Source organism: Hippopotamus amphibius, chromosome 3 (assembly GCF_030028045.1).
Source record: "Hippopotamus amphibius kiboko isolate mHipAmp2 chromosome 3, mHipAmp2.hap2, whole genome shotgun sequence".
Lineage (NCBI taxonomy): Eukaryota > Metazoa > Chordata > Mammalia > Artiodactyla > Hippopotamidae > Hippopotamus > Hippopotamus amphibius.
Window position 1 is genome coordinate 195536720 of NC_080188.1, and position 288358 is coordinate 195825077.

General features: G+C 42.0%; 1 protein-coding gene across 8 annotated transcripts; it reads left to right on the top strand.

The window, feature by feature from the left end:
• Nucleotides 1-33176: 33176 nt before the first annotated feature.
• NEK7 (NIMA related kinase 7) lies at nucleotides 33177-199699 on the top strand. 8 transcript variants are annotated; one of them, XM_057725480.1, is made up of 12 exons: nucleotides 33177-33435; nucleotides 88406-88490; nucleotides 92398-92654; nucleotides 104061-104201; nucleotides 106251-106313; nucleotides 113736-113798; nucleotides 115289-115399; nucleotides 132919-133027; nucleotides 133858-133965; nucleotides 147925-148019; nucleotides 151984-152097; nucleotides 174123-175927. In XM_057725480.1, the coding sequence occupies exons 4-12, from the start codon at nucleotides 104079-104081 to the stop codon at nucleotides 174231-174233; spliced, it is 897 nt and encodes a 298-aa protein (XP_057581463.1). In that variant the 5' UTR covers nucleotides 33177-33435; nucleotides 88406-88490; nucleotides 92398-92654; nucleotides 104061-104078; the 3' UTR covers nucleotides 174234-175927. The 8 variants fall into 8 exon arrangements, with proteins under 8 accessions (XP_057581463.1, XP_057581460.1, XP_057581459.1 ...); XM_057725476.1 differs by lacking the exons at nucleotides 33177-33435; nucleotides 92398-92654 and adding exons at nucleotides 33918-34591; nucleotides 197408-199699 and having other exon boundaries at nucleotides 174123-174266; XM_057725477.1 differs by lacking the exon at nucleotides 92398-92654.
• Nucleotides 199700-288358: the final 88659 nt, after the last annotated feature.

Here is a 288358-nt window from a genome sequence, read left to right on the forward strand (position 1 = left end):
AGGATTCTAGCCACTGGGGACACAGTGATAAAAAGTACAGGCAAGGTTTCTGTGACCTATAAACTGGACTAAGATTTTGTTCAACCGTGAGGATCTTCCTGTTTTAGAGGATGCACCCCATTTGAAAATTAACTCATGTACGTAGACACATATTTAAGGGATATATCCAGCAAGTGCTCCCATGACAAGAAAATGCTGTAATTAAATATTAGTATTGCTGTAGTCTAACCCCTTCCAATGAAATGTGGGATGTTTAATAATATTCTCACTGAGCAGTTCGCTGCAGTGATCCATGCAGATCTTTGAGAATTTCCTTGGCTATTTTTATTTGCCCAGAAGTATACTGGATAGCTTCTTAAAATAACTCTGTTTTAAAGAAAAAATAAACATTTATATAGAAAATACAGAAGGCTATTTTTTTTTACACTGAAGTTTTCTCTTTAAATGTCCATTTATATGGATAAAAGAATGTGTAGCCTTGTAAGCTCTTGGGAGTTGAGGGACTGGGCATGAATATTGGTGCTTTCCCTATAAACTAGCTGCAAAAAAGGGGAAGCATTATTCTAAAAAATATTTTAGGTGAAAGACAAGTGGACATGTTTCCTTTAAATACAGGGTAAAGCATGCGTGTATGCTTCAGCCATCTGTATCTGAACCATAGGGTTTCTCCTTAGAAATGTTGCTTCTCTGTATGTTTTTCTAATTTGACTTCCTAGTCTACTCTCTTTTCAGTTTTTAGAACATATTCCCCAACAAAATAAATAATTAAACTATAGATGAACTGTCAAAAGGGAACATTATTTTAATGCAACATTAACATTTTGGTAATTAACATGGAAGTTAATGCATTTAGCAGATGTAACAACATTAGACTTGTACATTTTAATTAAAGTTAATGGCTCGTGATAGCTGCAGGGAGCAGGCATCCTCTCTAGATACTGAAAACATGTCTAATGTGATTAGAAATACTAATTGTAGAAAAAAGGATACTACTGGCAATGACTATTCTTCATTTCTTACAAAACCAGCAACTTGAAAGTCCTTTCAAATGAGGGAACCAGCAGGCGAATGGAAGTTAATGGAAGAGGTGATGATCACATTTAAGGGACTGACTCAAAACGCACAAACGGTTTTTGTGTATTTCCCTTTCTCTATGAAGCTACCTGAGATAATTCCAAGAAAATCAATGAAGATATTTAGTAATTGTAAACTAGGGACTAATATGTCATCTTCAATTCTCTCTGAAGTTTCTAATGGAAGTTTACCGTCCAAGACTCTATTCAGATGGCTCAGACTTTTTAAAACAAGAGTCAGTTACTTTGAGTGTCAAACAAAAAACCAGCACGTGAAAATTTTGATAAAATGATGAAAATGATGACTGATAGGTAGCCACACTTATTAAGCAGCCCCTAATATATGTAATGTTCAAATTCAGTGCCAATGATTGGTGTTTCACAAATAGATAAAAGTCTGCCTGTTTACCAATGGAGGTCAAGGTTCCTTTAATGTTTCCCAAGTATCTTCCTTTCTACTAAGGCCTAATTAATTAAGGTTATTAATTCTAAACAATTCACTTAAAATACTGTATTTCTTCAATTTTATGACATATCTTTTTTATTTACCACACCATAAGTCTGTCTTGTTTAAACAGTACTAGGCAAAACTAGAAACTCAATAAATATTAGGTGAATGAATGAATAAAGTTACTTTCCTGAAATTTAAATAAATTTACAATTAATATCTACATTTAATACCAGTTATTAATTATACATTATATACATTATATTATATATACAATGAACACCGCTTTCTTGTTTGGTCCCCAAAACTTGTCTTTTTTTTTTAATTTTTTTTATTTTTTAATTTTTATTTTTTTTTGGGGGTACACCAGGTTCAATCATCTGTTTTTATACACATATCCCTTTATTCCCTCCCTTCCTTGACTCCACCCCTCGAGTCCCCGCCACCCTCCCTGCCCCAGTCCTCTAAGGCATCTTCCATCCTCGAGTTGGACTCCCTTTGTTATACAACAACTTCCCACTGACTATTTTACAGCTGGTAGTATATATATGTCTGTGCTACTCTCTCGCTTCGTCTCAGTTTCCCCTTCACCCCCCGCCCCCTCCCATACCTTGAGTTCTCCAGTCCATTCTCTGTATCTGCATCCTTATTCTTGTCACTGACTTCATCAGTACCATTTTTAGATTCCGTATATGTGAGTTAGCATACAATATTTGTCCTTCTCTTTCTGACTTACTTCACTATGTATGACAGATTGTAGTTCTATCCACCTCATTACATATAGCTCCATCTCATCCCTTTTTATAGCTGAGTATATATATGCCACATCTTCTGTATCCATTCATTTGTTGATGGGCATTTTGGTTGCTTCCATGTCCTGGCTATTGTAAATAGTGCTGCAATAAACATGATGGTACAAGTTTCTTTTGGGATTATGGTTTTCTTTGGGTATATGCCCAGGAGTGGGATTACTGGATCATATGGTAGTTCTATTTGTAGTTTTTTAAGGAACCTCCAAACCGTTTTCCATAGTGGCTGTACCAACTTACAATCCCACCAACAGTGCAGGAGAGTTCCCTTTTCTCCACACCCGCTCCAACATTTGTGGTTTCCAGACTTTGTGATGATGGCCATTCTGATTGGTGTGAGGTGATACCTCATTGTGGCTTTGACTTGCATTTCTCTGATGATTAGTGATGTGGAGCATATTTTCATGTGTGTGTTGGCCATCTGTATGTCTTCTTTGGAGAAATATCTGTCTTCTGCCCATTTGTGGATTGGGTTATTTGCTTTTTTGGTATTAAGCTTCATGAGCTGCTTGTATATTTTGGAGGTTAATCCTTTGTCCGTTGTTTCATAGGCAATTATTTTTTCCCACTCTGAGGGTTGCCTTTTAGTCTTGTTTATGGTTTCTTTTGCTGTGCAAAAGCTTTTAAGTTTCATGAGGTCCCATTCGTTTATTCTTGATTTTACTTCCATGATTCTAGGAGGTGGGTCAAAAAGGATGTTGCTTTGATGTATGTCATAGAGTGTTCTGCCTATGTTTTCCTCTAGGAGTTTTATAGTGTCTGGCCTTACATGTAGGTCTTTAATCCATTTGGAGTTTATTTTTGTGTATGGTGTTAGGAAGTGTTCTAATTTCATTCTTTTACATGTTGCTGTCCAATTTTCCCAGCAGCACTTATTGAAGAGGCTGTCTTTTTTCCATTGTATACTCGTGCCTCCTTTGTCAAAGATAAGCTGCCCATATGTGTTTGGGTTTACTTCTGAGTTTTCTATTCTATTCCATTGATCGTCCTTTCTATTTTTGTGCCAGTCCCATACTGTCTTGATCACTATGGCCTTGTAGTATAGTTTGAAGTCAGGAAGCCTGATTCCACCAACTCCATTTTTCCTTCTCAAGATTGCTTTGGCTATTCGGGGTCTTTTGCGTTTCCATACAAATCGTAAGATTTCTTGCTCTAGTTCTGTGAAAAATGCCATTGGTAATTTGATCGGGATTGCATTGAATCTGTAAATTGCTTTGGGTAGTACAGACATTTTCACGATGTTGATTCTTCCAATCCAGGAACATGGTATGTCCCTCCATCTGTTTGTGTCATCTTTGATTTCTTTCAGCAATGTCTTAAAGTTTTCTGCATACAGATCTTTTGCCTCCTTAGTTAGGTTTATTCCTAGGTATTTTATTCTTTTTGTTGCAATGGTGAATGGGAGAGTTTCCTTAATTTCTCTTTCTGCTCTTCCGTTGTTAGTGTATAGGAATGCAAGAGATTTCTGTGCATTAATTTTGTATCCTGCTACTTTACTAAATTCATCAATTAGTGCTAGCAGTTTTCTGGTGGAGTCTTTAGGGTTTTCTATATATAATATCATGTCATCTGCAAAGAGTGACAATTTTACTTCTTCTTTTCCAATTTGGATTCCTTTTTTTTCTTTTTCTTCTCTGATGGCTGTGGCTAAGACTTCCAAAACTATGTTGAATAATAGTGGTGAGAGTGGACACCCTTGTCTTGTTCCTGTTCTTAGAGGGAATTCTTCCAGTTTTTCCCCATTGAGAACGATGTTGGCTTTTGGTTTTTCATATATGGCTTTGATTATGTTGAGGTAATTTCCTTCTATGCCCATTTTCCGGAGAGCTTTTATCATAAATGGATGTTGAACTTTGTCAAAAGCTTTTTCTGCATCTATTGAAATGATCATATGGTTTTTATCCTTCAATTTGTTGATATGATGTATCACATTGATTGATTTGCATATATTGAAGAATCCTTGCATCCCAGGGATAAACCCCACTTGATCATGGTGTATGATTTTTTTAATGTGCTGTTGCAGTCTGTTAGCTAGTATTTTGTTGAGGATTTTTGCATCTATATTCATCAGTGATATTGGTCTGTAGTTTTCTTTTTTTGTGACATCTTTGCCTGGTTTTGGTATCAGGGTGATGGTGGCCTCGTAGAATGAGTTTGGGAGTGCTCCGCCTTCTGCAATAGTTTGGAAGAGTTTGAGAAGGATAGGTGTTAACTCTTCTCGAAATGTTTGATAGAATTCGCCCGTGAACCCATCTGGTCCTGGGCTTTTGTGTGTTGGGAGATTTTTAATCACTGCCTCAATTTCCGTACTTGTGATTGGTCTGTTCATGGTTTCTATTTCTTCCTGGTTCAGTCTTGGAAGATTGTATTTTTCTAAGAATGTATCCATTTCTTCCAGGTTATCCAATTGATTGGCATATAGTTGCTTGTAGTAGTCTCTCATGATGTTTTGTATTTCTGAGGTGTCCGTTGTGACTTCTCCTTTTTCATTTCGAATTCTGTTGATTTGCATCTTCTCCCTTTTTTTCTTGATGAGTCTGGCTAATGGTTTATCAATTTTGTTAATCTTCTCAAAGAACCAGCTTTTAGTTTTATTTATTTTTCTTATGGTTTCTTTCCTTTCTTTTTCATTTATTTCTGCTCTGATCTTTATGATTTCTTTCCTTCTGCTCACTTTGGGGTTTCTTTGTTCTTCTTTCTCTAGTTGTTTTAGGTGTAAGGTTAGATTGTTTATTCGATCATTTTCTTGTTTCTTAAGGTAGGACTGTATTGCTATCAACTTCCCTCTTAGAACTGCTTTTGCTGCATCCCATAGGTTTTGGGTTGTTGTGTTTTCGTTGTCATTTGTTTCTAGATATTTTTTGATTTCCTCTTTGATTTCTTTAGTGATTCCTTGGTTGTTTACGAGTGAATTGTTTAGCCTCCATGTGTTTGTATTTTTTGCAGTTTTTTTCCTGTGATTGATATCTAGTCTCATGGTGTTGTGGTCTGAGAAGATGCTTGATATGATTTCAATTTTCTTGAATTTGCTGAGGTTTGATTTGTGACCCAAGATGTGATCTATCCTGGAGAATGTTCCGTGTGCACTTGAGAAGAAAGTGTAGTCTGTCGTTTTTGGATGGAATGTCCTATAAATATCAATTAAGTCGAGATGGTCTAATGTGTCATTTAAAGCTTGTGTGTCTTTATTTATTTTCTGTTTGGATGATCTGTCCATTGATGTTAGTGGGGTGTTCAAGTCTCCCACTATTATTGTGTTCCTGTCGATGTCCCCTTTTATAGCTGTTAGCTTTTGCCTTATGTATTGAGGTGCTCCTATATTGGGGGCATAGATATTTACCATTGTGATATGTTCTTCTTGAATGGATCCCTTGATCATTAGGTAGTGTCCTTCCTTGTCTCTTTTAATAGTCTTTACTTTCAAGTCTAATTTGTCTGATATGAGTATTGCTACTCCAGCTTTCTTTTGACTTCCATTTGCATGGAATATCTTTTTCCATCCCTTTACTTTCAGTCTATATGTGTCCCTTGGTCTGAAGTGGGTTTCTTGTAGGCAGCATATAGAAGGGTCTTGTTTTTGTATCCATTCAGCCAGTGTGTGTCTTTTGGTTGGAGCATTTAATCCATTTACATTTAAAGTGATTATTGACATGTGTGTTCCAATTACCATTTTCTGAATTGTTTTGGGTTTGTATTTGTAGGTGTTTTCCTTTTCTTGTGTTTCCTACTTAGAGAAGTTCCTTTAGCACTTGTTGTAAGGCTGGTTTGGTGGTGCTGAATTCTCTTAACTTTTGCTTGTCTGGAAAGCTTTTGATTTCTCCCTCAAATCTGAATGAGATTCTTGCTGGGTAGAGTATTCTTGGCTGTAGGTTTCTCTCTTTCAGTGCTTTCAGCATATCCTGCCATTCCCTTCTGGCCTGCAGAGTTTCTGTAGAAAGGTCAGCTGTTATCCTGATGGGTTTTCCCTTATATGTTGTTTGTTGCTTTTCTCTTGCTGCTTTTAATATTTTTTCTTTGTGTTTAATTGTCATTAGTTTGATTAATATGTGTCTTGGTGTATTTCTCCTTGGGTTTATTCTGCATGGGACTCTCTGTGCTTCTTGGACTTGGTTCATTATTTCCTTTCCCATGTTGGGGAAGTTTTCCACTAGAACCTCTTCAAATATTTTCTCAGACCCTTTCTTGTTTCCTTCTTCTTCTGGGATGCCTATAATTCGAATGTTGGTACGTTTAAGGTTATCACTGAGGTCTCTGAGACTGTCTTCTAATCTTTTTATTCTTTTTTCTTTTTCCTGCTCTGTGGCAGTTATTTCCCCCATTCTATCTTCCAACTCACTTATTCGTTCTTCTGCCTCAGTCATTCTGCTGGTTATAGCATCTAGAGTATTTTTAATTTCAGTTATTTTGTTATCCATTGCTGTTTGTTTTTCTGAGTTCTTATGAACTGTTTCTTGTACTTTCTCTATTTTGTTATCGAGATTTTGTATCATTTTTACTATCATTACTCTAAATTCTTTTTCAGGCATTTTTCCTATTTCCTCTTCATTTGTTTGGTCTTGTGGGTTTTTTTCCTGCTCCTTTGCCTGCATGGTGTTTCTTTGTTTCCTCATGGTTGTCCAAACTTTTGGGGTTGCTTGTCCTGGCAATAGAGGTGTTTATAGAAGACTGTCCAAGCCTCAGACTAATGTCCAAGTATTGGATTAAATGAATATTCAGTCTAGGAAACACATACATGTATAAGACACACAATTACTGAATCCGTTAGGACATAAGGCTCTAGAAAGACCTGACAGAACCCCAGTGTGCTATCAGATATTCAAAGAGAAACCCAGCAGAAATTGACAACTGAAACAGAACAAATCAGAGACAAAAGCAAAAGCAAACAAACAACAAATAACACCCTACACATACAAACATCAATCCAGGGAGATTTTGTAAGCTAGGATCAAATACAGAAAAGAGCTGGAGTACCACCAGAGAGAATGGAGATTCTCAGAATGTAATTAGACAACTGTACTAAGAACTAAGATAAAGACAAAAGCCTAATATTAAATACCAAGGCAGTGCATCATCTGGAGAATAGAGCAAGGAGTCTGAGCAGACCGATAGTGTTGCTTATAAGTATGTTAAGATAAAATAAACTTAAAAAGGCTGGAAGAAAGGGGAACAGAAGAGCATAATGTGGTTGGAAATATGCAAATAAAAAGAAAGGAATAGAAATGTATAAAAGATAGGGATGAAAGGAAAGTATGAGAGATATTTTGTCCGTACTACCAAAAACTTAGCTAGATATAGAAGTATATAAAAATGGAAAAAAAAAAAAAGAATAAAAAATATCATTAAAAAATTATGTTATAAAACTTGTAGATCCCTTAGGGCTAAGATCGTATTTAAGAAATCAAAAAAAAAAAAAAAAAAAAAAGAGAGAGAGAGAAAGAAAAAAAAAAAAATCCAGAACTGATCCCAGAATGGACCAGTTCAATAGGTATTGATACTACTATTTCTGTTTCCTTAGCGTCTCAGCTGTAAGTGTCCTTCTCCTTGCCTTGGGTTTTTTTTGCGTTATTCTGTGACCAGCAGAGGTTCCTTTATTGTTCGTCTGTAAGCGTCTGTGTGTGGGGAGGGAGACGGTACAATAGTGGCTCCTTCTCCTGGGAGTGAGTGAGCAGTCGTGCACTGTTGTTTCAGTCAGGCTTGGAGGTGCCTGTTGCAGAGGGCGCTGGTGGCTCAGGCGTACACAGAAAGTCTTAGAGTTGGGCCTCTCTTGGGTTTTTATTTTGTTGTTGCTGTTGTTGTTGTTTTTTTTTCTCTTGGCAGCCTCCCTGCTGCTGGCGTTGCAAGGGGTTTTAATCTAGCCCCGCCTGAGCGTCTGAGGGTGCTTGTTATCCCTGAGCGCCTTAGGTGGCCCATGGGCGTCTCTCCCCTGCCTGTTGCAGAGGCGCCGAAAGAGAGGGAGAGGCTACGCGCGCGGCTCCTCCCCACCCCGCCCGGGAGCCTGCAGCCTCCAGCCGCCATCATGGCCGGGCAGCTCTCAGGGACGGGCCCTCCTCTCCGCGGACCTCCTCCCTCCTGTCCTCTCGGTCCGTCACCCTGCCGGCAACAATGTTTCTCCCCCTGAACCAGCTCTCCGGTTCCCACGCTCCCGCTCCTGGACCCTCCGTTCAGCCGCGGATTGATGTCTCGGTCCGGGAACGCTGAGCTGCGCTGCGGACCCTCCGTATGTTTCTCCCTCCCTCCCGTCTGCCACAGCTCCGCCGCTTCACCCTCTTTGAGCCCTTGTAGATGCCTCCCTACCGGCTATGTCGGGCTCCCTGCAGCCCTTTCTGGTGTCCGAGGCCGTCTGCTGGTGTTCAGCTGGTTCTCTGTGGGAATGACTGCGTCCTTCCGTGCATTCCCAATGCATCTGTGGAGAGGGATGCACTCCACGTCTCTCTACTTCGTCGCCATCTTTTCTCTCTCAAAACTTGTCTTAAAATCCAATGTCTTACAGTGGATGGTGGAGTGGAATCAAAATACAGAAAGCTAAGTGTTTCCATATATAAATATTCTTGAGAATAAACTGAACTCTCCAAATAATAAATAGGACCCTGTATCCAAGCAGCTCTGAGGGAATCACTTTCAGCATCTTCACTGAGAGTACAAAACACAGAAGACTTAGTCAGGACGCGCTGTCAACACCAGAGACGGGTGCTGGCGCCCCCCCAGGGAACGAGACGTCAGTCTAGGCTCCCTCCTCACTGTCAGATTCCTCTGGCGCAAAGCACTAAACAGGTCGGCGTGAAAACCTCTTTCATTCTTCAGTCCTGACGGTGATGTGGTCCGGATTGAAGAAATCACAGATTAAAGAGACCATTTCAACTTCTTTTCACACTCAATTTTTGGCTTGGTTTCCAGCCTAGATGTAGACAGGCTAATTTGCAGGGCTAGTGAAAAGTGGTAGCCCCGAGGTTTATTGTATATTATAAACCTAATGGAATGTTGAGAATGAAACCTTGCTTTCCAATTGGTTTCTCTAGTAGTCTTTAAACTACTTTTTAAAAATGACGAGAACTCGAAGCAGAACAGAATCTGCTGGCAGTTGACTACAGAACGTCTCACATTTCCACACATAAAACATGGATTATGTAATATTTTCGTTATGAATTTTAAGCCTCTTTCGATAATAACTGACCCCCTAGGTCAGGTATTTTCTGGGTAATTAGTAACTAGCTGGGTTAGGAGTCTAAATCTCATAAAATACTTTTAAGATGATTTTATGTTTTTATAATTCAGAAAGGCCAACCAGTGAAATTCGGTAGTTCTCTGTTTTTCCTAATGGTGAATATGCACTTACACCCCACTGAATCTCACTTGTCCTTTTGTGAAGCATGGACTCTTACTGTCACTAGGGACAGAAAAATACAATCCCCCAAATTTAAATATTTAAAAACACAGAGAAGGTAAATGATAAATTTATTGTTGAGCAGGAAATTTTAATTCAAAACAGGAACCACTGACCAATCCAGTACAGACACAGTGATTTTCTTCAGCCACCAATGTTTAGGTCTCCCTGAACTTTCACTGCTAATAATATATCAGCCTGGCAAATAATTTCACAGCAGAGTTGCCAGACTTAGTAAATATAAATGTGGATGCCCAGCTAAATCCGAATTTCAAATAAATACAGTTTCTTTTTTAGTCTAAGTCTTGCATGAGACATACTAAAATATCAAGTGTTGTTCATCTGAAATTAAAAATTTGAGTCAACATCTTGTACAGCTTCTGAAGCCCTACCTCCTTACCCAGAATCCTGTGTCTCTCCTCACTGGCCTCTTAGCACTAACTTGTCCCCCAAGGGCTGCAGTTCAGGCGGGGCTGCTTGTGGCAGCTGTGTGAGGAGGTGTCCTTTGTGTGATGACCTCATCACCTTCTCTCCTCCCAGACCTGCCAGACCACCGTTCACACTTTCCTGGGTCTGTCCCATGTCTGCACGGACTTTGATGTTTTCTCTTCTGAGAGATTCAGGCAGGAAGTGGGAATAAACCCCTGTACTCAGGACACAAAGTCTGTCCGGTGTCTCTAATGACACCACTTTCAGCACTTCCAACCACAGGGCAGAAGGCACTTTAGAATCCCTGATCCTCAGAACCCTCTACCTCCAACCCATCTCCCCCTTTTCTTTCATCTCCAGGCTCCTGCCCTGAATTCTGGACAAACCACTCCCCCTCACCACCTTTTTGTGAGGTGATAAATCACTTCCTCATCAAGATTTGCCTCCCTTGAGGGCTCAGTCACCTTGCTTTTGAGCTGGAAAATCTGGCTTTGCTGGGTTTCCTGACACAGACTTCAGAGACCTACTTTTGAAATTGAAAACCTAACTACTGAATTTTTGTTTGCTTTCACCTTTAATCTACCTTGAGGCCAAGGTTGCCTGTGGTTGAAAGGGGGGGGAAACAAAAAAGAAAAAAATGACGATTGTACGATTCCACATGACTGTGTAGCTACTCTTAAAATAAATGGTACTGATGAACTCAGTGACAAGAACAAGGAAGCAGATACAGAGAATGGACTGGAGAACTCGAGGTATGGGAGGGGGCGGGGGGTGAAGGGGAAACTGAGACGAAGCGAGAGAGTAGCACAGACATATATATACTACCAACTGTAAAATAGTCAGTGGGAAGTTGTTGTATAACAAAGGGAGTCCAACTCGAGGATGGAAGATGCCTTAGAGGACTGGGGCAGGGAGGGTGGGGGGGACTCGAGGGGGGGGGGGCGTCAAGGAAGGGAGGGAATATGGGGATATGTGTATAAAAACAGTTGATTGAACCTGGTGTACCCCCAAAAAAAAATAAAATTAAAAAAAAAAAATGTGACTTTGGGCTCAATGTTTGGCCCCAAACTCCTTCCGTATCTTCAGACTGCTCATCTGTGCACCGCCGTCCAGTTATCTGAGGGCCCCTGTGAAAGGGCTTAGTCTTCTAGTCCTCAGTTTTCCTCCTTGTTTACGAAGGGGAACATGTTGAGGGAGAGTTATTTTATATTTTTCAGGTAACTCTTATGTGTGATGTAATATGAAGTATTTCATTACACACAGCATCAAATACAACAATTCCCAGCCTACAAAGAACAAAATACAGTGCAAGGCATGCCTTTGACATGTGATGAATGCACACAGGGTCCCTAATTATTCCTTTTTATAGAGTGTGCGGTTCTGGGGGGGGAAGGGGTCGCACTGTGCTGTGAGTGGAGCACAGATTTTCAGTGTTACAAGGATTCTGATTGTGTATGTAGCCAAATGTCCTCACTGCAAAACAGCACAGCTGTATTTTTCAACGAAGAGATGTGGTCAGGAAGTTTCAGACATAGTTGCCCCTGTTCGTGAAGATGTGTAATTTTACACTTCATATTAATCACACTCATCATTTTGCATTTATCTTGTCCATGGAATGTGTTAACTTTTAGATCAATAAATCTAAATATAAAAGGTATTAATTTTTCTACGATTGAACATATCTCCCACACTGGGGGTACTTACACTCATGTCTATTTCCCTCTTTGCTCATAAAAATCTTATCTAACAATTGAAAAATCAGGACAAGAACAAATGATTCTATGGTGAAAATGTGTATCAGTTATTGATAAAGATGGAAAATATACATACAATTTTATAACTAATCAAAGAACTATGAATTGAAACAATGACATGACCCTTTTACTTTTTTTCCTTCCAAACTGGCAAGTATTAAAACAATTGAGGTCATCCTTGTAGGTGGAAGACATTAAAGAGAGTCAGAAACACAAACCTGGCTCAAAACTTTCAGCATACTTCATCACCTTTGTCCTGATCCTGCATCGCTTTTCTCCTTGGCAGTGACACAACCCTCCTGGCTTCATTTACCACTTTACACCTGTGCTTCAGGAATAATTATGCCTACATAGTCAGACCCATGTAATCAACTGACTACTTGTTATCCACCTGGGTGACTTACAATCACCACAAATCCAATCCCACAGTGGGATCAACATATATATATATATATATTGTTCTACAATTTTCTTTTCTTTAACCTTTTATTGTGGGTGTTTTTTTCATAATGGTACATTTATATCATTAAAAATAAATCCATGTATGTCCTGTTTTGCTCTCCATCCCGCTGTTAATGCTCTGGTCAGGCCATCCTCATAGGTAGCCTGGATTTTTGCAGGACCTGCTCTTACTGATTTCCTTGTACACACTTTTGGACACTTGTGATCTTTTATTCCCTAATTAGCCAAAGCCATCTTGCAAACACACTAAATGTAGCTCTCCCAAGTATTAGCCATGTGATCTGAAGGACCTAGTAGTCCATGGGGAAAAGTTTGAATTTTATTCCAAATGAAAAGCGAAGCCAATTGAGGAGACTCAGGGGTGGGGAAACACACAATGACTCAGCCTCTTTTAGGCTGCTTTGGCTGCCGTGTGGAAAGTGGGCTGTAGGAGCACTTGTACAATCAAAGGGACTCATGGAGGGGCTTTCACTGTGGTTCAGGTGGTATGCAGTGGAGGCTGGGGCTGAGGTAAAGCAGTGGTGAGTGGTGGGTGATTTCTTGAAATATCTCGGTTTAACTGACAAGAATTTCTGGTGGATCAGATGTGAGAAGTAAGAGAAAGAGAGTAAAGGAATTAGTGTAAGGAAGTGGTCAGAAATTTCACTTGGGGATGTCAATTGTGTCATGACTCCGATACATTCAACCAGAGATTTGAGCAAGGCACTTGTCCATGTAAATCCGGAGCCCAGTGGAGGAGTTTGGGCTAATCAGATAAATCTGGGACTCATCATATTCATTGCCCTAAAAATGGAAGATGGGGAATACAGTTAGAGCAACGGGCACTGAGATGAGTCTGAGGATCTGTTCCCGGTAGAGAGGGAATAATGAAGGAGGAGGCAGCAGAGGAGGCCTGGAGGCGGGGGCAGGGGCAGGAGAAGCCAGAACTGACAGTGCTGGGGAAGGAGCAAGGACTGCGGGGTCATTACTATTATTTGCCAATCGTAATGAGTGAGTCTCCAGCTGAAATCCTTTCAGTGGCGTCTCCTCGGCCCCATGATTCAATTCAAAACACTTCCTATGTCTTTTAAATCCTTCCACCTTCCACCAGTGGCCTGTCTCCTGACTGTCTCTGCAGCCACACTGGACTTCTCTGAGTTGCAGTCCTGGAAACATGCTGTGCTCTCTCTCCTGTCAAGGTCCTCACACAGGTTTGAACCACCACGCACTTCTAGACTGTGTGGCCGATGACAAGCAGCAGGACATGGTGGGGAAGAATGCAGGCTTCTGTTAATCCCAAGCTCCTAAAGCATCCCTCCCGCCTTTCCCATTGGGTAACCATATGTTTATTTAGATTCACACTACTTTATATGAAACAAACAAGGACCTGCTGTACAGCACAGGGAACTATATTTAATATCTTGTAATAACTTATATGGGAAAAGGATCTGAAAAAGAATATATATGTGGTATATGTATAACTGAATCCCATTGCCATACAGCTGAATCGTTGTAAATCAACTCTACTTCAAAAAGAAAAAAACAAGAATGCAGCCTTGAGAGTCAGCCTGCCCGGATTTGAATCCTGGCTCTGGCTTTTGTATTTGTGCGAGCCTAGGAAGTTCCTTTTCTCAACTTAAGTTTCCTCAGTTCTTTTTGTCCCTTCAATAAAATGAGGGCAATAAGAATACCTATGTCACAGAATCATTGTTAGAGGTAAAAAATGTCACACTCAAAAGAATGAGAATTACAGGGCATCAGACCGTAGCTGCTAAAAAGGTCATTGAATCATGCCTTCAAAACCTCAAAGAAAAATTATAATCCATATTCTAGTATCCAGGAAAAAAATCAACTGGTTGGAAGGGCAGAATAAAAACATCTTTTCAGACATGTAAGAATTTAGAAAATTATCTCCCACATGGTCTTTGTTATGGAATTATTTGAGTATGTACTCCTAAAAATAAGGGAATTAAAAAGTTGAGGACACGGAATGCAAGAATTAGTGACTATAACAAAGGAAAGTGATGAAAGGAAGTCTGAAAAACAGCTTTATGGCAGCCTCAGGTCGCAATTAATCCTGACTGGAACCAGAGGATGGAGAACTTTAAAAGCCCCTAGGAAAAAATACAGCGTCCAAGGATTTGCTCATATTCCTAGATTTAACGTGTTGGGTGATGTGAAGAAGGAAATAAATGCTGACGGCATAGGAGGCAAACAAAGACACTCCAGGATAAATTAAAAAGTACATAGGGTAGTTACGCTGCACTAATTGGATTTGAAATAGACAAGATTTACATGCTTAAACCATAAAGTTTCAGTTTCACTGACATAACTTCTAGTATTAACATATAGACAAAAGATTAAGTTATGGTTAAAGTGCCAAATGTAAATGTTATCCACCTTGATTCTCTACACGTTCAAGTTCAGACGACTGCAGTGGGAAGGTAGAAGGTGGTGAGTTCAGCTGATGGGAAGGACACGGGTACCAGTATCCTCATCTTACAAAATGGGGAATGAAAAAATAACATCTCTAGTTGCTGGCATTCATCAGAAGTGTCAGATGCAAGCAATGGAAGGCGACTCTGACTTTACTAAGAAGAAAGGAGATCACTAAAATTATATTGGAAAGCTAACAACACGAGTTTTGCTTTGGGAAAGCTGAGAAAAAAGAAAAAAAAAAAAGAGGCTCAGAGCTGTTTCTAAAAGTAACATCCAAAAGCATGTTGCAGAGCAGGTCTGGTGATGAAACCCTAGGTGCGCCCGCTGCACGGTGGAAGCACCTGCCTCTGCCCCACAGCCAGCCGCACATCCGCGCCGGCGGCGCGCTCCCATCGCCACCTGCGGCGTCTCTGCCGCCCACTCGCCGCGCACGCGGAGGGATGCTCAGGAGAGTGGGTTCCTTTCCTCTGGCTTTGTTCACCTGTAAATGAGACTCTGAACAAGTGCACCTGATTGGCTGAAACTAGGTCACCTGCTTCTGCCATAGCCACAAGGGAAATGGGGCTGAGTTTAACTTAGAGTGGAGGGGGAAGGAATCAGAACATTGGTTTTTCCCCAAATATGATATTTTAAAGCTTGCTGGAGATGATGACAGATGTCTACTGCATCGATGAAACAATACATAAAAGTCTATTCTTTAAAGTTGCAAGAATAATTGAAAGAGTGACTGAAATTATTGCATTATTTGTTGATCTCTTGTTCTTACAACCTGAATCCAATTCATGAGGAAACTCTGTCGGCTCTCCTTTCAAAATATGTACAGCAATTGACTCCTTAACGCCTTTCCTGCTCACACCCTCATCTTAACTAGTGCAGCCTCTGCCCTAAATTACTAAAATAGCTTCTAAGCGGGTCTCCCTGCTCCATTCTTTGTGCCTTTACAGAATATTCAAAGTCAGTAGCCAGAGAATTCCTTTCAAGATGTAAGGAAGATCCTGTTATGTCTCTGCTCAACACCGTGCAGACTTCGCAGATGACTCACAGTAGAACTCTAAGGCCCTTCAGGATCTGCTGTGACCTCATCTTCTCCTGTTCCTGCCCCACTTACTGGTCTCTTGTCCTTCATTCAACGTGAGGGACAAGCTTCAGCCCTGAGCACTCTTTCCCCGGGTGTCCGCACAGCCTGCTCTCTCGTACCTTCAAGACAACCCTGCCCTCAGACCTCCCAGTCCCACTTTCTGTTTCACCAAGTTACCTTTTTTCTACAGCTCTGATCACCTTCTAACGTACTACGTATAATATACTTAGGCATGGTGTTTATTTTCTGTCTCAAGAATGGCAGTTGTTTTGTCTCTTTCATTAGCTTATGTATCCAGGCTCTTAAAAAAGTTTCCCACAATAGGAAAGTAATAAGCCATTACAGAGTAAATAAATAGATGGATGAATAAATAATTGCTATAAAACTTCATAGGGAAGAGCTGGGGGATTCGTGTATCTAAATTGTTTGTCAGAGCAGAAAGCTGATAGACCCTAAAACAGATCGATCAAGAAATATCAGCATGTATTATTTAGAATTATGGCTGTAACCACAAGAAGAGCTAACAGCAGAAAATATAAACGTGGTCATGTCTGCAGGACAGGACTGGGAGAAAAAAGAAGTGGAACAGAGCTCTGGGGCTTTTCATTTTAAACCTTTCTGAACACTTTGATTTTTTTTTTTTTTTTTGGCCGAGCAGCATGTGGGGATCTAGTCTCTGACCAGGGTTGGAACCCGTGCCCCCTGCAGTGGAAGTGCAGAGCCAGAGAAGTCCCATGAACTCTTTGTTTTTTAAATAAATCATGTATGTGTGTTCAACGTCGACAAAAACTAATGTTTTTAGTATAATCGATTAAAAGGAAAATACGATGCATTAAAACGTTTACATACATAATGAAAAAGGCATTCTGTTTCCCTTATGAGTAGGAGACAGAATTTGCAAAGGGAAGCTGGTATGGGCTGAATGTTTGTGTGCCCCCGGCACCCATATGCTGAAGCCTAGTCCCCAGTGTGACGGTGTGTAGAGGCGGGGTCTTTGGAAGGTAATGAGATTTGGATGAGGTCCTGGGGGAGGAGCCGTGGTGGGACTGGTACTCTCATAAGGGGACGGAGAACCCAGAATCTCTCTAATCAATGTGAGCATGCACTGACTGAGGAGTTGTCTGTCTGCCATGTGGAAGAGGGCCCTCGCCAGAGCCTGACCCCACTGGCACTCTGATCTCAGATTCCAGCCTCCAGAACCGTGGGAAATAAATTTCTGAGGCATGAAAGCCTCCCAGCCCATGGTGCTTTGTTAGAGAAGCGCAAACTGACTAAAACAGAAGTAAAAATCATGGATAATAAAAATAATGAAGTAACTTCAGGATTCTTCTGGAAAATACCTTCCTAAATTTTTTATTTTTATTATGACAAGTTTCAAACAAAGAATGAATATACATGTGCCCATCCCTTCGCTTTGTTAAATTTGAACATCACACTTATTTTTACATTCTTACCCTTTGATTTTCCTGATGTGAGTCCTGAATATGGGTAGAGATGATTCACGGGCTGAGGGGTTTGCCTTTGAAATATTGACAGGTGACTCTTACAAGCTCTTAAGAGTAAAGGTAGTAGCACTTGAGCTATTCTGAAGGGAATTTTATAAATTACAGGTAGAATAGAATAATGCTGCTGAACTTGACGAGGCAAAATAATGGCTAAGAATCGCATTTCTGGATATTTTTATGCAATAGGACGTACTGATCAAATTCTAAAGACAGTTTTTTTTTCCCTGGCAACTCAAACATATGCGTGGAATGTATAAGACATGTCTGTAAGTGGGAGAGCAGGATCTGAAAATTATGCTAGAAAGATGGTCTATACCCTTGTGCATAACTGAAACTCAATTTATGATTCTAGAAATGTAACTGTTGGGCGTCAAGTTCATCCTTTAAACAATAATAGTAATTAATCTCTGTTGTTTCCATTGAAATTGGCAACCCCAGCTCCAATATGTTAGGTAGGATGCCATTTTGATAGGAAATGTGGTGTAATAACACCATCCCCAGTATATGATATTGCTTCAAATTGCTCTTTCAATGACTTCGCAAAGCATCCCTCTTACCTGGTTGTCCTCTGGCACTCCGTGGAGACAGGGAGCCTCAGCTGACTGACTTGGGGAACAAGGAAGCCACATCACTCTCCAATCAGTCCTACGCGCCAAATTAGTGAGCTGTGTTACCACCTGCCTCAGGGCAGCGTGTGTGATCAGTTTTCCCACTTCAGATCCTGCTGTCATGCTGATGAACAGCTGAGAGAGAGGTTTTGGAGAAAGAAACCTAGCTTAGTTAAAAAAGAAAAAGAGCAGAGTTGATTCTAACAAGAGCAAAATTAGTATTGGCACTCTTGGACCTACTGAAATTCTTGAAAACATGAAAAGGAAAACCTCACTAAGTTCACTCTTCCCACTTGTTTACAGTCCTTCCTGAGGAATGATTCAGAGGGACAGCCTAGGTTTTAGACCCCCTGTCAAAATATAGAAGTTACATGAACAGAGAAAGTTGCCACTAAGCATAGTGGTCTCTGGAGAATTCTCGATAGAAAAATATTAACATAAAATCCATGGGGATTACAATATTTGACTCAAGACTGTACTAAGCTCACATTAAGAACCAAATATTTGGTTAGAGATATGAGAAAGCACGTATTTCTTCTTGTGGGACTCGTAATGCTTCATGATATCCTAATGTGACCTTGACATTGTTAAGGACTTCATGTTTTTGTCAATTACAAAACACAAACATTACTACTTTAATTCTTTTTTATTGAGATATGTATATGGACTCCACAGACAAAGAGCTCGAAAACTGCTTTTTCTTTTTTCTGAGTATCTCATTTTCATGGGAGAATACCACCAAAACCGATCAGATTTGTATGAACTAGGACATGTTGTGCAACTATAAATCCAGAGAAATCTATGAAATTGGAAAGAGCTATCAGAGCTTACTATAAAATTTAACTAGACCTAGGTAAAAGGCCAGCTAAGCTCAAATTTAATGACTAACCTTCACTGCAAATTGGACATATCTCAAAAAACACTCTACTCGTTAAATGATATGAGAAAAATCACATACCACTGGAATTTTCAGAGCACTGTTTTTTTCACAGAGTTTTAAAACAAAAGCAAACTCAGAGTAATTATTACTTCTCTTCCAGAATTCTGTACGGCATTCTTATCAATGAAGAATACTGACAATTTTTACACTAACTCTTTAAAAAATGCTTCATTTTGGTTCCTTAAGAAGGAAAACTGAATCTCCTCTATTTTTTTAAGACTTCTGTAGCACACTGAAAAATGATTCAATAATGTTGTAAGACTTCAAATACACCCCTGCTATATGTGTGTATGTATTTGGCTGCACTGGACCTTAGTTGAGGCATGCTGGATTATTTTTAGTTGTGACATGCAAGATCCAGTGCCCTGACCAGGGATGGAACCCCTAGGCCCCCTGCATTGGGGGCGTGGAATCCTAACCACTGGATCACCAGGGAGGTCCCACACCCATTACATTCTAAGATGCCAGATTCGCTGGCTAGGGCTGCCGTAATAAAATACCACAGACTGGCTGGATGAAAAAACAGAAATTTATTTTCTCAGAGCTCTGAAGGCTGGAAGCCCAAGATGGAGACAGGGTGGCAGGGTTGGTTTCCTTGGCGGCCTCTCTCCTGGGCTTGCAGACGGCCATCCTCTCGAGGCCTCTTCACATGGTCTTTTCTCTCTGTGCACACCCCCCCCCGGTCTCCCTTTGTGGGTCCACATTTCCTCTTTTTATAAGGACACAGTCACATTGGATTAAGGCCTACTCTCACAGCTCCCCTTCCCTTTTTGCAATTGGAGTAGAGTTGATTTACAATGTTGTGTTAATTTCAGGTGTACAGCAAAGTGAATAAGTTATACATACATACATACATATATATATTTTTTCAGATTCTTTTCCTTTACAGGTTATCACAAAATACTGAGTATAGTTCCCTGTGCTATACAATTGGTTATCTATTTTATGTATAGTAGTGTGCATATGTTAATTCCAAATTCCTAATTTATCTCTCCCTTCCTTTCCCCTTTGGTAACAATAAGTTTGTTTTTTATGTCACAGCCTTACTTTAAATTAATCACCTTTTTAAAGGTCCCGTCTCTAAATACACTTACAAATTTCTCTTCCTTTTCCTCCTCCTCTTCTTCTCCCTCTCCCCTACCACTTTTCCTCTTCTCCCCTTCTTTCTTCTTCTCTTTCTTTTTCCTCTCTCCTCTCCTCCTTTTGCCATCTTCTTGACAATTCACTAATTCAAAGCCTGTTAGAGAAGAGTGGAGAAAATAGGAGAGAATGCTGGAATTGTCTTCTTTCCATGTTTTTTCTCTAGGTCCAAATCTTTTTCATGAAAAGAAATCATAATAAAGTTACGAATCATGAAGAATTCCAGCAAGGAACTTTGAACTATTTGAGGCACTGAATTGTCTCAGTGCCCCCTTGGCATGCCTGGGCAGTGGTGTAGTATTTCTGGTGATGAGGAGAATTTATAATAATTTTTTAGATCAGCACTTTAGAACTTTCTGGTATTAAATTTTCATCACTTTCCTCTGGTCCTTGGAGTCTCCCTGTTTAAAATACTGGCATGTTATTCAATTTGAAAAAAGAAAAAGAGAAAATAAACTGGTAGAACTTTCCCAAGAGTGTTTATCTTGTGGGATAAGATTGTTTCTGAAGTTAAAATTCTCCTTCCTGGTTTCCCAGCACGTGTGGTGGGAGTCTCTCTTGAAGGTTAAGGACAGTGATCATGCCAATGAAGGTGAGTCTGCCTTCTGGTCCTCAGCACAAAAGTCACCCTGCTACTGTCTAAAGCTGTTGCTCTGGCAGCTTCCAACTGTCTAGTACATCATGCAGGACGTTTTCTTGAATTATTGATAAATGTGCATAATTTGGGGAAGTAGAAAATGGTAATGTGGTAGAATTAATAGTTGTTCTCGTTCTTTCTTCAGGGATACGGCATTTTTACGTGTTGCACAGAAGGAAGATCTTAGAAGTTAAGAGTTCATTTTGTAGGAAGTATATTTGTGTAGGAAGATAAAAATGATGCTCAGAAGGGAATTCCTGAATCATTCATCAGTGCATGCCTCTGGGTACTCTATACTTTACAATGAGTCTTCAGTAAATATTGGCTGAACAAATAGATGAATTTACCTGGAGATGAAGCAAATTCAGGCATATTAAAATCCAGATTGTCAAGAGCACTAATTCTCAGCTGATGCTGCAATCAGATAGACACACCATAAACAGAGATTTCCAATCTTTCTCAGTTCATGTTGCCCTTAACTGTAAAAGCAATTTTTTTACAAGCCCCTTGGCAAACAAACAAAAAGAAAACCCAAAACCCCAAGCTCCCCAAAACCCCCAAGCCCAAAACCCAACAAAAAATCAAACATCACCTGTTCACCAAGTAATTAAATCTTAAGGTTTTAGTATATCTCTCCTAACTACTTAGTAGCCATTTGAAAAAATTATACGTCTAATTTGAAAGAGCAAATAATATTTTTATTTCATTCTTAAATAATCACAGTCACTAATAAGATAGATGTCTGTTGGGCACGTCTCAGCTTCTTAAGACTCAGAATTCGATGGGACACCCCCACATCATTTTTGGTTCTACGTTGATGTTTCTTATGATACTTGTTTTTTAATCTCAGCAAGCTCCCCAGACTCAGCTTCACAAAGATATGATGTCCTCAGAAGGAATGGCGCTCAACGTCATAACCACTCGATGAATGACCTCAAGATGGTAGCTCATAAGATGTCTGACAAATGTCAGGTGTTCCTGTGAGTCCCTCAAATATTTAAAAACCCCTAAGATTTCCCATATGAGTTCACTGTGGTGAACACAGTTTGAACAAATAAAGTGTTCTCAACAAGAGTCAGAATAGTGAGGGTACCAATCATTTTCCTTAAAAATAAGTGTTCTCAGTTATGTTTATAACAGTCCCACTCCTGTCAACTTTCTGGTACTTTTTTCTACAGCAGGAGGGACGCAGTGCGTGTCACAGCTAGGGACGTGGGACCTGTGCATAACCAGCTTACTCACTCTACGCCCCTGAACCTGACGGTGACTTATTGGCGTATTGTTGACACATTGGGTAAATATGACGTAAAGCGATGTTTTAGATTACCGGCAAAATTTATTTCAACATCTGCATAAAATATCACTCCCCACCCTAAACCCCATCATCACATTCACACAGGTGGACCCTATCCCCGGAAGGAAAAACAAATGCTGGTTTATACAGTGGTTTGGAACTTTTCTGTGAATTAGAATCGCCAGAAGCTTTATTAAAAATGTAGATTTTGGGAATCCTTAAACCCACTCTCTCAGATATTCCTGGGGTAGTGCAAGGATAGTTTTAGGAAGCTCTTCAGGCAACTCTAATACAGACCACACTTTGAGAAACACTGGTAGAGGGTACTACCTGTGTGGCACAAAGAAACAAATAATGAGACACGTGAGTCTTTTCCACATATCTAATCGCCGTGCTGTTGGCACATGTGTACACCTCACAGGCTCACGTACAACCTGCCAGTCCCTAGAGATGATACTACTAATCCCATACCAGTTCCACAAACACTTAGCAGGGGAGTGGTCAAGTTTACGGTGGTTCAGGATCACGTTGTGAATTCTTTATAGTCCTTAGTCTCCTTTGCATCCCCAGGGTACTTAACTTTCTATTCCTTAACCCTTCACATCCCCCCAGAGTACTTAATACGAAGCTTTAGCCACAGTCAGAACTCAGTAAACGGTAATTGCTAGTGGTTCTTAACCTAGGCTGAACATTAGGGTCGCCTGGAGAACTTTTTAAAAATATCGGTTATCAAGGACTCTCCTCAAACCAATTCAATCAGAATGTCTGCGACTGGGGCTTGGTGCAGCCGGAGTTGAGAGCAGCTTAGCTGTGCCTCTCCCTGGACCTCTGCTACTACCAAAAGGGTGCATTTCAAAGCTATCTGATTGGGTTTCTGTGTGTGTGTGTGTGTGTGTGTGTGTGTGTGTGTGTGTGTATGTGCACGTGCGTGTGCGTGCATGTGTGTTTTTATGGGACTTTTCGTAAGACAATATGACAAATATATAAAGCAGTACTTTCTTTTTCTGGGATGATTAAGGCAAACTTGCTCCAATATAGCTATTTACAGTAAAATTTTTGGTCTAGAAACCATGACTTAGTTTACAGCCTCAGAGGGTCCTTCCTGAAAGGAAATACATTGTGTGTATTGTTTAAAATGAAATAATTACCATTGAATTTAGAATTTGAAAAGCTAAGAGTAGAATTGTTTTGATAACTTTGGTATAATAATTGGATGGGATGAGTAATGATAAAACATGATGACTTGAGTAAAAAGAAATATTAAGTTAAAAACACAATGAAATATCACAACACACCTATTAAAGAGGCCAGAAAAAAGGACTAAACTACCAAATGTTGGTTTGGATGTGGAGCAACTGGAACTCCTATTTATTGCTTTTGGGAGACACGCAAGTGTATATACTGTGAGATTCCATTTAATGAGAAAATCTAGAACAGGTAACAGTAATCTAGGGTGATATAAATCAGCCAGAATGAGGGGGATTGACTGGAAAAGGGCATGAAGGAACTGTCTGAGGTGATGAAAGGTATACTTTCGTTACACAGATGCATATATTTGTCAAAAATCATTAATCTGTACAATCGACATTTATACATTTCATAAAGTAAAAAGTAATAATCTCCATGGTTTTACTTAATTTATTTTTTTATTTAAATGTAGTTGATTTACAATATTGTGGTAGTTTCAGCACAATGATTCAGATTTAAAGATTTCAAAGATTATTTCCTTTATAGGTTATTACAAAATACTGAGTACAGTTCCCCGTTCTACACAGTAGCTCCTTGTAACCTCCATGATTTTAAACTTGGGGAAACCCAATATGCACATTGTCTTACAGTGTAATAATAATGTTAATTGGGCTTTGTCTCATTCAATATTCCTAGCAGCTATTTGTGTGAAGTACCATGAAGTCTGTTCCAGCGATGAGGAGGCTAAGACTTGGAGTGTATTCCGTATGGCCGTGAATTGGCTACAAGGAGTGAGACAGGGAATCCCTTACTCCGTGGTCATGGAGGCAGGCAGTAAATGCAGCCCCTAAGGAAGAATCTGAATGTGCTGTAAACATCCAGGCTATCTTTCTGCTTGGATCTGCTGCCCAGGCCAGGAGTGAGCTGTCTCTGCAGGGCTTAGGTTTCTCTGTGGCTTTTGGATTTCAGGAGGGCTTCACCATGGGCTTAGACTCCCCAGGTCCTGTTACCAAAGGTTTAAGTCTTAGAGCTGATTCCAACTCACAGGAATGGGTAAGTGCTCTCACAGAAGGGGCAGCGGCTTCATTCCTTCCGAGTCTGCCTGCTGCCATCAGCACAGCCACGGCGGCTCTGAAAGCAGAGGTGTACAGGGGGGCCAAGTACACAGGAAAAGGCGGCACAGCCCACTGCCTCTGCTCCTCCGTCCCGTTCCTCTCTTTCCAGGAAGGAGATTTTCATGACCCAGGTGTCCATCTTCCTGGGATGCAATGCTGGTTAGGGCTCCTGAGATGATCACAGGGATAGGAACTTTATTCAAACTGGCAAACTAAAGCTGAAAATCTGTGTAATGACTTGTGTAACGGAGCTGACTTTGGGCATGGCTGAGCCGAGGGTCAGGGACCTGCCTTCCTCTGCCTCTCAGCTCTGCTTTCCTGCGTGTTGACTTCATGTTCAGGTGGGCTCCCACATCCCAGGGCTTGGGGAGAAGGCACTTGGGGGCTCTGGGATTCTGTTCTATTCTTAAGGGTTTGAACAGAAGTTCTAGGGTCCACATTCATTGAACTTGGCGGAGTCACAGGTATTTGGTACTCTCACCTGTTCTGGACATTTATTCTTTTCTCAGTTCCTCTATGGAAATGTGGAGTTTATCATCAGTCTTAGTCCTCCTACTTGCTATCACCTAGAAGATTCTGCTTGGCACCTGTATTTTTTTTTTTTTATTCCTTCCTGCAATTAAGCTACAAAACCACTTGGTGGTGATAGATGCTTTATGCATAACAGCCAATTACCAAGTGCGCTTTTTTTTTTTTTTTTTTTTTTTGGCTGCACCTTGCGGCATGTGGAATCTTAGTTCCCCAACCAGGGATGGAACCTGCGTACGCTGCACTGAAGCCCAGAGACTTAACCACTTTACCGCTGGGGAAGTCCCCCAAGTGTGCTTTTCTGAGGTCTAGTCAAAATTATTTTTCCATTATTTTCAAATTTCTAAAATTGTTAAAACAATGAAAATAGCAAACATTGAGGTGTAAGGTAAATGATTCTAAATAGAACTTGTAAAGGAGTCAGTAGAAAGATTTGGTGTGGTACTTCCTTCACTAATCCTTGCATACAATTGACTTTTAATTTTCATTTTGTATTCAAATTTTGATGAAAATATTTCGTGCTTTTAAAAACAGAGATTTATTGTTCACCTTTATATCACAGTTCATTGATTCTAAGACACCACTGAATATGAGAAGCATTCCACCTTCACAGATGTTAAATGTTAAAAACAAAACAAAAAGTGTCGTAGGAGCAATGAAATGCTGTATTTGCAGATCCCAAAAGAGTCTTAGTTCATGGGAGACACTCAGTTAATATGTCTGGGGAAGAAAAGAAGGAAAGAATAAGAAAGAAAGAAGGGAAGGAGGGAAGAATGCTGTGGAGGAGGGGATGAGGAAAGGAGAGAGGAAAGAAAGGAAGAAAAGGGGCAGAAAAGAAAATGACATTCTCTTCTCAAAGGATGGGCATAATTCTCAGGCTTTCTCGGTGGGAAAATTTTCCAGTTTTCCTTTTCACAGATGGAAACTTTATTTAGGACATCAATAGTAATTTGACATTTCTGAGTTAATAAAAATGAAACCATTGAGTTGCAACCACAGGCTCATGTGCTTCTGCATTCTTTTCTTCCGCATGGAAAGAAGGTAAACCAGACGCAGCTGCCTTTGGACCTTCATGCAGGGGCTGTGCCTTGCCTCCTCCTTTCTGTCCGGATCTCACTTCAAGTCTCACCTCCTCTGAGAAGCATCCCTGGACTGCCTATGCTAACGTGATTCCCTCTCAGAGCTTCTCATCCTTGGTTCCTTCCAGGCTGTCTCCTCGTCCCCACAGGGGGCTCATTAACTAGGCTTAACGTGTAACTCATCTCCAACAGCATGTATGCTTTGACAGTGATATCAAAGAGCAAAAACCATTTAGAAACCAAAGGAAAGCAAGCCTACATATTAATTACAAGATTCAGACTGAAAAAACAAAAACAAAAACAAACCCACAGAGACACGCACTAACACCGAATAATCTTAAACCTACAAAACTAACGATTTACAGTGAATCCATGATATAAGGGAGGACCAAGCTCTACACCAAGGGCAATGGGAGTGAAGGAAGGATCAGCTTGACTTACTTCCATGTTTTCCTGGAGCTGGGCTGCTCACTGGCTTGTGTGCAAGCTTTCTGTGGTTTATGTAAGCTAACAGGTAAGCTTATGTGATCCTAGCCCGTCTTGCTGCTTTTGGACAGGCCAGAAAGATGAGCTGGATTCCATTTTTAAATTTCACTAGAGAAGGATATTTGAGGGCCTACTCTGCAAGTTTACGGACTCCTTTCTTGCAGTTAATTTTAGGCCATATCTTTGGTAAGTTTCTCATGTTTTACTTTACTCTGCTTACTAGTGAAGGAGAGCAAGCCTGTTGGTGTGTGAGGGTCATCCTCCTTTTGCTCTCCTGGGATGTGCTGCCTGGAAAACCTCAATGTGCTTTGTTACAGGTGGCACCTCCATTCCCCACCTCAGCCCCCAGGGGCAAAACACGGATGAAATTGTATTCCAAAGCTGCACTGGCCCCAGAACTGGTCCATGAGCTGCTGCCCCATCAAAGGTGTGACGATCTCTCCGTACAGCAGCTGATTATCTCAGCAGCTGATTAGGCTAAGAAACTGGAGGGTATTGGCTTTGATTTCTGTATAGTTTTGTATACATAACTTTAAAGTATCATGAAACAGGAAAATATCTAGATTATCCATAAAAGGAATTAAAATATTAGATACTGAAAGTAATAAAAGTAGATTCTAGCCTTCAGAGGAAAAAAATCAGCAGCAAAGATTCAGATGATTGTTCTGACGTAATATAATCTCTCTACATATTTGGATTTCAAGATAGTGCAATTGTCCATAATCCCGCTAGCTAGGTATTAGTGATAGAGGCTTGGTAATGTAGTAGCCACAGGAGCGTACATTTAAAATTTTACATAGGAAATTAAAACTAACCGATCATTGTCATGATGTGATTAATTTTCATGTTTCGTTCCAGTCATCTCTAGTTTATATTCTGACAGTTCTACAAACTTCCTATTGTAAAGTCGTAAAACATACCTCACTATTTAGGTTGGAGTTATAAGATACAGGCCTGATGGAAGTATTGATTTCACACAATTTAGATCATGAAGAAGTAATATTTTTATTATTGTCTTCAGAAAATAGCGATTATCTTTACCTTTCAATTTGAGCAAGGGGAAGATAAATAAAAACAAAACAGACTTTTTCAAAGTTGCATACTTTGGTTGCCCAAACTATACATTATGTGTATATATATTTACATATTCTTAAGTAATTTTTGTTACTTATAAATAACTTTCAATTTTTAGAAGTTACTTATAAATAACTTATAAATAAGTAACTTTTAAAAGTAATTTATACTTAAAAAGTGATAATATAAACTATGTAGGTGTTTATATAAATAATTTAAAAGTTCTGCTGATTAAACAAACCTATTGGTTATACAGTGATAAATAACACTAACGGGCAAATGTAACAAAATTGTCCAATTAGGACTGCTTGAGGTTTCCACGGGTGACAGTCTTCTGTCAAAGAAGGAATTATCCCATAGGTCTATAAATAAATATTGGTTTGCCTGCCCCAGTACTTAAATGGTTTATGAATTTAAAAGTCCTCGCCCTGAATTTTAAGGACTGGAACTTCCTTAAGTTTTTAAGCATATTTCTGACTTTTTCCCCCCAATTCTCAAGCTGTGGAAATGACTTTTGTTCTGGGAAATGTGCCCGGTGCCTCGTACTCTACATAATGCTAACTTTTGCATAGAAAAGCTGATATGACAGAGTGATTAGAGAAATAAGAAGTCCGTATACATGTACCACATCTCGAACGAAGCTGTGCCATTTACAGAGACATGGATGGACCTGGGGACTGTCATACAGAGTGAAGTAAGTCAGAAAGAGAAAAACAAATATCGTATAATATCGCTTATATGTGGAATCTAGAAAAATGGTACAGATGAACTTATTTGCAAAGCAGAAATAGAGACACAGATGCAGAGGACAAATGTATAGATACCAATGGGGGATGGGGGATGGGATGAATGGGGAGATTGGGACTGACATATACACACTACCATGTATAAGATAGATAACTAATGAGAACCTACTGTATAGCACAGGGAACTCTACTCAGTGCTCTGTGGTGACATAAATGGGAAGGAAATCCAAAAAAAAAGAGGGAATATATGTATACATATAGCTGATTCACTTTGCTGTACAGCAGAAACTAACACAACATTGTAAAGCAACTATACTCCAATAAAAATTAATTTAAAAAAGAAATAAAATGTCTGCATAATTTGAATTTTACCTGATGGTGAATTCAATGGCAGAATTACGGAGGGTGTGGAGGGTGTTTATGATTAACTAGGCTTGTTGTCATAAAGACAATGAGAGCCTGCTTTCAGGGTATCTCTGAATCTGCGTCTGATGTGGCATGATTCCAAATCTGGCTTTACTCACATCCTGTATTTCCAAATAGATTGAACATTAACCGTGCACTTGAACTGCTGCAGAAATCATTACCGAGGTATTTTTAAATGCACTTCCACCTTTAAGAAGAACAGATGAAAACAAAAGATTGAATGTATATTTTAAGCAATAAAGGCTCAAGTGTGAGCAAAGAGGGTTAGAAAAGAAAACAACTTTGGATGTAACTTTTCACTTCTTGTATTGACTCTGTTAGGGATGAAATACTAAAAGTAAGAAGAAAGACATTATTTTCCATTTTCTTTCCAATGTAGGAAACAGAAAATTGCTTCAACGGCTCAGACCTGAATGAATTTGGTGCATCCCAAGGCAGAAGTCAGAGCACAGAAGACGTAGAGGGTAACAGAAATTAGACAGGACTCTTGGATATCTTCCCACTCAGCTTTGTGATATCACAGGGTATTTGTAGCATCCCCCTTTCAGGGCAGACACGTGCACACAAAATATTCCAGAGAACCTGCACTCTTTAAATTTGTCTTTAACAGGGCTCTCTGTTAGCACAGGCCAGTGAAATTGCCACCAATGTGGAGGAAAGGGTGTCCTGGGAAATGGCCTCAGCTCAGTTTGGCCTCATGTCAAGGATGGGATGTACAAGTGTGAAAAGGGAAATCATTCCTGATTATATTTCCTACATTGCTTTGACTCACTGCCCACTGCATATTGGCCCTCTGACTTTTGTACTAAGAGTCAAAAGGCAGAGATTCAGCTGAATTCTGTGGACCAGAGGAAATCATGATAGAGACACAAACTGCCAGTTGTACTGTTTCTTTTCTGCTTTGCAATGAATATAATCTATTACATTTATAATATATTACAAATATATTATGAATATATTACATTTCCCTACATAACATATTTGTACATAATACATTTATAATATATTATGAATATATTATGAATATATTACATTTCCCTACATAATATATTACATTTCCCTACATTAAATATATACATATACATATATATATATATATATATAGGTATATACACACACACACACACACAGTCGAAATGATTCCTCAGTTTTAAAAGTACTACAGAAATAGCTCGGAAAAAGCTGCTGTTAGTATGTTATTTTTAACCATGAACTGTATTCTCAAAATACAGAAGTAGATAATTGAGACACAGCAGAGTTGTCTTCCTGTGATACTGAATTCTACGGGTTTGATGGGAAGGTGAAATTAAGGCAGATTTTATTGTTTTAAAGGGAAGTTCCTCTGCATGACCTGTTAATAATTAAGTGTAAGAGGCCATGAAAGTGCAAAAGTAGCTTCCTAATATTTTTCGTGAGTGTTTTCACAGCATGGTAGAGATTTATTTTCTGCCACTGTACAGTGACCACAGCCAGGCCCAGAGGAAAGTGATCTCCCTGGGTTTGTCTGCAGTCTGCACTTTGACCTCTTCCTCCTGGCCCAGGTTAGTCCAGGCATCTCAGCAGCTTGACCAAGCCTCATCGCCATTCAGCTGTCAAATTCAGGGGCTGCCAGGATCTCTAGCAGCTTTTTAAGCACACCTGTTGCCAGCACTATGTATGAGTCAAGAAGGCTAGACCTTTCTTGTCTATCTCACTGGCTAGGATCTCTTTCAAAGGAGAATGATTTTTAATACGACTTCACCATGCTTCATCGGGAAAACATTTTTCTAGCAAGCTTCTCTCCTTGCAGAGAATTTGCATTGACCCTGAACCCGGTATGGTGCATCAGGTCTGGGTTAATCTACAGGTAATAAATGGTTTTGATAATCAATGCTACCTCCACTTTGTGTTTTTCATTGTGTGGGGCCAGGAGAGCTCATGAATAACAAAACATGCAGACTGGGTGTAATCTGAAAGGTTTTAAGTGTCATAATCAAAAGCCATTTACAGGGAAGTTAATCTGATGGTTAATGGTATGTACTGCACGGCAATTAGGTATAAACACTATGTAGCACGTATAAAGGACTGTAATTAGCGCATTTCATGGAGCCAGGCAAGCATTTTCAGAGCAAGCTTGGGGGGGAGATGAATAGAAAAGCAGTTAAAGCTGGACTCTGCTCAAAGCTGGACCAAAGCTGCTTCCTTGGCCAGACCGCTCTGCTTTTCCATGAGCATCTGCTCCAGGCCAGGGGCCCAGGGAAGGGGGACAACCTCCCCCATCAGCACAGAGGTGATGAAAAGTCATGAAGAGAAAGTGCACTGGATTTAGGCAGTCTTCACAACTTCTGAAACACTGTACGCTAGCTGTGGCTTTGTAGTCTTTTAAGGTGAAGAAATAGGACACATTCAGATAATTTCAACACTCTGGGCATCATACAGCCATGGCAGGATACTTCCAGGGCTCCATGAGCTCATTTTAATCCATTTCCATATTGGCCAGTGTTCATAAGGGATTTGTTTCCCCTACACCAATGAAATATCTGGTCTGTATACAAATGTGTAGTTTACTTAACCAGGGCTGTTTTATTATCTACCTATCTACCTACCTACCTATGTAAATTTCCAAAAGGTGGTACAAAAGATAGTTTTTAAAAACCTTAACCAGGTTGAAATGACTTCACCCTGGGAATATCCAGTTACTGTTCATGCCATGTGTGCCTGTGTATAATCCAAGCGACACTGTTCTTATTTGATTGACTTTGATTTGGTGTGACTTGATACAGCAATCTTGTTCAAATGAAGCCAACATCATTGATTTCATTCTTGCCTACTTTCTTATCCCAAGTTCAATTCATTGTTAAATCTTGTTGGCTGTATCTTTTTTTATATATAAATTTATTTATTTATTGGCTGCATTGGGTCTTTGATGCTGCACACGGGCTTTCTCTAGTTGCGATGAGCGGGGACTACTCTTCATTGTGGTGTGTGGGCTCCTCATTGCAGTCACTTCTCTTGTTGCGGAGCACGGGCTCTAGGTGTGTCGGCTTCAGTAGTTGCGGCACACAGGCTCAACAGTTGTGGTGCATGGCCTTAGTTGCTCCTCAGCATGTGGGATCTTCCTGGGGCAGGGATCGAACCCATGTCCCCTGCATTGGCAGGCAGATTCTTAACCACTGCACCACCTAGGAAGTCCCTGTTGGCTCTATCTTAAAAATTACACGTGGGATCTGACCAATCTTATCAGTTCAACTGTTAGCACAATGATCTAAGTCATCAGTATCTTTCACCTGATCATTATAATAGTCTTTTAACTGTTTGAGCAGTTCCTACCCTGTGGTCTGTTCACAGCAGAGCTATTCTCTGCAAACCCAAGGCGATTTGATCACCCCTCCAATGGCTCTCCATTCATACCCCGCTTTATTTTTGAATAAATCACCATTTAACATAGTCTGCATTCACTGGCTTATTATTATTGCTTTTTCTACAATGTAAGGTCCACGAGAGCAGGGACTTTGGGTGTCTTGGTAATGGTTGTATCTTTATTTCTTAGGACAGTGTCTAGCAGACTTATTAACACTTTACTAACCACTGACGTCAACATCTACTATTGAGATCTTGAATTCTTTTCTTTCTAAAAATAAACTTCCCAAGTCTTAATTCCATAGCTTTAACATTGTACACATTTGAGCTATCATCTACTCATGTTTGACTCGAATCCCTTTGGTAGGGAAGCCAAACTAGTGAAGGGACCTAGGAGTAACAGCAACTCCTTAACGAGCACTTCTAAGTTAGGCTCCTGTGTGCAAGCATTTTGCTGTATCTCATTTAATTCCAGCGTAGTCGTAGATAGGTATTATTACTATTCTCCTTTTACAAACAAAGAAACTGAGACTTGGGAGAGGTGAAATAACTTGTCGCCAGGTCAGAGTTAATAACCCCCCGAGCTGAGATTAGAATCAAGGTGTGGTGGACTCCACACTGCCTCCCAGCCGTGTCCTCTGGTAACGCGTGTCCGGCTCTGGAAGTAGCGAAGCGGCTGGATCAAAGCATTCCTTTCGCAGTTCCACGTGCTAGGATTCTGGGACACAACAAAGGCCCGCCATCCCCCAAAGACTCCTAGGACCAAGCCAGGTAGTTCCGTTTTAAGGAGCGTCCTAAACGCCACTGTCCTCTAGCCTGGGTCTCTTCCTTTTAATGCCCGTTTCTCTTAGCGCAGAGGTAGTTACATCACCTAGGAAAGGACGATGGGACCAAAACACTACGAAGCTGAAGGAGAAATCGATGTCACCAAATCGGCTGACCCCTTGCACGCAGGGCACTTAAACATAAAGTTCTCCAAAAACAGCGACCCCTGCTTTGGGGCGGCGCTGGCCTGAACGAGGGGGCCAGGGCTGGGCACGAGCACAGCAACGCTGACCCAGCCCCGCCCGGGCTCCAGCGGGGACGCCAGCCGAAGCCAGCGGGGAGCGCGCCCCGGCGCGGCCGGAGCGCGACTCGGGGCGGGGCCGGCGGCTCGGGGGCGGGGCCTGAGCGCGGCTCGGGGGCGGGGCCGACGCGCGCCCCGCCCCCCCCTCGGGGATGCCGGGATGTTTACACCGCCGACAGCGGCGGCCGCGGGAGCAAGAACGTGCGTCTCGGGAGGATGGGCCGCCGCTAAGCTCGCGCTGCGGACGCGCCTGGCCGTGCGCGGGGGCGGCGCGGCGGGAGGTGGCCGGCGCTCCGGGCCTCGCAGCCACAGCCCCCGGCCCAGCGGGCCTGTCTGCGGCGGCGCCTGGCCGAGCCGCCCGCCCGCCCCGGGTCCGTCGCGGGCCGGAGCGCGGAGAGCGCCCCACTTCCTGGTGAGTCGCCGCTGGGGTCCCGGGCGCGCGGGCCGGGGGGGGCCCGCCGGCCGCGGGGTTGGGGGGGCGGGGCGGGAGGCGGCGCGGGGCGCGCGGCCGAGCGGGCGGGGGCGGCTGTCCGTTTGCGGGCGGGGGCGAGGGCTGCCTGCCCCGCGCGGCTCGTGCGCCCGAGGCCGCCGCCGTAACCAAGAAACTCCGCGGCCACGGCGGCGGCGCAACAGGTCCCGGGCCGGGGGCCGGCGGAGCTCGGAGCAGTCCCGCCCCCCGGCGGGCGCTCATTGGCGGCGGCGCGTACGTACTGCGTGTGGATTGGCTGGGGCCGGCCGTCCGCCGCCGCCGGCCCGGGCCGAGCGGACTTCTGGGGAGAGGGGGTGGGGGAGCCTGGCCGGCCGGCCGGCCTTGGGAAGGGAGGGCGGCCCGAGCGACCTGCTGGAGAAGGAGCGCTCCTGGGGTTCTGTCGGAGCTAGGAGACGTCAGCGAGGGGGCCGCAGGGCAGTCGCAAGCATCGGTGGGGACAGCGGCCACGGAAAAGAAAGACGTCGAGGCCAGAGCCAGACAGGCGAAGGGGGGCGCAGAGGAGAGGAGCAGAGACGTGAGACGACCGTGTGGCTCCAGGACAGGGCCAGGAAGCGAACACCGCCTAGAGGAAGGGTGCTGCAGGGAGACTTAGGAACCCTGTTGCCTTTCTCCTGTGCGCTGTAGGCCTCGGGAGATCGCGTTTCACACAGATGCATCTGGGTCTCGCACAGCTGTAGACCTTGTTAGGGACAGATACTAAAAGAAGACTTATTTTACAGTAAGACATGCTTCCATCCTTGAGCCCTGTTGGTGATGGAACTGAAAGTCAGAAACATATTGGAGAAATGAAATGATTTTCCTCCCCCTTGCTCGTAAGGATACAGGTGAAACAGTCAGATGCCCGCGGTTTGTAGAGCACTGTGTACCAGTTATAATTAGAAGCATGGTTTCCAAGTCCTCCTCCAAGGAGTGTGCGCTTTCAGGAAGTGTGCGCACTGCCCGCAGGCTACAGCGGTGTGTCTCGCCAGCTTGCACCACAGAGTAAAGTGCAGTGTGGCCCATCTGTCCTGTGCGCGAGCTTGAGCTGCTGCGGGTGTGGTCGGAGAATGGCATTGCCCTTTCGCTCGCAAAGTTTACGGTACGCTTGGGACAGATGCTGCGCAGGGTGAACAGTGAAACACGAGGCACGGTGAACTCTGGAACGCTTTCTGGCAGCTCTTGCTGAGCGGGTGCTGAGTGTTCCTGGCTGTAACGCTTGGTGAAGGCTAGTGCACCCGAAACGGTTAAGAGAAGCGTAAGCAGTTTCATCTGCAGAGGAGAGGCAGTCCACAGCTAGCTTCCCTCTGAAACCGCGGCCTCCTCAGCGCGGCTCTGGGCTGCGTGGGGGCTTGCTGGGGCGGGGGGGATGTTGGGGCTCTGGAAAACGGTGCCTCGCGGAGGAGCCAAAGGGGCAGAAAGTGTACGGGGACGGCGGGAGGAGGGCGGCGGAACGGGGAGGTGAAGGCCCCCGCCCTGGAAGCTGGTTGCTTTCCCGGGGTCCGGGGCAGCCCGGGGCGGTGCGCGAGGCGCCTGCCGGAGAGTCCGCCCGCGCGCAGGAGGCCCCGCCCCCCCCCCGCAGACGGACGGCCTCCGCAGCCAATGCGCGGCGAGGACGGCTCGGTTCCCGCTGCGGGGCTGGCGGGGGGGCGGGGCTTCTTCGCGGCCGGGGTCCGGCGGGGGCGGGGCGGCGCGGGGGGTGACCGCGCCAGGTGGGGGACCCTGTGCGGAACGTGCGCGGGGCTGGGGTGGCGGGGGCCTTGTGAGGTAAACGCGCAGAACGAGGCGCGGGCGGCGGCGCGTGCCTGGGACCGCTGTGCTCGTCGCCCGCCGCGGTTCAGCCGCCCGTGGGGCTCGCGGGTTGGGGTGCCAGGCCTGGGAGGCGGGCGGCAGGGGGGTCTCTGAAATTCTCGAAGGTGAAAGCCACGGCGCGTCAGCGCCCGGACCCTTGGGCGCGTTCTCGCCTCCTTGGGACCCTGCGCCAGGCAGCGCTTCTCCGCTGGACGGGCGCGGGCGGCCCCTGGGCGGCCTGGTCTCGCTGCCTGCCCCCTCCCCCCGCGTTGCCCCCCCCCCGGCGTATCCCCCCTCTGCGGCCCCCCCTCGCCCTCCCGCGTCGCCCCCCCCGCGTCCCCTCCTGGCGACCCCCCCCTCCCCCAGCACGGCGGCCGCAGAGCCCGGCCGGAAGCCCCGCGCGGCAGGCACGCGGGTGCGGGGTGCGGGCCGCAGGGCCGGGCCCCGCCCGGCCGCTTTCTGGCGGTCGCCGCGGGCCGCGTGGGCTCTGGCTTCCCCTAAACGTTCACGTGTTGTCTTCTCGACTGTTGTGCATGTACTGAGGTGTGGGTTTTTATTTTTTTACTTAAATTTATGGAGTCTGAGAAATCATGAGAGGCTTTTACAGCGTTTCTAGAACCGAACGCTGTTTTCCTGGGAACTGATGGTTTAAAATGCGTCTTTCTGGTATGACTAACGTAGCCACCACTCAGGGCATCTGGAGAGGAGAGAGGAATGATTATTTAATGCAATTTTGGATAAGAAGTTGCTTAAGTAGATCATAGGTCCCCAAAATTCCTTTCAGGTTTTGTTTCCTTGACTTTTTTTTTTTTTTAATAGGCTTTGGTGTTTAAAAAATGCGCAGGGCGGCTGCATAAAGCAATCCTCTGTTCACATTCCTGGTTTCGTTCAAAATATTTGTCCCTTCAGATATTTGCTCGAGAGCTATGTGGGTAGGAATTTTAGGACCTCATGCATAAAACATGGCAGCAAACTTAGTATAATACTGAGGGTGTTCTTATATAATGACTGTTTGCTTCGAATTGCCTTATCAGCAATTATTTTTATCAGCATTTCTATAAATGTATATAGCAAGATGTTTTAAGAAGCATATCTTTGTACTTTTGAATGTTTCAGTTTAATTCCTTCTCCAATTTTATAGGGAATTTATATAATTGTCATCAAATATATGTACTTGCAAAATATAACAGCGGTTGAGAAATTTTAAACGTATACATGGAACTAACGTAGAACCATTCATTCCTAGAGTTGTAAAACCTCTCAACTGCGTATGCCTCTTTTGGTGATTAATAGTTTGATTATCCCTGTGCATTATATGCCTTTACAAAGTATTTCTTCGTTATAAGGAAAACAGAATACATTTCATGGTTTTTAGTGAGCAGTGCGAATGACAACGATAGATGGTCTTGAAGCATTCCTTAATATTTTCGAGCAGGATAACTTCTTTTTTTTAATCTTTGTTAAAATAACAGGTCTGTCATACTATTTATATAAGGAGCTGATACGATGAGCTGTTTGGTAATAGCTGTCCAAAGTGTTCATTGGAATAGTGTATAAAAGAATGGAACTTATTTAATTGGTGTGTCAAATTTTAGAAATGTATATATTTTCTGTTACTTAATGGAAATAGACCTTTCTGTAAATCTTGCCATCGGTCTTCTGTGTGAGTCGTTAAAGGCAGCTTTTTCATTCCAGGTTGCTTTTGTGTACAGCAGGGGTTTGCAGACTTTGTCTCTAAAGGGTGAGAGAGTAAATATTTCTGGCTTTGTGAGCCATATGGCCTCTGTCACAGCTGCTGCCACCGTAGCTGTGGACAGACCTGAACAGGTGGGTGTGGCTGTGTTCCAGTAAACTTTTCTTTATACAGTCAGTCCGGAGGCCCATTCCTGCCCTAGAAGGTAGTGCCAAAGATCTAAACCTGATTCCAGGATTGATGTTTGGGTTGACGGGGATTTTCCACGCCACTGTCTTCCCCTTTTCTCGTCCTTTGATCCCTTGTGACAGCAGTTCCCCAACCACTTCACAATAATGCCCAGTTATTCATTGCCAAATTTGGTGTTTCATCTCAGAGGCCTCATAAGTATATCAACCTCTTTTAGGTTTATTTACCTTTTCAGGGATTTCTGTCATTCTTTGCCTGGGGGCATCCCACACCCATCCTGTGATGTCCAGTGGAGGGGCCCTCTCTCTGGCGCTAAGCCAGGGTGGACTCTGATGTCAGACATTTATCTTTGTTTGATTGACTGATAACACTAGAAGGAATGTGTCTTGGGTGTGTTTCTTTAGCTAGTAGTTTTCATTCTAAGTCCACTGGAATGACTGCCTTTGCTGCTTTTAGAATGTCTGGCATGAGCAAGAGGGTGCACGGATTTTTTTCTTATTAGAAAAATTGACTGTTTTTTATGAAAGACTTTTTTCCCAGTAAACAAAAAAAATCCAAAAAGAGCTTGCATTGTGAGGAGAGGCCACAGTCAGGGCATTTGTGGCCTGGGGTGTGCTTGTGGGGTCCTTCTTTCCTTTGCTCTCAGTAGAATCAGCTGTGGCTGACATGGGTGCAGCTACTGAGAACCGGTTGAAAGGAATGGAAAAGGCAGTAGTTCTGAGCTTACACAGTAGGGTTTTCCAACCCCAGCCGGGAGTGAGTTCCGGAATATTGACCCCTTAGGGTGGGGCCTGGGGATTCAGAGGTTCTGGGCTAGTTGCCACCAGCTGCTACCAGCCTCTACTCTTTATGTGACCTTGCCGCACAACTATCATTTTCTGTGTTTACCATGGTGAGAAAAAGTCCAAGGCCCAGGTTGCTCTTCTGACCTTGGTGAGTTACTTGATTTGTTCAGACTGTAGTTTTCTCAGCTCAGGTCAATTGCTTTGAGGAGTAAATGACAACATCTTTGTAGAAGTTGGGTAGCAGGCTCAGTGTTAGTTTCATTTCACCTATTTCTCTATTCTTAGGACTTTTGGTGGTGGGAAACACCCCTCCTTGGTTTCCTCTGCCGGCAGGCCCTGCTGCCCAGCTCTGCTGCCGTTTCTACTTTCTCTGCCTTAATTCTTCTTCCCTTTTGCGCTGTGATTTCCATATTTATAATTTAATTGTTTGCAGTGTGAGTTAATGTTTTCGTTAAATTTTGGGGGGAGGGAGCGGTACTCTTTAATTCTCAGGTAGAAAAAGTCACAAGAGCCTTGGGGGTTATATTTTGGACAACAGTAACAGAAAAAAATTAGAGTTGCAGAAAGCCTTAAATACTGACTCAAAAATGGAAAAAAATAGAATATTCTTTGTAGTATGCTTCCAATTTTTTTTTAATTGTTAAGATATTTTTCTCATATTCTCATGTTTACCTGGCAAACTAATTTTTTTGTGGTATAACCATAACAAAGCCACATATCCTCTATTATATTATGATTGGGGAAAATGGAACAGACATGTTTATGAAAAATTGTTATACCTCTAAAATGTAAGGAGTTGCAAATCTTCCATTGCCTTTTATATCTAACTGCCGGACCCTGTAGTAAAATAATGGGATATGTTTGCATACTGTCATAAAGACACCCAGAACCAGACAATAGGTAATTTATTTCAGGCAAATGGCATGTCCTCATTTCAAATAGTTACTTCCAGGCATGGTTTGCTATTTAACAAATACAGGGAAATTGAAAGGCCTTATACAAGAAGAATGCTTATTGATGGATTGATTTTATAGCAATAAATTGATCTTTTATTTTCAATTTTTTGTGGTAACCTACAAGTCCATTTCTTTTGTTTTCTTTACAGTCTTGGTATTTAGACACATTTAGAATAGCATGGTAGCAGGTGAGGTATTCAGTGAAAACTGGCATTCATCTTTTTAACATTTTCAGTATGCATCTAAAATAAAGTTTTTTTGTTTTTCTTTATAAATTTATTTATTTTATTGGCTGTGTAGGGTCTTTTTTGCTGTGCATGGGCTTTCTTTTTGGTTGCGGTGAATGGGGGCTACTCTTTGTTGTGGTGTGCGGGCTCCTCATTGCTGTGGCTTCTCTTGTTGTGGAGCACGAGCTCTAGGCGCGTGGGCTTCAGTAGTTGCAGCACATGGGCTCAATAGTTGTGGCTCATGGGCTCTAAAGCGCAGGCTCAGTAGTTGTGGCGCACAGGCTTAGTTGCTCTGCAGCAGGTGGGATCTTCCTGGAGCAGGGATGGAACCCGTGTCCCCTGCATGGGCAGGCGGATTCTCAACCACTGTGCCACCTAGGAAGCCCTAAAATAAAGTTTTAATGAAGTTTCCACGTTTGGTAAATGTTTTGATCGTTGAATGGCATATTGTTTTCAACTCCACGTTGTCATCTTGTGACCTGGAGCATTCAAAGTATCACCTGTTGATGAAGTTGTGTTTTATCAGGCGGTTCTCCCAGTGTTGTTCTAATCATTCTGATCGTTCTCTCCTCTCTTTTAAGTAGGAAGGAATTTATTACACCATGATTAATAATATTTGGTGTTTGGGAGGGAGTCTGAGCTTCTGGCAGAGTTTCCCAGTGCCAGGTCACCGAGGGAGTTGCTGTGTCTTCTGTGATCAGAAAACCACCAGCCTGGGACCATGCAGCCACTGCTCAGGTGGCTGTTATTCTGGGGCCCCAGAACCATGGCTTGACTGCTGCGGTCCAGGTGATGGATGCTCTGGGCTTGGCATTTAACACCTCCTGTGTTAGTTTCCTAGGACTGCCCCAACAAACTACTATAAACTGGGTGGCATAAAACAACAGAAGTTTATGCTCACAGTTCTGAAGGTCAGAAATCGGAAATCAAATTGTCTACAGGGCCATGCTCTCTGCGCAGGCTCCTGGGAGCACGCGCCCCACGCCTCTCAGCCTCTGTGTGGGCGGCCGTCCTGGGTGCTCCTTGGCTGATAGACGTGCAGCTCCAGTCTCTGCCCCGTCATGTGGCCTTCTTCTGTGTCTCCTTTTTTTTTTTTCTGTCAATACAGGAAGCAATGTTTATTGTACTGGTACAGGCCCAGTGGATTTACATCCAAAGACTGAGCCTATGTCTCCTCTTCTTAAAAGGACACCAGGCTTACTGGATTAGGGTCGCCTGATGACCTAATCACTTACTCTTAAAATTTAACAAGCAAAATCTCTACTCCCCCCCCCCCCCCATTCTTTACTACAGAAAAGATTTTTAGATTTCTGGTGTTTTTGTTCTGAACAGAATATTTTAAGGTTGTGCAGAGATTGTACCTGATACAGAAAGGTACCCAGGTTATCCTGTACATATGTCATCTGCAGTTTGTATTTTATTGCTACCACAGAACAGCTGTTCCAGAATCAAGTATTCCATTCACCATTTTTTTGTAGTTTCCCTTAGGAGACCTTAAAAGCGTAATTCACTAAATCAAATAGTACTTTGAGAACTGGAAGGAAACTTATACATCGTCTAAACTGACCTTTTCATTTAAGGGGAAAATAAACTGAAGCCCAAGGATGTGAATTTGCTAATCCACACTCCACTAGATTCTGTAATAGTCCATATCGCCTCGTGTGTTACCTCTGTCGTGCTTTTGATAGTAGGCATGGTTTTTGTTTTCACTTCTGAATTAGCAGAATGTTGTTATGTTCACGGCATGTGCTCAATAAAGACTTACGGATAGAGTGACATTGCACCTCTGATTGCCCTTGATCAGGGCCTTGATTCAAGTCAGCAAATGTTCAAGAGCCTGACTGTAGTGGGGAAGCATTTCTGTTGCCTCTAAAATGAGGAACATAAGGGTGTGTTGCTATATCCTTACTATGAAACAGGATCAAAGAAGAAGAAATTGCCATTATGGAGGCCACTTCTAGGAAGGAGGCCTTAGTTAGAGGCGGTAGATAGTAAAGACCAGAAATCTCATGGGTGATCACAGGGTTGTCTGGTCAGCATTTCATAAATACGTGTTTCGTTGTATTAGGTACCTTGATTCATAAGGGCCGGGCTTCATTGTTGTTTGTCGTTTTGCTGTGCTGACAGTAGCTTACAGGCCCTGTTGCTTCTTGTATATAACACATATGACTGAAGTGTTTGGCAACCCCACTGACCAGTTTCTCCCTCTAATTTCTTCTCCTCTCTCCGTGATTCAGAGATCATGACGGGCTGTTTCCTTTCCCTGTCGCCATGCTTCCCTCTTAAGAAGCTGGTTCTCACTTGTTTATTGCATGTGTTCCTTGTTCCAGTGAAAATCCTGTCTTACAAAGCAATTAATTAGCAATTAATAAAATTAATCCTAAAGGATTTATCTCATGATTCCGTGGAATAGTTACATCTATTCGTACATTGAAAATAATTTTTACGAAACTGGTATAGCTGTTCAAGAATACATGGTGACCTTGTTGCCATCACCAAGGTAGCCTGTGTTTTCAAAGCATCTGTCCTATTACTACATTTCTCAAACTGTGGTCCTCAGTATGCCTGTATCAGACTCTGATTTGATAAGTACGAGCACTGGCATTTAAAAGCAAGCACCCCAGATGGTTCTTATACGCGACTGAAAACTGCTGGTCGCTGATGCAGTGCAGGTGGCTTTAATGCAGGTGTTCCTCAGGCAGCAGTAACAAATACCACATGGTCTTTTTAAAAAGATTTTTTAATTTAAAAAATGATTTATTTATGATGGAAGTCTGTCCTTGCTGCTACTATCATTTCTCGCTGAGGGTGTGTAGCCCTTGGAGTAGTTTATGCTTAAGAATCAGACCTTCATAGCGTACGTAGCCAATGTCTCAGCTCACCTGGTGGCCAGGTATTATTGAAATCATTGTTATAAATCAGTTAAAATAAATTAGATAAATACTATAACTATAAATAAGAATTGAGTAATAACAGAAGAGAAAATTCCACTTCAAACCAGTGGAAGAAGATAGTACCTCTAAGTACTAGTTTTAGTTCTGTCCCAACGAGATGGTTCCTTGTGAGTGTGCTGCCTCTGCTGTGTGCTGTTCTCACCATTTTGGCCCTTTTAGAGTATTTTTCTCAGCTGGGTGTGAAAGCTTACCACTTCCTTTACCCCTGGGATGGTTTGCTTTTTGCTTAAGGGCAAAGCCCTTTGCCTGGCAGCAGAGATTTTGCCTGCAGTCCCCTCTTGCTCCTGGGCTTGACTGCACCCGGCTTTCCTGCTCTGCGTATCCGGCCATGCTGGGAAGTGTTTGGGAACAGTGTGATGACTAACCTGTTCCTTTTCCATGACTGTCTTATTTCCATTGATAACAGGGGGCTGGCTTTCGAGTCCCTTCTAACGTCCCTCCTTGTCCCTAGACACAGGCTTTTACGTGTAAGTTATGTTCTTGAGAAAGCCTGCGTGGCCATTTTAAAACTACTTTCTATCAGTGATTTTTTTGTGTACTATTTTCTGTAATTAATTTGGATTTTATCAATAAATCCAGGCCCTTTTTGTTTATCACCATTTCTACCTCCATAAAAAATATGCATATATGTATATCATAAATAATATAAGAAGAGGCAGCTTGACAAAGGAGGTTTTGAAGTCCTGGATTGAGTCCAGGTTCATTTTTATATATTTTCAAATGCCAAGCACAGGGTTTTAGGGTGAGTCAAATTAATATCTACAGACCTCGGTTTAAGAGTTGAGTGTCTGGCTGAGGAGGGAGCACCGGGTGTGTGAGTCATGGTTCAGCTGATGGAAGGAGTCTGGGCTGCAGCGATGTGCTCAGGATGCCCGGGCAGCCTCACCTCCCGCGGTGTGGTCCCTGCGGGGAAGCTACTGCTCCTAGGCCTTTTTGTTCACTAGACGGGTTGTCAACCACTGAATGTTAGTGTTTCCAGAGTAAGACCTGAACACCCATTTTTCTTAGTTGTGAAGTTTGTGGGGTTATTTGCATATGCGTTTTGAGACTGTTTGGACGGATGAGCCAGTTGGTTGCACAGCATTTGATGTTAAACTTAGTTTCAAATCGAGGCAAGCTTGCTCAGTCTGGCAGGCATGCTTGCCTGCACGCAGAGGGGCAGACCACTCGCTGTGAGGGTGAGTCTGTGTTTCTGTGGACTTTGTTGATTCTCCTTTTTCCACTCATTCCCATAATTGTTCTCCCCACTTTCCTCCTGGGTCCCCCCAGTTCACAGGTTGAGGATGGAAATTTGGGGGTGTTGGTAAGCAGCTCAAAGTGAGTAGACAGATAATCTAAGCAAGGATCTGTCTTTATGCTTTTAAAACTTTCAGTTTTGATTAATTGCAGAAGATGGGAGATGGGAGTGAGCAGGATTGGGTGGTCTTGTGTGGCTCACCTGGTTTGAACGGGTCTCCAGCCTCCACCCTGACCTGCCTTTTCCAGATTCACTTCTTTATTCTCCCCTAGATGTTGGTCCCACCTGGCGACTTAGCATGTACGCTTTCTGGCCTCTCTGCTTTATCTTTATGCTTTTCTCTCTGCCTTTAATGCTCCCTCTCCCTTTTTTTAAATCAGCTGTTCAGTCTCAGTGATTAAAAATCATCTTTATCCTTCAAGGCTCTGCTCAAATGTTATACAGAAAATACAAAGACATCTTTCTTCTGCTGCTTTAGGCCTTTCATGCTTATTGATGCTCCCCATAGATGTATTTGTCTTAGCTTCCTTCCTGAAAGGTGTGAATGATGTCCTGTACATATTTGTGTTTCCTGCAGGGCCTGGGACCATTCTTGTGAGAACTGGCTGTTCAGGGAATAGCAGGTGACTGCATCCCAGAGCCTGTGTGGGGCAGAAGGTCTGGGCAGACCCGAGGAGCAAGAGAACGTCTGGGACAGTTGAGCAATTGATTTCAGGGAAGTGTAGGGCGAATGGCAGACACGTGGCCTGCAGGGTGCACAGGGCATGGTGGAGGGAGGCTTACTGTGTGCAGTGGGTAAAGGTCTCACCTGGGCTTAATGTCTGAACTCTGAATTTTAAGTTCTGAAAAATCTCAGAATGGCGTGAGAAGGGAACCAGGATTAGGAAAAACCGGGGTACGGCAGACATGAAGTTGATGGGAGTGGGGAGGGGCGTGGAGTCAAGACAGAGACCAGCTGGGCAACAAAGAACAGAGTTAAGAACTGGAGTCCTCCAATTAGGACGTGAGGTTAAAACAGGAAGGAGTCAGATGAACTTGATTTGAACCTGATTTACTAGGATGTTCACTAAGTGTCCTTATGTTCCTCTTCCTTAGAGGCCAGCCCATTCCTAGTTCAAGGCACGTGGTTTAGCTTTTCTGTGGAGGGAAGGAACCTTTCTGTGCCCATGTTTACTGTTTATATTTACCAAATTAATTCCATTTTGATGTTCTAATACCCCTCATGGAGAAACGTTGAACTAAGTTAATAAAGAAATAACTAGCTTAGGGCTTCCTAGGTGGCACAGTGGTTAAGAGTCCGCCTGCCAATGCAGAGGTCATGGGTTCAATCCTAGCTCCAGGAAGATCCCTTTAAAAAAAAAAAAAAAAGAAAGAAATAACTAGCTTAATACGTGAAACTATTCCCTTCTTAGGAATAATTACTAATTTGAATGAATGGAAAATTATCATTTGGTTTGTGGCCATCAAATGCTGATGTAGTAAAAAGTTGTTCCACTTCAAAACAGATACATTTTATTTAGTATATTTTCATGTTTTTCATTGCTAGAAGTTTAAAAGAACAATCAAAATGTCAGTGATTATTTTAAAAAAATTTAAAGTACTTAAAAAGGCCAAGCCGAATGGACCAGAGACACGTATATTCATGAACTCAGGAAGAAGCACATAGGACATTAACCTGGGAAGAGATTGCCTTATCAAAGGCCTTGAGTCTGTGCTTAGGAGATTGACCCTTTCCTCTCTTTTGATATGATTAGAAAGAGTTATTTGTGCCTTTATGTTTTCAAGTTTTACTTTTAATAGCAGTAAAAGCTGTAGTGCTTTGATACCTTTTTGTTTGGTTCTTAGTTAACAGCAGGCCAGGAACTAGCATCAGAATAGAATCAAGATTATTGTAAGGGGGACCACAGATGTATTTGTTAAAAAATGTATTAAGGTGATTTGGTTTAAGAGATGTATGAAGAAATTTATTTTATATTTGAAAATTCAGACTTCAGTGATGTGATAGTATACTTTAAAATTACCAAGAAAAAGTAAAATTACGAAGAAGGGCTATCTTTCCTTCCTTCCTTCCTTCCTTCTTTCCTTTCAACAGATCCCCCCCCTTTAGTATCCTCTGACTTTTTTTAAAGAAACACCCGCAGCACCTTCCACGCATTTCTGGGTAGGTTTTTCCCTGTTTGAAACCCTCCAGCCACTGTCTTTAGACAGATCTGCAGCCCTTCCGTCTCCTGCCTGTGCTGTGGGCATTGGCTCTTGCTCTGCTGGCCACATCCCGGCTGCCATCTCCCTGCCCTGCTTGTGGGGGCCCTGCTGTCCCTGCGTCCGTTGGGACACCCTCTCCTCTGCCCATCCGCTCCCCCAGTTCCTGCAGATGCACCTCTGAGAGGCCGCGCAGCTTTCGACTGCCTGCTGCCTGACGGGGTCCTCGCTTCCTGCTACTGTAACGTCTGTTTCTTTATGTCTGCCCTGCGAATAACCTGGTGGGTCAGAATTGCCTCAGTGCTCTCTGTTCCCAGCAGCTGTGGTAGACACATGGGCTGTGCCCCGAAAGCGGCTGGATGAGTTGGAGAAGATAAAGTAAGAGGGGTGGGCGTCCAGGCTGGCCCCTGTCTCAGCAGAGGGTCTGGGTAGGTGATGGTAGCCCTTTATCTCCAGGTCCAGCACGTTTTTCTCCCAACCCCTGTCCCCCCACCTTTGAGTAGCTGTGGCTCTTTATTGAAATGGGATGAAATAAAGAAGTTAGAGACCTCACTTTCTTGCAGATTTGTAGGACGTTTTATCTGTGTTAAGGTGTCTGCTGCCTCATTGAAGGCAGGGGTATAGATGTCTTTGACTATGCGTGAAGAGTTTATTCCAAGGCAGCAGTGGGGTGTGGAGGAAAGTCCAAGGTCAATCTGCTGCTTCAGAAAGGATGAGGATTGTCTTTTTGTCTTAGTTTTAGATAAAGTTATCATAGTGCATCTCTATTCCTGCCCTGCCACTGGGTTCATCGGTACCATTTTTCTAGATTCCATATATATGAGTTAGCATATGGTATTTGTTTTCCTCTTTCTGTCTTACTTCGCTCTGTATGACAGACTCTAGGTCCATCCACCTCACTACAAATAGCTCAATTTCATTCCTTTTTATGGCTGAGTAATATTCCATTGTATATATGTGCCACATCTTAACCATTCATCTGTCAGTGGACATTTAGGTTGCTTCCATGTCCTGGCTATTGTAAATAATGCTGAAATGAACATTATGGTACATTTCTTTTTGGATTATGGTTTTCTCTGAGTATATGCCCAGTAGTGGGATTGCTGAGTCATATGGTAGTTCTAGTTTTAGCTTTTTAAGGAACCTCCATACTGTTTTCCATACGGGCTATATCAATTTACTTTCCCACCAACACTGCAGGAAGGTTCGCTTTTCTCCACACCCTCTCCAGCATTTACTGTTTCTAGATTGATGATGGCCGTTCTGACCGGTGTAAGGTGATACCACATTGTGGTTTTGATTTGCATTTCTCTAATGATTAGTGATGTTGAGCATCTTTTCATGTGCCTCTTGGCCATCTGTATGTCTTCCTTGGAGAAATGTCTATTTAGGTCTTCTGCCGATTTTTGGATTGAGTTGTTTGTTTTTTTGATATGGAGCTGCTTGTATATTTTGGAGATTAATCCTTTGTCAGTTGCTTCATTTACAAATATTTTCTTGCATTCTGAGGGTTGTCTTTTTGTCTTAGTTTTAGATAAAGTTATCTTAGTGCCTAATGCTGAAGAACAAAGGAGAGGAAATAGTAAGCAGATCAGCTTGGAGTTCAGTCCTGCTGTTTACGCAGAGAGTATAGAGCAGCTTCCTCTGTCCTCACTCAGTCTGCATGTGTCAGAACTGCCCGAGCGGAGAACAAATATGGCTTCTTTGTGGGGTGGGGGCGGGGGCTGCCTCGCTCATGTTGAGTCTGGATGCCCGTGGGATGCCCGGGTGACCTGTCTGGTAGGCAGCTGGTTCACGTGGCTTGAGCACCGCAGAGCAGTCGTTCTGGGGTGCAGCTCTGGAGTCCTCAGCGTGGAAGGTGGGAGCAGGTGAGGCCATCTGGGGAAGGTGTGTCAGGGCCTGTTCACCTTTGGTCATGTAAAAGGCAGTTTCACTAAAAGGTAGCTAAATACTGGAAGAATCCTGGGAGAAATTCAAAGTTAACTTGTGTGTTGCTGCCTGACTTCAGCGGTAAGTGTGGCATGTAAGATATGTTCTTGTGAAGACCCAAATAATGCTGTTTCCATCCTTAATAAAACTGTGCTTTTAAAACATCTTATTGTTTGCCGTCTTTCTAAGATTTTATCATTTCTTTAGTCAGAGGAATGGACTTTTGCAGAGTCAGAAGGTTTCTGAAAACAAGACTTAAGTACATGTTAATTTATATAATTCCATTTTGAGTGTAAGTCTGTAATCACTATTAATTAGATTTTCAGTTTTTTTTTCCACGGGTCCTTTATGTTTCACGTCTCACATACAATCCTAGGTAGTCCCTCAGCGTAACGTGTTTGTTATTCCCACTATGAATGCAAAATTGCCATCCTTATTCTTTGGATAGTATCTTCATAAGGTCATAGTTTCACGTGAAAAGTGTGCCAGAGAAAGCACATTTGTTTCTAGTGAATGTGAGTTTTGGTGTGATGTGAGTCTGTGCAGAAGAGCAGGAGGGCCTGCGAGGCCGTGCAGGCGGGAGCAATGGGACTGGGCAGAGTCTGCTGAGAAAGTCTGTGCAGCAGCTGCCTTGTTGGTCAGCTTCGCAGAATCTGTTCAGAGACTTTGGTTCTGTGATATCAAGAAGAATGTAACAGCAATTGAATTCAGTTCCTCAGAAGGTAAATTTTAAGACATGAAGTATAGCCATGATTTACTTAAGCTCATTGAGAAATCTTTTTTTTTTTTTTTTGGGCACACGGGCTTAGTTGCTCCGCGGCCTGTGGGATCTTCCTGGAGCTGGGATCGAACCTGTGACCTCTGCATTGGCAGGCGGATTCTTAACCACTGCGCCACCTGGGAAGCCCGAGAAATCTTTTTATTAAAAGCTAGGACAGTTTTGTGTAACTATGAGTCAGTGGCTTTTCCCCCTCCTGTCTTAATTGTCTCTTAATTTTCATTGCACTGGAAGTCTGTGCACCGTAAAAAGGAGGTCAAGCAGCCCAGAGGTCTAATTATTATTCCTCTTTCGTGTTTTGAGGGGCGAGGGTGGGCAGGAGGGGGCAAAGCAGGTGTTCTCATAGAAGTAGAGTAACACACTGGATTTGCTTTGCTGGACACTGATGGTGTCCTACTAACCTACCTGTCTGTTAGATTGACTGTGCTGTCATGACTCACTCAGGTCTGGAGAATGTCTTGGGGCCTGGGTGTGGGTCAGTGGGGAAGTTTTCAGGTGAGGAGGCACGGGTGGGAGTCCAGGCTCTACCTCTGGGTTGTAGGGCTCCTCTCCTTGCCTAGTGTTTAGGGGCATCACAGGAAGGAATTGATAGGAAATCTTTTAAAACCACTTTAGAGTTTACTGTAAACTGGTCTGGAAAGCAAAGAGGGTTTTGGGAGTTCAGGAATAATCAGAGTATAGAACAGTGTCTGCAGTAGAGGATGTGTGCTAAACGAATGAATAAACAGCAGTTAATAAGCTTTTAAAAATGAGGGTAGGGACTTCCCTGGTGGCCCAGTGGTTAAGAATCCTCCTCCCCATGCAGGGGACACGGGTTTGAGCCCTGGTCCTGGAAGATCCCACATGCCATGGAGCAATGAAGACCCAACATGACCAAAAATAAATAAATAAACTTTAAAAATAAGGGTAAAATGTAAAACCTGTGTTAATTCAAAAAAATTTATTAACTTTTTCCTCTATTTAAATAAGCGTTGTGTGTGTGTGTGTGTGTGATTTTTTTGGTTAGTGAGTGCTTATTACAGACAAAAGGCTGTTAAAACAGATGACCTTGCAATACATAATTCATACTCATTACAGTATTTCCAAGTACCAGCTAGTATTCCATGGGGCCTCATCAGCTTTGTTGTGATAGGATTCGCTGCTGTGAATTATGTAGTACAGGCAATTCCACAGAACGCTTTTCATCGTCAGGCTTGGAAGACGGGTCCACACTGTCTCTCTCAGCTCTCTATGTACGTCAGGCTTGTGCTGTGTGGCCGGCTACAGTTTGGCTGTCATGGTTTTTTCTGGTGTTACAGCTGAATGGCTGGCCCAGTGATCACGTGCTTTTGCCGGGCTTTCATTGTTGCTGTGTAGGTAACTGAATGACGTGGCCGAGTGATGAGAGACGTTTACTGGGTGTAACGGCATCCTGTGCCCACAGTTAACCAGAACAAATGGACAGTCTGTCGACAGCTTTTTGGACAGACTTCTTTGAAAGGGCTGAGTAGCGGGTCACTGGTCTTTTATACCCTGTACGGAAAGTCTTCTCTGATGATAAACAGAAGAAATGACACCATCTCGTATTTGTATTCCACGTTAACCCTTTTGAGATGCAGTCATACTTCATCCTTCCAGGTGCTTGTTTCCAGTAGACGTCCCTGTGTTTGTCACCTAGGGAGAAGGATCTGGGGCCTTGCTTTGTCACCACAGACTGTGTGTTCATCGTGAGGTTTCCTCCGGAGCAGAGCGGTCCCTTGTCCTTGATCACTCAAAAGTAGGTGCTCATGTGCACTTGAACTAGTTAGGTCCTGATTGTTAGACCTGTGTTCTTTATAACTTCTTGTTTTCTGAATTTGATTATTTAAAAGTGTTCATTGGACTTCCATATGTACTGGAGTAAAGAAAAACAAATGAGGCAGATTCTGCCTTTACATACTAGTTGCTAGTGTTGTCGTTGGACCTAGTGAGGTATTGGATCTCAGATGCACAGATAACTGAGTTATTAACACGCTCTGGGACAAATTACTTAAAGGGATATTTTATAAAAGTTCACCTGAGTGTGAAGCAAGGTTGGCCAGGCAGGCAGCTGGCTGGGAAGGGTGTTTCAGCTAGGACGGCACACTGTGTCAGAGGCACACAGGCATTTGGAAAAAGTGTCAGTGGTTCATTAAGGCCAGAGTATAGGATTTATATGCAGGCCAGTAAGGCTAAGAAAAGAGTTTCATTCCTTAAAGGGCTTTAGGCAGGAGTGCGACACAGGTAGGCTTTGTTCTAGATTCATCACTCTGGTGGGTGTGGAGGGTAGGAATTAAATTACCAAAGTCAGGAAAAACAGTTAATGGGTTATAATGTAGCACGTATGAGAGTCTGGGAGAGGCAGAGCGAGGTTTGGGAGGTAGAATTAATGGGAGTTGGGGACTCATGGAGGTGAGGGAGGCAAAGGGTCTGGTGTGGCCTGGGGGCTGTGTGACTGGATGGCAGTGCCGTTCGCTGAGGAGGGCACACAGAGCAGCGTGGGTTTGAGGGGGTCAAGATTCTAGACGTTTCTGGTTTGGCTCATGAGGCAGTAGGGCTGGGAGTGAGAGTCTGGAGCTGCTGGCTCATAAATCCTCAGGATGTGAGGCCGGCTCAGTGCCAGCTGGAAGTGCGTCAGGATAGACCTAAATAATCAAGGGGCTTGCAGTTAAGGAACCTGAGCAGGCAAAGCAAGCAGAATTGCTCATCGATCGGAGAGCAAAAGATGTATTTTGTGTGGAAATGAAGGACGCAGACAAGATAGTTTTGTTATCACGCCCTTTATGGTGGCGATTTGCATTGCTAGCCTGATTTATTTCAAGCAGGTAGTAGATTAAGTAGAAGTAAGCACATCAATCAATAATTGATAAAAGTAAGTTATTGGAAGCTGGATCTTCATTCAGGAAGTTGGAAGGGATCAGTGTGTTCTCTTTAGTATCGCAAAATTCTGGAAGTAGTGGACTAGTTACTGCAGAGAACAAAACAGTGCTGTGCCTAAAACAGTGTCTACGCAGCCAAATTATTGTTCACGTGCGATGAAGAGGGAGCCATGGTTTCAGATTTTCAAGGGTTAGAGAAAATGTGTTGCATGTGTGCCCTTTAGAAAAAACAAAGATATACTGTAGGAGAAAAGTCAGAGCTAAGAGTTTTGGAAGGGGCCGACTTTGTACAGAAGCACTGGGAATGAGCATTGGAGCAAATGAGATGTAAGAGCAGGACTAAACAGGTGTTATTCGAGATTGGAAATACTACAAAATGTCAGGAATAACATAGGTGTGCTGTGGCTGTAAAACCTATAACCTAAGAGTTTGGGGAAAAGAAATGGCATGATCAGTCCTTGGCTCACCTGCAGGGGATAAGGTGGATTTCACCTTTCCCTTGGTAATCAGCCCAAAACTGGTTAATGGAGGACTTAAAAAACCGTGAAAGTCACTGTTAGTAGAATTGAAAATAGGAGGGGATATAAGTTTGTTTTCGAAGTAGCTGGACAGGATTAAAGTAAGGAAACATGGTCCACATGGCAAGAGATGAAAAAAATAAACAGGAAGGAAACGAAACAAGACTATAAAAGACAAATACCAGTGAAACAATTTACATTACATTTAATGTATTAAATGTGTCAAATGTATTAAATTTCTGTTTTAAAAGATGGACTCAACCTAAAAAATAATCCTCTACTATATCCTGCTTTCAAAAGATCTGCTTAGAACAGAGAGACCTAGAAAGGTTAAAAATAAAAAGGTAGGCCAAGATTTATAAGGAAAACACAAAAGACAGAAGGTTAAGAATAAGAATTCTTGAGTCAAATTGAACGAAGAAGAAAAGCACTGAAGACAGTAAAGGACAGTTTTGAAAAGCTGACTCGCTGTAATAATTAGCAGACCAGTGGCTGTGAAGAATTGAAGTTATATGAGCTGCCTTGTCAGCAGACTCCTAAGCCCAGCTTTTATATTTTCGCTTCATAAAATTAAATGAATGGGAATCTTCCCATTCATGCTCTTAGTGTATTCTTAATACCAAAAATTGGACCAAACATTTAAATGAAATATCGATCAGCAGATTACCAGAGCTGTTCAAGAGATGAATAGAAGTTCTGTGGAAGAGTTTCATGGCTAGACAGCCTTGGAGAAATCTGTATAGGGTACCATTTTGGAGAGTCACAGTACACTTTTTAGCATGTTAGGGTCCCTGTGAAATCTAGCCCAGTATTTGTTTAGCCCAGTATTTTGCAGATACGTTTGATGATGGTATCCCTGTCTCACTATTTTGGTTATGGAATACCAGTAGCAGCGTAAAGGAATCTGGTATTTTAAAGAACAGAGTTTGGAAAACGCTTATGAATATTGGTGTACACTCTGTAGTAAAATTAAGACTGATGGAACTCTTGAAGAGTTATTCATTAATCATGAAAACATCTGATCAAGGAAGGCTTATCTGAGCATATAAAGGTAGTTTAATAGAAAAGATCTAGTTGTATGATTCATTACCTTGTTTGGTTCAGTAAGAAAACTTGTATGGGACTTCCCTGGTTGCACAGTGGTTAAGGATCTGCCTGCCAGTGCAGGGGACACAGGTTCGAGCCCTGGTCTGAGAAGATCCCACATGCCGCAGAGCAACTAAGCCCATGCACCAGAACTACTGAGCCTGTGCTCTAGAGCCCGCAAAGCACAACTGCTGAGCCCTTGCGCCACAACTACTGAAGCCCACGCCTAGAGCCAATGCTCTGCAATAAGAGAAGCCACCGCAATGAGGAGCCTGCACACTACAACAAAGAGTAGCTCCTGCTCACTGTAACTAGAGAAAGCCTGTGCGCAGCAACAAACACCCAGCACAGCCAATAAATAAATTAAATAATTAAAAAAAAAAAAAACCCAAACCAGCAAAGCTGATAGTCCTGTTAATATTTAAAAAGCAGGACTTCCTAGGTGGCGCAGTGGTAAAGAATCCACCTGCCAATGCAGGGGACACGGGTTCAAGCCCTGCCCTGGGAAGGTTCCACATGCCACGGCGCAACTAAGCCCTTGCGCCACAACTATTGAGCCTGTGCTCTAGAGCCCGTGAGCCACAACTACTGAGCCCATGTGCTGCAACTACTGAAGCGCCACATGCCTAGGGCCTGTGCTCCACAACAAGAGAAGCCACTTCAATGAGGAACCTGTGCACCATAATGAAGAGTAGCCCCTGCTCTCAGCAACTAGAGAAAGCCCGTGTGCAGCAACGAAGACCCAGCACAGCCAATAAATTAAAAAAAAAAAAAAAAAAAATTTAAAAAGCAAAACAAAACTTGTATGATACGCTTACTAGAGCAGAAGAACATTTGATATCATTTGATATACCTAAGCCCTCCTTTTTTTACATTAAAAAAAACTTCTTAGGAAATTGGGAATATCGTTTGATATGGAATATGGTCAATATCAGAATTTGTTGCAGTTTCGTAGAAGTCCATCCTTGTTACTTCTTATTTGCTATATTTTAAGCTCTTTGAGAGAAGGAAATAAGTTAATTTTCACATTTTTTTGGTCACCCATTCTAATAGAGGACCTTGAATTTTATGCATCTCTAGCGATTTGTTAAATGAAAACATGTTTTGGAAGTGTATCCTTATGTAATTTTTAGATTAAAATGGATTATAGTAAAAAAAGATTTTTTTCTTTATGTAAAATATTTTTAGTGTGAAATGCATGGTTTTTCAAAACTGAAATAGATACTCTTCAGGACGGGCCTTTACGTTTGCTTTATTAATTTGCCCAGCAAGCCTTGGATGCTTAAGGTGAATTTAAATTTTGTCTAACAGTTAAGTGACAGGGAATTTATAAAGGATTTTGAACAGTAAAGGGGTGTTATAAACACTTTTTAAAAAGGATTATCCTGGCCAGAAGGATTATCTTTGGTAAAGCAGGATGCGGAAGGAAGACTCCTATAATGGCAGAAGTGTTCATTTAGGAAAATCAAGGGGTTTGGGGACCTGAGGTTTGCTCAGAACTTTCCAGGATGTGGTTGGGTTTTGAGCAAACACAATTTTTCTGTGGTCTTGAGGACTGCATTCCAGCCCTTAGAGGCCTTTTTATTACAGAGAGAAAATTAATAATATAGTTGTGTCATAATTTAAAATCACTATTTACATTGCTGACATTTTGTTACTTATTTTTAAGTAATTTATTCAATATATATGCTGAAATCTGCAGTTTTAACTGTATAGCTAGGTGAAATCATGACAGAAGAGGTTTGCGTGAGGTTTCTTGTCTTTGTCACAGTGTGCTTGAGGAATGGGCAGGCTTTTCTTCACTTGACAGATGGTAAAGGGAGGACATTGAGAAGGGAAGTGGGTTTCCTAAGCTTGCATTTGCTGGATGGTGACGGAGTCAGGGCAAGAATTCATAATTTTTGTAGATACTCACCACATTTTCCACCTTTGGGTACAGAATTTTTTACTGAAAATGATGACTTTGTAAGAATATTTGATAATCATAATAATCTTTTAGGAAGATAGCCCAGTAGTGTGTGGCTTTTGCTTATTGATTTACGGAATCACAAGAAGAAGCCACATAGAATATTTCGTATAAGAGGACATATAATTTTTCTTTGAGAAAACAAATTCTCAGGCTTATTAAATAAATTACATTCCTGTAGTCATTTACTAAAAATAAAAGTGTGAATAAGTAATTGGCTTATAGCTTACACATTTTTCATTGTTGATTTATAACAGGAAGAACTGTGCATAAAGTACTTCATGAAATGATGCTCCAGGTACGCATTCATGAAATGATTGGCTTTTTAATGTAAGAGAAATGTCTACATGGGAAAGGGTAAGAGGGGGTAAGTGATGAAACTGAGAATGTCACCTGTTTTATATGGCTTTTCCCATTAACTTTAAACACATGATAGTTTCCGTGCTACCTTGATGAGGTCAATAGTTATAAATTGGAATCGTAGAGAATCACATCATCTTTAAGTAGTTCAGAAAACAATAACAAACCCAGTAGCATTAACTTAGGATTTTTTTGTGAGGTCAGCTGTGTACTTGAAATGCCATTCTAAGCACATAAAAGCTTTTGCTTCTTGGTATTTTAGATTTCAGGTTAATTGGTCCTTGACTGTTTTTAGTAGTGTTTTCTTCTGTGAAGACTTTCATAAAGGGATCTTCGGAATGGCCCCGGCTTCCTGGCGAGGCTCTGCTTGGGGCGGGGACCACCTGCAACAGCCCACGGACCCCGGCCCAGAGCCGCTGTGCTTGAGTCAGAATGGCAGTAAACTCTGAATTTCTGCAATGTGACGTATTTATTTCAGAGGAAGTTAGAATCTGGTGGATGGTTGAGACTGGAAGGGACTTTGGAACATGTCATCCAGTTGTATGTGGTGTTTTAGGTAACTGAGGCTCAGAGCACTCAGTCAGACATTACAGAGACCATTCTTGGTAAAAGTGGGTTAAGTCATATTCTCCGTGTCATATTCAGATGCTTTTCTACCACTGTTATTATTTATGTTTGTGAGAATCTTCTTAATAACATCCCTGAAGAAGTAAACAGAAACAGCTAAGTTCTAAACTTGTCCGATTGTAGGACTTGTAGATTTCATTCAGTGCTGTAACAGAAGAAATGATTATTTGAGAAATTTCACCTAGATGGGACTAATCTACAGTTGTATTTAAAATATATTTTGTTAACATTTAACAAAATGTTGTAAAGCAAATCGGATTCTTAAAAATGACGTGAAAGGGACAGTGCTTTAATTGAAGTAAAGACCTCATTAATCTTTGACAATTAATGAAATAATTGCATGTGTTAGAACACTGGGTTTTATGTTTCTATAACTTTGAGATACCAGGTTTACCTCTAATGGAAGTAGAGAGTGAAATAATCAGAAGATAGGCCACAGGGAGAGAGAGGTCTGTATCGGCATCAGAACAGTCTGCGTCTGTGTAGCTGCCTGTAACGAACGTGTTTGATGGCAGGACTGTAAATCCAGAAGAGCTGGAGAGGTGCGTGATTTCACTGCCAGCTTTCAGTTAGGAAGGTGCTCTTGGACGATGGTAATAATGGTTTTGGCATTCTTGATTTTTCTCTTTTGTTTAAATATTAAATAATAAGTAGGTCTGTTTGGCCTCTTTTTCCAAGTGGACAAGGCTGTTTTAATCTCTTAGGCTTTGAACTGGAGAGAGAACAGTTGTGAATAAGTGTGTGTATGTGAGAGAGATTGACTTGTGTTTGCCTGCTTTCTTGTTACGGCCTAAGATTCTTATCGTGGGTTATGACTTGGTTGGTTTTCTGGTTGATATTCTTGCCGCCAGGCCTATGGTTTTGATTTCTGTATGTATTACAAGTTGTTAAATACTATGAAAAAAACGTGCAGGGGGTTTAGGGTTATCTTTTGGAAATACTACTTCTGTTTTTAAATTTTAGAAACTATTACCTTTAAAACCTCTGTTCTTTGTTCCATGCTATCTATGTAGGGACTTAAACACACTTTATTGTTTTGATAAAATATAATCGAGCTGACCAGCAGCAGGTATTCATCGTACCTTGTGAAGATGTGCTGTAGGGGAGCTGTGCTGGAGGTGAGGGCGGGTTCAGAGAAATGTCCTGCAGCCTTTGTTATAGATTTTATAACCCTGACCAGTAGTGTCGTTGACAATATGAGGAAGGCCCTTCGTGCCTGGACAGCACACCGTGGTGTCGGGCTACTGCAGGGACCTCAACAGACAGGGCGTCTCCTGGGGCTCGCGGGTGGGCTCCCCCAAAGGCCCCCAGGGAGCAGAGGGGTATGTGCTGGGCTGTGGTAGGTGAAATTAGGGTTTCTGAGGCTCAAAAATGGGCCTGTTTGGCAAATAGAGTGGGACAGGAGGCTCTGATTCATTCTGCCTGCGGCTGCCAGAGTGGTGTTTGTCAAATGGAAAACCAGCTCTGACTCCCGTCTGAGAACCAGCCAGTCTTCTGAGGCTGCGTCGAGCAGCTTGAAACCTGAGCCTCCCCCGGGCTTCCCGTCAGCTGCATCTGCAGATGCTTCTGAGGCCTCTTCACTGGGGTGTGAGCTCTTCAAGGGAAGGCTCCCTTGGTGGTTCATCTTTTTATCCGAAGGACTTGCCTGCTGCAGAGAAGGAAGTCCGTACATTTCTGTTGAATAAATAGGGGGCTGCAATTCCAGGCTGAGGAATTTGAACTTTATTCTAAAAATGGCGGAGAACACTTAGAAATTTTTAAGCAGAACAATGATATAGTGAAGGTGTTCTAGGACGATTAATGTAATTGATGACTACGATGCTAGCCTTGTAAACATTCTGAAATGATGCTGACTTACGTAAGTTCACATTTGTAGTCCTAGACGTTTCTGGTGGTTAATGGATGGAACAGACCCTGCTGCTTTCCTTACTTTACTCTGAACCAGCATCACAGTCCGTTTCAGCCGCTGCTTTTAAAGTTCACTAAGACAAAGCAGGATTCAGTAGGCTTTATTTTTTCATCAGTGTGGCAAATATTTGAATGTCTGCTTTGTGCCTACATGTTCTAAGCATTGGGGGACACATGGCCTGCGACTCCAGGAAGCATTTTTCATGGTTTAATGACACTGAGAGCCCTAGAGTGGTTCAGAACTCATGTGAAGAGAACGTGACTAGAAACATTTTCCATTGCTCTGTTCCGTATTTTTCTAAAGGACATCACAAGTGGAAACCTGGGAGTGGAGGGGCCTTCTCTGGACTTCAGTGGGCGTTGTGCACGTTGGTACCCTGACCCTTTAACAGTTTGATCCTCAGTTAACAATAACTTTCAAGTGATTTAGTAATGAGAGATGCACACGCCAGATTTTATATAGTTCTTAGGAAATACATCAGTGTTATTGGTGCTTGGTACTCACTGATGACTCACAACATACTAGGTGCTCCAGCAGAAAACAGGGGTTTTGACTTTGTTCACTGGGCAGTTTTCACAAATGGTAATTACATTGTAAAAAATGTCGTATTTCACTTCCTTAGGCGCTGGGGTTCTTTATAATAGTCTGTGACTTCAGGAGCCAGTTTTTGGAGGAGTAGATGAATAAGCACTGTAGAGTTCTGAGCTTCATTTCTCCAGTTGATAGGCTTGACTTATTTCCTGTCAGCCTATTTGAGTGCGAGACAGCTTTTACATGGCTTTATTCATATATAGAATATTTTCAGTTTTAAACAAACTGCTTATATATTCATAAAAGTTTCATTATTTTTTCTAGAGCAAACGTCTGGAAGATGTGTGGCTAGTGGTTGACTTAAGGGTTCTTGCGTTTGGTTTGTGCTGCAGCAGCTTCCGCAGCTTTAGAGCACACGTACAGACAACAGGCCGCGCCGGCGGCGCGAGTAACAAGGTTACCCTTGCCCTTGCTGGTGTGATGACAGGACACGCTAAGCCGAAGTGGGACAGTACCGGTGGTTCTGGGAAAGTCCAGTGACAATACACGTTTGAAAGGCACTAGGAAGATCTGTATTAAAAACAGTGTCTTCACTGTTCTGTTTTCAAAATACCAACAAGCATGCCTGTTGAAGACCGGGGTGTGTAAATGTGGGTGCCTGCTTTTCCTCTCCAACGTGTTCCTTTTACTTAGCAGCCACTGTCCCTGTTCTGTATTTTCTCTTTTCTTACGAGAGACGCTTTTTGCTTAGTGATTCTGTATTTGAGCTTAGTTCTGTCACGAATGGGAATTGTGTCCATTAGGTGAGATAAGCCAGGGTCTCTGGTGGATATTTTCTTTTAAACAAGTGTTATCAGTGATTGCCTCCTTCTGTGTGTGGTGCAGCTTTGTGAAACACCTAAGATGTAACGCTTCCACTCCATACTCCTCTGGGAGGCAGGAAATGAATTCTCCCCATTCAGAATGGTCCTCAGTAAAGCTTTATTTGATGCATCTATTAAAGTCTTGTCCTGACTTACAGAAGAATCTCATCTCCTAAATTATAGTGATCTGATAGAAAAAGTGGAAGTTTAAGAAATATGGCATCTTGACATATTGAACGTTGCAGCCACCTCTGACCACGCTTGAAGTGGAAGCTTTCTGTGTGTGATGAGTATGAGGGACAGACACAATACGGACAGAACATCCCGTCTGGAGGGGCGCTGCCTGGGATGCCTCCCCTGCCCGGTTTCTTCCTCTTCTCTCGCTCCCTCGCTAAGTGAACTTCCGCTTATCCTCTAGGCCTCAGTGGGAAGAGCTCCTTGACGCCCCCCCCCCCCCGTCGCCCATTTCCCCCAAACTCTGTTACATGCTCCCTCATCACCTTGCCTTTTTCACCTGTCACACTTGCGGTGGTTTACTTGCCATCACAGTGAGCCTTTCCAGCCATGAGGGCAGTGTCTGTCAGTTCTGTGCAGGATGTACGCCCAGTGCCTAGTGTAGTGCCTGCATATAATAGGCCCTTCATAAGCAGTGTTACTGTGGTGACAACGGAGATGTAAAAGTACTCAAAAGGGACTTCCCTGGTAGTCCAGTGGTTAGGACTCTGCATTCCCAATGCAGGGGCCCCAGGTTCGATACCTAGTCTGGGAATTAAATCCTGCGTGCTATAACCAAAGATCCCGCATGCCACAACTAAAGATCCTGCATGCAACAACTAAAGATCCTGGATGCCACAACCAAAGATCCCACATGCCACAATTAAAGATCCCACTTGCCACAACTAAGACCCAGCACAGCCGAATAAATTAATAAATATATTTTTAAGAGTACTCAAAAATACTTAATCTGTGTCAGTGAGGATCAGTGTCAATGAAACTGGGTGAAACACACATCAAGTGAATCTGAAAGCAATAGAAGAAGTTGGTGTGATATGTGAATTGCCAAAAATTGCTCTGCTTCTCCCTGTAGGGTCTCATGGATTTGGAAACTGTTTTTGTTATTGTTCAGTGCTTTGCCTAGTGACCTTTTGAAAGCTGCTGAGTTGTAGGAATACGTTTGATGTTATAGATATAACAGGAGCATATCTCAAAGAGACTTTTTTCTTTGTTTTTAAAATGTTCTTTTCCTTACTTATGTCCAAACTGATTTAAACATGAAAAAAAATTATTCTGAATTTTTCTCACACTAATGAGAGTGTTGAACTGAGTACAGAACGTACGTGTAAGCAATACATACTGAAGTATAAGTTAATTTATGTGTATGTTTTTCTTTGTAATCTTAAAAATTGAGACCAGCTCATTCATGGTGGCTGTGAAGTGTCACCCAGGGAAACAGGCTTAGAAAGCTGTAAATTTGTTGAATTTGCTAAGGAAACGGAGATCTTCTTCAGGTAGTCTGAACTGTGGTTGTTTTTCTGCACATTGTATGATAGATGCTTAAGGCTTAACTACAAATTGGTGAGGGAATAACAACAGATGAAACAGTCCAGAGGGGGGAGAAAGGTAGTCTTGTTATTTGTTTCAATGGAAACAATATTGGCATAAAAATTATGTATAAATATAGAAAGCTGGGTTTTGTTAAAAGAAAGGATTCGTTCAGTTGGATTGGTGATTGGTCGCTGGTTGTCTTCCAGATAATTGTCATTTCTGTTTCAATTTCCTGAGGCCTTACCGCTGGATGCATGCTGAAATATTGAACGTGAAAATGAAAATCTGTAAATCATTTTCTTTGTTAAAACATGTATGTAGAATCTTAGCCCTAGAAGATGACCTTATCTCAAAGGAGTTATGCATTGCAGGGAAGAGAAAATTTATGCTGCGATTCTTTAATGAGCTAGAAGATTTATGTCACCGGCTCACCTTTCTAATTGGCCATTTTATCTAAACTTATGGTTGGTATGTTTAGAACAGTAAACTGATTAATGGAAATTATTTTTATATGTGAAAGGATGTATTTGAAATTATTTCCATGGCTATTGAAATATTATCTTTTTTCTTAGTTTTCTGTTTAGTAATGAGTCAGACGTTAAGGCATATTGGTAAAATAGACGTTAAATCCATCGAAGTCAATATTCGGATTTGTTGAACTTGCTCTTACCTTTACAATTTCCTTTAAAGGTTTGAAATGCCAGGGCAGGATACTGTGTGAAGAACAGGTGGTTGTTTTTTATCATGTTTTTAGTATTGTTATTTGCTAGCTATCGTGCAGGTGGGAAAGGAGTCAGTACTAAGACTCTAAACTCAAGGACAAAGTGAGCAAGCAGGTTGGCCTGCCCCAGCTCCAAGGGAGCTGGAGATGGGCAGTGAGGCTCAGTGATTAGGGCTAAATGGCTCATGAGAGCACAGCCACCCGTGGGAGCACCAGCACAGGCCCTGCAGAGAAGGAGAGGGGCCTGCGTGGTTACTGTGCTTCCATTGAGGTGGGTCAGAGCTCTAGAACCCAGGGCTGTCTCTGAAATGTACGTTTGAAAATTTAGTTATTTTTGGTTAATTACGATGGATGTATTAGATCCCTGATTGTATGAACCAACATCTTTGATTAGTTACATTTAAAGCACAGTTGAGAGGATAAGTAGATACCTGCATCTCTCAAGTTAAGGGACTAAGGATTCCTCCTGACTGAGTGGAGTGGGCAGCCGTGGGGCCTCATAGCTGTCGGCTGCGGTTGGGTCGGGCTTCCCATTGATAATCCTGCTTTTGGTTTTTATAATCTCTGGTTGAAAATTCTTTCCAGGGAGCAGTCTGTATACAGATTTTCAGTCTGGGAGCGAATATCTCATGAGCCACTTACAGGACTCTTCACACTTTGAGATTAATGTTAAGGGCTTTTAGGATGAAGGCAGAGGTTCAGAATATGGTTCAGAATATTTCAAAATATGTATTCTTTCTGGGTCACCAACTTAAAGTTATTTTATTCATTTTTTGAGGGGCCGCATTCTTTTTAGTATTATGCTCAGAATAGCCACTAAGCTGATACACTTTAAAAAATTAGAAAATGTAACTACTTGATTAAACAGCATTTAGTCAATTTTAAGAAGTTGTTAGAATGAATAAGGAATTTATATATTAACTGATCTAAAAGGTAAACTTCACTTTAGGGTCCATTGATTTTAAAAAAAGGGGGGAGGGTATCATTATTTTGTTTACTTATTTCATTTGTATTGTTGTATAAACAAGTGTGTTCATTTAATACTACAACACTGTATTAGGCAGGGCTTCCCGGAGAAGCAGGACCAAGAGGACACACACACACACACACACACACACGCACCTCTGTATATGTGGTTACCTTAACCTGTGCAGCTAGCCATGTATCCAACTATACACACACGCAGATGCGCGTGTGTAAAGATTTGCTGTAAGGCATCGGCTCACGTGACTGCGGGGGCTGGGGCGCTCCCAGCTCTGCGGTCTGCACGCTGGAGACCCCAGAAAGCTGGTGATGCAGTTGTAGTCCGAGTCCAGAGGCCCCTAAGCCAGGAGGACCGGTGCTGTCAGCTCTCGCGCACGTCTGAAGGCCCGAGGCCCCGGAGTGCGGTGGTGTGAGCCGCGGGCCGGGCAGGAAGAAGCCAGTGCGCCAGCCCAGCCGTCGTCCAGGGCGCGGGACAGAGGTCCTCCTCTTTCCGCATCTTGTGCTGTTGAGGCCCTGGGCGGATGGGGTGCAGCTCCCCGCCTGGTCCTCTGATGGGAATGCCCGTCTCGTCTGGAAGCTGCGTCTCACAGCCGCTCAGAAAGCAGGTTTACCCAGGAGCCCGGGCACCCCGGGCCCCGTCCACGTGACACACACAGAGGACCGCTCCAGACGCCGCGGACACTCTTCCCTGTGCGCGCAGTCATGCTAGTTCCGCGCGTGCCCGTACTCTCCGGGACGCAAACGAGCAGGAGAGAAGGTTCTGATGAAAATATTACTCCAGCGTTGCCTTTTCCTGAAGACGCATACAAAAATACCCAGCAGCCCCTCCCCCACCGCGGTACTGTCACCGTTGCCGTCCACGTCGCCTGTGAAACCCTGAGACCCTGGAATGGGGTCCATTTCAGCGTAGTCGTCTGGGAACCTGTGGTCCGGTGTCAGTCAGTTGCAGCGACCATGACAGACTCTTCAGACTCCTCTATAAGTTTCCACTTGCCTCCATCTCCCCGTATTTTCTCACAAGGCAGGCAAGCCAACTCCAGCTGTCAGAGAGGTGGAGTGTCTATGCTATTATTTTTCTTTAATGCTTTTTGAATGACTTAAGCTTTAACAAAATGTATGTTTATTGAGTATGCTGTTTTACGGAATGCTAAAATTAAAGTACAGTTTTTCTAAATGAATAGTTATCACTATAATTATACTTTTAGAAATTTAGCATTTTTTTTCTGGAAATATATTTTGTGTTTTTTTAAAGATTGGTTTTTGGCTGCCTTGGGTCTTCGTTGCTGTGCATGAGATTTCTCTAGTTGTGGAGAGCAGGGGCTACTCTTCATTGCTGTGCGCAGGCTTCGCATTGCAGGGGCTTCTCTTGTTGCGGAGCACCGGCTTTACGTGAGCAGGATTCAGTAGTTGCAGCACGCAGGCTCAGTAGTTGTGGCGCACGGGCTTCGTTGCTCCGCGCCACATGGGATCTTCCCGGACCAGGGATGGAACCCGCGTCCCCTGCATTGGCAGGCGGGGCCTTACCCACTGCGCCCCCAGGAGAGCCCCCTGTTTCATTCCTTCTTTTCACCATTTATTAGAAGATTGGCCCAAGAAAAGAAGAATGATTGTTTTTTATTTTGTTTTATTTCCAACAAGTGGGGTTTGTCAGAATATTGACTTTTCTAAATCAGTGAAAGGTTTTTGCTATGCTTTCTATTAGATAAACAGTAAAGGGGCAGTCATAAATTTTATATAGTATTTTGTTTGGTGCCTTTGCTGTTATTTTATTTGATGTATCTCATAGTATCATTTTTATAGTTTTAAAGTGTTTAAAAACGAGTAGGAACAGAGATCAAATTTAACACTGATCACTTCTATTTAAACTCAGTGCGTTAGGAACCCTCCAACTGGTAAACTAGCACCTGGAGGGGCTCCTAGACTGCCATTCCCCTGGGAGGGGGGCATTTGGCAGAAGTGAAATGCCCTTTCCAACATGTCCTGAGCATTCTTGTGTGTCTTTCGTGCACATAGGAGGGCAATTGGGAGGTCCTAGGGACATTGTCCTCCAGATATTCCTATCTACAGTATATGAGAGTTCCAGTTGCCCCATATCTTGGTTTTGTTTTGCCAGAATTTAAAGTTTTTAGCCTATCTGATGGGTATGAAATGGTACCCTGTTGTTAGTTTAATTTGCCTATCCCTGATTTTAAAATGCTGAGATAGAATATTCTTTCAAATGCTCTTCTGAAGATTACTCGTTCATGTCTTTTGCCATTTAAAAATTTTGAGTTGTCTTGTTTATTGAGCTCTTCACAAATCCTGGATGTTAGTTCTAGATTGGTTGTATTTATTAAGAGAATTTTTTTCCTGGTTGGACTTTTCTACACTTTCTCAGTTGTGTCCCTTGAAGAATGGACATCACTGAACTTACTCTCAGTGTTTCATAGTTGTATCTTTTATCCTGAAGTATGTTTCCTTCTCCTTCAGTGTCATGAGGGTGCTTGTCTATTTTCCCAAAAAATTTTAAAGTTTTGCTTTTCACGTTTAGGTCTTTAACCCACGGTGTAGTAGAAGGTGGTGGTCCCCTACTTATGTATGTGCACATGTGAGCATGTACATATTTACCATAATTGGTAACCAGTTGTCCTGGTACCACTTACTGCATAGATTCTATGTCTTCCACTCACCTGTGGTGCCTGTTCTGGCACGTATAAAGTTTTCATGTGTGAGTAGTTCTGTTTCTGGGCTGTATTTCTGCTCTGCTGTTCTTTGTTTTTTCCTGCTTCAGCTACACTTTCAGTAAGTCTTGATCTCTGTTTAGGAAAAGCCCTTTACGCTGGTGGTGTTTTTCAGAAATTTCTTCGCTATTTTTGGCTCCTTTTTCTTTCATAATTTAGAATTAATTTTATAGACATACAAATACACACATTTTTTCAGAAATTTGCCCATTTCATCTGAGGTTTTAGATTTACTGACAGAAATTATTATTTTTGTATTCTTTCTTTTCCCTTTCCCTCCACATTTCTTATTCTGCTGGATTTGTAGTTGTATTTTTATTATCTTTCTTTGGAGTCTCCTTTTTTCTCCATCAGTGTTGCCATAGGTTTGTCTGTTTTTATTAATTTTTTTTTTTAAGATCCAGCTTTTGGTTTTGTGGAGTATTACTGTCTTTATTTTCTATTTCATTTATTCCTGCTCTTTTCTTTTTTATTTATTGGTATGACTTGAAAACTGATTGGATGTGGGGCAGACAGGACTGAATGAAAGGTTACTCCAAGGTTTCCTTTGTTGGGACGAAGTGGATGGTAGAGTTTAATGGCCGAAGTGCAAGTGGTGGGAAGCAGTTAGTGGGGAAGCTGTTGAGTTCACTTTGGGACAGAGAGCTTGCAGTGGAGATGCTTAGGGGAGAAGCTGGACCTGCAGCGGTGACTTTGGTATTTGCTGTTGATAGAGACTGTCTGTAGAGAACGGTGGGAGGAGGGGAAGACAAGACGCTTGTAGGTCAGTGGGAAGCCTTCCTGGCCCAGGAGTACCACCTCCATCCCTATTTCCGTTTACTTAAAAAACCTCTGTTAGCAGTGATATACGGAATCTAAAAAAAAAAAAAGAATGGTACCGATGAACCCAGTGAGAGGGCAAGAATAAGGATGCAGATGCAGAGAATGGACTGGAGGACATGGGGTTGGGGTGGGGGGCGAAGGGGAAGTTGGGATGAAGTGAGAGAGTAGCATAGACATATATACACTACCAACTGTAAACTAGATAGCTAATGGGAAGTTGCTGTACGACAAAGGGAGATCAACTCGATGATGGGTGATGTCTTAGAGGGCCAGGACAGGGAGAATGGGAGGGAGTCGCTGGTGGGAGGGGATGTGGGGATATATGTGTAAATACAGCTGATTCACTTTGGTGTACCTCAAAAGCTGATACAAAAGTATAAAGCAATTATATTCCAATAAAGAGCTTAAAGCAAAAAAACCTTGGTACTTCCAAGAGCAGTTGTGCATACCTTTGCAGTAATTGACATGTCTGTATGTTTCAGTAGAGTAAAAGGACAAGGAATCTTCACTTTCTCCTAGGCCTGGTGCAGTCAAAGCATTCCATATGTGTTTATGGACTCAGACCTATTGACTTTCTCCAAGTTTTGTCTGGCGCACATGATTTCAGAGAAGAGTTCGTTCTAGAGTCTGACTCTAGAAGGTTACCAATTTCAACCACTGAAAATATTCCCCCATTGCCTTGAATTGCATTTTTTTTTTTTTAATGTAAAGAGAGGGCAAGGATTATCGACTTTTTGAAACCAAATTTTAATTTGTTTTTAAAAATTTAACGTGAGTATGAGCTAATATTTTTCATTTTAGGAAGACACTTATTGATCTACCATATTTAAGGAAGAAAAGTAATTGTCTTTCAATTATCTGAGGTACTTCCTTTAATGAAAGGGTATCTATAGATGTAACTCCTGTTACAGCTTCTGTTTCCAGAGGCATTTATCTTGTCGTATTTAGGTCTTATTGTGAAGATTAAAAGTTAATAATTTTCCAAATAAAAATAATTCAGACTTCTATGCACCCTGTAGTCTAGGAAAATTGAAAAAAGTTTAATGTTATTAGTTCTAAAGCTTAATGCTTCTGAGCAACTCAAAGGGCATCATTATTCACAGATAAGTGTGTAAAAAGCTATATTGGAAGGTCAGGAAAGGGTCACTGCAGGCTTATTCAGCGCAGCAGTCAGAAAAAAATGATGAGAACAGAATTCTTGAGTGACTTAACTTCCTGATTTTATTCAAATTTTAGCTGTCTGGCTTTGGAAGAAGCGTCTCTGTGGAAAATGATGCATTTACAGTTTGGGGTGAACTTTCCAAAGAAAGTTATCCAGGCTGATTTTGGAGATGGCCCTACTTTTGAATCTCAGTTTCCAGCTGAGGCAGGTCTGTCGGGAGTGCATTTAGCTTCAGGTAACAACAGCAGCACAAGCACAAAGGGGTGTGCTTTCCTCACATGTTGAGAAACCTGGAAGTAGATCGCTGCTGGCTTTGGCGTGGTGTCCAGTGATGTCAGCGCCTGTGTCTGTGATTCTTTGGCCTTTTTTTCATGAAGAAACGGGGCTGCTTCAGGTTGGGGCATCACATCCGCCTTGTGGGCGAGAAACAGGCCAAGCAGGAGCAGCTTTTATTGGGACAAGAGGCTTTCGCTGATATTTGCACAGCTAGGTCCCATGGTTAGTCCTCACTAAAGGCAGGCTGGGAGATGAATCATTTGCTTTTTGGCATCTGGGGTGGAGGCGGCAAGGGAGAAGTTGGGAGTGGATGTGGGGTTGGTCGGTCAGTCTGCAGCATCTGCCTCAGTGAGCACGGGTGCTGTGGGCTCCTTGAGTAAGCTTGTTTTCTCCCGAGGATGGTGACAGAGCCACCAGGGGAGAGACCTGGGCTTTCTGTGAGCTGCGGAATCCCTCGCATCTGCAACAGTGTCTTACAGATGTTTTCCTTTTCTTCAGATGGAATCCATGAAGACTATTGTGAAAATTACATGAGTAGCGCATGTAAGGAAGGAACTTAGCCCAGTGCTTGGCACTTAGTGACCTATACGTGGTATCAGTGGATGTAGTGGTTAAGTGTATTGATTTGTTATGTAAGCCTAAATAGAAATTTCTACAATTTGATTATATTTATCATATTTTGTCACTTAATACTGAAGTTTCATTGTTTTCTTGACAGTTAACATTTTTAAAAGAATTAGTGTGGTGTCTGCCTTCCTATGTAGATATAGTGATAGAGATAGCAGTATTTGAAAACTAGCAGGACAGGATATTATTACTGTAAATGTTTGTGGAATTTCTTAGTATATCACTGTTCTTTGAAAATGTAAGTTAGATATAATTGTTTTAAAAAAATCTTTTTGCTGAAGTGCAGCATACAAAAACTCTCTAGTATATTTAAGTATACAGCTCAATACATTTTTACAAAGTGAACACACGGCTGGGACCACATCCCCGGGTGAAGATGCAGAACGTCACAAGCGGTGTAAGGCCTTCCTCGTGACCCACCCAGTCACGACCGCTGCCCTTGATCCTCCTCACTGGTCTGGTGGCCATGAGGGGAGGTGGCGGTAGATCCCGATGGGGTGTGTGCTTCCTACAAGGTGGGAGCTTCTGTATTATTTTAGGCGAGGGAGGAGTCCAGTCTTTGACAGGTGGAGTGGGCCACCTCTGCAGGCCCAGGGGGTTCAAGGTCCCTGGAGCTTCTGGGTTCTGAGTATTGACCCAAACATCCCTACATCACATCTCAGTCCGCATCCTGACCTCGGAATTGCAGTCTCAGCAGAGTTGAGTATTCAAGATTGAGTGTTCCAGCTTTCCTTGATGATCTGCAATCCCGACAGGTAGTCCTGGGCCCAGTCCTCGCCGTTTCTGCTCTCTGACTGCAGAGCACGAAGGAAGCCTTCTTACTTCCCATGTGACCTCAGATCACTCTCCGTTTTCATCCCCCACCATCCGCTGATGGCCCCAGCAACAGCCGGTTCCATGGTTCTTACGCTTACTACTTCCTGTCAGCCTCTCAGATGCTGGGATTACTTCACCTGCTGGGAAGTTCCCTTCAGCTGGTATTACATCCCACTGCGTGACTTGTGCAAGTTTCAACAGTCACACTGTTACTCACGCAAGGGGCTGTCTGTGCTTCACCTGTCGCCTGTAATCCAGCTGCAAAATCCCATCGTTGAGTCTGCTTTCTGGACCACTCCTACGGGCAGTTGTCATTGGCCAAATTTTTCAGAAAACAGACTCTGAGATCTGCATGCGTGGCCTTTTTAAAAAAATATTTTTTCTGTATAATGCTTTTGGAAACAACACCTGGGAGGAGGCAGGACTGGGGCAGAGGAGAGACCGAATTGCAGTGTGGTTGCTGCAGAGGCTTCAGCAGCCCCACGAGAGTGTTCCGGGGCTGGACTGGCCCTTCAGCTGGTCCCAGGTTGATGGAGGGGTCTGGACCCTTGTACCCGCACACTCACCATCTCCTCGACGGGAGCTCAGGTGTGAGCCGTCCGCAGCCCTCACTCTTGCAGCTCGAGGGGCCAGTCCAGCCCCGGAACACTCTCGTGGGGCTGCTTTTTTTTTTCTCTCTCTGCTAGTTCTGTTTGCTGCTGAGAGAGGTGTTTTAAAACCTCCAACTCTTGATTGTAGAATTGGATGGTTTTTTTCCTTCTAGTTTATCGAGTTTCTGCTTTATAGATTCAGGCTATGTTATTCAAATATAGGATTGCTGTGCCTTGTTGAATTGTACCTTTCATTTTTATGAAATATTCCTCCTTTTAATGATGCTTTTTGTCTTTAAAAGCTCCGTTGCCTAATATGGAGGTACACTAGTTTTCTTTTGTCCAGTGTCACATAGGATTTCTTTTTCATTCTTCTAATAAATCTTTTTATGTCCTACTGTGTAGGACGTATCTTAGAAACAATTTAGAATTTGCGAATATCTGGCCTGATGAGTTTTGTCTTATAATTGCCTCTAATAGTTCATTCACGCACATTTAATGTCATGACTGAAATATGTGGGTTTAAGCCTGTCATTGTTTATTTTCTGCTGTTCCGGCTGCTCTCTGTTGCTGTTTTGCCTCCTTTCTTGCCTGCTCTGTCAGTCATTCCGCTGTTGTTGCTGCTTCCCCCCTGCTGGTTACCTTGCTTAATGGTAGCCTCTGTGAGTGTGCTATTGGAGAACACCTGGGCGATTTCAGTGCATCTCTGCGTGTTAGAGCCAGCGTTAAATTAGGGCTTTTATCACGTCATGGGCAGTGCATCGCTTCTTTTTATAGATATCAGTTTTCTCATGAAATTCTCTGCATTTTCAACTAGCTTATAGAACATATTAATCATTATTTTAAGGTTTGTTTCTGGTGACTCTAAAATCTGGTTCACTTTGGGGACTATTTCTGTTACCCTCCCTCCTCCTCCCCTCTTTTTTAGGTTATGCGTGTTTCTTGGCCTGCCTGGTGATTTTTATTGCAGAGCAGACACTGGGTATGAACCCTTGCAGAGGCCCTGAGTGCTGTCGCCTTCTCCTTCCTTCTGGGAGGGCGCGTCACCTTTCACCTGGACCCGGGGAGGCGTGGCTGCCCAGGGTCTTGACTGCCCACGGCCTCGGGTGTTCACCCAGACCTCTCCCCAGCACCGCGATTCTGCCGAAATCTCTTGTTTTGCTCCCTATCCTGTCAGCAACTGCTTTCTCTTTGGTTTTGGGGATTATTTATGGTACTAGACTTATCGGCTGCCTTCCCTCAGCTTTGCACTTGTTCATGTTGAGCTGTTGCGACCTATAGAATTTTAGATGGTGATTCTTGTGGTCTGTAATGCACAGGCTGTGTTTTATTGTACATAATTTTATTAATGTGTGGGCTTTTTAGTGGGAGATGGTTGATATTTGCCATTCATCGTGGGGAGGAGGGAATAACAGAAGTGTAAGTTAGGCTTCCCTGGTGGCACAGTGGTTAAGAATCCGCCTGCCAATGCAGGGGACACGGGTTCGAGCCCTGGGCCGGGAAGATCCCACATGCCACGGAGCCGCTGAGCCCGTGCACCACAACTACTGAGCCTGTGCTCTAAAGCCCATGAGCCACAACTTTTGAGCCCACGTGCCACAACTACTGAAGCCTGCTCAGCTAGAGCATGTGGCCAGATGTGACCCCGACCTGTTGTTCTGAATAAAGTTAGACGTGGACTCAGCCCTCCTCTTCCTTTGTGCGTGGTCCACAACGGCTTTGCCATCAGCGTCGCGTGGATGCAGCAGACACGGTGTAGCCTGGGAGGCTGGAGGTGTTTGCTCTCCGGCCCTTTGCCGAACACGTTGGCTGATCCCTGCTTTAGATCGTCCAACTGAAGTGACTGAATTCCATCATTAATGTGCTTAGAAATTGGCCACCAATAAAAAAAAAAGGCTCTTGTCTCTCTTCTCTCCTGTTGTTCTTCCTTGACTTTTAGAGCTGCTTTTTCTGCTCTGTCCCTCCTCTCTCTGGAACCTCACCCTGTTGATAGCCTGCTGGGAGGAGGCAGGTGACCGAGGAGGGCACGGTTTCTGCCCCAGGATGGGACGTGCGAGCCTGGAGGAGGCAGGGGGGCTGGGAGGTGAGGAACACTTGAAGGTCACACTTAAGCTTTGTTTCAAAATGCAGCAGACACTGAAACTGGCTCGAGACACAGACTGGTTCAGACTCGTCAGGAGCGGGGAGCCCTTTGTTCAGCAGGGCTTTTCTTCACCCGTGTGGCCGTCACTGAGAGCACCGTGGTTTAGATTTAGCTCCGTGCTGAAACGTCACGTCTGAGGACGCTTGATGACACTCACTGGTCTCGGGGCCTCCAGCCTGCTGACTCTTTTTGGCCAAACGTAAAAAGTCAGAGGGACTTTAGCCACGTCTGTTTCCAGACCAGAAGGAAGCGACACGTGGCTGGGGCGGCACCGGCTCGGGGCGGGCCCGGGGCTGTGAACCGTGTGGCCGCCCCTCTGCTCCCGCGGAGGGCTGGTGGCGTCCCCTGCCCGCCGCGGGGGAGGGTGCCCCCGTGCAGCATGGAGACGGCTTTGGGTTGGCAGCAGGCGACCAGCGCAGCTCCGGAGCGCTGCGTGCACGGCCTCAGGGGCAGGGGTGCCGAGTCACCGGGACAGCGTCACCCTCGCCGCGACAGCCTCGCCGGGGCCATCTGGCCAGGAGTCGCGGTGGCTCAGGTGAGCAACTCTCACGTCAGGGAGGAAGAGGTTGAGGAAAAAAATAGAAACAAAAATTTGTTGGGAAAAAAATCTTCCTGCCACTTCTACTTTGACGCTAGAATCGACGACATATTTGAATTACAGATGCTTTTAGAATGAAATAATATATTTAATATGAAGTTTTCATGGATTCTCACGTGGCACGTACAACTATTTCTCTCCCCGCTATTAAGTTCCCACGTCTGTTTAGAACCTCGGTGGTTGTAATTATTGTGTGACATTCAAGGGGTTGAGACAGATGACATGTCGCTGCTGAAAGGCCCGCGCTCGGTCTGGAGGTCAGTTGGTTACAGGTCACGGTCGCCAGAGGCCGCGCCTTGCAAGCCTGGTCCTTGAACTCCTCTTCCTGGAGCATCAGTTACACTTGTTTTGGGGGAAAATGTGTTGTATAATGAAGAGAACAAACACGTCTCAGCTTTTAACAGGAACAATTGACTTGGAGTGAGTTTCTCCCTGATGGGCCTCGTGTCCAGGTCCCCCCCTCCCAGGACTGGGCTCCTCCCTCGGCTCCGGGAGGAGTTTGAGGAGCAGCATGGTCCACACACCTCAGGGCTTGGTTCCTTTACTGTCGGGGGTGGGGGGAGCAGGAACGTCTGTCTGCGGGACCTCCCGTCTCTGCCAAAGGAGGGGATGATTCCGAGTTGACGCGGACGCTCTTACGGGCCTTCGGAGGCGGAAAGCCCCGTGCAGGGAATGGGGACCGTGGAGGGGGAGTGAGGACCATCCCGCTTCTGAGAACACGTCCTCGTCAGGACAGTCCTGGGGCAGAAACAGTGGAAGCGTTCCCCACCCCCACCCGCACGCCCAGAACAGGGCTGCTGGTGACCAGAGCTCAGGAGAAGCGGCACTCGTTCCCCGTGTGGCCGCACAGAGCCCTGGGTGGACTCGCTGGGCTTCCTTTGGTTCCCTCCTTCCTCCTCTGCCTTTGTTCCTGGTTTCTTTTATAGATCCTTTCTTTTTCAGAGATCCTTTTCAGGAAAGTAGTGGTGTTTGTACCTCGATGAGACAGTAGAGAGCTCTAAAGGTGAGAGCGCGTCTTAACACTTACGTGTTGCTGTGCTGAGACCTTACTTGGCGTGTGTCTCCTGAACGGGCAGAGAGTAAGATGCTTGATGGTTCTTAAAGTTCAGTAGCTTAGACCTGTATATTTGTTATTTAAAAATCAAACTCAGAGATACAGCCACTATGGGGAACAGTACAGAAGTTCCTCAAAAAACTAAAAATAGAACTATCATATGACCCAGCAATCCCACTACTGGGCATATACCCAGAGAAAACCATAATCCAAAAAGAAACAAGTAACATAATGTTCATTGCAGCACTATTGACAATAGCCAGGACATGGAGGCAACCTAAATGTCCATCAGCAGATGAATGGATAAAGAAGCTGTACATACACAAAATGGAATATTACTCAGCCACAAAAAGGAACGAAACTGAGTTGTTTGTAGTGAGGTGGTTGGACCTAGAGTCTGTCAAACAGAGTGAAGTAAGCCCAAAAGAGAAAAACAAATGCCGTATGCTATTCATATATATGGAATCTAAAAAAATGGTATAGATGAACCCAGTAACAGGGCAAGAATAAAGACACAGACATAGAGAATGGACTTGAGGACATGGGAGTGGGGTGGGGGGTGATGGGGGTGGGGGAGGGGAAGCTGGGACGTAGTGAGAGAGCAGCATTGACATATGTACTCTACCAAATGTAAAATAGAAGGCTGGTGGGAAGCTGCTGCGTAACACAGGAAGATCAGCTTGATGTTGGGTGATGACTTAAGAGGGGTGGGATAGGGAGGGTGGGCAGGAGTCGCGGGAGGGAGGGGATATGGAGATATATGTATAAATACAGCTGATTCACATTGGTGTACCTCAAAAACTGGCATAACAGTGTAAAGCAATTGTACTCCAATAAAGATCTGAAGAAAAAAATCAAACTCAGGTATTTCATTTATAGATATTGTCTGAAATAACTATTCCAAACATAATTTAGGGCAAAAATCAGATTATATATGGATTTGAAACTAATGGAGGCCCTGAGCCATAGGACTGCTGAAAACCCCTGCCTGTACAGCCCAGGGTGGTGTGGGAAGCAGCCCCTGGGGGAGGGGGCTTCTCCTTTTGTTTGGTGCTGTGGGGGGTGGGGGAGATGAGACCGAAGGACTGCCACCCGCCTTAGACTTGTGTTCCTCGGGGTGGAGGGGCTGAGGAGGGCCTACCTCCCTCTCCAAGCCCAGCCATGGCCGCTCTTCCTTCCCCATGCATATTCGTTTTGACTGTCAGTCCAGCTCACCTTTGCCTTCAATATGTAACCAAAGGAAAAGTCAAAAGAAAAAAAAAGAAAAAAAAAAAAGGAAACTAATGGATGACCTGTTTTAAACCAGGAGAGGGGAGATACTCAGAAGAGACTTCTCTGTGTTTATGTGTGCTGAAAGATGTTTGTGTTCCTTCTAATTTTCCATTAAAAATTTTATTTTTATTTTTTAAAATTTTAAAATTTTTTAAATAAACTCCTCTTATTTTTTTTACTTTATTTTTTAAATTTTATTTTTATTTTTTTGGCTGCTTTGGGTCTTCATTGCTGCGAATGGGCTTTCTCTAGCTGCTGAGATCGGGGGCTACTCTTTGTTGCAGTGCACAGGCTTCTCACTGCAGTGGCTTCTCGTTGCAGAGCCTGGGCTCTAGGTGTGTGGGCTTCAGTAGTTGCGGCTTGAAGGCTCTAGAGCTCAGGCTGAGTAGTTGTGGTGCATGGGCTTGGTTGCTCTGTGGCATGTGGGATCTTCTCAGACCAGGGCTTGAACCCGTGTCACCGGCATCGGCAGGTGGATTCTTAACCACTGCACCACCAGGGAAGCCCTTCTTTTAAAAAAAAAAACAAACAAACGTGTAATAGCAACATGTTAACAACAGAAATCCATCAGAGAGAGTCAGGAGGCCTGCTGGGGTTGACCCTCCTGGACCCGTCCCTCCCACCCAGATCCCTCCCACCAGTCAGAGTCCTGGAATAAAAACCCCACTGCTTCTTTCTGTTGGGTCCAACTTTGGCTCAGAAAGATGTGGAGCGTGAGCTGCTTCTTCCATGTCCTTTGCCTGCGTCTGAAGCCGCACTGTTGGTGGCCCAGCACATGTGGCAGCTGTGGTGGCCCAGGTGCAGTGATGTTCTGGACGCAGGGCGAGTGGGAGATGGCTGAGCCCCTGCCTTGGAAGCTCTAACGCTGTGCAGTTCACACACCGAGTTGTGGGCCATCATCATCTGCGTACCTTTTCGTGTATTTATTCTCTTGTACCCTTTTCTTAGATTCCGCATGTAAATGATGTCATGTGATATCTGTCTCTGTCTGACTGACTTCACTGAGTACGATGATCTCTAGGTCCATCCGTGTTGCTGCACGTGGCATTATTTCATTCTTTTTTATGGCTGAGCAGTATTGCATCGTGTGTGAAATATTCTTCCACGTCGTCTTTATCCATTCGTCTGTTGGTGAACACTTAGGTGGCTTCCATGTCCTGGCTACTGTAAATAGTGCTGCAGTGAACGTTGGGGTGTATCTGTCTTTTTGAATTATGATTTTCTCCAAATACACCCCAGTAACTATACGCCAGTAAAATGGACAACCTAGAAGTATTGGGTATGTATTTATTCTTCAATGGAGAGATGCGGGTCCCACTCCAGACTTGTTCAGTCAGAAGCGAGGGTGGAGCGGGGGGGTGGCCCAGGCAGCTGCACAACAGCAACAAAACCACACCTGCACAGGTGCCCTGCTGGCCAGCCAGGTGAGGACTGCTGACTCACAGGTGCACTCAGGAGTAACCTTGTGGATGTGATGTATGAGGAAATACCTCTTATTTAGGTTTAAACAACTATGTGCTGTGAGAGAAACATTACTGTGTAATTAACACAGGAAAGAAATGTATTTACTCACAAGCTACACTGCACACTTTTCTGACTTCCTCTGGTGTGTCCTCAGTCTTGGATTTGAGTTAATCCCCTACTGAATGCTGGTGTGTGGAGCCCGTTTCGTATGAGGTTTGCTGAACTAGGGAAAGAGTAAGAGCAAGTAAAAAGCTGAGTAAAGAGAAGGCTAACTGGAGCGTTTCTTTTCCTTAAGAGACGTTACAAAATTTTTTTTAACGTTAGGAATATGAAACACCAAAGCTTCTAGGAAGAAACTTTATTATTTTCAGGTTTGATATCTTTATTCAGCTGTGGAATGAAGCATTTTTAGCATTATTAAATTGAATGTTTTGAAATATTTTTCCTTGAAATTCTATTACAGTTTTATAATCCTGAAGAGATTCTTTCACATGAAGTTTTTCATGCATTCAGGTATTTTGCGTGATGTCTGATGTGATGGGTAGTAAAGGTTGCAGGGAAGTAGTAGCTGTGATCACAGTCCTCTAACATAATATTTTATAATGGGTTTAGGGGAAAGGAGGAGGGAGGGAAGAGAGTAGAATTTTGAGGACTGAGTAAGAGCTGTGTGTTATTCTACAAGTACAGAATTTTGGGTTTGCTAAAAAGAAATCCGAAAATTATCCTAGATAAAAATTTTAAAGATGTCCACTTTTGGGCATTTTTGAGTTCTAATAGCCTGTTAGCTTTTGCAGTTGAAGGTTAAAAGTGTAACTGTGTGATCAGATTAAATAATAAGGCAGAGTCAAACTATTAGGTCACAGACAGCTTGTATTAATTAAATTGACTGGAAAGTGAATTATAGTAAAGCCACAGCACTGGTTTCAGTCACTCAGTGGATGTGAGCAGCGATTAGCTGGCTGACGTGTGCTCGTTTAGTTTTTGGGTCACTGGTCCCTTGATTAAGGATTCTGTTTCATGTGCTACAGGCTTTTGTGTCTAAGATGCTTATATCTTATACATGGATATATATTAAGGAGGAAAATAAGATTGAACCAGCAGGTGTCAGCAAGAACCATAATAAAAACATTGGCCCTGATTGTTTCAACCTTTGTTTTGTTACTTTGCAGTGATGCTTTAACATAAAACATTAAAGCAATTTTTCAGTGAACACTTATGTGCCTTCTAATGTAGAACCCTTCTTTCAGAGGTTTTAGAGAACATGTCTGTAGTGTAGCAGCAGCTCTAAAAAGATTTAGTTCAAAGAAAGAGGTTTGCCAAGTGCTGTGAACTTTTCTTCATTTCACTCTCTTGAAAAATTCACCATAAATTATTCCATATTCAAAAAGTTTATATTTAATAGTTTAAATATTTCTCTGGCTGTGTTCTACTTTTTTCAATACTCCACTCCTGTTGACTAGTCAATAACCACATACATTTTATAGGGATAGGAGTAAGAATTCATAAATGACTGTCCTTATACTGGGCTTAATTGTTCAGTGAAAGTACAGCATTTGTGTTCTCTCAGCATCCAATTATCAATTTTATTTTAGACCAATTCTAAGTCATTGAATAGTCAGCGGACAGTAATGTCTACCTTTCCACAAAATTAAAAGGTTCAATATGTTTCTCAGTTTGCCATGATTTACTAGAAATTCTGCGTCTTATTTCCTTCTTCCTCACATGGCTTGACAAAAATACAAATCCAGGAGGCAAATATGATGCTGTCTTTTGTGATGGTCTTATTAGAGTGAACAAAGAAAAAATAAGGCGAACCTCACTGAGACCACAGGGAGGTGTGTGGGAAGCAGGATGCTTTCAGGTACTCTTCATTTTATTTCTTATCATACCAAATAAAGACCTTCTGTTTTACAAGCATCCTTATTAAAACTCAAACGTTACCCAAGTAGATATTTACCCATGTGAAGTGGAAACTTATAGTGAACCTGTATGTACGTATTTATAGTGGCTTTATTTGTAATTGTCCCAAACTGGAAAACATGGCAAATGTGGCTCCGTTGGAGAATGGGTAAACAAGCAGTGGCACTTCCTGGGGAGGGGTACTGCTCAGCAGGAAAGGCGAGCAAACTGCACAGCAGCGTAGGCGAATCTCAGGTGCACAATGCTGAGCACAAGAAGCCAAACACAGGAGGCTGTATTCTGTGTGGCTGCCTTCAGGTGACCGCCTGGAAAAGGGAGAACTAAAGGGACAAATGCACATCCGTGGTTGCCAGGGGTTGGGGGAGGACTTGACTGTAAAGGGACACAGAGAATTGTATGGGCTGATGGGACTGTTCTCATTTTGATTCTGGTGGTAGTTACAAGACTAAATTTGTCAAAATGTATGGAAATTGAACAAGAAAATGGCAGTTTTTCTGTATATAAATTATACCATAATAAGAAGTGCTAAAATAAATTTTAGACAAGTTATGTAGACTAGAAAAATAAAGAGGATGCTGATTTGTACTTTTACTTTTTTCCAGACGTTCTGATAGGAACCTTTGCATGCTTTGTCTCCGTTTAACCTTCTGTTCACATGTCAGTGTCCGTGTGTTCACGTCTGGGTTCGTTGTCCCCTGTTGGGTCCTGTGGACAACACGTGCTGAAGCGCCCACCCTTGCGTTTATGACTCCTTCCTGCAGCTTCTGCCTTCTGTCTGAGCGTGCTCCTTCTGTCTGTTCTCACTGCTGATTCTTGTTCATGTGGTCTTATTTGCTAGAGTGCCTGGTTATTTTTTATTATATGTTGGAGATTATATGTGTAGAATTGTTTGTGGAAGTAATTTGAAGCCGAAGATACTCCTTCTCCAGAGTGTATTTTCCTGTAATTCTGCCAGGTGCCTGGGAGTATTAGCTCTCAGAGATGACCTCAATCCAGTGTCAGGATTTCAGATGAGTTAGTGCTGTGAAGGTTTGTCTACCAGGGTGAAGCTTTCAAGGTCCCAGCCCAAATCGTGGGGGTGTTTTCCATAGCCCCTTGGTGAGCTGTGGACTATACTTTGCTTCTCTAGTCCCAAGAGGCTGGAAGTGCGGTACAGCCCCTGGACGTCATAACCGCCCCTGCACAGGCAGTGCAACACTTCGTGGGAAAAAATGCCTGGATGTTAGACCCACTACTCCTTGGTTTCCTTCATCCCTCAGTACTGGTCCTTATTTCTTGACTATTTCCATAGCTCCATGGTGCGTTCAGGCAGCTTGAAAACTATTTCTTTTGTGCAACTAATCGTCCTTGGAGGAGAGGGCTGGTCTGAATTCTTCTTTTGCCATTGTGGAAGCAAAGTTTGCCTATACTGTTTTTAATACCCATACCTGTATGCAAATGTGCTTTTCTTAAAAACTGTGCTAAGATAATTTTATGCTATTATGGAACTTGCTGTTTTGATTTAATATATTATGAATTCATATTAGAATCATAGATGACTGTATATTTGCTATATGTTTAACTCTGTGCCAGCCGCTGTGGGGGTTTGGCTGATATTTTAGCACGGTAGTTAGCTTAAACAAAAAACTGCACAGTTCCGTCATTGTTAGTGGTAAGAACAGTATACTTTGGGTACATATAACGTGGAAATTTGTCTCCGAATCTTGCTTTTTCATGTCACATTATACTGGGTACATCTTTAAATATCATTACAATTTTTAGTAAACATTTGGTCAGTCTAGGGTTCTATTTTATACATTTACTGTAATTTATTTAGACATTTTCATACTGTTAGACCGTTAAGTTGTTCCATTTTCCTTTACGATAAATGCATTTATTTATTTATTTATTTATTTATTTATTTATTTATTTTGGCTGTGTTGGGTCTTTTTTGCTGTGTGCGGGCTTTCTTTTTAGTTGCAGTGAGTGGGGGCTACTCTTCGTTGTGGTGCGAGGGCTCCTCGTTGCCGTGGCTTCTCTTGTTGCAGAGCACGGGCTCTAGACGCGTGTGCTTCAGTAGTCGCAGCACATGGGCTCAATAGTTGTGGCTCATGGGCTCTAAAGCGCAGGCTCAGTAGTTGTGGCGCATGGGCTTAGTTGCTCTGTGGCATGTGGGATCTTCCTGGAGCGGGGTGGAACCCGTGTTCTCTGCATTGGCAGGTGGATTCTTAACCACTGCGCCACCTAGGAAGCCCGATAAATGCTTTTAAATGTACATTCTTGTATGTAATCCAAAATTCAGTCACTGATTTATTTCTTTAGGATAGAGTTGTGGGATTAAGAGTACAGAGTAAAAGTGTGTGAATGATTATTAATGTTTATTGCCATATTGCTCTTTAGAAAGGTTATTACATGTAGGTAAGTATTACATATAATTTGTAAATATGTGTCATTTTGAAAGGCTATCAATTGTATCCTATTTCATTGTTGCTTAAATTTGTGTTTTTTTATCAGGGATATTCAGCATGTTTTATGTGTATTTTTAATGTACATTTCTTTGTACCTATAAACTATTAACAAAATTAAGACAGAACATTCTGCTTTATGAATGAAACTGTCGTGCTAGATTTAAACTAGAATTTGATCTTCTACTACCTCTTTTTCAGTTCTATGATTTTATTATACTTGGATTCCCTTTTTTAACTTATTCCTTTGTAGAGAATACTTTTAAAAAATTTCTGTAATGAGTAGCAGGAAGTAGCTTCCAGAGTCTTTAATAATATAGAAAAGTATGTGTTAGATAAGGAATGATATAGCTGATCATTGTTTATCTTAAATCTCTCTGCAGGTTGGTATGTACGTAGTTTAATATTTAGGATTTAGTACTGTGTCAAAATTGGTTGTGGAGAAACTGGATAGCGTGACGGAATTATCAAAATATATGTTTGGAAACAGAAAGAGAAAGTTTGTGTTATCTTTTTTATTCTGTTACATAAGTTTTAGTACTATATTTTATAATTGACAAAAAATCAGGTTAGTGGTTTTTTTTTTAATTTAAAGATTTTTTTTAATTTTATAATATTAATTTTGTAGAAAAATTGCAAAGATAATAAAGGAAGTTCCTGTATACCCTTTTCTTAGCAAGTTAGTGTTTTGAAGTTTATGATTTTAAGTCAGTTTCTGCAAAAAAATAATAAATTTTTAAAGGTGCAATTCATTGAGGATGTCTGTAGAGACAGAAAAAAGTTTCTCCTTTTGTTGAAGATTTTGGCTAATGTGAATATATTAACTGAGGTTATTTGATTCAAGTAATATTCATAAAAAAAGTATGCAGTTAGCATGATTTAATTTGCTTACAACTATCTCAGGGCTTTGTATTTTATAATTTTGTTAAAATATGGGAACTAAGAAAGGTATTGTTTTCATTTAGGGAATGGTGCTGTAAATGCTGTTTCAGTGTTCAAATTAAGATGGCTATCTAATACTGTGTTACTGAGGGCTGTATTATTTATTGTTTATAATATATATAGTATTTTGTATTTTATTTACTGATTTTCTTACCAGGGTCATGTGAATTTTGAAATTTAGTCCACTGACAGACACAATTGCTTAAAAATTAAGAGTTTGTCACTGAGTTAGCATTTATATCTGAAATTCAGACACCTAATTTTGTAGTTTTCTCTTCTGCAAAATATGTGACTGCACCCAAGAATATGGGAAGATTGTTTTACTTTAATGTGTGCTGAGGTTGTGGATATATGTGAAAATATTTCTAGTATTTAAACATCCGTTCATGATAAAAACTCTCAGCAAAATTGGTATAGAGGAAACATAGCTCAATATAATAAAGGCACAAACCCACAGCTAACTTCATACTCGGTAATGAAAAGCTGAAAGCGTTTCCTCTGAGATCAGGGGCAAGATGATGCCCACCCTTGCCACTTGTATTTAACATAGCATTGGAAATCCTAGCCACTGCTATCAGACAAGAAAAGGAAATAAAAAAACATCTCAATTGGAAGGGAGGAAGTAATACTGCCACTGTTTGCAGGTGACATGATACTACATATAGAAAACCCTAAAGTCTCTACCAAAAAATTACTAGAAGTAATAAATGAATTCAGTAAAGTTGCAGGATACAAGATTAATATACAGAAATCTGTTGCATTGCTATACACTAATAATGAAACTATCTTTAGACCAGGAAGAGAAATCAAGAGAGCAGTCCCATTTACAATTGCATCAAAAAGAATAAAATACTAGGAATAAATTTAAACAGGTGAAAGACCTATACTTTGAAACCTATAAGATATTGATGAAAGAAATTGAAGGTGATACAAATAAATGGGAAGATATCCCATATTCATAGATTTGGAGAATTAATATTGTTAAAAATGTCCATACTACCCAAAGCAATCTACGTATTTAATTCACTCCCTATTCAGAAACCCCATGACATTTTTCACAGAACTAGAACAAATAATTTTAAAATTTGCATGGAAGCACAGAAGACCCCCCCCCAAATAGCCAAAGCGTTCTTAAGAAAAAAGAGCAAAGCTGGAAGTATCACGTTTTCTGACTTCAGACTATGCTACAAAGCTACAGTATTCAAAACAGTTTGGCATTGGCACAGAAACACACACATAGATCAGTGGAATAGAATAGAAAGCCCAGAAATAAACCCATGCACTTATGGTCAGTTGATCTATGACAGAGTAGACAAGAGTGTACAATGGGGGAAAGACAGTCTCTTTAATAAGTGGTGTTGCAGACACTGGTCAGCTACATATAAATGAATGGCATTTTGTGTATCTCACACAGTATACAAAAATAAACTCAAAATGAATTAAAGACCTAAATGTAAGGCCATAAAACTCTTATAAGAAAGCAGAGGCAGTCTCTTCTTAGACACTGGTCTTAGGAATATGTTTTTTGATCTGTCTCCTCAGGCAAGGGAAACAAAAGCAAAAATAAATGGAACCTAATCAAACTTGGAAGCTTTTACACAGAGAAAGAAATCATCAACAAAATGAAAAGACAGCCTACTGAATGGGAGAAAATATTTGCAAATGATATGTCTCATGAGGGGTTAATCTTCAAAATATACAAAGAACTCATACAACTCAATATCAAAAATCTGATTAAAAAATGGGTAGAAGACCCGAATAGGCAGTTTTACAAAGAAGACATACAGATGGCCAACAGGCACATGAGAAGATGCTCAACATCACTAGTCATTGGGTAAATGTCAATCAAAACCACAATGAGATGTCACCCCACACCTGACAGAATGGGTGTCATTAAAAAGACAAGAAATAACACATGTTGGAGAGGATGTGGAGTAAAGGGAACTCTCATGCATTGCTGGTGGGAATGAAAATTGGTGCAGCCAGCACGGAAGATAGTATAGAGGTTCCTCAAAAAATTAAAAATAGAACTACCATACAGTCCAGCAATTCAACTGTTAGGTATTTATCCAAAGAAAATGAAAACACTAACTTGAAAAGACGTGTGTTCTCCAGTGCTCATAGCATTATTTATTGTAGTGAAGACGTGGAAACAACCCAAGTTCCCGTGAACAAGGTGAATGCATGATGAAGGTGTGGTGCATACACAAAATAAAGTATTGATCAGCCATGAAGAAGAATGGAATTTCACATGGATGTACAGAGAAAAACAACACGTAGACAGAGAAGGGCAAACACGGAAAGTTTTCATTCATGTGGAATCTAAAAAGGAAAGCAAATGAACCAACATAACAAAAATGGAAACAGACTCCCAAATATAGAAAACAAACTAGTAGTTACCAGAGGGGAGTGGGGTGAGGGAGGGGAAATTGTTAAAGGGAATTAAGAGGTACAAACTACTAGGTAAAATAAGTAAGTTACAAGGATACAGTGTACAGCAGAGGGACTGTAGTCAGTATTTTACAATAGCTTGGTATGGAATATATTCTGTAAAAATATCAAATTACTGTGTTGTATACCTGGAACCAGTAAAATACAAGTCAGTTATACTTCCATTTTTAAAAAAAGAGAACTGTTTTCAGATACATTGAAAAGCTTTAGCTAATAAAAATAATCAATATGAGAATTACAGGACAGTGTATTGAAGTCCCCTTTCTCAAAGAGTCTACTGGGCACAATTTGGCAATTATAAACTTTTTGTATATGGCCTTTCTCCTGATAACTCACAGGTTTTTCTGTATCATTCTTATTCTGTGCAGTTTTATTTTCTAATGTGGGAAGCCTTGATAGCCCTGACCCACTTGCACACAAGGTCTTGGGGTCTTGGATGAGAGGCCCTGAGACGCAGGAGCATGACACGTTTAGACTGGATCAGCTGAGTCGATGGTGATAAATGTGAAGAGAGAAAGAAGATTAGAGAAGTTTGCTTTTTTCTTTTCTTTTTTGAGGCATGGGAAATGGAATCTTCTATTCAAGAATTGTGAAGGCATCAGGCGATCTCCTGGATGTTGGTGTTTGTGGCTCGGAGCTCAGAACAGACGCGCGTAGGAGAGAGAGAAATTTCAGAGCAGTCATGCACGGAGAGTAGTCAGGTCATGGGATCAGATGGGTAGACTTGAGAGGATGCAGGTTAAAAACAAACCCTGACGTCTTAGAGCGCTCCAACGGAGATGTTAGATAGGAAAAGGAGCTTAGAGGAAGCAGCTGTAATGCGGGAGAGAATCCAGGAGAATGTGGGGCACAGGGCATTTCCAGAAAGTGAGATTGTTGTTGAAAAGTCGTGTTGAAAGCTGGGTGAGGTCAAGTAAGAGCCCTTGGTGAGGGCCTGCATCCCCTCTTGCCTGGACCGGTACAGTAGCTTCTTGACCGGTCTTGCTTGTGGTGGTGAGCCTCTCTGCTCTGTCACGTGGCAAGAAAGATTATATTTCAGGAAGTGAACTTCCCTCTGTTAGCTGCTTGAAACTCCCAGCATTAGCTCTCTGATACCAACTGGGTGAAGAAAATATCCTAAGAGCTTTTCCATGACCAGACACCTGTCCGTGTTGTTAGCCTAACATTCTGATATTAACTCCCCCAGCTACCTCTTACCACTTGCCAACTTTAATTTTACTTAGGAGACACTGTGCTCTTCTTTTGGGTATTTTGATGTGTTCTTCCTGTTCCCAGTTTCCTCTCTTCATTGCCTCGTCTAAATCTTGTGAACTTCTCTTCTTACTGAAAACCCAATTCAGGCAGCACCTTCTTTGGGCAGCCTTTTTCGATTGAAGATGGGTTGCCAGATTTGTTGAATTTGATCATAATTTAACTCACCATTGATTTTAGATTTATTAAAATCTAGCAATTATTATTTGATGTTTTTATGACAGAAATACATTTATTCATTCATTAAATAAGTATTTGCTCAGCACTTACTTTGTGCCAAGCATTGACCTGAGAACTGGGGGTACAGCTGTGGCTGACACAGATAGAGCCCTGTATCATGGAATTTATAATCTAGAAGACTCAATGCATGTCTAACATATTAATATTTTAAATGTGTTTTTACTTCATTTATGAGGAGATTAGTGGAAAGAGATAATGTTTAAATATATTTGGCCTTTGGAAATATGATGATATTGTCAGTATATAAACGTTGACGCATTCTTACTCTGTGAAAGCATTGAGAATCCAGTGACAGGTGGAACCGTGTTAGATAACTATGCAAAGAAAGTTTGTTTCTAATTATTTGTTGTATTACTAAGCTTATGTGCAACGTGAGAATTTCATACAGACTTATTTTCTAAGCAGAGGCTCTTTGACCTCTGTCTGGGCTACTTGTAGAAGTGATTTCCCTCTTAAGCAGATTGTCAGATTAAACCACCTCCTTGGGTCCTTAGCATGCTAGCATTTGCTGTGACTCTGTAAGAGGGCGCACATAGCCAGTAGTATCTCACAGAAGTCTTTGACCAGGAACCCTTGTTTTCATGGCTTGTCTTGTGAAACTGTGTGGAACACTAGATGTGAAATGTTGGTTTTAATGATTTAGGTTTCTTCTTCTTTTTTTTTTTAATTTTAAAAGTCTTTATCATGATGTCACCTTGTTTAAAAGGTAACAGAAAAATGAAAATTTCTAGGTGTTCTGAAATGTGCAGTTTTGAGCGGTAATCTGTCCTGCATTAGAATAATAGCAGTAAGATACCATTTTGGATGTGTAGTTGGCTGGTAATAGCTTCTCTTTTCCTAAGCTGGAGACACTGCTTAATTTATACTGCCTTTTGCAAAAGTGTCCTTGTTACTTACACACACTTTAAATAACTAATGTAGCCTTAATGTGTAGCCTTAAAGCATTCTCTCGATTGTTTAATGATTCAGGTTTCACACTGAAAGGTTCCCTCTCTCCTTCCCTCTCCTCCCTCCTTGAATCCAACAGTATATAAAATCGAATCCAACAGTACTTAAATAGGATTATATATCATGACTAAGTGGGGTTCATTCCAGAAGTGGACACTGGCTCAGCATTCACCAAAATGAATGTTCAAAATTCAAAATAAATGAACCACCAAAACTCAACATTTTAACAATTAAAAAAGTGTATAATCAGCTCAGACGCAGAAGAAGAATTTGACAAAAGTGTAACATCTATGCTTTATAAAATCTTTCAGCAAAATAAGGATAGAAGGGCACTATCTCAACCTGATAAATTAGGGCATTTATGAAAAATGTACACCTTACACTTATTATACTTAATGGTAAATGGCTGAATGCTTTCCTCAGGAACAAGAAATTGATGTCTCTGCTTCTGTTCATTGTACTGGCGCTTCTAGCTGTTGCAATAAAGCAAGAATCTGCAAAAATCAACTTGAACCAATAAGTGGGTTTTGCAGATTTGCACAATAAAGGGTCAGTATACAGAAATCATTTATATTTCTGTACACTATCAGAAAATTGAAATAAAAAACAACTACCATTAACGAGAGTATCAAAGAATATAATTTACTTAGGAAATAACCTGAAAAAAAGATGTTAAAGACCAGTATTGAAACTGAAAACCATTATTGAAAGAAAGTAAAGCTAAAATAAATGAGACATCCTGTATTCATGGGTTCAGTGACCCAATAGTATTAAAATGTCACTTTTCTCCAAATTGATCTAGAGTTCATGTAATTGTAATCAAAGTCTCAATAGGCTTTTTTTTTTAGATAGAAACAAACAGGTTGGTTCTAAAATTTATATTAAAATCAGATCTGTGATTAAGCATGTATCAAGACTTGATAATAAAGCTGCAGCATACGCTGGTGTGTTACATGTGTGCAGGCAGTTGAATGCTGAGGATGGTGTAGTAGCACTGCAGTGGTTGTGGGTAAAGGATAGTCTTTTCAGTATGTGATTTGAAGCCAGTTGGATAGCCATATGGAAAAACAAGCTAAATATTCACTTCACTTTATATAGTACAAGAGTTTAATTCCAGGTCAATTGCAGATTTAAATATGAAAGGAAAAACTTATAATAAAGCTAACATTGGAAGATAATTTAGAGTAGGGAAATAATTCTTTTTTTTAAACTTCAGCACTTTTTTCATGATATGCGAAGGCAGAGATCAGTTCTTACCTGAGAAGGGAAACTCACAGCAACATAGCCCTCAACAGTGCTGGGGTCCCAGAAAAGCCCTTTTAGAAAACATGCTTTCATCTGCCAAAGAACCTATAGGGATCCTAGACAAAAAATGCCCAACAAAGCCTGTCAGGCATCTGGAACGGAAAAAGCAGGCTGGATGGACACTGTGAAAAGCGGAAGAACTTTGTATGTGGAAAGCACCTCACGTCCAGCTAACTGGGGATATAATTCTTAAATTATTAAACATTTTGTACACAAAAGCATTAACCATAAAGGAAAATATTGATTAATTAGAACATATTAAATTTATGAATTTCTGTTCATAAGTTAATTAAAAGATGGCATTGGGAATGTTTTAAAGAGGCAAGTCACAAGATGGTAAAAAAATATTTGCAGTACAAATAACCCATGTCTAGAATATTTTTATTGCTAAAGTGTATAATGAAGTCAAAACGTGTTTTAATTTCTCTGTTGATCCCGTTTAAATGAACCCTAGTTTTTTAACCCACAAGATTTTAGTTATAAAATTACACTTATGAAGAACCTAGAGGTATGGGGCGTTGTGTGGAATCAGTGCAGAAGTGGCTCCTGGACGGGGTGCCAGCTGTGTTCATAGCTCAGCTCTTGAGCCCTGAGCAGGACCTGGTGTGTGATTGGTCTTCAGCCTGTGTTTACGAATTAATGGGTGGGCGTTTTGTAATTACAAGCAAAATATTCATAAAAGAGTGAATACCCTCACATGAGGACAGGCCTTTTAAGTTTAAATGTAAAATTCACAGTAATTCACATAGTCGGACATAAAGAACAAAAGTGATAACATTTTTAGAATATGAAGATGAAGTGCATTTTAGGTATGTAGGACATTGGCCACAATTACAGGAAGCTTATCACGGCAATTATCTTCTCATATCGGGCAGGGAGAGGGGAAGCCTCTGTGATCTATAAGACATAATGGAGAAGAGAGAATTTCATTTCACAAAATGGGATTTCTAAGCATACAATGCTACTTTTGATAAGAATTAGCTGAGATAGTGACTATTTGTGTTAGCGAAGCAGAGCTTGGATTTATGCAAATGGAAAATAAGAGTATGGAATGTCTTGAATGGACATTTTTGAAGCATTAGGTTAATCTCAAGTATGGACTGGTAATGATTGCATTATTTAATTTTCAACTGTACGTTTTTTGCAGAGTTCTGGAGTTCCTGTTGCTTCAGACGATGGATGAGCAGTCACAAGGGATGCAAGGGCCACCTGTTCCTCAGTTCCAGCCGCAGGTAATTTGTTCTGATACATGCAGCCGGGAGAGCACGCGCAGCACGCGCGTCTGTGTGTGTGTGTGTGTGTGTGTGTGTGTGTGTGTGTGGATACAGATATGGTGGGGAACCAAGTGTAGTGCACGTACAGTTCCTTTAGGAAATAAAGTAGCCAAACATGCTCATTATGAATTTCCAAGCTTAAGTCAGAACCGTTTCTATTCTAAAACACTGCTTTAGAATATTTAGTTCTCATGTACAAATATGAAAAAAAGAAGGGCAGCTTAAGCTTTTAACTTGAATTGAATGACCTCCAGGCTCTGAGAGTTTGTGTTCAGCTTAAGGCGAGGCGGTGCCTGTGTGTGTATTGCCTGCCTTTGCTCCGGCACTGCCCACAACCGCCTTCTATTATTGTCACTTTGCTTGTTCTCTCTGACTAGCGATGTGTTTCCCCTGTTACGTAGTTGCTTGTTTTTTTGTAACAAAATGAAGTTAAAGGAATGTTTCAGCAAAACATGTACACACACTGTAGAAATTAATTACCTGGCATGCTGCGTCCACTACAGATGCTCACCCCAAAGCCCTGTCTAAAGTAACATTAACCTCTGCACAGAGAGAGGCAGCCCTTCGTTTCTGTTGCTGTTATTCATAAATACCGTGTTTCTCAGTTCGGCGTTGGAGGCATTGTGCAGTGTCCCACATTTACTGCCAGCCTTGTCCCAGTTTTGCTTGATAGTAATTCTGGAAATGAAGAATTGATAGGTGTTCTTTCGTGGTGTCTGTGTCTGGTGTTGGTATGAAGAGTGGTGGTGGCCTTACAGAGTGAATTTGGGAGTTTTCCTTCCTGTGCAATTTTTCAGAATGGTTTCGGAAGGATAGGTGTTAACATATCTCTAAATATTTGGTAGAATTTGCCTGTGAACCCATCTGGTGTTGGACTTTCGTTTGTTGGGAGTTTTTAAATCACAGATTTAATTTCAGTACTTTTCATTGGTCTGTCGTAGATGTCCTTTCGAATGAGTTCTGTAGTCAGATACGTTTGGGAGACTTGGGTTTATATATCTACTTCATGACAGTACCTCCTCAGAACCTTCCCTGTGTTACTGGTCACTGTGAATTTCCAGGCAGGGGTTTCGGGGTGTAGTGTTTTCCAAACTTGTTTGACCTCAGACCCTTTTTGAAAGCACATCTATTGGCTTCTCAGAATCCATGCCTGTGAGGCACAGTCCAGGAAGTGCTGCCTGCAGGATGAGCTGTCTTGTCTGCCTCTGTGACTCCGTTCCTCCTGCACCCTCATCCGCCTCTGCAGTTGTTGAAATCCTGCCCACCCTTCAAAGACCATCTGAAATGCCGTCTCCACTATGAAGCTTTTTCTGATTTTGTGAATGTGATATTTTTTCTTGGAAATTTGATGGTGCATCCTTTGTATGTCTCTTCTTGTATTTCGGAGACCTTTGTGTGATTTTATATGGACATCGTATCTTTCCTACCGGGTTAAACTCTCCTTGAGGACTTGGACTGTGTCTTACTCTCTTTGGGTGCCCCGTGATGCTGCCGCCCCTCCACACGAAGCAGGGGCTCAATAAGAACGTGTGATTGAAGCCAACCAGGGACGCCTTCAAGTGAACATGTACACGTTAGCCCTTCACCCAACCGAACTTTGCATAGTTTTCTTTGTTCCACCTGTCTGAGTTCTCTGTACTGTATTCAGAAAAGAGACCCTTTAGAGCTTAGAGTAAGGCCAGTATTTTAATTTCAAGATGATTTTTCTTTTTAGTCTGCCATCTATGTTTTGTATATGGTCATAAGTTACCAAGATTATAGTAAGTGGTTTCTGTTCGATACAGACGTGTGTGAGTGCCAGTTTTACACACACACATGGATACTGTTGTTCCACGTTGTATTGCTTCTAGTGAAGACAGTAAAAGAAGCACTTTTAAAATTAGGTCGTTCATGTCATGATTTTGAAATTCTGTTTTGAACAGCCCTAAATTTCAAAGGAAAAAAAAAAAATGAGCACTTGTATTGTGGCCTCCTACCGACTCACCGACCAGGAAAGCCATGTTTCCTGGGACGGTGCAGCATACTCTTCAAAACTCCGTCCGGCCGTGGTTCTGCATCTCTGTTCACACGGTTCCCTTCATCTCTGCCTCCTGCTGCTGCTGGGGGTGGGGGGCGCGAGGTGTGGACCGCCCTCCCGGTTGGAAATAGACAGTGTCTCCCAGGGTCTTGCCAGCTGGGGGTGGGGCGGGAGGGTTTTTCTTGTCTCTGCGTCCAGACTGATGGTGTGAGATTACCTGACAAGAGTTTACAGGCGTTATTGCTTATTAAGTCTTTGAAAAATGTTACTGCTCTCAGTAGCATGATTTTTAAAGGCTGGTAAAGGACAGGCTCTGCTCGGGGTTGACAACCTTCCTTTGTTTTGTTCCACACCATTGGCCTGAGTAACGGGGTGATACAGCAACATATGGTTAGCTGAGTGACTCTTTCCACTTTTGTGATGCTAATACGTGTCTGGACATAAACAGAAAGCAGAGGAAGTCAGCTTTCTAACTGTCAAATACCAATTCCCTGTATAAGGACAAGTTGATGTATATTCGTGGCATACCTTTCTTTTTCTTATTCTGAGATGAATACTCTAACCCCGTAATGTGTAATATGTGGTCTCATTTTTAGCACCATATGAGTTCCTTTTTTGAAGCTTTAGGATGTGAGATTTATGTATCTCTGTTAATTTTGTGTGTGTTATTGTCATCCCCTTGAACTTAGAGAAATTTTTTTTTCTGTCGGCTTCCTTTTCCTTCGGTTCCTTCTGCTAAAGCCTAGAAAGTACTGAAAGGATATTTTGACCAGATTTGTATCCTGTATAGTCACATTGCTTTTGGACTCTTGTTTGTGGAACAAGGGATTTACGTAATATAAAAAAAATGTAGACTGTATAAAAGATGGTGACAGAAATAGTAAAATATTTACATTTTAGTATGAGACTAATTTTAAGCAATGAAAGTCTACAACTAACATTTTTTGAGTATATTGATTTTTGGTCATTGAGTGAAGAGTGCTATGGTACATTCACTTTTTATCATAAAGATAAACATAAAACAATTACAATCAGAGCACAATTTTAAGAATTTCTGGGAGTGATTAGAGGGAGAATTAATTTTAATTAAAATACTCACCAAGGGTTAGGTTATAATTATTATTGTAAATTTGAAGACATCTAGTGTAACACTTTGGCTGCCTGTGAAAGAGGGAAAGCGTCCCAGATCTGCAGGTGGGAAAATAGACTTTCCTCATTTTTATTGCTTGGAAGGTATGAGAATCTTGTCTGAAAGTCTTCCAACCCAAGCAGTAAGGGAGACCGACCATTCCTTTAAGCTCCCTGGTGGCCCAGACTGCAGTCTTTGTGCTTTGCGTCCCTGTGAAGCGAGGGGTGGGAATGCGATGAAGCTGACCTCGTCATGTTCGGGGTGGTGATCCAGGCGCTTCGCGGGCCACAGCGCCGTCCCCCAGGGGACTGGGTTGAGCGGGTCGAGTTCTGGATTTGATACCTTATTACCTTCCCTGTCTTCAGCTCATCTCAAAGAATCGCTTCAGGAAATAAGGGTCATCATGTAGTTTACTTCTTTTGATAAATTGATTTTGCCAAGGTGTTTGTCATATAACATTGAGTCCAGATTCTAATTTTGGAAATCTTTATAGAAACTTAGGTGTTACGTTCTTCTTTTTTGATGCTTTGCTTCACTGAATGACTGGATGGCTCTGGGTACGGGAGAGTGAGGAGCTGCTGTTCTAAGGAAGGGAGGCTCTTGCCATAGTTTCAGTCTGTGGCCGTGAACCTCGAGTAAACCTCAGCTGCCCGGCAGTCGCGTCGTGGGTCCCTTCTCTCCCCTCCCCTCAGTGACTCTCCTGTCTCTTCTGTCCTCAGAGCCCCAGCACCTTGTCCCCTTTCCTCACGCTCAGCTGAGGCCCTTGTTTCCTGTTGCACTTAAAAACCTGCAACAGTCAGAAGAGAACATCCACCACCTCCTCCCAGACACGGAGTCACGGGACTGGCCTCGTCTGTTACCAGAGGAACTAGCCACTTGGGCCCCAGAGGCCAGCCTTCCCTGAGCACCGGCTCCCGCCCGGCCCCTGCTCCTGGGCGCCCCTCCGCTGGCCCTTCACTGGCACACGATCGTGCAGGTACTTCTTCCATCTACACACCAAACCATGCCCTGCTCAGGTCCTCGGACTCTTTAATCAATAGAAATTGGTAAGAGGCCAGACGAGAAAGTCAGGCCAGGCTTTATGGAGATGCGCGTTGCAGCAGGAGGGACGGAAACAAGGAACAAGTGCCCTTGCTCACTCCCTAGGGGCGGCGCAAGCTGGGCCCTTGCATGGGCTGAGGGCGGGTGGGTCTGCAGGAGGCCCAGCTTAGGTGGTCCCCCCACCCCCTTGGTGGGCTGTGTGCAGGGATGTTGGGCAGGACCTCGCTTTTGTTCCTGGCGCTTCAGCAGTGGCTGTTGGTGTGTGGTCTTTGTGTATCTTATTGTTCCTAATTGCCAGGACACGCATGTGTGCAGTTATCTTTAGTCCCTTATGGTTTCTTTATATCCTGTTGTCCAGGTACAAGGGCAGGCACTCAGGTAGAGGCCCCTGTCCCAGCCTATCTCAAAACCAAAGCAAGTCCAAAGCAAAGCCAGCTTTTACAGTCCTTCTTTTGTCCAGCTGTTAACCTATTTCCCTGCTGCCTTTTGTTGTTCATTATTAGCTTTGTAGTTTGGCTCCCGTTTCCCCCTTTGCTCTCTGAAATGTGCTCCAGGTAAACCTTCTCCCCACCCTCCCGCCCGGACTGCCTTGTCAAGGTGCCAGGTGTGTCCAGGTGCTCCGTCGCTGGTCAGTCCTTAGGCCTCAATCCTCCTCGCTTACCAGCTGCGTTCAGTAGAGCCCGTCGTACTGTCTTCTTTGAAACCTGTTCACTGCTCAGCTTCCAGGAAGCTTGCTTTTTCTCTCATCTTACTCGTCCGTCCTTTGCTGATTTCTCCTCACCGCCTGGACCTCTTAACAGAGGAGGGCTCCGGGGCTTGAGCCCTCTTTCTGTCTGTGTCCCTGCTGGAGATCTCTTCCAGTTTCATGATTCTGAGTGTGCGCCCCGTGCTGGTGACTCTGTCCTGAATTCCAGGCTCATGTATCCAGTTGCCTTCCTGACATCAAATTCGCGTACATCGAAGACGTGATAGGAAGCCCTTGGCATTGCTTTGTTAGGCTGAGCCGTGAGAGACCACGTGCATTGAAGTGGGAAGAAGAGTTCGGAGAGAAGGAAAGAAACTTTCTCCTGGACAGATGTCCACAGCTTTGTGAGCCAGAAGTCAGGTGTTGTCTAAGATGTCCTAACTCTTAATCTACCATATTGTTTTTCTGGGGGTAACAGTCTGTATACAAGGTAAATATATATTAAATGGTTTATTTAATAAAACCGCTTACATCCTCCATTTCTTACTGACTTTTTCTCACCTCCTTGGTTTAACTGGAACAGACCTCTTTCCCCCAAGGATGCTGTTTCCCATCTCCCTCTTGGGGAGGCTGCAGGTTCTTTGATATCCCGCTCGCCCCGAGCATCCAGGGTCGGACGACAGCCTCTCCAGCCACAGCGCGTCTTCCAGACCACGCCTCCTCCTTGTCCTTGGGGTGAGGAGGGGTGAGACCTGCTGCCTCGAGGCTCTGCCACCCATAGAAAGGGCTCCCCCATCACTGTCGTCTCCTGACCGCCTGGTGACCCCCGCGCTAGTCGGACACTTGACCCCCAGCTCCTGGCTTTTGCCCAAGGCAGTAGCCCTGCTGCTGCTCCCAGTACCTGATGCTGATGAAGTTCTACAGTGCCCCCACCCTGTGTGAAGCACTGTGAACGTGCATTTCATTTATTCCTAATGCAGGCAGGCCTTAGGAGGCATTATTTGCCACACTTCGCAAAAGAGACGGAGGCTCGATGCAGTTAACTAACTTGCCCTTGGTCCCGTAGCCAGCATGTGGTGAGGCTGGGGTGGGAGCCGGGTCTGCGTCACTCTTCAGTTTCTCACGGAAAGCTCCTCATCCATTTCCGGGCAGTCTGATCTCAGTCACCGTGACTCTTGATATTTTTATAGATACCTCAAGCTCTAGTCGTCAGGATGGACTTTGTTATGTTCTCCCGAGATTGTCCCTTTGCCTGTCACTGTTAGCACCATCCATCTAGTGGTGCAAACTACAGACGCGTGAACTGTATACTTTACATTTAGGCAGTTTTCATGTTGTCTTGATTTTACTCCCTGAATACCTCTTGAATCTGCTAATTCTCTACATCCTGACTGTAAGTGCTGTAGTTTATTCAGATCACTGCCACCTTGTGCCTGGATTATTGCAGAAGCTTTTGAACTGATCTCTTTACTTCTCATTTTACCATTTCTAGTTCATTCTTTACATTATAGCAAGAGTCATCTTTCCAAAGTGTACGTTTTATTATGTCCCTTCCTAATAATACTGGTTTCTGCGACCCTTAGGATGTATTCTGCAGATCCTTGTGTGATGTGGAGGGTCTCGCATCATCTGGTCTCCTCTTTCTTCTCTAGTTGCATTTTGTGTCTTTCCCTATTTGGGACTCAGATTCAGTCGCGTCTTGCTTATACTGTGCTCTCTTTCAGCTCCACGTCCCAGGTGCTGAGGTGACGGTCTCAGGAGCCGTTCACGGAGGTTTAGCGGCTAATGGAACGTAATAAGCATAGTGGCTCATCGTAATGCACATGGCAGAGGCCCTAAGGAAAGTGTTACCCTAGGGGAAACTTGGGATGTAGAAGACAACAGAAAGGCTCTCAGAAAAATGTGATTATCGGGTAGTTTCCTACACTAGTATGCTTCTAATAAATAAGACGCTCTACCAGCAGTGCCGTGTTCACTTCTGTAGATCATACTTGATATCAGTGAGTGGTAGGGTACTCAAAAAGTATTTGTTGGATGAGTGACAATCTGTAAGGGAAAGCTAAATATGGATCAAAACATGTTGTATGGATTTTAGTTACTTGAGAGTTATTTTAGGGAAAGACTGTAGCAATATAGAATAATAAGAAATCTGTCAAATGAGAAGTGACATCACAATACTCAAAGCTTGGTTGAGTTTTGAATGTAGATTTGTTTGTTTGATGTACATATTTGGGGTAAGTGTTCCTCAGATTTTAAAGGAAATGCCTTGAGAAATTTAGATGATTTTTAAAAGAAGGAGAACTCTCTTGGAAGTTTCTATTTGGACAGTCTGATGCGGGCAAGGGTGAGGTCGACATTAGTCAACGCAGTTTCCCAGTTCTATGTGAACTGCGTTCCGAGCCTGAAGTAGAGTAAGTACTTCTTTTGCCAGGAACACTTATATAGAATACATTTAATTATGTGTTTTTTTTTTTTTTTCCCCTTGCCTGGGTCTCATTCAGTGTAGGAGAACAGGGGGATGGAGGAAGATAATTTCCGGGACAGTTCTGATAGGGTGTCCAGTAAAGGGTCAGGAGCACCAGGAATCCGTGTAAACCAGCACCGACTTCTGGAAGCAGCAGGTGGGGGAGACCGAGCCGCAGGTTACGCGGCCCTGAGCGCTGAGCGGAGCGGGAAGAGCGGGCTGGGGGCTGCCCACGGCGCCCGTGCACGCCCTGTGCGGAGGAGCGCGTGGGGGGCTGGCTGTGTCGCGGGGTGCGGTAGGGCCTGAGCCCTGAAGTGGGGTTGCCCGGGTGAACTCTTGGGTCCCCCACTTTCTGGCTGTGTGATGGCGGGCAGGTTATTGAGCATCTGTATGCCTCACTTTTCTTATCCGTAAACGAGAGGAAGAATAGTTTTCACCTCCTGCAGCCCCGGAGCTGTGAGCGCGTGCTCGGCAGGCGTCTGGCGCTCAGGGGACGGGAAGGGGCGAGGGTGACGTGGCGGCGCCCCCCCAGCAGGGCTCTCGGCGCCCAGGGGTCCCGGCTGGCGCCCGCCTCCGGCCCCTTGCAGCCGCTGCTGCACCTTCATTACCTGCCCCTGCCCGCACTGCTGCTGCTGTAGCCCTGTTCACCGCAGTCGGTGGCGTCCCTGTCCGTCGGGGTGCTCAAGCCCAGGCCCCTGCTGTACCCTTGACGTCCCTCTGTCCCTCTCGCCTCCCGTCCCACTCGCCGGCGGCTCCTTCGACGGCCGCCCCAGGTCGCGGGCCGCCTCCGTCCGCTGGGGGCGCCCCTCTGAGGCCGTGCGGCGGGCGCGCTGCCTCCTGTGCAGTCGGCCTGCCCCGCTCCTGCCTCGCGCGTCCTGCTCTGCGTGCCCTGCCCCCGCGGCGCCGGAGCTGGCCTCCTGAGACGCGTGTGCGCTCCCGCTCCCGGGGCCGGGCCTCCCCGCGGCGGCCCGGGCACCGGCTGCTCTTGCCGCGCCACCTCCCATCTCGTTCCCCACCCCTTCCTCTGGTCTCCCTACCCCGGCACACCCAGCGCCGCGTTTCCTCGAGACCTGTTCTCCAGGGCTTCTTTTCCGCTCTCTTCTCCTTCTGGGTTTTTAATCTCGCCATAAATGTCACCTCCTCACCAAGGTCATCCCAGAATTACCCACTCTAAAATAACCATCCGCTCATTTTCTATTATATCACTTTTATTTCTCTGCATAGGACTTAAATATTAGATACTATTATGTACTTGCTTATTGTCTCTTTATTGTTTTGGATTATGTACTTGTTTAATCCCCACCCTCTATGAATACCTGTGGAGTAAATGAGTAAGTTGTAGGAAACCTCTTCCCTCTGTCTGTCTCTGTCTCTCTCGGGGAAGGGCGTTTGCTTGCCATGTTTAATTTTAGCAGGTGCGGCTGGTGCTCCTGGCGCGGATGGGAGGGTCTTTGTCCTTATCCTGCTCGTGAAGTGCCGGGAAAGGCAATCAGGATTTCTGGTTACATGACTTGGACATAGTAATTAGTGTGCTGGATAGTATCACTAATGATGATTAAATGATACAGATACCAGGGTCTTACAAATGTTTAACTAGATAATTGGTTATATTTGGTTACTCATTTTTCTTATGCTGTAGTGAATTCTCTCCTTTGTTTGATAAAAAGCCAGTTATAATGATTAATGGCATATTGTTCCAAATGATGTAAATCTCAGACGTTTAGTGTCTTTAGGAATAGGTTACTCTTGAAATTTTACGGAGATCATTTTTCAGATGGGAAGAAGCATGACTAATTAGACTCTGCTGGCACATGGGGTGTTTTGGTTTTGTTTTTAATATGTGTTGTTTTTTAATTTCTGGTGAGGTTTGTAGAAAATAATATATAACAGCTTTGAGTTAGATATTGTCAAAAGGATATTCTAGTGTGTGTGGTTTGAGGTGAGTCATATCTTTTTAAAGATCATACCTAGCATGAGGTTTATTGCCAGATACAATTGAAGGGCATTTTGAAGTTTTGTTACTTTTAAATTGTTGAGAAATTTAATAATGTTAGTATAAATATAATTTATTAATTACATAAATGGTAATATGAAAATCACCAGAAAGAGGTGAATTTGCACTAACAATGAAGATCTCATTAATGGTGTTAAATATTATAATTAATACTGGCTTGTATATTAGACCATTGATCACAGCACCTCTAGGAAGTATCAGGACATGACTTTCTCTCTGGGGAGTCTGTCAAGTCCATGCTGTGACTCCTCTCATTTCCCCAGAGAGAATGGTCCTCATGTTACCCTGAGTTATCTTACTGCTCATTAAGTGTTCCTGCCTTCACATTTAGAGGAAATTAAAGAAGTTAATTTAGTCCTGGGAAATTATTAATTGTGTAACGCGTTTGCACCTGTGGGAGTGTGCGCCAGTGACACAGCAGAGTGAATTTTATTTTAAAATGAGAAGTATGTACATGTGAAGGAAGCAGTTAACACAGGCCGGCATGTGGACGTTAACCCTGATGGGTGAGCGCTGGGTGGTATGTGCTTCAAGTGCATTCAGGTCAACAGGAGATCCACTAGTGAGAATGCAGGGCATTTAAGCTGTTGTATCAAGCTTCCTTCACTCTAGAGTTTGAGTTTTTTAGTTGTCATATGTGATTTTGAGTGTTTATTTTATGTTTCTGAGATTTTAGGATTCTTTTATAGTGTAGCTTACAGATTCACACATCTCAAGAGACTAAATATAATGTGCCACAAAAATGGAGTGCCAGTGCTTCCAACATCAGTTTTAATTATGCCCTTTCTTTAAGGAGTTGTGGGTGTCTTATAGTTAGTAATTAAGAAATAAAATAACAACAATAAAAACAATAATAAAACAATAACAATAACAAAACAACCTATGTAGGCTTACAGTTATGTTTTCCATGTTAATTAGTTATATGTTGAGACTTACACCAAAAATGAATCTGCTTGAAAATTCTTGTATGGGGTACGTAATCTTTTTGTAGTAATTGTAGACGCTTCCCTATGCTGAATTAGTCACACTCTTTCTCAGTTTCTTTTGTCACGAAGAGCTTGCAGTTTCAAACTTACAGGGTTTACGGGCTTTCAAGCAGTTATTCTCTTCAGTTTGCCTGGGACTTTGAACTTTATTGTGAGCATATTCCAACCAGATAGATGAAAGGCCACCACACATGGTTTTATATATTAGATGCTTCCCCGCAATAATTAGGAGGCCTTCAGGAAGAATAATTTTCGTTAGATATAGTGTATGTCACCAAGGAGCCTTATACCCTAGGGGTCATGTGTTCATCCGTGAATCAGGAAGACAGTCCACGTGGTAACTGGGCTGTCCTGGTTGGAAGGCATAGCCCAGGGCTGGGCGGTTCTTGGAGACCCTGGTCTGGATGAGCTGGCCCGTGGGAAGCCTAGCTGTAGACACAGACTCCAGTTGCGGCCCAGAGGAAGAGGACCAAAGAAGAAAGTTGAGGTCGAGACTAAAGAATTTCAGTCTTGAGAACTCGAGGCCGTGCAGGAGGCTGTACAGATCCAGAGCCTGTAGGGAGAGAGGGTGGGTGGCAGGCTGTGACCGCTGGCGTCCCGGGGAGGGGGGCGTAGGTGACGGTGAGCACGTGCGTGCGCTGGTGACACTCACACACAGTTCCCTAGGCTAGAGAAGTGGGGAGCAAGGGGTGGGTAGCCGGCCCTTCTGAGAAAGACGCTGAGTGTTAGAACTGGGGTTCGAGCCTGGCCTCGCTGACTGACTCCACACCTGTGCCATTTCTCTGGGGCCTTATGGGAACTCGCCGGCCCAGGTCTGGCCTTAGAGCACTGCGTTCGGGGCATCCCGTGTCGCCCTGACAGGGTCAGTGGATTCCTGTGAAAGTCTCCTTTCCTGGCGGGGGTGCAAGGGCGGTCTCTGTCTCACCCGTCGGGAGGCTGCCGTGGGCAGAGGCACGTGGGCTCGCGGGTCTGCACCTTTCCCACTCCCCACGGAGCTCCTCCCCGAGACCCGCCGGGAGATGCACTTAGAGCTTTTATGTTCATTAAGCTCTTTCAGTTACGTTCACTTATTTAGTAAATATTTGTTGTCTGTTTCATGTCACGCCGCCTTCGTGGCATCTGGACACAAAGATAAAACTTGGTGTCTGTCTTTGAGAAACTCTGTGTATGGAGGGAGAAATACATACGTGTAAACAAATAATTAAAATCCAGTGAGCAGGCTGCCTAGCTCAGTGCCTGTGTTCGCACAGCTGTTGGGAGAGTCGACCGCTCTGCGCAGGCCCAGGAGCAGGAGCCAGGAAAGCTGCCTGGTGAGCTGAGGGCAATTCCTGAGAAGGGCTGGCAGGTCTGTCTCCGAGGTGAGCTTGTGGTTGGCCAGGTGTGAGGAGCGCAGCTACGCAGAGGCCTGGGATGAGCAGCTACCTGGCTCGGAGGGGCTGGAGCTGCTGGCGCACGTGGGCACGAGCGGGGTGGCTGGGGGGCAGCCCTGGGTAGGGGCAGGGTGACTGTGAGAGCCCTCGGCGTAGGTGGGGCGTCAGTGTGTTATGGAAGAAACAGAGCACCTTTTTACTTCCATAAAAGTTGAAAATCCTTTAAATGACTGACATCAAATCCAAAAGCCATTTTGTCCCGCTCAGACAAGTACCCTGGTCATTAAGGGACTGCAGGGACTGAGACCCAGTTTATCCACCAGAATGAGAGCAGGGAAAGGCAATTTAATTGATTTTATTTGGTTTATGTTTTATACTGATTTGAATCTCATTATTTTGCTGAGTTATTTTATTCCCAATATAACTCAAATACTAAGTTAGAAAAATATGGAGAATTGGACATCATCCAAAAAAGAGAATATAGCTCTTTCCTAAAAATAGTTCCTTACTTGCATGGGCACTGATTCGATGATACCATTTTTATTTGAGCACCTCATGCAGTGCTGCTTACGTGGGACGTAGCTCCTGGAAATGAAGCTTGGCATTGAACACGGTATCAGAGAATCCTTACCCAAGTGTCTATATCACCTGCCTGACGATCTCTTAAAGGAGACCTCATCCTGCACAGGCTGATTTTTATACAGGTCGCAGCGTGGCACAGAGATGTGGGGCAGTTGGGGATGTGCAGCTATGCTCCTTCTCATGTCAGCTCTGCACGTCTACCCCGGGTGACAGGACACGGGAGCAGATGAGACAGGCTGTCACTCACCCACACGGCCCTTTGAAGAAAGGCCATGGGGGGAGAAGGTGCCGCAAATGGGCTGTGAAGTTTACATACACTGCCCACTGTTAAACAGATTACGTCTAATGAAGTGTCTAATGCTCAGGCCATATCAACCTAATCCTTGGTGGCAGTTCGTCCCTCAACTGCCAAAAAACACCGCCCTCTGGCCCTCTCGCGCCACGCTGGCCGCCAAGCACAGGGAGGTGCCCGGTCTTAATAAACCAAGACAATGTGTGATCTGACATGCAAATGTAGGTCATTGCATATGTAAATGTGTGATTACAAACCTGCACGCCAGAACACATTAGTGAGGCTTCCCACTCAGCATGCGGTTGTCACACTGCCTCAGCAGTTCACGCTAATATTTGTCAGTTATTGTGCAGACAGAAGATGGAATTCCCAGTCAGGTTTAAAGTGTGTGGATTGCATGATAGCGTTCCTAGCGATGAAGCTGGATCTCACTGCTGAGATGGACAGGTTTCATCGGGAGAAGGAATGTCTGTGCGTTTTGGGGAGAGGGAGGAAACCTGTTTCTTAGGTATTGCAGACTGTCCTAGTGTGTAAATTAAAAAATAAAAAAAAAGACTTCTTATAAAAGCATGGCCAATTTAAAAAGTCTCTCCTCTTTAAATGAAACAAAGTTAAGAAAACTAAAAAAGTTGCTGATATCCACTGAATATATCTGAGAAGTGAGACTTTCCAAGTTGCCTTTGTTAAGCAGGTGTCACAGTGACACTTAATTACAAATCCATCTCAGTGACCACAAAAGGAGATCTTTTACATGAACAGTGTGGCAGGTTGTCTCCCTTTATTTTATAATTTTATTTTTATTCTATTTTTATTTTCATTTTTGATATGTGTGTTTCTAGTCCCAGTTATATTTTTTCATCAAAAGACCTGAAGTTGAAAATACTGTGGGTCATCACGCAGGTTCCCGTCATGTTGTATCATGCTGTAGGTGACTTTGTTTAGTAACCCTGGCAGGATAGCAAAGCCCTAGTTGGGAGTTGGGGCTCGGGATTCAGCTAGACATGGATGTGGTTTGATAACATCTGCCTTATAGGATTGTCATGAGAATTGAATTGGATGGCATGTAAAGTACTAATTTGTAGGACCTGTTAAGTTATAGGTACCACAACAGAACCTTTTATTATTGTAGTAGTGTGACTGTTATTATTCTAACAATTATTTGTGGTTTTATATTTATGTAAGGAATTTGAAATTTCAGCTCTGATTATTTTGCATGTCTTGAAGAGTGATATTTTTCTTGACAGTATTTTGGACTTTCAGAAGAAAGAAAAGCATGCACAGTAACAGTAATTATTGCTACTTTTTTTCTCTTTTTGAGAAATGTTGCATTTGAATGACAGTGAAACTTCACCAGAATTTTGCATTTTTTGCTAGCATGGTAGATGTAGTGAAGTGAACAAGGTAACGAGTATTACAGGTTAACGTAACGCCCATGTGTCAGAATAGCCTTTTGCCTAAGTCATGGGATCATCGGCCTCACCTAAGGTTTATTTGAGGGACTAAGAGTTCAAGTTACTGTAGTGGTTTCGGCACCAGGGTGCTCTCTGGTTGCATCAGTAGGTGTTTACTATTCAGTCGTATTGAAGAGTGCCCAGTGAGGCTCCACAAGAGTGTCGTGTTCACTCCAAGCCGGCTCAGAGCAGAGCAGGTCCAGAAGGATGTGAGCACAGTGGTGAGAGACCAAGAAGAGTGTGTTTACCAGTAACCAGCAGTCTTGAAAAGGCCCTGAAAAGAGAGGATAAAAGGGCATGTGATAGCTAAACTGTTGTGTTATATTTCCATAGGTAGAGATACTCCTGATAGATTACCTGTGTCACGCGGCACCTAAACTGCAGGAACCCTTGGGTCTGTGTGGTGACCTCAGCAGGGGACAGGGTTGGGCTGTAGTGGGTATTCAGTTCAGGTCTGTCCTGTGCTTGGCTGAATGAATGAATGAGTCCGTGAACAGTGAACAAAAGAACTGGGACAGTGGGTAAAACGCATAAGGAATTGGGACTTGCCCCAGAATGGGGACGGCCATGGCGCTGCCTCCCAGTACCTGTAATCGTCTCTGCGCACCGTCGAGAGCCCCTTCCCTGGGCCTGATGCATCTCTTCCCCTAGCAGCTACTGCAGTGCCTAGGGCGTTAGTGAGTACTAAAAAGTGTTTGTTTCAAAAAGAAATGAATTTTTCCACAAACAACAACAAAAAAATTGTTTAAAAACGTGACTATGTACCAAGTGACAGAGACCAGTCTGAAAGGCTCCATACTGTGTGATTCTGTGTGACATCCTCGCAAAAGCAAAACATGGGTACAGTAAAAAGATCCGTGGCTGCTGGGGGTTAGTGGGGAGGGAGGGGTGAATCGGCAGAGCACAGAGGATTCTTAGAGCAGTGAAAATACACTATCGTCGTGTCATCATGGATACACGTCCTCGTGCTTTGTCCAAACCCATAGAACGTGCAGCACCGAGGGGGAGCCCCAGCGTGAACCTCGGGCCCTGGGGGATAAGCATGTGTCCGTGTGGGTTCCGCAGCTGTGAAGTCCCCCTGCGGCGGGGATGTGGGTAACGGGGAAAGCAGTGCGTGTGTCGGGGCGGGGGTGGACGGGGAGCCTCTGTCCCTTCCTCTTAATATTGCTCTGAACCCAAAACTGCTTTTAGAAAATCAGGTCTCTTAAAAAAACGTAATGAAGAGGTGGTAAACTCACTGCCACTGGAGTTGTTCTTTGTAGAAGTTAAATAATTGTCGGGAAGTTTAGAAGGTTTTCATGCATTAGCTGGCAGGTTGGACTAGGTGAATGTGTGTGTGTGTGTTTATTTTTATATAATATGAACAGTTCAATAAATACTTGTCCAATGAATGGCTGTCTGCAGGTTTACCATAGAAATCACGTATGTATGTGAAGACAATCAGTGATTGTGTGTATATTGTGTGATTGAAAACTTTTCTGACTTTTTTAATTACAGAAGGCCTTACGACCGGATATGGGCTATAATACATTAGCCAACTTTCGAATAGAAAAGAAAATTGGTCGCGGGCAATTTAGTGAAGTTTATAGAGCAGCCTGTCTCTTGGATGGAGTACCAGTAGCTTTAAAAAAAGTGCAGGTAAGATGACTTTAATTATATAAATCCATGTAAAATTATACTCTGTGAATAATAAGTAGAGAAAAGTATGTCCAGAATGATTGGGTCATGACAGTCTTAAGTTGAGAATGATGGGAAAGAATAAAAATTGTACCATAAATGCTTGCATTAAGTGTAGTGCATGGTGGAAGTCAATTTTTAGTTTTAATACTACTTTTAAAATTTAGCTGGCTTTGTTCACCCAGATTCAGTAATGATTGGAATGATCTCGGAAAAGCTTTCACAGCTCCAGGTTTTAAGAGGCAGATTTGAGCCGTCACCGTGGCTCCTAACGGGATGTGTGGTTACGTGCTGTATCCTCAGCTGCAGGCACCGCCGTGGGAACCAGGCTACAGAAGGCACCACCTAAAGTCAGTAAACGGCGGGCAAGTTAGGGAGAAGTTTTCGTTAATGTAGAGAACCGCACTGGCAGTAAATGAAAGAAAACTGAAGTGAACTTTAGGTACTGGAGAATAAAAAAAATGAAATAGGTAAACTCAGAGGGATGGCCTACTTACAATCCCCACGTCGTATGGATACCATTCTAGCATCAGCGCTGCCCTCCATTCCTGACTCTGTCTGGGTTCCCCAGGTTCGTAGCCCTGCCCCCGCTCCCTGGCCAGGCCCTGCCCCCGCCCGAGCCTGGGATCAGTCCCTGCCCTTGACGGGTCCACTTGCCTCTGGTCTCGAAAGCACTTGCCTTTCTGTCTCAGTGTGTGTTTGACATTGCCAGTTTTACTTCCCTTTTTCGGGGAAGGTGGTTCTTATTCACACCTGCCTGTAGACTTCCCGTTTTACTCTGTAGCCTGGGTATCTTTTCTCTGTCAAGACCTACAAAACCTCGGTGACGTCTTCTTATTTTTTTTTTATTTTCTTAAAAGATCAGTGTACTTGCAACAACCATTGCAGTGGTGAACACTTTTCACTTATATTTTAAAGAAATAGTAAATATTTGTGAAAGATTTTATGGGGCATATATGTTAGATACAAAGAACAGGACAGATGCCCGCGTACCCGCCACTCAGCTCTGGCACGCCTGCCACTCCCTCCCTTACAGGGCACCATGGTCTGCCTGAATTTCCTGTGTGTCATTCCTTTGCTTTTCTTTAGAGTTTTCTCCGCATCTGTATACATTTCTGAATAAATTTGTTGTTTGCTTTTGCGTTTTTGAACTTATATATGTTGTCACATGTTGCGACTGGTGTGTGTGACTCTGCTTTATTCTTTTTATATATAGTATTCGGTTTGTGGCTATGCATGTATATGTCTGGTATTACCTATTACATGTGTATAGTATCCCGTTTTTGTTATGTGCTGCTTGCTGTTTTGGTTGTGTACAGTCATTTGCTGTTGCAAACAGTACTTCCTTGATGTTCCTGTGTGTGTTTCCCGGTGCACACATGCAAGACTCTCCCTTTCGTATGTGCCAGAGGATGGAAGCGATGAGTCCAGGGGCCGCGCACGGTCAGTGCTGCGAGTTCATACCCAGCTCTGACCACAGTTGCACTGTTGACCTTCTCTCCAGCAGCACGTGAGGGTCTCCGTCTTCTCTCATGAAATCTGCCACTTACAGTAGGAACATACAGTATACAATGCAGATATCAGTGTTTATGACACAGATGGCTTTGGGAACGATTATTTCCTAATGAAGGAACTCTCATCGGTTTTTAAAATGTTTTGAATTTCTACTGTGTACTGCTGGGCACTCAGCTGGGGGGTGGGGGGGAGGGTGGGTGGTGGAGGAGGAAACTAGCAATTTTATTCCCGCCCCCCAGGGGAAAAAGAGTCTAATTAGAACAGTGAAATGTTAAACCCTGTGGCATGGATTCCTGGTTTCACTAGTTCACGGAAAGGAAATGTCAGTGTGAGCTGTTGGCGTAGCTGGGATTGGAACAGATGTCAGGCTGTCGAGGTGAGATGGGATCCTGGAGAGCCTTGAAACCAGGAACAGGACTTTGAGTAGGAGGGAAGTGAGGATTCACTGTGGGTTCTCTAGGAAGGTAATAATCTTCAAAATCGGTTATTTTCAAGATAAAAGTACAAGCTGAACACACAGGATGGACTAGAGAGAAGACAGCTGCTGATTTGCCTCAGGTATCAAGGCAGGGATGGATGGGTGGATGGATGGATGGATGGATGGTTGGATGGCTGGATGGATGGGTAGATGGATGGGTGGGTGGATATGTGGATAGATGGTTGGATGGGTGGATGGCTGGCTGGCTGGCTGGCTGGATAGATGGATGGGTGGGTGGATGGGTGGGTGGATAGGTGGGTGGATGGGTGGATGGCTGGCTGGCTGGCTGGCTGGCTGGCTGGCTGGCTGGCTGGGGTGAGAGGCCATCTGGGTGGAGTCCCTGCAGCCTTCCTGGATTTCCTTTCTTCCCCCCGCCCCCCATCTCTGGACAGAGAGACTGCGCTCAGTTCTGTCCCTAAGGATTGCGTTTTAGATCACAGAACCTTATCATTAGAAATACTCAGGAGAAAAAGGAAAGAAAGAAGGGAAAAGGGAGGCAGGGAGAAAGAACAAACGCTCTTCCAGGCCTCTTGTAATACCATCTGCATCTTTTCTTGTTGCCAGTGTTTTCTTCCCTTTGACTGGAAGGTTGAGTGGACAGGAGTGGATCTGCGCGATTGTGGTTTCCGTCAGGGTTGGGGAGATGCCCCTCCAGCTGCCCCCACTGCACACTGCGATGAACCCCAGACAGCTGCCTCCCGCTGTGCGGAGGTCACGTTTTTCCTTCCGGGCTTTGCCTTCCTCAGTGCTGTTTAGTGTTGATGTTGGTACGTCTTCTAGTCGAAACATAACTCCTTCATCCATGAGAGAAATGATGCCGTAAAGATGCTCTCAGCTTATGTAACTAGGGAACAGTATCCTGACCCTTTGTGAGGAGAAATATGTTTGCATCTCAGACATGTTACTGATTTTCGTGATGTACTACACGCGTGCTGGACAGTAAAGACCAGGGTCCTTCCTTTTTAGAAAGCCACTTCTGCAGCTTAGTGTGAAAATGTTTTAAAATATTGTTGACCAGACTCTTTTCCTGTCTGAGGAATCCTGGCTCCTCTTCAAAAAATTCGTAAAGAATCAAACATTGGATTTCTTCATGCAGTTTGTTACGTTAAGGCTACTTCCCTTGTCTAAAGGGTTGTGTCACAGTTTCCAGCTCTTCTAGAATCCTTCCTGGTTGAGTTCGTATGTTGAAATGTTGCGTTTATAACTCATTTCTCTGCTCACACATCTTTCGTGAGACTCTTTAGAAGCAGAGTGCAGGTTCCTCAGCGTAGTTCTCCAGGCACTTCTGTGCTTTGTCCTGCACGTTGGGTTTCACTTTTCTGTGGCCAGCTTGCTGGAAGCCCTGGTGATTTTGCTGGACGTTTGCCTGTTACCTGTGTGTGGAAAGGGAAGTGTGCGTACTGAATGCACAGTCCTTGTTTGAAATCATGAAGGGATTGAGAGCCTGCAGTGTATAGCAACATTAGCCAACCTTTTGGAAAATTTGCCCACATCCCGTCATGATGTGTTTGCCAGAATTAAGACGGTCCTCACCTGACGGAACAGTTTTGAAATTCCACATGCTGGCTTTGCTTCCCTGTCTCCCCTGCTCGCCTTCCTGCTGCGCATGCCCTTCAGTCCTCCAGTGTCAGGATTGCCTGATGTTCAGTGGTCAGCAGGCTTTGAGAATACCAAACTGGACAGAATAATGGGGCTCCTAGATTCCAGTGGACGTGCAGCCAAGACACGTCTAAAATAGAGAGGAACCATGGCAGGCTTAGCTTTGGGCACCCAGGGTGAGGCAGAGGTTGGGAACGTCTTCGCAGGGGACTTGGGCTGGGTCTCAGAACCACAGTTCTTTGTGTTGGAAGATTATCAGAGAATTGTTTGGACCTGGTCCACGTAATGTCTGTTTTATTATACTTAGCTCATCGATTAGAACTGTGTGATTGGAACTGGTGGACATGATGCTGGAGTATGAATGCTGGGCTTTTGTGTCTCAGTTCTTTGACCTTTGTTACCCTGCCTTCTTCGTGGTAGGTGGGGTGTGCTGATCCCCAGTTCATGAATGCTTCACTTCTCTTCTCACTCTGAAGCTGCATGCCCGGTAATACTGTTTTACTGTGGGACACCCATGGCCAGTCAGTGACACTCATTAGAGTGGAAGGCGCTTCTGTGTACTTACAAACATACGTAGTGATAGTATACAGTATGTGTTCACATTCACCCTTTGATCCAGATGATCTCAAAAATAACTTTCCAAACGGATGGATATTCTTTGATGTTTAATGTTTTACTTATATTTACTTATATTTGATAGTTATTTTAAAGCATTCATCAAGAAAGTCACGTTTTGAAATATATTAATGAGTGTAACGTGCTTTTTTACATGTGTTCATTTTAGATTCTAGATTCTGCATATTTGTATGTAATTAGCAATTAGGATTTCCATGCAGTTAGGAATTTGTGAACAATAGCTTCTTCTGTAATGCATATATTTAATATATTTGTAACCCTTTATAGCCATAAAATCACTCTTTTTCAGTGTTCATTGTGATTATGGAATTCATTAAGTTAAATATTTGTTCCATCTTTGTCCCTTATCTGCCAGTCTGCAGGACCCTTTTTTTAAAATATGTTTTCAGCCCCTTGCTCTCATTTTCCTGTGCGCCTTCCCCTGCGCCGAGCTGACTCTGCCGGGACCAGGCGTCGTGGCTCCGCACTCCCCCTCCGACCCCACCCCCGTCACGCCCACCCTGCACTCCGCTTGTCCCCCTCTCAGCCGTCCGCATCCCCTCTCCATCTCCTGCTCCCACTGCTCTCTGTTCTCTCTTTCCACCAGAGCTTGCTCTTTGACCTCATCCTGACCACAGCACAGTATTCCGTATTCTCCAGACTTCTTATTTAAGGTCTGGTTTCAGTTGTTTGCCTAAGTTTCTAGGACCTTTGTCAGCTGTTTGAGCAATGTGGATGTTTCCACGTCTCGATCTCCTCTGTCTCGCTAACCCCCCGGGCAGAGTTTCTCTTCACTGGGTATTTCTTCACTTCTTTGTTCGCACGTAGTCACTGTTCCACACCCCACAGCACAGAAGGCTTCTGGTTATTTCTTGGAGATTTGCTTACCTTTCTTTGGAAGCACACTCTCTTATACTTCCTACTTGGATATATTCTAACTACAGTGTGAGAAGAACCCAAACCAGCAGGTACACATGATGATGGTGCTGTCAGAAGTGGAAGTTGAACGCTGCTGCGTCCTCTGAAACTTCGGCCAGGGCCCGTATGCCTTCACGCTCAGCGGAAAGGGCCGTCTCCTGTGTGACAGTGACAGCCTCTGCCATCTGATGTGCTTTCACGATTGCACAGCATTCTCATTCATCTTCCCTTCCCTCCCTGTGCTCTGGACGAGTGCTTTCTCTTCCGTCTCCCTGGAGACTCTTTCACTGGCTGCCCGTTCTCCACACCCACCTTCCTCCTCTCCTGCGGTGTCATCCCTTGGCTTTTTTACCGACGTGTCTCTAGAGGCTGTTGCTTCAGCCCCCACAGCTGCTTCACACTGGCTGGTTCTCCTGTCTCTCTGGGTCTCCCTGTTTGTAGTCCCTTCAGTGGCATCTCTTGTCCCCACTCCTTTCAGGACATTTCCCACCATCATGATTTTGGGTTGTTTGCTTCTCTTGCACTGCCTTCTCCCTGACCCCTGTAGGGTGGCTTCTGAGCCTCTGGAAGCCCTGACTGAGCTTTGCTGAGCTTCAAGCTGTCAGGAAGTCTGAGCAAAAGATGAATTTCCTGTGGTACTCATGAGAGGCTTTTTAATTTTAAGGAAACAGGGCTTACTGATGCTCTAGGAGTTAGATCACTATATACTAGCCTGTTGTGTTAAAAGGCATCCTCTTGGAAACAAAGGTTTGTTTGTTTGTTTGTTTTTAATAATCATGGAATAATTAAGGACACAGACAGGTATCTAGTTCCATACCATCATTTACCAGGGCCTTAAGGAATCCATGAGGAAGAAACTGAGGCCTGTCTTTTGATTTGCAGTTGATGCGTGAAGATAGGAAGGCTGACGGCGGCTGGCTTGCAGGCTTGGGTGTCAGAGGTGCAGAGCGCTTTGTGCACTCACCTGGCTTAAATTCTGCCCCCGCCCCACCCTCTCCACCCCCTAGGGGGCCTAGGTATTGAGTCAGCGAAGGGCTAGTGGTAGAGACGTTTGTTATTTGGAAATTACCTTATTCAATAATTGTCACTTCTGTCTAGAGAGGCCACACGCTTCTGCCAGTGATTTTCTAGCTCCCTCCCTCATCTTCCACCCTTCAAATAAGGAAACTCTCTGCCTACCCCTCAGCAAGTATGGGAACCACAAATGTGCAGGCCAGTGGCAAAAAGATCCCTTGTGGCAGTAGAGAGAGTTAAGTACTCCCCCCCCCCCCCACACACACACCAGGAGGGGGTCTGTCAGAATAGAGGGATGAAAGTGTCCTTGTGGTGCCCAGGTTGTGAGGGCAGGAACCTCGGGATGGGCAGAGGCACAGTCCAGGGGTGAGAAGAGAAGGAGGACAAGGATGAGGGGCACATGGGAAACAGACTTTAATATAGGACAGGGCACTTGGTTCATGTATTCAGGCTCCGTGAAGCTGGCGAGGCCCGGTTGTTGTAAGATTTATTATAAAGGAAGATACAACAGACTCTCTTAGTATATTTTTTAAGTACTTTCTTTGCTACATTTTAAGTGATTTTTCTTCTAACAGATTTACAGAGGCCCTTTCAAGGACATTTGTGTTAAGTCACTTGAAGGCCTTTTTTCCTCCAAAAATACCTAGTGTTACCTTTTTCAGTTTCATTAGTCGTAATTTTGCAAAATGTAAAGGTGACAAAAGAAAACTTTTTTAAATGATTCAGAGAATACCAAGAATGCATCAGCCAACCACTGGCCTGAACACTGCCCATAACTTTGCTCTTATCAAATATCAGTTTCCTTCTGCAGACAAGCTTGTAAATAGTTTATGAAAATCCAGATTTTCTTTTTTTCCCATATGTGTTGCCTTTTCTTGCTCATGGAATCAGACAGCTTTAAATCTGTGTCTGGGAATGATTTAATCTAAAGATTCAGTTTTTATTTTTGTTTTGACATGCTGGCTAAGAGAAAAAGCAAGATAAGATATTTCTGAATTTCCAGTTAAATATATTTGGTTCAAAATTTAGTTTTGCCTTAAATGTGCCAGCAATGCTTCATTTCTCTGTGTTTGAGAAGTGACTTCTGGTATTGTGAATTCAGTTAAAGATAAGAGTTAGTTTTAAAATTCTAAATTAGTTTGATTATAAGTTGAATTAAAGATTCGTGGTTTCCATGTGGCACACCTCTGTCTTGGTATTTTGTGTCTAGGTGGGGTTTCCTAGAGCTCTCACACACATTCTCATCTTGTTCAGTCTTCTGTGTTTAAATATTTTTCCATCATAGAGACATTGATTACTGGTAGATTAGATTTATACAGGTCTCCAAGTTCGTGATGTTTTTCATTTTAATCACTCGTACCAGAATGATCCTTTCTCTGTTTCCTTAGAAAAAGTTTTCAGGAATTCCTTCAAGGTCTAAGACATTCAAAATTTTGTACTTCCCCACATTTCTTCAAGTTATCTCAAGTCCCCTGTGATGGTAGTTCTGGAGTGGCATCACATTCGTAATTTCTCTTGCTGTGTTGGTTTCTTTTTATTAATTAATTACTTAATTAACTTATTGGCTGCATTGGGTCTTTGTTGCTGCGCACAGCAGCAGTTTTCCCTAGTTGTGGTGCGCAGGCTTCTCAGTGCAGTGGCTTCTCTTGTTGCGGAGCACGGGCTCTAGGTGCGTGGGCTTCAGTAGTTGTGGCACGTGGGCTCAGTAGTTGTGGTGCACGGGCTTAGTTGCTCCGCTGCATGTGGGGTCTTCCCAGACCAGGGCTCGAACCCGTGTCCCCTGCGTTGGCAGGTGGATCCTTAACCACTGTGCCACCAGGGAAACCTGCCATGTTGGTTTTTAAGCATAAGTAGTCTGTGTGTGTGTGTGTGTGTGTGTGTGTGTGTGTGTGTGTGTGTGTGTGTGTGTCTCATACCTGTAACTAACATCAAGTTCAAAATTCTCTGTTTACGTTAATATTTGCTATTGTTGTTTGACTTGTTATATAGTGACAACATATTTTCTGGCACCTTTTGGCAATTTGGGGAGTGAGTGGCTTTCCTACGTAAAATTGATAAATGTAAAGTTTACTCCTTTAAGGAACGAACTTATCACTTTACTTGTTCCTGTAAGAAATCTCTCTGAGCTGTGTCACAGTTTCCTGCACAGATGAATCAGGCGTTGAAGCCCTGCTAGCTGCACCCCACCCCTCGAGGTCCTCATGTCACTTTGTGCAGCAGCGCTTGCTGGCTCGTGTGTCACGTTCTGTGCTCCGGTCTGCAGGCTGCACGCGACGGTGTGCATCCTGAGGACTGCAGGCTGCTTTCCTTATTTGTAGCTGTAATAAAACCTAATAATAAGTTGGCATTCAGCACAGTTTTGTGAATGATGGAAAAGCAAGAACATGGATGTGTTATCCTCATTCATGCTTGGAGTATTATTAAGATATTTTCTGCAATATTTAGCATATTGCTTTTTAATTTATTGTTAATTTTCCACATGCTTGGAACATTGAGAGATTTCTTTGTTTTCAGAGATACACTAAAGAGTCCTTTGGCTGTATTTATTTTATGTTTTTTACATTAAAATAATGTTTCTCAACCCTTTCTATATTATCACCCCCCGCCCGGAGCCTTTTTACACATTTTTTCCTAATTACCCCATGAAATTTTAATTCCATAGATACAGTATATCTGTTGATGTATCTATTGTATGTATACCTGTGCTTAAAAAGAGTAAGACTTTGTCACCCTCGCTCTGAAGAACCAATTTTCCCCTCCTTGGAGGGGTATCAGCCCCGCCAAGAATGCACGCCTTAGACCTTTTAGACCTGATGTGGTTGTGTAGAGTAATGGTTCAGAGCTGGGGTTACAGTCAGATAACTCGAAGGAGGAATTCTGCCTGCTCTGTTAATTAGCTCTGTGAACTTCCATCAGTTTCTTAAGCTTTCTAAACCTGCTTCCCTTCATCTGTGAGGTTGGAATACTAATACTATTGTCCTCCTGCGAATTAAACGAGAATTAAAAGAGGTCATTCATGCAATATATTTAGCACATATTGTTCAGTATTTTAACTGTTATTATATTAATAGGTCACAGTCTCACAACTTCCATGCCTTTCCATTTGAATTAAGACTTGAAATATCTAGCTGTTCTCTTTTCTCATTTTTAATACTAACTGCCTCAGGAGGGAAAAATGTAACCTCTAGTGGTCACATGAGATAAAATACCTGTAGATCCCCACAGCTCCTAAAAGCTAATTGGAAAGAACACTTCTTAGTGTGTGTAATTATGTGTAAAGTATTGTGATGGACTTACATGGTAGCTTGAACCATAGATTACTATTTTATTAAGTAATTCTGGATTTTTTTGTTTAGATATTTGATTTAATGGACGCCAAAGCACGTGCTGATTGTATCAAAGAAATAGATCTCCTTAAGGTAAACAACAAACGAACTGTTGACTGTTTTGAACATAACTGAATAGGTTGATAAAAGTGATTTATTAAAATACCACAGTTACAAGCAAAAAGATTTTTGAGACATAACTTACACCACACTGATTTCAAGTAACATTATATAAGTTTGAAATCAGTATATTAAAGAATGTAGTTAACTTTTGGATTCATTGTAAAATAACTTAATTGGAACATTTGGTAGGATTAGCTTTTTTTCTTCCCATTTCAAATTAGGAAATAAATAAAATAGACAAAACATTGAAGAAATTTTTTCTCGGCCATCCCAATTAGACACGTTCTAAATGTTAGGTAATATACATGCACATTAGCATCATCTCAGGATGTGATATATTGAGAATGTGAACGGATGTAAATGGCTCACATTTTTAAAATAATAGTTCTGTATCTTTTTTCCAGATTGAGAAAAGGTGGTGAAAAGAGTGTGTCAGAGTTAACTTTTCAGTTTCTCATCCACTCAAGAATAGGACTGAAGTTTACAGTGAAATTTCTTTTGAGGAATGCAGTGGCTTATGTTATATTTTTAATTTTTGGATAAGACTTGGATGATTTTTATGCCATCCATTTTTGTTTGTGCCTGAAATGAATCAGATTTATTCAAAAAGATAAGAGTAAGATCAAAATGAACCATGCTTTCCACTGTTCTATTCATTGTACTCATTTCCTGGGACGTGAAGTGACTGCTTTAATAAACCTTTGTTAGAGAAATAGCATATCTTAGAAAATGTGGGGGGAAACCTGTAAGTAGAAAGAAGAGAAGAAAATCATGTGTATGCTCTCTGGGATGATTCTTGAATAAATTTCTTTGAGAAACAATTTGTCTTACCTTGCTTAAAAATTGAATGAAAAGATTGAATGAAAGGATTATAAATGTGTATAGACTGATGCAAATTTTTCTACAAGGTGAAGTTTTTCTTAGGATGATTTTATGAATCATAAAATAAGTTCAGAATATTTCTATAATTTGGTGTAAAAACAATATTGAGATACAGTATAGTAGATGCCAGATTTTTACCACCGGCTGGAGTTACATTAGGATCAGCCTTAACTTCCAAACAGGAGTGAAAAGGGCTGCTTTATTTACCACTGAGTGGCTATAAATGACAGCTGTCATTTTGAAGGGTGTAATTTTTAACAATTGGTGATTTAGTTCAATTCATTTATATGCATTATTTATATACTTTTCAGACATGGCAATGCTTTTAAAAATTTTAAGTGCATAGTTCATTATTTCTAATAAAAATTAAAATAAAAATAATTGACATTTAGTTTTACTTTCAATAATTACAGTACTTGTTTCAAATGCACTAGATTAAAGAAAAATATAGTCATGTTAAGATTTCTATAACTTAAAAATGAAATGCAGTAGCTAATTTTATTCTTAAGTCACAAAGCTGTGATTTGGGAATTTACAGTAAGAAAACTTTTTGATGCCTGTTTTGTTTTTTTCCTCAGCAACTCAACCATCCAAATGTAATTAAATATTATGCATCGTTCATTGAAGATAATGAGCTAAACATAGTTTTGGAATTAGCAGATGCTGGTGATCTGTCCAGGATGATAAAGGTAAAGTTTTGCTTTTAAACTAAAGATTTATTCTTTCTAGTAGAGTTGTGTGTTAAACATACCGGCACATCAGATACTTTAAAAACATCAGCAGGTACTTGACACATGGTAGCCATGTGATAAATGGTGGGCAGGAATGAGGGTTATGATTGGATCTGGATGTCTGGTGCAGTCACACGGGTCCACTTGGACGTGTGAACACTCCAAAGCCAACTTGCAAATAGACCAAGGGCTCATCTTCTGTCAGCTGAAGGTACGGCTTTGCAGTTTGATGTTCTCCGAGCAGGTCACCCTCAGTCCTGTGTCTCCCGACAGCAGGCAGAGGGGGCGCGGGAGATCACAGAACAGCCTGGCCTGGGCTGTCCCTGCTCCTGGGAGAGATGCGTCGAAGAAGTGGGCCTTGTGTTGACTTGCACGTCAAACCCTGATTCCACCACTTAAAGGATATGTAGCTTTCTTTTCTAAGGGCATGTTAATTGGGTTTAAGTTAGCTACACGTTATAGAAACCGCCTGAAAACTGCCTCTCCTCGGGCTTAACTCACTTCCCTTCTGTGTGCCACATTTTCTCTAAAACAAAATAATAATAGAACCTAGTTCGTAGGCTCATGTTAAATGATTAATTAATTGATATTTACTAAGAACTTAGAAGAATGTCCCGCACATAGGAAGGCTATGTAAATGGAACCTGTTGTTATATTATTAGTGTTATTACGTTATTTCTCTGTTGCATAAAATTCTGGGGCTAATATGGCAGTTCTGATCTCAAATTCTCTGAAACCAAGCCTGTTCACAGCTGATCCAGTCGTCGGCATGAAGGGAGAAAGTGTACTTGCTGGCTGTATCTAAGGCCTGTCACTGTATGCTACCACACACTCTTTTCCGCTTCATTCCATTGGCCAGAATTTCATCTCGTGAACGTGTGTAGGTGCAGGGAAAGCTGGCATACGTAGTCTTTGTTTGGCTGTCCATGTGCGAGCTAAACTTCCTTACTCTGGAAGCTGAGTTGAACGGTGCAGAGGTCAGCGAAGACCAACAAAATGAGAAAAGCAAGCGCTGTTCCCTCTGGGCTTGCTCCAGCAGCGGAGCCAGCCATGGTCCCCAGCGAGCTGGCAGAGATTCTCAGGCAGGCAGAGGAGGAGGGAATCTTTGTAGTGGATCAGCGGGGAGGCTTCAGGTGTGGCTGATGGGGGGCTGCTGGCACACAGAAGCTGTGGTTGAGCTCCCTCCAAGTCAGGCATCTTAGGTGACTGGCAGGGATGCATACTTGGCTTTCTCTGCTTGGTCCTACATTGGAAGTGGGGACAAAAACTGGGGAAGCTGTTAGTTATTAAGTCCTGGCCGTTTGGGGCTGATTGTTACAGAAGTTATTGTTTGGCTTCCCGGGTTGTCACTAGAGTGAGCAATCTGACCTGCAAATCTGACGGAGCAGGCTGGCCATTTGTTAAAGATGAAAGGTTGGCTTCCTGGTCAGGTTGCTGAGGATTGTGGTCCAAAGCTCTGTTTTTATATGTGGTCTGGCCATTGTCTGTTTGTATATTCAGTCTCTCAAGAGATACTCGAGCACAACCAGTAATCTCTGCTCCGTGGAGTTCTTGTAAGGGGTTTTTAAAAACAATGTTAGGTGCTTGTGTGTGTTCTCTTGTTTACTTTTCACAGGGATTCTCAGACGTGGTTTTGACACTTGAAGAAGATAGGCATCATCACTAGTGAACAGAAGAACTTGTGTCTGAAATCAGGGTTGTCTGATGCAGAGATCCATGTTTTTCTTTAGTGGCCCTTAAGAATTTCTGTGTCACAAAACTCCTTTGAAAAATCAGATGAAAACCCTCGACCTTCTCCCTCAGAGAACGCTGACACGTACACAGTTTGCAGATGTCCTGATCAGGGTGTTTGTGGTTTTGCTAGCCGTGGTGAGAACTCTGCTCTCCGGCATGAGTTCAGCGTCTGCCACCTAAACTCTCAATACTTAACTTCTCTTAGGCTCGGTTTCCTTGTCGGTAAGATGGAGAAAGTTTTGAGATTGCTTTCTAAATTGTAAAAGCACTACAGAAAAGGAAGATAACATTCTTACTGTCATAGGATGCTCTCAAGCTGACTCTATTTGAAGTCCCGTGGTAGCGTGACTCACTTCACTTCAGTTATCTGACTTCCCACCACTACCACCAATAGCTAACCACCAGCAAAATGTCTGCAAATTAATTAACAATAAAAAAAAAGTAGTCTTAATTTTAAAAAGAAATGCAGATACGCAAATGGAAAATCTTATAAAACAGCCGTCTGTCAAGATGAGACACATAAAAGCTCATGTAAATAATCCCTACAAGAGAGACAACTAACATAAAATTCTTTGCTTGAACCTTTAGGTGCAAGTTATTTAATTACTTATAGTGCAAAGGAAAGAGGGCAGATCCTTATTGGGCAAACACCTTTTGAAGCAGGTAAAAGAAACAGGCAATTTCAGTGATAAGGTCTTGCCCCAGATTGAGAGATTGGCAGTTTAGGGGGCTTGACTGTCTCTCAGGGTTTCTCACTCTTGTTCAATCTGGTTTTCTTCCTTTGCTGCTCCGACTTCACACGTAAAGGTTGCTGTTACTGGCCTACTGCCAAGGCATGCCTGCGCCTGTAACATTTACCTTGGAAGACTACTCCTGTCCTTTCACCACTTGAGAAAACTAACTCGAGACCAGAGCGCCTTACCCTGTTACCTCCGTCTTCAGCAGATTCCGATTTCTTCAGCCCGTGAGGAAGGAAACATTTGTCAGTGTGACCTTATATTTATTGTGGTGATGAACTCAGCTCCATATTTAAACGGACTTGCCACATCACTTGACATTATCAAGGAAATTTGTAATCAGCTGACCCTGTGGGATCTTACGATAGATTCAGAAGAACAGAATTCTGTTTGGTAATGAGTAGTAACTTTCCATTGTAGAATTGGTAGCTATACCCTTAGTCAGGGGCTACTGACTAAAATTTGAAAGTATCTATCATGTGAAAGACTATTTAGGAAACTAAAAAAAAATAAAAGATATCAGCTGATTCCCAGTAAGCTATAAGCTTATAGAGCAGCGTAGTGTACCTTGGTAGAATACCGGGGTGGTTCTTCCTGGAAGGATCATGCCTCCTGCCGTGCTCGTAGGCTTGACCGCGTGAGCCTGCAGTCACCCTGCCCTGTGTTAGAGCCACCGTCAGTTTGCCTGGTCAGAGTATCAGACTTCGTGGGTCTGGTTTTCCAGACCCTCTTGGAGCTCTTCTAAAGGTTGAAAGTCATACTATAAAGTCTGTGGATCTTAAAATAATCTCCGCATAATGACCATAGCAGAAGGTTTGACCAGTGTTCAGAATAGAAAGTTTGACTAAGCAGTTTTACATGAGTAGAATGTCTTCACATCCTGGTGATATCACGTCTGTTTTTTGCAGTGTGGCATTTTAGACCTGACCAGATACCTCATTGTATGGGAGGGAATAATGCAGTAACGTGGGAGGATCTGACCTGTGAGATCTGTCCTGGCCCTTCATCAGATAGAATTACTCGTATTATGGACTGATGCATTTCAGTTGAACCTGTAGTTGTGGCTTTTCTCTCCATTAGTAAGCTTAGTGTTTATTATTTTTTTAGTATAATATATCTGATTTATTGATAGACTATTTCCATTGTTTAATTCTTACAGCGAAAGCTCCAGTACAAAACCTTGTGTATTTCAATATGTGTCATACACACCCTGTTTCATAGACAGTTACATAGATTTCTGTAAACAGTATTGCTGACCAATAAGGTATATGCATTTTAAATCATAGCAGATACTGCCAACTTGTTCGCTCAAATAGTTATACCAATTTGTAGCCTTAAAAAAAAATAACGCTCTTTAATTTCTTTATTTCCTGGACATTGGCTACATGCTGTTTGGCTGGTTTATGCCTTCTTGGAACTCCTTGTCTAGGAGAGAGAGGCGTTTAACTGACACTCATAGAAAATTGTGTGACCGGAGTTGTACTAAGTTTTGTAAAGGAGCAGGATAGGTTAGAATGGTAGTTTGTAAGAGGACAGCCCAGTCAAGACAGACTGGGAGCTTCTGAGGTGATTGCGGACTTGAAGCAGTGGTGCTATGGCCTCGATTTAGCTACTTAACTTTAATGATTGAGCTGCAGTTTCCTTATGAGTGATACTGGGTGAATACTGCTTGCCTTATAGTCTTATTGTGAGGGCTAAATAGTATATTTTATTTTTGTAGGCACATATGCAGATACATGCACATACGTGCATAATTACGTATGCCCATCTGAACGTGTGCTGTTTGATAGGTACTGGAATGGTCGCTGTTCTGTTTAAAGACTCCAGTCACCCTCCTCCCCTCTCCTGGCATCACACTCTTCACAGTGAATGGACGTCATCGGTCAGGAATGCCATCCCCTTCCTGTGGCTGGACCTGCTGGACCAGCCTGGCCCTCGGCTCTTCTCTCCTCCTCCCCTGTCACCGTATCCTTGTTGGACGGGAGGGACTGTGTGTGCCGCCCGCCGGGGCTCTGTCCTTTCTCCACCCCAACCCTCAGACGCCTTAGCTGTCTCTCCCCCGTCCTGGCTGCCCCCGCTGGGTCCTTCTAACACCGCGTGAACACACTCGGGGCACGGTTGGCTTAAACACGTGCACGGGCACGCGACACGCGTTCACGCACGTGGCGCCTTCACGGATTCATCCTTGAACCGTGTGTCCAGCGGGGAAGACGGGAGGGCGGGCGGGGGGCCGTGCCGTGTGGCAGAGGTCGGGCGGCGCGACGCGGAGAGGGCGTCAGGCTCAGGGGAGGGTGTGGCCGCTCTACAGCAGGCGAAGAGGGAGGCCCTCCCGAGCTGCGTCCTGCCACCCCCGCCTCCCCCGCGTTTCCTGCCCGCCGCCTGAGGCCCGTGCGGCTCCGCGGCCAGACGCTCCCCGGGACGTGGGATCCGCCCGGTGGGCCGGGGCCGGCCTTCGCTCTGCCCCTCTGCGTTTCCTACCCTCCTTCTCTCCAGGCTCCCCCACTGGCTCGCGGAGTCCGAGAGCGCCTTGGTGTTCTTCCTGCCTCTGTGGAGACCCTGATTCTTCTTAACTGAGGCACGCTCTTCTTCCTGGTCTCTGATGACAGAGTTTTAAAAAGTGTCAGTCCAGACGTCTTCTTTTGCTCTCTGCTTTCTGTCCCTTCCTGGCCGAGCGCGTCCGTGCCTGTGGACCAGTTCCTCTCTAGACTCGTGTTGGTCCAGTTTCTTATCCTCAGTGTGGAGCCCTGTCTGAATCCTGAGCACATGCCTCTCCCCACGTCTGCACGGGGGCCCATGGTCTCCCTCGTGGAGGCCGGACCCACACACGGGACGCCAGGACTCTTCTCAAACATTCTTTCTCCCTTACCTCCTGTTTTCAGTATGTCTCCAACTTCTGTTTATTTTCCTTCTAAATGTCTCTCAGATGTCTCCTCCCAGCTCCGTTTCTGTTCTCTCCCTGCTAGGTGACGTACCATCATCTCTCACCTGGCATGTGAGAGCTTTTTAACGAATCTCCCAGCATCCAGGACCCATTTCTCCAATCTGCTTCTCCATCAGTCTTTAAGAGAGGTGAAGAGGGAGAGAAAGAAAAGAAAGAAAAACCTCTGCTTTCAAACCCTCCTAGAGTTTCCCATTCAGGTAAAGATAAAGATGTTTGATGAGATGTACAGAACCACGTGATCCAGAACGTAGCCTTTCAGAGGGAGGAACCCTCAGCTGCATCGAGTCTTCACGCACCCCTCGGACTGAGGACAGAGCCCTGCACACAGTAGGTGCTCAGCAAACCCTTGCTGTAGAGTCTGCCCCGCCTCCCCTTCCGGGCCTCCGCACCGACCTCTCAGTTCCTTCTTCAGGGCAGCCGCGTGTCCGCGCCCCCTGCCCCAGGTGGTCTGCCCGCCAGGCTGGGCTGGGCTGGGCTTATGTCTGCCTGTCCTTCAGCTCTCTGCTCAGACATCACTTTCTCAGGGATGATTTCTTAGACCCTGTAGACTGCTGTGTGCTGTTAATACTCCTGGCACACTCTTCGGTGCTTTGTAACACGACTGTGCGTTTACTGGTGGGAGTATTTTCCCGGCATGTGGATTCCCCAGTTGGCCTAAAGCCCTGTTAAGTACAGGGACCGTGTCTGCTCTGCTCACCAGGCTGCCGTCATTTTCCAGCCAGGGGAGTGCCTGGCTGATAGTAGAAACTCAGTACATGTGTGGAGAGCGTGTGTGTAAGAGTTGATTCTCTCACCTCTGTCCCACCCCTGTGTTCCAGGGCCTGTCGGTAAATGTGGGTGCTGGTGTGACAGGCACGTTTCCTGTTGTTTCACACTCCAGTCCACGAGCAGTTGCTAAGGTCTCGAGTGGTATGTGGCAGGAGAGGAGACAGCATTCTGATACAAGAAGGGTTTTTGTTTGATTGTGTGTTTTTTTGCCCTAAGAAATTCTAACATTGTTTTCTAAACACTCTGATTTGTGCTATAAGCCATCCTTTATGAAAGAGACCACTTTAGGGAAAAACCATAGGAACTTCTTTTGTGAAGGAACATGGCAGTGACTTAATGGTTTATAAAGGACAGCAGTAGATACTTGAATTGTAAGGGACATAATTCATTTCTTTATGGTGAGTAATATTGTAAATCATTGTGCATCACAGCAATATATTTCACTGCCTCAACTCTTCAGCTTAATTGGGGTAGAAGAGGAAATATAGCTCCTGGTCTGTATTCCAGAAATGAACCTCTGGATAGCATTGCATCAAAGATTTTTACAAGTAAATAATTAATTGGTTTAGAGCAGGCTGACAAATATAATTAAGCAATTTATAGTTGAAATATTCAGTATTTCTCTAATTAGTGACAGAGGAATACCTGAGGCTGTGGTCAGATGAAATACTTCCCAGATGAGTTTTAAGATAAAAGGAAATCCAGAATTTTTCATCATATATTTCTTTATCATCAGTAATCAGGATTTTAAAGGAAAAGACTCTCACAGAGTAACAGTTGGATTACATTTATCAAGTTGTGATATACATGCTATACGTTTTCTTTATTGTATCCTAAATTGGACCAATATTTGTTTTGTTTTGTAGTATGCCTTTTTAATTGATTTATTTATTTCACTTTTCTGTTGCTAAGAAACACATTTGGTGATGGAAACTTGGTATAGAGGAGATGAGAGACTAATCTCAGAAGTATATAAACAAGAGCTTTGTTTATTTCACTTTGTCAATAGAAATATTGCTAAAATACATTTAAAATTGTCATTGACCATTTTGCCAAAATATAGTTTATTCTTTGAACTATTTTTAAGTTCCTATATTTATAATTGCCTATTAGAAAGTCAGTTTGAGACAGATAGAAGGAAATATAAGTGCATATATGTAACATATTTTTTAAAGCTATATGTTACTAAAATATCAGTAAAACAAAATATAACCCAATATAATAAATCCCTTGAGGGGAAACTCAAGTTTGTTATCTGCCAAAAAATTGTCATACCACACCACACTGGCTAAGAAGGGAGTGAATTTTATTCTTACAAATGTTTTTTAGTGAAATATGCAATACAAGTAATTTAAATTGAACTCTATTTTGGGCCAAGAGTTTGACACAATTTCAAATAATTAGTTAAGGCTGTCTCCCCCTCCCTGCCCCCAGTTTTATTGAGATATAATTGAAATACATCACTGCATAGGTTTACGGTGTGCAGCATAATGGTTTGACTTACGTGTATTATATCGTGAAAGGAATATCACAGTAAGTTTAGCTAGGATTCATCATCTCATTTAGATACAGTAAAAAGAAAAAGCAAAAACAGAAAAAAATGTTTTTTTTTCCTTGTGCTGAGAACTCTTAGCATTTACTCTCTTAACAGTGTCCCTGTGTATCATACAGCAGTGTTGACTGTAGCCATCAGGCTGTACACTGCATCCCTAGTATGTACTTATCTTGTAGCTGGAAGCTGGTAACTTTTGACATCTTCTTCCAGTCCCCCCTCCCCTCCCCCCACCTCTGGCAACCACAAATCTGATCTCTTTTTTCTGTGAGACTGTGTGTGTTTTTGTGTGTTTTTAAAATTTCATATGTAGGTGACATTATGTAGTATTTATCTTTCTTGGTCTGACTTATTTCACTCAGCACAATGCCCTTAAGGTCCATCCATTTTTTTTTTTGCAAATGGCAGGATATCCCCACTTTTTATGGCTGAATAATACTCCATTGTATGCGTACCACAGCTTCTCCATCCACTCATCGACTGATGCACACGTAGGTTGTTACCATGTCTTGGCTACTGTAAATAGCCGTGGTTACTGCAGTAAACATGGAGGTGCAGATATCTTTTCAAGTTACTGCTTTCATTTCCTTTGGATATATTCCCAGAAGTGGAATTGCTGGATCATATGATAGCTCTATTTTTAGTTTCTTGAGGCTTTTCCATACTGTTTTCCATAGTGGCTGCACCAGTTTACAATTCCACCAACAGTGCATACGTTTCCCCTTGTCTCCACAGTCATGCCAGTGTTTGTTATCCCTTGCCTTTCTTTGATGGCCCTTCTAACAGACATGAAGTGCTATCTCATTGTGGTTTTGATTTGCATTTCCATAATGACTGGGGATGTTGAGCGTCTTTTCATGTACCTGTTGGCCATTCATATATCTTCTTTGGAAAAATGTCTACTCAAGCCTATTGCCTGTTTAATTGGATTATTTGGTTTTCTGGGGGGGAGGTTGTTTTGTTTTGGTTTTGGGGGGTTTGTTTTGCAGTTGAATTGTGTGAGTTCTTTGTGTATTTTGGATATTAACCCCTCATCAGGTATATTGTTTGCAGGTATTTTTTCCCGTTCTGTAGGTTGCCTTTTCATGTTCTGATTGTTTCTTTTGCTGTGCAGAAACTCTTTCGTTTAATGTCATCATACTTGTTTATTTTTTATGTTGTTGCTTATGCTTTAGGTGTCATATCCAAAAAATCATTGTCAAGGAGCTTTTTCCTGTGTTTTCTTCTAGGAGTTTCATGGTTTCAGGTCTCACATTTAAGTCTTTAATTCATTTCGAGTTAATTTTTGTGAGTGGTGAAAGATAAGGATCTAATTTTATTCTTTTGCATGTGGATGCCCAGTTTTACCAGCACCATTTATTGAAGAGACTGTCTTTTCTCTATTGGATATTCTTGGCTCTCTTGTCAAATATTAGTTGACTGTAAATTCTTAGGTTTATTTCTGGCCTCTCGATTCTTTTCTGTTGTGTCTGCTTTTATGCCAGTACCATACCATAGTATAGCTTGAAATCAGGACGTGTGATGCCTCCTGCTTTGTTCTTCTTCCTCAGGATTGCTTTGGCTGTTTGAGGTCTTTTGTGGCTCCACATAAGACTTAGAATTGTTTTGTCTACTTCTGTGAAAAATGCCATTGGAAATCTTAATAGGGATTGCATTGAATCTAGATGGCTTTTGGTAGTATTGACATTTTAATAATATTAATTCTTCTGATCATGAACATGGGATTCCTTTCCATTTATTTGTGTCTTCTTCAGTTTGTGTCATCAGTATCTTGTACTTTTCTGAGTAGAGATCGTTCACCTCCTTGGTTACGTTTATTCCTAAGTATCTTATTGTTTTTGATGCTACTGTAAATGGAGTTGTTTTCTTTATTTCTTTTTCAGATAATTCGCTATTACTGTATAGAAACATTACTGATTTTCGTATGTTAATTTTTTATCCTGCAACTTTACTGAATTCCTTGATTAGAACTAACAGTTTTTTGGTGGAGTGTTTAGGTTTTTTACTTGTAAAATCATGTTACCTTCAAATAGAGACACTTTTACTTCTTCCTGCCCAATTCTGATGCCTTTTATTTGTGTGTTTATTTTCTTGCCTGATTGCTCTGGCAGGTTCTTCCAGGGCTGTGTTGAATAGGAGTGGCGAGAGTGGGCTCCTGTGTCTTGTTCCTGAGTTAGGTGGTCTCTTATTCGTAATGTATTTACATGTAGGCTGTGTTTTTGGTTTGTCAGCTCTGATTTCTACATTTTACCACCTGTGGGACATTTCTTTTAAATTTGGTAGGAGCCTTAAGACTCATTTCCTTTATACAGATGTAAACTTAACTTTTTGTATTGATTTTTTTTTTTACTGTGTTTATAAATGCACTTTGTATTAGTTTTTAACTGCTAATTATCACAAACTTGGCAGCTTAAAACAACACAAATTTATTGTCTCACAGTTTGGGAGGTCAATGAGTTCACATACTGGTATGTGTGTTCTCTGCTCAAGGTCTTAGAAACTGAAATCAAGTTGCCAGCTGGGGCTGTGGTCTCATCTGAGGTTTAGGGTTTTCTTGCTTGTTCACTGGCTGTTGGGAGAATTCAGTTCCTTGCGGCTGTGACGGAGGTCCCTGCTCTCTTCCTGGCTGTCAACTGGGAACCATCCTCAAGACCCTCTCCACTGCTGGCAGTTTGCTCCCTTAAGGCTAGCAGAAGAGTCTCTCTGGCTTTAAATCTCTCTGACTTCTTTGAAGGGTTTACCTGATTAGGTCAGGTTCACCCCAGAGAATCTCCCAGGTGATAAACTCAAAAGCAGCTGATTTAGAGCCTTAATTGCGCCTGGAGAATCCTTTCTGTCACATGAGATAACCTAATATGGGGGTGATAGTTCATCACATTCACCACCCAGCTCACACTCAAGGGGAGGGGATGGTACACCAGGACTTGAGGATTTTGAGGGGTGACGTTTATCTTAGTATTCTGCTTACTACACACTTTGGTAAGTTAGCTAAAACATCAGCAGTGTTTTGGAGATAATTATTATCTTCAAATATAACTTGTAAATCTTGTCGCCTTCTTGGTGTGGTTGTTTTTTACATTTGCAGACATATTCTTATCTGTTCTTATCCAAATTTAGAGGCTGTACTGGAAATAAAATCACTTAGAACTGTCTCTTACACTCTTGACCTTTGGATCGTTAAAGCCGTGAAATCTCCCAGCAGCACCATCTATCTTTGCTGACTGTGATTTATGGTTTGGAGGATCCAGACACTGTCCATTTCAGCATCTGGCATGAAGTGTGCAGCCCAAGCCAGACCATGGGGAGAACTGCCAGTGATTCCACATGCAGTCTGTTTGCTGCTGAATCTCTTGCATAGGATTGCTATCTATCTTATACATGACTTTAGAATTATTAAGAAGTCTTAAGGTTACAAATTAGTGGTGCTATATGAAAAAACTGTACAGCATTGAATGTTCTGTACATAGGTACCTACACACCATGCATGTACGCCTGTGTGTGTGTAACCGTGTAGGTTTATGTCTGTATGGTATGTATATGTAGATGTGTTATACAACATTATAGAAGCAGTGTTACTGACAAAATATGCCTTGGGTTTTCTTTGATACATGAGAAGTTTGGTAATGAAGTAGTATTGAACTTAGGGATTTTAATAAATTGAAAATGTTGTACCATAATGGCCATTATGTCGTTCTGTGAGCATAATGAAAAAGTGGTGTGTGTCTTTTTTTTTTTTTTTACAAATTTATTTATTCATTTATTTTTGGCTGTGTTGGGTCTTTGCTGCTGCACGCAGCCTTTCTCTAGTTGGCAGTGAGCAGGGGCTGCTCTTTGTTGAGGTGTGCGGGCTTCTCATTGCGGTGGCCTCTCTTGTTGCGGAGCGTGGGCTTCAGTAGTTGTGTCTCGCGGGCTCAGTAGTTGTGGCTTCAGGGCTCTAGAGCACAGGCTCAGTAGTTGTGGCGCACGGGCTTAGTTGCTCTGCAGCATGTGGGATCTTCCTGGGCCAGGGGTTGAACCTGTGTCCCCTGCATTGGCAGGTGGATTCTTAACCACTGCACCACCAGAGAAGTCCCGGTGTGTAATTCTTGAACTGTGTTTACTTGGGAAAAAATTAGAAGATAATTTTCTTTTTGCGTATTCTATTTGAAGGTAATATTGATCAAAAGCTGCCTTTATAAACTGTTTACCACTGTGAGCAGCAGTGCTGATAGCTATAGACGATTAAGTAGAGAGGTACAGACTTCTCTGCTTTTTTTTTTATTCATATTCTACTGAGAGATTATTGTTCCGCTGTTTTCCTTATCCATTAAGTGTATTGAAATCTCTCTCTCTTACAATTGTCTGTTTTAACATAACCAGAAAGAATTCATCAAAGAGGTGTTTCCCTCTGTCTTTGTGACCTTCCATGTCATCCTAAAGATGGACTTTCTGTTTTTCATCTTACCATCTCTGTCTCTTGTCCTCTAATGCAGGAGAGACAACATCTTAAGTATTTCCAAGTATTTTCCCATCAGTTGTAGGAACATGGAAGTTTCGCAGCTTTTCAGGGGAAAGAGTATTGTGACTTTATAGGAGCTTATTTTTCTAGTCTGCTAAGTAAGGTTGTCTTTTTCTTTTCCCCAAGGCTTAATGGCTAAGAAAAAAATCTTATCTGTTTCACATTTTCTACTCTAAGATAAAATATGTTTTCCACTCCCATTATTAACCTATGCGATCTTGACTTTGGGGAATGAATGGCTTACACTGATAGTCTATTAAATTATAATTAGAAACAGCTGAGTACACTTTAGCAGCTTTTCTAACATTATAGGAAAGGGAAAAGATGAGTAGAGCTTGGATGGGGAATATTTTATCAAAGAGGATAAAATTAGATGCAGGTCACAAGTATTTTTAGTGATCTCCTGGCTGCCAGGCCCATTCTGCTTGCATCTCCTAAAGCAACTGAGGATACCTAAATTTTATTCAGAGTGCCAAGAGTGAAAATATTCACACATTGCAAATTATTATCAAAATTCTAAGTGAGACATAACTGTTAGTTCACACATTTGTGCAATTCCCAAAATTGTGTATAGCAAGTACTTGTACAGTTTAGTCTGTTGAGACCTTCTTATGCCTTTGGAAGAAAAATGTTTCCATAGAAAGATTGATGTGTAATAAAAATCACCCTTAGAACTGTCAGTTACACTTTTAGAAGCTTCCTGTCTTTTCCATTACCTAGTCTCTGTGCATTTAATTCTTTGAAATAACCGCTGCAAAGTTTGTCTAATAAAAATTCACTATAATTACAGAGATGTTTGAGAACATAACATCCCTTCTGTTGGCAAATGTTTGACCTGATTACAGGGTCAATTACCTGTAATTACCTGCTTACAAAAATTTGACCTGTCATCTCATAGGAAGACCGTTTATAGCATGAACTGGACCTATGGGGATCTCTGAGGTCTGAGGATTGTTATCTTTGCTTCGTTTTTTATTAGCTGGCGATTAAAGGACAGGACATGCTGTTAAATTTGTTATGTTTGAGTGTGAGAATGTGCCAGTCAGGCATTTATTATTTGTGTTTTATTTGTAACTGAGATGCTTCAGCAGTGGTGCCACATGGATCATCTCCAAACTCTGATGTAGTGAGGAAGCCGAGGCCCAGCAAGGCTGAGTGGCTTGTTCAAGGTCACACAGCCATTACTGTCAAGCCTCGTAACCAGGTCTGTTATTAAAGGTGCACATGTGAGTGGCACGTTAAACATTTGAGGACACGCTCAAGCAGGAAACAGTTCCTGATATTGAACATAAATTGCTTACTTCCTCTTGTTAGATACTTGGAAGAGATGGAAAACAGCTGGTGCCTGCAGCGCCAGTTCTCATGTAGCTTCATTATATCTTATTCAATTACCATTTCTCCTAATCTTCAGGAATGACTTGCCTGCCAGGATTGTATTTGTTGTTTTTTTGGCTTTGTTTTTAACTACAGCAGTATGTCGTTTCCAAAGGATGCTTGATATATGGTTCCCAGGACCAGCTGCACAATCACGGGTCCCCTTGTTAACAAATGATTAGGAATTTCTAGCTGGCAAGACTCTTACACTCAGTGCAAGGCCCTGCGTGACTGTACGGGCCGCATACCGTGAAGCGGCCCCTTTGGTTCTGGGTGTTTTGTCTGAAACCTTCTTCTTTAAGGATTAATATACCAAGCTGCGGGCTTAAATATTTTGATACTCTGCAGAGATGAACTCTTTTTTTTGGATCCAAGAAGATAATTTTCTTTTCTTCCTCTGTTGATGAGTTTATGCTGGCTAATATTGTTAAAATCTTTACCCAAGATTTCCTGAGGAGGAATGCCAGAATTATAAAACCTAGAACTAAGTATATGCGCTGCTTGGAGTAGTGGTGTCTAGATTCAGGAACCATGTGACCCAGAAACAGGTGCTTGATAGGCATGTTCACTATACGATTTGGTCTGGGGCATTTAATTTGTAGGAGGATGTTTGACAATTAAAAAAAAAAAGATGTGACTGTTTTCCAGAAATCTTTGAATGCAAGCAGCTTACCTCAGCTGGCCTCTTTTATATTAATATACATCATTCAGTGACACTGCACGTACTTTACCAGGGATGCTGAACTTCACCCAAGTGAGATGCTGGCGATCTTTTTATACATAAGTGAGAATATCACATAATCTTGATGTTTGTATATGCGTTTTACATGTACGCTGGCTTTTTGTTATGTCAGTTTTTTGATGTGAGTAATGTGCAGTGTTTATTTGAATAATGTTGATGGAGGTAGAAAATATGCTTTTAAAAGAAACAGTATTTGAAACTTTGCAGAGAAGAAAGATGAACCTACCTTTGGAAAAAAGACTAAATAATAATGCTGTGCAAGTGGTCAGGTATACCAGAGTGCTAATTTATGCTAATTTCTGTCTTTTCATGACTTTTTAGATATTTTATTTTCAGATATAAAAAATTAAAATTCTATTTTATAACATAAATATAGTAAAAATGACATATCCCATAAGTTTTTTCACAAAAATCTTTATTAATACTAACCTTTAAAAGTTACTTATTGCGTTGTTAAAATCTTAACCACATGACAAATGTACATTTTTTTTGTTTTGTTTTGTTTTTTAATTTATTTATTATTTTTTTGGGGGGGTACACCAAGTTCAATCATCTGTTTTTATACACATATCCCCATATTTCCTCCCTCCCTCAACTCCCCCCCCACCCTCCCTCGAGTCTCCCCACCCTCCCCGTCCCAGTCCTCTAAGGCGTCTTCCATCCTCGAGTTGGACTCCCTTTACATTTTTTTAATCTCTGTGTGTTGGTATTAGATTTTTTCCCCAAATCTAGAGCTAAATATTTATGTGCGGCTGTTTTCTTTTTCAGAGAAAAATAGAATTGTTGAACAGTAATGCTATTTGACTAGATAATTAACTTTTAAAAAATATGTATATATTAGAGTAAGTTAAGAAAAGGTTGATTTTTTTTTTATACGTTGGCATTATGTAAGTTCCTTCTTTGTAGTGCTACTATAAATTTTACTAGTAGTAAAAAGAATTCAAATTTTTATTGCCTTTTTTCTGTTCATCCTATTTTTAAGAGATAGCCAACAGTGCCACCATCAGAACAGATGGGATTTTCTCATCATAAGTACTGGTTTTCGCAAAAAAAAAAAAAATCGTACACTCAAAGATGGTTGAAAAACTGCATATGTCTAAATAGACATTTAAAAAATATCGGACATAATAAGACTGCTTTTGATTTATTTTATGATCAAGTCAAATTCATAAAATTATTCTTCAAAAACATGTTACTAATTTGGATACTTATATTTTGCCAAGTCATCTTGTCTCGGGAGCGTGGTACTGATGCCAGCTTATTGTTAGCATCTTTAATTTGTTGTTGAAAGAAACAGTCCTGAAGAAGAATATGAAAACATGAAAACAGTCAGACTGTCTTGGCCCGATCACATCTTCCATTTTGAGGGCAATTTTTTCATTCTGCCCTTTGCTTTATATATGATTTATTTATTAATAATGGGACTTTAAAGGTAAACTGTCAAGTTAATTATAATTATGATGATTTTAGAATCTATATTAAAGCATAAAATTCTTCTTTCATGGTCTGATACTTACATGATACGGTATATTTATTTTTGAATGAAAAGAAACCTGGTCCTCATCTTCCTGTTGACATCAAACAGTCTTCTGATATGCTAATCTAGCATCAGGGAGGGCACATAGACAGGCTTTACTTGGACTCATTCCAAGTCTGAAAGAAAATTATGTGTATAGAGCTGATTTTGCAGCATTTCCCCCATAGAGTGAAAACCGATACTAACACGGTCTGCAATTAATAAGACTTAACATTGAAACGTGGTATGGGAGGTTTTCACCATTTTAATAATAACTCTGACTTGCTTTGTAATTACCTGGTCATCTAATTGTTATTTGGTTTTTTTGTGTATTTGTTTGTTTTTGCTACTGATGTAATAGCCATTGAAATTGCTAATAAGTTCATTTCTATAGTATGTGTTACAATAAAGATTAACCTAAAGTGATTCGCTTTTCCTTAAAGATTTATCCTTTGGTGGATGTAATCCTTTGCTAGGTATGAAGTAGGGATGCTTGATTTCTTTCCCTGTATTATTTTTCCTTTCAGCCTGCCCTCAACTGGTCACAGGGGTAGGAACTGACATAGCTCGTTGTTTTCGATTCATCTGAAGTACCATTTCTCCATATTCAATAACAAAAACAATCAAATTAGTTGAGCTTTCATAAATGTCGTCACTAGATAAAGTGCATTAAAGCACATATTTAAATGTTGACGTCTATTAATAAATATATATCTTAAAAAGTTAAAATTGTCTGAAAATTTGTTTAAATGCAATACTTCGTCATGTTGGTCATTTATAAATTTTGATAAGTAGGAAATCAGTTATTTTGTTTTTGAAAAAAATTTTTATGTAAAGAATCTTTATAAATCTTATGACGCTAAGAACTTTGTTCTTGAATGTGCATCTTATTAATATATTCTTCTAGCAAATATAATGTAGAAAAATAGGCATGAACATGTACCTTTGGTTTTGCAGTGATTTAGTTGCTGCCCTCTTGTGTGCGATGGCCCGCTCTTTCAAGCTAGCATGTTTGTGCTCAGCTCTCTGCCCGGGGCTTCCTGTAATGTTTTGCTACCATGTTAGTTTCATTCATTCAAAGCAAAGTGCAGGTTTGACTTGAAATATGCAATGGAAATATTCATGAAAACTTTTCACATAAATCCCTTTTATTTCTTTAATTTTTAATAAATTAAGTGATATTTCAAATCCCCAAGGATGGTTCAATATTTAAAAGGAATTCTACTTCACTACCTTCTGTCAGGAGAAGAACTGTCTTGTAATGAACATAATTACCTCCAAGTCTCTAGACTTTTTTATTCTGGCTTTTCTTAAAATAAAATTTGACGTCCTCCTTTTAGGAAAAGAAATTACTTCATATGGATGTTAATTTTTTGAAATAGGTGGACATCACAAAGACATAGCACGATAATGGCCTGTGCTGACCTTAGATACAATAGGGAGAAATTTAAGCCATTAAGTCAGGTAAAAATCTTGGTATCGTTTCACTATGGAAAATGATAAGTTTTTTAGCTGGCAATAGGTAGATAAAATTAGGTGTTTTTCTGACTTACGTCAGAATCTAGACTGAAGACATCTTCTTTTTCTTAAATCTTGTTTTTAATTTGTTAAACAGCATTTTAAGAAACAGAAGAGGCTCATTCCTGAAAGGACCGTTTGGAAGTACTTCGTGCAGCTGTGTAGTGCACTGGAGCACATGCACTCCCGACGCGTGATGCACCGGGGTGAGTTCAGTTGTGACTGATGCAGAATGTCGGTTCCCCGGGTGACTTATTTCCGGAGGATAATTTCACAAGAACGATAAGCCTCTAAGTGAAGCCTACTTGGTTTTTTAAAAATAAGAATGAGAATTAGTTATTTTTCTTCTTGACTTTTTTTTTTTAACTGATTATGTTGGTAAAAGAGAAAAAATAGATGCAGGAAAGCAGTTGAATATGCATAAAGAGGAGTTTTTTTTTTTTAATGAACAGTATACTTTATAGCTACTTAGATGTTTAATGTTCATCATTCACTCTTAATATGTTCTTGATTAGCAGTCAGATGGTTGGGTGGAATGTGTGATGGTTACATCACGAAGGCATTGATCCCTTGATTTTGGGGTGTGAAAAATTTCAGTACGATTTGCTTCAGCAATTAAATTTCTAAGGTCACCTAAGTAAATAATTATGAGTCAGTTATGCTTTTATATTTTATGTAAACATGTCAATAAATTACTGTTTAGTAGGATGTTCTATTTAAAATTTATATAAGAAGGGCACAGATTTATTTTGTGCTTTGAATTTCACAGAAGTTTATTTGAAAGTGGAAAACAAAATGCATTTTAAATGAAAATTAATAGTAGCATCCCCCTGCACTAAGGATTATTTGTCAGAGGACTGAGGACACAGATGCTAGGCTGTGTGAAAATTACTCAAAATAAAACAACGGGTTCCAATTCAAACTGACTCTCAGTTTTAAGATATATTTTAAATTCTGCAATGAAAAGTGGCTTTTAGTCCCTTGAGTACACCTAACCTGACACCATCTTTCACCTGATCCCTTCGTTTATTCACAGATATAAAACCAGCCAATGTGTTCATCACGGCCACGGGCGTGGTCAAACTTGGAGACCTTGGGCTTGGCCGGTTTTTTAGCTCCAAAACCACAGCTGCACATTCTTTAGGTAAGAGACACAAGATACTTTCATTCAGTTAATCTGCCCCTCTTCCCCCCACGCCCACCCATGTGGTGTTAAAAATATAAGGGATGTACAGATTATATGCCAGCTCTTACAGCTTATATAAACCTATTTTAAAAATCATCCAGTCCTGAACTGAAACCTGTCAGGTATGTGTCCATTCACTTAACAGTTGGATACTTCGTTAATCTGACCCTCAGGCAGGCACTTGGTAAAAGAAAATGCCAGTGAACAAATCTAGTTTTAACTATTGCCGTGGCTCTTTCCTTTTCTTTTAGTTTAATAACATTAAGATAATATGAGGAGTAAACCATATCATGAAAGAGGACCTCACCTGACCATTTAAAAGCATTATAGTAGTTTGTAAATGTTTATTTACATGGTTGTGATGACCCCAGAGGGAAACCTACAGGTGATCTATGGCTAATGAGGAAGATATTCCCCTAAATTATAAAGTAGAAGCCACTTGTAATTTATTCATTCTGCAGCTGATGATATACCAGTGTCCTTTGTACCTGAAATAGAGCTGAATGTAGCTGTTACAACATTATATTAATGGAAAGAAGGTTGTCCAGTTTAGAAGCAATAGAAATAACTAGGAAGAAATAATTTTTAACTTGAATAACTTAACGGGCGTGATAGAGCGTCTCCTAAAACTCTTCAAATCATATTGTCTGCCCCCTGTAATATAAGACTTTGTCAAAACGGTAGCAAGCAAAATAAAAGAAGGATTAAGATAAAAATAAGTTGGCTTTAATTTAATGATGCCCCGTTTTTGGTGAAAGAGGAAATCATTGAAAACGGTTGATTTTTTGGATGAAGTTATTGTTTTTAAATGAAAAGTAAAAAAATTTGTAAATCGCCTGATGAGGAACAAGTGAGTTACACGAAATAAAAAAGTAGTGAGGAACTTCCCTGGTGGCACAGTGGTTAAGATCTGCCTGCCATTGCAAGGGTTCGATTCCTGGTCCAGGAAGATCCCACATGCGGAGCCACTAAGCCCATGTGCCACAACTATTGAGCCTGCGCTCTAGAGCCTGTGAGGCACAACTGCTGAAGCCCCACAGGCCTAGAGCCTGTGCTCTGCAACAAGAGAAGCCACCGCAGCGCGGAGCCTGTGCACCGCAGTGAAGAGTAGTAGCCCCCGTTTGCCGCAACTAGAGAAAGCCCGTGTGCAGCATTGAAGACCCAGTGCAGCCAGTAAGTAAATAAATACATTAATACATAAATAAATAAGTAAATAAATAAATTTTAAAAAGTAGTGAAACGAGCATCTGAATTAGTTGACACAACATTTTTAAAGTTTTTCTGGCTTTGTCACTAAGGTTCTGTGTGGCCTTGCACCTGTCATTTAATTCTTCTGTGTCTAGGATGGTGTGTGGCACATAAGTAGGCACCTGGTCAACATTTGCTGAATGACAGAATACTGGATCCTAGATTAAGGAGTGGTGGGAAGATAATACTTTACCCCCACACAGAGTTTCACTTTTGTCCAGTGCTCCAAGGAAATAAAATTTCAGCTGATGCTGAATAAATACTATTTTAGTTTTTTCTTTCACTTTGCTTTTATTCTTGCAGAGCATTACAGTTTTTCCTGGATAGGAAAATTTGATATGAAATTCCATGAGAAATGCATAAATTTGCATAACAGTTTAATAAAGTTTTATTTGGAGGTTCCAACTCTGACAATGCAAATAGTAGAGGATTTCTGAGAAGAAAACCTTAGACTGTTGCAAGCCGGTGCCACTGATCCTTAGGAAAGACAGCATGTATTCACTTTGTTATTCACCTGAATGGAATGTCCTAACAGCACGCTGTTCATCTACTTAGAAATGCTAGGTCACAGTTACACGTGCACAACTGCACGTACCTGCTCCTGCACACGCATGTCTGTTGTGTACGTGCTGCTTGGCAGGCTGCTGCTCTGAGCATCCGTGGTTACATGACCCTGAGGATCCAGCCTGGTATGTGAAACCCAGAACCTAACAGTTTAGGAGATGGGCTTCCTCAGCTGGCTGGTCCCTGCCTCTTACAGAAGTTCTCAGTCGGGCTCACAGACGTGTATGCATCTCTAGACCTCCAGATTGTGTGATATAGAGAGTAAACATTTAATAGATTTAATAATTCATTAAGAATTTCTAACGTCAGTTTTTATCTAAATCAGTGCACTTAGGGTCATGTGGGGTGTGTGTGTGTGTGTGCGTGCGCCCACACACATACATGGGGAGCCCCATGATGATACAACGTCTTGAGACACACCTAAAGTACAGCTAGTGAGGAAGTAGCAATGAGACTGGTTTGTTTGATAAGTGAATCAATAGAAAAATAATTTCTTTCACAAGTATTTTTGTTTTCGGCATTATTTTAAGAAAAATAGTCTTAAAATAAGAAAACATCTTTTATTCCTGCCTATTTTCTCTATGAAGTAAAGATTTTGATGGTTTGAAACTGAATTTCATTAGGCGGAGTATGTTGGACATGAAGAATCAAAGCTTGAACTCCAGCCTGCCAAGGTGTTTGGACCCAATAAAAATCCTGTGTAGAAGGATCAGGAGAAATTCTTAGCTAACAAAGAATATGTATAAAATGACAAGGGTAGAAATTGTGACATAGATTTATGTTTGTTGACAAGTTGACCCTAGTTTTTGCTTTTAAAGAATTATTGCCCTCCTGTGTTACGGACATATGTTTTTATTTTTAAGAGCAAATTTAAAAGATTGCTTTTAAAATAAGTAATAAGGATATATGGTATAGCATAGGGAAATTTAGCCATTATTCTGTAATAACTTTAAATGAAGTATAATCTATAAACATATTGCATCACTGTGTTGTACACCTGAAATTTATAATGTAATATAAATCAGCTATACATCAGTTAAAAAAATAGACTGCTTTTATTTTTCCAAAAAGTATTTGATAATGTAGCCACCTACACAAATTCATTTTGCTCACAGAAAATGTGATAAACTGTATATTGTATAGTATAGTTTTTTTTTTCTGATTTTGCTGAGGATTAAATCTGTAGGGCATAATTTATTCACAGTGCAGGTCTAAATATTAGTGAAACTACAACTAAATGAGATCTGTACGTCATTCATAAAGGAAGCTCCAAATAAGTTTACTTTGAATGAAGTCTGTTCTAGCACCGAATTTTGTTTAATTTTCTAAAGGAGGTTTTTTTCAGAAACTTAAAAAGGCAGAAATACTTAGGATTTTAGAAATATGTTGTTGTAGTTACACATTTATACTATGTTTATTCCAAAATACTTTTTTTTTCAAAAATCAAACATTTTTCACTTATTGTCACTTATTTTGATTCAATTATTAGTAAGGGACATACTTCCAAAATTTTTTTTTGGTTTTACAATCCTTAAGAGATTGTCAAGACTTTGAATTTCTCAGTTGTATCTTCAGTTTCTGTCTATTTTTTGTATTATTTAATTCCAGGATAGCATATCAACATGCAATAAAATCTCTGGTTCTCTCACATTTTCTGTAGCAAATAAAGCTGTGTAGGTGGCCATGTTTCCAATCAGTTTTCAGAATCAGGTTTTTAACTTAAAAAATAATAATAAGTCCTTAAATTCCGGGTTAAAAATTAACGGATACTGAATCAGATTGTTGCTGGATGTTCAGACCATCTTTAGATCTTCAAAATGAAGAGAGAAAAAAAAAAGTAATCTCAGAGGCCTTTTGTGTTTCTTCTGCTCCCACCACACACGTTGTCTCCCAGTCTCTCCACTTCCTGCCCCGTCCTCCTTAGTCCACAGCCACTGCGTGCTGGGGGGCTAGGAGAGTACCCTCCCATGTTTGTAATCCTCGTTTCTGATCAGAGCCATGTATTCCAGCAGAGTTTCCTTCCCCAAAGACGTTATCTGCTTATGTTACCTCCTCCAAATCTTTGACTATCCCCTGTGTGGCCTGAAGAATATCGTGCAGGGTCCTTGGCTTAGCGTTCGGGGTCCTCTAGGTCGGTGTCCGGTGTCCGCTGACCCACGCCCGTCCTTGGGTCCACGCATACCTCGTGACGTCTGTGTGCTTTCCCTCCTGCCTTGTTCTGCACGTGGACAGAACGGAGGACGCCCGGATTTACCTGCCCGTTATTCTGTAGGACCTTGATCAAGTTAATTCACTTTTATATGGTTCAGTTTCCAGGTTTCTAAAAATGCAGATGAGGGTAATAAGCATCCTGTGTGAACCAGCCCCTCACCTGATAATAAAATGAAAGGTAAACGTGTTTTCTGAACACTGCAAGTTGCTGCATAAATGTTACGTTGCTTATGTTAACCTGACAGTGGTGTGGGGGGAAGAGAGAGAAGAGGAACGGGGACGAGGAGAGGGAACTCGCGCGCAGTGTACGTATTCTGTGGACATTCCCGAGCTGCTTCATTCAGAGGACCAGGTGCTCTTCCAGGGCCCAGGGAGGGAGCCTGAACATGACAAGTCCTTGTGTCCATGGATCTCACCTTGTGGTGGAAGGAAATAGATAATAAAAAACAAAGAAGTAAGATGATCTGTTAGCCTGTACAGGGAGTGACTGGTGGAGGAAGCCTTTTAGAAAGGGCAGAGCCCTGTGAGGACGTGGTACGTGAACCAGGATGAGAAGAGCAGAAGAGCGGGCTGTACTCGGGCCTCAGGGAGGGGACGTCCAGGCTGACCAGGAGCACCTCAGACGAGGGGCTGCTGCGGGGTGTGCCCCCTGCAGGAGGTGTGCTGGGGCGGGAGCAGGAGGGCCTCAGCCACACCGCGGGGCAGGGGGTTCACACCTTATTCTGAGCAGGGGCCGGCATTGCAGAGTTGCCATGACGACAGCTGCGTGCTCTGACTGGCGTGAGGACCTAGCCATGAACCTCCGTCTTCTTGGGGTCATCACGCCCGCTGTTGTCTGCTCTCCTCAGGGGCTTCTCCGTGAGGACCTAGCCGTGAACCTCCGTCTTCTCGGGGTCATCACGCCCACTGTTGTCTGCTCTCCTCAGGGTCTTCTCTGTCCTGGTAGTGTCTTTCTTGGCTCCTAGACGGCCTCTTAGGATGTGCTGCCCGGAGCTGAACGTAGTCTGAGCCTCATTAGTGTTCATCAGTCCCGCGAGCACCAGGTTTATCCCCGTCTGTGACCTGAGCTTTGGATGGTTCTTTGGTTTTCGTCCTCTCCCCTTTTGTTTTCTGCACGCACGTATGTTAAATCACATCTTCATTTAGTGCTTTTGTATTGATTTGGACAGAGGGTGCAGCTGGGAGACTCACTGTAGGATATCGTGTATCCCTAGGTGCAGACTTTGCTGTTTTCTCCCATGCTGTGTATCAACCTTATAAATGTAACACGTTAGAAAATGTGTTTTATGTATATATATGTATCTCTCCCTTTAAAATTTATGATAAAGACACCTCTCTCTCTTTAATCAAGCTTTTTGCTTGTCTAAATAAGGGTCTTTCAAATTGCCTGACCTTCCCCCACCCCCCACCCCCCAGCAACACTGTGACCCCACGGGAACCTAACCACGTGTAACTGAAGCAGAAGTTCCAGGCAGCAGTGTTTTCTGTTATAACTGCAACGCATTCTGATACTATCTGTTCTGTTTTATTTTGTGTCACTAAAAATAATGTTATTTGCAACCCAGTAAATTGATTTCACAACTCATTAATGGGTTATAACCTGCAATTTGGAAAACATTAGTCTGTGTTTACAGTACTTCCCTGCTGTTCCGTTTACTTAAAGACAGATTCCCATTTTTCTGCCTACTTTTGGACATCCTCCTGTCCTGCTGTCTGGCCAGTTGAGTTGGTCAGATGTAATCCAGCCACTTAGAGTTGCCTGTGCTTCAGGGGCTGGGGAGTAAGGTGTGTGATTGTTCTGTACGGTTTGCGGTCCTTCAGCTCCCTGAGGTCCTCGCAGACGTGTGTGAGCCACGGATGCAAACGGTTCCCCTTCTAGAGTCCGGGAGACTGAGGCACCGGAGGTGAAAGCAGGGAGACGTGGCTCCCTAGTGCGCGGTCCCTGTCCCCCCGGCGCTGCGTGTTTCCGCTCCATCCGGACCTCGTGGCACTTCGCCTGACTCTGCCGCTGTTCTCCAACTTGTCAGCTGCCTCCATCCTTGCTTTCCCTACCCCGCTCCGCGGTAGCTGAGCAGCCTGCAGGGGAAGCGCGGCTCGTCCCCGCCCTCCACGTGGCTGCTCTCCGTGCCCGAGACTCAGAAATAAACAGGATGGAAGTCCTTCTCCATAACCATTCTGTCCACCAGCAGTGGGGCTGATATTTCTAAGCAAGTGGCTCTTCTAGGCTGAAAACAAAAATTCTCCAAACCCTGTGAAATAGGAACATGGCAGTCAAGGTGTAATTTTTCACACATCACCTTGGGTTATTTTAAAATAATCTGGATATGTGATCGCTAGTCAAACCAGATCAAACTGCCCTTACTTCCTGCGATCACGACCCAGAGGGCTTCTCTGCTGCTGCTAAGCCTCAGCAGCACAGGGCCATGGATGTGTGCACGGCGTCTGTCACCTGCACGCGGCTTTAAAGCACGTTTTCTCCTGTGTTCCTGCATGTTGTGTAGGGGTTGGGTGGGCTTACTGAGCTCCTCTGTTTAATACTGAACCTGACCTCACTCCCACAACATCCCTGGAATTCCTGATCCTTATCCTATTTTCATTTTTCTGTTATTCATGGGACGTCTTATCTTCGCATATGCTGTGTAACACTTATTGTACTTAGTACTTTCTGTCTCCCTCGGCCCTATGGAAGCTTCACAAGGACCAGGGTCTTCACATTTTTGATTCCATGATGTATCCCAGATGCATAGGAGAGAGCATTGCACATAATAGATGCTCAGCGCATACTGATTAAATGAATTAGAGACAGGCTACACATCAAAGGATGGGTTTAACTAAATGTATCAGTAAGTATAGGTTAGATTACGCTGCAGGAAGAAACAATAACAGCATTTAGTTGCTTACCACTGAAGGGTGTTATTTCTCTGGTCTCCCGGAGTGAGCTTGTGAGTCCGGGTGGCCACCCTCCCTCCACGTGGCCACTTGGCATTTCAGAGGGCTTCAGTCTTGTGTGATCTTCACGAGGGGAGGCGATCATGGAGAACCACTGACAAGCTCTTAGTTAAATCTTGCTGCCTGAGTGTAACACACGTTGATTACCATTTGTGTTTTATGGGCTAAAACAAGTCTCATGGCCACGTCCATCTTAAAGGAGTGGATAGACTCATTCTTCCAGGTGTTCAGGAAGAGGAGAACCGGAAACAGTGAAGGTGAGCTTTGTCCACCTTCATTGTCCATGAGATGAAGGAAAAGTACCTCATTCTTTTTTTAATGTACTCCTCTCCTTGTTTATTCTTTGTGACATGTTTGTAGCTATTGCACCTGAAGGGTAATTGGCTATCTCGATGGGATTTAGGGGGTGGGGGAGTAAGAGGGGGCCATAGATAGCCTTAGGGAGTGTCCCTCCTTCTGAATTAGGAGATTCTGAGCAGAGAGATTATTTTTAAATCCAGAATGATTCATGAAGTGTGCCAGAATATTGATCCCTGCTGAGTTTTCTCTTGATCAATAAATCTGTAATTTTCCTTCCTGGAAGTACTTGTGATAGGGACCTTATTTTGGCCAATTTAAAACATTTATAATAAAAATTATTACCAAGCTTCAGACGCCAGCTGTGGGCTGAGGGCCACGTCGCACGTGACCTGCTCTCTCTTCTGCATCTCTGATTCAGGTCTTTAAAGTGGTTGTGATTATCTGGTGTAGGGTCCTTATCAGTTAGTGAACAACCAGAGCTCTCTCAAGTTATAAAAGATCATCACTTTATTCTTTTATTCTTCTTACGGTAAATGTAATGGCTTCTCCTCCCAACTCCTGCCCACCCCCCGCCCCATCAAAAAAAAAAAAAAAAGCCTTAAAGCACGTACCTCATCCCATCCCCAGACTGTCCAGTGAGTTCATAGAGGTCGAGAATGCTTTAAACCACACGTTTTTACTGTTTCCTCCAGTGCCTAGCGGGATTCTTGGCCCCATGGAATTGGCCCACATGATGTGCATTTGTATGGCTTTCCTCCTGCTTTCCTGTTGCTGCCCTAACAAATTCTCACAAACGCAGTGGCTTAAAGCAACAGAAGTTTATTTTTGCAGTTCTGTAGGTCAGTTCCAATATGGCTCTCACCAGAATCGCACTTTTTTCCTGAGCTTTGAGGGGAGACTTACCCGGGTTGGTGGCAGAATCCAGGTCTTTGATGTTGCAGGACCGAGGCCCATTTCCTTCCTGTGTCAGCTGAGGGTGCGTCTCACCTTCTGAAGCTGCCCTTGTCGGCTTCTACCTCCTTCCTCCATCTTCAAGGCCAGCAGTGGCAAATGGAGACCCTCTCACACTTGGAATCTCCCCTGCCCTCACAAATGTCACAGTCTTTGGTGTCCTCTTCTAAAGCCCAATAAGGTGACATGGCTTAAGAGTCAGAGGTTTTAATGGAAATTTACATTACTGAAATTAAGCACTTTTTTTTAGACAGATGTTTTGATGTTAAAATTTCACATTTTCATTATAGACCCTTATCGGTGATGTGCATTTACTTTTCAAGGGAGAAAATACTGCACTTGTCATAATATAAGTTTTGCAAGCAAATCCTTTTCTATCATTACTGTTAGTTTATTAACAGTTTTTTAAAAAATTATTTACCAAAGCTTATTTAATCCTCAGGGGGCGTCTCTCCTTTGTACAGGCCTACTTTTGAGTGCCTTACTTCCTTGTGGACAGGAATATAGGAGGAGATAGAAAGTAATTTTAACAAAACTTAATTAGAAAAATTAAACTGCCATAAAATATAACCACATTATGTACTCCGAAGGTGTATGTGAGTAATCAAGGGTAGTTACCTGCTATTCAGGCAAATCTTTTTGCACCAAAGTTGCATTTATTGTATACAGTGAAGTGTTTCCTGTCTGACTGCTTGCTCTACTGAAAAGAAAAAAAAAAAAAAAAAGCTGAATCATATTCTATATATGGTATTTTACTTGCTTTCCTAATGTCTCCCAGAAGAGCAAAGATGGAGGATTTTCTTTTTGTGTGTGCGTCTGTGATTTAGTTACTACGTATGCGTGTTGTACCTCCTGAGGATGGAATAGACTTTTACAAAGAGCTGGCTAGAATGCTCTGGTCCTTGTGCTGGACAAATATCTGAAATATCCCCTTGGGGGGGAAATTGTGGTGGTGGTGGTGTTTTCGTTATAGGATGGTTTGAACTCCTCTTTCCCTTTCAAAATGAGACAGTGGTTCTCAGATTTTGTGATGTTGCCAGCAGAGTAAACGCATGGCTGTCATTCCACCAGCATCAGAATATTCACACTGGGGTCTCTTGAGCATTGAATTCATGTTCCCCACACTATTTCCAAGTGTGATATATCCTCTGATTGCAACTTGGAAAATTAGTGTTCTTGAACCAAGCATTAAAGCAGTTTCATTTTTGGTGCCAAGTGCCACCTGTGGTCACGTGGTTGTTTTCCCCACACCTTCCCCAGCACCTCTCTGTGGGTCTTTCCTTGGCTGGTACCTCATCCTAGTTCAGCCATAAAGGCAGCATATGCTTGGTCAGTATTAAAGGCTACTTTCACTGATTTATTTTTAACTTGCAGTCCTTTCTTGACTTAAATAGTCTCCCTGGGAAGAAGCTATTATCTAATTGTAAACTGTGCATGTTTAACTTCTCAGCTACCATAACAAGTATTTATTTGAAACAGTGTAGCTGCAGAGAAGCACTGAACCCTGACCCTCACTCCTGGCCTTTCCTGTGTACATGCTGAGACTTGCAGAAGAGTTCTCTGCTTCTTAATTTGGAAAGATATGGATTTTTTTCCAGTCTTATTTCACAGTGGTCACTTTTAATGAAATAACTATTTAAATGCAAGGGCCAGAACAATCTAGCTTGAATTCTAGGTCCACACCTCACTAGCTTTGTGATCTTTGGCAAATTACCTGACTTCCTTATGTGTCCTCTCTACAATGTAATAGTAGTAGCATCTCATTAAACTACCTCGTCCTAGCCTCCATTGCGCTAGCCAGCGACACCCTCTCCCCCCCCCGCCGGAGGACAAGGACTCAGGGACTCAGCCTGTTCACTTCTGTCCGCCCAGCGTGCCTAGAACAGTGTGGGGGCCTGGTAAACACTGTTAAAAGCTCAGCAGAATAATGCGTGTGATCCACTTGACACAGTGCAGAGAAACAGTAACAGTAAAATTTCCTGGGTTTTTAAATGTTATCAGTTACACTTGAAAGATGAAAAATTCATTTAATAAATGTCTTTTGTAGAAGAAATATTGATCTACCACTCAGCCATTCTGTACTGACCTCAGATGATACTCCTTAAAATTAAGTAAATTTGGCTTCTCTCCGTGAAGTCTGCCACCATAATTTCTGGGCTGACTTAAGAGTATGAAGGCAAAAATGAAAATTAATTCCTATTCACTGTAGTGTGTGTGTATGTGTGTGTTTCAGTCACATTGAGGTTTAGATGAATTGTGCCCTTTCAGTTTTCCCAACAAGGAATGTTTAAAGCTTTCTCTTCTGCAGTTCTAAGAGAAAGAAGCAACATTTCTAAACTGAATTTGCTTGTTTGTACCCTCTGACGTAAAATATTTCAGTCAGTTGTCCTAGGTAATAGTTTAAAACAGGGATGTATTACTTTTTTTCCACTTCACTTTCTGTATGGGAGTTTGCAGGGTTTTTATGAGTACTATAGAATTTTAGAGTAAAGGGATCTCGCAAATGATCTCATCACTGCATCTTACAGAGGGGGAAAGTGAATAAAAAGGGAAGTTTAGTGGTCCTAGCTAGTTAGTGGCAAAGGTAAGATGTGAAACAGGTTTCCTGACCTTTGACTCATTTTTCCTTTCCTCCCTTAAAAAAGCAAAACAAAACAAAAAAAATAGCAACCCAAATCCAGCCATATAAAAAGATGCTTCAGTGGTTCTATTGTTTTTTCTCATTCAAGTCTTTGCAGAAATTGCAGTGCTAAATGTTTAGCTAAACTATTGAAAAAATTGCGTATGTAACTTATTCTCATGAAAGTTATTAATTTAGTCATATATTTTATAATAGCACATTAACAATTTTTTGGCTCTCTGAAATATATTGTAGAACTTGCAAAAATCAGTCTGCATTTTGTTCAGGATACACTTTAGAATGTATTTATTAATAGAGTGCTTCCCACGTGACGCTTTTCTCATATAGCTATAATGTCAATTAACATAATGAATTTTTTAAAATATTTGATTGTTATATTTTAAAGAAAGGTCAGATGGCATTTTCAGTTGTTAATAACTTCCGTCTCGTATCAGCCTTTCTGGTTTTTGTAATGTTATCATCCATTTCTTACTTACTTTTACTTATGTCAGGAGGTTAAAATGACATAAGCACCTGCGGTGGTGAAATGCATTCCCGTCTCCCCTGCAGCCGCACGTTCTGGAGAGAGGAGGGAACCCTGCGTCCTGCAGCGGCGCCTCCTGGGTGCACAGTGGTCCGCGCGGTCGTTTTGGTGTCTGACATGTCACTCCGCACCCCCCTTCGTCTTGTGCAACCATGAAGAAGTCACCACATTCGTGAGGCAGCAGCAGTAATACACACAGCTGTCATGAATTAAAAAAAAAACAACAACCGGTTTTTAGGAAATAATTATATATTCATTAAGTTTGAAATGTGGAGAACGTATCAGCATTTGAGCGCATTTGCTCCCTTTGCCTGAGCACGTAAACCCTGCAGGTGGAGAGGGGCGAGGATGCATCCTTCCCAGGCGCGCCCGCGCAGGTGCTCGGCGCTCGGGGTCCAGCGGAGGGGTGGGGGGGGGGGGTTCCTCCCTCTCGCGGGGCGGGGGGGGGGGGGGGTTCGGCGCCCAGGGACGAGCCCGCCCCAGCTGCGCCGTAGCGCAGGGGGAGGCTCCCCCCTTCCCCGCCTCGCGCCTCTCGGGCGGCGCACGCGGGTTCCCTCCCGGCCGGCACGCGGGCGCACAGGAGGGGACCCCGAGACGGGCCCGCGCCGGGCAGGGCCGCTGGTCGCCTCTCCCGCGAGGGAGCCCGCGCGGGGCTGTGGGCGGTGACCCCGGGCGGCGCTCCGCGCCTTGCCGCGCCTCGCGTTGGGTGAGCCCCGTGGGTGCCCGAGCATCCGCCCCCTCGCCGTGGCCAGCCAGCGCTGGGCCCGCGTGGTGGTTGGGGGGGTGCGGGGCCGATGTGTGCAGTGCGCGCGTGTCCTCCTCCCCCCGTCAGTGCTTCCCATGCGCGACATCCCCCTGTGCGTGCAGGCTTCCCGCGCCGCGGGCCACGTTGCCTTGGCTTTCGGTGAGCGCTGCGCCTTCAAGCCCCTGTGGGTCCCGCGGAGCCTCCCTGCGCACCCCTCGCCCGCGCAGCGCCCGGGGCCCCCCAGCCGCGCCCCTCCCTGGAGCTGGGGTCGCCCGCGGAAACTGCATACACGGTGACACGGACTCTTTAAACCCAGCCATTTCTGAAGGCTTCTTGGCTTTTGTCACCCTGAGAGAAATTGGCACACGTACTTGTTTGGCTTCGAAGGAAATGCCACAGTTCAGTCATTTGTTTCTTAAAGTTTGCCTCTACCATCATGTCCGAATACTTCATGCTTTATTTAAATTTCTTTTATCCTCCTGTTTGCGTACTCCTTTTTGCACTTCTTCACTTTCACAAAGACCTCCCTTTCATCCATCCTGCCCAGGACCACCCGTCACCAGGAGGAATGGACCCCGGGATAGATGGGGTTTCCTGTGAATAGGTGGTACAGTTTCCACTCTCAGCCGTTAGGCTACATCCTTTCGGAAGACCGACGCTGCCTTTGCGGAGGATGCTGACTGCTGATGGGCCTCTTCTCGTTGCCCCCCTGTTCGGCACCCCGAGTTACACTCTCATTAGATGTACTGTAAACCCCTAGGGAGTTCTTAAAAATTAGTAGAAGGAGAATGTGTTTTTTTCTCTGTGAGTAGCAGCGTAGTCTTGGTAGCTGTTGCCTCAAGCAAGTAAAATTTCTAAATTTTGTTCTCAAACTTTGCTTTCCTATTTGGCAAAAAGCCTTAGGCAAATAATGGTGAAATAATAGCCATCTGAGTTTGAGATTTAAGATATTCACTTTAAAAGTCACTTAAATGTTTTTACTCTTCAAAATATAATCTATATGTCTTATTTATTTTGATATTTAATAAATATTAAATGTATTACATTAACATTTATTATACCATGTTCACGTTTTCTAAAATGGTCATAAAAACAGAAAAATGTACTCATACATCAAAACAAACAAACCCCCAAATTGTCCAGAGTATCCTGTCTGTATAAAGGTCTCAGTAGTAATAGTCTCAGATATTTTTCCAGATATGTTATAACTCTTTGATGTACAAAAGTCTGTTTTATTCTTTCTAAAGCAGAAGTAAGGTACTGAAGGTTAATGATTATATCATTTGTAATTTTAAGTCACAGCAATGTACTAAGGGGTGTTTCTGTGAAAGTTAATAAGTATGATTTATTTATACACACTTTACCCAATTGTTACGTATTACTATTGATTTTAAAATTATTATATCATCATGTTTAATTATTTGGGATATACAAGGCATGTTTAAAAAAATCAAGCAATGAAGCCAGTGTGAGTCACTTAGTAGATCTGCATGTTAGAATTCCTTTCTTTTTCTTTGGATATGCTCCCTAGATTCCCCCTGAATTGATGAAAAGGAGATAAAGTGTAGCCCAGCACACCCTTTTCAGTGTGGGGTACTTGTAAATGTGCCGTTCATGGGTCAGGGGGAAGGAGGAACTTTGAAAGTTCTGAGTGTCCCCAGAACAGTTTTCTCATCCTAATGAATTATTTTGATGACATTTTTAATCTGGAATTTTGGATGTAATTTCTTATCACAGCTGCATCTTCATTTTTATCCTCCTCTTGTTTTGTTTTTTTTTCTGCAGTGGGTACACCTTATTACATGTCTCCAGAGAGAATACATGAAAATGGGTACAACTTCAAATCTGACATCTGGTCCCTGGGCTGTCTACTGTATGAGGTAGGTTATGCTGATAAATTGAAGTGATTTTACTTACTGCAATATATTTCCTCTATCCTTATAGTATGTAGTTATTTTTTTTCTGGGTGATGTTTAAGAATTAGCTTTTTAATTATGAGGAAGTCAATTCATTGACTTAGTAACTGTTTTTATAATGCAATTTAGTAACTAGACATTTCTACACATTTACTTCCTATAATTTTAAATTGTTTCCTTTTGATGGGAGTTTTATTTCTTAAATGTTTTTTATGTTAAAATAATGTTGCATAATCTTATTTATAAAAATATACATTTGAACATCTATTAAAAAAAAACTTGCCCATGCATAACAGAATAGATGCAATGGGATGGATTTAAAATATGAAAGCATAATAAATATATTTGTCACTTTTTTTTCACTTTTATGTAGAGTAATTCAGCTTTAAGGATAGTTTGTAAACAGATAATTGTTCTAGATTATCACTTAGTTTCCGTAACAGTTTGTATTGGTAAAGCTCAGTGAAATACTCTCTCTCACCTGTTCTACTGGTGATAATTTATCAAAGGAAAATGGAATCATTTTAGATAGGTCCTCTAGCAAGTATTGCAGTGTGACAGTTTGGGTGACTAGAAGAAAGCATGTTATATTCATGTTATAGAGTAATGCTATCAGAGAACACTCAAGCTAGGGACATCTATAATTTTCTTCTTTAATTGAATGGTAATTTTCCTGGGAATGTAGGCTTTCAGTCAAAGCTGTTAACTAAAAATTAGCCTACATCTAGGTAACTCTTTTAATAAAATGAAGGAAAATAATACATGGAATCATTTTCATATTTTAAGCATACAAAGGAGATCTAAAGTGGATAGATAGAAGCCAATGTATTTCTTACTCTTTATTTTATGTCTCTTTGTCTTCCTGACTGAAATAAAATATATGATGAGATCATGTATTTTAATTGCTCTGCTTTCACTTGGAAGTAGAGCCGCGGAAGGCTTTTGAACTGTGTGTCATGATCTTTATGATTTTGTGGATCGCAGCTTCACGTTTCCTTAACGTATGGAGCCTGACAGTGTTTATTTTGTTCTTCTTACTAAAATAACCAGTGTTCTAAAATAACATCCTTAGGATTGTTTTTATTAAGAAAAGCTTTGAATTAGTGACAGAACAAAACACATGTCCGTGTGTATTCACACAATGTTGAAAGAGATTTATGCTCACTGTGTTATATTCTGTTAATAGTTTCGTGCAGTGTTGCACTGATTTGATTATATTAAGTTACTGTAAAGTTTCAAAGGCACTTTGTACATTTTAAAATATTTTATACCTTAGGTGACCTTAGATTCCTTCAGGCCGTAGTCTAATAATATTATCAAAGTAGCGTTTTCTCTTTATACACCCAAAAGCAAACAGCAAATTGGTTTCCACTAAAGAGATTAAGTTTAGCAATTGAAAAAGTTAAGTTGAGGTAATAAGCATTTTGGGGGGAAGTTTGCATAATTCTTTTAGGACCAGCAGACTCCCATGTCAAAACTGAAATAATTCTTCTCATTCTGCATTTGCCTTTGAGAGGCAGTGTCCCATGTTCGTATATACTTGAAATGATCACCAAAATAAAAATTTCTTCTGTGGACAGTGCTACGTTCATGTGTGTTATGTGTTGCGGATGATTTGGAGTTACAGTATGTAACGTGGTAGCATTAGTTTTCAGTGAGGTGCATTTTCTCAGTTGCTCCATGCAAGTCATTGGGTAGAACTAGAATTTTCCTAAGGATTTAATTCACCTTGGTGTTATATTTCCTTCCAGTTATGTTTTAATATAATGTCAGTAAAAATGCCCAGCTTTAAAAAATTGGCCATAGCATCACATAGATATTTTCTATTGTATCCCACTAAGAATTTACCATTGACAACGGAGTGGGAAGTTTTTTTTTGAAAGTGTATTTTAAACTCAGAAAATTAGACTTTCAAATATTCCTGAAACCTCAAAAAAAAAAAAAAACCAAAAAAACCCAGCAGTACAGTTTTAATTGATATGCAACAAAGTAGACTTTACTAATTAAAATCAAGATGCTGTGCTTTTGCTACATGGACCTTTACATGGAAAAGTAGGTTTTACACATTTCCTTTATTGTTCAGTGCAGCAATTGCATCCTTCCAGGGTTGTAGGTTGGTGGCTTACAGTTCAAAAAAAAAAAGAGAGCTGCCACCAGCCCCGAAGACAGACAGTGGGCTTTCGTCCCTCTGACACCCCCAGAATACTAATCAGGGAAGCCGGACCCTGGAGGTCAGGGAGCAAGTCAATCATTCTAGCGATCGTCTCAGTGTGGAGGATCAAATTAGCCTGAAAAATTCAGCTGCTGGGAGGAGAGCGTGAGCAGCTGTCAGGGGCAGCATCGAGATGCACTAATGAACCAGATGAATAGTGCAAAAGCTTGAAAATAAAAACAGGACAGTTGACATTTTTCATCTGTCAAAGCAGGAGATGCATGAAAATATACTATTCCTGTTTAACTCCTTAGGGGACATTCAGATTTTTTTTTTAACACTCTGCAGTATTGAGACAGAAGTACTGTAATGAACTCCTGGCATACGATAATGCATATACGGACGTTTACTTAGGGGTTTTGCAAACACAGAGAGACAACAGTTTACACACATGGTCTATGTTTTAAGGGGGCATTTTACAGATTCTGTTTTATCACAGTGTCCTCTCGTTTTAACAAAAAACGTAATTATTGTGGCCCCTCTTGTAGAAATTTCCTCTCAGATGGAGTGCTTTATATGTTTAGGGACATGCCCCTCGTTGGGGGATTTCTTCTCTTCGTGGGGAGCACCTGTTTATCCCTGAGGTGGTTTTGCAGGAGGTGCAGGAGGGAGCTGCCGGGCGGCTCTGCTCCCCCAGCCCCGCGTCCAGGCCGGGAAGGAGTTAAGCTGTGCCTGCGGCGGGGCCCCGACAGATGAGCGCTGGGCCGTCCTCAGCTCTTGCGTCCCCGCCGCCCGCCCCGCGTGTTGCACGCACGCCCAGCCTGTCTGGGGAATGTACACATTGTCCTTCCAAAATCAGACTTATTAGCACATGTAGAAAAGGGCGATGACTGGGGGGCAGCCTCGCACTCCGTGTTGTAGTCTCGCTGCCGCGGTTCAAAGATTCAGAAGGTTTGAACAGGAGGCGAACATTTTCAATTGAATTTTTAGTTGTAACCCTGCTTTACCGCAGTCCTTGCTCGCACCTGAAATGTCAAGGTAGAACTTGGTCTTAAAATAAAGTTAAATTCAATAATGTCTTTTTTAAAGTCGTTCATTCTTTTTTTTCTTTTCTGCCTAAGAATCTCCTTTGGGTGCCTCGAAGTAGCAGCTGTGACTCGTAGGGCTTTTGAGCATATTTAGTGTTTTTGAGACATCATCAAAAAAGAAAAGGAGTTCTAATTCATGTGAACTAGTTGAGGAATAGTTATAACATTCAGATTGAGAAGACTTTTTTTATCTCAAAATAACAACTGTCGTGCGAGATAAAGCGGTGTGTGTTCTGTTCCCTAAACCATTAAGTTCAATTTTAACTTCAGTTTCATTTTTGTTGTATTTTGACCGTTACATGGTTGATATATACCATTAATGTCTGTCTAGTCATGAGATATACTAGTTGTTCCTATCCCATTATATTTACAAAGTCTTGTTATTTTGTTACTTTTCTAATACTGTTTTATGCTGCGTGTGCGTGTGCCTATGTATAAATAATTACATGCTAATCATTTCTCCCTTTTAGGGAAGTTTAAATGTTGAAAATAATAACCAAAAATTGAAGTAGGACTTTTTAGGACTTACTGAATAATTCTCTGAAAAGAATATTCATGAAACACAAAATGCCTAGAGAACTTTATTTAAATTACTTGTAATTACCCCCCACCCAGTATAATATACTTGATGAAATCTCCTTTAAAGTTATCATGTAACTATATCAGTTTCATTGGGAGCATTTTGCAGATGGCTGCGTTACAGAGTCCTTTCTATGGCGACAAAATGAACTTGTACTCGCTGTGTAAGAAGATAGAGCAGTGTGACTACCCACCTCTTCCTTCAGATCACTATTCAGAGGAAGTAAGTCATTTTTCAATTCTTGTGTTCATGTTGTTCATTTTGCTAACGTTTGCATTTTATTACGGAATCTTCCTTTATCCAGTGATACAGATGACAAGTACAGGTGGTAGAAAGCACACCTTGCTTCTGTTTTCCTTCTCTTGGAGCCTTGGCTGTTAGAGAGTTGACCACAGTTAGTTCCTCTTGAGAGGAGCACAGCACAGCACGTGCTGTGACATCACCACGTTCTACGCGGGGTGGGAACAGTGGCTGACTCTACAGCGTCCCGAACACAGCAAAGGGCAGAATTAATGCCCAAGCCAGGCCCCAGGGGACCAGCACGTCCGGCGGCCCCCCTCAGGCCCCCGGTCTCGGAGCCGCACAAAGCGGTAACTTTCCCTTCCGGCACCACTTCCCTCCCTCGCCCCTGCCCATGTTTGCCCAGGACGGAAGCAGACAAGCAGACATCTTCTCAGCCTTACTCTTCCAGCTTTCCCCTCCCTCCTGTCCCTTCTGTGGGACCTGTCCCATCAGCACCTCGCTGCTGCGGTCAGGCTCCTCTGGGAGGTGGTTGTGGTCATTACTGTAGGCGTGCTAGAAAGCAGACTGGATGGGACTGAAAATGTCAGGAGACTTGCCCTTGCCAAGGTCTGAGCCTGGATCCCTGCCTGCTTTGGGAACCCACTGAAGTGAGTTGCTTGGGCACCACCCAACCTCCAGGTTTTCCTTGAACAAAACATTTCCCATTTTTGCCTAATACATCATGATTTTACCCATATTTAAGGAGGAGATCTGCAGAACAGCAGTGTCTCAGGTTAACTCATTGTGTTCACACAACTGTTTTTGGAAAGCTTGCTGGGGACCCCACCCAGAGAAACTACTGTTTTAGGACATCTCACCCGCTCATGAGCAGCAGAGGTTTTGCCCAAGGAAAATGGAAACAGGCAGAGGAGAAATATGAAATAATTATAATGTTCGTCTTTTAGGTGGTCTTGTCACTCTTTCTATTTTGAAATGAATGCGATCGGTTCCAGTTTTGTTTAAGGAAGATCGAGTCCATGTAACTTGAATAATAAATATCTCTAAAGAATTTTTTACCATATGTAAAGCATTTGTCATCCTAGGATGTTGAAAGTACCTTTTTTTCCTAATAGTTTTGATACTGATAATCAACGACGCTTGGTTCTTTGTTTCACAGCATTTGTATTCAGGTAATTAGAATAAACTCTTACAAGGCAGTGACGGTAATTTAGAAGTTTTATCTTTATTTGATGTTAATGCTATTATTTTAGTCATTTTTAATTACTATTTTGGGTTTAGAATATAAATATGGCATTTCACAAAACCAACTTCAGAACTCTCGGCCTGGAAATACAGTAGGGTGTGAACAGTCATGCAGAATGATCGGGAGGATGTCAGGGGCCGTCCTTTGTTGTGTCATTCATGCTGTCTTCTTTTTTCCATGAAGCGCATGAATATTTCACATATCTGCATCCTCATCCCCTATTCTTCTTGACTAATTTTCAGACTGTCTGAATTTGCATTTCACATGGTAGCTGATTAGGAGATGCCGAGTGCAGCAGTGAAGCCTCAGCAGGCGGTTGCCATGGTGACCTTCAGCAGGATTTTAATGATGATACCACTAGTGGTTCGTTGAAGTCGGCCTGCCTGCAGGGCTACTTCACTGCAGCTAAGTGTGAAGTTGGATTTGCGGATTCTCAGCCAAGGGGCAGATATCAAAGTCTGGCCCAGATAGAAGAAGGTCTTACAGTTGGGAAAGGAAAATAGATTCCATTTTTTTACCTCACTCTGTATAGTTACCAGTTTTGAAAAGAGATATAAAGCAAAACATGTTGTATGATGTACTTTCCAAAAAAGATAGTATGGTCCCTCCGATTGGTAAAATCTGCTGTTACACAAAGATAAAATAGAAAGCTGCAATATGTAGGTAAACAGGGAAACATTCTTGCTAAAGAAATGAGATATAAAAAATACAGACCAATGTCCTTAATCTGTTCAGTTAGGTAGAAAACTTCTCAGAACATGAGCTTTGAAATACAGATGTGCTAATAAACACTTTCTCTCCTTAAGTAGGAACTCTGTTCAGAAAATAATTGTGCAGAATTTATGGTGGCAGAAAACCTGAACAGATCTCATGCTGCCGTACTTTACCGGTATCTGAAAGGTTCCTTCATATGGTAGGCTTTTTAGATCTCTTAAAAGTCCAAATTGCCATTTAGTTTTTTTAGTATGGCAAAATTTGGGAAACAATGAAAAGTGAAGTATAAAATTTTTAGACAGTGAACTTTTAATTAAAAGACCAATTCATTAGGTGTCAGTTTTATAGCTCAAATGATAACAGACTGTTGGAAAACTAAAAATTTTAAGCAGATTAATTTCCTACCAAATATCTATTTGAAAACTTACCAAGTTGACTTAGCTACTGCTAAGCTTTTAAATTTTTAAGGCTACTGCCCAGAGAGGACACACAGGGAACATTTCTTGAGAATAAAAGCCATGCCCGCAGCCACCCTCACAAGCCAGGGTCCTGAGGAGCTCTGCAAGGTGTGTTTCCAGATACAGTCATTCCATTTGGAAGAGCTCAGAGTTTAAAAGCTTGGGATTTTTTAATTTGTTATAGTCTAAGATATAGATACACTTAAGCATTAAACACTGAAGCTGAGAAACAGCATCCTTTGGAAAAATAAACCTGTATGTCAGATCTTTCCTTGTGAATTATACTGTTGTTATTATGTACAGATGATTAGGATTCTAAACTGAATTGTCTCAGCTGCACATGAATGATATTAGGAATGTATATTATATAGCTTACTAAAATATTTTTATGAGTTTTGGTGTTCAGTATTCTTTGCTTTTCTAGTAATGATCTCATCCATGTATCAATAGGGAATTACTGTACTTAACAATAAAAATATTGGGTTAAAAAAAAGGTAGATATTTTCCCTGAGATATCTCTTAGTTTTGATTAAACTTGGTATTGTTGGTGACTAAGAAATTTACATGAGTGAAGCAGACACGTATTGAACATTTACTGTGTCCAGGGAGTTCTGATCCGCGCGGCTTCTCGTGGTCTGGTCTGGGCTGACCTCTCCAACGTTCCGATCACAGCATGCGCTCTTCTTCCCTGAACTCCGCCCGTGCAGGTTCTGCTAGGAGGCCCGTGACGTTCCCTCTTCCTGTGGGTGCTTGTTTCCTCGTAGTGAAGTGCCCCTTGCCCTGTTCCGTATCAGGTGAACTCATTCTCTTTATGACAGGCGTGGCTGTCATCGCCTGCATAAACTTATCCTGCTCCCCTTTCTCCGCCTCCCAAACCCTCCTCCCTCCCTTGGCAGTCACACTGCATTATAATTGTTTCTTTTTTCATTGACGTACAGCTGATGTACAGTGTTACGTAAGTTTCAGGTGTACAGTACAGCGATCCACAACTTTTAAAGGTTATACTCCGTGTATAATTATTGTCAAATATAGGCTCTGTTCCCTGTGCTGTGCAGCATAGCCCCGTAGCTTACTTACTTTATACATGGTAGTTTGTACCTCTTCATCTGCTTTTGTCCCTCCCCCTTCCCCACTGGTGACCACACGTTTGTTCTCTCTATCTGTGAGTTTGTTTTTTTGTTACATTCACATTTGTTTTATTTCTTAGATTCCACACATGTGATGATATACACTATTCATCTTTCTCTGTCTGACTGGCTTCACTTCGCATGGTACCCTCCAAGTCTATCCATCGTGTTGCAGATGGCAACACTTTCTTTGTTCTGGCTGAGTTGTATTCCCTTGGGTATATGCACCACGTCTTCTTTGCAAGGTGGCTCCCCCTCCAGACTGTCCAGCTCCTGCTCCTGAGGGTCTCTATTGAGATAGTTCTTTTTAACTGATAGCTGAAAATTTGAGCATTAGCACCACGCAAAATATAGATTTGTGTATTTAATTTTTTTTTTTTTAATTAAAAAATCCTAGCTTAAGTAGAGAAGACAGGAAAGGTTGAAGAGAATTGTGCCTTCAGCAGTTTGGAAGGATGGTCAGAAAAGTTGAGTAAAGAGTTTGCAGATGAAAGTGAAAAATGGAAATGAGTAGAAAGAATAAGTGTTCTTGGTCTGAGAAAATAGAGCAGGGAGAAACTAAATTGAAGATTTGAAAACAATACTTTGAGTGAAAAAGAAATGTAAGTGTCTGTAAAACATTGGTGAGGTGGTTAAACCTTTTCAATGAACTCGATGGTGTTATGATAGCAGTGCTTGTTGATCTGCACTATTATGGCAGATGCTTACCTGTTTATTAGTAATTTTATTTTATTTTTATTTTTTAATTTATTTATTGGCTGTGTTGGGTCCTTTTTTGCTGTGCACGGGCTTTCTTTTTAGTTGTGAGTGGGGGCTACTCTTCATTGTGGTGCACAGGCTCCTCATTGCTGTGGCTTCTCTTGTTGCAGAGCATGGCCTCTAGGAGCGTGGGCTTTAGTAGTTGCGGCACACGGACTCAATAGTTGTGACTCGTGGGCTTAGTTGCTCCTCGGCATGTGGGATCTTCCTGGAGCAGGGATTGAACCTTTGTCCCCTGTGTTGGCAGGCAGATTCTTAACCAATGCGCCACCTAGGAGGGAGGTCCCTGTTTAGTAGTAATTTTAAATTATAAGTGACAAAGACTTTTTTTTAGGACACAGTATTTGTGGTTATAATTGTAATATATATAACTTGTAATTATATTTTTGAAAACTTGATAATTTAGTAGGTTTTACTACTTTTTTTATAGGTCAAAAAGAGAAATTATAATTTTGGAATTAGAATTATTAAACCATTAATCAGTTTTCACATTATTTAATGCCTCTTTTGTTGTACATTAAATTTCTGTTTCTTTTGTGGCTTTATACCTCCAGCCCACAGATAGAAAAATATCTGTTTCTATTAAAACTCAGTTAATGGAACTACTTCTCAAATATGCAATTATCCTGTAAAATATCAGCCTAAAAAGTCACATCCGAAGAACTAATGGAAAATGGATGAAATCTTATAAACATTCACCTCCAAAATGATAACCTTTTTTTAAATTTATTAAGTAATAAATCTTTTTTACTTTATTACTTCCATTATGATTTCTTCCTTTCTTAGATATTGCCACAATCCCCCCCACCCCCCGCCTTTATTTTTTTTTAAGTGAGAGAAATGGAAGGCAGAAGGGGAGGTTTCTCCCCCCAGGAATAGTTCAGCAGTACACGCTGATGACGTCTTCCCCACTGCTTCACTCAAATGCACAAGAATTTCCAGTATCATTTTCATTATTTTTTTTTAATTGAAGTATAGTTGATTTACAACATTGTGTTTCAGGTGTATAGCAAAGTGATTCAGTTATATGTATATATTTTTTTCAGATTATTTCCCCTTATAAATTATTAGAAGATATTGAATCTAGTTCCCTATGATATATAGTAGGTCCTTGTTATATATCTATTTTATATACAATAGTTTATATCTGTTAATTCCAAACTCCTAGTTTATCCCTCCTTCTCCATTTTGGTAACCGTAAGTTTGTTTTCTGTGTCTGCAGTCTGTTTCTGTTTTGTGTATAGGTTCATTTGTATTATTTTTTAGATTCCACATATAGGTGATCTATAACATTTGTCTTTCTCTGTCTGACTTACTTCTTTTAGTATGATAATCTCTAGGTCCATCCATGTTGGTGCAAATGGCATTATTTCGTTCTTTTTTATGGCTGAGTAATATTCCATTGTATGTATGTACCACATCTTCTTTATCCATTCCTCTGTTAATGCATATTTAGGTTGCTTCCATGTCTTGACTGTTGTAAACAGTGCTGCTGTGAACACTGGGGTGCATGTGCCTTTTTGAATTAGACTTTTTGTGTTGTCTGGATCGATGCCCAGGAGTGGGACTGCTGCATCACATGGTAGCTCTGTTTTTAGTCTTTTAAGGAACCTCCGTACTGTTCTTCATCGTGGCTGCACCAGTTTACATTCCCGCCAACAGTGCAGGAGGGTTCCCTTTTCTCCACACCCTCTCCAGCATTGATTATCTGTGGACTTTTTGATGATGGCCATTGTGACCAGTGTGAGGTGATACCTATTATGGCATTTTAATTATTCTTGAGACTATATAAGTATTGATTTTTCCAGAGTATTTAAAATAAAAGGATTAAAAAGCTTGATCCTTTCTATGCTTGACTCTACATGAAGAGCATAAATTTCTGGTTGAACTAAACTGATGTCACATATTTATAGGCTATTGTAGAGTATAAATATATTTACATGGCTTTAAATAAAATTGGAATACTAAATTTTTTTCAACTTCTGAAATCACCATTTTCTTTCACCCCACAAGAACTTCCTTGTTAAAGAAGGAAGGTCTGCGGCATGATTCCCATTTTTCATGCGAGCAGACAGAGACCCACAAGTGTCAGAGCGAATGGTAGACCCCAGGGCGCCCCTCACGACATCCGCTGCGGGTGCTGCAAGAGCAGAGGGAGCAGCCTGAAGGGGAGGCGCAGGTGTTGTGTGAGTGATTCCACCCCAGGCTCGTGGGCTCTTCAGCGTTCCCTCTCCTCTCCCCACCCTCACCCACTGCGTCACCTGGACGCTCCTCCCCTGGGAGGCACCGTGTTCACGGAGGCTCGGTCACAGCTCCTTCAGGACCCTCTTCCGCCTGGGGGCAGCTTGGGGGCCACGTTACACTGAAGGGAAAGAATGGGGAAGTTTTGCAGAAGGGTAGGAATGATTTTTACATATTAGAATATGTAAAAACTGCTGCATGCATTTCAAAATAAGGTACCAGAAGTGTTGGACCGTAACATGCTAAACAAAAACTGTTACAGTTTGTTGTGATTTTACTAATACTTCATTTTCCAAATGTTTACCCTTAAGGAAAGGAAAGGAAAGGCCTAAATGGAAGCTTTAAAAATTATCACTAGCTCTTTAACCTAACATTTACAAGTAATTTCTGTTTATATTTAAATTCACAATATGCTTAAAGAAGCTTTTTAAGAAAGTTGAGCCACTAACAGAAAACATGACCTTTGTTTTAGCTTATAAAAGAGTTACTTTATGTAAATAAGAAAAAAAATAAGATGAAAGTGTCAGGTACAGATTATTTTTGCATATTTTGAAGTTAAACTATAGTTTATAAAAGTTTTTATTTGACCAGTCTAAAGAGTCCTGTTTTGTAGTTGCTAGATTCGTAAATTTTTATACAACTATATAAATTTCCTGAAGTTGTCACTGTAGATTAACAATCATTGTTATTTAAATTGGTGCTAGAAGATTATTCCTGACACACAGTCCCAAGAATAGTTAAATGAGGGACCATATTTGCACAAATAGTGTTTGGAAGTTTATCTGTTTTCACAATATTTCTCTAGTTCTTGTTGTGACATGATCCAGTGCTAAGTGAGATGAGAATACTTTAAAATGTAGACTCTCTAATAATAGTGACTATAATCTGTAACTGCCATTATTTATTAATATTAATGTTGAGTTAGACACAATGTTTGATTTTCCTTCCTAAAAATGGTTTTAGTTTGAAATGCTCATTTATAATATCAATTGACCACCTTACTTAACTTTAAGTTGCCATATAAGATTGGCTCTTTAAGCTTTGAATGTTTCATTTTTGTTTAAAAAATATATTTAAGCAGGCCCTTTGTTCAGTTATGCTTCTGAAGTGACACTGGGGACTCGCTCCTTGAAGACGAATCCAAAACAGTGCCCTATGTTCCAGGCATCCTGTGGGATCCTGTGAAAGCACGTAACTGTCTGTAAGACGTTCGTTCGCGGTGTTCCGAGGACACTGAATGATCTTCAGTTGTGGAATGGAGCCCTCACGTTACCTTGTAACCTGTCTGTGTAAGAGTGCTTTCCTTTCCTCCCCTCCCCTGCCCCCAAGTCAGCCACTGGTGACAGCTTTGACACGCGCATTGGATCCGCCTCCTTGTTTTGTATAAACATCTAAAGCTTGGAAATATAGTGTGCCTTAACGTGTGCGACCCACTTTGGGGGGCTAAATGTGTCCTTGTGTGGATGGAAACTGGGTGTGTCTGGGAGGCCGATACCACGTAATTGGTCGCAGAGGGATTAGGATGGGGTGGAAGAGAAGCAGCACCAAGAGCAGGGTCTTTGTCACTCTGCCAAGGGTTGTGTCCACGACCTTGTGCCACGATGCACAGAGAGCCCGGTTGTCATCACCTGTACGTCACTGAACTTGATGCTTAATTGGGTTATCGCCCTGACAACAGTAACTGTTAACACGCTCCTCTTTTTAATATTTTTGGTACCAACCTGTATGCTTTGATATTCCTTTAGAAATATATAGATCAGAATATATTAGCATTTTCTCTGCTTCCTTCATTAATTTCCATGTGTCTTATGATTTCATAACCCTTTAGTAATGTTAGAGAGAATTCATTTTATTTTTACTTTATATGCTTCTTCTCCTTTAAACGTTGATGTTGCTTTTTAAATTTCCCTTAAACATCTGAATTAAACAGTTCTTTCTTCTCTGATTTTGTAAAGGTTCCTACATATTCAGACCCTTATTTTTGCCTTATTTTTAACTTGTTCTATAAAACAGTTTATAAACAACAACAAAGTACATGTTTTTACGAACACATGTGAAGTAATGCAAACTAAACAATTTTCTTGAGATAATGCAAACTGTGAAATGTCTCTTTTACTTACTCCTGTTTGTTAATCTAATATCTACTGATTTGGGAATTATTTCTATAAAGTACTAAATGGAAAGCTAATTCCCTTAATTCAAACACAAAATTTTTTTGAGCAAGTGATTGCCTGACAATATTATTAGAAATTAAAGCCTGACATATAGAAATATATGTAAAATGCTTGAAGTGATTATATGAACATATGTCTTCTGTGAACATGGTTAATAGTGTAGTACTTAGAATAACCTCAAAGTACTGGGTAGTTGTTCAGGATTTTTAAGGTAATTTCTTCCAGAGATTTGCAGGAACTTTTTTTTAAACGTAAGACTAATGCCGAGAGAGACCATCAGGATCATTGTTTCTTCGTGGTTGTGTAGTGTCTGACCGCCTGATAGAAAACTTAGAGGCACCTTTCATGATTCCACATGTCACTGTGTAAATTCACAACCTGGTATAAAAAAATCGTCCTACGTGAAAATTCAAGTACATTTTCTTTGGAGGGAGTGGCTGTCACTTTAATGACTGAGGCAGATGAGAAATAACACGAAAATGGCCACTCTAGTGAGCATACGAATCTCAACAGTTTTGTGCGATCCTCTAGGGCCTGTGTCCCATTGTTCGGCAGAGCCCTGGAGAAGATTTTTTGGTTTATTTTTGGGTCAGAGCTGGCCTGTGAGCGGTGACGCAGACGCATTCACTTAGAAACCAGGTGAGCCGGTGTTGGAGCTGGCATCTTTTGAGAGTCAAACCGTCTAACGGTCCTTGCCTGTGGGCAGGTCACGCACCTTTGTGCACAGGTGGCCGTGCGGGAGACTGCAGGTTAGGGTAGGGTGCCCCTCGGGCAGGATAATGTAGTAACTTTAAAAGCCAGGGGTCTGAAGCTACAGCACTTCACTTCAGATCCAGGCTGGGCCCCTTCCTGCCTTTGTGACCTTGGGGATGTTACTCCCCCGCACACGACCCCACAGAGTGGCTCTGAAATGGGCTAGGTTTTGTGAAAATGGTAAGAACTAAAGAAGCGCCAGTTTTTAGGAAATGGCTTTCTCTCTGCTCTGACACTGGAAGTAGCCTTGACGCCCCAGAGTTACCTTATGGAGCATAAAGAGATGCCTTTTGATCTGAAAATGTCCCAGAGACTGTACTCCAGCTGTCCACTGGAGGCTTAGAAAGAAAGAACCGCCGCTTCGGAGGGGCATCTCTATCTCAGCAGTGTGGCCTCTAGGTGGTCCACCAGTTGCAGAAAGTGGGCCCAGAGTAACCACCTGAGTCAACCTGTCACATTTAGCTATTTCTCCACTGAAAAGTTGGAGACTGTCTAGCAACGGTAAGAGTTTTTTCTCTTCCTCTAGGTAATGACTGTTCAACCCTTACTACCATCTCTAAATGTTATTCCTGTATTCTCATGTGTAGGCAGCTGTTTTGCTCTCCTCTTCATCATGTCAGAAGCCCAGTAACTCTGCCATCTAAGAGAGAGAACTGTACTTTTGTTTACGTTCAAAGAAGGGTAAAGAGGTGACCTTACTCACAGACCTTACATCGTTACCTGGTGTGACAAGGGGCTATTCATGGATCCATGTGAATTTGCGTTTTTAAAACCAAATCATTAGTTAAAAGCACACAGCTTGGTCCATGACCATTTGTAATATAAAAGGAGTAAGTTATTTGTTGTGATTTTTTTCCCCCTTACTTTGCCAAAAGACTGTCACAACTGATCTCCCCCCCACTAAGTTAATATGTCTACTTGAATGTATCTTTAGAACAACCAATAGTTATATCAGAGAAACCTCCATCAAATTAAGAATTCGGGCCTGTGTAAATCTCCCATAACGTTTACAATCCACCTTTTTTCAAAAAGGATTTGAGGTAACTTACAATAAAAGACACACCTTACAGTTCTTAAAATAGAAACAGAAGTCAAATTCAGAACCAAGGACAGAAGGGCCAACAAGCAGCTGCAGCGAATCTGTGCGCGTCTGTCCTGGCCCCGCGGGAAACAGTAAGCAAATCGTTTCTGTTTTTAAGGTGGGAATATACCTTCTCTGTTCCTCCTACTGAATTATGATGGGAATGTCTCCTGTATGGGTCTGCGAGTAATATACTGGCATTGTCTTACACAGCAATTATACAGCAAATACCTAAGTGGCGTTTGGTAAAAGTCAAAGACAAGCATTAAAGGATGGTTTTCGAAACGTGAGTTGGCCGCAGGAGGCACCACTGTGCTCCCAGGGTACAGCCTTCTGGTGGCCTAATTTGATTAGAGGGTAGATCATAGATTACCCAGAGTTATAAGGATGAAGTGTATTCCTTACCAGGTCTTCCCTAAATTTTCATCCTCTTAGCAAGTTTGATAGGAGCAATGTAGCACACCTCTCAATACTCTTTGAATTCAAATTTTTGAATTTGAATATTCCAATCTTTGAATATTCAGTACACCATATGTATTCCTTGACAAGGACCTTCAGTGATGGGTTCTATTCTGCTGATTTCCTTCGGGGAAAACAAGCAGCAAGTCAGGTGACACCTCTGATCAAAGCTGAAACATCTCACGACTCTGCTTAGTGGTTGGAAGTCAGACCAGCCTCTACATACCTGCATAAAGTACCCGAGATCTTATTATCTCTGCTCTAGATGACCACCTGTTATCACCCAGTCAGTCACCTCTCCTGATGGGAACTCAGATATACCTTAACCTGCATGACATCACTTTCCAGTGGTCATGATTTGAAATGAAGCCAGAGAGTGTTACTGCGTGATCAGTATGTGTGCGAAGCTGTGTTCGCTGTCACCCTGAGGGGTTCAAAGCAAAAGGCCAGATTGGTAAAGGAAGCAGACTCTCAGTTGGAGGACCCTCCAGGACCATAGTGGTGGAGACTGCGGCAGGAGCAGCGCATCGTCTTAGCCAGTAGAACTCAGCTGGTGACTGTTGGGCAGGTGGGCAGGAAGTGTGATGGGGGGTCTGTACAGACTTCAGGTTCTGGCTCTAGAAAGGGAGGCACTGCCCAAGGCAGGAAGAACTGGTCTGGGGAGAAAAAGAATAAGATCTCAGTGTGAACATGTTTAACATGAGGTGTTAACGTCTGCGTGTGTAGATGTGGTCAGAGCACATTGTGGGGGGGGGTGTGGATGGAGCCGGAGGGAGGGCTGGTGACCCTTGGCTCGGTGGCAGTGAGCACCGAGGGAGAGGACGCAGGATAAGGCGGAGGGAAAAGGGAAAAGGGGTAAGGAAAGAGCCGTGGGACCCACCAACATTGGAGGGATTGTCAGAGGATGACAAACCTTAGACCTGCAAAGAAAACTAAAGGGAAAGCCCAAGAAGTGGAAGGAGAACCAGGAGGTGTCGGGGAGCCAGGGGAGAGGGGCTCTCAGGTGGGGGCGGGGAGCCTGGTCGGGGGGAGGAGGAGGAGATCTCGCGATGTAGCGCCGGCTTGTGCCCCCCTCTCGGCCAGAGCAGGGCTGTGCGGTGCTGCAGGGGGTGAGGGTCCGTGTATTATGGAGCTCAAGGTGGTGAGTGCAGGTTCTGTTCCCGCTGGAGCTCAGCTTTAGAGAAAATAGACGCAGCAGCAGTTGGGAGGAGTTCCGTCGAGAGACTTAACTGTCCTTACAGACTGTGGTGAAGGAATCAGCAAATGAGGAGACTGGAAACTTAGAATAGTACACTCATCATCCGCTCACTAAATACCCATTCAGAGACACTCGTGTCCTGACCACTGATGCACAAAGGTTCAGATTCTGCAAGAGTTCCAGTGACAGAATTGAGAGTAGTAAAAAAAAAAAACGATTCTTCGGATGCTGAAAGAACGGGCGAGATGGCTCGGGTGTAGATGCCGAGGAAGCGTGAGTCTCACAGTCTTCACTGTTCTCTGTGAGGCCAGAGTCTGAGCCACAGGCGAGGCTGGAGGTCAGCGGTGCCCCTGGGTCAGGGAAGGTTGACACCTGACCAGCGCTCTCATGGGAAAGGCGCTTGTCCAGTGTAACGTTTGCAGGACAGCTTTAGGGTCCAAGTGTAGTTAGGAACCACGCATCTGATGACTCCGGGCTGCAACTCATCTGGGATTTTCTCCTGCAGCCCCCAGCATCCTGTGTAGAAGCACAGAAAACAGTATTCAGGGAAGGCGTAGTGAAAAGACGAGGGATGGATTATTAATGATGCTGCCAAGTAAGTGGCAAGAGAGCTGCACTATGTGGTCTGGACTGGGGACAAATGATGGAGCCCAAAGGAGGGGACTGACTGGGCGGGGAGGGGCTGGGGAAGCGTGGGTTACACTTCTAACGTGACACCGGCCTCGTAAGAGGGACAGAGACTAAGACGGGCCAAAAGTGAGGATTAAGGCAGGTTGTCCAGAAGCTTTGCATCCCTAGAGGGTCCAGGTGGGTGTCACAGTGCCCCAAGGTGGGGTGGCAGCAGTTGGAATGGAGAGGAGTCCTGACTGCTGGGTGTCCTCCACAAACGCGGTCAGGAACAGCCGCGAGTTAAATAGAGGGCAGGAAAAGAGGACAGTGGTGACGCCCTTCAAGGCAGCAGCTATGTGCACTGATTTCACCTGTGACGCTCTCACATCTCTCGGGAGATACCCATCGCTTTGTAGTTTACAGTAGGGTTAGGTGGGTGATTTCCTCCTCACATGGATTCTCTGTCCACTAGGTCGTATAAGGGCAGGTACCACGTCTGTTTCATCTGTTGCTTTATCCTCACCAGCTAGTAAAGTGGTTGGTACATAATAAATACTCCACAAGAGTTTATCGAATGAATGAGTGAATGACGAGGGAGCAGAGATAGGCAGGGGAGGGAGGAGTCAGGTACCAGGCAGGACAGGAAGGACTCCTGTCACTTCCCGTCCTGGACAGCATGCTGCGTTTGGGCACAGGTTTGCCTGAATCCTCCTGTCCTCAGCCCAGCGTGGTGTCTCTTGCACAGTGGACCCTCTGAAAATATCGGCATGGCCCATGAGTGGGAAGTTGCCAAGCATTTTTTAATTTTTTAGGATTTTTTCCGTATTTTATTAATTTGTTTATAATATGACAAAGTTTAGGAACAAATTCATCAACAGATGATTTGATTCATAAACATAGGTGCATATTTTACATCTTATCTGATTTTATACTCTGATACTTGTTAGTTCCTCTGGAAAAGGAAAATCTTTTTTATTTTTATTTTATACTGGAATATATTTGATTAACAATGTTGTTAGGTTCAGGTGTACATCACAGTGGTTCAGTTATACATATGCATGTATTTATTATTTTTCAAATTCTTTTCCCATTTAGGTTATTACAGAATGTTGAGCAGAGTTCCCTGTGTTCTACAGCAGGACCTTGTTGGTTTTATATTTTCGTGTCAATCCCAAACTCCTAATTTATCCATCCCCACTTCCCCTGTAACCATAAGTTTTCTAAGTCGGTGAGTCTGTTTCTGTTTTGTAACTAAGTTCATTCGTATCATTTTTTCTTAGATTCTGCATATAAGTGATATCATATGATATTTGTCTTTCTCTATCTGACTTACTTCCCTTAGTGTGATAATCTCCAAGTCCATCCATGTTGATGCAAATGGCATTATTTCATACTTTTTTATGGCTCAGTAATATTCCGTTGTGTATATGTACCACATCTGCTTTATCCAGCCATCTGTCGATGGACATTTAGGTTGCTTCCGTGTCCTGGCTATTGTAAGCAGCACTGCAGTAAACATCGGGGTGCATATATCCTTTCAAACCATGTTTTTCTCCAGATATATGCCCAGGAGTGGGATTTCTGGATCATATGGGAGCTCTGTTTTTTCTAAGAAACTTCCATACTGTTCTCCATAGTGGCTGCACCAGTTTACATTCCCGCCACAGTGTAGGAAGATTCCCTTTTCTCCACACCTTCTCCAGCATTTATTGTTTGTTGAATTTTTGATGATGGCCATTCTGACTGGTGTGAGGTGATATCTCATTTGATTTGTGTTTCTCTAATATTAGTGATGTTGAGCATCTTTTCATGTGCCCCTTAGCCATCTTTATGTCTTCTTTGGAGAAATGTCTGTTTAGATCTTCTGCCCATTTTTTGATTGGGTTGTTTTTTGTTCTTTGATATTGAACTGCATGAGCTGTTTGTGAATTTTGGAGTCAGTCACATTGTTTGCAAATATTTTCTCCTATACTGTGGGGTTTCTTTTCATTTTGTTTATGGTTTGCTTTGCTGTACAAAAGCTTTTGAGTTTAATTAGATCCCATTTGTTTATTTTGTTTTTATTTTCATTAGGAGGTGGTTGAAAAAAGATCTTGCTGCGATTTATGTCAGAGCATGTTCTGCGTATGTTTTCCTCTAAGAGTTTTATAGTGTCTGGTCTTACGTTTAGGTCTTTGATCCATTTTGAGTTTATTTGTGTACATGGCATCAGAGAATGTTCTAATTTCATTCTTTTACATGCAGCTGTCCAGTTTTCCCAGCACCACTTATTGAAGAGACTGTCTTTTCTACATTATATATTCTTACTTCCTTTGTCATAGATTAGGTGACCATAGGTGTGTGAGTTTATCTTGGAATTTTCTGTCCTGTTCCATTTGATCTATATTTCTGTTTTTGTGCCAGTACCATACTGTTTTGATGACTGTAGCTTTGTAACATAATCTGAAGTCAGGGAGCCTGATTCCTCCAGCTCCATTTTCTTTCTCAGGATTGTTTTGGCTATTCAGGGTCTTTTGTGTTTCCACACACATTTTAAAATTTTTTGTTCTAGTTCTATGAAAGATGCCATTGGTAATTTGATAAGGATTACAATGAGTCTGTAGATTGCCTTGGGTAGTATAGTCATTTTCACAATATTGATTCTTCCAATCCAAGAACATGATGTATCTTTCCATCTGTTTGTGTCATCTTCTGTTTCTTTCCTCAGCATCTTATAGTTTTCAGAGTGTAGGTCTTTTGCCTCCTTGGGTAGGTTTATTCCTAGGTATCTTATTGTTTTTGATGCGATGGTAAATGGGATTGTTTCCTGAGTTTCTCTTTCAGATCTTTTGTTGTTGTTAGTGTTTAGAAATGCAGCAGATTTCTCTGTATTAATTTTGTATCCTGCAGCTTTGCTGAATTCATTGGTGAACTCTAGTAGTTTTCTGGTAGCATCTTTAGGACTTCCTATGTATGGTATTATGTCATCCACAAACGGTGCCAGTTTTACTTCTTCTTTTGCAGTTTGGATTCCTTTTATTTCTTTTTCTTTTCTGATTGTCATGGCTAGGACTTACAGAAGTATGTTGAATAAGAGTGGTGAGAGTGGACATCCTTGTCTTGTTCCTGATCTTAGAGGGAATGCTTTCAGTCTCTCTCCATTGAGTATGATGTTAGCTGTGGTTTTGCCAAATGTGACCTTTATTATGTTGAGGAAGATTCCCCCATGCCCATTTTCTGGAGAGTTTTATCATAAATAGATGTCGAATTTTATCAAAAGCTTTTCCTGGCTCTATTGGGAGGATCATATGGTTTTTATTCCTCAATTGGTTGATGTGTTGTATCACATCGATGGATACACAGACCTTAAAAATTCCTTGGATCCCTGGGATACCCCCGTTGATCATGGTGGATGATCCTTTAAATGTATGAGGGTGAGTCAAAAATTATCTGCACTCTGGCTGTAGAATTTATAGAAGGTTACTATAACTGGAGTACGGGTAATTTTTGACTCACTTTTGTATTATTGGAGTTGGTTTGCTAGTATTTTATTGAGGATTTTTGCATCTATCATCATCAGTGATACTGGCCTGGAATTTTCTTTTTGTGTAATATCTTTGTTTAATTTTGATATGAGGGTGATATTGGCCTCATAGAGTTCGGAAATATTTCTTCCTCTGCAAATTTTTGGAGTAGTTTCAGAAGGATAGGTATTAACTCTTCTCTAAATGTTTGATAGAATTTGGTTAATTATGAAGCCATCTCGTCTTGGACTTGTGCTTGTTGGAAGTTTTTTAATCACATTTTCAATTTTAGTACTTGGGATTGTTCTGTTCATATTTTATATTTTTTTCTGGCCAAGTCTTAGAAAGTTGTACCTTGCTAAGAATGTGTCCATATCTTCTAGGTTGTCCATTTTATTGGCATATAGTTGCTTGTACTAGTCTTGTAGAATACTTTTTATTTCTGTGGTGTCCGTTGTAACTTCTTTTTCATTTCTAATTTTATTGATTTGAGCCCACTCCTTTTTTTTTTTTTTTGATAAATCTGGCTAAACCACTTATCAATTTTGTTTATCTTTTCAAAGAACCAGCTTTTGGTTTCATTAATCTTTGCTATCATTTTGTTTCTGTTTCATTTATTTCTGCCCTGATCTTTATGATTTCTGTCCTTCTACTAACTTTGGGTTTTGTTTGTTCTTCTTTCTCTACTTGCTTTTAGGTGTATGGTTAGGTTGTTTACTTGAGATTTTTCTTGTTTCTTGAGGTAGGATTGTATTACTATAAACTTCTCTCTTAGAACTGCTTTGACTGCATCCCATAGGTTTTGGATCATCATCCTTTCATTTTCATTTGTCTCTAGGTATTTTTTTATTTCCTCTTTGATTTCTTCAGTGATCCATTGGTTGTTTAGTAGCATAATATTTACCCTCCACATGTTTGTTTTTTTCAGTTTTTCTTCTTGTAATTGATTTCTAATCTCATAGTATTGTGGTCTGAAAAGGTGTGTGATATGATTTCAATTTTCTTAAATTTACTGAGGCTCACTTTGTGGCCCAGTATATGATCTGTCCTGGAGAATGTTCCACATGCACTTGAAAGGAATGTGTATTCTGCTGCTTTTGCATGGAACACTCAATAAATATCAAGTAAGTATATCTAATGTGTCATTTAAGGCCTCTGTTTTCTTATTGATTTGTGCATTGATGAAAGTGAAGTATTAAACTCTCCCACTGTTATTGTGTTACTGTCAATTTCTCCTTTTATGGATGTTATTTGCCTTAAGTATTGAGGTGTTCCTATGTTGGGTGCATATGTATTTACAATTGTTCTATCTTCTTGGATTGATCCCTTGATCATTATATAGTGTCCTTATGTAACAGTCTTTATTTTAACATCTATTTTGCCTGATACGAGTATTGCTACTCCAACTTTCTTTTGATTTCCCTTTGCATGGAATATCTTTCTCCATCCCCTCACTTTGAGTCTGTATGTGTCCCTAGATCTAAAGTGGGTCTCTGGTAGACAGCATATATTCAGGTTTTGTTTTTGTATCCATTCAGCCAGTTTATGTTTTTTGGTTGGAGCATTTAATCTGTTTACATTTAAGGTAATTATTGATATATGTGTTCTTACTGCCATTTTGTTAATTGTTTTGGATTTGGTTTTGTAGGTCTTTTTTTCTTCCCTTCCTCTTTTGTTCTCTTGTAATTTGGTGGCTAACTTAAGTGTTGAATTTCTTTTTCTTTTGTGTGTGTGTGTGTATCTATTGTAAGTGTTCAGTTTGCACTTACCATGAGGTTTTGATAAGATTCAAGTCATTGGTCTTTTAATTGCAAATGCTTTTCCAGTATCCTGCATTCGTGCTCTCTTCTTACAAGTGCTGGTTTTCAGATCATATTTGTGTGTAGATGATTTCCTACCTTTACTGTATGTTTGCCTTGACTGATGAACTTTTCCATTCATAATATTTTTGTTTCTAGCTGTGGCTTTTTCTGTTCCACCTAGAGAAGTTGCTTTAGCATTTGTTGCAAAGCTGGTCTGGTGGTTCTGGATTCCCTTAGCTTTTGCTTGTCTATAAAGCTTTTGATTTCTCTACCAAACCTGAATGAGAGCCTTGCTGGGTAGAGTATTCTTCATTGTAGGTTCTTCCCTTTCATCACTTAAATATATTGTGCCACTCCCTTCTGGCCTGCAGAGTTTCTGCTGAAAAATCAGCTGATAACCTTATGGGAGTTCTCTTGTATATTACTAAAAGTAAGAAGGGAAAAGCAATAAATATTTTTTCTTTGTCTTTAATTTTTGTCAGTTTGATTACTGTATGTCTCAGCATGTCCCTTCTGGGTTCATCCTTCCTGGCACTCTGCACTTCCTGGACTTGGGTGACTGTTTCCTTTCCCATGTTAAGGAAGTTTTTAGCTATTATCTCCAGATATTTTCTCAGGTCCTTTCTCTCTCTCTTCTCCTTCTGGGACCCCTGTAATGCGAATGTTGGTGCATTTAATGCTGTCCCAGAGGTCTCAGACTATCTTCATTTCTTTCATTCTTTTTCCTTTATTCTACTCTGCAGCAGCAATTTCCACCATTCTCTCTTCCAGGTCACTTATCAGTTCTTCTGATTTGGTTATTCTGCTATTGATTTCTTCTAGTGTATTTTTATTTCAGTTATTGTGTTGTTTATCTCTGTTGTTTAGTTCTTCTAGGTCTTTGTTAAACATTTCTTGTATCTTCTTGATCTGTGCCTCTTTTTCTGATATCTTGGATCATCTTTACTCTCATTACTCTGAATTCTTTTTTGGGTTGATTTCCTGTCTCCACTAAGTTGTTCTTCTGGGGTTTTATCTTGTTCCCTTATCTGGGACATATTCTCCTGCTGTCTCATTTTGTCTTACTTTCTTTGATTGTGGGTTCTGTTCTGCAGGCTGCAGGGATGTAGTTCTTCTTGCTTCTGCTGTCTGCCCTCTGGTGGGTGAGGCTTATCTAAGAGGCTTGGTGGAAGGACTGGTTCCTGCCCACTGGTTGGTGGAGCTGGGTCTTGTCCCTTTGGTGGGCAGGGCCATGTCAAGGGGTGTGTTTAGCAGGCAGCTGTGGCCTCAGGAAGACTTTCTGCTGATGGGTGGCATTGTGTTCCTACCCTGTTTGTTGTTTGGCTTGAGACATCCCAGCACTAAAGCCTACAGGCTGTTGGATGCAGCCAGGTTTTGGTGAGAAAATGGTGGCCTCCAAGAGGGCTCATGCCAGTGAGTACTCCCCAGAACTGCCGTGGTCAGTGCCTTTGTCCCCACTGTGAGCCACAGCTGCCCCCACCTCTGCAGGAGACCCTCCAATGCCAGCAGGTAGGTCTGGCCCAGACCATATGAGGTTACTGCTTTTTCCCCAGTTTCTGTTGCACGTGAGACCTTGTGTACACCATCCACGATTGGCGTTTGTTTCCCCCTGTCCTGTGGACTTCCTGTGATCAAACCCCACTGTCCTTCAAAGCCAGATGCTCTGGGAGGGGTTCTCCAGCTGTTGCCAGACCCCTAGGCTGGGGAGCCTGACGTGGGTTCCTGTGGGAGAACCTCTGCAATAAAACTATTTTCCAGATATTGGGTCACCCACCCAGCGGCTGTGGGATTTAATTTTATCATGACTGTACCCCTCCTACCATCTCATTGTAGCTTCTTCCTTGTCTTTGGCTTTAGCGGATCTTTTTGTGGTGGGTTCCAGCATTTTTTTCTCGATGGTTGTTCAGCAGTTAGTTGTGATTTTGGTGTTTTCCTAAGAGGTGAACTCACATCCTTCTACTCTACCATCTTGTCTCCGCCTCCCAGGAAAATCTTTATGAGAAAATAAGCCACGTATCTGATGGAGATTGAAGGGAAAAGCGGATGGTGCATTGCTCAGGCTCCATCTGCGTGGGGTTTCCGCTGCGCCTGTCATCTCTGTGAAGGCTGTCCTGCGCGCGCTGCTCCACCACCGCTCCCTTCCTTCATCCTTGGTCCCCTTGGTCCCCAGCCCTTTTGATTACTTCTGGCTCTCATCTTCTTCAGCTGCACCTGCATCGGTCCGTCTGTAACGGGGGGCCCTTTCTCCTCATGGCAGGAGCACGCGAGGGCCAAGCATTTGCTACAGTAGGTTGGAAAGTTCACCCTGTTCTGAATTATTAGGCAGAAAAAGTAAGGTTTCTTAATCAGCCTGAAGGGTGTGGCAGTTTTATTCAGTCAAAGATATCTATTGCGTCTGCTTGTATCTTGGTTAAATAGAATGAATTTTGGGACACAGTTACCCTTTCTACTCCTTTTGGCATTTTTATCTGTAAACAAAATTTCTGACAACTAGGTGACCTGTTACGAAAACATTGTCTTTTTAAATGTAAGTATCATTATAAATAGTTTTCCTATTGTTTTCTATATGGTGTATAACTGGATTATTTGTTTTTATGTTAATGGGTAAAATGTCAACCTTTCTGATGTAAATCTCTTTTCGATCACCATAGTAAAATGCCTTGTATGTGGCCATACCCCTTCAGGATGTTGAATGCTATCCTTTGCACCATTGCAAGGAATAGAAATTGAAATCCTCAGACCCTCTCAGTGGGTCTGCTGTTACCATCAGCATTTGTGAACTTCTAGATGTGAAGTTGCATCATGAAACTACATTCTGGTAGAATCAGATAACCTAAGGGTTAGAGCTAGGAAAACCGTTATAAGTCATCTACCCCAGCCTCCTTCTTGAATAGATGAAGAAGTAAACCTTGAGAGACAGTATCTCACCTAAGGGCACGGGTCTGCAGGTGCCTTGAGCGAGCCCGGCTTCCACAGTCCCCCCCCTCCCCCGCTTCCTTCCAGCCGGTTTTTCTCACTGTCGGTGGCCTTCTCCATTGCACTGTAACAGACTCAGCCCGCAGATTTTATCACCAGCTTCTCTTTTCTTCAGATAAAAAAATCATGGTGGAAATTGAGGACTGTTAAGAAATTACAATAATTTGATACTTTAAGTGCTAATATACTGGCAAAAAGAGTTAATGCAAGTTTTCAGAGTATCTGAATAATTTGTAAAGACACTTAAATGCTAAAGAATCTGGTTCTTCGTCTAGATTTGGTTTTTCATCTGGGAAAGACCAGATTATGAAGACGTGTGGTTTCATAAACTACAGCAACTAGAATTAAGAATAAAATTCCATATTCTTCACTCATTGCTTTAATATAAAACTAATAAAAACTTTATATATAAATATAAAAATATATATATAAATTGGTTTATGATAAATGTATGTGATAGCCATGTACCCTAATTTCCTTGTATAAGTTTAGATACATAGTAAGCTAGTTATTAAAATTTAAACTTACTATCAAGGCTAGTAAACTCTAGATCAAATCAGTGCATAGAGAGATACAGTTAATTTGGAGACCTAGAGTTTAAAACTTGCTGTCTTTGGTGACTTGTGTCTTCTGATTACTCGTCTCTGAAGGGTAATAAGATGGTTGTGAAGCCTCTGACTGTGGTGCGTGCTCCCAGCTTGACCCTAACACTCCCCAACGAACATGCTCCTTAGATCCCTCAGCTACTTGTAAAGCGATTAACAGTGGTCACACCTCTTTCCAGCCAAATACCTATTTAGCAGAACGCCAGCATTCCCTGTAAATCTATAGCTGTTCAAAGTGTGTTCCTTGTTACTAACTGACTGGAGTGGTTTCCTGAAGCAGGTTTTGTTTTCCGTCCCTGCAGCTACGGCAGCTGGTGAACATGTGCATCAACCCGGACCCAGAGAAGCGACCAGACATCACCTACGTGTATGACGTGGCCAAGAGGATGCATGCCTGCACCGCCAGCAGCTGAGCGCAGACAGCGTGGAGGGCATAACCAATACAAGTACAAGTATTTTTTTGCAAATCATACCTCCCCGTTCTTGGGTGTTAAGATTAATATTTCAGAGCTAATGTGCTTTGAATCCTTAACCAATTTTCATCTAAGCTTCATTTTGTACCAGTTTAAGTCACCTTCTCGCAAACCCCAATGACTTTAGAAGAATCAGATTGCATGTTAGGAGAGCCAGAGGAGCACGATGGTTTTTAATGGCTAAAGAATTTTAGAATTATTTTGCGTTTTGTGCTGGCAAGTTGTGTTCAGATAGACTCTCAGTGCCAAACGTTCGCGGCTCAGCTTGGCCCATCGGGACAGACGCGCAGCCTGAGCAAAGTATCTGAACATGCGCCTTGTGTGCTTCCCAGTCGTTTCCGGGGGCGCATACGAGGTGAACACATTTGTGAACTTCTGTGATTATTTTATTTTTAGAAGTCTGAAGTATGTGTTTTAGTTCTTAGCATTGTAGCTTTCAAATAGAATTCTTAAAGATAAATGTAGAACTATTTGAGAAGCATTTAAAATTCTTAGCTTATACATTCAAAATGCAACTATTAAATGTGAAAAGATTTGGGGACAAAATGTGAGTCAGACACGGAAGAGTTTTCTGCTTTATTTTATTTTAATATCTTTGATATTCTCCTTGCATTAAAATGGTATAAATGAATCCATTTAAAAAGTGGTTAAGGATTTATTTGGCTGGTGTGTTAGTAATTTTCAAAGTTGCACATTGCCTAAGGCTTTTTTGTGTGTTTTTACTATTGTTTGTACATTTGAAAAATATTCTTTGAATAATCCTGCAGTACTATTTTCAATTCCTTTATAAATTTAAATGCTCTACTCATGATTGTACACTATAGTGTAAGCATATGTTTTTATTCATAGATTTTATTGAAGTTCTGATTGGTCCCCTTCAGAAATTTTTTATATTCTTCAGGTTACTTTTCTATTTATATTGTACATGCATCCACTAATGTTTCAGATTTTCTGACAACATAATAGCTTAAAAAAATATTTGGTATACCAACACTCTTCCTGGATTGAAAACATTTTTTTTTTCAATTTTTAAAATTTGGGTCACCCTGTATGCGTGTGCCTTGTCTTGTTGGAAAGGAAGAGGGATGTGTGTTGTCCTGTAGCTGCGAATGTTGATACCATTTCAGTTCATCTGAAAAGGTTGTAATTTTAGAATATGTTTAAAGAAATGAAAACTGGCCACTACCACAGCCTGAATTTTTATGGGCTAAACATTTCTGTTGAGAAGCTTTTAGGCAAAGTACTGTATTCATGCATGAAGATGACAGAGGTGGTAACACTTCATTTAGTTTAAGGAAAGGGGCAGAGTTCAGTCAGTGCTGTCATGGAGGTGTTTTCCCTGAATGCTGCCTTCATGTTAGTGGTGACCAGTGCCTCCCAGAGTTGTGAAGCCTAAAGCCTGCGTGGCAGTCACTGCTTAAGGACACCGTGCAGCCACGTAACCTTGCGGTGAGAATCCTGCCAGCGGGAAACCCTCATGCCCAGAGAACACCTACCTGTAAGCCCATTGCTCCTGGTTTTGTTTTTTTCATGTAAGTATTTCTCTTACAATCATTTGAATACTTTCAGGTCATTTGTAAGCTTTAAAAATGTACAAAGGGAAAAAGCATAAACTTTTCTATTTCTAAATTTAATCAGCTGTGGTCTCTTACTCATTTGTGAACGGAGGGTAATTTTATCCTGGGACAGGCAGAGGCGAGCTGGTCATTCTGTACGTGAGGGCCGGACGTGCCGTTTCTCCGCATTCTGATGGCTGCCTGGGCACTGGCGCCCGCATGCTCCCTCCAGAGACGAGGGGGTTGTTTCTGTTGGCCGTTAGCGTCATGTTCACTTTAATGTAATATGCTTGACGGAGGTGAGATGTTGTCTAGTTGGAACAGATACGCTCCTTTTTCCTGCAATCTTTAAAAATACCTGGATCTACAAGTCATTAGCTTAATCCCTCACAGGACTTTTAAGCAAAGATTTAAACTTTTCTTGTAAGTGAATCTATCTGCTGGAAGGAAATAGTTGGGACGAATTTAATGATCAGGGAAATCCATTATTGTTCTCTACATGTGGAAATTTTGGGGGATATTGTATCTTTTTTTATCTAAGTGTTCATATTTTTCTTGAAGAAACCACTGCACAAATTTTTAATTTTGAACGGGATCATTTCAAAGAATTATGAAGATGATTAGACATTTTAATTTTTATAATCACCTCTTTGTATTTGTTTATAAGTAAATTTTGTATTGATTAAAACATTTGAGTTGATACAAGGAACAGTAAAATGAAAGGTACATCTGATTCTAAACCTTACTTAGACTTTGGTACCAGTTCCCAGGGCATAGTGTGGGGGTGACTTTGTTTCGTATGCTGAGGCTTAGGAATGGTGGATGAAGGGTATCCCCGTATAAATACAGTGCTCAGTGATGTGCAATGATTGTGACTTTAGTAAGATACGACAGCCACTTCACGACCGCTTACCATCTACATAGTATCTATTACAAAACACCGTTCTTGTATCAATATACACTTCAGGTGTTGCTGTTAACATTTGCTTATTTATTTTAACCAAAATGTTATTCATATTAAATGTTCTTTTCCTTAAAATGAATGTATTTTGTTTATAACCCACGAATGCATAATTATCATATGCCTTCTATTTCAATAGTACTGTAATATGGACTTCTTTTGTGAAATAGTTTTATTTTGTTATGCTTCCATACATATACTAAAAAGACTCTGTTGTTAGCTTTGAAAATTGTATAATATCCTAATATAAATAAAAATATAAAGTTAAAAAATAAGTACAATAAAAATTTGCCCATATCTGTGATTTTCCCCCTAACGTTTCCCATTGTCTGTTTCGCTCACCACGTAATTTAGGGAATCCGTTCTTAGTCATTTCCATAACTTTATCATTTTGGAGACGCCTAAGAATTAAAACAGTCAAGGGTGATAGTTGGAGGGCTGACAGACCCTACAAAGTAGGCTTTTAAAAAGGCATTAAACGAAGGCACATCGTCACATGTCCCTGTTCTCTTTGGTACCTCATCTGCTGTCTTTGAATGAGAAAAGTTTCTTAAACTTTATAAGACGTGTCTAAAACTCAGGCTACAGATTCTACTCCTGTCACTGTAATATACTTCTAATAATATTACAGATAGTTTGAATGTTCTTTTCACATGGTAAGTGACAATTGCTAGTATGCCTGGAAACTTTGAGGCTGAAAGATCCTAATGGGGTAAAATCTGCCAGGCTGGTGGTAGAGCGATGGGTATACCATACACATCAGGATGACATTCCAAATAGGTTGTGGTGAAGAATAGCTCATTTTATAACCTAGGACGTATAGTAAGGAACCTGCAGCTTCACTATGGGTGTGTGTATGTGATTGTAAGTAATAGGAAGTTTTAGGTACAAGATAGTGTTGGACTTATGTTTGTTAATTAGAAATGTCAGTACCAGGCATGTATGTTTAAATGCATTACTAGCTGGTGCAGCTATCTTTACCACCAAACTGATGCAGTGACTTTAAGATCAAAATGATGACACATTGACAAAGATCGCTGCCAGGAAACCTTACCAAAAACACCCATGGAGTTGTTACATTATCTTTTTTTTAATTACATGTGAATTCTGGGTACAATTAATTATGAATTAAAACAAACTCGGATTATTTTTCAGAGAAAGATGAGAACATTTGTGGAGCTTATTTTAATTGAGGGGTTTCTCTGAGGGAATTTCTTTCTGGTCTTCTTCATTGTTTACTTGGGGTTCTAAATCTAATTTTAACCCTTAAGAGATTAAAAATAGAGTAAAAGAGAACTTGAAAGGTAAGATTTGTAACCAGGGGTTTTTGAGTAAATTATTTTCATCGAGAGTATTACAATGCATAGAAAATAATTTTTTTCACTCCTTTCCAGAAGCATAATTCTGTTCATACATTACTTCTCTCATCTTCACTTTCTCAAGTATAAAGTAGGGATGTAAATTCCTAACTCTACAAGAGAATTAAATTGCAATACATTTTATGAAGGGCTAAGTGCAGTGCCCGGTTCCAAGCAAGTGCTTGCTAGACAGAGCTGTTGTTACACCATATACATCTTTTCTGACTCCAGTCTTCATCTGCTTTCTCCTAATTCTCTCCATTCTAGGCCCACAAGGCTCATTTTCCAAGTTCTTTCTCACCTTAGGTACACTACAGCTTACATAGCTCTTCCCTTTTGGCCAGAAAGAGCCCTCCTCCTCTTCCATGGATGACGTCAAATGCACTTTTCCAGGAGCCCCTCATCCTACACTTTTCCTTTGCTGCTGACCCCACTGCACCCAAATGACTGTGTGACTCCTGACTTACTTGTAATCTGCTGCTAGACCCGAAGCTCCAGGAGGCCATATACTTCCTGTGTTGTTCCGTGTGGTGGTATACACTTACGCAGTGCCCCCCTCGTGGCAGTCACTCAGTGTATTCTTCTTGAATGAATAAACAGCACAGTGCTGATAGTGCCAGCAGGGGAGCTGAGTACTCCAGGGGGTTGTGCAAAAATAGCAGCAGTCAGGGGAGGAAGGACAGGTAAGGATGTAAAAGAATCAAAAACAGAACCTAAACCAGAAGAAAAAATGTGAAGTTACCAGCTGCCAAAAGTTACAAAGAAACAGAAGATGATAAGGACTGAGATCAGGACACTGGATTTAATGAGGAAGTCACGGTGATGTTCAAAGTGGCCGTCTCAGGAGATGAGGGGAAAACAAGTTGGAGTAAAAATAGGAAAGATGGCATATGGAGAAAAATTACATGGTAACCAGGAGTATAGCTCAGTTTTAAAGATAAAATAACGGTTAAGAGGTTAAGAGAAGTAGCAACTGAAGAAGAAACTGAAAATATTAGATTGGGAGTGCAGAGGTGATTAAAAAAAAAAAATGAGATCAAAGAATTGATCCACTAACACCACCAGTGTTCACTGAGCATCCCCGTATACCAGACCCTTAATACAGTCATGAGCAAATGTCTCTTTCCATGGATTTAAAATCAAGTCTAAGTACATCTACAGAAATATATAAATGCAAATTGTGATGAGGAAATTTCCTATGGAGGAAAAGAGACACTGAGGAGGTGATGTGTCAGTCCAGACCTAAAACATGAGGAGTCAGTCCAAGAACAGACAAGGGGACGGTCCTGGTAGGCCTGGTAGGCAGAGCAAGAGTGCCTGGGAGGCTTCTGGTGGGAAGTATCTTGGCTGTCCAAGAAGCAGAAGATGCATGGTGGGTTTGCAGGTGTATATATTCCCTGTATTTGCAACAAGAACTTAGTAATATAAATAGGAAAAGTTTATGATAGCTAAGAATTATAAGGTAACCAGAAATAATTGAAAAAGAAACATATAAGATCTGTATGAAGGAAACTGTAAAATCTCGTTTACGAACACAAAGAAAATCCTGGCTAGAGAAAGAGGCCATGCTTTGGATGGAAAGATTAAATATCAAGTACTGTATAATCTTAGTGGTGCAGTGGTGATCCAAATCTCGTAATTTCTTGGAGCCAGATAAAATGATGCCAAAGTTCACATGAAAAAGAGTATATAAAAAGCCAAAAACATTTTAAAAAATAAAAATAGACTGAACTTGACTTATTAGATATTAAAACCTACCACGAAGCTACTTAAAGCAGTATGGTAATGGCAGAGGAATGGGAGAACAGTGGTGGAATGAAATAAAAAGGTCAATCATAAAGTATTGTAGGAACTTAATATATGAAAGAGAATGACATATTTATGGTAAAGTATGTTTTCTTAAAGACTTGATGAAAATAAGCAGATTTCTAATTCGCACTATACAGAAAAGTAAAAGATTATACAGATAAATTAATGATCTAAATTAAAACAAGGAAGGAAGGAAGCAGGGGGGAGGGGAGGGGAGAAAGAAAAAAATTAAGAGAAATGTATGAGAATGAATAACCATGGGAGTAGGTGACCTGTGTAAGCTAGATAGGAAACTAAAACTAAAAGAAAAAATAGCTGTATTGTTGACCACATAAATAATTGACAACGGATATCATATGTTAATATACCACAAACAAAATCAAGATACAAATGATAAGCTGGGAATCACATATAGGTAAATATCCCCAGATTGATTAGTAAAATTGGTATGTAAAAATGCAAGAAAATAGGTGGAAAAAGAGCAAAATATATAAAACAGACAATTCACAGCAGAATAAATTAAACCAGCAGTCAATAGCAAAAGAAATCAGTACACATGAAAAGTGATGACATCAGGTGCCGGAGAAGATGCAGAAAATGCACTCTTGATTGTTGTTGGCATTGGGAATTGTGATCATTGAAAGAAAAAAAAAAACCTGGGTAGATGGCAGAGTACAAGGACTTTGAGCTCACCTCCTCAGACAAGCATAAAAAATCACACCTAACTGCTGAACAGCCATCAATTTAAAAGACTGGAACCTACCAAAAAAGATACTCTATAACCAAAGACATAAAGAAGGAACCATGATGACACAGCAAGAGAAGCACACTCAAGATATAATCAAATCCCATAACAGCTGGTGGACACCCACCAACTGGAGAATAATTGTATTGCAGAGGTTCTCCCCCAGGAGTAAGAGCTCTGAGCCCCACAGCCTGGGGGAGGAGCCCTCAGAGCATTTGGCTTTGAAGGCCAGCGGTGGGTGACTGTAGGAGTTCCACAGGACAAGGGAAACAGGGATGCCACTCTTACAGGGTGCACACAAGATCTCGGGTGCACTGGGACAAAAGGCAAAAGCAGTGACTTCATAGGAGCCTGTGCCAGACATACCTGCTGGTCTCAGAGGGTCTCCTAGGGAAGCAGGGGGTGGCTGTGGCTCTCTGGGGTCATAAAAGCTGGTAGCAGACGTATAAGGGAATATTCCTCTACTCAAACTGTTACTGGAGGCAGATAATTCGCCTGAAACAAGAGCAACAACATCTAGCCCCACCGAACAGCTGTAGGCTCCAGGCTCTAGGACAGCCTCTAGAATAGCCTCACCCACCAGGGGCGGACACCAGAAATAAGACAACTTGTTCAGCTTGGGGTTAGCAGATACAAACTATTATATGTAGGGAAGGATAAAAAAATGAGGTCCTACTTTATAGCACAAGGAACTGTATTCAATATCCTGTGATAAACCATAATGGAAAAGAAAATGAAAAAGGATATAGATAGATAGATGATAGATAACTGAATCACTGCTTAACAGCAAAAGTAACACTATTGTAAATCAACTATACTTTAATTAAATCAACTTTTTAAAAAAACCTAGAGACAAATGAAAACAAAAATGACCCAAAACCTATGGGACACAGCAAAATCTGTTCTAAGAGGGAAGTTTTTAGTGATACTAGCTAAGAAGAAGAAAATCTGAAATAACCAAACCTTACACCTAACTTAACTAGAGAAAAATTAACAAGCAAAACCAAAACTTAGAAGGAAAGAAATCATAACGATGAGAGCAGAAATAAATGAAATAGAGCCTAAACAAACAAAAACAAAACAAAGAAAAGATCAATGAAACTAAAATTGGATTCTTTGAAAACATAAATATTCATAATTCTTAGACTTATCAGGAAATAGAAGGGAGAGGGTCCAAATCAGTAAATGTGCAAATGAAAAAGAAACAGTTAAAACTGACATCACAGAAATACAAAGGACCCTAAGAGACAACTACAAGCAAATATTTGCCAATAAAATGGACAACCTGGAAGAAAACGGAAAAATTTTATAAAGGCACAGTCTCCCAAAAGTTAACCAGGAAGAACTGGAATATATGAACTGACCAATCACCATTCCTGAAATTGAATCAGTATTTTAAAAGTCCCAAAACAAAAATTTAGGACCAGATGGCTTCACAGCGAATTTCTTCTAAACATTTAGAGAAGAGTTAACACCTATCCTTCTGCAAATCTTCTAAAAACTTGCAGAGGAAGGAACACTTCCGAAATCATTCTGTGAGGCCACCATCACCTTGACAGCAAAAACCAGACTAAGATAGCACACACAAAAAAGAAAATTGCAGGCCCATAGCACTGAAGAACATAGATGCCAAAATTCTCAACACAAAATTAGCAGACTCCAACATAGATCATATATCATGATCAAGTGGGATTTATCCCAGGAATAGAAGGATATTTCAATATATGCAAATCAATCCATGTGATACACAACAACCAACCTAGAAATAACCATATTATCATCTCAATAGATGCAGAAAATAACTTTTGAGAAAATTCAACACCTATTTATGATAAAAACTCTCCAGAAAGTGGGCAGAAAGTGAACATATCTTAGCATAATAAAGACCATAAATGACAAATCTACAGCTAACATCATGCTCAATAGTGAAAGCTGAAAGCATTTTCTCTAGGATCAGGAAAAACAAGAATATCCACTCTTGTCACTTTTATTCAACATAGTTTTGAAAGTCCTAGCCACGACAATCAGAGAATAAAAGGAATCCAAATTGTAAAAGAAGACATAAAACTGGCACTGTTTGCAGACGACATGATACTATACATAGTCCTAAAGATGCTACCAGAAAGCTACTAGAGCTCATCAATGAATTTGGTAAAGTTACAGACTGCAAAATTAATAGAGAAATCTGTTGCACTTCTATACACTAACAGTGAAAGATGAGAATGAGAAATTCAAGAAATAATCCCATTTACCGTCACATCAAAAATGATAAGATACCTAAGGAATAAACCTACCTAAGGAGGCAAAAGATCCATACTCTAAAAACTATAAGATGCTGAGGAAAGAAACAGAAGGTGATACAAAAAGATGAAAAGATACATCATGTTCTTGGATTGGAAGAATCAATATTGTGAAAATGACAATACTACCCAAGGCAATCTGCAGACTCAGTGCAATCCCTATCAAATTGCCAATGGTGTTTTTCACAGAACTAGAACAAAAAAAATCTTAAAATTTGTATGGAGACACAAAGACCCCAAATAGCGAAATCAATCTTGAGAAAGAAAACAGAGTTAGAGGAATCAGGCTCCCTGACTTCAGACTATACTACACAGTTACAGTCACCAAAACAATATGGTACTAGCAGAAAAACAGAAATATAGATGAATGGAACAGGGTGGAAAGCCCAGAAATACACCCATACATCTATGGTCAATTAATCTATGACAAAGAAGGCAAGACTATAAAATGGAGAAAAGACAGACTTCTCGAAAAATGGTGCTGGGAAAACTGGACAGCTACATGTAAAAAAAATGCTATTAAACATTCTTTAACACCATATACAAAAATAAACTCAAAATGGATTAAAGACCTAAATGTAAGACAGGATACTATAACACTCTTAGAGGAAAACATAGGCAGAACATACTTTGACATAAATCACACTAACATCTTTCTTGAGCCAACTCCTAGAGTGATGGAAATAAAGACAAATATAAGTAAATAGGACTAATTAAACTCAAAGCATTTGCACGGCAAAGGAAACCATAAACAAAATGAAAAGACAACCCACAGGATGGGAGAAAATATTTGCAAATGATGCGACTGATGAGGAATTAGTCTCCAAAATTTAAAAACACATCATGCAGCTCAATATCAAAAAAACAAACAACCCAATCAAAAAATGAGCAGAAGACCTAAATAGACATTTCTCCAAAGAAGACATAGAGATGGCCAAAAGGCACATGAAAGACGCTCAACATCCCTAATAATTAGAGAAACGCAAATCTAAACTCCAATGAGATATGACTTCACACCAGTCACAATAGCCATCATCAAAAAATATACAAGCAATAAGTGCTAGAGAGGGTGTAGAGAAAAGGGAACCCTCCTACACTGTTGGTGTGAATGTAACTTGGTACAGCTACTATGGAGAACACTATGGCGGTTCCTTAAAAAATGAAAATTAGAGCTACCATATGATCCAGCAATCCCACTCCTGGGCATTTATCTGGAGAAATACATGGATCAAAAGGATACATGAACCCCAATATTCATTCCAGCACTATTTACAATAGCCAAGACATGGAAGCAACCTAAATGTCCGTCGACAGAGGAATGGATAAAGAAGTTGTGGTACATATATACATGGAATATTACTCGGTCTTTGAAAAGAATGAAATAATGCCATTTGCATCATCATGCATAGACCTAGGGATTATCATACTAAGTGAAGTATTCAGACAGAGAAAGACAAATATCATGATATCTTTTAAATCAGAACCTAAAAAACAATGATACAAACGACTTATTTACAAAACAGAAACAGACTCACAGACTTAGAGGATGAACTTATGGTTACCAGCGGGGAAGGGCCAGGGGTAGGGATAAATTGGGAGTTTGGGAATGACATGTACACACTACTATATTTAAAATAGATAACCAATAAGTACCTACTGTATAGCATAGGGAAATCTGCTCAACATTCTGTGATAACCTAAGTGAGAAAAAATTTGAACAAGGATAGATACAGGTATATGTAAAACTGAATCATGTTCCTGTACACCTGAAACTAACACAACATTATTAATCAACCATGCCCCACTGTAAAACAAAATTTTTTTAGAAAGACAGCCACAGGTATCCCTGGTCCGTGGAGCAGGAGTAGTGGTTAAGAGTCTGCCTGCCAATGCTGGGGACACAGGTTCGAGCCCTGGCCCAGGAAGATCCCACATGTTGCAGAGCAACTAAGTCTGTGCACCACAACTACTGAGCCTGTGCTTTAGAGCCCAGGAGCCACAACTACTGAGCCCAAGTGCCACAACTGCTGAAGCCCACACACCTAGAACCCATGCTCCACAACAAGAGAAACCACTGCAATAGGAAGCCTTTGCACCACAACGAAGAGCAGCCCCTGCTCACCAAAATGACAGAGAGCCAGCATGTAGCAACGAAGACCCAAAGGAACCAATAAATAAATAAATAAAAATAAATAAATTTTTTAAAAATTGGTTAAAAAAAAAAAAGACAGTCACAAAAAAAGAATAAATTACTGGCCTATATCACGAGAATAATAAATACCATATAATATCACATACATGTGCCATGTAAAAAATGACACAAATGAATTCTATGAAACAGAAAAAGACTCAGACATAGAGGAGAGACTGGTGCTTGCCAAGGGAAAGGGGGAACAGCAGAGGGATGGATTGGGAGTAGTTAGCAGAAGAAAACTATTATACACAGAAGGGATAAACAACAAGGTCCTACTTTATAGCAGAGGGAACAATATTCAATACCCTGTGATAAACCATAACGGAAAAGAAAATGAAAAAGAATGCAGAGATAGATGGAAAAATAGATGTATGGTTGAAACACTTTATGACAGAAAGTAACACAACATTGTAAATCAACAGTATGTCAATTAAATCAATTTACAAAAAACCTAGAGACAAATGGTGACTCAAAAGCTATCAGACACAGCAAAAGCAGTTCCAAGATGGAAGTTTTTAGTGATACAAGCTAAAAAGAAGAATCTCAAATAAATCACCTAACCTTACACTGAATATAACTAGAGAAAGTCAAATAAACAGAACCCAAAGTTAATAGAAGGAAAGTAATCATACAGATCAGAGCAGAAATAAATGACAGAGCCATAAAAAAACAAAAAGAAAAGATCAATGAAACTAATAGATGGTTCTTTGAAAAGATAAACATAATTGATAAACCTTAGCCAGGCTCATCACCAAAAAAAGGGAGAGAGCTCAAATCAATAAATGTAGAAACAAAAAAGAAGTTACAACTGACATCACAGGAATACAAAAGACACTAAAAGACTGTAATGAGCAACTATTTGCCAATAAAATGGACAGTCTACAGGAAATGAACATATTTTTACAGAGATACAATCTCCCAAGACTGAACCAGGAAGAACTGGAATATGAACTGACCAATTATCATTCCTGAAATTGAATCAGTAGTTTTAAAAGTCCCAACAAACAGAAACCCAGGACCAGATGCCTTCAGAGGGAATTTATACCATACATTTAGAGAAGAGTTAACGTCTGTCCTTCTGCAAATCTTCCAAAAATTTGCAGAGGAAGGAACATTTCTGAATTCATTCTATGAGGCCACCATTACCCTGATACCAGGCAAAGATCCACATACAAGAAGAAAATTGCAGGCCCATCACTGATGAACATAGATGCCCAAATCCTCAACACAATACCAGCAAACACACTCCAACAATACATTAAAAGGATCATATATCATGACCAAGTGGGTTTTATCCCAGAGATGCAAGGATTTTTCCATATCTGCAAATCATTCAGTGTGATAGACCACATCAACCAATTGAAGAATAAAAATCATATGATCATCTCAATAGAGAAAGGAAAAGCTTTTGATAAAACTCAACATCCATTTATGATTAAAAAAAAAACCTCTCTAGAGAATGGGCATAGAAGAGACATACCTTAATGTAATAAAGGTCACATATGGCAAACCCACCACTAACACCATACCCAATGGTGAAAAGCTGAAAGATATCTTACTTCTCTAAGATAATGAACCACAAGATCATGAACATGCCCATTCTCACCACTTTTATATAACATCGGTTTCAAAGTCCTAGCCATGACAACAGCAGAGATAAATTAAAACAAAGAATCCAAATTGGAAAAGATGTCAAACTGTCTTGTCTGCCGATGACATGTTACTACACATAGAGAAGTCTAAAGAGGCAACCAGAAAACTGCCAAAACACATCAATGAATTCGGTAAAGTTGCAAGATACAAAATTACTACAGAGAAATCTGCTGCTTTTCTGTATACTAGTAGTGAAAGATCCAAAGGAGGAGCTCAGGAAACAATCTCACTTACCATCACATCAAATAGAAGAAAATATTTTAGAAATCAACCTACGTAAGGAGGCAAAGGACCTCTACTTTGAAAACTATAAGATGCTGATGAAAGAAATGGAAGCCCACACAGATGGAAAGAAAGACCTGTGTTTGGGTGGGAAGAATCAACATTGTTAAAATGACCACACTATTCAGAACAGTCTACAGATGCAATGAAATCCCTATCGAATGACCAATGGTATTTTTTACAGAACTAGAGCACCAAAAATTTAAATTCTTATAGAAACACAAAAGACCTCGAATATCCAAAACAATCTTGGGAAAGAAGAACAGTGCTGGAGGAATCATGCTCCCTGTCTTTAGACTATACTACCAGGCTACAGTAACCAAAATAGTATGGTATAACTGGCACAAAAACCAACATATAAAACCAACATATAGATCAATGAAACAGGAAAGAAAGCATAGAAATAAACCATGCACTTATGGTCCATTAATTTAAGACAAAGGAGGCAAGAATATAAAGCAGAGAAAAAACAGTCTATTCAGTAAGTGGTGCTGGGAAAACAGGACAGCTACATATAAAGAATGAAAGTAGAACATTCTTAACACCCTGTCCCCAAATAAACACAAAATGAATTAAAGACCTAAGTGTAAGACTGGATACTAAAAGAATCCCAGAGGAAAACCTAGACAGCACATTTTGACATAAATTGCAGCAATATCTTTCAAGTTTTAACTCCTAGGGTAATGGAAATAAAAACAAAAATCAACAAATGGGACCTAACAAACTTAAAAGTGTTGGCACAGCAAAGTAAACCAAAAACAAAAAAAGGAAAGACAACAAACAGACTGGGAGAAAATATTTGCAAATGAGGTGACCGACAAGGCCTTAATTTCCAAAATATACAAACAGCTCATACAACTCAACAGCCAAAAATCAAAATGACCCAATCAAAAGATAGGCAGAAGACCTACACAGACATTTTTCAAAGACATACAAATGGCCAACAGGCACATGAAAAGATTCTCAACATCAATAAGTATTAAAGAAATGCAAATCAAAACTACAATAAGGCACCACCTCACAAAGGTCAGAATGGCCATCATCAAAATGTCTACAAATAGCAAATGCTGGCAAGAGGGTATGGAAAAAAGGGAGCCCTCCTACAATGTGCATGGAAATGTAAATTGGTGCAGCCACTTTGGAAAACAGCCTGGAGGTTATTCAAAACACTAAAAATAGACTTGCCATATGATCCAGCAACCCAACTCCTGGGTATATATCCAGACAGCCTTTTAATTCAAGAAGATACATGCACCCCTATGTGCATAGCAGCACTATTAACAATAGCCCAAGACATGCAAGCAACCTAAATGTCCATTGACACATGGATGGCTAAAGCAGATGTGGTACATATATACAATGGGATACCACTCAGCCATAACAAAGAATGAAATTATGCTACTTGCAGCAACATGAATGGAGCTAGAGATGATCACACTAAGTGAAGTAAGTCGCAAAGAAAAGGAGAAATACCATATGTTATCACATATACATGGAATGAAAAATCTGACACAAATGAACTTATGTAAAAGAAACAGACTCATAGACATACAGAAGAGACTGGTGATTCCCAGGGAGAGGGGAAGCATGGAAGAGATGTACTGGGAGTTTGGGGTTAGCAGATGCAAACTATTATACACAGAGTGGAGAAAGAACAAGGCCATGCAGAAAAGGGAACCCTCCTACATTCTTGGAGGAAAGGTAAATTGGTAAAACCACTATGGAGAACAGCATGGGTGTTCCTTAAAAAGCTAAATGTAGAGCTACCATATGATCCAGCAATCCCACTACTGGGCATATATTCAGGAAAATACATGGTTTAAAAGGATACGTGCATCACAATATTCATTGCAGCACTGTTTAGAATAGTCAAAACACAGAGGCAACCAAAATGTCCACTGACAGGAGAATGGATAAAGAAGATGTGGTACATATATACAATGGACTGTTACTCAGCCACCAAAAAGAATGGAATAATGCCATTTACAACAACATGGATAGACCTGGAGATTATGATACTAAGTGAAGTAAAAATATCATAGGATACTACTTGTATGTGGAACCAAAAAAAAAAAAAAGATACAAATGAACTTATTTAAAAAACAAAAACAGACTCACAGACTTAGAAAACAAACTTGTGGTTACCAGAGGAGATGGGTCAGGGGGAGGGATAGATTGGGAGTTTGGGATTTACCTGTACACCCTCCTGTATTAAAACAGAAAACAAATAAGGACCGAGTGTATAGTACAGGGAACTGTGCCCAATATTTCGTAATAACCTCAACGGGAAAGAATTTGAAAAAGAATATGTGCATGTATATGTATAACTGAATCCCTTTGCTGTACACCTGAAACTAACACAGCATTGTTACTTAACTATATTCTAATGTAAAATAAAAATTTAAAAATAATTTTAAATAAACAAATAATTCAATTAATTAAGAAAAAGAGGAACAAGGTCCTAGCATATACCAGAGGGAATTGTATTCAATATCCTATGATAAAACCATGCTGGGGAAGAAACTGAAAAATAATGCATAGATAGATAGATAGATGTTTAACTGAATCAATTTGCTATACAGGAAAAGTAACAAAATATGGTAAATCAACTATAGTTCAATTAAATCAACTTTAAAAAAACCCCTAGAGACAAGGGAAAGCAAAACCACAATGACCCAAAACCTACGGGCTGCAGCAAAAACTGTTCTAAGAGGGAAGTTTTTAGTGATACAAGCTAAGAAGAAAAATCTCAAATAAAGAATGTAACCTTACACATAACATAACTAAGAGAAAAATTAACAAACACAATGCAAACTTAGTAGAAGGAAAGAAGTCATAAAAATTGGAGCAGATATAAATGAAATAGAGCCTAAAAAACAAAGATCAATGAAACTAAAACTGGGTTCATTGAAAAGATAAACCACATTCATAACCCTTAGCCAGACATATGAGAGAAAAAAGGGGCAGAGAGAGCCCAAATCAATAAATGTACAAATGAAAAAGAAGCAGTTACAATTGACATCACGGAAATTCAAAGGACCCTAAGACACTACTAAAAGCAACTACTCACCAATAAAATGAACAACCTAGTGATAACAGACAAATTTTTACAAAGATACAATCTCTGAAAACTGAACCAGGAAGAACTGGAATATATGAACTAACTACCACTCCTGAATTGAATCAGTAATTAAAAATTGATTCAGCAAATGAAAATCCAGGATCAGATGGCTTCACAGTGGAATTCTACCAAACATTTAGAGAACAGTCAACACCTATCCTTCTGCAACTCTTCCAGAAAGTGCAGAGGAAGGAAAACTTCCAACCTCATTCTATGAGGCCACCATCACCCTGATACCAAAAACCAGATGAAGATATCATACACAAAAAAGAAAGTTATAGGCCATGTCACTGATGAACAAAGATACCAAATTCCTCAACACAATATTAGTAAACAGACTCCAACAATATATTAAAAGGCTCACACATCATGATCAAGTGGGATTTATCCCAGGGATGGAATGACATTTCAATATTCACAAATCAATCAATGTGATATACCACATCAACCAATTGAAGAATAAAAACCATATAATCATCTTGATAGATGCAGGAAAACCTTTTGACAAAATTCAACACCTATTTATAATAAAAACTCTCCAAAAAGTGGGCATAGAGTGAACATAGCTCAACATATATAGTAAACCTACAGATAACATCATACTCAACAGTAAAAAGCTGAAAGCATTTCCTCTAGGATCAGGAAGAAGACAAGGGTGGCCACTCTCACCACGTTTATTTAACATAGTTTTGGAAGTCCTAGCCACAGCAATCAGAGAAAAAGAAACAAAAGGAATCCAAATTGGAAAAGAGGGTGCAAAACTTTCACTGTTTGCAGATCACATGATAATGTACATAGAAAATCCTAAACACGCTAGCTACCAGAAAACTCCTAGAGCTCATCAATAAATCTGGTTAAGTTGCAGGATAAAAAATAAATACACAAAAATCGGTTGCACTTCTGTACACTAACAAAGAAAGATCAGAAAAAGACATTAAAGAAACAACCCATTTACCACCGCATCAGAAAGAAAAAAATACTTAGGAATAAACTTATCTAAGGAGACAAAAGGCCAGTACTCCGAAAACTGTAAGACACCAATGAAAGAAAGCAAAGATGACACAAACTGGTGAAAACATATACCGTGATCTTGGATTCGAATAATCAATCTTGTCAAAATGACTATGCTATCCAAGGCAATCTACAGATTCAATGCATTCTCTATCAAATTACCAATGGCATTATTCATAGAACTAGGACAAATAGTCTTAATATTTGTATGGAGACAAACAGGCAAGGAATCTCGAGAAAGATAAACGGAGTTGGAGGAATCAGGCTCCCTGACTTCAGATTATACTACACAGCTACAGTCATGAAAAGAATATGGCACGAAAACAGAAATTTAGATGAATGGAACATGATAGAAAGCCCAAAACAAATCCACACATTTGTGGTCAATTAATCTATGACAAAGAAGGAAAGACCATACAATGGAGGAAAGACAGTCTGTTCAACAAATAGTGCTGGGAAAACTGGACAGCTGCATGTAAAAAAATGAAATTAAAACATTTTTATATATGAAAATAAACTCAAAATGGATTAGAGACCTACATGTAAGACAGGATACTCTAATACTCTTAGAGTGAAACATAAGCAGAACACTCTGACAAATCGCAGCAATGTCTTTGTCTAGCCATCTCCTCGAGTAATGGAAAAAAAAATTTTTTAAATAAACAATTGGGACCTAATTAAACTCAAAACCTTTTGCAGAGCAAAGGAAATCATAGACAAAACACAAAGACAACCCAAGGAATGGGAGAAAATATTTGCAAATGATGAGACAGACAAAGGATTAGTCTCCAAAATTTACAAACAATTCATGCAGGTTAATATCAAAAAAACCCAAACAATCCAATCACAATGGGCAGAAGACCCAAATAGACATTTCTCCAAAGAAAACACAGAGATGGCCAAAATGCACATGAAAGATGCTCAACATCCATAATAATTAGAGAAATGCAAACCTAAACTCCAATGAGATATGACCTCACACCAGTCACAAGAGCCATCATCAAAAAATATACAAGCAATAAATGCTGGAGAGGGTGTGGAGAAAATGGAACCCTCCTACCCTGTTGGTGGGAATGTAAATTGGTACGGCCACTATGGAGAACACTATGGCAGTTCCTTAAAAATTAAAAGTGAAGCTATCACATGATTCAGCAATCCCTTTTCTGGGAGGGTGGGGGGAGTCAAAAGAGGGAGGGAATACGGGGATGTGTGTGTAAAAACAGATGATTGAACTTGGTGTACCCCCCCAAAAATAATTAATAAATAAATAAATAAAAATTAAAAAAAAATACATGCACCTCAGTGTTCATAGCAGCACTGTTTACAATAGCCAGTCTAGAGAAGCAGCCTAAATGCACATGAGCAGAGGAATGGATAAAGAAGATGTGGTACACATATACATGGACTATTACTCAGCCATTGAAAAAAATGAAATGATGCCATTTGCATCATCACGGATGGAACTAGAGATTGTCATACTGAGTGAAGTAAGTCAGACAGAGACAGATAGCATATAATATTGCTTACATGCAAAATCTAAAAAAATAAAGATACAAATGAACTTACAAAACAGAAATAGACTCAGACTTAGAGAATGAACTTATGGTTAGCAGAGTGAAGCGTTGCGGGGAGGCATAGATTGGAAGTTTGGGATTTACATGTACACACTCCTATATTTAAAATCGATAACCAATAAGGACCTACTGTGTAGCACAGAGAACTCTGCTTAATACTCTGTAATAATCTAAATGGGGAAAGAATTTGAAAAAGAATAGATACATATACATGTATAACTGAATCACGTTGCTGTACACCTGAAACTAACACGTTAATCAACTATGATCCAATATAAAACAAAAATTAAAAAAAAATGACAACCACAAAAAAAATTACAAGCCCATATCGCTAAGAGAACAAATACTATGTGATATCACTTTTATGTACAATGTGAAATATGACACAAATGAAATTATATATGAAAAGGAAACAGTCTCACAGACATAAAGAAGAGACTGGTGTTTGCCAAGGGAGAGGGGAAAAGGAGAGGTGGTCTGGGAGTTTGAGATTAGCAGATGCAATATTATACACAGAATGGATAAAGAACAAAGTCCTACTGTACAGCACAGGGAACTTTGTTCAACAATCTGTGATAAAACATAATGGAAAAGAAAATGAAAAAGAATGGATGGATGGATGGATAGACAGGTATACAACATGACTGAATCACTGTGCCTTACAGCAGAAAGTAACACAATATTGTAAATCAACTATACTTCAATTAAATTAAAAAAACTTTAGAGACAAGTGAAAAGAGAAACACAACATCTCAAAACCTAGCAGACACAGTAAAAGCAGTTCTAAGAGGGAAGTTTTTAGCAATACAACCTAAAAAGAAGAAAAATCTCAAATAAGTAACCTAACATTACACTGAATGTAACTAGAGAACGATGAACAAAGAAAACCCAAAATTAGTAGAAGGAAAGAAATCAAAGATCAGAGCAGAAATAAATGAAATAAAGCCTAAAAAACAAAGAAAAGATCAATGAAACTGAAAGATGGTTCTTTGATAAGATAAACAAGACTGATATACCCTAGCTAGACTTATCACCGAAGGAAGGGAGAAAGCCCAAATCAATAAATGTAGAAATGAAAAAGTAGATTTTACAACTGACATCACAGAAATATTGATACAAAGGAGGAGACTGCAATGAACAAGTATTTGCCATTAAAATTGACAATCTAGAGGAAATGGCAATTTTTTACAAAGATACAATCTCCCAAGACTGAGCCAGGAAGAACTAGAAAATATGAATGAACCAATTACCAGTCCTGAAATTGAATCATTAATTTAAAAACTCCCAAGAAACACAAATCCAGGACCAGATGGCTTCACAGGGGAATTCTAACAAACATACAGTGAAGAGTTAATGCCAAAAAATTGCAGAGGAAGGAACACTTCCGAACTCATTCTATGAGGCCACCATCACCCTGATTCAAAACCAGACAAAGATAGCACACACACACACAAAAAAAAATCACAGGCCCATCACTGATGAACATAGATGTGAAAATTCTCAACACAATAACCAATACAACAATACATTAAAAGGATCATACATCATGATCATGTGTGATTTATCCCAGGGATGGAAGGATTTTCAATATCCACAAATCAATCATTGTGATAGACCACACCAACCAATTGAAGAATAAAAACCATATGATCCTCAATAAAGGCAGGAAAGGGTTCTGATAAAATTCAACATCCATTTATGATAAAAACTCTCCAGTAAGTGGGGGCATGGGGTCAACATACCTCAATGTAATAAAAGTCATATATGACAAACTCACAACTAACATCATACTTAAGGGTGAAAAGCTGAAAGCATTCCCTCTAAGACTGTGAACAAGACAAGGAGGCCCACACCCACCACTTTTATTCAACATAATTTTAGAAGTCCAAGCCACAGCAGAGGAGAAAAAAAATCAAAATTGGAATAGAAGTAGTAAAACTGTCACTGTTTGCGGATGACATGTAGTATACATAAAAAATTCTAAAGAAGCTACCAGAAAACTGCTAGACCTCATCAATGAAATTGGTAACATTGCAGGATACTCAATTAATACAGAAAATCTGTTGCATTTCTATACACAAACAACAAAAGATCTCAAAGAGAAATTCAGGAAACAATCCCATTTACCATCAAATGAAAAACAATAAAATTTCCTAGGAATAAACCTACCTAAGGAGGCAAAAGACCTCTACTTCAAAAACTGTAAGACACTGATGAAAGAAATTGAAACCAAGACACACACAGATGAAAAGACAGACCATAGACTTTGATGGGAATAGTCAACAATGTTAAAATGAGCACACTGCTCAGAGCAATCAATGCAATCCCTATTGAGTGACCAATGGTGTTTTTCACAGACCTAGAACACAAAAAGTTAAATCTGTTGGGAAACACAAAAGACTCTGAATAGCCAAAACAATCTTGGGAAAGATGAGCAGAGCTGGAGGAATCATGCTCCCTGACTTCAGACTGTACTACCAGGCTACCGTAATCAAAACAGTATGGTCTACTAGTCCAAACACTGACATATACATCAATAAAACAGGAGAGAAAGCCCAGAAATGAACTCATGCACCTATGATCAATTAATCTATGACAAAGAAGGAAAGAATATACAGTGGAGAAAAGAGAGTCTCTTCAATAAGTGGTGCTGGGAAAACTGGACAGCTACATGTAAAAGAATGAAAGTAGAACATTCTCTAACACCTTATCCCAAAATAAACTCAAAATTGATTAAAGACCTAAGTTTAAGACTGGGTAGTAAAAAACTCTTAGAGGAAAACCCAAGCAGAATACACTGACATGAATTGCAGCAATAGTTTTCTAGATCTGGCTCCTAGTGTAATGGAAATAAAAACAAAAATAAACAAATGGGACCAAGACAAACTTAAAAGCATTGGCACAGCAAAGGAAACCATAAACCAAAAGGAAAGACAACCTACAGACTGGAAGAAAATATTTTTAAATGAGGCGACCGACAAGACCTAAATTTCCAAAATAATACAACCAGTTCATACAACTCAACAACAAAAAAACAAAATCACCCAATTGAAAACTGGGCAGAATATCTACATAGATATTTCTTCAAAGAAGACATACAGGTGGCCAACAGGCACATGAAAAGATGCTCAATATTGCTGATTATTAGAGAAATGCAAATCAAAACTATAACGAGGTACCACCTCACACCAGTCAGAATGGCCATCATTAAAAAGTCTACAAATAACAAATGCTGGAAGAGGGTGTGGAGAAATGGGAACCCATCTACGCTGTCGGTAGGAATACGAATTGGTGTGGTAGCTTAGGAAAACAGTATAGATGTTCCTCAAAACCTACATATAGAACTAACATATCCAGCAATCCCACTCCTGGGCATATATCCAGACAAAACTAATTAAAAAAATACATGCATTATTCACAATAGCCAAGACATGGAGGCAACCTAAATGTCCATCGACAGATGAATTGCAAAGCAGAAGTGGTACATACATACAATGGAATATTCCTCAGCTGTAAAAAAAGGACGAAATGATGCCATTTGCAGCAGCATGGATGGACTTGGAAATTATCATACTAAGTGAAGTAAGCCAGACAGAGAAAGACAAATGCCATATGATATCACTTATATGTGGAATCTAAAAAAAAAATTGTACAAATAAACTCATTTCTAAAACAGAAATCTACTCCCAGAGTAGAAACAAACATGGTTACCAAAGGGGAAGGGGGTGGGTGAGATAAACTAGGAGTTTGGGATTAACACATAAACTCTACCAGATATAAAATAATTAACCAACAAGGACCTACTGTATAGCACAGGGAACTATACTAAACATTTTGTAATAAACTGTAAGGAAATGGAAGCTGATAGAGAGCACTGAGTCCTAATCACTAGACCACCAGAGATGGTAAGTAAGGGAATGGAATCTGTAAGAATATATACATATAAAATTCATGTATAACTGTGTCACCAGGCTGTACACCTGAAACTAATGTGACATCGAAAATCAACTATACTTCAATTAAAACAGGAACACACAGAATGCACAATGTATAGTGTGAACTCTAAAAAACAAACAAAAAAACAGAAAAAGAAAATAAAAAAGATATTCTAAAATAAACCTTTAGATTAAAATATGACAATGGAGAAGTTATTAACCAACAATCCATATATATGCATATAACCTAACCAAAAGCAGGCAAGTGGACCTATTCATTTCAACTGGAAAAATTTCCCAGAACAGATTCAACAAATGGGTTCTTTCAGTAATGTTCTTAATTGTATCCAGACATCCTGCCATCAAATGTGTGCCTTTGACTTTGATAAGGATCTTCTCATTTAGTAACCTGTTAACATGCAGCAAATATTCCAAGAAAGTTGTTCCCACCTCTTCTGTTAGTTACTCTTGATTGTTTGCGCTCTGCTATTTTCTGTGAAGTTAACATTTCATCTCGGTGCTCATCTTTATTCATCTAAGACTGCATATCAGCTGGATCATGAAACTCCTGTTGGTGTTTTCTCGAGAAAACATTCTTCTTTCTTTCTCCTACAGGTAGAGGTAAGGAGCTTTCCTCTGCTGCTGTCTGCAGAACTGCTCCTGGCCCCCGCACCCCGTCTGTGCTTCAGAGCAGCACTGTGACAAGATTGGCACATGAGGCACATCGACTTTTCTGAAGTTATTCTGATATAAGGAAACAAAACGATTTATAGGAATACAGTATTTCATGAGCAATATATCCTAAATTAAGAGCCCACAATCTGGGACTTCCCTGGCGGTCCAGTGGTTAGGACTCTGAGCTTCCACTGCAGGGGGCCTGGGTCTGATTCCCAATCCCTGGTCAGGGAACTAAGATCCTGCAAGCCGCGTAGAGCAGCCGTAAAAAGAAAGAACCCACAATCTTTCAAAAGTGGGATTCCTAAGCATAGGCACCCCAGCGCAGGCAAAGGGCCTGGGACTCTCCCTACCAGAAACGTAAGCACCATCACACCCAGCCAGCAGGGCATCAAATTAAACTTGATTTTTTTAAATCCAAATATTGCCTGGAAGGGGAAGCCTAGACTTCCTGTCTCCCCTCTGCCACCGAGGTCGAAACCACGATCATCCAACACCCCAAGTCTCCCCACTGCTGCACCTGCCCCATGGTTTTCCATGCATCAGTCAGCATGAACTATTCATCATAGAAATCACATCATTTCACTTTCTCTGCTCAAAATCCTTCCATATCTTCTCATCGCCAATTGAATAAAATCCAAACTCTATCAAGGCCTGAAAAGGCATCTGAATCTCTATCCCATTCGCTGTGCTGCAGCTGCACTGAGGTTCTTTTCTGTTTCCAGAATGCACCTGCCCAAGCCACCTCAGGGATCTCACCTTCTGAGGTAACCTCTTCCCTTTCAGACTTTGCCACAGTCAATTTCTCCCTATCGTTTAGGTGTCAGCTCAAGGTGTCTTTCAAGAAGCCTTCACAGACCACCCTATAGTACGTCACCGCACACCCTCACACTGGCATCCAGACCTCACTAACCACCACTCCCATTTTACTGTCTTTTACTTCTTTAAAGCATATATCACATTCTGGGATTATCTTACAATCTGCCCTGCTCTTTGTGACTCAAGCATGTACATGCCATCAGTAAGTACCTTAGCCTGGGTGTGCCCCAGTCCCAGCCCAGGAGCCGTTACAATCAACTTACCTTGGATGCAGGGGACTTATCTGGGGAGGCGATCAGATGGAATAAGAGTGAGGGACCAGAAAGCCTGCATAGGAAAGGAGGGAAAGACAGTACAGGGTGTTCCCACAGGGAGTCTGCAGTCCCACAAAGACTTTCTGGGCCAGAGAATGCATCCCTGGAATTGCCCACCTGGGGAGCGGAAGAGGGTTTGATCCCTGTCCTGCGATGTCAGCTCCCTCACTCCCTGGCCGTACACGCATAAGGACCAGGCAGATTCTCACAGGCATCCCTCATTTTCACATCAGAGGCGCCCTGGGCAGACAGTGAGAATCAAGTACAGGTGCTGTCGTCTCACCATCACGAAACCTGCCACAGCAGCAGTGACCAAGGAAAAGACAACCAGTGAAGGCAAGAGCGTCCAGGACAGAAGGCTCACCAGAGGACTTTTCTCCCTGCTGAAGCTTCTCTATCCAGAAAGAATCTGAAGACTTGGCTACTGTAGGATGAGTGGTTTTCATTTAAAAAGGGATTTGGATGAATGGAATCCTTCACTGAAAACTGCAGTGTGAGGGCTCAGGAAGGATGGTGACCCATCCAGAGGAAACGTCCTAGAGCAAGAGGACAGGGGAGGGTCTGGAAAGGACAAGGGAAAATGCGTCTTTGCAGTTTTGCCTAAAGCTGGGATGGAGATAAGTTAAGTGCCTGACACAGAGGCAACTGAATACTTTTTGGTAAATGAATGGATGGATGAATTAAATATTGAAAGCTTCTGACAATCAAGTATGCCTGATTAACAATGCCTAAGGGATGCATATTATTGGTTTACATTTCTATTTTTATTATTTACATATATGTCCTCAGCAGCCTGGAATGTACATTGGACTTCCTCTATCATGAGAAAGAAGTACAATCTTTGCATCATTTCCAAGATCTGTGTGTGAATTTCACACTGTAGGCTATCTTCACCGTGCATTTTGAATGGAAATGGAGGAAACTGAGTATGCATGAGACAGTTCTCTATTTTAATGATTGTATGAGTCCTAGATCCAGATAAATAAGATATTTCTATATACCTTGCATTTATCAGGTATTTAAAATGAAGCTAACATTCTGCTCCATGTTTTACCCAGCCTTTCCTGACATTCTTAACCATTAAAACATATTCTTAGTACACTGTGTGTCTCCTTTATAACAGGCTTCACTCTCATAATTAAATATTCTGTCTTTATTTAATGCCTGCATTTCATGCAAAGCTATAAGCTCCCTGAAAGCAGAGGCGATGTCTGCCATTTACATATATTTGCTCAGTATTCCTAGTGGGGGGGTCATGTCATTGCCCCCATTTAGCACTGGAGAAAACTGAGGCCCAGACAGGATAAAGGGGTTTCCCAAAGTCACTGAAAGGGTGGGGTTTTTTTCTAGTTTTTCTGCTCCAGGTCTCATGCTGTCCTCTACTGACTGCAGAGAAATCATCTGAGAAAACACAGAATTGTGTCAAAGAGCTAAAATGTGGGTAAGTTATTTGTTTCATTCTTTATTGACCCTCTCTCCTTGTGGTTCGCTGACAGGGACCTCGGCAGAAACAAACGCCAGGAAAGCCTGCTTCGCGCGCATGTTTCATGCAGCCCCTGGTGAGTGAATGAGCCTGAGATGGAGAAGAGGCGGCCTGAGCACTGAGTCAGCGGCCCGGCGGGGCGGGGGGAAGGGGAGGTGCCAAGAAAGCCCCTCTTCAGCAACAGAGGATGTCTCTTCATGGTGGTCAAGGAGACAGAGAAATGGAAGTACTTACATTCAAATTTGTATTCACTGGGGGCAAAGTCCCAGACATGGTGCTTCAATACATCCCCTATAGATATAATTTTTTTTTTTTTTGTAAATTGCCATCATTACTTCATTAAGCAGCTGTTAACATTATCTCCATTTTTAACAAGATTAGGCAAATTAATTTCAAAATGTTGACTTGCTCAAGGTCGCAGAGCCTGGAAGTGGTGGGAGAAAATAATCTCCCATCCACGATATACTTGAAATAAGTAAACACAGGTACAGTTCTCTACTGTTCTACCTATTACCATAGTTTGTTTCAAAGTTCGCTAGGTCTGTTTTGAGTTGTTGGGTATCTAGTGAAGGACTGATTTATCCTAATGCTTAAAAACAAGCATAATGCACTTTAAAATCAGGTACAAAGTGGACTACGATATAGAAAGCAGAAAATCTGCATGAATGCTGTAGATAGCACCTGAATTCCTTAATTTTAGGCTGCATTGTGTTACTATTTCAGAGCAACTGTGCCTTCATTTTAACCTCAGTAACATTTAGAAACACGCCTTTAAAAGGACACAACTGCCTCACGATTTTCCTCGCCAGCAGAAAGGCAGTTCAAGGAAATTCAAGAAAATTGAAGTATGACATGAATATTCTGAGTTAGGGCTGTCACTTCCATTTTCCTCTTAAACTCTCAAGTGTGTGCCAGACAGAGCATTTGGGAGAGGTGCCCTGCTGCGTCTCCCCCACAATAATGAAGCAATAACGAGATAAATTAGGTGTAAATCACATCAGTGGGGTTTTTCCCTGCTTCTACTGATTTGTCAAAACACTTTATCGTGGAAAAGCACCAATGAAAACAACTACTTTCTCTCTGCGGCTGAGACAGCACGCTTTGGGGTGGGTGTCTGCCCACAGAGCCTAAGAATCTCTGGACTATAAAGCCCTCAGCAATTTTCCTGCAGTTCTGAGAACCAGCCTGCCTCGCCCGATCTCTTTCTATCCTGTTTTACTCTGTGTTCTGTGCGAGGCTCTCTTCCAGTTAAGGATTGAAAGCTCGCTCTTATGTACACAAAAATCAGATTTCTATCTTTGTACCGCAAAATGAGGCAATTATTTAGTCTTCCAATGGATCCCGTGTCCTCGGCGCTGGCACAGGTGCTGCCCACTGTGGTCAGCAAGGCGGGGACACCGGCAGAAGGTTCATTAAACAGAGCCCCGCTGATACTGACCATTGAACCAGCAGCCAGCTCAGGTGCTTCTGGCCACAATGTTTTCTCCCCGGCTCGGTACCTCGCTCCAGGGACGGTAGCCAATCAGAAGAAATGGCCCTCGTGCCTCCTGCTTGGAGAGGCAGAGAGCAGTTTGATTTCAATTGCCAACCTGTCCACCAACTTGCTAAATCAAATTTCAATCTCCTAAGGGCAAAAAGAACATGTAGCCTGCCTGTGTGTGTGTGTGTGTGTGTGTGTGCGTGTGCCTGTGTACATTGTGCTCAAAGATCCAGCCTTCTCATAGGTTAAACCACAGGAATTCACCTGGTAACTTAACAATGAGCAATTCAAAAAGTACTCATTCGTAAGAAGAGGCATTAGTATTCTTTAAACATACGATTATACCCTGAAATCTAGGATTACACGTCTAATGCCAGGTTTGTAAAATGAGCACACTTACATTTGATCCGAGTCATTACAGAAAACTGTGTTCCCCTTTTTGTGTGTGTATTTGGTGACAAAGTGTAGAGAATGATGATTTTTTTTAACTTGTATTTCTGCTAAGTCGTCAACCTAGGATGCTGATTTCGTCCAAAGAAATTTTCGATAAACGCCATTTTCCCCAAATTTACGCTGCAAGATTCCAGAAGTGATTAGAAATCTAGAAACTAATCTTATTGCAGTACATCCAGGACACCGTGCTACAAAAGTGGTAGTAACATGTCAGCTTACCTTGGGCTTTGTACAGTTTATCCTTTTCTCTTAAATATTAAATACATCTTCTGCCAATTAGCCAATGACGTTTCCTTTGTAGAGTTTCACAGGTGTAACCAGTTTAACAACAGAAACCTGCCAGCTTCCCTGCTTCTGCAGGCGGACCCTCTGATCTGTGTCTTAGAGAACTGAACTAATTCCAAATTTTGTATAAGACTTTTTGTTTTCAGGATATATTATTCCACGTTTAGAGAATCTAGAGATTCTTTAACACTCTTCCTTTTAAAACACCAAGCATGCGTTACTGTTCAAAATCCCTGTCTTTATGTGTTGTAAATCAACCTGAAGTCACTCTAATTGTAGAAGGAAAAGGAATGATGTAGAGCACAGGGAACTATACTCAAAATCTTGTAAAATCTATATTGGAAAAGAATCTGAAAATCAGCTATATATATATATATATATATATATATATATATATATATAGCTGAATCACTTTGTTGTATACCTGAAGCTAATACACCATCATAAATTAACTATATTTCAATTAAAAAAAGAAATGATATATAATTCAGCAGTTCCTGTAGGAATTCGTTTCCTTCCCTCCCCCTGCCCCCAACATACTGTTTGTTCCCGCCATGGGCACTATGCATTTTGTGAGTAAACCTATGAAAAGAAAAATGGAATTTTATGTATCTAACAGTTTATGTGATATTGCACATTTGCCTCCCACATGACTTTAGTCATTCACCTATTTCATGACAAGGGATTAACCTTTGTCATCTTTCTAATTCTGCACCTACCTTTCAGTGATTTTTTTAAAAATCCTCACTCTTGATGATGTATGTGCTATTTATATAATTCTTGGGTTTCTTGTTTTTTCTAGAAGTTACCAGAATTTATTTTATTTTAATTTTGTATTCAGACTTCATGTGTATAAAAAACTAACAGTTTTATCTGAATTCTGGCTATGAAGATGAAAGAGTCTGATCATTGCAATGAAAGGTCAGTGCTACATCAGTGGTCAATGCGTTACAAAGTTAACCCTGAGAAAATCCCCCCGTGCCCAGCTAACAGAAGAGGTTTCCTTCAAGTTAATAACAGGAGGCACAACCAAGAATTACAGGATGACTTCATGCCTCCAAAGATAATTCTTTTCTGTGATTTTAGTTTTCATTCATCACTTGTCACCGCTGAGACTGGTGATTCTCAACCGAGAAGATTTTGCCGCCTTACCCACAAGACACTGGCAATGTCTGGAGACATTTTTGATGTCAAACCTAGGAGTAAAGATGAGTGGGGAGAAGATGCTATGGGCATCCAGTGGGTAAGGACCAGAGATGCTGCTAAATGTTACAATGCACAGGACAGCCCTCAATAATGAAGAATTGTCCAGCCCCAAATGTCAGTAATGTAGAGGTCGGGAAATCTCAGGAGAGGTGTCGTGAACCAGTGGAAGTGGAAATTGGGAGCTAAGTTGACTTCCTTCAAGGCTATGGAAGTTATCAGACTGAGAGCTGTTAGTTATATGATAGAGAATAGTTGTCCTTAAAACAATGTTCTTTTATTAAAGTCAAATAGAAGGTTCATTCTCGGAGTCTACCACCTATAAGAACCCTTTCCAGCTCAGCCAATTGCAGAAGCAGTAGTAGCTTTGTCCACTTGTAACTAGCCTTTCATTCCTGTGACATAGTGTGACAACCAAAAAAGAGTATTTTATTTCTCAGGAAATGGCATCCTGTTAGTATTTTATACACATTAAGTCTGAATACAAAATATCCAATATAATTTTGAGGTCAAACATTAAAAGGATGTGCTTCATTTCTTGATACATTTGTGACCCCAAATCAATCAGTCAACATATTACAAGTATATATGTAGTTATACATACAAGTATAGATATACATATATACAAATTATATATACAATATATAGTAGTTCATGAATAACCAATTTTATGAAACTAGACAAAAACTGGCAGCCTTCTGTACTTAATTCCACAATCACTGGAATCCACAATCTCTGCCAAGAGAGGATGAATTGTTGGCTATTCATCCTCTCTGGCAGTTTTTGCTAAACAGTATTGTAGAATTGTTTACCCCTTTTAAACTCTGGTTTTTGAGTGCTACTTAATCTTAGTAGTAAGAAGTTACACAAATACATGATATTTTTGTCAAGAGCACACTGTCATTAGAAAGGCTGATTCAGAAATTGTCTCATGACTCAGAGAGTGACTTGCAGTGTTAATATAGTAGAAGGTAAGTGCCTTAACAAGATGACCTCATTTTATCACATACTTATTTGTTCTATAGATTTCAGCTGGTTGAGGACTCTAAATGCTCGTTTGTAAGCCTCCTTAGGGCAGGAATTAAGTCTACTTTGTATACTGTTGTAGTTTTAATATTTAGCTTAGTGCTGGTCCAAGATGAAACTCTATATTTATATTCATTTATCATTGCTGCTATAGCAAATTATCTCAAATTTGGTGACTTAAAGACAAATGTATTACCTTACAGTCCTCTGTAGGTCAGAAGTCAGTCCCACGTGAGTCTGGTTGGTCTAAAATCAAGTCTTGGCTGGGCTGTGTTCCTTCCAGAATCTCCAAGGGAGAATCTGTTGGCCTTTCCTGTTTCTAGGACCCCCACTTTCCCCTTTTCTCCAGTTTTAAAGCCTGCAAGGCAGGTGAAGTTCTTCCCCCGCTGCCCTCTCTCGCAACCAGGAAGGGCTCTCTGCTCTCTGCTTCTCTGCTTGTGTGACTATGTTGGGTCCACCTGGGTCTTATCCAATCGAAGAAACTCTCCCCACCCGCAGAACCTTGATGTAAATCACATCTGCAAGGTCCCGAATAACGTAACATATTCACAGATTCCAGGGATTAGGGTGTGAACATCTTTGGGAACCTACCACAATGTTTATTAAATACAAAAGAGCCCTGGGACCACCTCATTAATTTTCAGCTGCAAATCCCAGTCAGCTACTTCTAAGCCTCTGTTAAGCCCCACCTCCACCTCAGCTGGGCACGGCCCCTTCCAGCGGGCGTTTTGGCCATTCTCCCAAGAATCCCTCACTTTGGGTGCTTGGCTTCTTCTTGCTCTGTGTCCCTTGGTCTCTGTGCTTCATCTCCTCACCAGGTCACAGGTCCACCAGTAGAGGTCATTATCACCAATGAATGGGGAGGAGGGAGGATTTTCCCAGGTGATCTGTGGTGAAGTAGGAGAAGAGAGAAAGAAAAAGAAAATGCCTCTCTTTCCCCATTTGAGCTGCACCTGGTGTGAGGCACACCCCAGCCATGGTGCCAGTGTCCGCTGCACAGTGTTGTCAATATTTATTTAGGCCCCCATAGAGCCCTGGCAGGAGTCTATAGGACAGGATCGGGGCAGAATCAAGTTACAAACACAAAAACGTGATTCAGGCTTAATAAATAGATCGACGTGTGTTTGACTCATTCTTTCTTCTTTTCCTGGACAAATAGATTATTGGTGGTATTTGGACATGTCTGTATCCCAGCTTAGGCTTACAGGTGACCTGCCCACATTGGGTCATTCGGTTTTCCTGCCCTGAGCAGATTGCAAGGAAAAGATTTTGTTGTTTGGTGCTAGAAGCAAGTACAATGGCAAAAGCAGGGAATGAACGTTTATCCATCCTTTCAAAAATATTGAATGGGCACATGTTAAGTGCTAAGTTCTGCTCTAGGTACTGAGGATATGAAAGTGAGAAGAAACAAAAAGGCATTTTGACTAACGGCCTGGCTTATTAACAAGTAGTAAAATCTGAAAAAGCTGTGAGACAAGGTCGACAAGCCAGCAGCCGGAGGGGCCTTCTGCGTCTGTTACATCACTGTGTATTGTCGTCAAGAAAATCTGATCGTTATTCTGTGCACTGTTTCTCAGTAACATAAAAGTGCGTGTTATTGAGCAGTGGATTATATACCTGGAACTGTTCTAGGCACTTTTATTTCTCTCAACAACATTACACGGTTTTTACTCATATTATCCTCATTTTACAGGTGGGAAAATCGAGAAGGGTTAACAGAAAGGTTAAGGGTCATGCTCCCCAGGAACAGCTGGGCAGTGGCAGAGGCGGGATCTGAAAACCAGACATTCTGGGACAAGAGTCTACACCCTGAATGTCAGACTATGCTGTAAGAAAATGTGTACTAGGTTTCAAAAAGTGTGGCATGAAGTAGTCAGAATAAAAAGGCACATTGTTACCTTGTGGTAATTCCTAGAGCTATGTGCCTAGGATGCTTGTGCTTTTCTGCATATATCATACGCTTCAGTTTTAGATGACTATCCTGGTGCCTAAAAGACTACATCGAAATTCTCTGTAAATTTTATGGAAAAATATACTTTCCTGCTGGTGCTATTGGACAGTATTTATTCACAAGCAGATGAATGGGGTGGAAATAAGGGAAAGTACAGACGGGTGGCTGGTATCTGTAAGAAAGAGGGGGGAGCTTCCAGGACAGAGACCTCTTATGAGTCATGGTCTTTTATTTTCTACGTTTCTGATGCTTTGACATGCAGGGTCTTGCTGACCTTGAGAAACCGCCCCTCCCGGGTTCAGCCAGTTCCTACAGATGCCAAATGACTCACCTGCTGGCAACCCTTTCATATGCAAACTAACCAATCCAGACCCCCCCCACCTTCATCAGGCTCCTCCATTCCCAGGGGTTGCTGTACCCCTGATCTAATCACTCAAGCTCAGGCATCGGAAGAAGTACTCAGTGAAAGGAAGTCAGGGTGGAGGAGGGGGTGATGGAAAACAAGGAGGCAAAGGAGAACTTTTAAAACCTTGTTTAGGTTTCAATTACATTGTGAATTTGGAAAATATTTACATTTCTGCTGTGAGTCTTGGGAGCCAGGGGACAGAGGACAGGAAAGGGTGGAAGGGCAAGGGCTGAGGGAGCTGGGAACCGGCCTGATGGCTAAGAATTCCTCTTCCTGAGTGTGAAGACTGGAAATTGGAAACTGTTTTGGAACCTACTTTCCACGTCCTGTGATTACTATGGTTAACATTGATGTTATATACACCTCACATGCTAGTACAGGACATCGTCCCACTTGGCTCTTCTACTAGACCTGTAGGATAGATATTTCTTTGAAAAATTATCTTCCTTTTAAAAATGAGGAAAAGTAGACTGAGAGCAAATTAACTTCTTTGAACTCCAATGACTCATATTCTTAGACTTTGCCCATGGCTGACGGACACCCTGCCATCTCTACCAGCTAATATAGACCCACTGAGTTAGAACAAGACTTATTTTGACATAAACCCACAAGTTCCTACAAGGGCCACTTGCCTTCCACCTGGGCAGCTGGGTGAAAAAGGCGTGGTGTTTTCTGCTTGTAAAAAATTGTGGTCCAAGGGAACACAGGGTTGTCCAACTCCTCCAGAAGTTCTCATTAGTGTTGGGTTGTGTTTAGTGAGCCTGGGCATTCTTTCTCCCTCAGTGTGGGTAGCCAGGCTTCCACGGAACTAACGAAACAGCTATGGTTCTACCAAATAGTACAAAACTATAATGGATTAATTCCGTATTTTTCAGAGCCACTGCCAAATTTAATCAAATATTCCATTACACCTCTTCCTCCCTTTTTAGAATATGCAAGGGGAAGGAAGGGAGCTTATGTGAAATACAGGACAAACTGAGGATGCGGTCGTCATTCAAGGCCAGGGGGCCACACAGCCAGGGCTGTGAGGGAAGGGGCCAGAGCAGCAGGGACTCCCGGAGATGGACGGGAAATGCTGGATCTTCTTACAGTCTAGCTCGGACGGACACAGAGGAGGCAGCAGGTGAGTATTATTTTAATGAACACATGTTTGTAAGGGCTAAACTATACAACGGACCAAGAAACATCTGTGTAAACCCTTTCTGCCCTAATCACTGGCAAGACTGATTTAGATTTTTTTTTTTTTCTTAGAAATGGCCGAGGAAATCCAGTGATTATACTCTGCAGACACACACCTTAAAATACTGGGAAATAGATGTCCTCCTTTCTTGTCCTCTTCTCTCCTAATCAAACTCCCAATCAGAGCATCGTTGCTGATTTGAACAGTTTATACTGGTCTGGTCATTGCCGTGGTTCTCCTCCAAATCACACTTCAGTATCCTGTCACTTTTGCCACGGAGTTAAAATCGGTCCACGTTGCAGAATGTAGTAAGAATCATGACAATGAGCTGCATGTTATACCTCTTTAGGCAGGCGCTTGATTTGTGAATGACTGATGTGTGTGACTGGTACCTTTAGGCAGTGATTCAGTTTCACTCCAGGCTTTTTTCTTTCCAAATCTTGACATTCCCATCTTATATTGGCACAATTTCATTGCATCAATTACATGTACCAACTTCACTGTATCTCTGTGTGATTGCTCTGATTCACCCCTAGGAATTTTATCATGTGTGTTCCTGGCTCCTGCTCTAACATCTTCAGTCACCAAGAAGCATTCCCTTCTTCAACTAGCTCACTCTCCCTTTGAATTTGCTCTTTTCTTTTTTATTTATTTATTTGTTTATTCTTTTACAATTAATTTTTATTGGAGTATAGTTGACTTACAATGTTGCATTAGTTTCTGCTGTACAGCAAAATGAATCAGCTCTACATATATATCCACTCTTTTTTAGACTCTATTTCCATATAGATCATCAGAGTATTGAGTAGAGTTCCCCGTGCTGTACAGGAGGTTGTTATTAGTTGTCTATTTTATATACAGTAGTGTGTATATGTCAACCCCAATCTCCCAGTTTATCCCTCCCCCTTTACCCCTTGGTAACCATACGTTTGTTTCCTACATCCGTGACTCTATGGATTCGCTCTTTTCTGAAGCTGGAATGAGGATGCTCTCTTGTCCTTCATTTGGTGACCTTGTAATCGCTACTAGTCCTGGTGAGGAGCCATCAGAACACCAATGTGTGTCTTCTCAGTGTCTCTTGGTTGACGTTAAGCTACTTATACCGACGTAGATGTAGTATTCCAGCCGAGAGCAAGGGCATCTACCATTTCCTACAAGGAGCTCTATGTTCTAGAATGATTTTTCTTCAATTTTAAAAGGAAAAATTTGAATATCCAGAGCTTTGCTAAATCCTCCTGCAAAGAATGAAATGAAAGGGGACTAAGTACACATTTAGCTGCCAGCCCTGAATATAGGAGTAGATTTTTTTGCAGGAAGTGCCATGTTTTTGCACCCAAGAAGCACATTTGCCTCTTCCTACAGATTTACTGGTGCAGAGCAGTGGTCCCTAACCTGACCCCAATTTTGGTAAACAATTAACTTGAAGTTAAACTCAAGTATATCTATTTATTTTCAAAGAAAGAATTCTTCAGAGGGCCAGATTTGACATTTTTTTAAGTTAAAATCGGAAGGGGAGTTTTGACTTAAAGCAGAACCCTGCAGAAGAAAAAGGTTAGTGTTTTAAGCGGTAGCCATTTGCCCGGCTTTATTGAGAAGCCCCTGATAGCCACAGGCCGGCAGAGTCCACAGCAACTGTCAACAATGATTGTTTGTGTGGTTGAAGAGCCTGACAACATAGAAAAGTAGAAATTACTGCTAGAAATGCTATCTTCTCAAATCCAAAAGAGCCAAAAATTTGCTGGGGAGCGCGTGCTGTTGTAGAGAGCCCTCTCCCATGCGATCCGCGATCACCGGGACTCCGGCCTGGCCTTCATCATCCCAGGCAGGGATGTCAGAAGCCATCACGACATCCTCCTCGCTGTGCGGTGTTCCTAAGTCATCCTGTACTCAGCCACAGGGAATAGGGGCAGAGATAACGAAGCTTGAAAAGAAAGAAATGCTTTTCTGCCGTCAGCCTCCCTCTGCTGTTACAGCCAGCATGGAAAGGGGGTTTTGAAGTGACTGTATACCGAATTGCAATAAACAAACACAAGAAACTTTATTGATTTCCTTATTCTTTGAGGAGCTAAGAAGCAGTATAGGAAATTGTGAACAGCGATATCACAGGGGCTCAATAAGGCAGCTCTCAGAGCAGAACCAAGCAGATGAGGGAATTTACAGAGCACCTGCTGTCTGGAGACCATAGAGCTTTGTGTAGTATCTCTGAATACAGAAAAGTCGAGCAAACAGGTGTTCATCTTTTGCTTTGCTAGGTAGGAGGCTGGGATGGACCTGATTTCTTCTTTGATTCTCTTACCTATTTGTGTCTGAGGTGCCACGCTGGCCACTGGCAGTCTGAACAACAGCCCATGAGCCCAAGTCAACCTCCCCTGGTTACTAATCACACTTTTTTTGCATCGGTGTCTCAAAAGAATCCTTTCATTTAAATGAGATCAACTGGTTTGCCAAATACTCCACTACAGATAATACTTTCTTCTAAACCATAGACAGTTTTGCGATGAATCTCACTGATGTAAATCCTTTGAATTCACAAATGTTATCTGTAAAGAAGTTCATTTATAGCATTTTTTAGAGTCCACCTGTAAGTGACATCATATGAGATTAGTCTTTCTCACAAATGTAACCTGATGGCTTGGGGATTCCATCATTAGGTGACAGGACCCAGAGCAGAGTGGCTCTAGGTGGTCAGTCGTGCATTTTATTCAGTGGTTACTAAGAATGACTGGCCTCTGGAATTGCAGTTTCGTAAATGGCACTTTACAGGACCCTCAATGGTTGTCTTCAAACCTACTCCAAAAGGCCTATAAAGTTGAAATGCAATATTTCATTTCCAACACTTAATCTATGAGGATGTCCTTGGAGATCTATTACTATGACTTTGAAATAATTTATGTACATTCTCTAGTGATTATGCCACGCTGAGGGTGCTATCAAAATGCTTTGGGCTTTAGAGGCTTCCCTGGTGGCACAGTGGTTAAGAATCTACCTGCCAGTGCAGGGGACATGGGTTCGATCCCTGCTCCAGGAAGATCCCACATGCTTCGGAGCAACTAAGCCTGTGCGCCACAACTACTGAGCCTGCACTCTAGAGCCTTCGAGCCACAAATATTGAGCCCTAGAGCCACAACTACTGAAGCCCAAGTGCCTAGATCCTGTGGTCCACAACAAGGGAAGCCACCGCAATGAGAAGCCTGCACACCTCAACTCGCTGCCTGCACACCTCAACTCGCTGCAAATAGAGAAAGTTGTCTGAGTGCAGCAACAAAGACCAAAGGCAGCCAATCAATCAATCAATCAATCAATCAATCAATAAAATTTATTAAAAAAGTGCTTTGGGCTTTATAAATAGGTTCAATGGGTAAGTTAGAGTAAAACTTCCGTGGTTAGGAGTTACTAGAGAACTAGAGCTAATCAGAAAAAGTAAGCAGTTCATTCCAGTGGTTAATAATACTCTCCAAGTGTCAGCAATATATGAATGCTACCCTTTTTATCATCAGCTAAACATTTCTAATAGGATGTGATAGAAGGAGCCTGGAGTTTGTACAGACTAGCTTGACTTTTGTTTCTTTCCTGCCATCTAGGACTGTTTGGCTTGGGTCATCTCTCTGAGTGTGAGTCTCTTCATTGCTAAAGCAGAGATTAAAAAAATAGCTATAGTTTGGTTGCGAGGGCAAAATGAGTTCCTTTACACAGTCCCTGTGTATCATTGGCAAAGCTGGAAACTCGTTTGCTTTCAAGATAAGTCATGAGAGCACAGTCACCTCACCCCCAGCTTCCCAATTCCTTATTAGGTATTATTTGGGAGACTCTTTCCAGACGAATTTCCTACATTGGTTTCCAGACTACCTCAGGGACGACTTGTGAGCAGTTATTCTGTGCACAGAGGGTGACTGGTGTTCTGTAGTATTTAGGTAGCAGAAAGAACATAAATATGGAACAGGCTTTTAACAACCGCTAAAATGACTATCATTCACTTCTAGGAGGTGACAATTTCAATTATCCTCAAAGTATAAAACTAACAGCTCAGATGTGACTTCAAAATATGCATGTGGAACCTCAGTGCCTCTTAGCCTACCCAGCCAATGTTTCTGGGTCAAGCAATCCCCACTTGGCCACTCTATGCTTAGGTTTTGGAAGTGAGTCACTGAGGGTGTGTTTAGTAAGTAAAGATTAATGACAGGGAGTGATCGTAGGACCAAGGACTTGAGAAGCCTGGAGAAACCAATAAATGAAAATGAGTTGACATGAAAGAAACTTGTCAACATATCCAAATATGCACTCATCAGTCATACTCCCAAACCTGCATTCTGCCTTTTACGTCTGTAGTATTTAAAGATATCGGCATCCCCTTGTAGTCTTCTTATCTAGAAATGCCATCATCCTTAACTTCGCTCTCTTCTTAATCTCCACATCATCTCTTTACATTTTCTTTCAGAAACCTCTGCAATCTTTCCAATCTCACTGGGCCAGTGCTATGAGTCAGGACCTAATCATCACTTGCAAATGCTTCCAGTTGGTTTCTTTGCTACCCAGGCTCTCAAACCAGCTCATCCTCACTCATGCAACAAATCAATCAAGATATTGAGCGATTACCAACCACCAGGTTCTGTCCCAGATCTGAAAGTCTTCAATGTCAATTAGTAGAGATAGAAAAGCGAAGGTATGTTTACAATTCAATGAGATAAGTGCTATATCAAAGACATACATCAAGGTGCTCTGAATGTACAAAAAAAAAAAGGAAAAAAAAAAAAAAAACACAATGGTCCCTGAGTCTTCTGGGGAAGTAATTGTCCTGGAAGACTATTCAGAGGTGATGAGTCACTTCAGTTGAGTCATGAAGGGTGAGTAAGTGAGACAGTAAAGGAGTAAGAGAATTTCAGGAAGAGTTGTCCATCTCTTCCAGAGGGGCAAAACATAGAAACTGCATAGCACTTGGCTCAGTGAGGTTATAGCAATCATGTCAGAATGTAGTGGATGAGGCTTTAGATAAAGCTGGGGTCTGATTAAGAAGGACTTGGGGGCTTCCTAGGTGGCGCAGTGGTTAAGAATCCGCCTGACAATGCAGAGGTCACGGGTTCGATCCCAGCTCCAGGAAGATCCCACATGCCATGGAGCAACTAAGCCTGTGTGCCAAAAAAAAAAAAAAAAAAAAGAAGGACTTGGTATGACAAATTAAAATCTTTCAACTTCCTCCTCCAGGGAAGGGAACCACTGAATAATTTTAGCAGATGAATGACTTGACCTGACATGCATTTTGGAAAGATCACTTTGGCAGGAGGGGGAAGATGCGCTGGTGGGAGGCTGAAGATCGGTATCTAAGAATCTGTCGGAGGCTTTCAAGTGAAATGTGTGTAATGAGATAGATTTGTCACCATTTACCAAGAGGCAATGACACTCCACCTTGTTCCAACTCCAGGTCAGGTAAAAGAGACTGGAGATGATAGGAAACAAAAGGTGCAGGGAGCTGGGTGAAGCTCTATGGGTGCCCCCAGCATTGCGAGGCACCTGCCAAGTTCTAGGAAGATACTTGTTTCTTTAGTTAAATGTTCTTTAAATAGTAAGATCTATGAGAAAAACAGTCTAGGAAATCTGAAACAAAATTATGATGATTTCACTTCTCTGCAATCTGTTTTCCTCCAACATGTCCCCCCAAACCCATAGTCTCGTGCTGATAACTTCCTGATAACACCTCCAAGAGTTAAACTATTATTCGCCTGTGCTTTTGAAAACCCTTCCCTTTCCTGCAACTCACCTTTGTAACCGGTGTCCCCAGTTCTAGATTAGTTACTCATTTAGGAATCAACTTTTTTTAGGGGTACTTTTTAATAGTTGGTTTACAGTGTTGTGTTTCAACTTATTTTTTAATGTAAACTTAAGATAAATGACAAGTATATAATTTACTAACCAGTGTCCCTGTGCTCAGCCCTCTTTAGCACAGTGATGGGGCATTTCCAGTGCACACTTATCTCTATTTCCAGTCTACACCAGTGTGTTATTGTTTTTTACTCTCTGTTTGTGAAGCCTTAACTTGGTGGGAATAAGACTTTACCTGGTTTTGGTTTTATTTTCCTCCACCCACTCACTATCTCCAAATGTATTCTTCTGTGGAATTTTCTGAGTAGATAACAGGTCCCTTAACGACATCTTGGGAAAACTCCATAAATTGTTGGTATCTTTCTGTTATTAAAAGTCCAGTCTAGTTCAGTTAAAATTATACTTTCATATTTGATTTAAGTTGTATAATTTGTTAAACTCCATCAAGGGCCAGGCTAGAGATATAACAGATCCTGAGGATGGAGGGGGTGGAGTCTACTCCTCCTATCCTCGTCCCACTCCTGCTCCTTGGAGAAGGACATGGTCTGGTGTGAGGACATATCCTCCTTATCAAAGCCTAGCTCTTCTGATGTTGGATGCTGGGAAAAGGAACGGGGAAGGAAAAGCAAACATCATTCAGCTTAATGACTCAGGTTGGTGGTCTTGTCTGTTGATGACTGTCTCTCCTCTAGCACTGACTGGCCATCAATGCTTTTACGGGACAAGCCAGTGGGAACCCACGCTGAGGGAACCTTGGGCTGAGTCCATTTTGCAGAACCTTTTTAAGGAAAAGGATGCGAAATAAGAAAGTAAATACTCAACGCGAGAAAAGAAATCACAATAAATGACAATGAAAAAAGCTGATGAGTACCACAAACATGATAGAACTCAGAAAAACGTGTTTTTGTTCTTAACTGCTAAACACACATTCGTAACATTTTGCCCACAATTTCTTGGTTTCATAATCTTTTTTCACTACTCTACATGACAATGATTTTGCAGTTTCATTTTCAGTAGGAAACAAGTTGGCTCGGTGTTTTGAAATTACTGATAGTTTGGAAAAGCTTTCTTTAGCTTGATATTACTAAAAATTAAATTGTTTTTAGTAATATTACTAAATTACTGTTGATTTTTATTTCTCTACAACCTGTTTTCCTTCAAAATGTGCCTCCAAACCCATAGTTTGGTGCCAATAACGTTCTGATAACACTTCCAAGAGTTAAAATATTATTTGTGCATGCTTTTGGACAGTTTAGTTTTTAGTAATATCAAGTACATTTGAGGGTAGTTTACTTATTTTCCTTTAAATATGAGCTATAATATTTGGTAGAAAAATTTTGCCTGTAGCTTCTGGTTAAAATTAGAATTAAAAATCTGTTTCTTATGGAAATAAAAACAAAAATAAGTGGGACCTGATGAAACTTCAAAGCTTCTGCACAGCAAAGGAAACTGTAAGCAAGATGAAAAAACAACCCTCAGAATGGGAGAAAATATTTGCAAATGAATCAACAGACAAAGGATTAATCTCCAAAATATATAAACAGTTCATCCAGCTCAATATCAAGAAAACAAACAACCCATTCAAAAAATGGGCAGAAGACCTAAATAGGCATTTCTCCAAAGAAGACATATGGATGGCCACGAGGCACATGAAAAGCTGCTCAACATCACTAATTATGAGAGAAATGCAAATCGAAACTACAATCAGGTATCACCTCACACTGGTTACAATGGGCATCATCTGAAAATCTACAAACAGTAAATGCTGGAGAGGGTGTGGAGAAAAGGGAACGCTCTTGCACTATTGGCGGGAATGTAAATTGATACAGCCACTATGGAGAACAGTATGGAGGTTCCTTGCAAAACTACAAATAGAACTACCATGTGACCCAGCAATCCCACTGCTGGGCATATACCCAGAGAACACCATAATTCAAAAAGACACATGCACTCCAGTGTTCATTGCAGCACTATTTACAATAGCCAGGACATGGCAGCAACCTAAATGTCCATCCACAGATGAATGGATAAAGAAGGTGTGGTACATATATACAATGGAATATTACTCAGCTGTAAAAAGGAACGAAATTGGGACATTTGTAGAGACACGGATGGACCTGGAGACTGTCATACAGAGTGAAGTGAGTCAGAAAGAGAAAAACAAATACCGTATATTAACACATATATGTGGACTATAGAAAATGGTACAAATCAACTGGTTTGCAAGGCAGAAGTAGAGACACAGATGCAGAGAACAAACATATGGACATCACGTGGGGAAAGTGGGGAGGGTTGGGGGGGAATGAACTGGGAGACTGGAATACCAAATTGTACACTCTAAATATACGCAGTTTATTGTCTGTGAACTGTATCTCAATAAAAGTTCTTAAAAAAATCTGTTTCTCTTTCACTATTTATATGCTTTCTGGGATGGGTACTTGGGACATACTCTCATCACAAGGTGACCCCCGGCTCTGTACTTTCATGGCACAACCACGAATGGGTTTGCACATGAGTGCCAGGACTACTTCTGGATGTCATTTCTATACTAGCAAGGCCAGCAATAACCTAACTGTGAATGGAAGTGACTGAGACCCACATGGACACCTGCCACTGGCCCCAAACTGAATCTATTCCCAACTGCACGTCCTCTCAACTGCATCCAAATACCACCCAACCAAAGAGGAAATGTGACCAAAGGGACATTGAAGTGGAAAGAGATAGTGATCTTGAGGAATTTTAGTTACAATATTCTACTTTTGTTGAGTTTAAGAAAAGCCCAAAACCCTATGACTAAGTCACTACATTATTTAGCCCCTTCTCAGACTTCGGAAGCTTAAGCTCTATTAGCTTCACGGAAAACGTGCCCCTAGAGATGAACATCCAAGTACTGGCTCTCAAGGGGCCAACAGAAGCAAACCCACTGCCTCATTTCACAGCCTTGGAGAGCTGGTTCCAGCTCACCCCCCCTGCCCCCCACCTCCCTACTCCCTCCTTGCCTGGTGCCTGCCTCCTGCCTTGCATCTCACCGTCCCTGGCTGATGGACAGTCCTCTCAGGGAGGGTTCCTGCAAGACAAGGAAGGCTTCCCTTTTGTCCACTTGACCGCGGGAAACTCACCTGGTGAACTATAGGTGTGTCAGCTGCTATGCCGCTTCCCTGCCCTTTCCTCTGCCTTTATCCATCACCCTCTAATTCCCTTCTCTATTTCCCTGCTCAAATAGGTACAAGGGGCAGATTAAGAAAAGCATTACAAAGAAAACATCCAACCAGCATGAAGATGCCAGTGTCCTCTTCTTGCGGGCTCCCTCATCCTACCTTTCGTACAGAATGGTCTTGTACTTAGAGGGGAAGAGAAGCACCGCTGGACGGAGAACTCTCTGTCAGGCTGAAAACCCACAACCCAGCTGGTTCTCGCTTTCTTCAGTCCACAGTCATCCACATATGAGCCAAAGGGCTCAGGGTGGTGTGGGGAAAGGCACTGACTGTGGCTGGGCTAGTTTTGAATCCCTTAGTACAGCCGTGAAGTGGTGTCTGTCTCCCATGGTTGGTGTTATTCTCAGAATGTGTCCTTCATTTGGGAGACTTAGTTCCAATTTCAGGGGAATAGAAGAAGATAACTTCTAAGCCAGAGTCTTGTTTTCAACCCAATTTAGCACGTTAATCAGGAACTCATGGACCCATGACTCTCCATCCTTTGTTCCACATTCAGTCCAAGCTCCAGATCTCTCCTCTTCTCTGCTCTGCTCTCCACTTTCTCCTTCTCTTTTCTTCACTTCTCTCTCTGTCTCCTTCCTTTGAGAGTGAGCATATTGCATTTCAAAGAACTCCTCAATTAAAAGGAACCTTAGATGTCAAGTGGTCCAGCTGTTTCATACCATGTAGTAACCGACGGCTCTTCCACCCAAATGAGTATCTTTAAAAGGACCCTTTCTTGATCTGCGGAGCAATCTCTTGTTCAACCCCTTTTTAGCTGCCTATAACAAGTAGCTACTTATTAAACCATCCTCCTTCTATTGCAAAGTTTTTCTAAATATCTTCATTTTTGGTTTTATCCTGACCCTTCTCTGCTCCCTGGCACACAGGGTTGTGTTCACATTTCTAACTTCACTGCTTCTTGGGCTGCTGAGCATTCAGGAACGAAGCATTCCTAAGGTACTGTTACGTAGGATAACCTCCTATTTGTTGGGAGAGATGAAGCCATGCTTTAACAGGTAGTAGTCTTTGGAGGGAGAAGATGTTTTTTCGCAACCACAAAGGAAGTCTGATTTAGTAAAATCTTACATGTGGCTAGAGTACTAGCTTCAAATCAAAAACCCCCCAAAACAAATAAAATAACTCTCTCCAAAACCCCAGCACGCTCGCACGCACACACACACACCCCAAAGACAACAACGAAAGTTCACACTGTGTGTACATAATGAGACTATAGTAATGGGAGGGGTGGATTATTCAGGAAGAATATCTTTTTTGATGTTTAAGAATCCTGTGTGGTGTAGAATCACAAAGGAGCTGGAAGAGAAGAGAGAATTCCCAAAAGAAAGTCTATCTTATTGACTGACAGACGAATCAATGGCAAACAGATTCTTTAAACTTTTAAAGTTTTCCAGTCAAAGATGAAAATTAAGTACAAACAGTCTAATTTGTACCATTCTTAGATTTTTAAGAAAGAAGGAAAATGACAACAAGGAGGTGCTTGCCTGTCAAATGTCTTTAATGTGGATTATAATGCTTTTTAGTTTGAAATGAGACTTTTTAGGCTAATCTGTCAAGAATTGCAGGACAGCAAAAGCTATACCAAATATGTGGCTATCTTATGCAGCTAAAATAATGGAACAACTTGCATTAATATTCAGTTAAAAGAATAACTAATCCAGCACATCCATTTCTGGTCTTTTAGTTAAGGTTTAGTTAAAGTTTTATACTATTCAGAATTGTTTCATTCCTGTTTTCACGTGCTGTTACCCTCAAAGCTCCCAGCTCTACGTTGTATCTTAAATCTCAACCTGTTGTCAACTTTGATTTTCAACCCATTTTCTCTTACTTCATTGCTTATGGTAATACCACACAGACACTAATTTCTATAGAACCATCTATAGCTTTTTAACATGTGAAAATTCTGGGTTTCTAAACTACATATCTGATAACTATGTTTCTGTATGTAGACATATAGTCATATGTGTATGATAAGACCAGAGCTTTAAGTCAGATGAATAGCAGGTCCAAATTTATATCACAGATTCACATTGTCTCGAATATTTTTTTTTTTTAATTTTTAGCTGCATTGGGTCTTCACTGCTGTGCGGGCTTTCTCTAGTTGTGGAGAGTGGGGGCTACTGTTTGTTGTGGCACTCAGGCTTCTCATTGCAGCAGCTTCTCTTGGCTTCTCTTGTCATCGAGCACAGGCTCTAGGTGCGTGGGCTTCAGTAGTGCAGCACATGGGCTCAGTAGCTGCGGCTCGCAGGCTTAGTTGCTCCGCGGCATGTGGGATCTTCCTGGACCAGGGATCGAACCCATGTCCCCTTCACTGGCAGGCAGATCCTTACCCACTGCGCCACCAGGGAAGTCCCGTCTTGAATATTTTTAACCTTAATGAGTGAATGTTTTCACTGAGAATTACCAACCATTAATGTTTAACAGGTTAGTTCTTTTCCAAGAGTCATAGTAACTTGATCCAAAGAAATACCCCCTCATCAGGGATGCAACAAAATCCTCCCTGAAGAAACAATGTGATGCTACCAGTACATGTTCTCTCTCCTCCAAGGTAAGCTAATCCCCAACTCCGGGTAGCTTTGCAAGATACCAGGATCATAGAATTCAATTTGCATCTAATTTAGGTTAGAATTCTCATATAAAGGAAACGGTTCAGCAGGGCCACTAGCCCATATAGCACCTTTGTCTGAATCAGAAAAAAAGAATCCCTATCTTCAAGACATTTTATTTTCATCTATCAGAAATTGTTGTAGTATACCAATTGATTTGGAACTAGACTCTTTACTGCCACCTGCTGGGAAAATATAATAAATATGCAAATTGATGACTCAATGGCTGAGGGGGGGTGCTGAGAACACTTTTTTTAGTTTAGATTTTAATAAAGTTCAAATTTTATTTTTAAGAACTGTAACACCATAACGTGAGGAAATTAACTAAAGCCAAGACCTTGGTTTTAGTGAGTTAGTCCCAGCACAGAGGGTAATCTGTTGATGGAGCCTTGTCTCCCCATAATAATCAGGTCTTAGATTTGCTTTTACTGTTTTAGGATTTCAAAAAAGCAAAAGTCTCAGATTCGCATGTAATGCTTGATCTTAAACATGCATAAGTACTGAACCATCAAATTGGGATTTGGAGTTACAAGACCCAGCTTTGTGTGTCTCGCCCATACAGGGGTAGATCCAAATTTGGGTGGACCTGAAGCTTATATACTTTTGGAAAATTTAAACAGAAATGTACGAAATTACCAATATCGAGTTCAGTGCAAAAGTGGCTATGTATTCAGAATGAGTGCAGAAAATACAAGAAATAAACATTTTTAAAAGGCTGACAAACACCATAAACATCACAAAACAGACAAGTGACAATATTTCTTATTAATTAGCTGCTTGCATATTCTTGCTTCTCTCCTTCCAATGGCAAACATTTTGTTATGTTTCTAATGGAGAAAATAGAAAGATAATTCAGTCCTTTTTTCTATGTGGTTGATAAACGTTTTTTTAATCACTGTTAGGTAGGATGCATAAAACATGGGATTTCACAGAAAAACGTTCATGCTGTGTGTAATACTCTTGCAGCTCTGAGCTCTACAAACAAAGGAATTCTTATGATTGTATTTCATTTGATTGCTATCAAAAAAAGAAAAAAAGTGGCATGGTGCTCTGAAACCGTCTGCACTCCATTATCAGATGATTCCCTCGTGACTAAGTATTTACCCGCGTTGAATCTTCTACTTCCCGACAAGCAAGTGTGGTGACTGTAAGAGGATGAGGGAATTTTAGGACGAGTATTGAAGAAAGATGCCCCAGATGCCAACTACAACCTGGGGACCAATCACAGAAACAAGGACGACAGCGGCTTTCCATATGTCCTCTTCTTTGCACGTGCATGTCCTCATGGTCTTCTTTCTACTCCTCATTTTTATTTCCTATACAAGCTGTTGGAAGTTAATTTTTTTAGTTGGGTCTTTCTGTAGTAGGGTTTGCGCTGGGAGTGGGGCTGAATAGGAGCTGTAGTTAATACAGGCAGCAGTGCGCACAAGGGCCGCTGGGATCCTCACGTATGGGGAAGCAGTGAGAACGTCTTCACCTGAGAGATGGATAGCTCGTTTTAGGTGGGAATATAAAGCTGTTTTCTTGATGTACAGGAGTTCGCCTATGTGTACGGATGAAATTGCATATAGAGGCTGGATAACCGAAGCGGCCGACCGTGCTTGTGATCAATGTACCACTTCTCTTTCCAAATTCATTGCCTGCCCCCTGTAACCGGATCTGGGCCCCTTGTGTTTTCCCTCCTCCAGCTGCTGCGACGTTAAGCTTTGTCAGTAGAGGGCGCGGGAGAGGTGTCACAGGAGGGCAGGGCTTTGCTACCTTTTTCTGCATCCTCCTAGGGCTGCATTATCCTTGGGCTGCGTCCTCCTAGGGCTGTGTCCTCCTTGGGCTGCGTCCTCCTTGGGCTGCGTCCTCCAAGGGCTGCGTCCTCCTCGGGCTGCGTTCTCCTAGGGCTGTGTCCTCCTTTGTCCGTGTCCTTAGTGCCCAGAGGCTTTCCACACTCACTCCTGCAGCTTCTGCACCTTCTCCAGAAACAGGCTCCTGCCGTGGCCTGCAACACCCAGCAGTTCACAGCTTTTCCCAGTGCTTCCACTAAGATGCTGTCCCGGGAATACACAGCCTTCCCGGCACCCTGGAGGGTGGTTTCTCAAAAGATCCACCAGGGCGACTTCTCTGCCCCTCAGGGAGCCACAGCCATGCCCTTTCCAGCAACGTCAGGCTGTCTGTGAAGAAAGGGCCTCCCCTGGGCCCTGACCGCAGCCCTGGGGCAGTGACGGCCCTTTATTTCTGCCATTCCTGTATTTTTGGGCTTCTCTCTCTTGCCAGACAATCCCTCTCTACTCCAGGCTGCCTTTACAGTTAATAATTCTTTTTTTTTTTTTTTGTCATTATCTGTCAACATTTTTATTTTATTTTTAAAAATTTTTATTGGCGTATAGTCGATTCACAATGTTGTGTTAGTTTCAGGTGTGCAGCAAAGTGTGTCAGTTACACAAATACATATATCCACTCTTTTTTTTCTTTTCAGATTCTTTTCCCATAGAGGTCATTACAGAGTATTGAGTAGCGTTCCCTGTGCTGTCCAGAAGCTATCCTTATTAGTTCTCTACTTTATACATAGTAGCGTGTGTGTGTCAGTCCCAGTCTCCCAGTTTATCCCTCCCCTCTTTATCCCCTGGTGACCATAAGTTTGTTTTCTACATCTGTGACTCTATTTCTGTTTTGTAAATAAGTTCATTTGTACCCTTTGTTTTTAGATTCTACACATAAGCGATACCATATGATATTCGTCTTTCTGTGTCTGACTTACTTCACTCAGTATGACAGTCAGTAATTCTTTGGGTTAAGTGTTTCCAGCTAAAATTACTGTGAAGTTCACCTCCCGATTTGACCTGGGCTGATGCTCTGAATGAAATGTGGCCTCACTTCAGCTGCCCCTCGGCTGTGTACTTGCATCTCCACGCTTTCTAACGGGAAGGAAAAGGAGGATGAGCTGGAGCAGAAGACCAAAATCTTAACCCATTGTGTTTAAAATGGCCAACTTCTGCAAATTTAACAAAATTGTATCACTCTGTGAACACATTTCTGGGTCATCACCCCAGACCTTGGAAGGGCCCATGCAGTGAGGGCGCCCTAATCTTGAGCTTCACGATAAATCTAAAGCTGTGTATATGACTCTCTTCTTCAGAGGATTTCGCCCCAGAAAGCATGTATTTCTAATTTCCCTAAGTATTTCCTCTCTGCCTCATCCTTCTTCCCCACCCTTCTCCTCTTTGTATTGAGTTGGGTTGATCTTTTCCCATATTTTGAGCTAAATTGGCAGCTTGATACAAGAAGATGCCGAGTGGGGCCCATTAACTGTAACTGGACGTGACCTGTCATCACGGAACTCGGGGACATTATGGGGTTAAGGTGGCGTTTTACTAAATCCCATAAAAAAGCAAAACTTGCATTTCTTGCTACTCGCCCAGCACCACTGTTTATCCGATTCTCGTTTTTTTTTCTGGATTTCTTCCAGTGAAGAAAATAGGAATTTTCATTTGAAAATTCTCCATCCTCCATTTTTTTCCCCTAAGAAGCATGTTTTACTCTCGAGGTTTGTGTGCTGTAGGGAATTTTTCTTGACAGGAGAGCATTCTGTCTGCTGCCGCACGTCAGTTGTCATAACGTCAACTCTCTCTTGGGTCTGAAACATACCAGTTATGTGTTTAAAGTTAGAGTACCATTAATAGCTTACATGTTTTCTTGGGTAAATGGAGGAAACAGTTACCATTAATTAATACATGGGTATATTTGGACATGAATTTATTTAAAATAAAATTTTGCCTAAAAGACATTAACCTGAGTAATGTATTAATTGAACATGAAGCATTTAGTGGGAATTTATACCATCCTTTGTTGAAATCTGTGGCTTCTCTCACTTCTACCATCTCCCACTTACTGTATTTTTATTCGTTCTTTAACTGAACGACCCAGAACACATATTCCGACCTTTCATCAGACTGTGGCTGAACTCAGCTGTTTTACCCTCTCCACCTACTTGAGCAAGTTCAAACAGTCTCCTGACTACACATCTTTTATTCCCTAAACCTGACATCAGCAAATGAAAAAAGAAGGTTTTGAGGGGTAATGTTTATTAGCTACCAAAAATGTATAGTGTCGACAACAGTGCTTATGAAAAGTACCCCCTTAATTATATTCACAGAATATTTGAATACTGTGCAAGCATCAAATATAGTAAAATATAAAGTACTGGTTTTTGTTGGACAAATTTTAAAAATATTTTAAAAGCTTACTTTGAAGGGAGTACAGACTCTGTTTTCTAATTTCTTTTGTGTATTATGAGCCGCAGGTATTTCGAGGACAACTCAAAAGTGAGCATTTGAAAAATGGATCTGTGTTTAGTTTGGTTGCTCACATGTTTTCTCAGCCTTTACTCCCAATCTAATTTCAAGAGGCTTTGCTGTCAAAAATTCCAGAAACTGAGGATAGATTGGTGGTGGAAAACAAGAAACGCTACCTATTTATATGGTGAAGCCATGAAAGACATGAGAGGAAAGGACTGAACACAAGGGAAGATGATTTATTTTATTATATAATGTTTAGGGTCTGGTTCCTGTTATCTTGCATTTTAGAAAGAACTGTGTTGATTTGACCAAAGTAAATACATCAGTGAAAACTTGAGAGGGAGCTGAAGGAGATGGAGACCTTTGAATTAGGACTGTGTAGAAGGTTCAAATCCTGAATAATTCCCTGCCATGTAAAGTTACCTAGAAATGAACACCACTACCTGTATGCATGGCAATGACTGTAAGGGTTGCTTCCTCCATTAAAGAAAATTATCTGTGTTTTCAGTTTTTACAAATCATTTAGGTATTTTACTATAAGTATTTTTTTTTTCTGTAATAACCACGAAACTCCTGAATTGGAGTAGAAGATATAAGTATTAAATATTAAGGAAATGTTTTCACATTTAAGTAAGTTAAATCCTAATTTACTCAGAGGGTTAAAAATTCTTGTTCTTTATGTATCTTGTAGAGTCCTAGAGAGGATTAGAAAGAATATGTAAAGCATGCAGTATAAGCGCAATAAAATCACTGCTAATAAAATATTAAAAGAGAGGATGAAGGCTGTAGAAAGAAGAAAAGTTTGGGTAATATTAGAGGGAATGAAATAATTCCATGATTCTTGTATATGCAATAGTCGGTTTTTGAACACGTTAGGAAAAGCCTGGTTGTGCTATAGGGCTGCTTTTATTTATCCTAAGGAAAGAAATGCTGTATCCATAGGGATACATAGGATTCTTGCAACTAAGAAAGGGGAAAGTCTGATTCTTGAGCTCCTGTGTGGACTTAGATCATATTCTGCCCACCCCAGCCTCCCCACCAATAGAAGGTTGTGGCTCAGCCAGGCCAAAGGACTGCATTTTTTCCACATGAAAATCTGATCCACGCTCACGTGTTTCTGGGTTCCTAGGAGTCTTTGAAAGGGATTTTTTATACTCATGTTCCGGTGGGTCGAAATGTTGTGTTTTCAAAACTCCTTGGTCTCAGAGTCAGATGTCAAGTCTAGGGCACATACCCTCCCCTAGAGGGGGAGGAAGAGGAGGAGGAAAGAACATGAAGGACAGTTGCGGGGTTTTCTCTTTTCCTCTCCAGGTGGCGGGCTCCAGCTGGCGGCAACCAGAGGGCGGGGAGGAGGCAAGCGGGGGGCGGGCCGGCAGCCTGCCTCTGGGAGGCCTGGCCCGCCTCTTTGTGGGTGGCGAGAGCAGCGCCGTTTGCAGCAGGTGGACCTGAGTTCGAGTCCTGTCGCAGCCGTGGAGAATGACACCCTCGGCCGCGTTTCTTGGTGTCCCTGGCGTTCGCGTCAGTCTCACCGCAGAGGTGATAATCCCCACCTTTGAAAACCGCCACGTGTAAAGCACAGCTCATGCTGAAGTGCCCGGGACCACAGTGTGTCCTGCAGCTCTCTTACCTCCAGGGGATGGAAATCCGTGCTCCCACCGCCACAGGCTCTGTGGTCAAATAAAGGTGGGAAACCCTGCTTTATCAAAGCCCCTCGTCGGGTTCACAGCACACACACGGGCCACTATATTGGTTGCTCTGAGAAATTCTGCAGCGAAAAAGGAAACCGGTTCACAAACACATCAACTTATTTGCTCGGGATCTTTTTTTTTCTGGGATCGTCCATTCCTTCCCGTAGAACGTTTTTACCTGGACGTGGGTTGGAAAGCGGCGGGCTGGGACAGTAGCAGATTTCAGTAAATGGTCATCGCCCTCTGTGGGTGTCTAAGAGGGCAACTGGAGGATAACGAGGGAGAGAAGGGCTTGTCTTTAGTCTAATGTAGGTGTAATAATTAAGAGGGAAAGTTCCCGTAAGGAACAACGTTAACGTACTTAGGTCATAGTTAATCTCTGTGGCTATTTTCTTCTTGTCTGTTTACAGTGAAGTCAATCAACATTGGAAGGATAAGAGTTTGAACATACATGTGGAATCACAGAAAGGATCGCTGACAAACACACCCACGTTCCTCTTCGGTGAACGACAATAATGATATTGTCTCTGTTTTAATTTTAAAATGTTAGTTCTAGAATGGATGAAGAAGATGTGGTACATATGTACAATGGCATACTACTCAGCCATGAAAAGGAAAGAAATACTGCCATTTGCAGAGACATGGATGGACCTGGAGGCTGTCATACAGAATGAAGTAAGTCAGAAACAGAAAAACAAATATCGTGTAATATCGCTTATGTGTGGGATCTAGAAAAATGGTACAGATGAACTTATTTGCAAAGTAGAAATAGAAACACAGGTGTAGAGAACAAACATGGTTACTAAGGGAGGAAAGGGGGGTGGGATGAATTGGGAGATTGGGATTGACATTTATACACTACTATGTATAAAATAGATAACTAATGAGAACCTACTGTATAGCACCGGGAACGCTACTCAGTGCTCTGTGGGACCTAATTGGGAAGGAAATCCAGAAAAGAGGGGATATGTGTGCAGCTCACCGCTTCCCAAACGAATAGCTGATTGACTTTGCTGTGCAGCAGAAACTAACACAACAATGTAAAGCAACTATACTCCAATACAATTAATAAAAAATATGAAAAATGATAGACTATTACCTATTGTTAGAATAAAATCATGAAATATTTAAAAAAAAGCTAGTTTAGGAACTCATTTGATGCTTATCACAAACCAGTTCTCCTAGTTTAATGATGAATTTCCTTTCTGTACATGGGAGAATAATTGTCCGTTTTCTAATTAAGAGTGGGGCCTTGAACCAGGTGGCCTAGGTTGGCTCTGAGTCCCAAGGTTTATGAGTCATGTGCCCTTGAACACATGATCTCATTTTCTCAAATTTCAGTTTGCTTATCTGAGTCGTACCCACCTCCACACCTTATTGTAAGGATTAAATAAATTAATCCATTTTAGGAATTATCCCAGGGCTTGGCACGTGGTAAGCCGTCAGTACATTTTTGTGACGATTATCTGTAGGCCAAATATTTTCATTTAGAGATGCACCTAAAAGTATTTAATGAAAAACTAACCCCCTCAGGACGGATGTTGTTCTATGTGGTTTACAAATCATTTGATCCTTATTAAAGCCCCATGAGGTCGATACCACCAATAGTATCTATAGATAGAGATGACCTTCTCCATTTGATAAATCATGAAACTGACGCAAAAGAAGGGTAAGTCACTTCCCAAAAGTGACACCTCTGCTGAGGACAGAGGGACCCGGCAGCTGCCTACCAGGCTCTGCATGTCATCTAGGGTCTCCAGTAAGGAACAGCAGAGATGCAGTGACTGCAGTTTTCCAGCAGAAAATGAATTTTGTCCTCTCCTTCCCTCTGCTCAAGGCTTGAAATGCAAACCATTTTCTATCTTATGTTTCTATCTTACATCAGAGTGCAACTTCAGGGGGAAGTTGCACTCTGATGTAACAGGTAAGGGATTGATCGTTATAGATCCATGGTTCTGATCCAGCTTTGGGTTTAGGCCATCTTATCGTTTGTGGTTTGACATTCGGAGGGTGAGTTTAACTTTACCACCTTTTCTCTACCTTAGTGCCGCGAATTCCTGGCTACCGCCCATGCAAACGTAACTGCACATTTCCAGGTTTTTCCTTTTTCGTGGATTTAACACGCGTCTTTGTGGCGGAAACAACTGTGGGGCGGTACAGGTGTTGTCCTCTCTCTCATGCAAAAGTGCCAGACGCTTTTTTTCTAACAACATCTTTTTTGTTTTTTTCCTAAAGTTACTTTTTTTTGGAGACATCGGAGCTGTTCTAATCTCACAAAGTCTTTTTTAAAAAAAGGTGTGATTTCAGAGGCACAGCCTGGGCCGAGGAGGTGTCAGCTTTGTAATCAGATAGACCTGGGGTAAGGACCAGCCCTTTACTTCTCTTCGTAGCTGTGAGATTTGGGGCAAGTTATTCATCTTTTCAGGCTTCTGTTTCCTTCCAGAGTTGCTCAGTAGGACAACCCATGAAAAGCACTTAGCATGTGCCGGACGTTATAGTGAGTATTCAAAAAACAGCAGCAATTGTGTCACTTTAATAACAGTAAGATCATGTTCTTTGCGCGAGACCTGTTCAGCTGACTTCCTCAGTTTCTACAGAGAGCACGTGGGCGAGAGTAACATGATTTTTTCTTTCACCAAGATTTTAAATAATTGTTTTTGGTTTGTTTTTGAAAAAGTGCTAATTCTCTCTCCGACCTCTGTGCTGTTTCTGTAATACCGCTGACAAACCAGGCCCAGCCAGAACCTTTTAATCAGAGCATCTGCCGGGCATGACCCGCCTTGGCCTCAGAGACGGAATTTGTGCTTCCAAGTCCTTGCTGAATAATTTATTTGTGTACAGAGGCTTCGAAAAATTGAGCAGACAAATGTTTCACTTTTATGTTACATTGCTGTGGTCAGACTTATCAGGCACGCGTGCGTGCGTGCGTGTGTGTGTGTGTGTGTGTGTGTGTGCTTCTAGCTTCTTTTTGCTCGAAATCATGAGACACACTTTTTTTTTCTTGAATTATAGTTGATTTACACTATTGTGTTAGTTTCAGGTGTACAGCAAAGTGATTCAGTGATACATACACGTCTTCTTTTTTCAGATTCTTTTCCCTTATAGGTTATTACACAACCTTGACTATTATTCCCTGAGCTACACAGTAGGTCCTTGTTGGTTACCTATCCTATGTCTAGCAGTGTGTCTGTTATGTAAAATAATTGTCAGTTTCAGCTTCCTGCAGTGCCCCCTGCAGGAATAACAAGAGTGACCGCGACTCTTGGCGAGCCCTCTCATTGCCAGGCACGACAGTCCTCACCTTAATTCTCACATCTTAGTTCCCCGGTTTTGCAGATGAGAAAGCAGACGTTCAGAGAATTTCAGGGACTCGAGCAAGTCTCTAGAACGTGCAGGTGCTAGAACCGGAATCTAGCACCCCGATTCTCAGGCCCACAGCCGTCCTGTCTGTTCACCACGCTGCTCCTGACCACGTCTTCTGCTCTTTCAGGCTGCGCACACGGCGGAACGCTCTGGAAGCGCCCTGAGGAGGCGCTGCTCAATGCCCCAGTGTCTTCATTTTCCACACAAAAAGCTTGCTGGTAATATTTCAGATGTTTGTCTTTGACCATCCCATGCTAATAAAAGTTAAGGTTGTTCTACCAACGAAATCGATGAATGATCAATGCGGTCCAACAACGTCATTGATAGAAAAAGAGGGGAAAATGATTGCAGTGAAGTTGCCGTATCAGGAAGGCTTCCGATAATCCAAACCTTCAGGCACCAGCAGATTTCCTTCTACGTATTAACACGCTACAGGGGGCGGGTTGTAGCCCATTTTTTGGCCATTAAGTTCTCCCTAAATTAATTCCTAGAGAAATTATAGGCAAATAGCACCTTCCCTGCAGTGCTTTTTTTTATGCTGTAAGATAAGGATTAAGAAACCCCGTGGCCCAGTAAGAAACCCATTTAGTAGTCTCTTTGTACTGATAAAATCTCTTCTGGCACTGAACTCCCACTGTCAAAAATACTATAACATTTTACTGGTGTGCAAAAGATGAAAATGTTACCAGATGTTAAATTCAAGGAGCAAGTTAACAACTTCTGTTTTCAAATGGGTAGGTTTCCATCTTAAAAAAGAAATTAAAAAAAAAAAAGACTTCATTTGCCAGCCACAGCGTTAAAAACGTCGAGTCATTTCTGACTTGATTTTGTAATGATTTAGTCTCACAGGACTGAGCTTTTGAATAATGGGCTATTGCTAATTATCTTCATTCCCAGTCGGGTTTCTAAAGGCCGCCTTTTGAACCCAAAAGGCGTGGGTTTCCAGAACAAAGTAATTAAATAACTTTTACCCAGTGGCATTCTGGCCACAGATGGGACATGCCTTAATGCAGGAAATCTTGCTATTGTTCGTGTGTTACATATTTTTTCCTCTGCCATGGCGATGTCTCTCTCGCCCGGGCCTGACTCCTTAGCACAAAAGGTTTATTGAAATGGACGCATTTCAGGGGTCCTCGTGGAAGCACTGGGAATGGAGGCATTCCTCACCTGGCTCGTTAATCAGGGCTGGCCTTTTTACCTAGTCCTTCTTTACTCCACGTGAGTGAGGTGAGTGGATCCTAGGTCATGTGGAAAATTCAAGAAGAATAGGAGATGTGAACACGCGCATCAGGTGAGTGTGGGCCGTGTTTTTATTAGTCTTTTGATGGATGGCATGGAATCCTTGGGGGAAACACACATGTGGCATTTTTCATCTGTATCCCGGGAGGATTTTTCAGTGTTTCACCTTAGGTTCTTCAAAGAATAATTCTTTGGTTCAGTAATAGCCATAGAAACCTTCTCCTTTGATATCCAAGGGCGGCGAGGAACTCTTCTTTTGATTAAGGAACGCTCAGGCTATTGAAGAACATTATAATAGATGAAATAGGGGAGCACGTCCATCACCTCCCATTAAGTCAGGCTTATATTAAAGGCAAAATTGAGCCTCGTGTAAAAGAACATTTGACTCCACGTACGAAAACACGCGGTGTTCTTTCCATACCTTCTGTAATTTTTCCTTTTCTGTTCCTTCCTGGAAGGTGCTAATCATCTCAACCCTTTTTCTGAAATACGGTTGGTGACGATGCTGTCAAAGCGGTCCTCAACCTGGCCAAGCGATTGCTGTGGCTTTAACGCCATGTGGGGGCTTTTGTCCTGAAAACTTTGGCCTCAGGGATTCATTTCGCAGGTGGTGCCTGTTAGGATGCCTGCAGTTTTCTGGATATTTGCATCTCACCGTTTGAAATGGGACCCTGTAGTACTCCATGCGTGCGGGAAGGTGAATGATTTCCTACCACCCTTTCAGGATGCTTTCAGATGAGGAGAGAGCAATATTTCAGCTACGGAGACTGCCTGAAAAATTAGTCATGCGGATGCAGCCTCACCTGAAACGGATAGACGCACACGTGAAAGCTGCTCCCTTTAGCCAGGGAGCAGTTTGTCGATATTTAAAACGGCACTGGGATGGAGAAGGCAAAGAGCGTCACGGATTCAACAGCGTTCAAATCCAATCTGGGTTTTATGGGAACGATTCTGTGTGCAGACCCAGGCACTTCTCTCCCAGACTCCAGGCCCACGTGTACTACCTGCCCCCTTCCCTCCCTCCCCGTGCCCCTTCCCACCCTCCCCCTCCCCCCATTTCTCCCTCCCCCCTTCTGCTCCTCCCCTCCCTGTTTTCCCTAAATTAAACTGAGCACTTACTCTGTATCAAGCATTATGTCATGGCCTATGAGGCCTCCACAGAATTTAGAAACTAAAGGGAGACTCAGCAAAGACACAATCTCATACGTGTGCACGTCATTACAACAGAGACAAGGGACAAGCTTAGGATTTTCCCAGAGAAACGTGACCCTCTGTCCTCCTTCTTCCCTCCGCGAGAGGGTCCACCGTCCACGGAGTCCCACGAGCAGGGCTCTTTCCTCTCTCCCTGGCGTCCAGCCTCTACGCGAGTGGCGCCGGCCATACGCCTTCATACCTGCTGGTCACTCCCTCCTGTTCCCTTCCCCTGTTCCTGCCTGTGGGGGGTCCTCTTTTCTCTTGCCTGTATTTCATTCATTGTGGCACCAGTCTCTTCTTTCCAATTCACCCCCCCCACCCCCCCCAACCCCCCCCCCCCCCCCCCCGCCAGTATGGCCCTCACGTCCGTTTTCCAAGGTCAGATACGTACTGAGGGCCTGTCAGTGCCAGGCACGGGGCTGGGATTCTCTTAAAAGCGCAGGTACCTGAGCCTGTCTCCCCTCCCCCAGGCTTAGAAACCTCTGCTGGGTTGTCACAGCCTCTGAGGCCCATGTCAGACGATGCCCCCAAATTTTCTGTCTTTTCTTTCTCCACCCCTTCCTTTTCCCCTTCCTTCCATTCCCTCTCCCTTCCTCCCTCCCTTCCTCCCCCCTTTCTTCCTCCTTCCTTCCTTCCCCCCTTCCTTCCTTCCTCTTTTCGCACCAGTCTCCGATAGGTCTTCCCTTCCAAACCTTTCTGTGACTCTGGATCTTTTCAAAGACTGGTCTCTGTGCTTCTCATCTATTCTCCAATTCTTTAAGGCTCGATTTTGCTTGTTCCTTGTGGAAGTCTCTCCTGACTTCCACACCTGGTTTATGCCTCTGTTTTGAACGATGGTGCTAACATTTTGCCTCTTGCATGACACACCAAGCTCTTTGGGCCCGAGACTGTATCTCATTTAGTTTTGTGTCCCGATGCCCATCTCATTGCTGGCACAAACTAGATGCCCAATAAAAGTTGAACATACAGCTCAGTGACTTAATGAACTGACATTTAGTTTGTTTTCACCAATCAAACAATCATTTGCCACATGTCTTTTCACAGCTTAGCTAGGGAAGAAGATTATTTTACTACTGATTTTTAAAGAACAATCCAAGGAACGTGGACGTGTCCAACTCGTGTCCCACAGAGACCTGGAGGCTATGGACCTTTATCCGGGGAGGTGTTTCCTGCCCTTCCCCATCCTGATCGGAAGGGCTGAGCAGCTGGTGAGCGCCTGACGTGTCTGGGAGTTAGAGGAGGAGGCAGACTGAGGGTTGATAGTTGTACTTGCAGGAGTAAGGAGAAGGAGAGGAGAAGCTCTCTGGGTACCGAAATCTTAGAATCCATATTTTCTCCCCATCACGAGTGTCTTCCCAAAGTCATCTTTTTCTCTTTCAAAATTTGGCACAGTGAGATTCATTATTCTACTACAGGTCACAGGTTAAGTGACCTGCTGTGCGCAATTTTCTGCCCTGATCCTCTCTATTAAGCGTTTGGTTTGCGTTATATTGTTTGGCGCTTACAGGCGCTGCGCCTGGATGGTGTCTGCCTGAGACGTGCTGCGCGCGAACAGCACAGCGCCTGCGTCTGCTTCAGAGTCAGGGAAGCAGGACGGCCCGTGCCTGCTCCGCTGAGCTACGCGGCAGAGACTTAGCGCCTGTGGAAGAGGAAAGTCCCTCACCCTGCTTCCTGCAGGGTAGCCACCCACACGGTGATGCATTTTCACTGGTCTGTCTGAGAAGTTTCCGTCTTCGGTCGTCTTTTCATTTGGCCCGTGAAAATTCCAATTTATTTATTGTCTTTTAGAAGGAGAGGTGCAATTAGATTTCATTAAATGATACACGTGTGAAAGGTAGGATGCTGTCATTACTGCGCAGCCCCGCCCCCCACACAGCCCGGTTGGTACACCCTAGACCCGGTTCTCCTAAAGCCTGGTGATGGCGCGGTTAAGGATGAGTCTGGCTGAAGCACACACGCTCAGGCCAGGAACGCCTCCTCTGACCTAAAGGCTCGCCCTCGAAGGTCAGCACTGTATTTGAATATGACAGATAGGTTACACAGAAGACCTCAGGGAATCCGTTGGTTCCTGGAATAGGTAATAAGAACTGAAACACTAATCTTTTCCTCAAGTGCAAATCTGACAACTGAACTGTGTCTGACTAATATCGAGCAGCCGTATCGACCCGTGGAGGTTGGTAGTTGGGCTTCGTTATGCTCTGCACCGACTGCTTACATCTTCTAAATGAGGAGGAAATGGCCAAATGGGAACATTCAATTGCACCTGGACTACGTTGTTGCTTTTTTTTTTTTTTTTTTAAAGGGTAATTTAATTGTATATGGTCAATGAAGGCTGTCTTGAGAATTTGGTTTTAGGTTAATTTTGCTTGCGTGAATTAATCCTATAGAGATCAGTGTGTTCTTGGGGGGATTAGGGTGACATAGTTATTTTCATTCAACTGTAAATCTTGACCCAGTTGTTTTTATAAACTGAGAGATGGCGCGGCAAAAAGGGAGAGGCTTGGGCTTTGGACCCACAGAGATTTGTGCCTGAGCTCTGGCCCCGTTCGTGTTCTGTGACATCTGTGGACGAGTGCCTTACGTGACTTGGTTCTCCTTCTCTTAACAAATAATAATGTAGCAAGATGATCTCTAACCCAATCCAACTAGGACTGGTTGTTGATAAATGAAGAAAACATAGTTTAAGTGGGGAAATATAAAAATGCACAACACAAAATTTGAATTTTACTTGAAACGTCGTAAAGTGCATTCGTTCAACAATCTTCTGATGCGAGGCCAGCATCAGTCTTGCTGATCAGCGTGAAATCTCTTACTGAAGTCATACCTATAATGTATTACATAGACTTCCAGCTTTTATTTGTGTACAGTGGGAAAATAAAGAGCCTCATGTAAGAAAACTCAATAAAATGCCCCTTGATCTATTCTACAATCTCTCCATTTTTTACATTTGTCACATCTACACTTAGTAGTAATTTATTTTAGCAATTTGCCATTTTCAAGTCTTTCCTGGAAAGAACAGCCTCTTTTTGTTCTTCTATTTTAATATTTGACTAGGTTGCATCATGACATTAAGAAGTACAGTGGACAACAAGCACACGTGTGGAGGAACACGGCTGCTTCTTGCCAAGCACACGTCCCCCCTGCAGGAGCAGAAGGGCCCCCCCTAGAACGGGACTGTTACCCAACTGCAAATGTGAGCTACTTGTGTAACTTTAAATTTCCTAGAAACCACGTTGGAAAGAGAAGAGAAGAAGGTGAAATTAATTGTACTAATGAATTATGTTTACCTCAGTACATCATGTCATTGATTACCTTGATTAGGTAATCAATACGAAAGTGACTGAGATATTGACATTCCTTTTTTGGTATAAAGTCTTCAAACCTGGTGTGCATTTCACACTCACAGCCCATCTCCATGCAGACCGGTCACGTGGCAGACGTCCAGCATGCACACGGGGCTGGTGCCCCCCATGCTGGAGAACACAGCCTGCGGATTAGCCTGTCCCTCGCAAGTGGTCAGAGTGCCACGGGCCTCCGTCCTCACTTGTGCCAGAGGGGTGGGCAGCTGTGGTCAATCCAGTGAGGGCCGGAAGGGGGGCCTGCTGAGGCAGGCGGTGCCGGGCCCACCTCGCAGGCTTGTCATAGGACTGGTCATATTGAGAATGCGCTCCAGGCAACCTCTACATGCTGGGCATTCCACGAGGCACGCCATCCTCTCGACAGCACTTGGAGGTAAGTGGTATCTGGAAACCGGAATCAGAGAGGTTAAGTGACTTGTGGGTAATCATAAGGCTCGTGAATAGTGCAGCTGTTTAAAAGCTATGTTTTTCCAGCCCTCAAAGCATTGTCCAAAAGGAGGTTGGTATTATTTATTGTGATGATATTAATTGCCGAGACCAGCTCGGCGACTCGAGGTGAGTGACGGGTGCCGCAAGCTTGAAGAAAACAGACACAGACTGAAGAGAAAGATGGGACCCGGGGACTCAAGACCTCTAGGATCAAGAGCCTTGCTGATTCATCCCACGTTGCTTTTATTGAGTTCTTGGCTAACACTTCCCAGGTTAATCCCATAAACAATCAAAGGCCTCACATGACTGGGGCAATGATCTTTGTTTGCCTCCTGGGTCCGATTTGAGCAGGTGTGGATCTGAGCAGGGTGCGGATTTGAGCTGGGCGTGGAGAGCAAAGCAGCCCTGGGGGCAGGAGACCTCTCTCAGAAGGATTAAGGGTCTGTGCCCCACCCCTGTTGGCCCCTCTGCGACTGTGCCTGTCTTAGGGTGTTCCTCCCCTGAGGAATCGTACCCGTCTCTGGCTAACCAGCCATCCTCCAGGGCCAAACAGGGTGATTAGGAAGAATGCAGTGAGAAAGGGGCTGCGCCCCCAGAGAGGGTCAATTTTCTGCCTATGCCCCCATAGTCTCCACGCCCAGCACCCTTAGCTCCTCCACCGCTCAAGCAGGACATTCTGCGTCCAGTCGCTCGGCCCACATACTTTAACACTTTCAAGGTTTCAGAAAGACTCCTGAATGTCTTCCCACAATTAATGATAACAGACTCAGCGATAGTGATGATGACTGATGTCGGACCTACAGCTGTCAGGTTGTCCGTCTGTGGCCTGTTGTCTCTGATGAGCCTGAGTCCTCTGGGACCGGCAACCCGCAGTAGCTGAGTTGAGTATCGTGTAAACTGTAGCTGTTCAAACACCTCTCTACCTCTGGCGAGGGAGAGTTGCTAACCTTGTTCCTTGGTTTGCAACGACTCCCAGTGTCATCCTCTTTTTCCGATGTAACAAAGTCAGTTTAAATGCTGGCTCCTGTTGGGACCTTTCCTGCTCTCTGCTCATTACGCCCTCTTTATTTGCTCACGTCAGCAGTGGGATTCTCACGTCTTTCCTTGGGAAAATGCCTTAAGTGCGTACGGCATTCTATGCGTTTCCTTGTTGCTGCTTTAACAGATGACCGCAGCTTGGTGGCTCTTAAGAACAGAGGTGCATTCTCTTTTGCTTCTGGAGCCCAGAAATTTGGGCTGAGTCTTATGGGGCTCAGTCAAGGTGTGGGCGGGGCTGCTCTCCCTCGGAGGGGGGTCTATTTCCCTGCCGCTTTGAACTTCTGGCGGCTGCTGGTGTTTCTTTGCTTGTGGCCATGCTGCTCCAGTTCTGCTCCCTCTGTCCTGTAACCATCTCCTCCTTGCTCTGTAGTCACAGCTCCCGCAGCCCTGTTTTATACAGAACGCCCATCCGGACACTCCAGGGTAATAGTCCCACCTGAAGATCTGTAGTAACCACACCTGCAAAGTCTCTTTTGTCATTGTAAAGTAATGGCCACAGGTTCCAGGGATTAGGACTTGGATATCTTTAGGGGCTGTTATTCAGCCCACCGCACACATTTTGAAGGAAAGGGCAATTCTTAACCCTCCTTTTTTTCCTTTTGGCACCTAGTTTAGTGAGTGTTATGCTTAAAATAAATGCTTAGTCGATGTCTGTTGCTTGCCAGTTTTACTATGGGGCTTGGGTGATAAGGTTTCCATGTAATAGAGAGCATACTTAGGCTTGTCTTATTTGTAGGCAAAAGTATAGTTGATGTATAAAAATGTAAGATGACTGAGTTTAGGAAAGAAATTAACTTATAATCTCAAAGAAGTCCTGAGCCTTTTATTTATTTATTTATTTATTTTGCTTTGATTGAAGTATAGTTGATTTACAATGTTTCAGGCGTCCAGCAAAGTGATTATGTGTATACATGTACCACATCTTTTTTTTTTAAATTAATTTTATTTATTATTTTTTGGGGGGTACACCAAGTTCAATTATCTGTTTTTATACACATATCCCCGTATTCCCTCCCTCCCTTGACTCCCCCCCACCCTCCCTCGAGTCCCCCCCACCCTCCCCATCCCAGTCCTCTAAGGCATCTTCCATCCTCGAGTTGAACTCCCTTTGTTATACAACTTCCCACTGGCTATCTATTTTACAGTTGGCATGTACCACATCTTTATCCATTCGTCTGTTGATGGACGTTTAGGTTGCTTCCATGTCTTGCCTATTGTAAATAGTGCTACTATGAACATTGGGGTGCATGTATCTTTTTTTAAAATTAATTAATTTTATTTTTGGCTGCATTGAGTCTTCATTGCTGCCTGGGCTTTCTCTAGTTGTGGCGAGCAGGGGCTACTCTTCCTTGCGGTGCACGGGCTTCTCATTGTGGTGGCTTCTCTTTGTTGTGGAGCATGGGCTCTAGGCATGCGGGCTTCAGTAGTTGCAGCACACAGGCTCAGTAGTTGTGGCTCATGGGCTTAGTTTCTCTGAGGCATGTGGAATTTTCCCCGACCAGGGATCGAACCCGTGTCCCCTGCATTGGCAGGCGGGGTCTTAACCACTACGCCTCCAGTGACACCGCACAGGTATCTTTTTGAATTAGAGTTTTCATCTTTTCCAGATATATGCCAGGAGGGGGATTGCAGGACCATATGGTACCTCTATTTTCAGTTTTTTAAGGACCCTCCATCCTGTTCTCCACAGTGGCTGCATCTTATACCCCCACCAACAGTGTAAGAGAGTCCCCTTTTAAATCCTGAGCCTTTTGCTTTCTCTTCTACAAAAAATGGGTGGGGAAGGCACAGTCCAGCATTGGGTCCTGCCCAACTCCAGAGGGCGCTACACACATCGTATTCTGCGTGTCTGTTCGCTGGAGCTCATGTGGTCACCATGAGAACAGAGTCGTGTGTCTGTACCTGCACAGGGAGAGATGCTGTCACTGGAGATGTAGCGACTGTGGCCATTTTTCTAGGACTAACATTCAATATTAATCTTGAAAATATTTATGTCACATGGAGAACTATTTCGCTCGTTTTTGTTTTGCACCACCTCCATCTCACAGGAGTGTGGCATGGGACACATTCTGAAAGAAAATATTTCTGTAATGGAGGGGACCTCCATATTGGGGACTTGTAAGATTTGGGGTTTAGGATTATGATTTCGGGAGACAATTGGGGTTGAGATTCTGACATCTGTGATGCTGAGAAGGTGTGCTAGTGAAATGTCCCCCCGCAGGGAGCCTGCCCCCCGTCTTCCTGTCCCTCCCCCCATGCCTCCGTGGGCTCTGATCTCAGCAGTGACAGCCTCCACTGCGACGGGTGCATCTGCTCCTCGGACCTCCTGACTGGAAGCTCCTGGGGCTTGGGGCTCAGCTGTGCTCATTCATTAATGACAGCCTATGCCCAGGCCTGAGCCCAACACCATGGATGAGGGGGGACAGACAGTGTCACTGCTTTCATGGGCTCACAAGCCGACACAAACAACAATGTAATCCAAGCTGCCAGTCACCGTGTTCATGACGTACCCGGAGCTGTTCTCAACACCACCTCAACCCACCGAATGCCTTCAACAACCCCAGGGGTAGGCCGTTCATATCCTTATTTCACAGACAAAGACACTGTGGCACAGAGAGGTTAAGTAACCCCCCAAACATCACACAGCTGGAATTTGAACCACGATGGTTGGTCAGACTTTAGGACTCATGCTCTTAATCTTTACGTTATAGTGCTTCTTGGCCAGTGACCGTGACCTAAGTATGTGAGGAGGTGTGGGTCTTACACTGATAAGTGAACTTTAGACTGGTTTTGAGGGAATTCCCTGGCAGTCCAGTGGTTAGGACTGCCAAGGGCCTGGGTTCATTCCCTGGTCTGGGAAGTAAGATCCTGCAAGCCGTGCGGCATGGCCAAAACCCCCACTCCCGCCCCAAAAACTGGTTTTGAGAAAATGGGGAGGGGGTAGGGATGGGTCAACACTGTGAATGGGCAGTTCAAATGGCCACTATAATTATACGAATGTATAGTAGAGTATATATTATATAATTGTAGGAATACATAGTGGAAAGGAATAATAGAGGAAGCTCAGTGAGACCTATCCCAGTTCCAAGAGGCTGAGGATGGCATAAACGTGTGTGTGTATAAAATTTTAAAAATATATGCATACATGTATAAAATTAAAAAATACAGACATGTATATATTGTAATAATGCAGGGATCTAGTTGAGCAGAAGTATGAAAGGGAGTAGAAATCTTCTTGGAAAAGCCCCCAACAAGAGAGGGAGGGTTGGGACTTCCCTGGTGGTGCAGGGGTTAAGAATCCACCTGCCAACGCAGGGGACACGGGTTCAAGCCCTGGTCCAGGAAGATCCCACATACTGTGGAGCAACTAAGCCCGTGAGCCACAACTACTGAGCCTGTGCTCTAGGGCCGGCAAGCCACAACTACTGAGCCCATGTGCCACAACTACTGAAGCCCGCGTGCCTAGAGCCCATGCTCCAGAACAAGAGAAGCCACCGCAATGAGAAGCCTGTGTGCCACAACAAGGAATAGCCCCCACTCACCACAACTAAAGTCCGCATGCAGCAACAAAGACCCAATGCAGCCAATAGATAGATAGATAGATGGATAAATAAATAAATAAATAAATAAATAAAAGACAGGGAGGGTTGGCAGAAGAGGGTCCAGGCAGAGGTGATGAAGGCTGAAGGCTGAGAATTTGCTAGAATTAAGGGAACAGAGTAAACCACTGGTGCCAGAGATGAGATTATGAGAGTGAGATAGGAATGCAGACCTTTACACGTAAAGCTTTTAACACAAAACTTAGCACAGAACAGACATATAAACACAACCACTTAATTCACGAATAAGTCAACGAATAACTCAATGCGCACCGGATACGTGGTGTATTTTGGTATTGATATTTTTGGATTTTTTCCAAAAGTTTCTGAACATGCCAACGATGAAGTTATACACAGTTCTTACGGACAGTGTCTAGGGAAACAAATTTTCAAGGAAAACGAGGAGAACCTCTGTGGCCCCGTGCTGCAGGTAATGACCTTTGCCCACTCAGACTGCAGAAATGTGAATCCATCGATAAGGGCATGTACTTTTGTAACCAAGCAGGACCCTATGGGGCCTTCCCGGGACAGGCCCTTCCCCTGTATCCTCTGCTGTAGCTCCTCTCTGAAGTACCTAGATAACATTTCCAGAGTTGTTTTGCAGATGTGAAAACCCCCCACCAAATGGAAGAAGTTAACTATTTGATGACCATGAGCCCATAGCCCCAGGCGTCCTGGAGCCTAAGGACTGATAATGTTAACCCCTGTGACACTACCCTGTGACCTCACCATCAGCCAATCTGAGAGCTGTGCACGATCTGATCACTTATCCTGGGATGTCCCTCCCTCACCTGGCTTTTAAAAATGCTTTGCAAAACCCTTTGAGGAAACTCAGGGTTTATTAGGCCAGCAAGAAGATGGGATGAACCACCCATCTCCTTGCTGGCCCTGCAATAAATCTTCCTCTACTTCCAACTCCAACGTTTCTGTTTGTTTGGCCTCCCTGTGCAGTGGGCACAGGGATTTGTGCTGACATTATCAGTGCTCTGAGGAAGGGGCACATCCTTGTCAACAGAGATCTCTGGCTGATAGAATCCTGGGTGACAATTTACCACCTTTTTTCCTTTCTCCACTTAGTGACATGTTATTTCAGTACCTATATCCAGGACTGCCCTAGAATGAAGAATTCTCGGAATCCTCTTCTAAATACAAAGCACAACAAATAAATAAATAAATATGAAAAATAAATAAGGTATGCTTGAGGGCTGATTTTGATGTGTTTTTAGCCACTGCAGTAGCTGATTTTCTTGGGTTCTCAGGGGATGGAGGGAGGGGGCACATGAAAGCTGGCTTTTAAAGTTTTCCTTAAAGGAGCCTCTGTCACGAGATGAAACTGCTTCAGAAGAGAAGGGCTCTCTTCTGAAAGCATGAGAAAGGTAAAAGGGGATGAAATCAAAGTAAGAAAGAAGGGAAAACATTATAATAAAAGGCTCCCATGTAAAAGAATGTCATTTGGGCTGAGGGAGTAGACTGAGGGGGAAATGGAGAGACACTGAAGACCACAGAACACAAGAGGGCTTTGAAGAAGGGACGGGCATCCCACAAAGGAGGAAGCTGTTTGCTTAACGAGAAGGATTTGCCTTCCATCTAAATACCCATTTAGAAGAGATGAAACAGGAAAATAAAGAATTAACTTCTACTCTGTTTCTCGCCTGTGGACTGTAGCATCACCTCTATATGTCTCCCCATACACCTGCCCTGCAGAAAAGGCTCAACCTTGAACTCTAGTTTGAAAGATCTGATGTGAACCAGCAGCACTGAATTCAAATTCTAGAATTGCCTTTCTGAGAGACCTTAGGTGGATCAGTGTCTTTCTTCCATTTCAAGTTCATTCCCTCCTTTGGCAGCTGGGATTTGCACAGAGGTGTGAGTTTAGAACTGAACTGGGGAAAAATGAGGGAACGTTTGTAAACACTTGTCAATGGGAATTGGAGAATGCGTCTGGCTTCAGTTCTACCAAGACCGTATGGCAACGTGGAAATGTTGAGGACCGTGACCAAAGGGACTCAAACGGCCCGCATACTGTGGCTACAGCGAAGGAAAAAGAGGAGATAATCAATGTGGTAGAGACAATGACTATTTTTTCTTCATGTCATTTTCACATCATTTACATAATTTTTAAAAGATACATCGACACACAGATGCTAGGATGTAGAGGTGTTGTCTTCTTCCTTCAGTTCGTCGAGTCTCACTCCACACAGTCTGAAAATATTCAAGTGGTAGATGTCTCGCACTCATCATATGTCAGAGGGAACCTTGCCCTGACACAGGAGGGGCGAGATTCTTTGAGAAGAAACTGGTGGCAAAGTCATGTGTCGCCATGGGCTTTATCCCTCTTGCTTGTACCTATTTGTGTTCACAGCCCTCCCACCCCAATTTCTGTGCATAACCAAAGCCCAGATCGCACACAGCGCATCCCCTTAGGAGGATCCTTTGAGTAGCTCCAGGAAGGTGTATTTCTAAGTTATCTCCCCTCTGGAGGAGCTATTCCTTTGTGTTAAGAATCCCCTTTCTTGGACTTCCCTGGTGGCGCAGTGGTTAAGAATCCTGCTGCCAATGCAGGGGACACGGGTTCAAGCTCTGGGCCGGGAAGATCCCACATGCCATGGAGCAGCTAAATCTGTGCGCCACAACTACTGAGCCTGTGCGCTAGAGTCCTAGAGCCACAACTACTGAGCCCGTGTGTCACAACTACTGAAGGCTGCATGCCTAGAGCCCGTGCTCCACAAGAGAAGCCACGGCAATGAAAAGCCCGCACACTGCAACGAAGAGTAGCCCCTGACCCAATGCAGCTAATAAATAAATTAAAAAAAAAAAAAAAGAATCCCTTTTCTTAAAGGTCTTCTTTGAAAATATGCATAATCCTGAGAACGGTAATGTAGAAAATCACCCAAACCGTGGTGTGACTGAATGCTTCAAGCTGACATTAAGACACTCTGCTTCCTGCTAGTTTAACTCAAAATGTCTTGCCCAGACCAGTCTGTTGCCTGACTCCAGCCTTCCACCTTCCAAACTCTCTTCTCCTCTGTCACCAGTTCCCTTTTAAAACTCAGATCAAATGTATTAGTCACGTTCTAAAACCCATTGCTTGTAGCTAATTTTCTTTTGAATTGAGGTCACAGTCCATTTGTTGGGTTACAACAGACCTTAACAAAATGAAATAGGATTGGACAGAAATATCGGTATTTTCACACATTGAATGGGTAAGCTTTATTATGCAAAACTTTTAATTATGACACGTATATTTGTACCAGGCTACATATAGAAAGCATTTCTTTCTGTGCATTGTGGTGAGAAATTTGCAAGCCACTGGCCCATAAGATGAGTCCACACTCAGGGCGGTTTATGGGATCTTTCCCAGATGGCCTCCTCCCTGCCTTTCCAGCCTTGCCCTTCCTACTCCCCAACCTTTAAAACATAGGATCCAACTGCGTTATGTCCCATTCTGCTCTTTGAACATGTTCTACGTCTTGGTGCCTCTACCCCATTTCTCTGCTTGATGAACCTTGAAGGTCTGGTTCAAATATCAGCCCCTCTGTGTTCCTCTTGGGCAGAATTAAGCACTTCCTGTTGCATTTTGGCTCTCTCCCTCTCTCAGAGCACGTATCTCACCCGTTCTATTTCATGCGTCCTCTCTCTGCAAGGAGAAACTCCTCAGAGAACAGCTCTCTCTCAGAATGTCAGGCTCTCAACGTCCGCTGAAGAAAAGAAGCAGAAACAAAATGAAATCAAAACTTTTATAAAGTACAGAAAAGTGTTCTGGCTTCTTAATTGTGGGATTTTAAGGAAACCTTGAAGAAATCAACAGGATCAAGGCAGTGGATGGGGTGGGAGTTTCTACCCAGCTAGCGGTGATGGAGAATTCCATGGAGGTGTAAGATGTGAGGAAAGTAAATCACAGAGGGTTAGCTCTGAAGGTGAAAATCTTCTGCATAAACTAGTCATTCTCTTTATTCCAAGTCAAGGATGCTTGTTATTTTCAATATTTTCATTGAATAAAAATATCTGTGGCACAAAATAACCGGCAATGATTTCTGATAGACTAGAGATTACCCAAGGAATCTTGATATCCCAAATATTTTGTCATTTTTACTATTTCTTAGCTCTTTTATCCTTAAGTTACAGATGTTATTTTTGTTTACATTTGTTCTAAGTTTTATTGTTTGGGGTATAAAATTAATTTTTATCTAAAAATGTAAAGAATTTCTAAATTTCACAGTTAATTTCTTGTGAGAAGGGAAACTCACACAGAGTTAATCGTTTCTACACCTGCCAGACTTAATCCAGATCAGAGCTGTGGTTCCCTGATATCTGCACTTATGCTCATTAACACAGCTCACTAGAGATTTGTACGTTTAGGTGTTTTCACTTCTGTCATTGAAATGTGTTACACTTTCCAGTCCTCGCGTATCGGTAATCATCAAGTCTATGGTTTATCTAATTCGAGTTGAATGAAGCAGAACTAGATTAATTCCAGAGGGAATTAGAATTAATAAGGACCAAAACCTAGTGTTCAAATTTTATACTAATAAAAGCCTGGTACAAATTAGAATCTAGATATTGCATATTGCCCCATCCAAATCATTTTAAGGGGAAAAAACAACCTCAGATCTTCGGTCGCAAAATATCTCTTTTTCTTTCTTGACATTATAAGATGTTTCTAAAATATGGTGGCACTTTTGTCTTTAATTTTCTTCTGCGTTTTTCATTCACTGTGAATTCCTTCGTCCTCCCGTTTGCTGTTGTGGCCTTTCTGTTTTCTCTCATTTCTGTCTCCTCCTTTTTGTTTATCTCCAATTTTCCCTCTTCCTCCCCTGCTCTCCGTTTTCTCTTTTCTTTCTTCCCACCTTGCAGTGTTGTTTAAGCATGCTGTAAACTTATTCATTCCCCAAAGGCAAAACCAGCTATCTGAGCAACACTTTGTCAGCATAATACATTTACAGAATGCATATTTATGAACCTTTGAGCTTTTATTGTTCCACAGGGCAAATAAAAACCATGAAAAGTAGCAATAGAGTGTTTCAAAGGTCCCTCAAGGAAAACAAAAGTAGCTGGAAATAAATTTGGAAAAAGGTTCTTCTGTAAAAACAGAACCTTGAGTTGGTACATGCAAAAGGTAGAAGAGAAGGGATCAGTTTTGTTCTCCCTTCTAAACTAAGACTTAGGAAATTTTAAACTTTTTAATAGGTCTAGCCTCTTGCAGTTTGGAAAAGAAAATAATTTTAAAAGAGGATCGGACATAAATGTTTACAATCCAGAGAATCTTAAAACAGCATGTTGCATTTGGCTGTAATAAAAAGAGGGGAAAGAGAGGGACTGAAATTGGAAAGCCCATCATACCTCCAAATTACCTTCCAGCATGGAGTCCTACGCTAAATGGCCCAGATTAAGAGCTTGGGGGTAGAAAAAGGAATCTTATAAAATGCCTTTTGAGAGTCTTATTTTCATTGATCTTAGCAGAGTCATTACATTCTCATCGTGTTTCCTCAACTCTCCAAAATGAACTGATTATTAATATTCAATGCTGGGTGGGGAAGTGGCCGCATGTCCTAACTGCTGTGTCCAGTGAGAGTGGGATAAGCCTGGAGAAGGTGAGAAGCCTAAAGGTGGGAATTCTGAATGATTCCAAGGGGACTCTACGCCCCCAATTCTGACTCAGACATCAAGGTGCTGGGGATGCTCTTTTGGGGATCATCTCTAGCCTTCAATACGTTCCATTTACTGATGACATGTACTTCAGGCTCTTGACAGGCTGGATGATGTCATATCCCCACAAGCTGTGTCTAAAAAAGCATCAAAATAGAGCCTTCAGTTTTGAGCCTACAGCTTTGAGACTCTCGCAGTTTGAAGAGTTAGGAATGGAAGATTCTAAAACAATGACTCCCAGAGTCAACCTTCAATCACTGGGCAAATAGGTTCTGGCAACGAGCTGTACCTAAATTAGGGAGTCAATTCCAAACAGAAAATAGAGTGGAACTAGGTTCTAAGTCCCATTTGAAGTGGGAAGAATCGCAGACTACGTGGATTCAGAATGTTACAGGATTTAATTTCTGCTGGAGAATGTGCCCTAGATAGTTGCCAATCCGCAAGGACCCCATGCGTCTCGCCACCGCATCCCTTACGTTTAAGTCCACAGAAACACTCAGCGAGAGGACAGAAGAGAAGCCCGGGTCCCAGTCTTACTCCACACCGTCTTCAACAATAGTTTTCTTGTTTCTGCCTCCTTCCAATCAAGTCATTTTCTTTCGCTCCAGACAAAGAAAAAACCCCAGGTAGCGCCCACGTGTAAGTCCTAACAGCATCTCTGCCCAGCCGAGGTGAGGAAGAGCTGATGTCGATGCGTAAGTTCCTTAGGGAAAGTCCCATTCCTTACCGCTCACTTTATTAGTAAAAAAACTAGGCAATGATTGCACGGGTACTATCAAACAGCAACTGGGAGAGCCTGGTGAGTACCACAGAGCGGAAGCAAGTCTACTTCATGTGTCGCTGGGTAGAGCCCGTGTATCTCTGTGCCCGGGACATCGTTGGTCGACAACGGATAGGCTTAAGTGAATTAACTTAAGTTTAGCCTTTGTGCATGGTTCTCCCTGATTGCTACTCGAGTAAGTCTGATTGCACATATAATGTTTGTTCTGCTGGGAGGTTAAACGACTGTCTCTGCATTTCACGGAGCAGAACAAAAGGACTGGTTTTTACGCCTTTGACATTGAGGCGGGTTGCATTTCCTTCTTCTCTCTATTTAATCTGCTTCTTCCCCTTTTCCTGCCTCCATGGCACCAATTCTGGTTCTGTGTGGAACATTAATGGTCCTAACAGCTGCCTTCAGGAAAACCCACTCGCGAGGCCACAGGGCACAAATAACCACCGTGCCCCCATCACCTGACACTCAGACTTAGGGAAAGATGTTAAGGAGAAGTCATTCAATGATATCTGTTAGCACTCAGAAGCACTTATGCTCTCGGTAGGGTCGTCCATCGGAGGAGATGCTAGGACTGAGAGTGCGCAGGAAAAAGAAAGAAGCCACGGCCTATAGGAACGGGGTTGCTAGGAGGTACCTCTCCTGCTTCAGCTTTTGCTCACGTACAGTTTTAGGATACGGTGCTCTAAAATGATGTATGAAGTCCTGCTTTTGTCTCTAGCCTCAGCAGCCATGCATTTCCTATTCATACTCTGTTCTTTGTCCATATGGAACGACTCAGTTTTCTGAGCATTAGAATTTAAAGTTTCTCTTGCCTCCCTGATGTTTTGTGAGTTCTATGTGCCTGGCAAACTCCTGCCTATCACTCAAAAGACTGGCTTACATTCTCGCTAGGAACTGAATTTAACACCAAGGCCCTGCAGAGGCGGAGGTAACAGCTCTCCTCGTCTCAGTTACATCACTCCTTAATTTTTGTTGTAATCACAGAATCCAGGATCATGAGTTTCTGGAAGGAAATGACTGTGTGTTGCTCATTTTTACATCACTGGGGCGCGGCACCATACCCGTCACATGAAATGTACTTAAGATGCTTGTTGAATTCATGGCTAGATGGATGGAATGGTGGTTTAATGAAAGAATAAAGTCCTAGTGGGATATTGCTACTAGGGTGAGAGAGACTGGAACAGTCGATGGTGCTAATGTTTAGAAAAAGCAGAGCCGGGGATGGATACGGAAGCACTGCTGCCTCCTCCAGCATCCGCTGTTCCCCATTGATGTATTTCAGTCTTTTGCTTACGTCCCACACATACAGTCACCATCTCTTTGTGTGACGTTTCTCTCCTTTTTACTTATAAATGTTGCTGGTGCTTCCCTGGTAGCACAGTGGTTAAGAATCTGCCTGCCAATGCAGGGGACATGGGTTCCCTCCCCGGCCTGGGAAGATCCCACATGCTGCAGAACAACTAAGCCCGTGCGCCACAACTGCTGTGTCTGCGCTCTAGAGCCCACGAGCCACAACTACTGAAGCCCAAGAGTCTAGAGCCTGTGCTCCACAACAAGAGGAGCCCCTGCTCTCGCAACTAGAGAAAGCCCGAGTGCAGCAACAAAGGCCCAATGCAGCCAGTAAATTAATTACTTAATTAAAAATAAATAAATAAATAAATAAATGTTGCTAAAGTTGACTCCTGAGATCTTTAGTTGGTCAGCATTTCAAAGAGAGAATTTGTCAACATGAATGCTAGCTTTCTCCAGAGGAAAAAACTGGGAGCCCTCGGCTGCCATGTAAAGAGTTCTCTCTCTACTCGAGAGGTCACGTGGACAGAGGGAGACAGCCCACGTGTCCCCGGCTGTGCTGCATCCCAGTCAGGGTGACGGTTCATGCACGAGGCCACCTGGGATTTCCAGCTTCAGTCAATGATGCTGGGTGAGTGCACTCACGTTGGTGACCCCATGTTAGACCAAAAGAAGAGCCACCCACCTTAGCCCAGCCTTGGTTACAGAATCACCATCAAGTGAACGGCTGTGGTCTCACCGCTGAGTTTGGAGGTGGTTTATTGCACAGCCACAGATCATGAGAACATGCTGAAGCCCGTTTGTGATTACGTAAACCAGCCTGAAAAGGAGGCCCCAAATGATGTATTCTTTAGCAATGAGTCTGCAACATGTGCTGCGTGTAAAACATTCATTATGATTTTTAAAAACCTTTGGCCACACTTGCTCTTGCATGCCTATGGACGCGTCCCTTATTCCCCACCACTCTGCTCACCAGCTCACTTTTAAGCTGTGTCAGTGCTTCGAGAGTAATGTTTTCCCAGAATTTATAACTTAGCCATAAAACTTTGACCTGGGGTGAACCCTGGTATCTAAAGTATCAGAAGGGGGCATTTTTATATTTATCTTGTAATCGGCTCACAGAAGCACGTACCAACCTTATGTCTTTTTCAATGCGTGCGTTCTCAGAAGAGCAGCTTTCAATGTCCAAAGACTTGTGAGAACAACTGACTTTTATAGAATCATGGATCCATTTGCTACTCGAATTTTCCGTGATGGTTACGCTTGCTCTGTCCGCTATGCTAAGTTGGAAACTTTGGTGAAGGAGCATGGTACAGTTGATATGATTCCCCAAAGTGAGTATACAACCTCCTTCTGAAGAACTGGGTTATAAAAGCTTCGCCTCTCTTGACCCATATCCATTCCAGGGGAATAAAAAGGTTCTGGTTGATGAAAATCTTTTATAAAGAGAACTTGTTCAGAGGGAACTGAGCTGTGAGGTCTTATGGCCAAGGGGAAGGTGAGGTGGGCAGGAGACACTTCCCTCCGTACATTAAGCTTAGTGAGGGGACTTGAGTGCACCCCGTGGAGCACGTGTGTCCTGCAGTCATGGGGCACCTGTTTTTGTTGGGGACCTGTGACCACAGAGCAAGGGCTGCACAGGGGACTACACGTGATCTTCCAATATAGTAGGTTCCCTACATGGGAACAAGTTTCATCCTGAGAGCACATTCGTAGGTCCAATTTGTTTGTAAGTCCAACAAAGTTAGCCTGGGTACCCAACGAACACAATCGGCTATGCAGTACTGTACTATAATAGGTTTATAATATTTTTCACACAAATAATACATAAAAAACAGAAAATAAAGAAAACATTTAAAATCTTACAGTACAGAGCCTTGAAAAGTACAGTAGTGCAGTACAACAGCTGGCGCACAGGGGTGGCATCGAGTGAACAGGCAAGGAGAGTTACTGCCTGGAGGAGGGAGAGGAGGTGGCAGGTGGTAGAGCTGAAGGATCCTCAGCACTGGGAGACGGAGGGCGAGCTGCAGAGTCACTCACACCTGACGCGGACGGCGCAGGTCCTGGTTCCTGCTGGATTCAATTCTATCTACCCTCTTGAAAAAATGATCCAGTGATGTCTGAGTAGTAGCTCTTTTTTTCTTGTCACAGATGACATGGTAGCACTGGATTGCATTCTGAACGGCTGCTGCGAACTTTGTGTAGCAGCTACATCGCCTCTGCTTTTCCTCTTGCTTCCGTACATCCTGGGCTTGAAATAAAGATACTGTACTGCTGTAGCCTATTCAGTACCGTACAGTAAAGTACACAAAAGCGCAACCACTTGTAGAGGATGCACACACGTGACAATGCACACCAGACACGTGAATTGACTTACGTGATTGGACATGCCGACGCACGTTCACATCTTTGAAACTTTGCAACTTGAACGTTGGTATGTGGGGGACTTAGTAAGTTAAATGTGACAGAATATCAGGGACTAGACGAACAACTCTTAACCTGGCCATCGGTCCCTGCGGAAGGGGTTCTGCCCCAAAGGGATGTCCAGGTGCGGGGACTCCAAAGAGGTGAAGCAGAGTGAATGTCAGAAGCGGCCAATCAAAAGAGCCCCTGTGCTCTCCCTGCACCAGGGCTTGTGCCCCAGGGAAGGAGGGGGCTCGGAGGAACCTGTGAGAGAAAGTCACCTCGGGCGCCTGTAGCTGCGGGAGCACAGAGGCAGCTCCTAACAGCCTCAGTCAGGTCAGAGCTTCTGGCTTCCCCTTCACCTCTCCTCCCCCCGCTGGGTCAGAAACAGCTTCCAGCAGGGGTGAGGTGGGAAGAGAGAGGGAGGCTCCTTCCCCACAGCAGTGGCAAAGCCACAGCAGGACCTGGCCGGAGAGAGGAAAGGCTTCCTTTAAATCGAGGGAGAAGTTTTGAGTGTGACCTGAGCCTGGACACTTGCCTGATTCCAGACTGTGCTTTCGACTTACAGTCACAGTAGGATGCTGGGTTATCCAAGGTGGACCAGAAAGCTCGTGAGCGTAAGTCAGAGACAAGACAATTTCCACCAAATACAGTTTAGAGGGGCCGAGGGAAACAAAGTAAAATTGCATTGTGATTACTTTCCATGGAAGCAGACATACTGTAATTCAATATACTGTTTATGTCAGCCAATGGGGTCTTTTTAAAGAACTGCTAGTTTAAGGCATTTGATATCTAATTAAAATCTATTCTTATATCCTTTCACATCAATACAATTTCATTTATTCCCCACATCCTTACTTTTCAAAAAAAGAATGATAAATGCAGGGCATAGGACACTTTGGAATTATTTGAACAATAAGTACTTTTTAAAACCAACTATTGCTTTGATACTAAAATAATATGCTGACATTTTTCCCCGAGTTATCTATCATGATCTCACATCTCACTAATTGATGTAATTTATTGGTACGTTATGGCCAGTGATAAAAATCTGCTTTCATGTATTTTGTGTCATAATGTGATAAATAGTATTCAGAACACATAGACCAAAGAAGCTTCTCATCTTTTCAACAAACTTAGTAGGAGTTGTCGATTGATTCTGCAATTGAGTATGGCTATCACCATGAGGGTAACAACTTCATGAATACACATGTTTTCTGTAAAAACATGACAATCAACGGTGACTATCTGAGAAAATATTCTTCAGTCATAATTTTTCTCCCAAGATTTCTAAGTTCTCTCCCAAGATGTATTATTTTTACTCATGCAAAGGAGAAAGAGTAACAGCAGGGTTAATTGACTTGCCCAAGGTTAGATACTATGGAAGGAAACACAGAGTCCCTACCTGGAAACCTCAAACCACCAGACTCAAGAGAAGGTGTGGATAAAACACAGGGAACAGCACAGCTTCCATGGGAAATGGGGAAGGAAGCGTGTACCTCTTGGATCAGGCTGTTATGTCTTTTTTATTTCTTATATTTCAGCTTATTTGAGTCTTTATGGAGTTCTGAAAATAGATATATGATATCTGCTATGTATTTAATAAAATAGTCCCTGGGTACACATTTTGGGATACCGTGCTTTGCTTTACATTGTCTGTAATTGAAGGTACAGGACCCATCCTGAACTTTGCCAACAGAAGTAAAGGGAATAAAAAATTCTCTTGGTAGTAAAACACACAGTCTATCTTCATAAAGAGGAAATTTTAAAATAAATGGAATATATGCAGAAAAATGGAAGCAAAGAGGAAAACAGTTCTCAAAAGATAGTTTTAAAAACATCACCAGCAAAGTTGTCTGTGTTGAGGCAGAAAGACACATTTGGGTCCAGTCCTAATCCTGGTGTGTTCATCATTTATGGCCGTGGAGACAATCACTTTGAAACTTAGTGACTTAAAACAAATTTATGACCTCATGATTTCCACCAGTGAGGATTCCACACGTAGATTAGAGGAGGTCCTGTTCTCATGGTCTTTCCCAAAGTTGCAATCAAAGAGTTGACCTGGGCTGTGTCCTCATCTGAAGGCTCGACAGAGGGAAGGTCTGACTGTCACTCATGGTTGTTGGCAAGATTCAGTTTCTTGTGAGTTCAGGGCCTCAGTTTCTCACCAGTGGTTGTATTAGTTCCTTTCCTTGCAGGTGTCTCTGGAGGGAACCCACAGCATGGCAGCTGCCTTCCGTCAGAGTTGAGTGAGAGGCTGAGCAAGGCTGAGCGAGGAGAGAGTGAATAAGACAGACAGAAGCCAGAGGCTTTTGTAATCTGACCTTGGTCGTGAACTGCCATTGCTCTTGTGGAATTTTATTGGTGAGAAGCAAGTTACCAGGTCCAGCCTGTATTAATGGAGAGGAGATTACACAAAAGCATGAATACTGGGAGGAGAGGACCATAGGGGCGCCACCCCCATGCTGGGTTCTGCAAACTGATGAGTCATGGGTGTCCAACAGGTGACATGTGTTACCTGTGATAGGAGAGGTCCAAGCCCTTGTAGACACTGCATCTTGGAACTCTGGTTGCCAAGGAAAATACAGCCCAGCGGAGCGCCGGATGGAAGAGTGCTTTACTCACACAGCAGGGAGAATAAGATCAGCTTCCCTGGGGGGGAGTCAGTGTCCCAAGGACAGCAGGTCCCTTCCAGTGGCCACTGCAGGGCAACTGGCCTGGCCACGTCCCTGTTGTGCTGCAGAAGCAGGACCTAGTCCCCTCCCCACAGAGGACAGTTAAGGCTGGGATGCTGGCCAGGTGCCGCACCTGCACAGAACAGAGGCACACACGATGAGTCTGCAGCGGGGAAAGCTACTCCCTCACGAGGTGACACACCCAGCCAGGCTGCGAGGACTCTTGTCTCTTGATGAGGAAGGGTTCCAGGCCCAAGGTCCATGCTGATGCGACCCAGGGGCAGGGGTGGGGGGAGTTTGAAAGCCTGAGACCTCCTTTCCCAACAATGAGGGGTTTGGACTAGATGATTCCTGAATCCATTTCCAGTGTTCTCGTTCCCTTGTTCTCTGCTGCAGTTAGTTAAATAGCACGTATACGTAGAGCACCAGCACGTGGTGGGTACCTTGCTGCATCCTGTGAGCACGGTCACCACTCTTGTCCTCAGGGATCCCGGGGACACCAAACACGGTCCCTGCCATACCGGGGACTCCCACTCCACCTTCTAAACCCGAGGCTGAATTCAAACACTCCATCCAGCGTATGCCCTGGAACATTCTGTTGCATTTAGAAATACTTTGTTGCTTCTATATAAGACAGATTTTATAACTGACAAAATCTTCCTGGAATAAACATATTTCTGAAAATATTGAACAAAATTAATTCTCCAAGCCAGAACTTTCTTAGTACTGAAAATGCTTTGCTCTGACACATACACTCTATTCCTTTAATGAAAGGGACTGAACGCATCTGTGGAGTTAATTTTGTACAGAAATACCATAAGCACAGGCGCGTGGTTTTTAGGACAATCAGGAGAGGTTTCATTCTGTCTGCGTTCTTAAAGGGGACGAACAAAGAACAGGGGACAAATGAGTTTGTGGAGGACTCAGATGTGGGATGAAGTTCCCGAGGGCTACCCTTTTCATAACCCCTGTATCTTTGGCTTCATCTTCTTTATGAGTAGAATCTCTTTAGTCTTTTCTTCCCCTTCCAAACATACAAGCTCCCACCTCTAAGAGCTGTGGATTTAGCTCTGGGACCATCTCTGCACTCATGGTTCCTGATTGATCTGTCATGGTACACTCGGTCCAGAGACCACCGGAGAGAAAAGGACGGTCTGAGGGGTTGCAGCTGTGCCGACCAAGAATCATATAATAACCCAAATAAATAGGTATTATTCACATTCCACAGGCGACAAAGTGCTGATGTAAGCAGATTAAATTCTTTGCTCATTATTGCCTGAGCCAGGTTTGGAAATCAAAGTCTGAATCCAAAGGTCTACATGATACTGGAAGGACAAACTTTTAGGCAAAACACTAGTGAGATGAGAGAGATTTGACGGCAACGCTGCCTCTCCTCCCCTAGACTCTTTGGAAAACTTTGCGTCTGAAAATTGCCTGTTTCCTTTACTGAAAACCTGATGGAAAGAGACATTTATCGAACACGTACTATGCACCACGCATTTTCACACATACTATTTCACTCTGATCCTCCCAGTTAGCCTGAGAGGTGTCCATTCATTCATCTGATGAATATTTATGGAATACCTACGATGGGCCAGGCACCAGGGCAAGCACTGAGGGATTCGAAAGTGAGTAAGGCATACGCAGTTCCTGCCTGGAATGCAAACAGGAAAACAGACAGGCATCTATCATACTATGTGATAAATGCTTTAACAGGCATGGCTCAAATGCCTAGGCAACATGGAAGGAGAAATTCCCAAGTGTTGGGAGGTCAGAAAAGGTCATTAAAAACATCATGGTTTGGGGAATTCCCTGGCGGTCTAGTGGTTAGGGCTCCGCACGTCCGCTGCAGGGAGTATGGGTTTGATCCTGGGTTGGAGAACTAAGATCCTGCCTGCTGTGCTATGTGGCCAAGAGAAAAAAAAAAGTTTTGTTTTTTTTTTTTCCCCTCATATCTCCATGGCTTCCTTTGCTTGGTGGGTACCTACAGCAGGTTGTCATATATCAGCCAAGAATACATAATGCAAATCCTGAAGAATTGATCCCGTGAGGCCAGGTGGTAGCTGTAGAAGGTGGATGGTCATTTCTTCCATGTCTCTGGGTCAGGAGCCTTCAGTTTCTTAAAGAGGATGCTGAAGATCCTGCCCCTTTTTGGGTGATTGTGAAAGCCCTTGGATTGCTTATAAATTGGCAAAGGGAATGACTTCTCTCCATGTTTCATCTAGAGAAGAAAACCTTGAGAAGTTTGATTGTGAGATTGGGAGGTTTGCCCACAGGACATACAATCTATTAATTCATGGGAGCTGAAAATTCACCCTGGAATAAATTCAGTTATTAGAAAGCTATAACTAGGCTGTCAGAAACTTACCCTTATAAAGAGTTCTTTTGCTGGATGGAACTCAGGCACTATACCATTGGATTTTATTGAGAATGTTGCAAAAATAGGACTTTTGTGACATTGTGTAAGACGGTACCCTGTCTCTTAGTGTTTCTTTTATGAAGATTCGGGGAAAGAATTTTTCTTAGTCCCTTCCAAAATCTCTCCTCCTGGATGACTGGGTAGATTTTATCTGATGCAATGTTGCCTTGGATGCTAGGAAGCTCAGAGTCAAAATCACAAGGTAATTCTGGAAATGATATATGTTCACACGTGATTCACATTTATCTGGCACTGGCTTTATCTTATTTTTGATCTTCATCCAATTTTTTTCAATTGTTTTATTTTTTTAGCCTGATTGTATTTTTAAATAAACTCTCTCAGATTCTCTTTGGGAAAACGTGAGCCAATTTACAAGAATGATTGAACATTTAAATTTTTAGGATACTTTTCTAACTTTATAATAATGTGTAAGATTTGTAATGACTTAAGTTTACTATAAGCGTGCTTCATAATTTTTAATTTTACTATCCCAAACTGACATGATTTTCCATTTTAATGGAAGGATGTACAAAGTTATCTCAAATCACAAGCAGTTCAAAAATAATATATTTGTATTTGGCTTGAAATAAGCTTTGCCATTTACTTATGAGAATGAGTTCATCTGAGTTCTCAGTCAAAAGTTCTCAGAAAGCAACCTTTAAGTCACTATACAACCTTGACTTAGTAGGACCTGCAAAATTATTACAGTAATTTCTCTTGCCCTCGGCTTGGCAACCCCCTTCTTTGCCCCTACAAAGCAGGGGACAGACCCAATCTTTCAATCTGATGCACAAGAATAGCCTGAAATGAACTGACGTTGCTTTTTTCTTCTCTGCTTGTTACTTCAACTTTTCCTAGTTTAGCAATTTTGGCTTAAAGTTACTAATGAACTGCAAATTACTTGCAGAAATCAAAGTTAAAAATGAAAAGTATTAACAAAAGACCATCTACTTAATTACACCGTTAAGAACTCGAAGGCATGAAATTCATGTTTAAAAGGAGCGTAAGCAGAAAATTTGTCTCCAATGTGATTCTATTATATTTGATGCGTGTGTGTGCGTGTGTGTGTGTGTGTGTGTTCTTATATATACTTAGGACAGTTTTTGCCCACGTCATCTGAGCAATTTTAGAAATTAAAATTGGATCAGAATATTATATCCATGGCTGTGTGACCGATAAATTGTACACGATGTGTTTTCCCACTGTTTTCAAGTTGCTTTAATTTATTTACCTCTTTTCACACAGAGTTCATATATTATAAATCACAAGGATGTTTCAGGGCATGACAGACCCTCATTCTCGAATAGAATGGTCTCTCATGCATAACTTTCTTTGATCAACAACTCAAGCCAAATGAATTTAGGGTGAAAAGAACACGGAAAGTATTTAAGCCGGGGAAGAAAACAGCACGCAGGCTGTGGTTTAGTGCAAGAAATATCTGTTGTTAGCTTGGCGCTTTGTTTTCACTCTTTATGAAAACAAGTGGATTTCTCAATAGGATGTATCTAATAGATTTTAAATCTTGTGAGGTTTCGTCATTCTTTTTGCAACTCATTAAAATAAACCTTTGAACTGATTTAAAAAAAAGATAAAGACTTTGAATTGCTTTTTGATATAGTTCTTGGAAAATTAACCAAGCTGGTATCCATCTCTAATTCTGAGTTAAAAGGTGAAGGTATTTTGAAGGGACCACCTATGTTAAGTGAATAGTATCCACAGATATATATATATATATATATATATCTACTTTTATAAAAATGTTATCAATAGATGCTTAGAAGAAATTCCACGACTGTAGATCGAGATAAAGAGCATGACTAACTACTATAATGTTGATAGTATATAATTCCAGAAGCTAGATGCAGCTCTATAATAAATTTAAATGTTTTAGGTTGATCTGATTTCTTAACGCTTTTGAGAAGAGGTTTATTTTTACTTCATCCCCAAGTATATAATCCTTATGATTTACGCAATATTAGGTGAGTCTTTTGCTAGTAAAGTTAGTTGATGTAATGTTTACAAAATTCTCCTTAGCCTCAAACCTAAAGGGCATCTTCTGTATATTTAATATGAAGTTTGGCCAGAATTTTATTGAAATGTCTACAGTTTGATAATATATTGGCATGATAAAACAGATATCTTTTGTTTGAGTACATGTAAAGAAACCACCTAATTATGTAATTACATGGAGAGTTTTGAGTCATTACAAACTCTCAGGTAAACAGCATAGTGTATATGTTTATGAAGGGTAGGAGGGCTAATTAAACACTTATCAGAGAGGCAATGATTTATTTCCAAAAATATGTCTGAGCATCTTAGATAAACTGACTTTTGTAAAATAAACTTAGAGTTGAAAATGATGATAAATCTTAACTTGAATCATTATTCAATTTTATTTAATACTTTATTTGATTAAAAGTTTCAAATAAAGACTGCATCATTCCAGAAATGTTAAAATGAATTCTCTTATAAATGGAAAACTATGATTTAACCTGTTTGAAATAGTTTTCTTGCTCTAATACATTAAAGTTCCAAAAATATTTTCAGCCCTTCATTGTTATGAAACTAATGCTTTAGTTTTAGTTATGAATTCCACTGAAGAACAAAACTGCTTTTACCATAGTTTTAATGTTTTATTAAATATGTTTATATTTAAATGTATTTATACCTTTTGATCAACACATGTCAGGACTATGATATATTTAATTTTTAAAGCATTTTATGTGGCTCTACAAGCAGGGTTTTCTTATTACCAGGGAGATTTATTTATCTCATGTCTCATGGTGATTTCTGAATGTTCTTATGCATTAATTTTTACCAAACTACTTCAAGACTATAACCAACTCCTGATATTCAGAAATTGATTTTTCAGGTATGGATTAGTCCGCTTTTTAAGCACAACTCCTCATCTCTTTTGGTGGCTTTTTAGCTCTTGGTTGGTCCACCTATCCATCCACCCCTTCATTTGATCATTCATTCTACAATACTTACCCTGGACCCACCGTGCGCCATGATGTCAGACACACTGCCTCTGTTATGATTCTCTCATCTAGACGTAAACAAACAAGTAATCATCAAATAGCCGTTTAACCGCTATTGGGAGAGAAGGGGCCGAGGGCTCTGAAAGTATTTAGTGGGAGGAACTGATTAGCCTGGGGGACGATGTAGGGGTGGGGTCGGGGAGCATCCCAGAAGCCTGGCATTAATGTTTAGACCTGAAGGATGAAAGTCGTTGCGCAGAGGACAGGGATGATGGGTCGGTGGGCGAGCATTCCTGGCCAAGGGAACAGAATATGCCAAGGGACAGGAGTGGGAAGGGGATTGGCCTGTGCTGTGAGCAGGGATGGGGAGGGTGGCTGCAGTGATGGTGGCCTGTCGGAGGACGGGGAGCGGCAGCACCTTCCAGGTTGGTGGTATTTCTCACAGAGGCTCTTGGAGAAGGTCCGGACGAGCGAGGGCAAAGGAAAGACGTCTCATTGGGTTAATCATTTACTGAGAGCTTCCATCAGGGTGGAGAAAACTCTTCTGGAACTTTCTTCTCCCGTGGCAATGGATTTCCAACCTTTCCAGTCTAACTGCCCTCCTGCCCACACCACTGTCTTGTGAGAACGTCTCCGTCAGGGAGAAAATACAAGGAAGATGGCTTTGGGTGGTTGGCTCTGGGCACACCCGTGAAGGGTACTTCACACTGTCCTCTCGTTACCCTGTCTCTCCCGGCGCCCACCACTCTGCATCCCGGTACCCAGACCTCTGGTGCCACCATCTCTACCCATCTTGCCCCCACATTTCCTCCAGTTATCCTTTGTGCAGCCCACTGTCTCCAGGTCCTACTCTCAAATGGTTGATAATAGCTTGAAGCAAGAGTTATCAACATTTTACTTCCAGGACACGTGGTAGGTGGTGTTTGCATGGCGACAGGTACTCATGGGTATGACCCAGAGATCTTTCTTTCTGGGATGAGCACAAGAGATGCAGGCTTTTTAATATAGTCAGTTTCCATGGACTCACTAGAACCCAGTTCCCTGATTTCCAGAGTTTCCACAAGAATCTGGGAGCATTTAAAATGCACATTCCTTTTACCCAGCAATTCCATGTTTAAGAAATTACCTTTCAGAAATACTCCCACAGGTGCCCAAAGATATACATACTAGCATATTGATTGCAACATTTTTGTGATTGTACACATCACAGACAAATGAAAGGCCCATCAACAGGACACAGAGTACGTTTTTTTACAAAAATCTAACCACTTATCTAAATTCACAGAAAAAAAAATTGGGGAGGGTACACGTTAGTCCATTAGCCATGATTACCTCTGGAGATGCCCTGTGGGTTTGGAGTGAAGGGAGAGCAAAGGGGGACTTTCACAGTTTATTCCATGGAGTCAGGTGCTCGACTTTTCCCAGCGCGTGTGCATTTGTTTATGATAAAGCTCAGTAAAAGAGCCCCATGCCCTGCAATGGTGGTGTTTTAGGCACTGAGATAAGTGAGTGAGGGAGGTGTTTTTGGAGAAGGGTGCTTGAAGGCACCCCTCATGTAACCTGGTGGGCCGGCCACCTGCTTCTCCCACGTACAAAGGCTCTACCTGGCCAGCGACATGGTCTGGGGGGAGAGACAGAGACTGCAATGGGATGAAACACAGGAAGACCCTTCTTTGCAGGGTTGAAATCATGGCTGCCTGGACATATAAATACTCCATGCGTGGCCTTGCCCTTGCCTGCGTTGGTGAGAGAAGACAGCTTCCAGGGCACTTACCACTGAAACGGGGGCTGCAAGACTGGAGCCTCATTGGTCTAGTTAATTGCATGAAATGGGGCCCAGTGGCCCTGGGAAACGGGTTTGCAGAGGCAGCGTGGTATTTGGGATGGGGCTGGTGCTACGTAGACGAGCTTAGCCTTCATATGTCCTTGAAAAAGAATTTTTATTAAAACAAACAAACATGTTTTTATTGGTTTAAGTGGGCCTGTGTGAATTAGTTTCAGGAGGAGCTCCAGGGGGCTGGGACCCTTCGTTTTGCTCACGTCTGCCCCCTCACTCCACGGTAAGCGTCTTAAAGGGAGAAACTGCCGTATTCTCCTTCCTGTCTCTGTTCCTGAGCCTGACGTAGCTCAGCCTACAGTAGCATACCCTGAATTTGTTGAAATTGTCTACTGGAGTTTAGTCTAGAGCGGATTGAGAATATGGATAAAATGGCTTGAAAGGTCTCGCTAATGCGGTAAAGTTGAAAGCATGCTTGGTCGGCCCTCGGTCAGACCTGGGTTCAGAGACCGCCTAGGATACTTACGGGGTGTACATCCTTGGACAGTGAACTCTTGGAGACTTGGTTTCTCTCAGACATGAGGTGGGGATGTTGATATCAGCTCACAGGGCCGGGATGACTATCAGAGATAATATATATAAAGGACCTGGGACTTTGTAGAGGCTCAATCGGTGGAAACTGTCACAGGCCAGTGAGTCGTGGAGCAGAGAGACATCCTAAGTTATTGTGAAATTATTAATAATGCACCTCAGGTTCCCGCTCAAGCCCTGACACCTCTGACCCCATCCTCCAACCCATGTCCAGTGGAGGCTGGCTTTGTGTACATCAGTCACTAGGGCCAGCTACTGAAATGTTGGCTTGAGGTGGGACATACACGCATAGGTAGAAGGAAGATGAGGGCCTGGTGTGGCAGAGCGAAGATTAAACCATTGGAGATGACAGAACCTCGAGGGGTCGTTTCCATCCGAGGCGTGATCTCCATCACAGCTATCCCCCTGTCTGCCCTGGCTTCAGATCTCCAAGGGACCCCAGACTCATGTCAATTTTATGAACAGCTGAATTGAGAGTGACCTTTTACTGCAGCAGAAACATTAAAGGAGATTACAGGGCCAAATCTGCAGAGCAGCTACACTCTAAAATCCCTGTTCTTGAAAATGGCAAAGCTGCTGGAATTTTGCCAGGAGACCCCCACCGAAGCAAGGGGAATGAATAAATCATCATTTTGGACATCTCTTTTTCCTTCGTTTGAGCTCTTAGGGGCAAAGACAGCAACCACTGATTATAAAAGATTTTACGCTTCTTTTTACTGTTTAAAATAATTTTGTTCTTTCCTGTTTGTCCCTTTTCAACGTCTTTCCTTTCGTATAGTACCTCTCCTTCATCTTTGCACAGCTCTGCTGCTTTTCATTTCCCCATTTACATCTTTGTTGCTCATTTTTCTCCCTTCGAACATTTCCTTTTTGGTCCGGAGTGAATTTTCATTCTGAGTAACAGGGCATTCCCTGGTTTACCTTCGTCATCACCCTCTTTCACGTTTGCAGCCACAAAACGTTCCTTCTGTTTTCTGTTTCTCTACACTCCACCTACGCTTTCCTCCCCTCGGCCGCCCCCTTTCTTTCATTTTCCATTTAACATTGTTTTAAAGAAGAGATCTTAAGCGCGTAGCCCTCCTTCTCCATCTGGACTCCTGTTTGATCATCGTCGCCCCAGGGCAGTGTGGAGGTATGGGTGGATCCGGCTCCCAGAAGAGTCACATAAGTTTGCATATTGAGAGTGAAACAAGCCTCAGGAGCAGGGAGACCCCATAAATGTCAGAACGTGAGACGATTCCGGGGTGGTCCGGGATGCCTTTGTGCGGCTCTGCGACCAGGCATGTCCCTCATGCTTGGGACTCCGGTAATTTACCATCTCACGCCTCACGTTCTTTTCAACGTTTTAAAAATAAAAGACTGTGCAATTTTCTCAAAATCTTGTTAAACTTGTCGTTGCTTTTCTTTACCTTTCAGAGCTCAGATAGCAGCTCTGCCCATTCACGACGAGGCAGACTTTGTCCTCCAACAGAGCGTCTAAGTACCAAGGGCGCCCTGGGAAAGGCTAGTGTTGACGGCCTTGTACCAATTAACCTTGGGATTTCGTGGCCTCCCTCACGCCTGCCAAGCAGAGCATGGCTTAGTGGTGGAGGGAAACGCTGCCAATGCCAATGTTTTGCATAACAAACTTGTGCTGGCTCAGTGGGAAGACCCCCTCTCCAGCAGACAGCATGTTTTAGCAGAACATGTGTGCCTGAGTGCATGGGCTTGGGCATGTGCACACACACACAGCTTCTCCTCTGCACAAGTTCCTCACAATGATCAGAAAATTCTGCTCACTTAGGTACTATAATTCGGTCTGATGTTGAGGCTTGAGTGAGTGGATAAGAGGATCTTTTGCTTAGCTGAGCATTTGCCAATTCCCACCGAGATGTGCAGACATTCACGGAGACCTCAGCACGAAGAGCACGGGCCAGGATAGCAGCGTGGGCTGCAAACCCAGAATCCCAGGACCGGAAAGAGGCTGTAAGATCGTCCTCATTAGTGCCTGCCTGATGCCGCAGGGCCCTCTCTCTGCCAGGTCCCCACAAACCCTCCCCCCCGCTCCCCCCACCATGTTGTGGACACTGCCAGTCACTGGGAGCTCACTGCACTGCATTTGGAACAGAATTTCAATCCACTAGCTGTTTCCAAACCTTTTCATGGTATCAGCTCCTTTTCTATCCAGGCCGTCTCAGGAAGGAGGAAAGAGGTCTCTAGGCACACTTTACTGTTTCTTGTCCTCCTTCGTATTCCCTGGACCCCGAGTGTGGGGCAATGAGGGGTGGGACTAGAGCCGGCTGCCCGGTGCAGCTACTGCAGAAAACAGCATGGAGAAGCCTCAAAAAGTTACAACCAGAACTAACGTATGAGCCGGGAATCCCATTTTGGGTATTTATCCACAGTAAATGAAACACTAATTCAAAAATGTCTCTGCGCCCCTTGTTCACTGCCACATTATTCACAATAGCCAAGACATGGAAACAACCTAAGTGCCCACTGATGGATGAATGCACAAAAAGATGTCATACATATGTATATACACAATGAAATATTATTAAGCTGTAAAAAAACCAAGGAAATCCTACCATTTTAAATAACATCAATGGACCTTGAAGGCATTATACTAAGTGAAATAAGTCAGACAAAGAAAGACAAATACTATATGATCTCATTTGCAGGGGAAATCTTAAAAAACAAAAACAAAACCCACCAAACTGGCAGAAAAAGAAATCAGATACGTGGTTACTATAGGCAGGGTGGGGGGCGGGGGTCTGGAGGAAGATGGAGGAAAGGCACAAACTTTTGGATGTAAGAGGAAAAGTACTCGGGAGGTGATGTACAGCATGCTGGCTGCTGTTAATACTGTGTATGGTATACTATATGAACGCCGAGAGACTAGATGCTAAGAATTCTCATCACAAGGAAACATTTTTTTTTCTTTTCTTTTTATTGAATCTATATGAGATGATAGATATTAACTAAACTTATTGTGGTAATCATTTTGCAACATATGGAAATGAAACCATCACGCTGTACATCTTAAAATTATGCAGTGATGAATGTCAGTTATTTCTCAATAAAACTGGAAAAAAGAAAAAGAAAAGAAAACCCAGCTACCTGGTGTCTCTGTCAGTTCAGTGTGCTGGGGAAGGAAGGTTCCCTTGGGTGGGGGTGGGGGGTCCCAAAGTATCCCTGTGTGGAGCCTCTATTCTTCTTTGCTGTGTGGGGCCCCTCCTCTCTCTTCCTAGTTCTCTGATTCTCTGAGGAGGATTACGGAAAGCTTTCCTTTGGGCTTTAGCTTAGGCTTCACCTTAGGATATATTTAGCTAATGGGTCTTTTAACGTCATCTTTCAAAAGGGGTGTATAGAGGTGAAATTTTCATATATGTGGTATCATGTATTCTGAACAACACAAATGTCTTCTTAATCTATAACTGATACACGAAATCAGTACTCATAAACAAACTCTCTGCAGCATTCCTGAAACAGACAGCGGTTTCAATAAAAAAATATCTACAAACAATAAATGCTGCAAAGGGTGTGGAGAAAAGGGAACCCTCCTACACTGTTGGTGGGAATGTAAATTGGTGCAGCCACTATGGAAACAGTATGAAGTTTTCTTAAAGACTAAAATTAGAACTACCATATGATCCAGCAATCCCACTCCTGGGCGTATATCCGGAGAAAACCATAATCTGAAAAGATTCATGCACCCCAGTGTTCACAGCAGCACTACTTACAATCGCCAAGACATGGATACAACCTAAATGTCCGTCGGCAGAGAAATGGATAAAGAAGATGTGGTACATATATACCATGGAATATTACTCAGCCACGAAAAAGAATGAAATATTGCCATTTGCAGCAACATGGATGGACCTGGAGATTGTCATATTAAGTGAAGTCAGTCAGACAAAGACAGATATTGTATGATGTCAGTTAGTTTCCTATATGTGGAACCTAAAAAAAAAAAGGTACAAATGAGCTTATTTAGTAAACAGAAACAGACTCATGGACTTGGAGAATGAATTTATGGTTATCAGGAGGGAGAGGGAGGGAGGGGTAAACTGGGAGATTGGGGTTGACATATACTATGTATAAAATAGATGACTAGCAAGACCTACTGGACAGCACAGGGAACTCTACTCAATACTCTGTAATGACCTATATGGGAAAAGAATCTAAACAAGAGTGAAGGGGAAGCTGAGATGAAGTGAGAGAGTAGCACAGACATATATATACTACCAACTGCAAAATAGATAGCCAGTGGGAAGTTGCTGTATAACAAAGGAAGTTCAACTCGAGGATGGATGATGCCTTAGAGGACTGGGAAGGGGAGGGTGGGGGGGAGTCGAGGGAGGGAGGGAATACGGGAATATATGTATAAATACAGATGATTGAACTTGGTGTACCTCAAAAAAAAAAAGATTAAAAAAAATTAAAAAATACAATATAATTATAAAAAAACCCACAATGTCTGTCTTGAGGGATAGTAGGAAAAGCTAAATCTCACTCATGGATATCACATTGTCCAAGCTACTATTTAAGTACCTAATAAGTGAAACAGTAGAGTTGGTGGAGAGACAGACTGTTTGGGGGTGATTGGAGTGTCAGGCAGACTTTCAGAGGGAGGAAATTGAACGTGAGTTCAAAATGCCCTTCTAGTGCTAAAAAGTCTATAATTCCAGACTTCAAAGATGTCTAGGAATAGAGGAGGAAAGAAGCCCTCCATCCAGATTGGGAGAGAACGGGTAAAACACCTTGCGAGGGGAGCAGAGCTGTGAAGTTGATATTGTGACTACACGTGATGACTTCCATTTACCTGAAGGACCAGGGATAGATTCCTCTCCTGGCACCAGAAGCAGGGGAAGATTCCCTCAGGATGCACTTTTAATGTATTTCCAGCTCTGATTTCTTCCTCCTCATGGTTACAACAGCAGTGGGAGTGCAAATATTCTGAGTGTCTCTAAGTCAATTATGGGTCTTAGAACGCCACCCTGGGTGGGATTTAAGAAATCATCTCTACTGCCCTCCTTTTACAGATGGCACAACCAGGAGTGAGGGAAGTGAAGTGGGGGCCCCAGGTCGCCCTGTACCTGCAGATCCTAGGTTCTACCTGCATCTTATCACCGGGACGAGGAACTTCATCAAAGCGTTTTTTAGCTGGAGTATTCCTGTCCGGGTTACTGTTGGGGCATTATGAAAGGGATCCTCTCCCTGTATATTATTCTTGAGTACCGGCTCATTTAGGGAAAGGCAGTGTGTGTGTGTGTGTGTGTGTGTGTGTTTTAAGTTCCCACAGTCCTAGACATTTTAAAGGCTCAGAAAATGTTTGCAGAATGCGATGGGACTGAGTGGGAGTTGGCCAGTGAATCTGTTGAAGAAGAAAACCCAACACATTGTCTGGTCCTTGGCCCTTGAAAGATGGAAGAAACTCGGATGGAAAATGAGAGGAGCACAGATTGTTCTTCATCTCATTCCATCAAACACTGTTTTCATGAGAAGGGTACTCAGATGGCCTTGCTTTTTCAACAACACTTAGGAGGCCTGGAAGAAAGCAGTTGGAATGTCCTGAGATGGCCTGGAGGAGGAATCAGCTCTTCTCTGCTGAACGGGCTGCTGTGGCCCTCACTGGGTTTGAGAAAATGATTTCCACCCAGATGGATCTGAGGCACCCTGTTCTCTGTCACTTCCGAGGGTCTCTCCCTTCTGTTTCCTAAGCCTACCTTCCTTTCAGGTCACGTAGCATTTCTGAGACTCACCCAGGACCAGCCACCCTTAGAAAGTGGTAAAACTCTCTATATTCAATACCCTGTGATAAAACATAACGGAAAGGAATAGGAAAAAGTATACACGTATCTCTCCGAGTCACTGCGCTGTACAGCAGAAATTAACACAACCTTGTAAATAAACTACACTTCAATAAAAGAAAAGGAAACAAGAAAGAAGAAAAGTGGCAAAACTCACCTCTGCAAACCCCAAATATCTGAGTCATGAAAAACCCTTGCACTGATATCCTGGAAGCTTCTTACAAGGCTTCCATTGCAACACTGGACTCTGGCGTTGGGGTGACAGTAAAACAGATGATTGACGTTCCACTTAGGATTTTTTTTATAAAGGAATCTGGAATTTGTTCTGTCTGCTGTTACCGGGGTGCACACACAGCTTCCCTCCTGGTCCTTTGTTACCACGCACAGGCTGAACCCCGGACGGCGCGGCTCGGCTGTCCCTCCGGAGGACCTGGCTTCAGCCACCGGGTCCAGGGTCCGGCAGGCCCGCCGGCCGCGGGGCCGCCAGCCCAGGGCCCGGCGTGTCGCCCAGCCATCGCCCCCTCATTCGTGCCTCGGCGGCGGCCTAGAGCCTCATTCATTATTCATAACCACCCCGTCAGCGGGCACTCGGAGACCTGATAAATTCTCACCTAAGTGACAACGGCTGACAGGGCCCCGGGTTTTACAGCCCTCCTCCCGCCATAGCAAGGTGCACCGGGCAAAGGTCCGCCGCGAGCCTCGGCTAATGACCAGGGTGATGTACGAGCAGCTGCTGGTTTCCCGACACCACGGCTCCTCGCTGAGGCTCCCACCTGCAAGCTGTGAGCAGAGACGAATATCTGTCAGGCTGCATCGTGCAGGAAGAGGCCACGGCGCGGGCAGGCACGGGTTAACTCCGCGCGGGAGCGGGAGCTCCAAGGCTGGGGAGACAGGGGGGCAACCCCCAGCCCGAAGCCCACCAGGAGCTGGAGCACATCTGGGGTTGCCTCCGCGCGCTCCGCCCAGGGAGGTCCTCCAGTCTGCAGACTCCGCATGTGGCGGCGTCCCGAGGGCTGAAGCATCGTGATTTGTTAAGATCTGGGGAACTGGCTGAGACCCGTCACGGATAAGATTTTGAAGAACACGAACTGCAGTCTTCATAAAGGGTAGAGGCTTTGGAATATTGTGTTAGTTTTCGAAGCCACCTTTGCTGTCAAAAGATGTGAAGAAAAGCTACTTTCTTTTGTTCAAACCTTATCTACTTTCTTAAAAAAAACTTTTTTTATGGACGTATAGTTGATTTACAATAGGGTGTTAGTTTCAGGTGTACAGCACAGTGATTCAGATATATAAATATATATTATCACACACGCATATATATTTTTTTTCCTTTTGAGTTTTTTTAACCTTATAGTTTATTACAACCTATTGAGTATAGTTCCGGTAGGACCTTTTCTTAAAAGCACAGTTATCATCCTCTTCACTGTTGCAAATTCCAATCAGGTATAGGGGCAGTTGTTGGCATTTTCCCCTGGCTTTTTATATGCAAATTGCTGACCACTGAGAAGATGTTCTTAATTCACACTTTTTTCCTTTCACTTTCACGTGAGGTGTGTGTGTTTGGTTCTCTCTTTTGATTTTAAACCCTCTGGAGATTTTTCTAGACTCAAAAATGGGATGCAAGAAAGTGAGACATGGAAAGCAGGGGTCTTGGTAAGAAAGGACTCAATCATGGCTGGTCAAGATGCATATATATATTATATTTCTGATACTAATATATATTGTATTAATATTTAAGTATGTATATTTAAAAGGAACTGTTATGGGGACAGTTCATCTCCACTCATCGGATTTCTGTAAGAAGAGAGTTTTCCTAAAAACCTTGGCTCTTTGCCCTGCCCTGTCACTCACTTCTCCCTGGAGAAGAAACACTGAATTGACTGCTACATTTGGGAGGTGAGAGCAAGCACTTATTACTCAGCCCTGTCTTCTCCTCTCCTTGTAGGAGCCTGCCTTTCTCAGTAAGCTGCTGTCTGGTCTGGCCTTTATGCAGAAAAGTTTGCAGGAGGCAGGCCGTGCATGGAAGGGAGGTCTGAGCCTGGGTAGGTAAGCTCTGTACTGGGAAGCCCACGATTGCAGAGCTAAGCCACACCTTCCGACTCAATTTCCGGCTGTAATCAAGCTGATCTTTTCATTTCTTTGTGCATTACTTTTTGTTTACTGTTGGGCTTAGAATTCAAAGGGGAAAAACAGTAGTATTGTTTATTGGTTCTCCTTAAAGTTCCAACAGCATCTGTATTAATAATGGCCATTTACAGAGAATTGGTTGAGGTACAGGGAGAACCCATGGGACATGATACTGTCTATGTAGTTGATAATCTCAAGTTGCCACCATAGAGGTGTCTTTCTGATAATTGGTAGACATGTGTTTGGACTTAAATGTTACTTAAGTTGGGGTAGCTGGAACTCACCAGGAAAGCAACTGGAAAGCAAAGAAAAGTTCTCATCTGAAGACTAAAATCTATCTGTAGCCCCCTGTGTAGCACTCTGCAAGCCATTATTTTTTCTACTTGCCTATAACCTTCATGTATCAGACATGATTTCTGTTATATTGTTGATTCTACTTACTTTTTTGGTAATTCTTAAACTGTATCTTATTTGCAAGTAAGAACCTATGTGAAAAATACCCCAGGACCACAAAAACAGCAAAATGTCTGAGAGCTTTGAACTCTGGTGCCAGGCAATAGATTTCTTTTTCCCTGTGGTTACTATACTGCTAGGCACATAGAACACCTCTTAAAAATAAAAATTGGTTTTCATATTTAGGGGTCAGTATTACAGGGAAGGAGGTATATTCTTTCTCTTCTCTTTCTCTGCTTATGATGGTCTCCAAAAAATGGCCACCATCGCTTTCTTTTCTCTGCCTGCTCTGACAAGGAAGAAGTGGAATCTATTTCCTCTCCCTGCGAGTCTGGAATGGGCTTGTGACTTGCTCTGACCGTCGGATGTGGCAAATGTAAGGCTGTGCCCTCCAGTTGTGGGACTGGCAGCGTTCACCTCTCCTCTCTTAGCAGCCGTCCGTGTAAGTCCTGTTGGGAGCCTGGATCACCACCCTGTGAGGAAGACACACCAGCCCTGTGGACATCACACGAGGAGGCTCTGAGGAGGAAGGCTCTGAGGAGGCCATGTGGAGGAAGCCTTCCTGCACGTTCCAAACCAGCCAACCGACCAGCTGGATGCAACCAAATTAGAAGAACTTTCTAGAATTAGAAGAACTTTCTAGATGAGCCCAGGCAACCCACAGAGTCCTGGGTTATATTATTATTATTATTGTTATTTTTGGCCACGCTGTGTGGCTTTGGGCTTGCAAGATCTCAGTTCCCCAACCAGGGATTGAACCCCAGCCATGGCAGTGAACGCACCGAATCCTAACCACTAGACCACCAGGGAACTCCCCTGGGTTATTTTAATAATCATTCTTATTTTTAGTCTACTAAGTTATGGGGTGGTTTTCACACAGGAAGAGGTGACTAAAGCACTGCCTGGCTCATGCCTGCTCTACATGTAGAACCTAACTCCAGTTCCTTCTGCTACACGGAACAGTCCCTTGACCAGGAAGAAACATTCCTTGATTGGAAGGAACACCCTGCTGTCTTGACATGCCAGGACATTTACTGTTAATACTCCTTATTTGACACCATTACCTGCAAAGGTTAGTTACTCTTCTATGTGTTCAAGTTCTAAGCCATCAGCTCGGTTATACACTTGTCAAAGGCAAGGGCTCTTTGCTTTTCCTCTTCGTGCATCTTTTAAAGCCCAACTAGGAGTTTGTGAATTGTAAGCAATTAGTAAATCTGACCGTTAATCATTGGTTACTGAAAGTATTTTATAATGTTTTTCCTCTTAAAAGGATATCATCAACTGTTTATCACAATAATTGATAAGAAATTTGAGAACAAGTAATCTGACCGTCTCATATCTTTCCCCAATATCCTAAGCTTCTGAGATATTAACACATTCAGTTAAAAATGTTTTTAAGCATACTCAAATCTTAGTCTTAATACCCACTTGTCCTTAACCATTTTCAAAGATTTTTGCTGAGATTTTTCTTTCTTTCTCCCTTTTTCTTTTTCTTTCTTTCTTTCCTTTTCTTTCTCTTTCTTTCTTTCTTTCTTTCTTTCTTTCTTTCTTTCTTTCTTTCTTTCTTTCTTTCTTTCTTTCTTTCTTTTTCTTTCTTTCTCTCTTTCACTGAAAAAGGAGAAAACTGAGTGGAGAGAAGAGGGACTATTTAAAGCATAAGGGCGTATTCTTGACAAGGATATTTGACTGCTTAAAAAAAAGTTAGATAAACAGTGATACACTTCAATGGAGAAATCACTGATTTCTTCTATTAGATGCTCTGTATGTAAATGTTTTGTACGGCATTCTGGAGGCTTCTGGTCCTTTGGTGGAGGAAGGAAACAACACACGTTGGTACACATGTGTTTTAATTCCCTTCAGAATTTTTATAGACCCTGTGTCCCTGCAGGGCCCAAATAAACACATTAAACAGGGATAATTCTCTTTCTCATTCCGTCCTCTTCTTGCATTTATTAGGCTAATTCATTTATTTTAATCAGAAAAACTGCATTCTCTTTCAGTCGGGGCCCCAGGCCCTCCGGGCTGGGAATTCTTTTCTTTTTTTTAATTCTTGTTTTCGGCTGTTTCCTTGAGATTTTCTGTCCTGGCATGAGCCCCTTTGGTCTTTTTCTGAGCAGGGGAAACGTGTCTTATATGGGAAAATTCTACCCCTTCACAAAGTAGGTACAAAAAAAAATGCCCCCCTGTTGTGGAAGTAATGTCTAAACATGTTTGAGTAAGAATTTTTACTGGGAATTTTCGAGAGAGAAGGGGGTGCTCTTTCTCTCTCTCGGAGCTGGCCCTGTGCCGAGCCGTGGCTGCAGTTTGGAAAGGAAAATTTTTGAGATGAAGTTAAAAATCTGAAGCAGCGTTGTTTTGACTTCCCAGAACTCAAACTATGATAATCATATGTGAGGATTCCAACCAAACAGACTAACATTTGAGTGGCCAATGCATGGCTTTCTAGACATCCATCCCATCAGACGCTGCTTTGGTGGGTTCTTATCCTCGATAAAGGGCTGAAATGCCGCCCTCCTGACAAGGCACCTTTGTTTTGCTGCGTTTCCCCTTCTTGTCTTGTTTATTACGACCTGCCTTTCCCAGCTCATCACTTTTGTGGGTACTGAGTGGACCCAGACTTTCATTTCAGATCCCACAACACAGAAAGATAAAACTAATAGAAATATTTCTTTTTGAAAGTCCCTGGGTCTGCCTGCAGGTACAGAGGGTGCTGGTTTCATTTTACTTTATCAAATCAACTGCAGTATCTGGACATAAATCCAAGGCCAAGTTCCTTTCATGGCAGGTCCTAAGTGCAGTTGTTCACACTTTGTGTTTGGGGGTGGGGGTCACTTTCTCAAAAAATTCTCATTTTCCCAGTCCTTGCCTTGGGCTAATAGTTAGTTTCAAAGCTCAATCTCAAAGATGTCAAACCTAATGAAAAGAAAGAGAAATCATAAAAGAGAAAAATGGCTGCAGTTACCACCCTGGGTCCCTCTGGCTCAGGCTCTGCAGATCCGTCAGCCAGTTAGAAGGGCAGGCAACTGCCTCTGTGGCTCTGGCTACCACCGCCTGCTCGCATCACTTGGGTACCATTCGTCAAAGAGCACTTCTGGAAGAGTGGTATCGCCAGACCCGGCTGCTGATGGCAAAGGAAATCAAACCATGTTTTCACATTCTCCTGTCTATTCATTGCAGCATTTATATCAATCGGGAGTGTTAAAGGCTATGGACTTTTAATTTATAGAGCAGATGGCCTTTTTCTCCTGCTTTGCCTGGGATCCCAGGCTGGGATACCTGGATTTAAAGGAAGTCTAATGCAAAAGAAAGGGGGAAAGATTATGAGAGCCTGCTAGAGTTTTAGGCAGACATTCAACTTTCCTAAACCAGATTTTGCCATGGCGAGGAGGCTGATACGCAGAGAAAGAATCCACTGGAGGTGATCTCTGGGACTTAAAGGAAATTAGCTATGGTTGTCTGGATAAGAAGACAATGAGGGCAAATGAGATTCTTCCCCTCCCTCCCGGCCTCCCTCCCTTCTTTCCTTCCTTCCTTCCTCCTGATATATATTTCCTGAACCTCTGCTATATGGCTGGCACAGTACTACCTAACTGGTTTATCATAGGGAGCAAAGTAAGGACAGTCCTTGCCCTCACGGAGCTTACATTTTATTTTATTTTTGAAAATATATTTATTTATGTATTTACTGGGTGCGTTGGGTCTTGGTTGCTGCACACGGGCTTTCTCTAGTTGTGATGGCCAGGGGCTACTCTTCGATGCGGTGCACGGACTTCTCATTACGGTGGCTTCTCTTGTTGCAGAGCGTGGGATCTAGGCTTGTGGGCTTCAGTAGCTGCAGCACCCAGGCTCAGTAGTTGTGATGCACGGGCTTAGTTGCTCTGCGGCATGCAGGATCTTCCCAGATCAGGGACTGAACCCGTGTCCCCTGCATTGGCAGGTGGATTCTTAACCACTGCACCACCAGGGAAGCCCCACAGCTTACATTTTAGCTGGGGAGACATATTTAATAAAACATTCAAGAATCAATATAAAACTGTTAGTGTGGTATGTGCCAAGAAGAAGAAGATCGCTGTGCCAACCAGTTATGTAATAAATCAGGGAGTGACCTTCACGTGGCTTCTGAGAACTGCCATCAGGACCTGCCTGAAGATGTCCCCATCTTTCAGAGCCTCAAAGTCATGCCTTGAGGTGGGGTTTGGTGGAGGAGATGTGTGTGTTCATTGGTAAAACCTACCAGAGGTTCCCTTGTTGTTCTCATGGAAATTTGATCTGTTCTCTGCCTCACATCGTATCTCTAATCTCAATCTGTTTGAAACAAATGGCATAAAAAAATTCATCCCTGGAGACCATGCTTTCTGAGACCATATGATGAGAAGATAACAATTACCTGGTAATTGTAACCAGACATAAATTACAGAGGTTAAAACATAATTGTAGGGCTTCCTAGGTGGCACAGTGGTTAAGAATCTGCCTGCCAATGCAGGGGACACGGGTTCGATCCCTGCTCCAGGAAGATCCCATATGCCGTGGAGCAACTAAGCCCGTGCACCACAACTACTGAGCCTGTGCTTCTGCGCTTTAGAGCCCATGCGCCACAACTATTGAGCCCATGTGCTGCAACTACTGAAGCCCACGTGCCTAGAGCCTGTACTCTACAAGAGAAGCCACGGCAGTGAGGAGCCCTCGCACCACAATGAAGAGTAGCCCCCACTTGCTGCAACTAAAGAAAGCCCGCGCACAGCAAAAGGAGACCCAACACAGCCAATAAAATAAATAAACAAATAAATAAATTTATTTAAAAAAAAGAAAAAACATAATTGTAAATGATGACAAACGAGGGGTTGGGAAGACCTAACTTATTCACTAATCTCACTTTTTTTCTATATTTCTAGTTAAATAGACACAATCCCAAAAGGCTGTTGGTGGCTTTAGTAAGTATATTCACCATTCTTTAAGACACAGGTTCAGAGAGAAAAGGTAGCATAAAATGTTCCTACTATGACTGCTGTGGTAAACACTAGCCCCTTCACGTGGCTTCCTCACCGGAATCTGCTCCAGCTGGTGGTGGGCAGGTTGCTGCCCCTGGCGGCCCAGTGTGGACAGGGAGGGGCCAGAGCACCTGCCGCTCTCCTGGGCATCGGTAAGTGTTCCTCTGCAAGATGTTATTCGTTCCTTTAGCAAATTACTGAGCACCTTGTACTTACCAAGCTCGCATCTAGAGTCTGGAGACACAGCAGTGAACAAAGCAAATGAGTGCCCTGCCCTCAGGTAGTTTATCTTCTAATCTGACCACAAATGAGGTCAGCATTGGAACCTGTAACACATTAAACTCGGTCTCTCGGGAAACAACACTTCATGAGTAGTTTCCCATTTCTGCCCATCAGGGCTCTCTTGGCAGAAATTCCCAGCAACCAACCTCGGTTGAGGACTGGTCAGATAGCAACTCTAAAGATGAGACTTCTGGGGAGATAAGGGCACCTCCCTCCTCTCCCCAGAGCCACTCATTTCCATCCTACGGACAAGGAAAGCAGCCTGGACCTGTTTGCTTACACTCTAGGGGAGCAAAGACCCAAGGCTCCTCCCTCCTGCTCACCGAGGGGATTTGCTCATGTTCCAGAGAAAACATTGGTGCATCTCTGTCTCTGGAGGGGAAGAGGGGCCGTCGTGCCCACCATCCTGTGTAAACTCCAATTTTCATAGTTTCTGAGTTCTTCTGTGATACAAACTCTACCATAGACGCGGTGCCTTTAGGACTTCTCTCGTCTCCCTGCGGGGAGCAAACACGGCACCTGTGAGCGAGGCAGGCTGGATGGTGGCCTCTAAAATGACACGTCCACGTCCTAATCCTGAAACCTGTGAGCATCCCCTTGGATGGCAAAAGAGGTCACGCTCCCCTATATGAAAAAAGATGCGATTCAATAAGGATTTTGAGGAGTTTTCCTTGGATTATCTGGAAGGGCCCCAAATGCGATCACACGCATCCTTATAAGAAGGAGGAAGAGGCAGTTCAGAGACAGACACAGAGAAGAGGAGGAGGTGGCGTGGCGGGGAGCACAGGCCGCAGGGATGCGGCCGCAATAGGAGGACACCGGAGTCACCGGGAGCTGAGCCAGGCGAGGACCAGACACTCCCCTGGAGCCTTTGGAGGGACCCTGGTCACGACGGCACTTTGATCTTGGATGAATGGCTCCCAAAACTCTGAGAGAGTACGTTTCTGTCGGAAGCTGGTAAGTTCATGGTGATTTTGTATGGCAGCCACAGGCAGCAAATAGAGTGAATAACAAAAAGTCTGTCTCTAATCCAGAGTCTCGTTATTCTGTGTGTGTGTGTATTTATAAAATATATATACATATCACAAGTAGCGTAACCTCTCAGACCCTATATACTTTCGGAATTAATACTGGCAAGCTTTGGAGAAAAATCAAGCAAGGAAGGAGATTAAGGTTGGTGGAGGCTGCCCTGGGGAGGTGGCACAGTGATCTGAAGAGTCATTCAACTTCCAACAGGTGGCATCACGCGTGTTTCCCCGATGCCAGAGCACGTGAGCCCTAACCCAAACCTCACGCCCGCAGACTGACGGTCTCATCTCCTGTACCCTTTGTCCCCAGACTCTTGGTCCTAAATGCAAACTCCGCTTTCTAAATCTTTCAGAGATGGATAGAGTGCATGCAAATCTTTTAGCTGCCAGCAGATAACATGTAAGTATTGAGTTAAAAGGAAAGAGAGCTTGAGATGTATTTTGAAGAAACCAATACTTTCGTGAGAGAAGAATATTTCAAATTGCAGAAACAGTCAAATAATCTGCTTTATTTAAAGCCTCTTTTAGAGAACTCAGATACTATCTTCTGTAAATTATTTTCTTAGAGAAGACACCAAATGTTTTGGATCTTATTTCCATTTGAGAAAAATACATTCTCCTTCTATGTTGCACAGAAATATAGTATGAGGAACAGAAATAAAGATGAAATGTCTAAAACTTGAAATAAGAACTTAAGCCAAAGTGAGGTTATAATTCTTAATGGTAATGATAACCAGGAGATGTAGGTCCCATTTGCTTTGGCTGTAATCTAGTAAATGCCCACTACCTGTCAGGCATCCTGATTGGCGCTTTTGTCCCTAACTTTAAGGGGCCAACTTTCCAGAAGGGAGATAGAGATATTACAGATGAGCAAGCGACTTCGTTTCTTTTGAATATATACCCCAAAGTGGGACTGTTGGATCATAAGCTAATCCTATTTTAAAATTTTGAGGAAACGTCAGACTATTTTCCATAATGGTTGTACCAATTTAAATTCCAATACTGTATTGTATACTTGAAATTTGCTAAGAAGGTAGATCATAAGAGGTCTCACTAGAGAAAAGACAGACAGACAGACAGACAGACAGAAAGGAAGGAAGGAAGGAAGGAAGAAAGGAAGGAAGATCACTGAGCTAGACAGAGTGGAAAGTATAGTAGATATAGTAGAAGATAATCTTGAAGATGTTTATAACCTGGTTCAAAAGATTAATATTATAGTCACATTAAAAACGAGCAAACTACACCCTTAAAAAGTAATGAATTACTTGATCAACCAAATGCAATGCATGAACTTGAATTGTAACTCAAAGCAACTATAAAAAAACATTTTTATAATGCCATTTGCAGCAACATGGATGGACTTAGAGATGATCATACTAAGTGAAGTAAGTCAGACGGAGAAAGACAAATATCATATGATATCATTTATATGTGGAATCTAAAAAAAGGATACAAATGAACTTATTTACAAAACAAAAACAGACGCACAGACATAGAAAACAAATTTACAGTTACCAAAGGGGAAAAGGGGTGGGTGTGTGGTACATTAGGAGGTTGGGATTAACAGATACACACTACTCTATATAAAATAGATAAACAACAAGGACCTACTGTACAGCACAGGGAACTATATTCAATATCTTGTAATAACCTATAATGGAAAAGAATCTGTAAAAGAATATACATGTGTATATATAACTGAATCACTTTGCTGTATACCAGAAACTAACACAACAGTGTAAACCAGCTATAATTCAATTGAAATAAAAAGACATTTTTAAGGAGCGGAAGACTACATGGAATGCTGTATTTTGTGGAAGACGAGGGAGCACATATGAGTGTGTGTATCTACTTGCCTGCACTTCAAAAAGAACAATGAAACGATAAACTGAACAGCCACAGTTCTGATTATCTACGCATCTTGGGACAAAAAGTAGGGCCCTAGAGCTCTCTGTACTTTGTTTTGATGCTTTGAATACAGAACCACTTAACGTTTTACAAAGTTCAAATCAAATCAAATCCAAAGAATTATCCTCAAATCAAAAATCTATTGAAACAAACGAACCTAACTGTATAGCAAGTTACTAGAATAGCTACACAGAGAATAATTGTTTCAAGTCATTTTAAAACATAGCGTTTTGACTGTGTAAACCTAAGACCAAAGAAACAAAGCAAGCAAAATAAAAAACCAAGACGTCTTAAACTGTACTCAGAGGGCTTTGTTGGTGATGGTGTTGGTGTTACTATTTTGGAGTTATTATTATCACTTATTATGATAAAAGTGACTAAGTAATTATTGTGATATTTTTAGGAATCACGGTTTTCAGAATAAGAGAAAAAAGACCAAATATAAAATCAGCATTTAAGTAAAATCTCTGTAATCCTTAGTATAAAGTAGAAATATTAGAATGAACTGAGGATTTATTTTTGTCTTTTTTCAAAAATGGACAATTCTTATTTCCATCCCATTGAAGAGGCCTAGATTTAGTCACAAACTCACAACAATAAATATCTCTACGGAAGCGATTATGATCCCTTAGCAAGATTTCACGGTAGAAGAGACCAGGGATTCCGGGAGAAATGGCAGAGGCCAAGCCAGGAACAGGAAGTGCCCCAAATAAGGCTGCCAGAGAGCAACAAAGCCCTCAACATGGGAAAATGCAAAACAAAACAGCAGAAAACGCAGAACACAGCAGGCAACTTGAAGGGAGTCTCGCTGGCCGCAGAGGGGTCATCTCATCACGGAGAAGAAAAATACCTGTAAATGACTGATCGAATCCAACATATAAAAATCCATGAATTTATAACAATCCTCAAAAACAAGTAAAAATCTAATTGGCCAAGTTTAATGCTGGGATGACAACGCCTATGGGAAAAGTGATAAATACATGGAAAGTTTCAAGCAGCTTTACTACCTTTCCTGTGGACCGTGTTTCAGAGTAAACAAGAATGGGGGGGGGGGCGGGGCTGGGGGAGGGGGTTCTTATTTACAGTGTAGAAGAAAAACAGCTAAAACGAAAAGTCGAGCACTCAGAATAGAGCACTCCTGATGTGATGCTGCGTGCAGTCCACAGCGTGAGCTTTGGAGTAATTTTTGCTGAAAAGTCCAAACTGAATCTAATCAAGTTTCTAGATAACATGACTAGTTTACAGGAAACGTGGTGTACAGAACCACGAGGATGAAATCTGCCTCGTTCACTCCTTGGGAGTGACTAGAGGACAAATTAACTTTTTTTTCCCCCAACAAATACGCATAATTAAAAGGGACTGTTACAGACAGGCACATCGACAAACAAACCAAGCATGAAAAGACATTCTTGAGAAATTGGGGAAAATGCAATAATACGTACATTAGATTACGTTAAGAAATTCCAATAATTAGGGGGGTTTGAAAATGGCATTATGGAAAAAAAAATTTGTTAAAAGTAAAAAATAAAGAAAAAAAAGCTGATTGTTAAGAATTGTTAAGTCCAAGTGGTGGCTGTTTGGCAATTCAATATACTGTGCTCTTTAATTTGTGTATTTTAAGTTTTCATAATAAAAGTCTGAAAATAAATAGATGGCGTCTATCTATGTATGTATCTATGTTTCTACCTACCTAATCTGTTTAACAATTATAAATTAAAGAACAATAACATCCTTGAGGGGTTTAAACTGGTAAGAATTAATAAAGCAATAATGCTCAGTGTTGGTGAGGCTGTTGCAAGATGGGTCTGCTCCCTTACACTGCTGGTGTAAGTTTACCTTTGTTTACAATTGTAAACTCTTAAATTTAAATACTGCCCCACAGGGCAGAATCTGGGTCTTACTGGCAAGAAGTTAGAATTCAATGAAGCAGCAAGAATGAGGGGACCCGTGGCCCTGGACCCGGGCATGCAGGGATCAACTGAGGTCTTTATCTTTCTGGAGTTTGCATTTTGGTTGGGGAGGAAGGAAATGAACAGCATTTAAGCTGGAGAGAATAGGTAACATCCCCAGGCTTTGTAGGATAAGGGCCAAGGATCTGTTCTTTACAGACAGAGAGTAGGTCTCAACATGAATGCGCTGGGGCTTGGAGAAGGTCACCTGGAAGTGAACTCAGAAGAGGGGTGGGATTCAAGGTGCCAGCTCTCTCTAGCTTCCAGAGGGGCCCTGAATTGAATCCCAGGGCAGGGGGTGGGGTGGGGAGCCTTTCCTACAGTGGCCCTCTGAACGGCATGGAGTGTGGCTAAAACTTCCCTTTTCTTTCTTTTTTTTCCTTCAGATCTTTATTGGAGTATAATTGCTTTATACTGTTGTGCCAGTTTCCACTGTACACCAAAGTGAATCAGCTGTATGTAATATACATATATCCCCATAGCCCCTCCCTCTTGAGCCTCCCTCCCACCCTCCCTATCTCACCCCTCTAGGTCCTCACAAAGCACCGAGCTGATCTCCCTGTGCTATGCAGCAGCTTCCCACTAGCTATCTATTTTACATTTGGTAGAGCTCATATGTCCGTGCTACTCTCTCACTTCATCCCAGCTTCCCCACCCGCTCTGCGACCCCATGTCCTCAAGTCCATTCTCTACGTCTGCGTCTTTATTCTTGGCCTGCCACTGGGTTCATCAGTACCATTTTTTTTTTTTTAGATTCCATATATATGCATTAGCATACGGTATTACGGTATTTGTTTTTCTGTTTCTGACTCACTGCACTCTGTATGACAGACTCCAAGATCTCCCTCTCTTGTACGTTCCAAGCCTGGCCTTTGTGGGTGCTTGGAGAGAGAACACTGCGCAGCTGGACCAAGGACCAGGCTCCACTCTGGCTCCTCAATTCCAGAAACATGCAAATGTTTCTGGAGAGCAGTTGGGAAGTATGTCTTAAAAATGTTCTTGCTTTCCCTCTGACGAGATGCTAACACACATTTTACTAGTTATTGATTTTGTTAGCTCCATCTAGTCCCATACAGGGATGCAGCAGTACTTCATTGACTCAAATTCCGCTAACGTGAAATCTGCAATGTTTCAATTACACCAGACTCAAAGGTACTTCTCCTCTGCCTATACAGGCTTAGTAAATTAACCTGTGGTCTAAATGAGGTGACAAAACTTATTTAATTTTTAAGACAAATAAGGTTAAACAAGCTATTTTCTTTTTTTTAAAAAAGTTATCAATAAAATGTTAACATCAAATGATTGTCTCCTATTTATGCACTCAGAATTTAATACTATAGTAGTTTCAGTCATTCTTTTTTTTTCTCATTGGAGTGAATGTATTTGTAACTAAGGGAATTTTATTCTCATCTTATTTATATCTTTTCAAACATTCTGCAACACCCAATTACAAGCAATTTAATTTTTTAAGGAAAATGTGCTTGTCTTAAGGAACGTCAAGTGGGAGGGGATTGTTTGTTACATGGATCCAATATTCTATATTTTTTATCTGGCATTCTGGTCCCTCAGATTTAATTACTCTCTTACTAGAGTTTTATTTTACAAATGAGGCAGAGCAAAGAAAACTATATTGCATTTATTTCCCAAATTGCAATAAGAAATAACGGCTCTGCTCTGTGGCATCGTTAAGAGAATTCTTGCCACCCTCAACCTACAGTAGCATAAACGGGCAGCTTTATTTGTTCTGCATTGTGATTTGAATTCTATATCGTTGCTATATTGAAGTCTCTTTATTACAGTTGGATTTTGCATGTCTTCCTCCTCTCTCTATTCTATTTTCTCTTCTGGCTCTTCTTTATCTTGCACTTCCCTTGGTGGTAGCAGGAGGCAGTTCACAGGGGAGAGAAGTTATTCTGTTCATTAAGCAACCTCAAAAAAAAAAAAAAAAAGAGAGAGCACAAGTTTTCTTTATGTTTCAGACAAGAGAATTTCATTCTGCCTTGGGTAAATAAAAATTGAATCTCATCACCTCGCATTGTGCTTTAAATTTAAAGCTTTGAATACGTTTCAAACAAAAGGACTCATTTTCCTAATTTTTAAGGCTATAGAATTGGGTGAAAATAAGTATTTCTGGCACCCATAATATTCTTAATAAACATTTTCAGTCTTGGGGATTGGAAAGTTTTCCTGGGTTGAGTATGTTGCCCTCATACTTACAGTAGTTTTAAAAAGTTTTATGAAAAGACAGCACACAATTCATACATCTTCTCTAGAGAGAGCTTTTCTGTAGAAAGAAAACAGCTTCTTTTTCTGAAGGCCTAGAGACAACATTAAACTTGGATTATGCTCCAGCTGAGGCCTGAATAATGAAATGAAATGTGCAGGTCATCATGGTGGTGACATCCCACTAGAAATGCCACTGCGTTTTGTTAGATACACAACAAAACCTGTAGGTTTGCATGCGTAATTCACTGCCTCCTGCAGGCGCTGTGAACTTCCCAGGACTTTTTTGCATCTATTTTTCTAAACACTTTTCCTTCAGCATCCTTTTTGGAAACTAAGCCTGAAGGATGTGAATTTCTGAGATTGACTGTGTGAGCGTCTCGAGGGGCAGGAGAAAAGCACGCCTGCTCTGAAATCCCAGCCACAAGATGTTGAGGTGAGACGCATAAATCCACAGGTCAGGCTGGCCTCTCTCGCCTTTGGGCCTTCAGACAAATTTATAAACACAAGGACCCGGAGGAACGCTGATCTAGGGTCTCTCTCCCAACGCCAAATTTTGAAAAAGAAAAGAATGATCTATTTAGATATAGATCTATTTATATATAAATGTGATCTCCAGTGTTTGCCAAGAAATTACACAGGTAATGTTTGACTTTGTGACTCTTCACTTCTGCACAAAGACACCCACGTGATGGAACCCCTCTCCGTCCTCCTGCCCTGGTGCCGCTGACTTCCTGCTCTGCCCACCCCTCACCCACTGCCTGAATTCTTTCTTCTGCAAACAGTACATACCAGGCTTCTTGGACTCTTTCCAAGGTGCGGGTTAACATAGAAATAAGTCAATGAGAACAAATCCTGCCACACAAACCACATTTCCTTTCTTTCTTTCTCTCTCTCTCTCTTTTTTTTTTTTGTTATACTTAAGAATAAGAAAATACTTTAGACGTCATGTTTCCATGTTAGATAATATGTTTAGATATTTTGGTAGATAAGTTGAAGAAATATAGACTAAATGATTGTGGAACGCTGTGCTCACTGGGCCCTAGTCAGTCCTCTTATTAATGACCTGAATGAGGACAGAACACATGTGGGCCTTGTTCTAAGTGCTCCACATCTTTTAACCCTAATCCTCATTTGGCCCTGAGAATTGGATGTTATTATTAGAGATGATTATTCTGTCCAGTTATAGATAAATTCTATCCCTTTGTAGATGCTTTTAACCACTACTATGGTATCCTTTAGAATCCTAATTCTCCACCGTAAGGAGGAGGAACAACCAGGAGGGAGAACTGTTGGTTTGTGGGCGTGGTGGGACGCGGTAGGACTTGGTGGGGACATCCTTCCCTATTAGAGACAACTTAGTTCAGCTGGCCATCTAACCAGGTGAACATTTTCTCTCTCCTTACTCCATCTGTGTCCCTAGAAACCATATGTATGACTGAAATGTTGAATCCTGGTCCTACAAAGTATCACTAAAGCAATCTGCACTAAGGCACAGCTGAGTTTACCTCAGTAAAAGAGAAGGCAACCTCGGCAGAGAGCGTGTCAGTGTTACGCCGGACAGGAGAGAGGAAAGTGGGAGATTTATCCAGGTGCTGAAGCCTGGTTTGAGGCAGGTCTTTCTAGGGAGAGGCTGAGTTAGGACTATGTAGGGACCATAACATAATAGCTTATGACTGGTGGGTATAGCTAGACAAGGATTTTGAGGCAAGGGTTTAAAGAGTTTAGGGACAGACATAGAAAACAAACTTGTGGTTACCTAAGGGGAAAGGATACATTAGGAGGTTGAGATTAACGTATACACACCACTGTATATGAAATAGACAACCCACAAAGACCTACTGTACAGCACAGGGAGCTCTACTCAGTATTCTGTAATAACCTACAAGGGAAAAGAATCTGGAAAAGAATGTATATAAATATATATGAATCACTTTGCTGTACACCTGAAACTAACACAACATTGTAAGTCAACCATACTTCAATAAAAAAGATAAAGTTATTACAGAAAAAAAAGAGTTTGGACATATATACTGTCCTTTGATGCTTTGATGTGGAAAAGCTGATGAATTCTTAGGAAGCTTGTCGAATGGGCAATGGAGTTACTTGCAACTTATCTTTCTGAGCAAGAGATTCCTAGGGTTTTAAAGTTATGTGGTTGTGGGCTAGTTGTCTTGTCTATATAAGGAGTGAACTGTGTAGACAGTCTTCATTCTCAGGCTCAACTTCCTATGATATATTAAAGGAAGGAATGAAGATATTTAAAAATAAAATCATAGGCTCTAAAGTGAAATTTAACCAGTCAAATGCAGAGTTAAGTAAGCCACACAAGTATAGAATGAAGATGACTTGATGCTACTTCATTTGTCGAGGTCGGAGAGGGGAGAACCCACGTCAGCCGTGTGTGGTGGCTCCGTAGAGACCAGGCCCTGTCGGGTGGGGCTCGCGAGGTGTTGCAGCCCGGCGCTCAGCTCTGAGTCTGCGCACAGGAATTCATGCATCCCTCCATCCCGCTACGGAGCCCACCATCCATCCTCCATCCACCCAACAATTAATTCATTTGACTAGTAATTTGAGCACACTGCGTTTCTTAGGGACCTTTGCTTGTCTGGAACGAGACGTGAAGAAAGGGAGAAGCCAAGTTAAAATCGGGCCCCTCAAATCTCCGAACAAGCAGTCCCACCCTCTTGTCTGCCAAAAGGCTTGTGCAGCTAAACCCAGTTTGGAAATAATTGCCTTGGAGCTTATATGTTCAACTTCAGGCCACAAGGATGACTCTCTCACTCAGGGAAACAATTTCAAATGGTTACTTACTATAGGCCAGAAAGGCAACGTGGTGCTAGTGGGAAATTTAAAAGAGAGAAAAAGGCCATGTCCGGCATATTTTTATGTTTGGTAGTCGTTGATAATCATTTAAGCAAAAGCACGGGATTTGGGTCCTGCCTTCAACTAAACCGTGAGTTCCTTGGGAACAAGGTCTGTGTCTCATTTACTGCGGTGTGATCGTACCTTGTGCAGGCTCCGACGTTCCTCAGGTGTCCAATAAATAGTCTTTGGTTGACCGAAACTGTGCTATATACTGAGATTATCGTGGTAAACTGAGCGTAATCCTTCTGAATCTAAGCATTTTATGGAGACAGATTTGTAGAGAGGGTTGTAACGTTTGCATTGTGATGTAAAGTTACAGAGTGACGTAAGTCAGAAAGAGAACGACAAATGTACAATATCGCCTATATGTGGAACCTAGAAAAATGGTATAGATGAACTGATTTGCAAAGCAGAAAAAGAGTTACAGATGTAGAAAACAAACTTACGGATACCAAGGGGGAAGAGGAGGGGGCAGGATGAATTGGGAGATTGGGACTGACATATTTACACTAGGAAGTATAAAATAGATAACTAATGAGAACCTACTCAATGAGTAGAGCAGGGAGCTCTACTCACTGCTCTTTGGTGACCTACATGGGAAGAAAATCCAAAAAAAAGGGGATATATGTATATGCATAGCTGATTCACTTTGCTGTACAGCAAACTCACACGCCTTTATAAAGCAACTATACTCCAATAAAAATTTTTAAAAAATGAAGTTTTAGCGTCATACAAGAAGGATGACTGCGTGATGCACACAGGAAGCAGTTAGGTCTGCTTCGAGGTGGGACGGTCTCCGCCTGGCAGCAGGCATTGGTGGGGTTCAGCACATGCTTCCCCAAGATATGGCACTTGGTCAAGTAAACATCTCCCGCTGAAGGAGTCTGAGAAAACAGCAGAAGCTGGAGGGGCACTCCCACCTGTTCCCCTGCCCCCTTCTTCCCTGAAAAACGCCGTGAAACTCCCCTGCGAAAGAGCCCATCCCTGTACCAGGAGGAGGGAGTACATTCTTATCCCCAGAGACAGGGAATTGGGGCTGAGAAATCTGCATCAATAAACCTTGTTAGACCCTTATCTTCCTAGTTACTTCTTCACAATGTACTCCCTTTTTGCCCAGACCCCTTTGTCCTCTCAGTTCTTCACCAATTTCTTGTCTAAAAGGTATAAAAGCTTCCTACTCTGGTCACTTCTTTGAGTTTTTATTGTCTTGTGAAAATTCCAGTGTATATGTAAAAATTCATTAAAATTTGTACACTTTTCTCCTGTGACCCTGTTTTTGTCAGTTTAATTTTCAGGGACTCTCGGAGGATCGGGGAAAACTTTTCCCTCCCCTACAGGATCTTCCAGACCAAGAAGCAGGGAAACATCATGGGAAAAGGAACAGTGTTACAACAGCATCCTGTGTGTAAATCCCAGCAAGAGGTTTAGCTGGGGCGTAGGCTGCGTGGAGCGGGCGGCCGGGAAGCCGCGTTTTCCTCTGGAAGCAGCTTCTCCGTGGCTGGGGATGTCATAGGAAGGAATTTGAACTTGATCCCATAGGCACTAGGGACATTTTTAAGCAGAAGGGTTTAAAGATAATTCTCGAAAAAGGGTAAAATCATGACTCTTATACAGGCATAAATGTGAACACATGTTAAGGATTTATTTAGCTCATGAGGGAGTCAGGCAGTTGCTAAAATTGGTTCATAAAAAGGAGGCAAGAAGCACAAATTTATGTGGAGTAAAGGAATGTTGAAATCAATGCCTAACAGAGAAAACTGGCTTTTCCACAGCTGGAGAAGGCAAGTCGACTGAGCCACTATCTGACAGGCCAGGAGGCGCGTATCTATCAGTTACCCCAAACTTACGATGCTTAAAAGTAATTTAAAAATAGTGAAGGGGCATTCCCTGGAGGTCCAGTGGATAGGACTCTGTGCTCTACCACCAAGATCCCAGGTTCAGTCCCTGGTTGGGGAACTAAGATCCCAGAAGCTGCGCGGTGTGGCTAAAAATGAAAATAAAGGAAAAGAAAAAAAAATAATGAAAAACCAGAATCAGGTAGTCTAGAGGGGCGTCCTCCAGGAAATTCTTCGTTTTTCATTGAGGCACAACTTATTTTTTCTACAGTGACTTTTCTAGTTCGTGTTTTCAAAGATTACTCAAGCTGGGTGAAGACAAGGACTAGGGAAATAAAAGAGAGGCCGTCTGAGCCAGGATAGTGAGGATGGAAAGGGAGAGAGGGAATTCTGAAATGGTGGAGACAGACATGACATGATTTAGAAAGGGATTGAATGTGGATGCTGAGAAAGGGGACGCTGTCTCCTTGGGCCACTGCATAGACCTAGCAGTAAGAAGGAACAATTAGAATAGGTGTGGAGAGAACAGTACTAGGTTTAGTTTCAGGGTCCACAGGGTCCGCTGTGCCTCTGAGACATCCCGGAGCGGACATTCAGTGGGCGGGAAATAGATCCCCCCCTGGAAATAAATATTTGGGAATCATCAGTGAGTCAGTGACTCAAAATCTTGGGGATACATAGGGACTTTCAGAAACAGTGAGAAAAGGAGAAGTCTGAGACAATATTTCTGTTGAATGTCAACATTTAAATACCGGGAGCGGAAGAGGACCCTGGTAGGAGGTTGGGATGGGATCTAGAGAGGAACGTGGAGAAGGAGAGGCCAAGTCATGGCACTGAACTAGTTCCCTACTGGTTACTTACAATTGTGGAGAAGTTACCCCCAAACTCAGCAGCTTAGAACAGTAACATCGAAAACAGTGTCTCACAAGGTGGAAGTAGGATGCCGGTCAGGGCGGAAGGCATCCCAAGGGGCCCCTCAGTTTCTCACTGGCTGTCGGGTGGGGGCCTTTGTTCCTGGTTGGGTCAGCTTCTCCGCGGGTGGTGTGAACGACCTCCGTGATAATGAAAGTATCGTGTAATAATCACTGGATATAATCTATTACATTCACATCAAGCTCCACTTTTCTCAGGAAACTTCTGTACCGACTCCAACACAGTACAAGGCATTCCTTTCCTAAATCTGTATTTCTAAAGCTCAATTTCATTGAGATAACATGGCACTAAATTAAATTCATTAATTTAAAAATGACCCCAAAGTCTCATCTTTCTAAATAAACCTAATGGTATTTTTTTGGTGCTGTTATTTTTTTCAGGTGAAGGACCACGTCTCATATTTTTCTGACTATTAATTAGACCTTAAATCTAGCTAGGGCATAATTGATGCTTAATACAGAATAATAATAATAATAATAATAATAATAATAATAACTACCATTATTGACACTGTTTATAAGGCTATGAATTTATTAACTTTCCACGACTATCTTCTGCATAAGTTCTATTATGACTCTCATTAAAAAAATAAGGAAACTGGGCTGGAGACGTGAAACAGCCAAAGCTGAGCATTGAACTCTCATTTAACGTGTCGGTTGATAACAGCATGTTTGACGTCTGTCAAATGACACTGATTTGTCCGGAGGGAATGTTCCTGTTTCCTCTCGCCTAACAGATAGTCGCACACTATTTACAACCACTTTGGGGCCAAGCTCTTTTCAGACGACTCTAAGAATGACGTGTCTGTTCCCCAGCCGATGTCTGAACTGTACTTGGATAGGTGCAATTACCTTTGATGTTTTTCTAAAACACACACGCATTTTGGAATTCTTCTTGGTTCTGTTGGAGAGAAAATATATAATTTTCCAAGTAGGAGCCCCATTTGCTGAGCATGTTACAATAATTCATTCTTGAGTAAAATTTTTATTTTACAAGTAATTACTACGGTAGGTGCCTTGCCTTCTTTAGAAATGGATTAAAGTGGCTTATTGATTAATTCACAACTCAGGATGAATGCTTTTACTGAAAAATAAGACAGAGTTCAGCGAGAAAGCACACGCCCAGAGGCTTTTAAGAGCCATGTGTGGACAATTTCGCTCTAAGATTTTTAGAAACTAAAGCAAAAGGGAAAATCTATTGTCATTTGATTTTCGTTTTTCAACAACAGAACGAAAGTACACGAAAAAGTTTGTAAAAATCGTTATTTTCCTCCCTTGGCTTAAATGTTCCCCCTGTAAAATGAACACAATAGGCAAGGTGATCTCTTAGTTTCCTTCTGGCTCTATTTTTTATAATCTTCAGCTACAATAATATAAAAGTAAAATGAAAAGGCATTTCTTATTTTTAATAAATTTATTTATTTATTTATTGGCTGTGTTGGGTCTTTGTTGCTGCGCACGGGCTTTTCTCTAGTTGTGGTGAGCCAGGGCTACTCTTCATTGCAGGCTTCTCATTGCA

Excerpts from the sequence above, each read along its gene's own strand:
- NEK7 (XM_057725476.1), top strand. The coding sequence starts at position 34,560 with ATGGCATTGCCCTTTCGCTCGCAAAGTTTACG. Across the intron at positions 106,314-113,735 it reads CAGCTGCTGATTTGCCTCAG|ATATTTGATTTAATGGACGC; the intron begins GTATCAAGGCAG and ends TTTTTTGTTTAG. Across the intron at positions 133,966-147,924 it reads CACAGCTGCACATTCTTTAG|TGGGTACACCTTATTACATG; the intron begins GTAAGAGACACA and ends TTTTTTCTGCAG.